The 272,734-nt window shown below is 41.2% G+C and overlaps 2 protein-coding genes across 5 annotated transcripts; both read right to left on the bottom strand.

Annotated features, from left to right (window-relative positions):
* Nucleotides 1-23,864: 23,864 nt before the first annotated feature.
* On the bottom strand, nucleotides 23,865-164,595 carry CATSPERB (cation channel sperm associated auxiliary subunit beta). The gene is made up of 26 exons (XM_025985613.1): nucleotides 164,517-164,595; nucleotides 162,482-162,570; nucleotides 159,733-159,873; nucleotides 155,508-155,568; nucleotides 137,650-137,745; nucleotides 133,255-133,404; nucleotides 128,908-129,003; nucleotides 128,650-128,768; nucleotides 127,292-127,324; nucleotides 119,519-119,585; nucleotides 119,189-119,235; nucleotides 118,221-118,378; nucleotides 116,377-116,530; nucleotides 105,856-106,000; nucleotides 91,563-91,717; nucleotides 82,645-82,799; nucleotides 66,442-66,632; nucleotides 64,067-64,396; nucleotides 51,959-52,098; nucleotides 46,872-47,069; nucleotides 40,555-40,665; nucleotides 32,644-32,754; nucleotides 31,167-31,302; nucleotides 29,056-29,156; nucleotides 27,867-27,941; nucleotides 23,865-24,068 (listed from the first exon to the last, which is right to left on the bottom strand). Exons 1-26 carry the CDS (start codon nucleotides 164,593-164,595, stop codon nucleotides 23,865-23,867), a joined length of 3,342 nt encoding a protein of 1,113 aa, XP_025841398.1.
* Nucleotides 164,596-201,347: 36,752 nt separating this feature from the next.
* On the bottom strand, nucleotides 201,348-245,822 carry TC2N (tandem C2 domains, nuclear). 4 transcript variants are annotated; one of them, XM_072761154.1, is made up of 13 exons: nucleotides 245,712-245,822; nucleotides 245,148-245,234; nucleotides 232,153-232,275; nucleotides 230,657-230,890; nucleotides 222,583-222,750; nucleotides 221,251-221,342; nucleotides 219,742-219,817; nucleotides 219,128-219,228; nucleotides 218,626-218,742; nucleotides 215,533-215,637; nucleotides 209,503-209,617; nucleotides 206,618-206,817; nucleotides 201,348-204,679 (listed from the first exon to the last, which is right to left on the bottom strand). In XM_072761154.1, the coding sequence occupies exons 3-13, from the start codon at nucleotides 232,217-232,219 to the stop codon at nucleotides 204,569-204,571; spliced, it is 1,386 nt and encodes a 461-aa protein (XP_072617255.1). In that variant the 5' UTR covers nucleotides 232,220-232,275; nucleotides 245,148-245,234; nucleotides 245,712-245,822; the 3' UTR covers nucleotides 201,348-204,568. The 4 variants fall into 4 exon arrangements, with proteins under 4 accessions (XP_072617255.1, XP_072617253.1, XP_025841368.1 ...); XM_072761152.1 differs by having other exon boundaries at nucleotides 215,533-215,724; XM_025985583.2 differs by lacking the exon at nucleotides 245,712-245,822 and having other exon boundaries at nucleotides 215,533-215,724; nucleotides 245,148-245,284.
* Nucleotides 245,823-272,734: the final 26,912 nt, after the last annotated feature.

A 272,734-nucleotide genomic window follows, 5' to 3' on the forward strand; every position in this document is an offset into this window, starting at 1 on the left:
CCCTGTCGCTCCAGGGACTGCCCTCCCCACTTCACCACCTGAGCACTTTTAAGGCTGGTGTGTCCCCCACTCCAGCAGACTTCTGAAAGTTCTGATTTTGTGCTTTGCTGCTTATAATACTGTGAGTAGACCCGTCAGCTGGCTCCCTGCCCCTGCAGGAGATCAACTGATTGATTTTCTTAAGACTTTGCTTTTCTGTAATCTCTACACCCAACATGGGGCTTGAACTCACTACCCCAGGAGCAAGAGTCGCATGCTCTTACCAACCATACTGAGCTAGCCAGGCTTCCTTTGATTGGTTGATACCTATTAATTGAAGCAGACATGGACCATGTGTCAGGGCAGAAATTGAGCCCACACTTTGAGGTTTGGTGGAGTCATTTGGACCTTGATCAATGTTAGAGAAAGCATAGCTTCCCTGGGAGCCCAGGAAGCGGGGCCTATACCCGTTAAAAGTTGACAATTTCCTTTACCAGTATTCATTTAACTGATGATTTATTTAAAGTGCTATTCAGTGGCAAAGGTCATTCTAGGATTGGGATATATCAAGAACGTTCGAGGATTCAGAGGTAGCTAAAGCTCCCCTGTCATGGACTCAGTGTTCCAGTTGGATGCAGAGATAGGCAAGCAAACAAACAGATATGAAACATGGCACTGGGGTGCCTGGCTGGCCTGATTGGTGGAATTTGATCTCAGGATTGTGAGTCTGAACTCTATGTTGTGTATAGAGATGGCATAAAAATAAAATATTTTTAAAATATATGGATGAACAAATAAACCGTGACATCAAAGGTAAGTGCTTGCTTCAGAAAAAAAACTCAAACCAGATGATGTCTAACCTGCAACCTATTCTTTATCACCCTCACTTTCACTGCTTTGCCCAGATGATGTCTTCCGCAAGTGATGGTCCCACCCGAGTGTGGGACCCAGGAAATCTAACAAAAATCCCCTTCCCCTGGACAAGCAGAGCAGGACTAACTCCATTTTGTGCTACACCCTCCATCTCATGTAAAACCCCCCACGTGACCTGCCTATTGTTTAAGGCACTCCCTCACCCTAGTTTAGCTATTAAGCACACCCTTATCAGAAACCAGCACACTTAGAAATGTGGGACCTCTGACCTTTAACCAGCCAAGAAATGAAAACCCCTCTTTTGCCCACCAAACCTGCGCACCAATTCTAACCAGAATAATAGTCCAGTTCAAATGGTCACTATAGGGTGAATTGTGATTCAATCGGCCACCTGAATGTGGACCCACATGACTGTGCAACTTTCTGCGTATGTTACAATCTCATTGGCCACTGGCCCCTATAACACTGTGCTTCTTAGTCTCAGGGTCCAAGTCCCTGCTCTGCTGTATGGAGTGTATATATATATATATATATATATATATATATATATATACTTGGACCCAAGCTCGAGCTTGTAAATAAACCCTCATGTACTTGCATCGGCGTCGGCTCCTTGGTGGTTTCTCGGATTCGCAATATTGGGCACAACATGAGTGGGAGTGGGCTTCTTTTATTGTAAGACTTGTGTTCTCCCTCATTCTGCAAGGAGCGAAGAGCTGTGAAGGCACAAGTTAGGTGGATCAGCATAAACCTAGGCAATAATCATTCCTGAACCTGATATCCAGAGCCCTGCCTCCTTTTAGGACCCAATGTCATAAAAAAGCCTGCACTGTCATTGCCTTGGATGAAGGGTGGAGGCTGAAATAGAATTATGAAGAACAAAATAGGGGGAAAAACAGAAGCTGAGAGAGAGGAGGACAGATTTCACCATCTGTAGCCTTCGAAGGGATCTGGTGTCCTTTCCTAAGAGGAGCCCACCCTCTGTAAGATGTTTCCTACTGCTCCTCGCTCATTGTCGGAACCCAGCAGGCACATCTCCATGTCTCCAAAACCTCTCTGCGGTTGTGATTTGTAGCATCTTCAACGTACTCTATCGTGTGACCAGATCATCATGTATGTAACCGTTCTGCTGCTGTTTGACAGCATTCAGGTGGATTCCGACTTTTGTTAGTTTTGGGCTGTGTATCAATCACCATGTAGCTATCTGATCCTTGGGCTGTGTCATCCTAACACCAAAATGGCTTGAACCAACAATCTTTATCATTTCTGGTGCTGGCATTGTGTGGCTAGTTAGGTTCTCCTGGTTGACCCTGGGTTCCCTCGTGCAGTGACTTTCTGCTGGAGGGTCAGCTGACTTTGAAGGTCCAGCTTGGCCACATTCACGTGACCGGCAGTGGGTCCCAGCTTGAGTGCTGGCTGCTTCTCTTGTCCTCGATGCCGCTCCAGCTGGGAGCCAGACCTCGGGGCCGCCGTGTGGGGGATCTCCTGAAGAGCAAGCTACCCACGGGGGAAGCTCTGGGCCTGCCTGTGTGTGGGAGTCCAGGTGGGGTGGGGGCTGGGGTCCCTCGGTCCACTCCGCTGCCTGGCCCCTAGGCCAAGCCCCACTCTCACCCATTCCCTACTTACTAGGGCATGGAAGATGACTTCCACATGCTGGTGCGAGAGATCCAGCAGCACAAGGTGTGCAAGGTGAGCCCACCGGGTAGGGTGGTCCAGATTCATGGGCTGCAAGTGTCTGCTGTCCTTGGTTCCCTCCAGGACCACGCAGACAGCTCCACTGGCCCTCTCTGCCCTAGGAGCACAGGCATGAGGCGAGGAAGGGAGGAAGTGCACCCAGAGTCCGGCCAGCCCGGGCTCCCTGGACAGAGGGAATACAGACCTCCCAAGGCATTTTGCACAGACCTAGGTGAACTGAGGCCACCCGCCCCCCTGGCTGTCACTCTCCCCCAGCCCCATCCTGGCCCACAGGGCACAGGCTGAGTCATGGCAAAGTCCGTGCTGGTCCTGACCCTGATGTTTGGCCGACCTTGGAGGGTACGTGGGAATGTCAACTGTGTGTGCCTGGCAGCCCCTCTGCAGGGACTGGTCAGGGGCCTGGATTGTGCCTCTTCCTCCTTTCTCAGGGGTCTGTCCACTCTGCTTGCACAGAGCTCTGGGAGATGCAGAAACAGGCTGGCTGTGCATTTTCACACAACAACACTTTATTGAACTTTCAACAGCAAACAGGGGCTCAGAGCCAAGTGTGGGTGCCTTCCCCTGGGGAGGGAGACCTTACTGTCCTTTAGGGACAGTAAGAAATCACACGGGGGTGTGGATGCTAGAGTCCCCACCTGGGAGCCTGTGCAGAATTCAGGTGGGGGCACATCTCCTGAAGTTGGGCCGGAGATGCAGTTCTGAGGACAGCAAACCTGACCTGGACCTGCAGCTTATGGGTTCCCGCACTGGACCCCCAGCCTCTGGCCCACTGATGCTAGGTGACTGACTGCTGGACACCCAGCATGTGGAGGAGCCTACCTCCTAGTGTGGGTGAGGGTGAGGCCCACCAGCCTACCCCTGCTGCCCCTGATATCCCTGGCTGGGGTGTCCCATTATTACCAGTGCTGCCCTAGGTCAGCGACCTAGATCTGTGGGGCATGCCCAGGTCCCAAGAGGCCACATACTACTCTGAGAGGGCTTGCTCAGCCTGGGAGCAGAATCCAAGACTGGCCAGGGCAACAGGGGGCTCGATCCCATCAGTCTTCATTCTGACCTGGGTGGGGTGCTCATGTTGACCCTGCTCCCACAGAGCCCAGGGAGAGGCCAGCCCAAGTCCCTCTGGGTCAGGGGCTTGTGTCCTGTCCTTCCTGGAGGGGTGCCACCCTCCAGGAAGGACAGTGAGATGAGGCAGGGCACAGTGTTGGCTGGCCAGAGCCTCAGGGTCTCCACACTCACCATCACGCTCTGCTCCAGAGGTCCATGAGCATCGAGCTTCCCTGTGGACATGGAGGTCAGAGGGATCAAGACGTCGAGGCCAACCCCATTAGTGGTCCCTGGAGAAGAGGGTTCATCGTAGCTGACACTGACTGGGGTCCTGGGATGGGACGGGATGTTGCATCCAACCCCACCTGGGCACCAGGAGGGGATGGAACATCAAGGCCAAAGCTGCCCATGGTCCCCTGAGAGTAGGGGACATTGTGGCCAACCCCGCCCAGGGTCCCTGGAGAGGAGCAAATGTTGTGGGCAACCCCAACCCAGGCCACAGGAGAGGAGGGGACATTGAGTCCGACCCAGACCAGGGTCCCGGGAGGGACAGGACATCATGGCTGATACCAATCAGGGGCCTGGGAGGGGTCGGGACGTCGAGGCCAACCCCGACCAGGGATGCAGGTGGGGATAGGACGTCGCAGAGCACACACGTGGTTCCTGGAGAGGAGGAGATGTTGCGGCCGCCCCCAACTGGGGCCCCGGGAAGGGATAGGACGTCGCGTCTGACCCTGCCGAGGGTCTCGGGAAGGGACGGGATGTTGTGTCCATCCCAGCCCCGGGTCCTCGGGGAGGAGGGGACATCCTGGCCGACCCCACCATTTTACCTGGAGAGAAGGAGACGTCGTAGCTGACCCTGATCGGGGTCCCTAGAGGGGATGGGATGTCATGTCCAACCCCTACCAGGGTCCCAGGAGGATTTGGGTCATTGCGGTTGACCCCAACTGGGGTCCTCGGGGGTGGGGGGAACAGGATGTCGTGGCTGAGGAGGGGCTGGCACCACCAACCCCGACTGGGGTCCTTGGAGGGGACGGGACATCATGGCCAACATTAACCAGTGTCTCTTGACAGGAAGTGACAGCGCAGACAACACTGTCCAATGTCTCCAAAGTGGAGGATGTAGCATGGGCGACACTGTCCAGTGTCCCGTGAGAGGAGGAGTGAGCATGGCCTATACAGACTGGAGTCCCCGGAGAGGAGGGGACAGCATGGCTGACATAGCCCTGGGTTATGGGAGAAGAGGGGACAGCGTCACTGACACTGTCTGGTGTCCTGGGAGAGGAAGCGACAGTGTGGCAGACACTGCCCATTATCCCAGGAGATGTGGGGCTGTACGTTTGACAGTGCCCAGTGCCCTGTGACAGGGGTGACAGTGTGAACGACATTGCCCAGTGTCCCCGAAGTGAAGAGGACAGCGCAGCTGACACACTCCCATGTTCCAGGAGAGGAGGGAACAGTGTGGCAGACATTGACCAGTGTTCCCTGAGAGCAGGGCACAGCACTGGCGACACTGCCCAGTATCTTGGGAGAGGAGGTGGCAGTGTGGCCGACGCTGCCCAGGGTCCTGGGAGAGGAGGGGACAGTATGGCCACATAGCCCAGGGTCCCGGAAGAGGCAAGGACAGCGCAGCCACACTGCCTGGGTTCCTGGGAGAGGCAGGGACATTGCGGCTGACACTGCCCATGTCCTGGGAAAGGAGGGCACAGCGGGGCCAACACTGACCGGGGTCCCAGGAGAGGAGGGAACAACATGACCAACAAAGCCCAGTGTCTTGGGACTAGTGGGATCAGCACAGCCAACACTGCCCGGTGTCCTGGTAGGAGTGGGACCACACAGCTGACACTGCACTGTGTCCTGGGAGGATTGGGGACAGTGTGGCTGATACTGCCCAATGTCTCTGGAGAGGACAGGACACCACGGCTAACACTCTCCGATGTCCAGGGATGGTAGGTGACAGCACAGCCAACACTGCCCAGTGCCCTGGACGAGGAGGGGACAGCTGGGCCAACACTGCCCAGGGTCCTGTTAGAGTAGGTGACAACACAGGTGACACTGCTCATTGTTCTATGAGACTAGGGGACAGTGTGGGCGACACTGCCTGGTGAACTGGGAGAGGAGGGGACAACACGTCCAACACTACACAGTGTCCTGAGAGAGGAGGGGACAGCACGGCCGACACTGCACAGTGTCCTCGGAGCGGTGGGGACAGCATGGCTGACGCTTCACAGTGTCCTGAGAGAGGAGAGGACAGTGCCGCGGACACTTCCCAGGGTCCTGTGTGTGGATCAGACAGCTCAGCTGAGAGTGCGCAGTGTCCTGTGAGAGTAATGGACAGTGTGGCCAACACTGCCGAGTGTCCTGGGAGAGGAGTGGACAGTGGGGCTGACAATGCCCTGGGTCCTGTGAGAGTAGAGACCAGCATGGTTGACACTGCCTGGTGTCTGTGGAGGAGGTGACAACGCTGCCTACACCGCCCTGTGACCTGGGAAAGGAGGGGAAAACACGGCCGATACTGCCCAGGGTCCCGGGAGAGGAGGGGATAGTTCAGCCTCGCAGCGCTGAGATCAAGAGTCCCACACTCCACGACAGAGCTGCCCAGGAGCCAGGCAACCCTTGATCGATTTTATTTGTTTATTTGCTTGCTTGCTTAGGTATATATTCATTCTTTCTTTTTTTCATTCGTTTTAATTTATCATTCCTTCGTTTATTTTTTATAAATTATCTTTATTCATGAGAGACTCACAGAGACAGGCAGTGACAGAGGCAGAAGGAGAAGCAGGCTGCCCGCAGGGAGCCCAATGCGGTAGACGGGCCCCAGGACCCCAGGATCACGACCTGACCCCAAGGCAGATACTTAATACCAGGAGCCACCCAGGCATCCCCGTTTCTTTAATTTTATGGGAGGCAGACAGGCAGTGTGTGTTCAGAGGGACAGAAATAGAGCCCTTCTGCTGAGGGTTTTCCCAGCCATTTGGACCCGGGTCAGCGTGAAAGCCAAGGGAGCAGGGCCCAGAAACATTCGAGGCTGAGAATTTCCTTCCTAGACAGTCATTTCACAGATGCTTTATTGAAAGTGGTATTGTATGACCAACATCTTTCCATGTTCGGGTTCTCGCAAGACCCAGAGAGCTAAAGCTCCCAACTTCACATAGAGTTGCAAGTTGGATGTAGAGATAGTTGGGTATACAGGCAGGGAGGGCGGGAAAACTGGCAGTCCGGTGACTCCAGGTGTGAGGAATATGGGATCCCAGGGCTGCTGGGACGCAGCCTGCTCCAGATCCACGTGGGTCAGTGATGTTTCCTGACTCAGGACCAGCGCCAAAGAGGGGCCTTGGGGATGTTTACCTCCTTCTCCCTGGGATGGGGACATCTGCACCACTAGGGTGCACACCCCCACCCAACCCATCGCTGGTGCCTTCCAAACCACCCAGGCTGCACCGGTCCTGGTTCCAGTTCCAGCCCCAGGAATGGGCGCACTTGGAAATGTCATCTGAGGTGTCCTGCAGCCCTCACCCCCAAAGACCCAGAACATCGGACGGCGGGAGCTGTTCCTGAATAGATGTAGAAAGCTCTGCAAACCGAAATCCGTCTTTCCTGTGTCATCTCCCAAGGACCTGGCACCATGTGTGGAGAGAGACCCTTTGTTTCACCGTCACCTCTACAGCCAAAAAGGACAGTCCTCAACACAAGAAGAGTCAGTGGGAATCACTTCCCATCTTGGCCTATTCCCTAGACTGGGATCTTAGGGTGTGTATACAGATAGAAGTAGAGCACAAGGGTAGCCTGGGTGGCTCAGCGGTTTAGCGCCTGCCTTCAGCCCAGGGTATGATCCTGGAGACCCAGGATCGAGTCCCACCTTGGGCTCCCTGCATGGAGCCTGCTTCTCCCTCTGCCTATGTCTCTGCCTCTGTGTGTGTGTGTGTGTCTCTCATGAATAAATAAATAAAGTCTTTAAAAAAAAAAAGTAGAGCACAAGGTCGTGTGTGGGAGGAAAAAGAATATGCAAGACTGTGGGTGGCAATGGGGAGTAAGAGGAGTGTACTAGGGATGCTTGGGTGGCTCTGCGGTTGGGGTATGCCTTTGGCTCAGGGCATGATCCCAGGATCTGGGATCGAGCCCCACATCAAACTCCCTGTGAGGAGCCTGCTTCTCCCTCTCCTTATGTCTCTGCTGCCTTCTCTGCCTCTCATAAATAAATAATCTTAAAAAAAAAATGTGGAGATGCCTGAGTGGCTCCTTGGTTGAGTGCCTCCCTTCAGCCCAGGGCATGAGCCTTAAGTTCCAGGATTGAGTCCCACATCTCGCTTCATGCATGGAGCCTGCTTCTCTCTCTGCATATGTTTTTTGCCTCTCTCTAAGTAAATAAATAAAATCTTTAAAATAATGAAATAAATAATAATAATAAAAAAGAACAAGAGGTCATGTGTGAGAAACACACAAGACCATGTTTGGCAATGGGGAGTAGAAGGGGTGGACTAGGGACAACTGGGCTGCTCAGTGGTTGGGTGTCTGCCTTCAGTTCAGAGTGTCTTCCTGGTCCAGGGATCGAGTTCCGCAGCAGGCTCCCTGCGAGGAGCCCGTTTCTCCCTGTGCCTATGTTTCTGACTCGCTCTAGTCTCTCACGAATATAAAATATGTCATAAAACAAAAAGAGGGGGTAAAATAGGCTCAATCGGGGTCAGCTGGGGTGTGGAGTCAGTGGGCCTATGCTATGGGCTATCAGACTCCAGTCCCAATGGCATAAATAGCACAAGTTACAAGTGTGAGGACCTCTGGCAGGGCAGTGGCAAGGAAACAGCTGCTGGTCCTGGGGAGGGGAGGCAACTCAGGGGCACAGGTCACCTGATTAAGCAGGAGCCGCGGGGGGGTGGGTGGCGGCGTGGGAGACCCGGGCGGCTGGTCCACCTGGCTGGCCCAGAGACTCAGGGCCCCTGCCGAGGATGCAGCCACTGCTGCAACACCCATGGGCCGCCCAGGAAACGCGCATGGGACACTTCGACAGGATCAATTGGGAGGGAGGAAAAGGGCGCAAGGGCATGTATGCCCTCCAGCCTCAACGTCCCCTCTGAGAAAGGGGCCACGAGGTTGCCCCCATGACATGAAGGTGCCTATCAGCCAAGGCCCACCAGCTCTCCCCCTTCCCTGTCCCAACCTGAGTGCCCCAGCGGGGTGTGAGAAGGTCAGCATGCCGGCCAACCAGATGCACTGGACACCAAGCTGTGGGTGCACACCCCCTTTGCCATTCCCAGGGACCCAGCCTCCCCCCAGGCCTCAGGGCCGGGCCAGGAACCTCCTTGCCCTCACCAGCTGGCTGGCCCCAGCCAAGTGGGGTGCTCTCGCCAGACCTGGTGACCACCCCGACGCGCAGAGTGGTGGAGGTGCAGAGGACTGACTGGCAAGTGGACCCGTGAGAAGAAGGATGGAGCAACGGATGGGCAGGCTGCAAGAGCCACACCGCAACCTATCTCCTTTTGCGGCAGGAAGACTGTAGGGTAGACAAACCCTTGTGTCGAGGGCTGACTTTCAATAGATCACAGGCGAGGGAGCTGCTCTGCTACCTATGAAACCCTAGCCCAGAAGCAGGTCATCTACGAACAGTTTAGCACAAGGTTCCCCATGAATGTGCATTGTGTGACAGGCAACAGGGTGGCCTCCTTTCAGCTGCACCCTGTTTCCCAGGACGTAGGGCTCTCTGCACCGGATCCAGGTCCTGGTGCAGGGCTGGGCATGCCATGCTATGCCGGGTGCTCACTGCGGCCGCTGGCAGGGATGTCAGGGACCAGCTATCCGAGGCCAACCCAGGCCCCATTGTGCTGCCTTATCATTCTGCCTGGGCGGGATTCTGACTTAGAGGCATTCACAGTCCTAATCCCACAGATGGTAGCTTCACCCCACTGGCTCCTCAGCCAAGCACATACACCAAATGTCTGAACCTGCGGTTCCTCTCGTACTGAGCAGGATTACCATGGCAACAACACATCCTCAGTAGGGTAAAACTAACCTGTCTCACGAGGGTCTAAACCCAGCTCACGTTCCCCATTAGTGGGTGAACAATCCAACGCTTGGTGAATTCTGCTTCACAATGATAGGAAGAGCCGACATCAAAGGATCAAAAAGCGACTGGCTTGGCTGCCACAAGCCAGTTATCCCTGTGGTAACTTTTCTGACACCTCCTCTTAAAACTCACAAGGTCAGAAGGATTGTCAGGCCCTGCTTTCATGGTCTGTATTTGTCTTGGAAATCAAGATCAAGTGAGCTTTTGCCCTTCTGCTCCACGGGAGGTTTCTGTCCTCCCTGAGCTCGCCTTAGGACACCTGCGTTACCGTTTGACAGGTGTACCGCCCCAGGCAAACTCCCCACCTGGTACTGTCCCCGGAGCGGGTTGCACCCAGCCGGCATGAACAGGCTCTTGGCGCCAGAACTGAGAGCCCCTTGGGGGCTTGCAGCCCTGCCTCACCGGGTCAGCGAAAAAACAATAAGAGTAGTGGTATTTCAATGGAGTCCTACAAGGCTGGCAGACATCGTCCAGTCCCCTTGCAGGGACAGATGGGTGCTGGGGGCCTCCCACTTATTCTACACCTCTCATGTCTCTTCACCATGCCAAACTAGAGTCAAACTAGAGTCTTCTTTCCCTGCTGATTCTGCCAGGTCTGTTCCCTTGGTTGTGATTTCGCCAGATAGTAGGTAGGGACAGTGGGAATCTTGTGTATCCATTCCTGGCATCACTTATTAGATTACGAGGCATTTGGCTGCCTTAAGAGTCATATTTACTCCTGTCATTTACCCGCGCTTTTTTTTTTTTTTAAGATTTATTTATTTATGATAGAGAGAGAGAGAAGCAGAGACACAGGAGGAGGGAGAAGCAGGCTCCATGCACCGGGGGCCTGACATGGGACTCCATCCCGGGACTCCAGGATCGCGCCCTGAGCCAAAGGCAGGCGCTAAACCGTTGCGCCACCCAGGGATCCCCTTACCCGCGCTTCATTCAATTTCTTCACTTTGACATTCAGAGCACTGGGCAGAAATCACATCGTGTCAACACCCACCGCGGGCCTTCGCGATGCTGTTTCAATTAAGCTGTCGTACTCCCCTGGTCCGCACCAGTTCTAAGTCGGCTGCTAGGCGCCAGCTGAGGCGAGGCCACATGCACAACCGCGGCCTGGGGGTGGACCCGGTGGGGGGACCGGCAGGCCGACCACCTCAGCAGCAAGGGGGGGCGGGGGTGGGGGAAGACAGGGACAGGGACTCCCGTCGTCGCCTGCGCCTGCCCCACAGGTGTGTGGTGAGGCCTGCTGGGCTCCCTGGGTGTGCCCAGGACACCCAGCACAGCTGGGACAATCTATGGGAAGGGCCCCACTTGCGTCCAGTGTTGCTGCTGCCACCGCTGGTCCCCCGCCTGGGCCCCTGTGGGCTCCGGTGGGTCCCTGTGGGGGTCTCCCCTCCATCCCACCTCCCCCTGCCCCCACCCTGGGAGGGGAAGCGTAGAGAGGCGAGTTAGGGGAGACGGGCAGGATGGGGCAGAGGGCCATGGGGGCGGGCTCGGCAGGGGTGTCCCAGGCGGGGTGGGTGTGGGCGTGGCAGAGCCTCGTCCAGCCACGGTGCGCACCCAGCTGGGCTTTGCGCCCCAGCCCGACCGACCCAGCCCTTAGGGCCAATCCTTATCCCGAAGTTACTTAGGGATCCGGCTTGCCGACTTCCTCACCTACATTGTTCCAACATGGCTCAGGCTGTTCCCCTTGGAGACCTGCTGTGGACATGGGTACGGCCTGCGCGAGATCTACGCCTTCTCCCCTGGATTTTCAAGGGCCAGCGAGAGCTCACTGGGCACTGCTGGAACCGCGACGCTTTCCAAGGCGCGGGCCCCTCTCGGGCGAACCCATTCCGGCGCCCTGCCCTTCACAAAGGAAAGGAAAGAGAAGTCTCCCCGGGCTCCTGCCGGCCTCCCGGGATCGGTTGGTTACCGCGCTGGACGCCTCTCGGCGCCCTTCCCCGCCGCGCCACGCCGGACTCGGGGATCTGAACCCGACTCCCTTCCAATTGGTCGAGGGCAACGGAGGCCATCGCCGTCCCTTCGGAGGCGCTCGCCCATCTCTCAGGACCGACTGGCCCACGGAACCCTTCTCCACTTCGGCCTTCAAAGTTCTCGTTTGAATATTTGCTACCACCACCAAGATCTGCACCTGCGGCGGCTCCACCGGGCCCGCGCCCTAGGCTTCAAGGCTCGCTGCAGCGGCCGTCCTAGTGTCTGCGGGGTGGGGGGAACCATGGCGCCCCCCCGCCCACTCCTGTCCCTCCCACGCATGTCACCGACTGCCAGCGACAGCCAGGTATGGGCTCGAGACTCCAGCGCCTTCCATTTTCAGGGCTAGTTGATTCAGCAGGTGAGTACACACTCCTTATCGGATTCCGACTTCCATGACCACTAGCTATCCTGCTGCCTGTGTCATCCAACACCTTTTCTGGGGTCTGATGAGCATTGGCATCAGGCACCTTGACCCAGTGTCTGGTTCCTCCCAGCGCCAGTTCTGCGTACCAAAAGTGGCCACTAGGCATCCGCATTCCCTGCCGCCTCCACGCCAGCGAGCCGGGCTTCTTACTCATTTAAAGCTTGAGAATAGGTTGAGATCTTTCCGCCCCAAGACCTCTAATCTTTCGCTTTATCAGCTAAAACTGCGTGGGTTCATGTCGAGAGCACCAGCTATATGGAGGGAAACTTCAGAGGGAACCAGCTACTAGATGGTTCGCTGTGCTTCGGTCAGGGCATGGTGCCTGGAAACCCCCAGGCCCCACGGCGCGACCCACTGGTGGCACACTGGGGACAGTCCGCGCGCCCCCACCCGCGCCCCGTCTCTGGGGGCAGGGGTGGTGAGGGAGCAGTCGCGCCATGGGAGGAGCGACCTGGCCCCAGCAAAACCGACGTGCCCCCCGGGGGGTCCCCTCTTAGGGGACACTGCAGGGGTGGGCGCGGGGAAGGAGAAGAGCACGGAGATGGTCTGCTCCCTTGCCGCGGGATTGGCGAGCACATCTGCTGGCTGCTGGGAGCTGTTACCCGGTGGGGGGGGGCCAAGCCCCCCCCCCCCCGCCCAGTCCCGCCCCGCCCCTCCTCCCCAGCAGTCCTGGGGCCAGTCGGTGATGGAAATGCGCCAGGTGGCCACAGGTCGCTGTCAGGTGGGCAGTCCCCCGCTGACCCCACCCCCAGCCCTGCCCGCCTACCTCTGGGGAGGAGGGACGACCGGGAACGGAGGAGAGGAGGAGGGTTCGGGAGGAACGCGAGCGGGAAAGAACCGCCAGACCTCCCGATCGGCGGACCCACCACGGGCTGAATCCTTCACGCCGACTGCGCGGACCCCGCCTGTTTACCTTCTAATGCTTTCATGCCCTCTTGAACTCCCTTCAAAGTTTTCCACTTCCCCTTATGGTACTTGACTCTTGTGCCGGTATTTAGCCTTAGATGGAGTTTACCATCCGCTTTGGGCTGCATTCCCGAGCAACCCGCCGCGAAGACCCGGGCGGTGCGCGGGGGCCGCTCCCGGCCTCACTCCGTCCCAGGCTGCGCCCAGGTCAGAAGCACTTGGGCCCCCTCCAGCGGCGCCGGGGTGGGTCTTCCGTGCGCCCCAGGTCCCGCGCCCCACTACGGGGCGGGGATGGGCGCTGCGCTCTTCCCGTTCACTCCCCGTTACTGAGGGAATCCCGCTTAGTTTCTTTGCCTTTTTTTTAATAATAAATTTATTTTTTATTGGTGTTCAATTTTGCCAACATACAGAATAACACACAGTGCTCATCCCGTCAAGTGCCCCCCTCAGTGCCCGTCACCCATTCACCCCCACCCCCCGCCCTCCTTCCCTTCCATCACGCCTAGTTCCTTTCCCAGAGTTAGGAGTCTCTCATGTTCTGTCTCCCTTTCTGATATTTCCCACACATTTCTTCTCCCTTCCCTTATATTCCCTTTCACTATTATTTATATTCCCCAAATGAATGAGAACATATAATGTTTGTCCTTCTCCGACTGACTTACTGCGCTCAGCATAATACCCTCCAGTTCCATCCACGTTGAAGCAAATGGTGGGTATTTGTCGTTTCTAATGGCTGAGGAATATTCCATTGTATACATAAACCACATCTTCTTTATCCATTCATCTTTCCATGGACACCGAGGCTCCTTCCACAGTTTGGCTATTGTGGACATTGCTGCTAGAAACATCGGGGTGCAGGTGTCCCGGCGTTTCATTGCATCTGAATCTTTGGGGTAAATCCCCAGCAGTGCAATTGCTGGGTCGTAGGGCAGGTCTATTTTTAACTCTTTGAGGAACCTCCACACAGTTTTCCAGAGTGGCTGCACCAGTTCACATTCCCACCAACAGGGTAAGAGGGTTCCCCTTTCTCCGCATCCTCTCCAACATTTGTGGTTTCCTGCCTTGTTAATTTTCCCCATTCTCACTGGTGTGAGGTGGTATCTCATTGTGGTTTTGATTTGTATTTCCCTGATGGCAAGTGATGCAGAGCATTTTCTCATGTGCATGTTGGCCATGTCTATGTCTTCCTCTGTGAGATTTCTGTTCATGTCTTTTGCCCATTTCCTGATTGGATTGTTTGTTTCTTTGGTGTTGAGTTTAATAAGTTCTTTATAGATCTTGGAGACTAGCCCTTTATCTGATAGGTCATTTGCAAATATCTTCTCCCATTCTGTAGGTTGTCTTTTAGTTTTGTTGACTGTATCCTTTGCTGTGCAAAAGCTTCTTAATCTTGATGAAGTCCCAATAGTTCATTTTTGCTTTTGTTTCTTTTGCCTTCGTGGATGTATCTTGCAAGAAGTTACTGTGGCCAAGTTCAAAAAGGGTGTTGCCTGTGCTCTCCTCTAGGATTTTGATGGAATCTTGTCTCACATTTAGATCTTTCATCCATTTTGAGTTTCTCTTTGTGTATGGTGCAAGAGAGTGGTCTAGTTTCATTCTTCTGCATGTGGATGTCCACTTTTCCCAGCACCATTTATTGAAGAGACTGTCTTTCTTCCAGTGGATAGTCTTTCCTCCTTTATCGAATAATAGTTGACCATAAAGTTCAGGGTCCACTTCTGGGAGGAGGGGCAAGTTGGCAGAAGAGTAGGGTCCCCAAATCACCTGTCCCCACCAAATTACCTAGTTTCTTTTCCTCTGCTGACTAATATGCTTAAATTCAGCGGGTTGCCACGTCTGATCTGAGGTTGCCTCCTGTAGAGCGTGCCCAGAGCAGGGTGTGCAGGACCGCAAGGCTGGGAGAGGAGGGGAAAGTGAGGCAACAGGCCTCAAGGGAGCACCCCAGGCAAGGGAGCAAGAGCCTGCGGTGCAGCCCAGGGGCCCTGCTGGGCTTGGGGTTGGGGAAGAGACGGGAAGGGGAAAAGGAGGGGAGAGAGTATGGGCTCGGCAGGGCACACCCGTGGAAACGAGGAAAGGGGGCACCGGCATGAGCTGGGTCGCTGGGGGCATCGGGCAACGCAGTTGCCCCTGACTTCTGGCCCGCAACAGCCCCGCTGCCGCGCCACGCACAGGGCACCCGACTTTCTCCTTCCTCGCACTCGCCGTTCCCCCACGTGCTCCCCGCAGAAGCCTTCTCCCTAGGCTACGGCCTGGTGGTGCCTTCTGCCGCACACCTCTCTTCTTCCCGGGACACTGCAGGCTTGGGGCTCGCAGCGTGGTGTGGCCGCAACCCAGGGGGGCAAAGTGGGCAGCGGGCACGAGTCCTCTGGGCGCGGTCCCGCGCACAACTCGGCCTGGGTGCGAGCTGCCCCATGGGGCGAAGGCAGGGATGGCCAGCGGGGAGGGGAGGGGTGGCATGGACCCCAGGCGCGCGGTGGCAGACCGGGGCGTGGGGGGGGGGGTTGGGGACGCGGCCGGGACGACCCAGGCCACCGCTGCTGGGGACGTGGCAGCAAGACAGACAGCGTTCCAGACCCGGGCCACCTGCACACACCACGACGGACCACCACCCACCAGCGCCACGGGACCACAACTCCCCTAATGCACAACCCAGGGGACCCCAAGGCGTCGTGGGGCTCGAGGAATCTCCCCCAGAGGGAACTGCGGTGGGCGTCACGGTGGGCGTGAGCTCTTGCCGCTCTCCCTTTCTCACAAGCGGTGCCGCCCCCCGCCCCGTGCTCCCCCGCACGCCCATAGTCCATACTCATGCCCAGTGGGACAAGGCAGGGAGGGAGCAGGGAGAACGTGGTGGGGACTGGGCATGGACAGGGGAGGAGGACGGAAGCGGCCACCTTGTATGCTCTTGGTGGCCGGAGCACCCTGCAGATCTGCCTATGAGAGAACCCTCAGCTGCACCACCCCTGGAGGGGGCGATAAGACCCTGCAGGGGTGGTGATTGATTGCCAAGTGACGCTCAGACAGGTGTACCCCGGGAGGAACCTGGGGCCACAAGTGCATTGGAAGTGTCAACGATCAATGTGTCCTGAAATTCACATTAATTCTCAAAGCTAGCTGAATTCTTCATCCATGCGGGACCCCAGTGATTCACCGCTAAGAGTCCTACAAGTTTTGAGTGGAGGGGGAAGCCCCCCGACCCGCGACACATCCCCTGAGGCCCTCATCCCCTGAGGGTGTCTCTGCCTGGCCAGTAGGGACACAAGGGGACCAGACACCAACAAGCTCAGAAGGGTTGGACAAGGAGGCATCCAGCCACCACCCCCATGCACATGAGTGGGGGACGAGCTTAGACAACCCCACAGGCACCCAAGGGGTTCCCACCTGCCCTGCGCCACATGGGAGATGCGGGGGCACACATGCATGGCCCAAGGCCACCAGGCAGTCCCCTCCTGGTGGCTGCGAGGACCATGGCTTGGCCCAGCGACCCCGCCCCACTGGGAGTGGGGCTTGGGTGGCAGAGTCTGGGGAAGAAAGGACTCTCCCTACAGGCCGACTTTCCTGACCCCAGATGGATGGGTGACCCCAAAGTTCTGTAAACCTACGGCCAGGCCAGCCAGGCCGCGCTAGGTGCCTGGACAGGGGAGTGGGGAATGGGAGGAGGTAGGGTGGGGGAACAAAGCTACAGGCTGCCACCTATCTGTTCTGGCCACGGCCAACACGCTGCAAGGGGCCCATGAGGGAGGCCCTGCCTGGCGACACACCACAGGCCCCTCCACCACTGGTCCACCGGTCTGCCGGTCTGCCAGGACTCTCCGAATTGAGACTTAGAAAAATCATCAAAGTGGTTTGGGCCAGGAGAAGGGGGGGGCGCACAGGCAGAGACATCCCTGATGGCCAGACCTCAGCGGGATTTGCACCCTGACCGGGCCCCACCTCCTCAGGGGGGCCTCGGAAAACTTGGTGAGAAAATGGGTTAGGACCTCCAGGATCCCACGTGCTCCCACGGCCAGGCCCATTGCATCATCCATGGGCTTCCCGTCTAGGCTCAGACTGGTCCCCATCGCCTGGGTGGGACAATGGGAGAGAACCATATGACACGGAAGGCCCACAGAGTGGGGCGGAATCACAGGATGGTCAGAGTCCGGGCACCAGGACACACCCCCACACACCCCATCCCATTCCCCCACAGCGGCCCAAGTCGGTCGGGGAGGACAGAGGAAGAGCCACCGGCAGGTCTGGTCGACCTACCCAGGCGGCCCCACACCATTATCTGGGAGAGAGGTGGAGGCGACAGAGGCGATAGCGCTGCTCCCTCTTATACCTGGAGGTCTAATCTCCGTAGAGCGGATTGTGAGCCGATGCCCCCACGACAGCGGGATGCTCGCCCTCGAGCTACCGGCCTCCTGGCACTTGTCCCGGACACTGTCACCAAATCCCATCCCTTGCCAGCGCCACCCAGGCTCTGGGGGGGACACGCTATATAAAAGCGGCCGCCAGCTGGCGCCCAACAACAGGCATGAAAGACAGATCCAGATGGCAAGGCTGTGAGGGCTCACCGCCGGCCGGGAGACCTCCTTCCCAGCCCACCTGGGATCTAGCCTCTCAGCCAGGGGACGGCAGAGGGCCTCGGGGGCACCCGGCCATCCACCGCGCGAACCCTCGGCATCCCAGGGAAGCCTTGGAAAACTTGTCTGTGCCCGCTGCCGCCCGGAAAGGGGGCTGGACTTGCCGCGCAGAGCTCCCAGGAGGATTCAGACACATTAGGAGGTCAGGGAGGGACTGTAGAACCAAAACCAGGCGAGGACAGACTCCTAGAACAATAATGGATGCACTGTTTTTCTTCTGTCCTTCCAAGCATAGGAACAAAGCTCAGGAGGACAGATGGGAGTGACTGACACACACCTACAGAACAGTGCAAACACAATCCCTCTCTGCACATACCAACAGGTGTGGAGAACATCTGTGCCTTTGCAGGCGAGTGTGCCAATAAGAGCATCCGCTTTGTATCACTGACCTTAGCCATACTAAACACAGGGTGGGGGGATGGGCAGCATGGTGAGGAAGGGGGTTAAAATAGGCATCCACTACATAAATCCAGTTCTGGAACATCCATACAGTCCCCCGGGGAGAGAGGGGGAGGCAACTAGAAAAGAGGTACATTTTGATCATGAGCTGGTCCAGGATACTAAGAGGAAAGAGAAAACAAGGCATAGAACTTCCTTTGGCAAGTAGGAAACTTCTTTTCTTTCTTTTTCCTTTTTTTTCTTTTTTTTTGTATGTGTGTCTTTTGGTTTGATTTGGATTCTTTTTCTTTTTTCTTTTTTTTTAAGGATTTTATTCATTAATTCATGAGAGACACAAAGAGAGAGAAGCAGAGACATAGACAGAGCATAGACATAGCAGGCTCCATGCAGGGAGCCCGATGTGGGGCTCGATCCCGGGACTCTATCCTAGGACTCCAGGATCACACCTTGGGCCGAAGGCAGATGCTCAACCACTGAGCCCACCCAGGCATCCATGGGTGGTTTTTCTAGTCCAGGTTTTCAAGGGCACCTGAAATCACATGGCTGGCTCCATGTGATTCTTGATTGGCAGGGTCCTGAGTACCAGCCAGCACCACATCTGCCAGATGGGTCTGGAGAACACTTAAAAATAAAAAGCTTTGGGATGCCTGGGTGGCTCCGTGGTTGAGGTTCTATCCCTTTAGCTCCAGGCGTGATTCCAGAGTCCCATATCAGGATCCTTGTGGGGAGTCTGCTTCTCACTCTGCCTAGGTCTCTGCCTCTCTCTCCATCTCTCTCTGTTTCTCATGAATATGGGAATTTTTACAAATCTTAAAAACCAATAAATCAATCACAATAAAAAGTTTTGAAAACCAACCAAACAAAAAGGACCACAGAGGACAAGGAGAAGCAATCACTATCAAAGATAGACATCTGTGAGCATTAGGCAGTCATAGGAAAACAAAGGGTGGAGGCAGAGGATAAGACCCTGGAGGTGACAAAACAGCATCCTATCTAGGTGCTACTACACTTTAACGCTTTTTGGGACCTTTCCAAAACTTCACCCTCCAATCCAGGCAGTAGAGGGCACGAGCCTCTCTAGCAAGAATTCCTCTGATTAAAGGGAACTCTTAATACCTTAAGCAGTGTCACCAATGGACCATGGGCTTCCATTTATTTCATTGTTTTTAAAGATTTTATTTATTCATGAGAGACACAGAGAGAGAGGCAGAGACACAGGCAGAGGTAGAAGGAGGCTCCCCACAGGGAGGCCAATGCGCGACTCGATCGAAGGCAGGTGCTCAACCACTGAGCCACCCAGCCATCCCTGGACCATGAGCTTTTAAGGGTTTCATTTCCTAGCTTCTCTCTCAGCCTTCTTTTCACCTATATGAATCCTTGATCCCATTTCACAGCTTCCACCAACCCCGGGATGAAAACTTCCCTGTACATCATACATCCTGAGCACTATGAAAGCTACTGAGGAGATACCAACAAGAGAGAAATCAAGAAAGTCAGGTGACTTGGAAGGCTGGACAGACATCTAGGGGGTGGAAATTGGCTGAATGTCAGACACTTGAAAAGAAGGGTTTTCTTTCAAAGGAATCCTTCCTCAGTTGGCTAAACTACGTGCATTATGGATATTTCCTCCACTTGGAAGTCAGCTGAGCAGAAGGCTGCTCAGCAGGAGAGAGGTCATGGGTGAAGACCTCACGTTGGTTTCTCAAGGACACATATTGCAGGGCATCTGGTGGTGGCTCAGTCGGAAAAGCCTGCACCTCCACACAAGATCAGTGTACAACCCGAGAGCCAGCACGGCACCATAAGGGTGTACACATGACCTCGACCAGTTAGACAGGCAGGGGATTCAGAGGCACGACGGCCCTCTGCTATCGCCTCCTCTGGGTCCCCCTGGACTGATCTGTGTGAGTGGGATGGCTGGGTCCTCCAGTAAGAGTGTGTACAGCTTGAAAAGGCACCGCCCCTATCCAGGGCGTTTCTTGAGTTGGCAGCTGAGAGCCAGTGGGGCAGCACCAGCAGGGAGCAGGCAAGACCATGAAGGAGGAGGAGTTGGTTACATAGCAATAGAAAACAGAAGCAATTGGGTAAGAGGTGGATCTTAAAACTTGTTATTTAGGATGAAAGTAGTGGACATGCCTGTCTTGGGCTTGGCCATGTGAACTGACTAATGGAATTCAGGCTGATATAATGTGTACTTTTAGCTTTAGGTAGTTCACATGATTCAGGTGGTCTCTGGTGTCTGGTCCTGGGCTATAAGAAGAGCTGGCTGGGTGACTCCTGCTCTCTTGTCTGTGTTCCAGATCCGCAGACATGTAGGGCAGACCTACTTAGAGGCGAACCACCTCAGCCAATCCACAGACCAGTGAGCAAGAAACACAACTTTAGTTGTCAGGAGCCAGAGAGCTGAGACCGGAGTGTTGCTGCTGCTATAAAATCTGACTCCTGTGCTCGGCCAACTGAATCCCATCTAAATGCTTCCTTCAGTGGAACCTTTACAGCTTCCTGATGGGCTGCTCTTGCAGGGCTAAATCTCAAAATCCATCCTGTGCCCCACTGTGGTGGATTCTGACTCCAGATAAATAGGGAAGTGTTGAATAGAAGAGAGTTACATCCCAGAATGTCAGTGGTCATGTTATTGTCCAAATTCTGGGGAAATTTGTTTGGGCCAGGAGTTTTGAAATGTTTGAGCAAAGACTGAAGAACACAGTACTGATGATTCTGTTTGTTGTCGTCTTGCTGCTATATTCAGGATGCTGGCCGAGGCTGCTAGCTGGGGCTCTCAGGGGTTGGATTAACTAATGCAAATCTGGCCCAATATGTGCAGCTCCCCAGGGGACACTGAAAGGCCATATAGCACCTAAGCAGTGGAAAGGAATTCAGACTTATGGCACCTGGAAGCTTCTCCCCCACCTCCTTTTTTTGTCACTAGGAGTGGATTGATCAAAGAAGTATTTGGATCTTTCAAAGCATGCTCCCTGACCCTCCATATACGTGGCTCATGCTTCTACAGCACTGGCCAAGTGTTCTGTTCTAAGTAGTTGGCGTATTAAGTCGTTTAAATCCCAAGCAATCCAATGAAGTGAGTGACAGTATTATATTGACAGAGAAATTGAGACACAGAGAAAGAGTTTTCTCAAAATGACATGGCTAGAAAGTGGCAAAGGCAGCATTCCAACCCGGATACTCCTACCTTGGAGCCCAAGCTGTAGAGTAGGATTAGAGGAGGCTGGGCAGTGACACCGTTAGAGGTGGTTCCCTGGTACTGATGGGGATGGGAGGCGCCGAGGATGACCATATCCAGCATGGTTATTACAGTGACAGCAGAATTGGTGCAGTGACCATGGTGTAGGGACAACCAGTGAAGGCCCCGGTACTTGGCATACCACTCTGTGCAGTCCTGCCCCTGGCAGGCCAAAAATATGACTTTACTATTCTGCTGCCCCTGGCTCTGTACCCCAGTTTGGTAGGAAGCAAGGTGACCACCTCACCATGCTATAGAATATTATGTTTTGTGGACCCAGGAAGCATGTATGAGCAACTTCTTAAGATATCTTGGTAAGATACAGGTGTGATGGAGTAAAACAAACAAACAAGAAGAACAAACTCAAGAAGAACAAGAAGAACAAACTCAAGAAGAACACACTTTAGCAAAGTTTGGTATAATCCAGTTTTCTGGAACCTGTGGGGGCCTCCTGATCTAAAGTGAAAGACAGGCCAGAGCCCCTGTCATTCCCTGCCATAAAGAAGGACAAACAGTACCTGTAAGTCATTTTGGAAATGTGAGGCAGCACATCCCACATACCATTTAGAATCTTCTGCTCTAATGCATTTTGGTTCAAGAAGGGGACACCTGTGAGTGGCATTTCATCTGTTATAGGCTGTAGTACAAATTTGGTGACTCTTTTCTCATGACCCAGCAGATCTGTGAACAAATTTAAGTCCCATTCGTGTCAATTTCTGGGAAGAATCTGAGATTTTATCCTACTTGCAAACTTAAAAGGTAGCTCTGGGTACTGCACGCCTCACCTGCTGCCATGGTTTTCTCATCTCTGCCAACTTTATGCACCAACACAAGGAAAAGGGCAGTCTTGCCCCCCGCCCCGAAAATAGTAAAGCCCTGATGAATTTATTCAGAATTTTCCAATCAGAAAATCTAGAAAGAAGTTATTTTCATTTCCACATATGTTGAAGGTTTGTATTTGGTCAAAATTTTAATTCCACACGGGGAGACAATAATCTTTATGGTGCTTATGGACTCTAAGTGTTTGAATCCCTCACAATTTGCCTCTGACTCTATCCTCAACTTCACAAAAACAAGTGATGCCCTGGGAGTCACTACATTATTGTTACTTTGTGACCCAGAAACTGGCAGTCTTACGATAAGGAGGTCTACTGAAAGTTCATGCACAGTGGCCCCTTGGACACTGGCAATCCCAGTGGCTGGCTGGAATATGGGTCCCATGCCATAATGCCCAGGGTACAGGGGTGGTTTCCTGTAGCTACAACACCATCCCTTGAGAGACAAGGGATGGAGAGTGAATGGTTCTTTTTTAAGATTTTGCTTACTAAAACACTACAGAGATTTCTGCTTCCTGTGCCCTCAACTTTGGGCTCTGACAATCAAATGGCCTCTCTAGCTAGTGTAGTAGTGCTTCCACCAGTGAACACAATAATGGTTCCATTGACTCAGAAACCAAGACTGCCTTGTAGCCTTTTTTGGGCTCCTGGTGTAGCAGGAAAACATGATCTTCTGGATGTGGAGGCTGGGAAAATTAAGGCCATTCCACCTTAAGTTCAGTGTTAGCACAAGTACAGCCATCTCAGACCCATGTGAATAAGAGCTGAACTTTACCTTACTTCAGTTAAGTCCCGTATTAGAATGAGAACAGAGCCCAAGCCAGTGGCAGGAAGTCCCATATCAGAATGTAAACAGAACTTGAGAAATTCCTCCACCCCTTCTGGAGGTCCCCTAGACCAGCCCATAAAACTAAACTGAAACCCACCTCGGGGTCCAAGTCCCTGCTCCACTGTGTCGGGTACACTTGGACCCAAGCTCAAGCTTGTAAATAAACCCTTGTGTGTTTGCATTGGTGTCGGCTCCTCGGTGGTTTCTCGGATCCGTAATCTTGGGCACAACACTGGACAAGCTGCTTAGCTTCTTCTTATGCTCTCAAAGCATATGCTGCCCCTCATGAGCTTTTCCAAGAGAGCGCAGCTCTTATCTCTGGATGTATTGCCAATCTTCTGACTCTCGGGGGGATGGGTGCTCTGAAGGAGCACACAGAGGTACATCATTTGCAATTCCACATGCCGTCTGTAGCTTTGTAAGCTAATACCTTGAGTGGACAGGGTTCTTCCAGCACCCCCATAATGGAGGTCACATTTCCCCCTTTTCAGGCACTACAATCTGGGCTAAAGTTGCTTCAAGAAACCCAAATGGCTTCATCTTTAGTTCCCATGAAGCCTTGCTAGCACACCTGCAGATAAGCCTCCTCCACACCTACCTGTCCCAGGCAGGACCACATTCTACTCATACTCTCTCTTGAACACAACAAGGCTCACATGTTCTGATCCCACAGAATAGGCTCCAGTCAATAGAAGCTAAAGAATACAGAAGGCTCATTCCACACAGAGATGGTTATCATTTTATGGTTTTGTAAAAGCCTCTAGGAAAATTTCCTATGTAAGTGTTAACATAAGAAACTTTTCACATATTTAGAATAAGAAAATAGAATGGTACACATATTGAGGGATAGCAATTTGAGTTGTAATGGTAATCCTGTAGTAGCTTCTCTTGTTTTCATATTAACATTTAATTATAGTGTTCGAGGAACTGTCTCATAAAACCAGTAAACCAAGAGAAAATGGTGATTATCATTTGTTCATGATTCAGTTTTCATCTATAAGCCAGCTGACTGACAGTGGCATTTGATATGTTCACTTTGTGTCTTCTCATAAATTTTTGGCACATATCAGCTGGGTGGATGTTACGTATTTGAAATATAAATGTCATAAAAATTAATCCCCCCAGCACTACAGCTGCAGCAACAGCGATCAGTGCATGTCCTGGAAATGGCAATGGTACTTCGTCAACATAAATCTGCAACAGAAAAAGCAAAGTATTTTAGCTTCCTGAATCTAGTCACTGACCACGTGGAATTTTATATGATTTCCATAACAGTGGAGACACTATAGATCAACTTAGCAAACTTCTCAGATACATATAGACCTTCCGCGTCCACAAAGCCTAGAAACAATCTCTCGACAATCTGGCAAGCCATGATTTGCACACAATACAGAATAAGAATCCTATCCGCTGTCCAATGCCTCCATGCAAGGACTTTAATGGCAGAGGTAGGCAGGATACTTAAACAGCAGGGAAGAGAGCTGTATTCCATTACACAGGAATGGACAGAGGGCTGTGGGAACACAGGAAATGCCTAACGGCTGAGGGTGACCAGGGAATGGGCTTCCTGGGCTAGATCTCCAAAAGTAAGGGGATTCATAGAAGAGAAAGAGAAGAATGGGCAGTCCGGGAACAGGGAATAGCATGTGCTATTTCAAGCTATCATCTTTGTAGAAAAATCCTCTATGTGCTAACATAGGGAAACTTCTGTATGTTCAAAATGCTTCCTACACCTGGATGGACAAAAAAAAAATAAAGTTCCTTGAAGAGAGACAGGATTGTTGACAAAGAGGCACAGAGGTGTCTTTCTCTCTGAGACTTGAGGGAAGGTTGGGTGCCCTTTATGTTCAATGTGGAAATGGAGGCATCTAGGGGTGCCTGGGGGGCTCCGCCATTGTGTGTGTACCTTTGGCTCAGGGCGTGAACCCGGGATCCTGGGGTCAAGTCTGCATCAGGCTCCCTGCAGGGAGCCTGCTTCTCCCTCTGCCTATGTCTCTGCCCCTCTCTGTGTCTGGATTCAACCCCAGAATCATAACAGAGTGTATTCTAGACCCACTGTCCCTTTACTGCCAAAATACTTCAATTTGTATTTCTTGGACACATTCATTTAAATAACCACAGGGGATCCTTGGGTGGTTCAGCAGTTTAGTGCCTGCCTTCAGCCCAGGGCATGATCCTGGGGTCCTGGGATCGAGTCCCACATTGGCCTCCCTGCATGGGGCCTGTTTTTCACCTCTGCCTGTGTCTCTGCCTCTCTCTCTGTGTCTCTCATGAATAAATAAATAAAATCTTTAAAAATAAATAAATAAATAACCACAGTGTAATTACCAAAATCAAGGAATTAACATTGAGACAATGCTGTTACCCAATTTACAGTGTTATTCAAATTTTGTCCATTATAGTGCACAAATATCCCCATTGTTTCAGATACTTTCAAATAAGATTTCAACGGATTTGAGAAACTTCATATTGTTTTTCTATTGTTTCTTAATGATTCTCTTCCCTTACTAACTGTGCAATCACTTCCTATCTTTCTTTTATTCATTTTTGTGTTCCTCCTTCATTCCTGAAGCTTTGTGTCCTTCTGTTGATGCTTCTTTTCAGCCTGAACTTCTTTGTGCATTTTTAACAAGAGGAGTTCTGCCAACAGTGGATTACCTTAGTTTTCCTTCATCTAGATGCTTTTATTTCTCCTTCATTCCTGAAGGATATTTTCACTAGATATAGAATTCTGGATAGGTGGTCCTTCTTCCCTACCCAACCCTGGTTCCCAGTACATTAGCGATGCTAGGCAATTTTCTTGTAGCTTTCTTTTTTTTTTTAATTTTTATTTATTTATGATAGTCACAGAGAGAGAGAGAGAGGCAGAGACACAGGCAGAGGGAGAAGCAGGCTCCATGCACCGGGAGCCCAATGTGGGATTCGATCCCGGGCCTCCAGGATCGCGCCCTGGGCCAAAGGCAGGCGCCAAACCACTGCGCCACCCAGGGATCCCTTCTTGTAGCTTTCATCTGAGGAAAAGTCAAACGTCATTCAATTATTGTTCACTTGCATGGTTCTTGTTGTTGTTTTGGCTTCTTTCAAGACTTTTTTTAATCTTTGATTTTTAGTAGTTTGGTTATTGTATGTTTAGACAGGACCTCTATATCTTGTTCTGGATTCACTAAGCTTCTTGAATATGTAAATTTATGTCTTCACCAAATTTGGGATACTTCAGCCTTTGTTATTTCCTCTTCTCCTCCTCCTTTTCTCCTTCCTCCTCCTTATCCTCCTCCTTCCTCCCATTCTTCCTTCTTCTTCCTTTTTTTTGCATCAATCCCTTTTTGCTATCCTTCATGGACTCTGGGGACATAAAGGTCAGACCTCTTGATTACTATCACATAGGTCCCTGAGGCCATTATTTTTAGTCCCTTTTCTTCAGAGTGGATTTCTACTGATTTATTTTCAAATTCACTGACTTTTTTTCTCTGCATATATGTTTTGCTAGCCAGTCTATCCAGTGATTTTTAAATTTTAGATATTGTATTTTTCAGTTCTAAAATTTCCATTTGGTTCTTTTTTTATAGCTTCCATTTATCTGCTGAGAATTTCTCCCTTTCCCCTTTCAGTCATTTCAAAAGAGCACACCTTGACTTCCTGGAGCCTGGTTACCATGGCTAGCTGAAAACATTTGTCTGATCATTTCATTGGCCGCATCAATTGCTGATTGCTTTTGCTTTTGAGAATCAATTATATTTTCTTAGTTATTGGCATATTAAGTAATTCTGGATTTTATCCTGGACATCTAAGATGTTTATGTTGTGAGACTCTAGGTCCCATTAAACATTCTCTGGGAAAATGTTGGGGTTTGGGACACCTGGGTGGCTCAGCAGTTGGGCTCCAGCCTTCGGCTCAGCCCTCTGTCTTTGTCTCTTTCTATCTTTTTGTGTCTCCCATGAATAAATAAATATTTTTTTAAATGTTGGGGTTTTTGTGTGTTTTAGCAATTGGCCACACTGATTGAGATCCGATCAAGTTACACTTTATTCTCTGTGGTGGCTCAGTGTCCGTTTAATATCAAAACTTTGGCTATGTTATTGTGTCTTTCTGGTTCCTTTGTCACTCAAGGGTTATTCCAGACCTTTATAGTGGTGTTTATATTGCAGTTTTATTTTGAAGCCCTTGCTATGCTTCTTTGTTTTCGTTTTTTGGAACTACAATATTTTTGCCAATTTTATTTTATTTTTCAAGTTTTTACTGACACTCCAGCTAGTTAACACAAGTTTACAGCAGTATGGATCCATTATTGGGGCTGGCCTTAGGGCAAGGTCAGGATAGAAAAAGGAGAGGGGTGGGAAAAGAAGGAGGAAGGGGAGAGGGAAAGAGGAAGGGAGGGAGGGGAGAGAGAGAGATTTTGTTTTTGATACTGTGGTATCCATATTTAATAATTAATGAGTGGTTAATCAGTTTAATCAAACCTTCATTCCTCCTCACCCCACCTCCCCCACAAGTAGCCAATGTCATTATATAAAGAAGCAAATTTGAATTATTGTACATCATGGAGTTAATTTGGGGAGATTGACTTTGGTTCCCGATACTTTTGCATCTTGATAGCTTTTGGTGTATTAAGATTCTACTGTTACAATGAAGATAATCAGGAAGATTGTAATGGAAATTAAAATGTCATAGATATATGTTTCTATGGGAATATGTGGTGAGAGGAAAGGTGGTACAAGTCTGAAAACTTACTTAAATATAGAAGATGGAGAGAGAACAAAAACAAATCCAGGCATTTATTAAAATGCTCCCAGCACTGATGGGTCCTGCTATGTGTCATGCACTCTACCTTCATCATTACTGACAATGTCACTACCACTCTCCAGGATCTCTTGTCTCCAAGCCCTGTCCATCACACAAATTATGCCATTTTCCTCTTTAGTGTCTCTTGCACTGACATTTGTCATGTTACTCCCCCAGCCATCACCCCATCAGTACCTTGTGCATTTACTATACCTGAAATTCTTCAACTAAGTTACAAAAAGTAACCCCTGGAACAACGGACACTCTAAAGTGAAAAAGCTCAGAGCCCTGTGGAGAAAAACATACCCAGTCATTAGCAGCATTGAAACTTATGTTCCTTTAAGTTAAAATATACACTAAGGCCGATTTCTCTATAGATGTTGCATAGAAAAATCCATTCCCCTTCCTAAGTCTCTCGGGCATCCACTTTATATACCAAAATAAAAATGGAGGGAGAAGGACAATAGCTGATACTTCTTTATAGAATGAAGAAACATAAACACAAAACCTAACACAGCCTTGACAAGTAATTTGGGCTAATCTTCATATTCATGGTTTTGATATGTCCACTCACTTTTATGGGATTTTATAACAATTACCTAGATTATATCAACTTTGTGTCTTCTGAAACACAGCTGAAACCAAAAGACATATCTGTGTACATCCAGGTGAAAAATACCAAACCAATTTTCCCCTAAATTTTGGAAATACCCTTTCTGCCCCACCTTCAAAAATAATCTATTAGTTTTGCCTATCAGCTCAAAAAATAGTAAGTTAATGTTAAATTCAACTTCCAGATACCTTTAGAAATAACAATATCAAGAAAAAGAGAGGAAAAATAAACACTCTCCATATACTTTAAAGATGCAATTTCTACCATTGATGGATACCTATGCTTTAAAACTTAAACCAATCTTACTTTAGACATATGTGTTTTGCTTGAATGGATAAAGAAGATGTGGTCTATGTATACAATGGAATATTACTCAGCCATTAGAAATGACAAATACCCACCATTTGCTTTGACATGGATGGAACTGGAAGGTATGATGCTGAGTGAAATGAGTCAATCGGAGAAGGACAAAAATTATATGGTCTCATTCATTTGGGGAATATAAAAAATAGTGAAAGGGAATATAAGGGAAGGGAGAAGAAGTGTGTGGGAAATATCAGAAAGGGAGACAACATAAAGACTCCTAACTCTGGGAAACGAACTAGGGGTGGTGGAAGGGGAGGAGGAAGGGGGGGTGGGGGTGAATGGGTGACGGGCACTGAGGGGGGCACTTGACGAGATGAGCACTGGGTGTTATTCTGTATGTTGGCAAATTGAACAACAATAAAAAATAAATTTATTATAAAAAAACAAAACAAAACAGGAAAAACAAAAATGCTGTCCACTTACCTTTATACTTAAGTTGAGGCCTAAAGGATTATATACTGGAGCATTAAGACGTGATTCTAAGTAATTTTTCAATTTTTTTACATTTTCTGGTACACTGTGTTCTAAAAGCATATGAAGTATAGTTTAAGCACACTTACGTTATTTTCACATTTTGGATAAAATTTGCTACATACATCGAGATACAATGAAGGCTTTCACTCTGTAACATGGCTAAGATACCCCAGACTTTCAGTTCTGCTTGACAACATAGAAAACATATACAGGGAAAATTAGGTCTCATAGCTAACACTGCATCTCCTCAGGGACACCGTCAAGAAGCACAAGACCTCTGGGACGCCTGGGTGGCTCAGTCAGTTAGGTGTCTGACTCTTGATTTCAGCTCAGGTCATGATCTCAGAAACTGGGAAATTGAGCACTACTCTGGGCTCTAAGCTGGGCGTGGAGTCTGCTTCAGATTCTTTCTCTTCCTCTCTGCCAGCCCCTCCCCACCCCCGTTCATGCACTTGTGCACGCACACTTTCAAAAAAATAAAAATAAAAAAGGACAAGACCTCTGACCACCTTATTCAGGCTGACCTTTCCTTCTAGCCCTGTGCTCAGGACCAGTCTTAACCTGCACATACTTTGTATCTTTGGCAACGAGATAATTCAAACTTAGCAGTTGCTAAATAATTTTCAAAAGATGGCAGAACATTTTCACAATAGATCAATTTGAATATTTTCTAAAAGATGTAATCAGTTATTCTTGCCTTTCTTATAATTCATAGTGATTGCAGTGGTACAACTGTACATGAGATCTAAGGGGGATAAGGCTCTGATAGTAGAATTTGCCAGTTTCCATAGTGTAAATAGTCTCACCGTGGCTACTTTCAAGCTACGAATGGCTTAAAAATCAGTATACAAATGTTTGAATATTTAATGATCAGTGCTCAAAAGCTGGAAACATTAGATTCTCATACACTACCAGAAAATGAGGATGCTAGTTAAAGCAAAATATTCAGTATTTTTTTGTTAGATTTTCATCTCAAGAATGCATGTACTGTGCAGAGTAAGGCTCCCTGAATACCCAATGTCTGGCTATTTGGTAACATATTAATGGCTGATCAAAATTTCATTAAAATGTATCTATTTATCTGTCTACCTACTGATCAAGCAATTGCCGTGATGTATTTATAAACACAAAATGTGCAGGAAAAATTGTACATTTGAGGTAAAATCAAATTGTGGTAAATTTCATTTTTTTAAAAGACGTGATCATTGATCAATTGATTGACTTTTTAGTCAGGAACATTCCCCACATGGAGCCCAGTGTGGGGCTTGAACTTATGACCCTGAGATCAAGGCCTGAACTGAGGTCAAGAGTCAGATGCTTAACCAGCTGAGCCACCCAGACACCTCAAAGATTTTATTTTTAGGTAACCTCTGCACCCAATGTGGGACTCAAACTTACAACCCCCCAATCAAAAGTCATATGCTCTACTGACTGAGCCAGTCAGGCACCCCTCATTTTTCTTATTTAAAAAATTTCCACATCTTTTAAATTATTTTACCATAGAATTTTGAAGAAACTTTGCTCATATAATTAGAAGATAATTTTTTTAAGTTTTTTTTTACTTAAGTAATCTCTACACCCAATGTGAAGCTTGAACTCATGGCCCTGAGATCAAGAGTTGCACACTCTTCCAACTGAGCCAGCCTGATGCCCTAGAAGACAGACTCGATAGGCTATCTGGCCACATCTTTTAGAACTTCCTCTGTAACATTGCAAAAGCAATCAAAAGAGACATGAGACCAACATATAGCACAAATTCAATCATCTTTTGCTATTCATCTACAAAATGGATTTCAAATTCTTCAAAAATGCTTTTATGCCATGAAATCCAGGGCACTGAAAGTAATAATGAAATATGTGGGAGACAAGAGAAGGAGAGTGAACAGCAGTGTACCAGTGGATCAAAATTCTTCTCCAGAGAGGGGCACATGGGAGGCTCAGCCAGTTAGGCCTCCAACTCTTGGTTGTTCCTTGTGTAAACAGGTTTTATAAGCCACTTACCTAGGTAATAACAACATTACTTATAAGACAAAACAGCCATAGAAGAAAGCAAACCCTACTTAGTTTCCAGTTTTCCCTCCTATTCACTTCAGTTACGGTCACCAGATAAGGAGTTTCCACTGGGATATGTCCATCCTCACTGTAAATTTCCAAAGACACTGGATACTGTGTAACTGGAAACTTAAATCGAGGAACCTAAAGTACAAATTTCAAGAATGAACATCAATTTGGAAAATTCAAGACTAATTTCAATTCCTCTGTAAAAAAAAGTGTTGAATAGATATGCATCACCCAAGAGTTTGGTCTTCCTAAATGACATGTGCCTCTTAGGCGTTCCACCTTCTCAGAATGTGAGAAGCAATCTTACAGTAGAATCAAAAGTAATACACAATTAGTGTGGTAACAAAATTTGTAATTTTCTATTGGCCTTTTTCAGGAGTTTGCTATGATGACATTCACACTTTTTTGGCTAACTCGTATCTCATAGGGTGCTGCATTAATTGGATCCTGCCCAGCTCCCTTACACCTCTCTCCTGGCCAGTCAAGATCTTTTCAGCCATGTTCTTGAAACTCAGGCTCTGGAGTCAGAGGTCAAATCCAGCTCTCTCACATACTAATGATTTGATCTTTGGCAAATTTACCTACCTCTAATTAAATGAGACAAACCATGGAGCATGCTCAGAGCTGTGTTTGGGAGACAGTAAATGCTCAAGAAACATTACTGTAATTCAGGGAGGGGAGAGTTGTAGAGGTGTGTATAACAGCCCTCACAGTTCACTGAATGCTAACTCTATGCCTCATATGGTATTAAATGATTTTATCTTTATATAGAGGATTTTATTTTAAAAAATAAACTTTACTTTGAAAAGCCTTTATATGGAAATAAAAATCACTCAATACAATGCTATATATGTATATATACAGAGTCTGTAATGCTATTATATAGTCTTACAAGACCTTGAAATAGACCTACTTGAAAGTTATATTAAGTGTACATTTAAGTTAGCAACACAAACACCAATAATCCATTTGATGCACTTTTGAATGCTTTGAGAGACTAACAGAATATTTGACACAGAATCCTTTCTCTTAACCAACATACTATCCTGTCCTCTATTTTGTCACTACTACCAGACTCAGCTTCTTGATTACAAGGACTTCAACTTCTACATTCCCACCACTGATACACATTAGACACTCAATAAATTTTTGATGAATCAATATCCATCATAAGCTAGTATAGTGTATGACAGGTTACAGATTGTTTCCACAGAGATATAGGCACATGTGTTTATGAGAATCCTGTGAGGTGGACAGTGTGGTGCAGCCATTATCCTGTTTTGCAGGAATGGTTCATTACCTTGGTTAGGGACATTTAAATCCAGATCTTTCTAGCTCTGTGTCTTATTATTTGCTTCTATGTCATAATAAGATGCTCTTTCTATGTCTCATCTTTCATTTTAAATCAAAATGCACACTTCGAAATCTTATAAATATGAAAGCACTTTGTTTCTAGGCAGTTAAAAATTACCTTACCTTTTCTCTGCAATCTGAGAAAGCAACAGCATGTGAAAACTTCTGATCATTTGTGCAATTACACTCCTCCCGAGTGGACATGTTAGCGCACTGTTTGAATTTACCAGATCTCTGTAAATAGAATATAGGCTGACTTGCTTTTCTTGTGGCGGGATTTCTGCAAACTGAGTAAATGTCGACTAAATATTTGTTTCCTGAATTAATAAAATCCCCAAGATGCTAAGAGGGGGAAAGATGCCATTAATAATGGAGTAAAATTACAGTATTTCTGAATTCTGTCTCCTTGCTTGGCCATTTGAATTCAAGTGTCAGCTGCTTGCCAGGTTGACTATCAACATGTGTGGGACCTACTGAGCCTGTGTCTTTCTGAAGGCAGCACACCAGAGCCCTCAGATTCCCTGTCCTGGGTGCCTCCCATCACAGGCATGAAAACGGAGACCTCGACATGATGTGACAGGGCTGTGGGCTCTCTGGAACCCTCTCCAAGTCTACTGTTTCTCACTTGCCTTTCTTTGTGGAATTCACTAACATCATTTAAAAGTCTCCATTATAATTATCCATTTGTCATTCATTTCTTACTTGATCACTGTTAGAGATTGGCTTTTGATTTTGATAATCAATTCTATTTTTAAAAAAATATCATTCCCCCTTTACTTCTTTTTAGGATTACCATCCCCCCAGCTTCTTTTTTTTTTTTCTTCTTCTTTCCTGAGTCAAAACTCACCACTTTAACCATTTTCAAGTGTGCTATTTGGTGAGTTTCACTACATGTGCCATGTTGTCTGCTAATTCCAGAACATTCTCATCACCCCAAATGGAAACCCTGTATCCATGAATAGTTACTCCATACTGGGGCTCCTGCTTGGCTTGGTCGGTGGAGCAGGTGACTCTTGATCTCAGGACTGTGAGTTCACATCCCATGTTGGGTGTAGAGATTGCTTGAAAATAAAATCTTTAAAAAATAGTTCTCTTTATTTCCCTCTTCCCCTTCTCCCAACCCATGTATGCATTATATTTTCCATTTGTATGAATTTTCCTATTCCCGACACCTTATATAAGTGGAAATATACAATATTTGACCTTTTGTGTCTGTTTTCTTTTGCTCACATGTTGTTTTGTTTTTATTCATGAGAGACACACACAGAGAGAAACAGAGATACAGGCAGAGGGAGAAGCATGCTCTATGCAGGGAGCCTGATGCGGGACTCGATCGCAGGACCCTGGGGTCACACCCTGAGCTGAAGGCAGATGCTCACCCTTAGCCACCCAGGTGTCCCTCAAATGTTATTTTTGAGGGTTATCCATGTGGTAACATGCAGCAGTACTTCATTCCTTTTTACGACCAAGTAATATTCTATTGTGCAGATATTGCCTATTTTGTTTATCTATTCATTGCTTAATGGATAATTGGTTGTTTCCTCTTTTTGGCTGTTATGAAAAACGCTGTTATAAATTTTGTTTGAACATACATTTTCAATTTTTTTAGATATATATCTAAGAATAAAATTGCTGGGTTGTACAGTCATTCTATATGTTTAACTTTCTGAAGAACTTCCAAAATGTTTGCCACAACAGCTGCACTATTTTATACTCCTGACAGCAATGGATGAGGGTTCTAATGTCTCCATATCCTCACCAATATTTGTCATTTTCCATTAAAGTCAATGAGATTTTGATTTACAGTTACATAATGACTAATGGTATTGAGCATCTTTCATGGGCTTGTTGGCCATCTGTGTATCTTTGGAGAACTATTTAGAAACTTCATCTATTTCTAACTGGGTAGTTTGTCTCTTTGGTGTGGAGTTGTAAGAGATCTTGAGATAGTCTGGATATTAGAGTCTTATCAGATATATGATTTGCAGATATTTTCTCCCATTCAGTGATGTCTTCTCACTTTCTTGACAGTGTCCTTTCATATACATACACAAGTTTTTAGTTTTGCTGAAGTTCAATTTATTTATTTCTCTGTCACTGCTTGTGCTTTAGGGTCATATTTAACAAATCATCACTTTAATCAAAGAGACAAAGATATACACTTATACTTCCTTATAAGAATTTTATATTTTAGTTCTTACATTTAGGTTTTCGATCAATTTTCAGTTAATTTTTGTGTATAGTGCAAGACAGGTATCCAACTTCATAGTATTAAATATAGATATCCAGTTGTCCTGGCACCATTTGTTGAAAAACCTATTCTCTCTCCTTTGAGTGGCCTTGCCACATATGTCAAAACTCAACTGACCATAGATGTATGGGCTCTTTATTTTATTCCATTGATAAATATGTCCATCCTTATGCCATTATCACACTCTTTTGATTACTATGTGTTTTTTTTTATGATTTTACTTATTTGAGGGAGAAAGTGATAGAGCACAGGCAGGGGGAGGGGCAGAGGGAAAGGAAGAAGCAGACTCCTCACTGAGCAGGGAGCTCGACATGAACTCGATTCCAGGACCTTGAGATCATGACCTGAGCCAAAGGCAGACACTTAACTGACTGAACCACCAAGATACCCGATTACTACGGTCTCACAGTAAGTTATTATGTTATATATAGCTTATAATATCATGTCACCTGTAAATAGAGATAACTTTACTACTTCCTTTCCAATCTGGATGTTTTTTTTTTTCATTTCTTTTCTTTGCCTAGTTGCCCTGGTCCAATAGTGAATAAAAGGGGTATGAGCTTTGTCTTGTTCTTGATTTTATGGGAAAAGCTGTTCATCTTTCACCACTAAGTATGATGATAGCAGTGGGTAATTCATAGATGCCCTTTATCAGGTTGAGGAAGTTTCCCTTTATTACTAGTTTGTTGAGTGCTTTTCTCATAAAATGTTGGATTTTGTCAAAAGCCTTTTCTGCGTCAATTGAGATGACCAATAATGTATGTGCTATTAATGTGGTGCATAACAGTGATGGATTTCTTATGTTAGGCCACCTTTGTGTGCCTGGGACAAATCTCCACTTGGTCATGGCATATGATCCTTTTCTGATGCTGTTGAATTTCATTTGCTAGTATTGTTGTGGGGGTTTTTTTTTTCTCTATATTCATAAGGCATATTGGTTTGTAATTTTCTTGCAATGTCTTTATCTGGCTTTAGTATCAGGGTAATGCTGGCCTCTTAGAATCAGTTAGGAGGTGCTCTCTTCTGGTTCTTTAGGAAAAGTTTGAGAACTATTGGTGTTAAATTTTCTTTAGGGACGCCTGGGTGGCTCAGTGGTTGAGTATCTGCCTTTGGTTCAGGGCATGATCCCAGGGTCCTGGGATCAAGTCTCACATAAGGCTCCTCACAGGGAGCCTGCTTCTCCCTCTGCCTGTGTCTCTGGCTCTCTCTCTCTCTCTCTCTCTCTGTGTGTGTGTGTGTGTGTGTCTCTCATGAATAAATAAATAAAATCTTAAAAATTTTTTTCCTTTAAATGTTTGGTGGAATTAACCAATGTAGCCATCTGATCTTTGTTGGGAGGTTTTTGATTACTAACTGGCTCAATCTCTCTACTTGTTTTAGGATTACTGAGACTTTCTATTTCATTTTCAGTCACTTTAGGTAATTTATGTTTTTCCATGAACGTTTCCATCTCATCTAAGTATCCAATTTGTTGACACAGAATTGTTCATAATTCCCATATATCATATATACAGTAAAATAAACAGCAATATCCCGTGTCCATTTCTGATTGTAGTTGTCTTTTCTTTTTCTTCTTGTATATCTAAAGGTTTGTAAATTTTGTCGATATTTTCAAAGAACCAAATTTTGGTTTTATTATTCTTGTTAGTGTTCTTCAATTCTCTTCTTTAGGGACACCTGGGTGGCGTTTATTTTTTATTATCATCTTTATTCATCTCCACTCTATTATTTCCTTCCATCTGCTTACTCCAGGTAATACTGCATTATATTAATTACCTTTTTTAATCTATAGGAGGACAAATCTCTCATTCATTTTCTGTTCTTCAAATTATTTATTAATACCCATTTTCTTTTTCAGTAAACTTTATTGTTTTTAAAGATTTTATGTATTTATTCGTGAGAGACACAAAGAGGCAGAGACACAGGCAGAGGGAGAAGCAGGCTCCCTGCGGGGAGCCCAATGTGGGACTTGATCTCAGGACCCCAGGATCACGCCCTGAGCCCAAGGCACATGCTCCACCTTGAGCCACCCAGGTCCCCCTTAGAATAAGCCCATTGAACTTTAGAATAAGCCCATTGTGTTCCCTCAAATATATCCTGTTGGGGTTTTGATTGTAATTGCACTAATTTTATAGATTAATCTGGAGAGAGCTGAGCTTTATTATGGTGAAGCATCCCATCAGAAACATGAGACTTCTCTCAATTTAAGGTGTTTTTCATATGCCTCAGCTAAAAAATATAATTTTTTCTATACCTGTCTTGCACATATTTTTAGGTTAAATTCTACATCTATCATTATATGCAAATGAAGAATGGGTTGTTTTCCATTTTTACTTCTAATTAGTTATTGCAGATATAAAGGAATACTACTGATTTTTCTTTGTGATCTTATATCCATTGGGCTGCAATACTGATAATTATTTTGAGTTTTAGTAGTTTGTCAGTTGTTTCTTCCATATTTTCGAGTAAGTAATTACATGTGGGAATGATGAGTTTTGTCTCTTTCTAATATTTATACTTTATTTACTTTTGTCCCGTTGGCTCAGTTTGACTTTACAGAACAAAGTAAAATAGAAGTATTAAAGCCTGAATGCTTCTAATATTTGGTTTTATATGTTTGCTAAATATTTCTCACAGATGTTATTTATTAGATTCGGTAGTGTCACTTCTATTTCTGTTTTACAGAAGCTAATTCAGAGATGAATGTTAAATGGTATCAAACATGTTTTAAGCCTTCTGTTGAGATTATTTTTCTTAATTATTTTAGCATGTTTCATATGCTCCAACTTTCTCACATGGGAGAAAGTCCTGAAATACCACAGCGTTAGTATATCCATGCATTTGACTTGCTGGTAGTTTAGTTAGGATTTTTTTCACAAGTCAGACTAGACAGAGGTCAACTTAAGGGGTAAATTGAAGAGATATGTGTGTATGCATATACTTTTCTTTTTTTCTTTTTAAATTTGAATTTTAATGATTTAGAGTTATAGAATATGGGCTGTAGTAAGCCTTTTTGGAATTCATTAAGACTTTATTACAAAATAAGTAGTCACTTTGTATGGCTGTTCCATGTGGACTGAAAGGAATGTGTATTCTCTGTTGTATACGACCCCACTCACTGTGCTCCAGGATTCCTGGCTTTCCAAGTCATGGAGCGCTGTCTCATGACTGCCCTGGTGAGAATACCTCCTTGCCTAGGATGCTCTTTTTCTCTCCTCTACACCCTTCTACACTCTGACTTTTCTCCTTCTTTTTTGGTTCACCCCTGTTTATCTTCAGTGTGACTCCCTTGGACTAGGTTATATAACCCCGATCAACAGTCATAGTGTGTGTTTTGTGTCTGTATCTACTACTTGTCTATCTTAAACTTAAGAGCAAGTAAGAATTAACTGGGAGTTTTTTAATGCAAATTTCAGGACTGCACTATAGTTTCTGATTCAGAAGCTGTGAAGTACAATTGAGAAGGCTGCATTGTAGAAATATTCCTGATAATTCTGCTCCAGGTTATGCACAGTCATACTGTTCAGAAATAGTTTCTAATTTGTACAACTTTTTGTTTAGTTCCTATCCTCCTCCATTACAGTGAAGGTCCATGAAGTTATCATGTTTGTCATGTTTGCTGTTGTATCCTCAGAGAAAGTCTATTTGTACAGTGCCCGATAACACCGGAAAGGCTGAAGAATCCTGAAAACACAAACAAACTAAGGATTTCCATGAATAGATAGTAAAATCATATTTCAGTAGTGGACACAACAGGGTTTATCTTTGGAAAAGGCTGGAAATGAAGAAGAACTCAATATTATAGCTGGTCACTGCCCAGAGCAGAGCTTCTTACCCCAAAATGCAAGATTCAACAAGAAGTCAACCTCTTCATGTGGTAAGAGTATGATACTATACGTATAAATGTCTGCTATTAGTTTGTTCAGCGGTCTTAAAGCACTCCTATGTCTGGCACTGTTTTAGATACTAAAGATGCAGCAGAGAAGAAAATAGTTTTCAAAACAACAACAACCTCGACTTAACGTAGCTTTCCTTTTTTACAAGACACAATACAATGGAATATTACTCAGCCATTAGAAACGACAAATACCCACCATTTGCTTCAACGTGGATGGAACTGGAGGGTATTATGCTGAGTGAAATAAGTCAGTTGGAGAAGCACAAACATAATATGGTCCCATTCATTTGGGGAATATAAAAAATAGTGAACAGGAATAAAGGGAAAAGGAGAAAAAATGAGTGGGAAATATCAGAAAGGGAGACAGAACATGAAAGATTCCTAATTCTGGGAAACAAACTAGGGGTGGTGGAATAGGAGGTGGGTGGGGGGTGGGGGTGACTGGGTGATGAGCACTGAGGTGGGCACTTGACAGGATGAGCACTGGGTGTTATTCTATATGTTGGCAAATTGAACACCAATAAAATATAAATGTATAAAAAAAGACAATAAATAAAACAAATGAGTAAAATCTGTAAATCATAATCAGTGCAATGAAGAATAATAAGGGATAGAAGGGGGACAGGGAGTGGATAAAACTGGGGGTGAGGCTTCTGATTCTAAATAGAGTGGTCAAAACAGGCCTCACAGTGATGGCGATATTTAAGCAAAGACCCGAAGACAATGACAGAGTGCTCCAGTTGCCATTTGGCAGAAGAGCATTCCAGACAGAAGAATTTCTTTAGTTGCCAAATCCTTGACCTGGAGATATGTCTGGCATATTTGAAGAACTACATGGAGGCCAGTGTGGCTGGAGCAGATTAACCCAGGGGAAATCAGGTCAGAGGGAATGCCAAGGCCAAATCATTGAGGACCTAGTAGACCATTGCGAGAATCTGGCTTTTGCTCTGAATTCCATGAGATGACAAGGGAGGGTTTTGAACCCAAAGAAACAAGCATTTTATGTCTTTTTTTTATGTGTGTGTGCGCACACAATGCATATGCATATGTAGTAGATGTGAATGTTGTGCATGTCTACAGGCAGGTAGGTGTTTTCTTCTGGAGAGAGATTCCACAGGCATCTGTGAGGTTTCCTCAAGAAGCTACCCCATCATGTACTCTCCCTGTGAACCTGATGTTCTTTCTCTGTTCTTTCTATCTTGTTCACTCCACCCTCCAGAGAGGCAGAGTGCTGCTGGTCTTGGTTGTTTCCTAAACCTTGGCAGGAGTTTAAATGTGCTGTGTTGGATCAGATAGTCTTCTTTTCTTTAGGACACCATTTGTTTCACTGGACTGGAGATGTGAGTTGGGTCTTGGGACTCCATTCATTTGAGAAGAGATGCTCTCACCCCACTTATTCCCTTTGAAATCCAAAGGGGAACCAGGGAGACATCAGGAGAAAGTGGTCCATTTAGAGTTCTTTGCTCTGAAACCATATGCAGACGTAGCAGTAAGAGGAGAGGGGGCTAATGGGGTGCCTGGGTGGCTCAGTCAGTTAGGCATCTGACTTTGACTCAGGTCATGATCTCAGGGTACTGGGATAGAGCCCCGTGTTAGGCTCCCTGCTCAGTGGGAAGCCTGCTTCTCTCTCTCCCCCACTTGTGTTCAATCTCTCTCAAATAAATATATAAAATCTTAAAGAAAAGAGGAGAGGGGTCTAAAGGAGGAGGAGGAGGAACAGGGCAGTAGGAGTAGTAATATGTCCACATAACCTGACATATCAGGGCAGATGCAAAATTGTTATGAATGAACCTTCTCATTGAATCCCTGCAGCTAGGTCCATCTGTAATTTCACTGACTTTTGAATTCAAATAAGTACTGCATTCTTTGCTCAAAAATGATTTACCTTTGACTTAGGAAATAGATTTCTTGGTATAGGTTTGCTAGGATCCACATGGTAAAAATTATCTGTGAGTGGAATAGCAATTCCCATATTAGATGGAGGCCTGTAATTTACCTGTAAGTGATGAAGCAAAGAAAACATGTAATTCACAACTATTTACTAAGTCTTCAACTTAAAAATCTTTATTTTCCACAAAAGGACTCAAAGCAAATATTTCATTTTTAGTTACAGGCATAAATTTCTCTTCTCCCTGAAGTCCCTACACCTTATTTTTCTGGGATTCCAGCAACCTTAGCCCAAGGAAATATAATTGCTTGGAACTTGAAAATATAGGTGAAAAAAATTCTTAGTATGCAAAATAGCTACCATAATGTAAATGCAAGAAAGTTTCAACACCTTAGAAAAAGTCTTACTGATGTATTTAACAAATAAATCCTCAAATTTGGTTGGTTGCTTTTTTCTTTTTATTTTTTTTATTAATTTTTTATTGGTGTTCAATTTGCCAACATATAGAATAACACCAAGTGCTCATCCCATCAAGTACCCCCCTCAGTGCCAGTCATCCAGTTACCCCCACCCCCGCCCACCTCCCTTTCTACAACCCCTTGTTCATTTCCCAGAGTTAGGAGTCTCTCATGGTCTGTCTCCCTTTCTGATATTTCCCACACATTTCTTCTCCTTTCCCCTTTATTCCCATTCACTATTTTATATATTCCCCAAATGAATGAGACCATACACTGTTTGTCCTTCTCTGATTGACTTACTGCGCTCAGCATAATACCCTCCAGTTCCATCCACGTTGAAAAAAAAGGTGGGTATTTGTCGTTTCGAATGGCTGAGGAATATTCCATTGATACATAGACCACATCTTCTTTATCCATTCATCTTTCGATGGACACCAAGGCTGCTTCCACAGTTTGGCTATTGTGGACATTGCTGCTCTAAACATTGGGGTGCAGGTGTCCTGGCGTTTCACTGCATCTGTATCTTTGGGGTAAATCCCCAGCAGTGCAATTGATGGGTCATAGGACAGATCTATTTTTAACTCTTTGAGGAACCTCCACACAGTTTTCCAGAGTAGCTACACCAGTTCACATTCTCTCCAACAGTGCAGGAGGGTTCCTCTTTCTGCACATCCTCTCCAACATTTGTGATTTCCTGCCTTGTTAAGTTTCCCCATTCTCACTGGTGTGAGGTAGTATCTCATTGTGGTTTTGATTTGTATTTCCCTGACGGCAAGTGATGCAGAGCATTTTCTCATGTGCTTGTTGGCCATGTCCATGTCTTCCTCTGTGAGATTTCCCTTCATGTCTTTTGCCCATTTCATGATTGGATTGTTTCTTTGCTGTTGGGTTTAATAAGTTCTTTATAGATCTTGGATACAAGGCCTTTATCTGATATGTCATTTGCAAATATCTTCTCCCATTCTCTAGGTGGTCTTTTAGTTTTGTCGACTGTTTCTTTTGCTGTGCAAAAGCTTCTTATCTTGATGAAGTCCCAATAGTTCATTTTTGCTTTTGTTTCTCTTGCCTTCATGGATGTATCTTGCAAGAAGTTGCTGTGGCCAAAATCAAAAAGGGTGTTGCCTGTGTTCTCCTCCAGGAGTTTCATGGAATCTTGTCTCACATTTAGATCCTTCATCCATTTGAGTTTATCTTTCTGTATGATGTAAGAGAATGGTCCAGTTTCATTCTTCTGCATGTGGATGTCCAATTCTCCCAGCACCATTTATTCAAGAGACTGTCTTTTTTTCCGGTGGATAGTCTTTCCTGCTGTGTCGAATATTAGTTGACCACAGAGTTGAGGGGCCATTTCTAGGTTCTCTATTCCGTTCCATTGATCTATGTGTCTGTTTTTGGCCAGTACCACACTGTCTTGATGACCACAGCTTTGTAGTACAACCTGAAATCTGGCGTTGTGATGCCCCCAGCTATGGTTTTCTTTATTAAAATTTGCCTGGCTATTCGGGGTCTTCTCTGATTCCACACAAATCTTAAGATGATTTGTTCCAACTCTCTGAAGAAAGTCCATGGTATTTTGATAGGGATTGCATTAAACGTGTAAATTGCCCTGGGTAACATTGACATTTTCACAATATTAATTCTTCCAGTCCATGAGCATGGAATATTTTTCCATCTCTTTGTGTCTTCCTCAATTTTTCAGAAGTGTTCTGTAGTTTTTAGGGTATAGATCCTTTACCTCTTTGGCTAGGTTTATTCCTAGGTATCTTATGCTTTTGGGTGCAATTGTACATGGGATTGACTCCTTAAATTCTCTTTCTTCAGTCTCATTGTTAGTGTATAGAAATGCCACTGACTTCTGGGCATTGATTTTGCATCCTGCCACGCTGCCAAATTGCTGTATGAGTTCTAGCAATCTTGGGGTGGAGGCTTTTAGGTTTTCTATGTAGAGTACCATGTCATCTGCGAAGAGGGAGAGTTTGACTTCTTCTTGGCCAATTTGAATGCCTTTAATGTCTTTTTGTTGCCTGATTGCTAAGGCTAGGACTTCTAGTACTATGTTGAATCACAGGGATGTGATTGGACATCTCTGTCAAGTTCCTGATCTTAGGGGAAAGGCTCCCAGTGTTTCCCATTGAGAATGATATTTGCTGTGGGCTTTTTGTAGTGGCTTTTAAGAAGTGGTTTTTAAGATGCTGAGGAATGTTCCCTCATTCCCTACACTATGAAGAGTTTTGACCAGGAATGGATGCTGTATTTTGTCAAATGTTTTCTCTGCATCTATTGAGAGGATCATATGGTTCTTGGTTTTTATCTTGCTGATATGATGAATCACATTGATTGTTTTACGTGTGTTGAACCAGCCTTGCATCCCGGGGATAATCCCACTTGGTCATGGTGAATAATCTTCTTAATGTATTCCTGGATCCTATTGGCTAGTATCTTGTTGAGAATTTTTGCATCCATGTTCATCAGGGATATTGGTCTATAATTCTCCTTTTTGGTGCGGTCTTTGTCTGGTTTTGGAATTAAGGTGATGCTGTCCTCATAGAATGAGTTTGGAAGTACTCCATCTCTTTCTATCTTTCCAAACAGCTTTAGTAGAGTAGTATGGTTCCTTCTTTAAACGTTTGATAGAATTCCCCAAGGAAGCCATCTGGCCCTGGACTTCTGTGTCTTGGGAGGTTTTTGATGACTGCTTCAATTTCCTCCCTGGTTATTGGCCTGTTCAGGTTTTCTATTTCTTCCTGTTCCAGTTTTGGTAGTTTCTGGTTTTCCAGAAATGCATCCATTTCTTCTAGATTGCCTAATTTATTGGCGTAGAGCTGTTCATAATATGTTTTTAAAATCATTTGTATTTCCTTGGTGTTGGTAGTGATCTCTCCTTTCTCATTCATGATTTCATTAATTTGAGTTTTTTCTCTCTTCTTTTTCATAAGTCTAGCTAATGGTTTGTCTATCTTATTACTTCTCTCAAAGAACCAACTCCTGTTTTTGTTGATCTGTTCTACAGTTCTTCTGGTCTCTATTTCATTGTGTTCTGCTCGAATCTTTATTAACTCTTTTTTCTGCTTGGTGTCGGTTTTATTTGCTGTTCTTTCTCCAGTTCCTTTAGGTGCGAGGTTAGCTTGTGTATTTGGGGTTTTTGCTAATTTTTTGAGGGATGCTGGTATTGCGATGTATTCCCCTCTTAGGACCACTTTTGTTGTATCCTAAAGATTTTTAATGGTTGTATCTTCATTCTCATTAGTTTCCATAATCTTTTTACTTCTTCTCTAATTTCCTGGTTGACCCTTTGATCTTTTAGCAGCATGGTCCTTAACCTCCACGTGTTTGAAATCCTTCCAAATTGTTCTTGTGATTTAGTTCTAATTTCAAAGAATTATGGTCTGAAAATACGCAGGGGACAATCCCAATCTTTTGGTATCCTTTAAGACCTGATTTGTGGCCCAGTATGTGGTCTATTCTAGAGAAAGTTCCATGTAGACTTCAGAAGAATGTGTATTCAGTTGAGTTTGGATGTAAAGTTCTGTAGATATCTGTGAAATCTGTCTGGTCCAGTGTATCATTTAAAGCTCTTGCTTCTTTGGAGATGTTGTGCTTAGAAGATCTGTCGATGGTAGAAGGCACTACATTCAAGTCACCACGTATAAGTGTATTATTATCTAAGTATGTCTTAACATCAGTTATTAATTGATTGAAATACTTGGCAGCTCCCACATTCGGGGTATATGTATTGGTGATTGTTAAGTCTTCTTGTTGGATAGATCCTTTAAGTATGATATATATACTGTCCGTCTTCATCTCTCACTACAGTCTTTGGGATAAACTTTAGTTTATCTGATAAAAGGATGGCTACCCCTGCTTTCTTTTGAGGACCATTTGAATGGTACATGGTTCTCCAATCTTTATTTTCAGGCTGGAGGTGTCCTTATGTCTAAAATGAGTCTCTTGTACACAGCAAATAGATGGGTGTTTCTTTTTTATCCAGTCTGAAATCCTGAGCCTTTTGATGGGGTCACTAGGCCCATTCACATTCAGAGTTACTATTGAAAGATATGAATTTAGTGTCATCATGATACTATTCAGTCCCTTTTTTGTGGATTGTTCCACTGGACTTCCTCTTTCTTTTATGGAGTCCCCCTTAATGTTTCTTGGAGAACTGGTTTGGTGGTCACATATTCTTTCAGTTTCTGCCTATCTTGGAAGCTCTTTATCTCTCCTTCTATTCTGAATGAGAGTCTTGCTGGGTAAAGTATTCTTGGTTGCATGTTCTTCTCATTTAGGATCCTGAATATATCCTGCCAGCCCTCCTGGCCTGCCAGGTCTCTGTGGAGAGGTCTGCTGTTCATCTAATATTTCTCCCCATAAAAGTTAGAGATTTCTTGTCTCTTGCTGCTTTAAGGATCTTCTCTTTATCTTTGGAATTTGCTAGCTTCACTATTATATGTCGAGGTGTTGAGCAGTTTTTATTGATTTTAGGGGGGGCAGGGATCTCTCTATTTCCTGGATCTGAATGCCTGTTTCCCTTCCCAGATTAGGAAAGTTTCAGCTATGATTTGTTCGAATACAGATTCTGGACCTCTGTCCCTTTCGGCGCCCTCGGGAACCCCAATTAAACGTAGATTTTTCTTCCTGAGGCTGTCACTTATTTCCCTTAATCTATCCTCATGATATTTTGTTTGTCTCTTTTTTCCTCAGTTTCCCTATTTTCCATCTACTTGTCTTCTATGTCACTCACTCGTTCTTGTACCTCATTAACCCTCGTCGTTAGGACCTCTAGTTTGGATTGCATCTCATTTAATTGATTTTTAATTTCTGCCTGGTTAGATCTAAATTCTGCAGTCATGAAGTCTCTTGAGTCCATTATGCTTTTTTCTAGAGCCATCAGTGGCTTTATTATTGTGCTTTAATTGGCTTTCTGACATTGAATTGTAATCCAAATTTTTGTAACTCTGTGGGAGAGAGGACTGTTTCTGATTCTTTCTTTTGAGGTGAGGTTTTCCTTCTAGTCATTTTGCTCAGTGCAGAGTGGCCAAAAACAAGTTGTATTGGGAAAAGGAGAAGAGAAAGAAGAAAAGAAAAAAGAAAGAAGAAAAAAGAGAAGAAATGAAAAAAGGGTGGGGAGCAAACAAAACAAAAAACAAGGGGGAGTATCCTCTGATTCTCTTTACTATAAATCTCTCGACTTCCCTTGGAACTTTCCAGTGTTGCTTGGTGAATAACTTGCTTTCTCCCTGTAGTCTAGCTTGTCTTCTGGGGGAGGGGCCTGCTGTGCTGATACTCAGGTGTGAGCACCTGGGGGAGCTGCTCAGCCCCCTGCCTCCTGCAGGGCTCAGTGAAAGTTGTTTAACCTGTTTATCGTGAGGCCACTGTGAAGCTCAGTGAGGGTTGTTTAACCTGTGAGGCCCCGTACCTTTTTTCATTACAGAGAAAATCATAATAATTAGTTAGTTGGCAAAGAATAACAATATATGTTTTTTAAAATGTCACAGATTCTGACAGGGCAGAAATTAAAATTGTAACTACATCAAAATGGAACCAATAGGAGGGAACCGGGACAGGTCAACATAGATAATGTACATAACACAAAATCCCCAAGATTATGCCATCATAATAGAGCATAAAATGATTTTTAAAATGGTGAGACTGAGTTACCAGGAAAAATCCTTATTTCAGGAAGTATTGGCATTTTAGAAATAAGTAATCATCACGTCTTCAAGATGGCAGGGAGATTGAACAATGAACTGGAGTGTTTTGCGCATCTAGGGAAAGAAATGCTAAGATGGGATGGCCAGGCAATTACATAAAAAGTAATGTATCACGGTAACCTTAAAACAATCCATTTAGGGTTCTTACCGGCAAAGTCTTGATCATATTGAAACCCTGACTGTCTTTGTGAATGCCACTAATCCAGTCTTCCAGTGGGATAACTTTACTAGGAATGTGATGCATAGATTTGAGATAACTACAGCTGTTCTTCAACGTTGGCACAATGGTTGTGACAGAGCACTGGGTAGATGCTCCCCAAACAACTAATCCCAATGAGGTTGAACCCTGAAAACATCCAAAGAAAGTAAGGTTATTTAAGGTAACTGTTACAGGCTGAAATGTGTCCACCCAAAATGTATCTGTGGAAGCTCTAACCCCAGGATATCAGAAGGCAGCTATACTCAAAAGTAGGGCCTTTCAAGAGGGGATGAAGTTAAGCTGACACCATCAGGGTGAGCCCTAATTCCATATGATGGCCATCCTTATAACAAGAGGGAATTTGAACCCAGGCTCACGCAGTGCAAGGACTGGGTGAAGATGCAGCAAACTCTGATAAAAAAAAATATATATATATATATATATATATATATATATATATACACACACACACACACACACACACACACAAAAACAAATAAAATAAACTTCCCCAACCCTGACTATAATTAAAAATTTTAAAAAACCTTGCTGTTCTGGGCAGGTAAAGAAAAAAAAAAAAGATGCAGGGAAAGGAGGGCTGCCTGCAAGCCAGGGGGTGAGCCCTCAGGAGAAACCAACCCTGCAGACGCCTCCACAGCTGTGAGATTATAAACTTCTGTTGTTTGACCCACCTTGTGTGTGGTATTTCGTTATGGGGCCCAAGTAGGCTAACAGGGTGACCAACTAAAGACTATACAGAAAGAAACAGAGGGATGCATTCAACCATAAATATCTGTTTGAGAATAAATCATAACAGAAAATCTTTTCTTTTTCCTCCAGGAAGAAATACGTTGCAATCTGACAGATGTGGGCAAACCCTGGAAATGAGAAAAACTTACAGAGAGGCGGGGCAGGACGGCAGAGCACTGGGCCCTCGCCTCACCCGGCCCCGCCAACTCACCTGCAGGACTTTCAGACCATCCTGAGCACCTACAAATTCCACCTGAGATGTAGAGAGAACAGCCGGAAGCTACAGACAGAAGGGTTTTTGCTTCTAAATAGGTAGGAAGGCGGAAAAAATAAAATAAAAAAGAATCAAGTGGGAAAGGGGCCCCTGCGAGGAGCCAGGCTAAGGGCCGGGGAGGGGGGCGGCGGGAGCCTCAGGACGCAGAGCCCGCCCCGGAGACTCGGGAGCTTCAAGACTCCGCCCCGGATTCCTCCCCAGCAGAAAGGCCCTCGGCAGGGACCCCGGGCAGACCCGCAGCGGGGCAGGGGAGCCTCCAGTCTCCCGGGGTCACTAACACAGGAAGTGCCCCCACACCTCGGCCGACCTCGGTCAGGGGCCGGAGCGCAAGTCCAGCGGGGCCCGGGAGATGCCAGTCGGTCCCGCAAGGGCTCCAGGCAAGGGGGCTGCGCCCCGCGGCCAATGGGAGCTGCGACCCGGGAGCGCGATTCCAGCAGCGCAGGCCCGGGAGCCCAAGGCGCCGGGGGACACGGCCCCGATCCCTGCGCTTCCCCGGGGACAGGCGGAGGCTGGGAGGGCACAGGTCAGCGAGGACGCTCCTGCCCCCAGGCGCCCGCCAGCTGTGCAGGTCAGCGCAACCGCACCACCGCAGGAGCACCTAGGCCAGTGCGGACTGGGGGCTACGGGTGGTTACTGCGGGAGCTGACTCCAGGGCTGGAGACCTGGTGGCCTCCAGTGGTAGTCTTCCTCCTGGTGTCACCGAGCGCCTGGGAGGGCTGGGGCCACCAGGGAACAGGGGCCTCACGGGGTCAACAGCTCCCACGGAGCCCAGCACCTGGCAGGGGGCAGGGCAGCTCCCCCAGGTGTACACACCTGAGAATCAGCACAGCAGTCCCTCCCCCAAAAGACCAGTTGGAAGAACCCGGGAAGAGCAAGTTCTCGACCAAGCAGCACTGGAAAGCTCCAGTACCAAGGGAAACAGTAATATAGAACTAGAGGGTCCCCTGCTTTTAAATTTTTTTCCTTCTTCCAGTACAACTCATTTTTATATCAGATTAAAAATTTCCAATATTTTTTTCTCTCTTTCCACCTTAACTACAATATTTTACCACATCTTCACTTTTATTTAAGTTTCTTCCTTTTTGACTTTCATATATCTACAATTACAGGTCCTAGATATATTTTCCCCTTCTGGATTCCCTTCAACATACTCAACTTAATTTGGGGAGATATGCAAGATATGGGTTGTTGTTTTGTGGGTTTTTTTTTCTCTGCCTCATTTTGTTCTACAATGGCAGAATACCTTCTAAAACATGAACAGTATACACCCAGAACCAAGTAAAAAACCGTGCTGGTTCATTCTGTGAGATTATATTCTCTCTTCCTTACCATTCTGCCCCAATATTTTATCTCATTTATGTTTTGGTGGTCAATGTTGGGGCTTTCTACAAGTATGGCTCTTTTATGGGGCTGAGTACCTTCTATACACTCAGAACCAAGAAGATCACCTTCTAGGGCCACTTAGATAGACTACATTCTCCTGCCACTACAACTTTGTCACCACCACCATCTCCCAATCCACCCCCAATAACAAATGTTGGAGAGGATGTGGAGAAAGGGGAATCCTCCTGCACTGTTGGTGGGAATGTGAACTGGTGCAGCCACTCTGGAAAACTGTGTGGAGGTTCCTCAAAGAGTTAAAAATAGACCTGCCCTGCAACCCAGCAATTGCACTACTGGGGATTTATCCCAAAGAAACAGATGCAGTGAAATTCCAGGACACCTGCACCCCAATGTTTATAGTAGCAATGTCCACAATAGCCAAACTATGGAAGAAGCCTCGGTGTCCATGAATGGACAAAGAAGATGTGGTCTTCAATGGAACATAACTCAGCCATTAGAAATACCCACCATTTGCTTCAAGGTGGATGGAACTAGAGGGTATTATGCTGAGTGAAGTAAGTCAATCGGAGAAGGACAATCATTATATGGTCTCATTCATTTGGGGAATATAAATAATAGAGGAATTAAAGGGGAAAGGAGAGAAAATGAGTGATAAATATCAGAGAACATGAGAGACTCCTAACTCTGGGAAATGAACAGGGGGTAGTAGAAGGGGAGGCAGGCGGGGGGACGGGGTGACTGGGTGACGGGCACTGAGGGGGCACTTGACAGGATGAGCACTGGGTGTTATACAATACATTGGCAAATCGAACTCAAATTAAAAAAATATACAGGAAAAAAAGAGGAAAACGTATGAAATAAACCCATTATTTTTATTTTTTTATTCTTTTGCGGGGTATGGAGGGGCAAACAGAGAGAGAAAGTCTCCATCAGACTCCCCACTGAGTGAAGAGCTCTGCTCGGACTTGCTCTCATGACCCTGAGATCCTGAGAAGAGCTGATATTAAGAGTCGGACGCTTAACCAACTACACTGCTCAGGTGCCCCTACAAGTAAACCCCAGTACCGCACCCAACTCACTGATGCTTCCATCCTTCACTGAGGAGCACCTAGACATTTTCTTGGATGATGTAAATAAAATCACTTCTGCATAACATTCCAAAAAGAAGTTATTCACTTGACAATAGATGTATTTCACAAAGGTATGTTTTTAAGAGGAATTCATGCACAATACATGTGATTGAACCTTGAACAATATTAAATATTCAGCAAAATTTGATGAATTCTGTTGGAAATTTTAAAGTGTTTTTGGAATTTTAAAAATGTAGAAATGCTGGGGTACCTGGGTGCATCTGACTCCAGCTCAGGTCGTGATCCCAGGGTCCTGTGCTCAGCAGGGAGTCTGCTTCTCCTTCTCCAGCTCCCTCTGCCCTTCCCCCAATTCATGTTCTTTCTGTGTCTCTCTCAAAACAAATAATTTTTTTCTTAAATGTAGAAATACTAATAACTGTAGTGATGTTGTAGACTCTGATACCTCTGTCCCCATACTCTGTAGCCATTGAAAATGATATGTCTTTAAATTTTTTTACCAAAACACATTGAACCAAAATCTACACAGGGTTCTATTAAAGGAAATATCACTGCGGTGGGAGAGAGGCACAAATTACATGAGAGACAGGGAAGCCAACAAAAGAATCCAAAATGTTGGATATTCTATAATACAACTGATCCAATTTCTACAATTCAATGGCAAGTGAAGAAAATGGACTGGTACCTACAGCGCTTCAGAGAAAATAATCACATACCATGTGAATCTGGTTTGGAACCCAATTCAAACATAATATCAAAATATTTTTTGAGAAAATTGGGAAATTTGATTATGCACTAGATTTTGTAGATACCAAAAAGGTAGTTTAAAAAGTTTTAGGAACAACAATTGCATCATAATGGTTATATGAGAGATAATGCACATATTTTTTAGAGATATATATTGACTTATGGAAGGAATGAAATGACAAGTTTGCTTTCATTCTAAAATACGTCAGACTATAAACCAAAACCCAAAAGGTGGGGCAAGGATGATGAAACAAAAGTAGCAAAGTCTTGACTATCATTTGAGTACTAAGTATACGGAAAATTCTGCTTTGGTCTATATCTGAAAGTCTCCATGATAAAAATAATTTTGGCATTGTAGAAGAATATTTAGTAACTCAAGGATTAAATCATACAGTTAAGTGGAAGGGGCAACATGTTCAAAGTGTATATATAACACTCTCCCAGTTTTAGGAAAAAAAGAAAAGAAAAGTACTGTCAGTTCATAGTGACAGAGCATTTTCCATGTGCCATACATTGTTTTAGGTGCCCTATTTGAATGATCACATTGAATTCTCAGAAACTGCCCACGAGGTAGGTGTTATCATACACATTTTGTGGATTAGGAAACTTAGCCATAGTAAAGGACCTTCCCACACTCACAACAGCACCAGGAGTGAGATCTATACCAGGCAGTCTTGTCCAAAGCTCACTCACTGAGCCGCTGTTCTGTAATGCTGTACGGCTTGGTCATTCTTGAGAGGCAGGATTATGTGAAATTTTCCCTTCCTTCTCTTAATTTACAGTGTAAGTTTTCCATAATTAATAGAGTTTTTTGTAATTAAAGGAAACCTTACTTGACGTAAAGCTTTGCTAGCCCCAGAAATTTTCATTAGGTAACTATCAGTGTCGTCAAAAGAACCTTCAACTTTGACTTCCAACAAATTTGCATTTCCAACAATGACTTTCAGGAGTGGTATTTCAAGTGATCGAACACCTATGGACACAAAGCCATAGGTTAAAACTAAATAATTGTGTGCCAATTATAGTAAAAAAAAAATTCAGAAACTAAAAAAGAAAAAAATTAAAATCATAAAAATTTTATTTATTTTTTATTCCTTTTTTTTGTAGATTTTTTTTATTAGAGTTCAGTTTGCCAACACATAACACCCAGTGCTCATCCCGTCAAGTGCCCCTCTCAGTTCTCATCACCCAGTCACCTCGTTGACCCACCCGCCTCCCCTTCCACTATCCCTTGTTTATTTCCCAGAATTAGGAGTTTCTCATGTTCTGTATCTCTAATTTTTCCCACTCATTTTCTCTCCTTTCCCCTAGGATCTCTTTCACTATTTTTTTTATATTCCCCATATGAGTGACACCATATGATGATTGTCCTTCTCTGATTGACTTATTTCACTCAGCATAATACCCTCCAGTTCCATCCATGTCGAAGCAAGTGGTGGGTATTTGTCCTTTCTGATGGCTATTATCCCATTGTATATATAGACCACATCTTCTTTATCCATTCATCTGTCAATGGACACCGAGGCTTCTTCCACAGTTTGGCTATTGTGGAGATTGCTACTATAAACATTGGGGTGCAAGTGTCCTGGCATTTTACTGCATCTGTATCTTTGGGATAAATCCCCAGTAGTGCAATTGCTGGGTCATAGGGTAGCTCTATTATTAACTCTCTGAGTTAATAGACCCTCCACACAGTTTTCCAGAGTGGCTGCACCAGTTCACATTCCCACGAACAGTGCAGGAGGGTTCCCCTTTCTCCACATCCTCTCCAACATTTGTGATTTCCTGCCTTGTTATTTTTTCCCATTCTCACTGGTGTGAGGTGGTATCTCATTGTGGTTTTGATGTGTATTTCCCTGATTGCAAGTGATGTGGAGCATTTTCTCATGTGCTTGTTTGCCATGTGCATGTCTTCTGTGGTGAAATTTCTGTTCATGTCTTCTGCCCATTTCATGATTAGATTGTTTGTTTCTTTGCTGTTGAGTTTAATAAGTTCTTTATAGATCTTGGTACTAGCCCTTTATCTGATAGGTCATTTGCAAATATCTTCTCCTATTCTGTAGACTGTCTTTTAGTTTTGTTGACTGTTTCTTTTGCTGTGCAGAAGCTTTGTATCTTGATGAAGTCCCAATAGTTGATTTTTTCTTTTGTTTTCTTTGCCTTCCTAGATGTATCTTGCAAGAAGTTGCTGTGGCCAAGTTCAAAAAGGGTGTTGCCTGTGTTCTTCTCTAGGATTTTGATGGATTCTTATCTCATATTTAGATCTTTCATCCATTTTGAGTTTATCTTTGTGTATGGTGTAAGAGAATGGTTTAGTTATGAAAATTTCAAACAATTTCATAATGAGTAGCTAGTCAAGATTCTAGATCATCTGCATGATGTATTATGAAGGCTTCATAATGGCTACAAATATAGTTAGTAATTTATATAGAGTTAACTGATGGTTCTTAGAATAAGTTAGCTTCACAAATATTTTCTCACAGAAATCTCACTCCCTCCATTTGGAAAGGTCACTTGGACAGGAATGATCACACTGAGCTGCATGGCTCAGTTTCAGAAGCCATCAGCCCACCGTTGCCAAGACAAAACTAAGCAGGTAACATGACATGTCATCAGGCCAGTTTCTGCCTGCAGGCCACCTGCTTAGAATCGCTCCACACTGAGAAATTTAATAGAAGAAGAGATTTGACAGACCATGTAGTCTATCTGCCATCATTGCTAATCAGTAAATCGGGGCTGAGAAGGAGAAAATAATTTGCCTGAAGTCTCATCTGTAGCAGTTTCCTTTAAACCAAAGTGACCTGGCCAGTGATTCCTAAACTATCACTGGATATTTCTGTTAAAATGTAGATTCTGATTTACCAGGGTCTGCGGAGAGGGCTGAGGTTGCACATCCCCCACCTCAGCTTTACTGAGGTATAACTGACAAAGAATATTGTATGTATTTAAAGCATATAATGTGATGATTTCATATATATATATATATATATATATATATGTATATATACACGCACACTGTAAAGTGATCACCAAAATTAAATGAACACACTCACCACTTCACAGTTACTTTGTGTGTGTAGTGAGAACATGTAAGATCTATTCTCTTAGCAATTTCCGAGTATACATACGTATACATATACATAGTATATCACCATCATCATTGTAATTATAATTTTGAGGGAAAGAGAATGTAGGGAGAGAGGGGGAGAGGGAGAGAGAAATTTTTAAGCAAGTTCCACACCCAGGACAGAGCCTAATGTGGGTCAGTCTCATGACCCTTGATCTCACAACCCTGAGATCATGACCTGAGCCAAAATCATGGGTCAGATGCTTAGCTGATTGAGCTACCCAAGTGCCCCCAATACAGTATTATTAACTATAGGCCTCAAGCCATATGTTATATCCCCTAGAACTTGTTCATTTTACAAGAAGTTTGTATCCACTGACCAACATGTCCATTTTTTCTACTACCTAACCCCTGGCAGCCAGCATTTATTCTATTTCTATGAGTTGGACTTTTATTTTTTAAAAGATATTTATTTATTTATTTATTTATTTATTTATTTATTTATTTATTTATAATAGACACACAGAGAGGAGAGAGAGAGAGAGAGAGAGGCAGAGACACAGGCAGAGGGAGAAGCAGGCTCCATGCAGGGAGCCCAACGCGGGACTCAATCCCGGGACTCCAGAACCACACCCCAGGCCAAAGACAGGCGCCAAACCATTGAGCCACTCAGGGATCCCGAGTTGGATTTTTAAAACTTAGATTCCACATCTGAATGGGATGATACAGTTCTTGTCTATCTCTATGTGGCTTATTTCACTTAGCAAAATATCCTCCAGTTTCATCTATGTTGCTGTAAATGACAGAATTTCCTTCTTTTTTATGGCTTAATAATAATACATCACACACACAAACACACACACACACACACACACCTGTTTTCTTTATCCATCCATCCATCAACTGACACTTATGTTGTTTCTGTATCTTGGCTATTATAACCTGCAATGAACGTGGGGTGCAGATAGCTCTTTGAGATATTGATTTTTTCTTCTTCAGATATACACCCACAAGTGGGATTGCTGGATCATATGGTAGTTCTATTTTTAATTTTTTGAGGAACTTCCATATTGTTTTCCATAGTGGCTGCCCCAGTTTTCATTTCCACCAACAGTGTACGAAGGTTCTCTTTTTGTCCACATCCTCACCAACGCTTGTCATGTCTTGTCTTTTTGATACTTGTCATTCTAACAGGTTTGAGGTGATATTTCATTGTGGTTTTGATTTGAGTTTTCCTAATGATTTGTGGTGTTGAACCCCTTTTCCTGTATTTGTTGGCCATATGTCTTCTTTGAAAAATGTCTATTCATTTGCCCATTTTTAAATTGCATTATTTGTGGGGTTTTGTTTTTTGTTATTGAGCAGTATGAGTTCCTTATATAGCTTAGATATTAAACCCTTATCAGACATATGGTTTGCAAACATTTTCTCCCACTCCAAAGGCTGTCTTTTCGTTTTGCTGGTTTCCTTTGCTGTGCAGAAGCTTTTTAGTTTGACATAGTCACACTTATTTACTTCTGTTTTTGTTGCCTTTGATTTTTGTGTCACAAACAGAAATGTCAGTGCCAAGACCAAAGTCAAGGACCTTTTCCTCTATGTTTTCTTCTAGGAGTTTTATGGTTTTAGGTCTTATGTTTAAGCCTTTAATCCATTTCATTAATTTTTGTGAGGGTGTAAAATAGGGGTTCACTTTCATGGTTTTGGATGTGATTATCCAAATTCCCCAACACTGTTTATTGAAAAGACTGTCCTTTTCCCACTGTGTGTTCTTGGCTCCCTTGTCAAGGATTAATTAACCATATATGTGTGGGCTCATTTCTGTGGTCTGTGTTTTGCTCCGTTGGGCTATGTGTGTGGTTTTTATGTCAGGACCATAAGGTTTTCATTAATATAGTTTTGTAATATAGTTTGAAGTCAGGGAGTGTGATACCTCCAGTTTTGTTCTTTCTAAAGACTGCTTTAGCTACTCAGGGTCTTTAATGTGATATAGAACATTAGCAGAATGAAGAGCAAAAATCATTGATCATCTCAACAGATACATAAAAAGCATTCAACATCATTCAATGTCCATTCATGATAAAAACCTCTTGACAAATTAGATATAGAAGGAATGTATCTCACTACAATAAATACCACATATGACAAGGCCATAGCTAACACCATATTCATATTCATCATACTTGTCATACTCAAAGCTTAAAACTTTGCCTCTAAGATCAGGAACAAGACAAGGATGCACTGCTCTCACTACTTCTCTTCAACATGGTACTGGAAGTCCTACCCAGAATGATTAGGCAAGAAAAAGAAATGAAAAGAATCCAAATCAGAAAGGAAGTAGTAAAATTGCCTCTGTTTGTAGATGGCAGGATCTTATATAGAGAGAAGTAAAGTTGTACAATACAAAGTCAAAATACAAATATCAGTTGTGTTTCTATACACTGACAATGAACTATCCAAAAGAGAAATTAAGAAAATGGTCCCATTTACAATAGCATTGTAAAGAATACAATACGTAGGAATAAATTTAACAGAGGGTAAAAGACCTGTACATGAGACATCAGTGAAAGAAATTTAAGAAGACACAAATAAATGGAAAGATAACCCTGTGTTCATAAATTGCAAGAATTAGTATTGTTTAAATATTCACACCTAAAGTGACCTACAGACTCAATGTAATATCCATATCAATATTCCAATAGGGTTTTTTTTACAGACTTAGAAAATCACCTCTAAAATTTGTGTGGAACTACAAAAGACTCTGCACTTCTAACAAGCAGCCAGTTGCTGCTGATGTGGGTGGTCTAGGTACCCACACTTTGAGTAGCATGCACTGGGCTTTTCTTTACAAAGAGGCAATTGAGTTGATTTGCTGGTTACTATTTGCTTCCATCAAACTTAATGAGTGGAACTGTTCCATCCAACAATGAATTTGGTATATTTTAAAGCTAAAATACTTATAACACTGTGGAATTTGTTCACAACAGAATATAAAGGGAAAAAAAAGAACAGAGATTTAAAAATCCAGAATGGTCAAAATTACAGGTCAATTGTTTACTGTATTCTGAAACCAGTTAAGACAGGACACACTCTTCAAGAAGTGATGTTGGAACAATTAGCTGACCACCTACAATATATCAAAACAAAATCTAGATAAACTAAAGACCTGGATGGAAAGTTAAAACTATAAAATTAAAACTCTAAAATTACTTGAAGGAAATATGGACAATTAGTCACATAACCAATGAGAAAAGATTCTAAGGGTTTCAAGAGGAAATGTTTAACAGTATTTAAGTCTAAAATATTGATTGAAACAGAAAGAAATGTCCTCTAATTTTTTTTTGTAATTTTCATTTGTACAAGTCATATTTGGTTCTGTTTTTCACATGAGGCCTTCTTAAAAGTCCTTAAAAGTCCTTTCATTATGGTTCATATATCTTCATTTGAGATTTCTACATATACTTGTTTTATAGTGTCTTTCTGATTTTTCCATTATCTCAAGTCCTTGGAAATTAAAGATTGAGTTCATGGCATACCTGGGTGGCTCAGTCAGTTAAGCAGCTGGCTCTTGATCTCAGGTCTTAATCTCAGAGTCATGAGTTCAAGCCCTGTGTTGGGCTCCATGCTGAGTGTGGAGCCTACTTAAAAAATAAATAAATAAAATAAAATAAAAATAGAGATCAAGTTCTTGGAGAAAGAGAGCCTGTGGACTCTTTCTTATGTTAGGTCATTTTTTTACATAGTTTTAAAATGTTTTTCTCAATTCATGTTCAAAGGAGATCAGTTTTTCCATGGAAATCTATGTTCCCTGGATTATGGAAGTATTCCTACCAAGGGTTTTATGCTTGCCTAGACTGGGGCCCAAGTGCTATAATTATTTCTCAGCTTGGGATTCCAACAACTGGTTTGTGGTCTCTTGTGGTAATATAGTCTTGGAACTTGGGGGTTTTACCAGAGATCCTTTTTTTTCCACTTTGAGTCTCATGGAGATGATAATCCCCTGAGCTCCCTCTTTGGGTTGGTGGGTAGAGTTTCCATGATCCCCCTTTTCATGATTTAAACTTCTAGCTTTACTTAATATCTTGATTCCAGCCTCCTACCACAAAGTCTATTCTGTTATGCTTGGGCATTAGACTCCATTCTTCTGCCTCTATGGCCCATACCTGGGATTCACATCCTCAGGGAGCAACTAAGTAGCTCATTTCTTTGACTTTGAATTCCCCGTTCATTTTTGGTGACAGTATTTTCTTCTCTTTCCCTCCCTTCCCTTCATCTTCCCTTCCTCTCTTTCTAGCTCAGATATTTACAAAAATTTTTGTTTTATTTTATTTTTCCGGTATGCTGTTTCTCCATCATTTTAATAAGTTTCGTATTACTTTTGCAATGAATAAATGCCATGGAAAAATGAGGAAAATAGAACATTACTCAAAAGCCATTTTTTGGCTTAAAATAAATACCTGAAATAACTATGACAATACTGAAGTAACTAAATGGTTTTCTTTTCAGAGGACAGCAAAAATCTAAACTAAAATGCTGTATAACCTTAGGCTGGTAACTTACCCTTATTTTTTTCTCATTTGTAAATGAGGATTAAAATCTCACCTTTAAGAGTTGTTGTAAGCTTGTTTTTGGCCACTCTGCACTGAGCAAAATGAAAGAAGGAAAACCTCACCTCAAAAAAAAGAATGAGAAACAGCCCTCTCTCCCACAGAGTTACAAAATATGGATTACAATTCAATGTCAGAAAGCCAATTCAGAAGCACTATTTTACAGCTACTGGTGGCTCTAGAAAAAACCATAAAAGACTCAAGAGACTTCATGACTGCAGAATTTAGATCCAATCAGGCAGAAATTAAAAATCAATTAAATGAGATGCAATCCAAGCTAGAAGTCCTAATGACGAGGGTTAACAAGGTGGAAGAACGAGTGAGTGACATAGAAGACAAGTTGATGGCAAAGAGGGAAACTGAGGAAAAAAGAGACAAGCAATTAAAAGATCATGAGGATAGATTAACGGAAATAAACGACAGCCTGAGGAAGAAAAACCTACATTTAATTGGGGTTCCCTAGGGCGCCAAAAGGGCCAGAGGGCCAGAATATGTATTTGAACAAATCCTAGCTGAAAACTTACCTAATCTGGGAAGGGAAAGAGGCATTCAGATCCAGGAAATAGAGAGATCCCCCCCTAAAATCAACAAAAACCGTTCAACACCTCGACATTTAATAGTGAAGCTTGCAAATTCCAAAGATAAGGAGAAGATCCTTAAAGCAGCAAGAGAAAAAAAGTCCCTGACTTTTATGGGGAGGAATATTAGGGTAACAGCAGACCTCTCCACAGAGACCTGGCAGGCCAGAAAGGGCTGGCAGGATATAGTCAGGGTCCTAAATGAAAAGAACATGCAACCAAGAATACTTTATCCAGCAAGGCTTTCATTCAAAATGGAAGGAGAGATAAAGAGCTTCCAAGACAGGCAGGAACTGAAAGAATATGTAACCTCCAAACCAGCTCTGCAAGAAATATTAAGGGGGACTCTTAAAATTCCCCTTTAAGAAGAAGTTCAGTGGAACAATCCACAAAAACAAGGACTGAATAGATATGATGACACTAAACTCATATCTATCAATAGTAACTCTGAACGTGAACGGGCTTAATGACCCCATCAAAAGGCGCAGGGTTTCAGACTGGATAAAAAAGCAGGACCCATCTATTTGCTCTCTACAAGAGACTCATTTTAGACAGAAGGACACCTACAACCTGAAAATAAAAGGTTGGAGAGCCATTTACCATTCAAATGGTCCTCAAAAGAAAGCAGGGGTTGCCATCCTTATATCAGATAAATTGAAATTTACCCCAAAGACTATAGTGAGAGATGAAGAGGGACACTATCTCATACTCAAAGGATCTCTCCAACAAGAGGACTTAACAATCCTCAATATATATGCCCCGAATGTGGGACCTGCCAAATATTTAAACCAATTAATAACCAAACTGAAGAAATACTTTGATAATAATACATTATACTTGGTGACTTCAATCTAGCTCTTTCTACCCTCGATAGGTCTTCTAAGCACAACATATCCAAAGAAATGAGAGCTTTAAATGATACACTGGACCAGATGGATTTGACAGATATCTACAGAACTTTACATCCAAACTCAACTGAATACACATTCTTCTCAAGTGCACATGGAACTTTCTCCAGAATAGACCACATACTGGGTTACAAATCGGGTCTGAACCAATACCAAAAGATCGGGATAGTCCCCTGTATATTCTCAGACCATAATGCCTTGAAATTAGAACTTAATCACAACAAGAAGTTTGGAAGGACCACAAACACGTGGAGGTTAAGGACCATCCTGCTAAAAGATGAAAAGGTCAACCAGGAAATTAAGGAAGAATTAAAAAGATTCATGGAAACTAATGAGAATGAAGATACAACCGTTCAAAATCTTTGGGATGCGGCAAAAGCAGTCCTGAGGGGGAAATACATCGCAATACAAGCATCCATTCAAAAACTGGAAAGATCTCAAATTCAAAAGCTCACCTGACACATAAAGGAACTAGAGAAAAAGCAACAAATAGACCCCACCCCCAGCAGAAGAAGACAGTTAATTAAAATTCGAGCAGAACTCAATGATATCGAGACCAAAAGAACTGTGGAACAGATCAACAGAACCAGGAGTTGGTTCTTTGAAAGAATTAATAAGATAGATAAACCATTAGCCAACCTTATTAAAAAGAAGAGAGAGAAGACTCAAATTAATAAAATCATGAATGAGAAAGGAGAGATCACTACCAACACCAAGGAAATACAAACGATTTTAAAAACATATTATGAACAGCTCTACGCCAATAAATTAGGAAATCTAGAAGAAATGGACGCATTCCTGGAAAGCCACAAACTACCAAAACTGGAGCAGGAAGAAATAGAAAACCTGAACAGGCCAATAACCACGGAGGATATTGAAGCAGTCATCAAAAACCTCCCAAGACACAAGAGTCCAGGGCCAGATGGCTTCCCAGGGGAATTCTATCAAACGTTTAAAGAAGAAATCATACCTATTCTACTAAAGCTGTTTGGAAAGATAGAAAGAGATGGAGTACTTCCAAATTCGTTCTATGAGGCCAGCATCACCTTAGTTCCGAAACCAGACAAAGACCCCACCAAAAAGGAGAATTACAGACCAATATCCCTGATGAACATGGACGCAAAAATTCTCAACAAGATACTAGCCAATAGGATCCAACGACACATTAAGAAAATTATTCACCATGACCAAGTAGGGTTTATCCCCGGGACACAAGGCTGGTTCAACACTCGTAAAACCATCAATGTGATTCATCATATCAGCAAGAGAAAAACCAAGAACCATATGATACTCTCATTAGATGCAGAGAAAGCATTTGACAAAATACAGCATCCATTCCTGATCAAAACCCTTCAGAGTGTTGGGATAGAGGGAACTTTCCTCGACATCTTAAAAGCCATTTACGAAAAGCCCACAGCAAATATCATTCTCAATGGGGAAGCACTGGGAGCCTTTCCCCTAAGATCAGGAACAAGACAGGGATGTCCACTCTCACCACTGCTGTTCAACATAGTACTGGAAGTCCTCGCCTCAGCAATCAGACAACAAAAAGACATTAAAGGCATTCAAATTGGCAAAGAAGAAGTCAAACTCTCCCTCTTCGCCGATGACATGATACTCTACATAGAAAACCCAAAAGCCTCCACCCCAAGATTGCTAGAACTCATACAGCAATTTGGTAGTGTGGCAGGATACAAAATCAATGCCCAGAAATCAATGGCATTTCTATACACTAACAAGGAGACTGAAGAAAGAGAAATTAAGGAGTCAATCCCATTTACAATTGCACCCAAAAGCATAAGATACCTAGGAATAAACCTAACCAAAGAGGTAAAAGATCTATATCCTAAAAACTATAGAACACTTCTGAAAGAAATTGAGGAAGACACAAAGAGATGGAAAAATATTCCATGCTCATGGATTGGCAGAATTAATATTGTAAAAATGTCAATGTTACCCAGGGCAATTTATACGTTTAATGCAATCCCTATCAAAATACCATGGACTTTCTTCAGAGTTAGAACAAATTATTTTAAGATTTGTGTGGAATCAGAAAAGACCCCGAATAGCCAGGGGAATTTTAAAAAAGAAAACCATAGCTGGGGGCATCACAATGCCAGATTTCAGGTTGTACTACAAAGCTGTGGTCATCAAGACAGTGTGGTACTGGCACAAAAACAGACACATAGATCAATGGAACAGAATAGAGAACCCAGAAGTGGATCCTGAAATGTATGGTCATCTAATATTCGATAAAGGAGGAAAGACTATCCATTGGAAGAAAGACAGTCTCTTCAATAAATGGTGCTGGGAAAATTGGACATCCACATGCAGAAGAATGAAACTGGACCACTCTCTTTCACCATACACAAAGATAAACTCAAAATGGATGAGAGATCTAAATGTGAGACAAGAGTCCATCAAAATCATAGAAGAGAACACAGGCAACACCCTCTTTGAACTCGGCCACAGTAACTTCTTGCAAGATACATCCACAAAGGCAAAAGAAACAAAAGCAAAAATGAACTATTGGGACTTCATCAAGATAAGAAGCTTTTGCACAGCAAAGGATACAGTCAACAAAACTCAAAGACAACCTACAGAATGGGAGAAGATATTTGCAAATGACATATCAGATAAAGGGCTAGTTTCCAAAATCTATAAAGAACTTATTAAACTCAACACCAAAGAAACAAACAATCCAATCATGAAATGGGCAAAAGACATGAAGAGAAATCTCACAGAGGAAGACATGGACATGGCCAACATGCACATGAGAAAATGCTCTGCATCACTTGCCATCAGGGAAATACAAATCAAAACCACAATGAGATACCACCTCACACCAGTGAGAATGGGGAAAATTAACAAGGCAGGAAACAACAAATGTTGGAGAGGATGCGGAAAAAAGGGAACCCTCTTACACTGTTGGTGGGAATGTGAACTGGTGCAGCCACTCTGGAAAACTGTGTGGAGGTTCCTCAAAGAGTTAAAAATAGACCTGCCCTACGACCCAGCAATTGCACTGCTGGGGATTTACCCCAAAGATTCAGATGCAATGAAACGTCGGGACACCTGCACCCCGATGTTTCTATCAGCAATGGCCACAATAGCCAAACTGTGGAAGGAGCCTCGGTGTCCATCGAAAGATGAATGGATAAAGAAGATGTGGTTTATGTATACAATGGAATATTCCTCAGCCATTAGAAACGACAAATACCCACCATTTGCTTCAACGTGGATGGAACTGGAGGGTATTATGCTGAGTGAAATAAGTCAATCGGAGAAGGACAAACAGTGTATGTTCTCATTCATTTGGGGAATATGAATAATAGTGAAAGGGAATATAAAGGAAGGGAAAAGAAATGTTGGGAAATATCAGGAAGGGAGACAGAACATAAAGACTCCTAACTCGGGGAAATGAACTAGGGGTGGTGGAAGGGGAGGAGGGCGGGTGTTGGAGGGGAATGGGTGACGGGCACTGAGGTGGACACTTGATGGGATGAGCACTGGGTGTTTTTCTGTATGTTGGTAAATTGAACACCAATAAAAATTAATTTAAAAAAAAAGAGTTGTTGTAAGTATTATATAAAAAATACATAAAAATAATTAAGTACCTAGTCTCACATGTAGTAAGTAATCAAGAATTAGAAGCGAATACTGTTACTAGCAGAATGCCAGCTATTATGTAAGCCAAGGATAATGGAAATATCAAAGAGTATATTTTACATTCAAGAAAAACAACAACATCTCCCTTTGATGTTGCCAATAAAAATAAACTTACCTTTTGTATTAGGTATGACCTTAACTTTTAAAGTATGAGATTTCCCCAGATCAATGTATTTCAGGACATTGAGGGATAGAGAACCATCATGTTGAAACCAATAATTACATGGTTTTGCATATATAGTCCAAATTCGTCCATTCCTGTGCCCCAGGTTATATAAGAACCAGGAGTCTTTTTGGAAGGTAATATTGCTGAGTATTCTTTCAGGCATAGTAGCAATAGCCAAAGCATTCTTAGCATCTAAAATGTTTGTGATCAGGAAGCTGCTGTAACCAGGAATCACCACAGTCTTCTCTATATCCAGATCTTGAAATGAGGAATTAATGCCTGGATCTAAAACAGGAATAATTTATTATAAAATAAAATAGCTAATGTTCTTCAAGCATACTGGTGGACATAATTGATGAAAACATTATTTGAATTTTCAAACTATGGTCTTAACCAAAGAACACATTGGCCAGATTTGAGGTTGGAATTCAAATTATTTTGTAGAAAGAGTATCACAAATATGTCAAGTGCAAATCTATATTTGAATCTTTACTATGAAACTAATTCTATAAAATCCTCAGTAGGAAAAAAAAACACCCATGTAGGGCTAAGTAATTATAAGAAAGCTGATTTCTTTACTTAGAACTGCCAAGAGCCTTAACAACTTAGAATATTCATTGTGATTCTATGAGCAAAGGATAACATAGCCAGTGTTTCCCTAGGACCTAGAGGTCTGCCTATCACATAGACAGTGCTCAACAAATATTTATTGAGTAGATGAATAATTGTTTAGGAAGAGCATGAGAATTTAAAAGAAACTAGACTTTAGGGCAGGATTATGAGGAGCACCATCATGTAAGAGGACGTAAGGGGAATCACAAGAAGGCTGTTTCAAGGAAGGGGGGTTCTCCATGATCAAATGTCTTTGATAGGTCATGAAACCACCAATGTACTCATTCTGAAAAAATAAATAGAAGTAGTCAGAAGACACCCTCATAATTTCCTTTATTGTGTATGCATGCTCTAATTTCTCCCACTTTATTATTATTTTTATTTATTGGAGAGAGAGGAGGAAGATAAAAGAGGGAAGAGAGAGAATCCCAAGCAAACTCCCTGCTGAATGTGGAGTGGGGCTCAATCCCAGGACCCTGAGTTCAAGACCTGAGCAGAAACTAAGAGTCAGATGACTAACTGACTCATAATCTCTCTCCTCCCCAACTGTCACATAATCTCTCTCCTCCCCTTGTAAGCAAAATTCCCCCAAGAAAGTTGCTTTCATTCAGTATCTTCAATTCCTCCCCTCCCCTTACTGTTTAGAACTTAATCCAATCAGATTTTTGTCTACACTACTCCACCCAACAAAAGCTTTTGTCAGGGTTACCAACCACCTGCCCATATCTGCTGGCTAGTTTTCCTTGCTCATCTCCCCTGACCTACTGGTTCTCTCCTTCCTGAAAGACCTTCCTCACTTGGTTTCTGAGAGACACTTTCTCCTAGTTCTTCTCTGAGCAGACCACCCGCTCTCCTTTCCTGACTCTTTCCCATCTCTCTAATCACTAATTGTTGCAAAACCAGAGATTGCAACTTAGACCTTTTCCTTTCCATATTTATACTCATCTTCCAGGTTATGTCATCTGGTCTCATAGCATCAATTGTCATACAGATACTGACTGCTCACATTTCTATCTCCCGTCCAGATGCCTTGCCTGAACTCCAGGTGTGTCTTCCTGAATATAAACCTCATTTCTCTACTTGGATAAGTAACAAGTATCTTACATTTGATATAATCTCTCTCTTGATTACTGCAATCATGAAACTGATATCTCGGCTTTCCTTCTTGACCTCCTTCTTCCACCTGCCCAGTCCTCTCTCAATGCAGGAGCCAAAGTGATCTTGTTAAAACCCAAGTCCAATCATGTTACTTTCTCCAGTGGCTTCCCATTTACTCACAATAGAAGCCAATCCTTAGAATAAACTGTACTAGCTTTGGCTTTGTATCATATATAATCCTTTGAATAGAAATATTCTACGTGATTATTTTAGTATGTAGGGCAAAATCTACATGGACTTCCTATTTTCTATTTCTTCCCTTTTTTTGGACTTCCTATTTTCTTTCACTTCTGAATACTGCTGAAGACAAAATAACATTATAGAAATAAATGACAGGCACTACTATTGATGAAATATCAATGAAATTATTGCTAGGTTGTATTACATTAGAAATCAAAAATTCCTCCTAACCATTTGTAGGCTTTAGCAGATTACCAATGGGACTAAATTTTGAAATCTACTGTTCACCTATAAATGTGCATGAGCAATATTCCCAAAAGATGATTTTTAATTTTTTTCTAGCCATCAGAGTTGTACTGTATTATTACACTTACTTTGTGATTGAAGAGTAAGTTTATAGGAGACATTTCCAAGTTCACTAACAGAAAGGGAACTAAACAAGCAAGAGCTTGTATTTGCTTCTTCTATTCCAAAAGGGTCTATCACTTCCGCAATGACAGAAGACAAAAATCCTTCAGGAGTGTTATGTTGTAATACCTTTCTTATGTAAGCTGTTCCGGTTTTCCTAAAAACCAAATCAACAAAAATCAAACCATCTGGATAAAACAGTAGTTTCAATGAGCGAGTTTGTGAACATTGGATTTACAAATGTACCACAAATGGTCAACAAATGAATACTTGGTTAACATTTTTTCGACCTCACTAGCAATCAATGAAACAACAGCTATAGCAACTGAAAACAGTTTTTCACCCATTAAATTAGCAAAGATTTTTATTTTTTTTTTATTTATCTACGATAGTCATACACACAGAGAGAGAGAGAGGCAGAGACACAGGCTCCATGCACCGGGAGCCCAATGTGGGACTCCATCCCTGCTCTCCAGGATCACACCCTGGGCCAAAGGCAGGCGCCAAACCACTGCACCACCCAGGGATCCCAGCAAAGATTTTTAAATGACACAGTTCAGGAGCAGCAAGAATTGAGTGGAGATAGACACTCATCCACTACTGATGGACTGTAAGTTGGTACAAGCTTCCCAGAAAGCAAATTGACACTATGCATTAAGAGCTCTAGCATTATGTTTATCCCCTCTGATTCCATAAGTCTACTGACAGGGTTCTATCCTAAGACAATAACTTTAAACAGAAAAAAAAAAAAGCTTTCCACAGAGATGTTCATCATGGTATGATGATAAAAATTAGAAGAAACGCCGATAGGAAAATTAAGTAAGTGATAATACATTAATACATGATCTACTTAGAACAAATGCAACAATTAAAAGCGTATTTAGAAAGCATTTTTAATTACATAAGGATAGTGGTCATTTATAATGTCTAAATGAAAGAAGGTTAAAAGTGCTAATTAAAAAATTAAAATGCTGTTAACCTAATACTTCTCTGCATAAATATCAGTGAGGGTGACAGAACTTGAGAGTCCTAACTCTGGGAGACGAACAAGGGGTAGTGGAAAGGGAGGTGGGTGGGGAGTTGGGATAATAGGCAAATCATAGAGACAGAGGGTAGACTTGTGGTTGCCAGGGGGTGGGAGGGAAGAGTCGGAGGAGTCACTGAGTTTCTTTTTGGGGTGATGGGAATGTTCTAGAATTAGTGGTGATGATGGCAAAACATTGTGAATGTACTAAAAATTACTGTATGGTATACGTTAAATGGTTAAGATGGTGCACTTTATGTTACATACATTTTATCTTAAGAAGTCTTAAAAAAGTAAAAAATTAAAAATTAAAATGCATATTTAAAAGGATTAATAGGTAATTTATCGAAATGAATTCAGTTGTGATTTTAATTTGCTTTTTCATGTTTGACTTTTTTAGAAAGCTTTATTTATTTCTTTGTTTGAGAGAGAGGGAGAGAGAGAGACAGAATGGAGGAGCAGAGGGTGAGGGACAAGCAGACTCTACACTGAGTGCAGAGTCTAGTGCAGAGCTAGATCCCAGGACCCTGAGGTCATGACCTGAGCCAAATCAAGAGTTGGTCACTTAACCCACTGAGTCACCCATGTGCCACCATGTTTAACTGACTTTTGGGTAATTTGTAGAATGAATAAGTACAAGGAAAAAATCTATCTTTAAAATGTTAACTTAGGATACCCACATGCAAAAATATAATAAATCTAGACACAGACTTTACACCCTTCATAAAAATTAGCTCAAAGTGGATCACAGACTTAAGTATAAAATGCAAAATTATAAAACCAGTACAAGATTAATGCAGGAGAAAACCTACATGACCCTGGGCATGGGGATGACTTTTTAGATACAACACTGAAGTCACGATCTGTGAAAGAAAAAAATTGATAAGTTGTACTTGATTAAAATTAAAAACTTCTGCTCTGTGAAAAACATTGTCAACAGGATTAGAGGAGAAGCCTCAGACTGGGCGGGACGGGAGGGGGCACCGATATTTGCAAAAGACACATTTGATAAAGGATTATTATCCAAAATAAACTGCAGAGAAGGAAGAAAAGCCTTTTGTTTCCCCTCTACCTCCCCATATTCTGCACCTAAGGCCCTGGAAATTATACTGACAAAAGACAGATTATAAGAGGAAAACAAATAGAATTTATTAATCTGTGTGTCACGTTTACACACCAGAGAAAAGTCAGCGATAAGGGACTCAAAGGGATGGTTAGAACCCACAGTTTTACAAAACATTTTATAAAGAACAGTAAATTTGTAGAGAAATGACAAGACAAAGGAAAAGGGGTTTAGGCTTTCAGGAGCGCCAACTTGCAGAAAAGTTAATACATGAGGGAAACTAATGAAAGGTAAGTCTTATTTAGTAAGATTTATTATGCAGATGCCACTCAGGTCTCCAGGCTGATAGAATCTTTGGAGATTACAGATCGTCTTGCCTTTTCTGGTAGGGAAGGGGAAGGCAGAGAGTTTTTCTTTTCATTTTCTTTCGTTTTTAAAAAGATTTATTTATTTTAGAGAGAGAGAGAGAGAGAGAACACAAGCAGAGAGAAGGGCCGAGAGATAGAGGGAGAGAACATCCTCAAATAGACTTCCCTCTGAGTGTGGAACCTAACTCGGGATCTCACAACTCTGAGATCATGACCTGAGCCAAAACCAAGAGTTGGATGCTTAACCGACTGAGCCACACAGGCACCCCTCTGTTTTCTTTTTTTACATTTCTTTTTTGCAAAGATGTTATGTATTTATTTATTTGAGAATTTTTTCTTTTTTTCCATGTGTGCTTAATTGCTTTGCTGGGCTTTTTTTCTTCAGTTTTTTTCTAAGATGAGAATTCAGACAAATGATAAAAGTCTATGTTCTTTGTTAGAAGACCAGAGGAGAAGCATCAGCTCTGTCATTTATCAGTTGTGTGATGTCTGGAAAACCCCCATCCCTGTGAGTCCCAGTGTCCTCACATGTGTTTTAATGAAGCGGCTACTTGGGTTTCAAGTCAGGGATTTTTTTCTTGGGTCTGCTTCTTCTCAATTGCCTCCGCTGAAAATAATCCTTATACCAAACTGGAATATTTCGGGTGGTATATTCTGATCCCTTACAGTACAAATCACTCTTACAAACTCAGTAAGAAGACAAACAACCCAATTAAAAAATAGCAAAAGATCTGAACAGATACTTCACTAAAGTAAGTATGCAGGTGGCAGATAGGCACATGAAAAGATGCTCCACATCATAGGTCATCAGAAAATGCAAATTAAAATGACAATGAGATGCCACTACACACCTATCAGAATGGCAAAGATGATTGGGGCACCTGGCTGGCTCAGTCAGTAGAGCATGTGACCCTTCATCTCAGGGTTGTTACTTCCAGCCCCACATTGGGTGTGGAGCCTACTTAATATTTTTTAAAAATGAGTAAAAAATAGAGTGGCAAAAATACAAAATGCGGACATCACCAAATGCCTGCAGGGTCGTGGAGCAACAGGGACTCTCATTCACGGCTGGTGAGAATGCCAAATTGTACAGCTGCTTTGGAAGACAGTTTAGCAGTTTCTTACAAAACTAAAAATATTCTTACCATGGGATCCAGCAATCACATTTTCTGGTATTGATCCAAATGAGTTAAAAACTTAAACTCACACAAAAATCTAAACAAGGATGTTTATAAGGGCTTTTATTCCTAATTGCCAAAAACTTTGAAGCAACCAAGCTGTCCTTCAGTAGGTGAATGGATACATATCTGTGTTGCATCCAGATGGTCGTACGTCAGTGTAAGTTCATAGGTAGTAACAAGCGCACCACAATAATGGAGGGCATTGGTAGTGTGGAAGGGGGTGTGGGTGTGGGTGTGGAGGGGGGTATACGAGAACTCTGTACTTTCTGCTCAGTTAGCTGTGGACCTAAATCTTCTCCAAAAAAAAAAAAAAGTGTATTGATGATTAAAAAAAAAAAAAAAAAACTTAGCCTCTTGGCATCTGAAGTCAATGACCAATGGGCAGGCAGCCACCTTAACTACCAAAGCTGTCTCCCTCCTTCTCCACTGGTGTGCATTATTCAAGTGTCTAGGATTGTTCTTGGGGGTAATCATGCTCTACCATCCCAGGAGAGGTAAGAAACCAGGTTTTAAAGGAGTAGGGAAGGAGATTTGGAATAATGGGCTTAAAATTAGAGGAGTCAGGGAGTTCCTGAGGCAGAGGAGTATCTGAGTGGGGAAAATATTACAAAAGGACAAACATCATCAGACTTAACTACCTACATGTGCACAGCTCCCATTCCAAGATTGATGCTGTCCTGCCCCCACCCCCTTCCTACCTTCAATGACGCTGGGTTCTTTAAGATTCATTTATGTATTTGAGAGAGGAAAAAAAAGAACAGGGGGAGGGGCAGAGGGGGAGAGAGAGAGAATCTTTAAGCCACCTCCCTGCTGAGTGTGGAGCCCAATGCAGGGCTCAATCTTGAGACTCAGAAATCATGACCCTGAGATCATGACCTGAGCCAAAGCCAAGTGTCGGACACTCAGCTGACCAAGCCACCCAGGTGTCCCCCAATAAAACTATTTTAATCAAGGTTCCTACAGCCTGGGGTGTTACTACTCCAAGGGTAACGTCTTTGTCCTTAGTTTTCTCACTCTGGGTCACAACTGTCTGCTCCACACTTTAAAACACACCCACCTCTCTTGGTTTATACAGCCTCATATTTTCCTGGTTCTCCCTTTGTCTCATGCACTGCTCCTTCTAAGCCCTCTTAGCAAGGGCCTCCATCCTTACCTGCTCTTTCTTGCTGGAGTACCCTAGGTCTTTTCTTCTCTGTGCAGATGCATCTAAAGCCAAACAACTGCATTTGGCAGAGCTCCTGTTCTGGCTGTGAGCAACAAAATCATGCATCCATCCAACCACCAACTTCACATGTTTACCTGGTACCTAACAAACAACACAAACTGTATATTTCTAATACGGAGCCCTCGGTTACCCTTCATAATCCTGCACACTTCATTTCAGGAAATAATGGCATCATCTACCCAGCTGCAACTAGAAACCCTGATCATTCTGAATGGCTCTTCTGGTCATACCTCTGACAGGAAACCTACCATCAAATCCTGTCTTCTCTCAAGTGCACCTGCTTCAGCCACTTTCATCTCTTACCTATGTTACTTCAATAGCTTTCCAAAAGGCCTGGAAACTTCTGGTGTCACCCTGTCCCATACTTCTCATAGTAGTCAAAGAGATCTTTCAAAAGCATAAATCAGGGATCCCTGGGTAGTGCAGCGGTTTGGTGCCTGCCTTTGGCCCAGGGCGCGATCCGGGAGACCCTGGATCGAATCCCACGTCGGGCTCCCGGTGCATGGAGCCTGCTTCTCCCTCTGCCTGTGTCTCTGCCTCTCTCTCTCTCTCTCTCTCTCTCTATCTGTGTGACTATCATAAATAATAAATAAATAATAAATAAATAAATAAATAAATAAATAAATAAATAAATACAAAAGCATAAATCATTCTTTCCATAAAAATCTCCAGGCTTGGCACCCAGAATAAAATTTAAATTCCTCATGTGGACTAAGGTACTTATATGATCTGGCACTTGCCTACCTCCTTGATTACCTTCCCACCACACCGTCTCACTATGCACCAACCACATAGGCTTCCTTTCTGCTTATTAAAGACACTGAATTTTATCTTGTTGCATGCATCTACACTTGCAATTTCTTTTGCCTGGAAAGCTCTTTCCTTAGCTCTTTGTTCTTTGTTCTCAGCTCTTTGATGATCCTTCTCAATCCTTTGGTCACCAAATTTATTTTCTTCTTAGGATATATTAAATCTAAAACTATTTTGTTTAAGGACACATGGGTGGCTTAGTGGTTGAGCATTTGCCTTTGGCTCAGGGCATGAGCCAGGGGTACTGGGATCGAGTCCCATATCAGGCTCCCTCTGGGAAGCCAGCTTCTCCCTCTGTGTCTCTGTTTCTGTGTCTCTCATGGATAAATAAAATATTTTTTAAACCCTATTTTGTTTTTTTTGCTTATCTATTTGTCACCTGTCTCTGGTCATTAGAATGTCTTCATTTGGGTAAGGACCTTGTCTATTTTACTTACTACTATCTTCCCAGTCCCCGTATAAGACTCGACACATAATGGACACTCAATAACTATTAACTGAATTAATGAATAGCCTTACTAAAAATGTGTAAATGTTTTTTAATAATAAATTTATTTTTCACTGGTGTTCAATTTGCCTACATACAGAATAACACTCAGTGTTCATCCCGTCAAGTGCCCCGCTCAGTGCCCGTCACCCATTCACCCCCACCCCCCACCCTCCACCCCTCCCACCACCCCTAGTTTGTTTCCCAGAGTTAGGAGTCTTTATGTTCTGTCTCCCTTTCTGATATTTCCTACCCATTTCTTCTCCCTTCCCTTCTATTCCCTTTCACTATTATTTATATTCCCCAAATAAATGAGCCACAGTAATTTCTTGCAAGATACATCCACAAAGGCAAAAGAAACAAAAGCAAAAATGAACTATTGGGACTTCATCAAGATAAGAAGCTTTTGCACAGCAAAGGATACAGTCAACAAAACTCAAAGACAACCTACAGAATGGGAGAAGATATTTGCAAATGATGTATCAGATAAAGGGATAGTTTCCAAGATCTATAAAGAACTTATTAAATTCAACAGCAAAGAAACAAACAATCCAATCATGAAATGGGCAGAAGACATGAAGAGAAATCTCACAGAGGAAGACATAGACATGGCCAACACGCACATGAGAAAATGCTCCGCATCACTTGCCATCAGGGAAATACAAATCAAAACCACAATGAGATACCACCTCACACCAGTGGGAATGGGGAAAATTAAGAAGGCAGGAAACCACAAATGTTGGAGAGGATGTGGAGAAAAAGGAACCCTCTTACACTGTTGGTGGGAATGTGAACTGGTGCAGCCACTCTGGAAAACTGTGTGGAGGTTCCTCAAAGAATTAAAAATAGATCTGCCCTACACCCAGCAATTGCACTGCTGGGGATTTACCCCAAAGATACAGATGCAGTGAAACGCCAGGACACCTGCACCCTGATGTTTCTAGCAGCAATGTCCACAATAGCCAAACTGTGGAAGGAGCCTCGGTGTCCTTCGAAAGATGAATGGATAAAGAAGATGTGGTCTATGTATACAATGGAATATTACTCAACCATTAGAAACGACAAATACCCACCATTTGCTTCAACATGGATGGAACTGGAGGGTATTATGCTGAGTGAAATAAGTCAATCAGAGAATAAAAAACATTCTATGGTCTCATTCATTTGGGGAATATAAAAATTAGTGAAAGGGAATAAAGGGAAAGGAGAAAAATGAGTGAAAATATCAGTGAGGGTGACAAAACATGAGAGACACCTAACTCTGGGAAACGAACAAGTGGTAGTGGAAAGGGAGGTGGTCGGGGGGTGAGGGTGACTGGGTGACGGGCACTGAGGCGAGCACTTGGTGGGATGAGCACTAGGTGATATGATATTTGTTGGCAAATTGAACTCCAATAAATTTTTTTTAAAAAGCTAGATTATTTAAGATAAATAAGTTTACAACTTTAAAGAAGGCAGTAGTTAGTAATGGTGTGCTGTGCATTTCACCTCTCATCTCCATGCCACTCAAGATGGAGAAAAAGAAAATGCTTCTGTCATGATAAGCCAAGAGGAACTTTAGGGGAAACACATTGTAACCTGACCTGTCTCCTGAGGTTTGAGGGGCATAGGGTCAGAGTTTGACTCATCCTAAGAAAATAGAGTGGAGACAGACAAGACATCTAGGGCTTGGGGTTATATATGCAGGGATGAAAAAATAATAATTTTAGGGACACCACCTGGGTGGCACAGTTGGTTAAGCACCTGACTCTTGGTTTCAACTCAGGTCATGATTTCAGGATCACATGCTCTGTGCTCAGTAGGGAGTCTTAAGATTCTCTTTCTCTCTCCCACTTCCCTTTCCCCTCCTGCATGTGCTGTCTCTCTAAAATAAATAAATAAATCTTTTAAAGGTATATCAATTAATTTTAGACTTTAATTGAACATACATGTAAAAATCTTGCATAACATGACAAAAATTCTCAAAACAAAAACAAAACAAAAATCCAAACAATATAAAGTCTCAACCCAGTCAAAGAAAAAAAACGGAATGAGAGAAAAAAGAACCTCAAGATAAGGTAAACATAACTCTTAGTTACAGAGAACAAACCTGTGGTCATCAGAGGGGAGTTGGGTGGGGTGATGGGTGAAAGAGGTGATGGGGATTAGGAATTGCACTTACTGTGATGAACAGTGTGTAATGTATGGAATTGAGTCACTATATTATATGCCTAAAATGAATACAATACTGCATACTAGAAATACTGGAATTAAAAATAAATAAGCAAGAAGATACAGTAAAAATGAACAAAGAATATGGTAAAAATGAATTCAAATATATTAGTAAAGGAGCACCTGGGTGGCTCAGCAGTTAAGCACCTGCCTTCGGCTCAGAGTGTGTTCCTGGAGTCCTGGGATGGAGTGTCACATTGGGCTCCCTGCATGGAGCCTGCTTCTCCCTCTGTCTGTGTCTCTGTCTCTCTCTCTGTGTCTCTCATGAATAAATAAGTAAAATATTTTAAAAAAACAAATATATTAGTAAAAAATTACTAAGTGTAATTGGACTAAACTCTCCATTTAAAAGACAAAAATTGTTAGATTGGCTAAAAAAAACCATAAAATCCATATAAGTCTTTTATGAGAAATATATAAGCAGGTGAAGTAAAAAATCACATACCAGGCAAGTACAGATTTGTAAGGCGGCTAGTAAGATGATATGAATAACATCATACCCTTGCAAAACAAACAAACCTAAAACCCATTGTAATTCAACAACAGAAAAACAATCTGATTTAAAAATGGGCAAAGGTGGGGGATGGCTCAGTCAGTTAAGAGTCTGCCTTTGGCTCAGGTCATGATCCCAGAGTCCTGGGATCCAATCTCACATCAGGCTCCCTGCTTAATGGGGAGTCTGCTTTTCCTTCTACCCCCCTCTCAAATCAATCAATCAATCAATCAATCAATCAAGCTTTTAAAAAAAATGGGCAAAGTTCTTGGATAGATATTTCTCCTCTGAATATATATAAATGGTTAATAAGCAGATGAAAAATGCCTACCATCACTAGTCATTAGGGAAATGGGAATCAAAACCGTAATGAAATACCACCTTACATCCACTAGGATGGCTATTATCAAAAAAATTAAACAGAAAGTGGCAAGTATTAGCCAGAATGTGGAGAAACTGGAATCCTTGTTGATGGGAATATAAAGCACTGTGTCTGCTGTGGAAAGTGGTCTGGTCTGAAGTTTCCTCAAAATATTAAACACTGAATTACCATATGACCTGGCAATTTCAATTCTGGGTATCCACCTCACAGAATTGAAAGCAAGGTCTCAAGGAAATGTTTGTACACCTATGTTTGTGACAGCATTATTCACAAAAGCCAAAAGATGGAAGCACCCCAAGTGCCCATTGGTAGATGAGTGCATAAGTAAAATGGGGCACATTTTTCTTTGTGTGTGTGTGATTGTATATATGACATAAAATGGAATATGATTCAGCCTTAAAAAGAAAGGAAATCTTACAATATACAACATGAATGAACCTTGAGGATGTTATGCAAAATTAAATAAGCCAGCCACAAAAGAACAGATTTTATGTGAATCTGCTTATATGAGGCCCCTAATCTAGTCAAATTCATAGAAACAGAAAATAGAATGGTGGTTTTCATGCATTGTGAGGTTGGGGATAGGGAGTTACTGTTTAATGGGTACTGAGTTCCAGTCTGGAAGATGAAAGGCTTCTGGAGACAGATGCTCATGATGGTTGCACAATAATGCGAATATGCTTAATGCTAAGGGACTGTACACTTAAAAATGCCTACAGTGGTAAATTTTACATTGTGTATGTTTTTTACCACAAAAATACTGAATACAAAGTAAAAGCATTAATTTTTAAAATTTTTATTTTAGAGAGGGAAGGAGACTGTGTGCAGAGGGAGGGGCTGAAGGAGAGAGAGAGAGAGAAAGAGACAGAATCTTCAAGCCGACTCCCTGCTGAGCACAGAGCCCAGTGCAGGGCTCGACCTCAACCCTTAGATCATGACCTGAGCTGAAATCAAGAGTTGGATGCTTAACTGACTTAACTTAAGGATGCTTAACATCCTTAACTGACTCTGCCACCCAGGACCCCCAAATAAAAGCATTATTAAAAAACAAGTAAGTTTTTATCTGAATCTTACTCTTTAGTGCTACCCATTTAACTCTTCAGTATTTGTGTGTAGTTGCTCTAAAAATACACCTTCTCTATATATTTATTGTTGATATTCATGTGTGTATATATATATATTTTTAAAGGATGACACTGGGGATGCCTGGGTGGCTCAGCGGTTGGGCTTCTGCCTTCAGCTCGGGGCATGACCCTGGAGACCCGGGATCGAGTCCCACATCGGGCTCCCTGCATGGAGCCTGCTTCTCCCTCTGCCTGTGTCTCTGCTTCTCTCTCTCTGTGTCTCTCATGAATAAATAAATAAAATTTAAAAAAAAAAAAACCTTTAAAGAAATAAAAGGATGACATTGGAACCTCATTAGAAAAGTCCTCAGCTGCCCACTATCTGTGTTCCTTTCAATAGTTCAGTCCAAATGGGAGTGTATCCAGATCAAAGTTACTGTCATTGGAGTATACTTGATTGCTTGGCATCTGGTAACTTTCTTGTAAGATAATTTGATACCACTGACATACTATATGAGAATATCTTTCCCAGAGTGCCTCAGATCTTTATTGCTTTAAGAGAATTATGATCATGTTTTCATTACTTTATTATTATAATGGTTTAGTGAAGTGACTGAATCTGGTATAGACTTTTTTTGGGTAGTGTGTGAAGTTTTTTATCAAACTGTAATATTTGTGAATGGAATGTCTTGCAATATGAATGTTAATATAATGTGTAAAGGGAGATTAAAGTTTGAATGATTATCCTACCCCCCCCCCAAAAAAAGGATGACATTGGGAAGGCATACCAGTTGCTTTGCATTTATCACCTCTACAGCAGCATGGGTCTTCAAGTCTCTGGGCAAAATCACTGCCCACCTGGCTAATGGCAGACCGAAACCATGAAGATAGGTATAGTCAGTCTATACCATGGGCACTCAGGATAATTTCCAATTGCACTTGCCACTACACTTGTCCTAAGTAAAACTGGGAAATGACTGAATTTGCCTCTTTGATAACCTTCCGGCTCCTTTTCCTTCAACTTTCTCCATTAGGACTCACAGCTCAGTAGCCTCCAGACTCAGCACTTCTGTGTCCAAAGTCACCATTCTCACTGTGGAAACACCCTTCAAGAGCCCTATTTTTGTCCAACTAGGAATGCCCCAGTTTCCAGAACAATCTTTCTCTTCAACACTCTGCCAAACCTTGTCAAAATCTGCTTTCCAAAGTGGCTAATGTCAGCATGACCTGAGAAGATTATTGAATGAATGGTTATCCTTTATAGGAATGCCTGGTGGATGGAGAGCCAGAGGATCTGGTTTTAGATTTCCTGTCCAGTTTTTCTTTGACTTTGAAGCATACAGAGAAGTTAGACCAAAAAAAAAAAAAAAAAAGCATTATAGGGATAAAAATAGTCACCAAATATCAACAAAATATTCAATTCATTAGGAAGATTTAAAAATTCTAAACTTATGGGTCCCCTAAATGGCTCAGTCAGTTAAGCATCCAAATTGATTTCAGCTCAGGTTGTGATTTCAGGTTGTGAGATCAAGTTTTGGGTAGGGCTCCCCCTGAGTGTAGAGCCTGCTTGAGATTCTCTTTCTTCCTCTCCCTTTGCCCCTCCCCTGCTCCCTTGCTCTCAGAAAAGAAATGAAAAAAATTCTAAACTTACATATACCTAACAACAGCCTCAAAACCTGTAAGACACATTTGATAAAACCACAGAAAGAAATTGACAAATCCAATAACACAAAAGGAAATTCTAATGCAATTCTCTCAATAATTAATAGATTGAGGAGAAAGAAAATAATCAGTAAGGGTACAGAAAATTGGAACATTACAATTAATCTGACAAGTATTTGCATTACTCTGAACAACAGATTATAGTCCCTATAAACATGTGGAATATTCACAAAAATTGAGAATAAATAGCCTACCCCTTCATCATAAAGAAAGTTTCGACCACTTTCAAAGCTCACTTTTGAGAAACAGGAAATTCTGATCTTAAGCTGTTCCAGAAAATTAAAAAATTCATTTATGACACTGGTATGATCTTGTTTAAAAAATTATGCGAGGACTATTTGAGAAAGAGAAATTACAGGCAAATGTCACTCATGAACATAGACACGAAAATCCTAAGTATTAGCAACCTGAATCCAGAAAGTATGATAATAGGTAATACGATCAAGATAGGTTTATTTCAAGACATCCGGGTTGGCAAATCCCAGAATTAGATGTGTGAAATACATAATATAACTCACAATATTATATAAAAGGTTAAAGGGGAAAATTCTATGTATGAGGTCAGTAGATGCAGAACTATTTAACACCAAAAATAAGACACCTCTTAAACTGAAAAAAAAAGAAGATAATTTTCTATAAGCAAAAATAGTTAAAAGAAAAAAGATGAAAAGCATAATACATAATGGTGAAACTCTTAAAATATTCTTTCTTTACTTTTTTAAACGTTTTTTTTTTTAAGATTTTATTTACTTATTCATGAGAGACCTACAGAGAGAGGCAGAGACACAGGCAGATGGAGAAGCAGGCTCCATGCAGGGACCCCAATCAGGCCCTGAGCTGAAGGCAGACGCTCAACCACTGAGCCACCTAGGCGTCCCTTAAAATATTCCTTTAAAAGTCAGGAACAAGGAAGTCCACCATTAATAATCTGAATGTTCATGCCTAAGCCCTCTTCATTCATATGTTGAAAACCTCATGCCCAATGTGAGGGTATTAGGAAGTGGGGCCTTTTCAGAGGTGATTTAGATCATGAGGGTGGAGCCCTCACAAATGGGATTAGTGTCCTTACAAAAGAGGCTCCAGAGAGATCCCCAGCACTCCACCACCTGAGGACGCAGTAAGGAGTCAGCAACCCGGGAGAGGCCCTCACCAGAACCCAACCATGCTGGCCACCGACTTTGGACTTCCAGTCTCCAGAACCACACGAAATACATTTGTTGTTTATAAGCCACTCAGTCTGTGGCATTTTGTCACAGCGGCCCACACAGATCTAAGGTCCCTGCTATCTATCTGCCTTGCTACTTAACAAGGTCCTGGACACTGTGATAAAGATACACTACAGAAGAAACAAAACTATTTGCAGGTGATAGGATTATCTGCTTAGACACTCAACTACCAGTGCTCAGAAAATCCAAAATAACACACAGAACAAGTACTGAAATTATTGAGGGAATTTAGCAAATTCGAACAATTGGCGATAGCTAGACAAAAGTCAGTTCTCGGACTTCTGAGGCAGAAAGATCAAGCCAACCCAACCAGGAAGCAAGGCCAAGCCAAGCCAAGCCCATAAAGCACAAAGTCAATACTTTCGCTAAGCCCACCAGAGAACTTAGGTCACCAACGAAGATACACCTGACTTACATGACATCCAGGGCCATGAGCCACGGCAAGGGGTGTCTCCACACAGGAATGGTTTCACCTGCGGAGGAGCTGGGGTGGAGAGACACAGCTGTGGCCATAACACGAGAAAGTGAGACTGTTCTCTCGGTGGAACCTTCCTCCCAAACCCCCTTTCATCCTCCTCCTTCCTATCCCATCACAAGCAGCCCCGCCCCTGAGCACCTTTCCAGCATCCTCTAAACAAGGGCTCGGATCCCGGTAGAGTACCTTCGGGGCCCCCCCCTCCCCTGTAGCCAACTGGCCCTCGGTGGCTTGAAGGTCTGGAGCCTCCACCTACAGCAGCGCCACGGGAGCCTTGCGCGCAGTACCTCTTAAGCAATGATTTGTGGAAGAGGCGAAGGAAGGCCTCACCCCGTTCTACCCCGACTGCCTAGAACCTGCCTTGGCCCCTTGCGGACCTCGGACTTTGGGGTCCCAAATCCTCGACATGCCTGGGTCACGGGGCACCCCCAGTGCTCCCCTGCCCTGCCCCACAGGGGCTCACTCCCTCGTTTCCACACCAGGAGTGCGGCGTGTAGGCCGATCATAGAGCGCGCTGCTCTGGGGTTCGCGTACAGGGACCCTCGTCTGACCCCACTTCACTCCTGCGGAAGATCCGTGTTGGCGCTTGTTCTTCCCAAGAACAAGACTCTCTCGGAGTCCCGAGAGAATTTTCACTTTGACGAAAAGAGGAGCAAAGTGAACGTTGCAGCTGTTTTTGGTTTGGCAGCCAGCAGAGCGCAGCCCCTATAGGGGCAGTGGGCATCCTCAGCAGCAAACCTCCCTGCCCGCAAACTCCACGAAGCACCCCAGCATCAAGCCACCAGAGCTTTGGCCTGTGTAAGCCACTGTGCACCTGCTAGCAAGATGTGTCCTAAGGTGTCAGAGAAAGCCTAACGGAGGGTATTTTGGGGGTCTGGGAATGCTTGGAAAGTTTTCCATCTAAATTAAGGATAATTGGGGATCCCTGGGTGGTGCAGCGGTTTGGCGCCTGCCTTTGGCCCAGGGCGTGATCCTGGAGACCCGGGATCCAATCCCACATCGGGCTCCTGGTGCATGGAGCCTGCTTCTCCCTCTGCCTGTGTCTCTGCCTCTCTCTCTCCCTCTCTCTCTCTCTCTCTGTGTGACTATCATAAATAAATAAAAATTTAAAAAAAAATAAATAAATTAAGGATAATTGCTTTTTTGCTTTACTCTACTTCAGCTTGCAAAAAGTTTCATACGGAGACCCCTGGGTGGTTCAGTGGTTGAGCATCTGCCTTCCACAGGGCATGGTAGGAGGTCCTGGGATTGAGACCTGAGTCCGGCTCCCTGCATGGAGCCTGCTTCTCCCTCTGCCTGTGTCTCTGCCTCTCTCTCTCTGTGTCCCTCATGAGTAAATAAATAAAATCTTTTTTAAAAATAAAAAAATAAATGAAAAGTGGTTCTGTATGTTTTCTACAAAACATACCCACTTAAACCAAGTGGCTTTGAATGTCAAGCATACAAAAACCATTGAAAACAAAAAAATAGTTTTGGAGATCATAGTTACTTTTCCTTAACACAGAAAGTTCTACAAACCCCCCGTGGGGGAAATAAAACCCCAACTATGTCCAGCACTTGTTCTATTATATCTAACCTCAGTCTTTGCCTCCACTTCTATGTGAGCTGTCACACGGCACATGAAGTTCTTGGCTATGGGACCGGGTGCATACTGACAGCCCCATACAACTATAATAAACACATTTCAACCTGGTGGAATAGGACTTCCTGTGTCTGGAATACAGTGACTTTAGGGGCACTTGGAGGGCTTGGTCGGTCAAGCATCCAGCTCTTGATTTCAGCTTGACATCATGATCGGATTGTGAGAGATCGAGCCCTGTGTTGGGCTCTGTGCTGGGTATGGAGCCTGCTCAGGATTCTCCCTCTGCCCCTCCCCATCCTTAAAAAAAAAAAGGAATAAGGTGAGTTTCTGGTCATCTGAAATTGTTCCTTCTCTGCTCGTTAGGTGTTTCGGGAGTTGCAAAATCCACTTCCTTCAATGCGAATTTTCAAACCTTGAAGGTAGCATTAAAGGTTATTGGCTCTTGCAGGTATGCTAGAAGTAAGCATTGCTAACAATACTGCATACCCTGCCATGCAAGACGGCCTCTGCCACAGGAGGTGCGTCTGTCTGAAGGACGCATGACAATGGCCACGCGTGTGGACCCTGTGGCCAAGTGGAATCCAGTGTAGCCCAGAACATATTCAATACCCCAATGACAAAGCACATTTCCAGAGCACGGCCTGATGGTCCCGACATAGTTCTACGTTTCTAAGCTTGGGGCATCATTCAAGGCCACCTTGGAATCTATAAATGTACCTGCACTTCCAAGGACTCATAAAAAGAAAAAAGACATACTCTGTTTCACCAAGAAAACTGCTCAAAGAAGTTGCCTCAAAATTTAGAGTTTAGAAATCAGTGTGCGATCTGGATGAACGGGAAGCAAATTGTTCACTACCTGGAGTGTATCATTTTCCCCAAATGAATGTTGCTGAATTTCTTGGCGTATATACTTTCTGGAGGCTCATTTGCAGGCACATATGCATAAAAGATCATTTCTTTTAAGGTGATGTACTGTGGTGCAAGCGCAGCTTCAAAGCCCATATCAGGAGCCTAGAGGAGGAAAAGAGGAACCAAAAGCATTGCATTTAAGCAAAATGCCAGTATCAGGTTTGTTTCCAGTGTGTGTCCCAATGATACTGCTTTGCTCGTCAGCAGGAGCAATATTTCAACACGCTCTGTTTGTATATGCTTGTGTGTGCAAGGGATAATGCACACATCTAACCCTGACTCCGGTGGCATTTCTCATTCCTTCTGTTTTGCGCGTCATCCCCTGCAGTCAACTCGGGCACCTCCGCCCTGATCTCTGACCCGTAGGTCTTTCCAACACACCCTTCTCTGGTCCTGGTCCTTTCCAGTGTTGGGAACTTTGGGGACCATCCTGAAGGGGATGCTGTATGTTGACCTGGTGGCTATGCCATGAAGAGTGGGTGGTGGATGGTGCAGACCAGTGGGGGCACGGCCATCCATTAGTGCCTCCAAGACCTGTTTTCTTTCTCAAATTTGGGAACCCACTGAGTTTGGGAACTCACTGGGAAGGGGAGAGCATGGGAAATAGATGCAAGGAGAACTGGCATGAGACCCAACTGATCGAAGTTCTGAGGACTCTTAAAAAGGCTAACCGTGAGTTAGGGTCCCAGAGGCCCTCCTAGCCTGGGAGTGGCAAGATCACCCAGTGAAACACGTGTACAAGTCCATTGAAAAGGCAACATGCTGACCAAAGCCTAGGCACTGGGACCTGTTCCCTGGGTAGAGGCCTGATCTAATAACTACCCAGTTGTGCGTGTAATTTGATGTAAATTATTTAACCTTGCTGTGCCTCATTTTCCTCATCAGTAAAATGAGGATAAATAGCTGTTATAAAGGTTTAAGCATACACAGCAGTGCCTGGCACATAGAGCCAAATAAAGCCTGGAGATTATTTTTATCCAGAGCAGAAACCTGCATAGTTTGTTTTTGAGGAGGGAGGTGAACCCATCTGGAGCCTAAAAACCTCCTTTGATTTTAATAATTTAAACTTCCACTGGGACACCCTGGGGGCTCAGTCAGTTGAGTGTCTGCCCTGGGCTCAGGTCATGATCCCCGGGGGCCTGGGATTGAGCCCTGCCTTCGGCTCCAGCCCCGCCTCAAGCTCCCTGCTCAGCGGGGATCCAGCTTCTCCTCCCTGTTTCTCACTCTCACTATCTCTCTCTTAAACAAACAAATAAAATCTTATAAAGAACTTTCTTAGAAAAAACTTTTTAAAAACTAATCTTTCACATAAAAGAATTAAGACATTTTCTATAAATTATGAAGTTTGGTAACTGGATTTTTTTTTTTTTTGTAACGTTGACCCTTCTGCTCACGTCCTCTGACTTGTGTGTACACAGAGGCCATGTAACAGACAGCAAATACACGGGAGTCACATGGCAGTGTGTAGGCACCCAGGGACTCCCGCCTCCCTCTGTACACGACTCAGACAAGCAAAGTGAAGGCACCATCCTTTCAGCTCCAATCTTGGCCTGGTAATTCACAATGATCCATTAAAACTAGTGTTGGGAGAGGAGGGGCAAGACATCGGAAGAGTAGGGTCCCCAAGTCACCTGTCCCCACCAAATTACCTAGATAACCTTCAAATCATCCTGAAAACCTACGACTTCGGCCTGAGATTTAAAGAGAGACCAGCTGGAATGCTACAGTGAGAGGAGTTCGCGCTTCTATCAAGGTAGGAAGACGGGGAAAAAGAAATAAAGACACAAAAGGCCTCCAAGGGCCCCGCGAGGAGCCGGGCTGAGGCCCGGGCGAGTGTCGGCCAGGACAGGAGAGCCCCGTCCCAGAGGAGCAGGAGCTGCACCAACCTTCCCGGTGGAAAGGGGCCTGCAGGGAGTTAGAGCAGGACCCAGGAGGGCGGGGATGCCCTCGGGCTCCCGGGGACACTAACAGGCACCTGCGCCCCGGGAGAGTGCGCCGAGCTCCCTAAGGGCTGCAGCGCGCACGGCTGGACCCGGAGCAGCTTGGAGGGGCTTGGGCGGCTCCACGAGGAGGGGGCTGTGCAGCCCCAGGACCAGCTCTGAAGCGGCTCGGGCAGAGGCTACGCACAGACAGAGCTACACCGGGAGCGCGATTCCAACAGCGCAGGCCCCGGAGCACAGGGCGCCGGGACACAGCCCAGGATCCGGCCTCCCCCGGGACAGGCAGAGGCCGGGAGGGCCCAGGACAGCGAGGACACTCCTGCCCCGAGCTGTGCAGATCAGCGGCCCCGCGCCGGAGCCTCCAGACCCTGCAGACGGAGAGCCCCGGAGCTACTGCGGGAGCTGACTCCAGGGCTGCAGAGCTGGCCCCGCCACTGCGGTTGTTCCTTCTGGGGCCTCACGGGGTGAACAACCCCACTGAGCCCTGCACCAGGCAGGGGCAGAGCAGCTCCCCCAAGTGCTAACACCTGAAAATCAGCACAGCAGGCCCCTTCCCCAGAAGACCAGCAAAACGGACCAGTTCCAGGGGAAGTCAAGGGACTTAAAGTATAAAGAATCAGAAGATACTCCCCCGTGTTGTTGTTGTTGTTGTTGTTGTTTTTGCTTCCTGATTTCTGTTTGCTTCCCCCCCATAAAAAAAGGATTTTTATCCTTTCTTCTTTTTCTTTCTTTCTTTTCCTTTTTTCTGTTTTTCTTCCTTTTTTCTTTTTCTTTTTTCTCTTTTATTTCCTTCTTTCTCTCCTCTCTTTTGCTCCTTTTCCCAATACAACTTATTTTTGGCCATTCTGCACTGAGCAAAATGACTAGAAGGAAAACCTCACCTCAAAAGAAAGAATCAGAAACAGTCCTCTCTCCCACAGAGTTACAAAATCCGGATTACAATTCAATGTCAGAAAGCCAATTCAGAAGTGAAGAAACCCCACACCCCCGCCCCCGTGAGTGGGACCAGGCCTAACCCTGAGGCAGCTCATCCAGGCGCCTCCCATGAATTCAAGCAACAAAAACATTCTGTTTTTCCGAGATAAGAAAACTATCCCCCCTCGCCCTGACTGGGAAAGTCCCTGAACATGGTCGTGTTGACCTTCAAAGAAATCAATCATGTCATAACCCGAATGCTATGCTACTCCCGCGGTTTTTTGCCTTTAAAAGATGCCTGTAATTGCTAATCGGGGCTGTGCCACCTCTGAGGCGGAGAGCCCGTTTGCGCAAACGTCCAATAAACCCTCTTGCTTGTTGCATCTGCCTGTCTGGGGTCTGAGTCTCTGGGGCGTCCACCGGGACGCGTTTGCACCCATGAGCCAGGGTCCAACAAGAAGCACTATTATACAGCTACTGGTGGCTCTAGAAAAAAGCATAAAGGACTCAAGAGACTTCATGACTGCAGAATTTAGATCCAATCAGGCAGAAATTAAAAATCAATTGAATGAGATGCAATCCAAACTAGAGGTCCTAATGACGAGGGTTAACGAGGTGGAAGAATGAGTGAGTGACATAGAAGACAAGTTGATGGCAAAGAGGGAAACTGAGGAAAAAAGAGACAGACAATTAAGAGACCATGAAGACAGATTAAGGGAAATAAACGACAGCCTGAGGAAGAAAAACCTAGGTTTAATTGGGGTTCCTGAGGGAGCCAAAAGGGACAGAGGGCCAGAATATGTATTTGAACAAATCATAGCTGAAACCTTTCCTGATCTAGGAAGGGAAACAAGCATTCAGATCCAGGAAATAGAGAGATTCCCCCGCTCCTAAAATCAATAAAAACCGTTCAACACCTCACATTTAATAGTTAAGCTTGTAAATTCCAAAGATAAAGAGAAGATCCTTAAAGCAGCAAGAGACAAGAAATCCCTGACTTTTATGGGGAGGAGTATTAGGGTAACAGCAGACCGCTCCACAGAGACCTGGCAGGCCAGGAAGGGATGGCAGGATATATTCAGGGTCCTAAATGAGAAGAACATGCAACCAAGAATACTTTATCCAGCAAGGCTCTCATTCAGAATGGAAAGAGAGATAAAGAACTTCCAAGATAGGCCGGAACTGAAAGAATATGTGACCTCTGAACCAGCTCTGCAAGAAATTGTAAGGGGGACTCTTAAAATTCCCCTTTAAGAAGAAGTCCAATGGAACAATCCACAAAAACAAGGACTAAATATATATCATGATGACACTAAACTCATATCTTTCTATAGTAACTCTGAACATGAATGGGCTTAATGACCCCATCAAAAGGCGCAGGGTTTCAGACTCCATAAAAAAGCATGACCCATCCATTTGCTGTCTACAAGAGACTCATTTTAGACAGAAGGACACCTACAGCCTGAAAATAAAAGGTTGGAGAACCATTTAACATTCAAATGGTCCTCAAAAGAAAGCAGGGGTAGCCATCCTTATATCAGATAAACTAAAATTTACCCCGAAGACTATAGTGAGAGATGCAGAGGGACACTATATCATACTTAAAGAATCTATCCAACAAGAGAACGTAACAATCCTCAATATATATGCCCCGAATGTGGGAGCTCCCAAATATATCAATCAACTATAACCAAAGTTAAGACATACTTAGATAATAATACACTTATACTTGGTGACTTCAATCTAGCGCTTTCTACACTCAATAGGTCTTCTAAACACAATATCTCCAAAGAAACAAGAGCTTTAAATCATACACTGGACCAGATGGATTTCACAGATATCTACAGAACTTTACATCCAAACTCAACTGAATACACATTCTTCTCAAGTGCACATGGAACTTTCTCCAGAATAGACCACATACTGGGTCACATATCAGGTCTGAACTGATACCAAAACATTAGGATCATCCCCTGCATATACTCAGACCATAAAGCCTTGAAATTAGAACTAAATCACAACAAGAAGTTTGGAAGGACCTCAAACATGTGGAGGTTAAGGACCATCCTGCTAAAAGATGAAAGGGTCAACCAGGAAATTAAGGAAGAATTAAAAAGATTCATGGAAACTAATGAGAATGAAGATACAACCATTCAAAATCTTTGGGATACAGCAAAAGCAGTCCTGAGGGGGAAATACATTGCAATACAAGCATCCATTCAAAAACTGGAAAGAACTCAAATACAAAAGCTAACCTTACACCTAAAGGAACTAGAGAAAAAACAGCAAATAGATCCTACACCCAGCAGAGGAAGAGAGTTAATAAAGATTGGAGCAGAACTCAACGAAATCGAGACCAGAAGAACTGTGGAACAGATCAACAAAACCAGGAGTTGGTTCTTTGAAAGAATTAATCAGATAGATAAACCATTAGCCAGCCTTATTAAAAAGAAGAGAGAGAAGACTCAAATTAATAAAATCATGAATGAGAAAGGAGAGATCACTACCAACACCAAGGAAATACAAACAATTTTAGAAACATATTATGAACAGCTATACGCCAACAAATTAGGCAATCTAGAAGAAATGGATGCATTTCTTGAAAGCCACAAACTACCAAAACTGGAACAGGAAGAAATAGAAAACCTGAACAGGCCAATCACCAGGAAGGAAATTGAAGCAGTCATCAAAAACCTCCCAAGACACAAAAGTCCAGGGCCAGATGGCTTCCCTGGGGAATTCTATCAAACGTTTAAAGAAGAAACCATACCTATTCTACTAAAGCTGTTCGGAAATATAGAAAGAGATGGAGTACTTCCAAATTCGTTCTATGAGGACAGTATCACCTTAATTCCAAAACCAGACCACCCCAACAAAAAGGAGACTTATACACCAATATCCCTAATGAACATGGATGCAAAAATTCTCAACAAGGTATTAGACAATAGGATACAATACATTAAGAAGATTATTCAACATGACCAAGCAGGATTTTTCCCCAGATGCAAGGGGGGTTCAACACTCGTAAAACAATCAATGTGATTCATCATTTCAGCAAGAGAAAAAACAAGAACCAAGAGATGCAGAGAAAGCATTTGACAAAATACAGCATCCATTCCTGATCAAAACTCTTCAGAGTGTAGGGATACAGGGAACATTCCTCAACATCTTGAAAGCCATCTACGAAAAGTCCACAGCAAATATCATTCTCAATGGGGAAGCACTGGGAGCCTTTCCCCTAAGATCAGGAACAAGACAGGGATGTCCACTCTCACCACTGCTATTCAACATAGGACTACAAGTCCTAGCCTCAGCAATCAGATAACAAAAAGATATTAAAGAAATTCGAATTGGCAAAGAAGTCAAACTCTCCCTCTTCGCCGATGACATGATACTGTACCTAGAAAACCCAAAAGCCTCCACCCCAAGATTGCTAGAAATCATACAGCCATTTGGCAGTGTGTCAGTATACAAAATCAATGCCCAGAAGTCACTGGCATTTCTATACACTAACAATGAGACTGAAGAAAGAGAAATTAAGGAGTCAATCCCATTTACAATTGCACCCAAAAGCAGAAGATACCTAGGAATAAACCTAACCAAAGAAGTAAAGGATCTATACCCTAAAAACTACAGAACACTTCTGAAAGAAATTGAGGAAGACACAACGAGATGGAAAAATATTCCATGCTCATGGATTGGAAGAATTAATATTGTGAAAATGTCAATGTTACCCAGGGCAATTTACACATTTAATGCAATCCCTATCAAAATACCATGGACTTTCTTCAGAGAGTTAGAACAAATTACTTTAAGATTTGTGTGGCATCAGAAAAGACCCTGAATAGCCAGGGGAATTTTAAAAAAGAAAACCATAGCTGGGGGCATCACAATGCCAGATCTCAGGTTGTACTACAAAGCTGTGGTCATCAAGACAGTGTGGTACTGGCCAAAAACAGACACATAGGTCAATGGAACAGAGTAGAAAGTCCAGAAGTGGACCCTCAACTTTATGGTCAACTAATATTCGATAAAGGAGGAAAGACTATCCACTGGAAGAAAGACAGTCTCTTCAATAAATGGTGCTGGGAAAATTGGACATCCACATGCAGAAGAATGAAACTAGACCACTCTCTTGCACCATGCACAAAGACAAACTCAAAATGGAGGAAAGATCTCAATGTGAGACAAGAGTCCATCAAAATCCTAGAGGAGAACACAGGCAACACCCTTTTTGAACTCGGCCACAGTAACTTCCTGCAAGTTCCATCCACGAAGGCAAAAGAAACAAAAGAAAAAATGAACTATTGGGACTTCATCAAGTTAAGAAGCTTTTGCACAGCAAAGGATACAGTCAACAAAACTCAAAGACAACCTACAGAATGGGAGAAGATATTTGCAAATGACATATCAGATAAAGGGCTAGTTTCCAAGATCTATAAAGAACTTATTAAACTCAACACCAAAGAAACAAACAATCCAATCATGAAATGGGCAAAAGACATGAAGAGAAATCTCACATAGGAAGACATAGACATGGCCAACATGCACATGAGAAGATGCTCTGCATCACTTGCCATCAGGGAAATACACATCAAAACCACAATGAGATACCACCTCACACCAGTGAGAACGGGGAAAATTAACCAGGCAGGAAACCACAAATGTTGGAGAGGATGTGGAGTAAGGGGAACCCTCCTGCACTGTTGGTGGGAATGTGAACTGGTGCAGCCACTCTGGAAAACTGTGTGGAGGTTCCTCAAAGAGTTAAAAATAGACCTGCCCTACGACCCAGCAATTGCACTGTTGGGGATTTATCCGAAAGATACAGATGCAATGAAACTCCGGGACACCCGCACCCCGATGTTTATAGCAGCAATATCCACAATAGCCAAACTGTGGAAGGAGCCTCGGTGTCCTTCGAAAGATGAATGGATAAAGAAGATGTGGTCTATGTATACAATGGAATATTACTCAGCCATTAGAAATGACAATTACCCACCATTTGCTTCAACTTGGATGGAACTAGAGGGTATTATGCTGAGTGAAGTAAGTCAATCGGAGAAGGACAAACATTGTATGTTCTCATTCATTTGGGGAATTTAAATAATAGTGAAAGGGAATAGAAGGGAAGGGAGAAGAAATGCGTAGGAAATATCAGAAAGGGAGACAGAACATAAAGACTCCTAACTCTGGGAAACTAACTAGGGTGGTGGAAGGAGAGGAAGGCAGGGGTGGGGGTGAATGGGTGATTGGCACTGAGGGGGCACTTGACGGGATGAGCACTGGGTGTTATTCTGTATGTTGGCAAATTGAAAACCAATAAAAAATAAATTTATTATTTAAAAAAACTAAAGTTGGCCTTTATTCTATTTCCTTAGGCCAAAGGAAGAGTTTTATTAAGCCCCAGTCAAAAAAAGAAAAGAAAATAGTCTAATTCTTTGCCCATGTACTGAGGAAAATTTATTTTCATGACCTTGTGCCCAGTGATGAATTCATAAGCAGTACATTATACAGTAAAATTCTTAGAAAACCCCGTGGTTCACCTGCAAAGAAGATAATGTCTCCTTCCTAAGTCAGCATTAGAAAAGGAAAAAAAAAATAAAAGATGAAGGGGCACAGTTATTACAAAAGCAGAAAGGTAAACCAGTGGGGAAAAAGATAACTTGTGTTTCTTGGTCAACCTTGGGAAGTAGGAAACCAAATCTACCATTAACCTGGGTTGGAAGTAAAAGGTTTAAGTGATAACATAGAGTATCTGGTGGTGTTGCCATAAGGATATTTGTAGGAAGATATTCTGGGTGGAGTTAAATCGAAAGGGACCGGGAAGAAGGTGTTGGAGATGTTCTCTAGTAGGTAGAGGTTTCTTTCCAAGTCAAATGGAGCAAAATGCGTGGCTAAGAGTTTGTCCCAAGCAAGACATCATCCCGTTTCCCTGTAATTCTGTATATAGAATGTGGCATCTGTTCTTAAAACAAGGCAAACTCTCTCAACCCATTATATCACTCACCTGTCCAAAGATACTTTTAGAATTTCCAAAAGCTCTAAGGGACCCATCAGCTTCAAAATGGTCTGGAGTCAGTTTATGTATAAAGCCCATGTGGTCATAGTATAATGTGAAGATATTATCAGAGACAGATCCGATTTTGCTGTATCTTCTTAATCCTATTAGGAAAGAAACAGAAGCTTCTTGATATTGATGAAGTACAACTGGAGAACATACCATACCTTGCGGGGAGGAAAACAAACCACAACTATTCACTGAAACTAAGGGGTGGGAGTGTAGGGCTTCGAGACTCCAGAACTGGTAAGACACTTTAGTCCTTAAGTCCCTGGAAAGTCCTTTCCTGGCTCCAAATCATGATAGAATCTGTTTGCCAAAGTAGATGGAGGGCGGATGGCGGGACCACAACAGAGATCTGGAGAAAAAGAGGGTAGGTCCCCCTGGTGGTGGTTCCTCGTCCTAACCCAGGGAACTGGGTGCCGGAAGAGGGGGGCAGCAGGAGTAACCCTCAGGGGACTGAGGGCAGCCACCCACGGAGACTGGTGGGTCGCAGGCCATCCTTGGATGGATGTGTAGGGCTGGGCCGCTGTCCTGAGTTCCTGTCACATGTCAGGGCAGCGCATGAAGCTCATCTTGGAGGTGGCTGCTGGGACAGCAAACAGCCACCCAGCCAGGCAGATGCTGGTCCAGAGCGGAAGAGCCAGAGAGCAAGCTCGGCTCTTGGAATCGGAAAGGCTGATCTCTACACCACCACCCCGATTCTGGCAGACACCCCAGGTCTATTCTCTCTCAGACCCCTGAACATTGGAGCGCCCCAGGACTAAATGTTTAGATCTCATCCAGTTTTAGAATTTCAATCCCATTTTTATGTGGCTGAGTCCCAAGTTTAAACCTACCATCTCATTCTTGTGCCTGACCTGCAGATTTGCTTCGGCCGGCTCCAGACCCATGGCAGGCAGGTGTCCCAAACCCAACTCATCTCCAATTGAATTCGCATTCCTCAGGCAAAGTCCTCCACCCTGGTCCTCCCTCCTCATTTCCATCACGGCACCTGCATTCTTCCTGTTGCTCAGTCTGAAACCATGGTGTCATTCTTTTGGTTTTTTTAAAATAAATATTTTATTTATTTATTTATTTATTTATTTGACAGAGAGAGAGAGAGCAAGTGCACAAGCAGGGGGAGCAGCAGGCAGTGGAAGGAGAAGCAGGCTCCCCATCAAGCAGGGAACCTAATGCAGGGCTTGATCCCAGGACCATGGGATCACAACCCAGCCAAAAGCAGATGTGTAACTGATAAGCCACTCAGGCACCCCTTGAATAGTCTTTGTTTCTTTGTTTTTGTATATTTTTTTATTGGAGTTTGATTTGTCAACATATAGCATATCACCCAGTGCTCATCCCGTCAATGCCCACCTCAGTGCCCGTCACCCAGTCACCCCAACCCCACGCCCACCTCCCTTTCCACTCCCCCTTGTTCGTTTTCCAGAGTTAGGAGTCTCTCATGTTCTGTCACCCTCGCTGATATGTCCCACTCATTTTCTCTCCTATCCCTTTTATTCCCTTTCACTATTTTTTTATATTCCCCAAATGAATGAGACCATATACTGTTTGTCCTTCTCCGATTGACTTACTTCACTCAGCATAATACCCTCCAGTTCCATCCATGTTGAATGGTGGGTATTTGTCAATTCTAATGGCTGAGGAATATTCCATTGTATACATAGACCACATCTTCTTTATCCATTCATCTTTCGATGGACACCGAGGCTCCTTCCACATTTTGGCTATTGTGGACATTGCTGCTATAAACATTGGGGTGCAGGTGTCCCGGAGTTTCATTGCATCTGTATCTTTGGGGAAAATCCCCAACAGTGCAATTGCTGGGTCCTAGGGCAGGTCTATTTTTAACTCTTTGAGGAACCTCCACACAGTTTTCCAGAGTGGCTGCACCAGTTCACATTCCCACCAACAGTGCAGGAGGGTTCCCCTTTCTCCACATCCTCTCCAACATTTGTTGTCTCCTGTCTTGTTAATTTTCCCCGTTCTCACTGGGGTGAGGTGGTATCTCATTGTGGTTTTGATCTGTATTTCCCTGATGGCAAGTGATGCAGAGCATTTTCTCATGTGCGTGTTGGCCATGTCTATGTCTTCCTCTGTGAGATTTCTCCTCATGTGTTTTGCCTATTTCATGATTGGATTGTTTATTTCTTTGCTGTTGAGTTTAATAAGTTCTTTATAGATTTTGGAAACTAGCCCTTTATCTGATCTGTCATTTGAAGAAGCAAAAGCTTCTTATCTTGATAAAGTCCCAATAGTTCATTTTGCTTTTGTTTCCCTTGCCTTCATAGATGTATCTTGCAAGAAGTTGCTGTGGCCAAGTTCAAAAAGGGTGTTGCCTGTGTTCTCCTCTAGGATTTTGATGGATTCTTGCATTTAGATCTTTCATCCATTTTGAGTTTATCTTTGTGTCTGGTGTAAGAGAATGGTATAGATTCATTCTTCTGCATGTGGATGGACAATTTTCCAGCACCATTTATTGGAGAGGCTGTCTTTTTTCCAATGGATAGTCTTTCCTGCTTTGTCGAATATTAGTTGACCATAAAGTTGAGGGTCCACTTCTGGGTTCTCTATTCTGTTCCATTGATCTATGTGTCTGTTTGTGTGCCAGTACCACACTGTCTTGATGACCACAGCTTTGTAGTACAACCTGAAATCTGGCATTGTGAGGACCCCAGCTCTGGTTTTCTTCTTCAATATTCTCCTGGCTATTTTGGGGTCTTTTCTGAATCCACACAAATCTTAAGATGATTTGTTTCAACTCTCTGAAGAAAGTCCATGGTATTATGATACAGATTGCATCAAATGTGTAAATTGCCCTGGGTAACATTGACATTTTCACAATATTAATTCTTCCAATCCATGAGCATGGAATATTTTTCCATCTCGTTGTGTCTTCCTCAATTTCTTTCAGAAGTGTTCTGTAGTTTTTAGGGTATAGATCCTTTTCCTCTTTGGTTAGGTTTATTCCTAGGTATCTCATGCTTTTGGGTGCAATTGTAAATGGGATTGACTCCTTAATTTCTCTTTCTTCAGTCTCATTGTTAGTGTATAGAAATGCCACTGATTTCTGGGCATTGATTTCGTATCCTGCCACACTGCCAAATTGCTATGAGTTCTAGCAATCTTGGGGTGGAGGCATTTGGGTTTTCTACGTAGAGTATCATGTCATCAGTGAAGAGGGAGAGTTTGACTTCTCCTTTGCCAATTTGAATGCCTTTTATTTCTTTTTGTTGTCTGATTGCTGAGGCGAGGATTTCCAGTACTATGTTGAATAGCAGTGGTGAGAGTGGTCATCCCTGTCTTGTTCCTGATCTTAGGGGAAAGATTCTCAGGGCTTCCCCATTGATAATGATATTTGCTGTGGGCTTTTCATAGATGGCTTTTAAGATGTCGAGGAATGTTCCCTCTATCCCTACACTCTGAAGAGTTTTGATCAGGAATCGATGCTTTATTTTGTCAAAAGCTTTCTCTGCATCTATTGAGAGGATCCTATGGTTCTTGTTTTTTCTCTTGTTGATATGATCTATCACATGATTTCTTTACGAGTGTTGAACCAGCCTTGCATCCTGGGGATAAATCCCACTTGGTCATGGTGAATAATCTTCTTAATGTATTCCTGGATCCTATTGGATAGTATCTTGTTGAGAAATTTTGCATCCATGTTCATCAGGGATATTGTTCTATAATTCTCCTTTTTGGTAGAGTCTCTGTCTGGTTTTGGAATTAAGGTGATGCTGGCCTCATAAAATGAGTTTGGAAGTACTCCATCCCTTTCTAGCTTTCAGAACAGCTTTAGTAGGATAGGCTTTGTTTCTTTAAACGTTTGATAGAATTCCCCTGGGAAGCCATCTGGCCCTGGATTTTGTGTTTTGGGAGGTTTTTGATGACTGCTTCAATTTCCTCCCTGGTTTTTGGCCTGTTCAGATTTTCTATTTCTTCCTGCTCCAGTTTTGGTAGTTTGTGGTTTCCAGAAATGTGTCCATTTCTTCTAGATTGCCTAATTTATTGGCATATAGCTGTTCTTAATAAGTTTTTAAAATCGTTTGTATTTTCTTGGTATTGGTGGTGATCTCTTCTTTTTCATTCGTGGTTTTATTAATTTGAGTCTTCCTTCTTTTGAATAAAGCTGGCTAATGGTTTATCTATCTGATTAATTCTTTCAAAGAACCAACTCCTGGTTTTGTTGATCTGTTCTACAGTTCTTCTGGTCTCTATTTCATTGAGTTCCGCTCGTATATTTATTAACTCTCTTCTTCTGCTGGGTGTAGGTTTTATTTGCTGTTCTTTCTCCAGTTCCTTTAGGTGTGATGTTAGCTTGTGTATTTGAGTTTTTTCCAATTTTTTGATGGATGCTTTTATTGCAATGTATTTCCCTCTCAGGACTGCTTTTGCTGTATCCCAAAGATTTTGAACAGTTGTATCTTCATTTTCATCAATTTCCATGATTCTTTTTAATTCTTCTCCAATTTCCTGGTTGACTCATTCATCATTTAGTGGGATGCTCTTTAACCTCTACATGTTTGAGTTTCTTCCAAGTTTCTTCTTGTGATTGAGTTCAAGTTTCAAAGCTAGAAAATATGCAGGGGACAATCCCAATCTTTTGGTATCAGCTAAGACCTGATTTTTGACCCAGTATGTGGTCTCTTCTGGAGAAAGTTCCATGTGTACTTGAGAAGAATGTGTATTCAGTTGCATTTGGATGTAAAGTTCTGAAACTATCTGTGAAATCCATCTGGTCTAGTGTATCATTTAAAGCTCTTGTTTCTTTGGAGATGTTGCGCTTAGAAGGTCTGTCATTTGCAGAAAGGGCCCTGTTGAAGTCTCCCGGTATTAGTGTATTATTTTCTAAGGATGTCTTTTCTTTGGTTATTAATTGATATTATTGGCAGTTCCCACACTAGGGGCATAAATATTCATGATTGTTAGGTCCTCTTGTTGGATAGATCCTTTAAGTATGATATAGTGTCCCTCTTCATCTCTTACTACAGTCTTTAAGATAAACTTTAATTTATCTGATATGAGCATTGCTACCCCTGCTTTCTTTTGAGGACCATTTGAATGGTAAATGGTTCTCCAGCCTTTCATTTTCAGGCTGGAGGTGTCCTTAGGTCTAAAATGAGTCTCTTGGACACAGCAAATAGATGGGTGTTTCTTTTTTATCCAGTCTGAAACCCTGAGCCTTTTGATGGGGTCACTAGGCCCATTCACGTTCAAAGTTACTTTTAAAAGATATGAATTTAGTGTCATCATAATACCTATTCAGTCCCTGTTTTTGTGGATTATTTCTTTGGATTTCCTCTTTCTTTTATAGGGTTCCCCTTAATATTTCTTGCAAATCTGGTTTGGAGGTCACATATTCTTTCAGTTTCTGCCTATCTTGGAAGCTCTTTATCTCTCCTTCTATTCTGAATGAGAGCCTTGCTGGATAAAGTATTCTTGGCTGCATGTTCTTCTCATTTAGGACCTGAATATATCCTGCCAGCCCTTCCTGGTCTGCCAGGTCTCTGTGGAGAGGTCTGCTGTTAACCTAATAGTTCTCCCCATATAAGTTAGGGATTTCTTGTGTCTTGCTTTAAGGATTTTCTCTTTATCTTTGGAATTTGCAAGTTTCACTATTAAATGTCAAGGTGTTGAACAGTTTTTCTTGATATTGGGGGGGGAACCTCTCTATCTCTTGCATCTGAATACCTGTTTCCCTCCCCAAATTAGGCAAGTTCTCAGCTATGATTTGTTCAAATATGCTTTCTGGTCCTCTGTTCCTTTCGGCGCCTTCTGGAACCTCAATTACACGTAGATTTTTTCCTTCTGAGGCTGTCATTTATTTCCCTTAACCTTTTTTCATGGTTTTTTTTTTAATTGTTTTTCTCTTCTTTCCTCATCTTCCTTCTTTGCCATCAACTTGTCTTCTATGTCACTCACTCTTTCTTCTACCTCATTAACCCTCATCGTCAGGACCTCCAGTTTGGATTCCATCTCATTTAATTGATTTTTAATTTCGGCCTGATTAGATCTAAATTCTGCAGTAATGAAGTCTCTTGATTCCTTTATGCTTTTTTCCAGAGCCACCAGTAGCTTTATAATTGTGCTTCTGAATTAGCTTTCTGACATTGAATTTTAATACAAATTCTGTAACTCTGCAGCAGAGAGTACTGTTTCTGATTCTTTCTTTTGTGGTGAGTTCTTTTTTCTAGTCATTTTTCTCAGTGCAGAGTGGCTAAAAATGAGTTGTACTTGTTAGAAGTGCAAAATCTTCTCTCTGTGGCATTCCAGCTATTCTCTCTTTAAATCTCAGGTTGAATTCATAGGTTTTCAGGATGATTTGAAAGTTATCTAGGTAAGTTGGTGGGGACAGGTGACTCGGGGACTCTACTCCTCTGACATCTTGCCCTGCCCCCGCCTTGGTGTCATTCTTAACTCCCCTCTTCTTCTCACACCCAATATCTAGCCCGTGAGCAAATCCTACCGACGTTCACCTTGAGATATGTAGAGAACCCAAGCTCTTCTCACCACTTGCACCTGTCACCCAGCACAAACACAATATGGAAAGAGGCTTATCATGAGGAATCAGCGTATGCCATCGTGGAGGCTGAGCAGTCCTGTGATCTGCTGTCTGTAGGCTTGAGAAGCAGGGGACCCCCCCAGAGTAACTCAAGCTCCCATATCAGAGGACACATCAGCGAGAAGCAAGAATCAGAAAGAGGGCTGGTTCAAGGCCCAGTCCCAGGAAGCAAACAGGGTGAATTCCACTTTCCTTCACCCTTTCACTCTGCAGACTTGATGCCCACCCAGGCTGGGGAGAGCCGGCTGCTTCACTGAGCCCACTGATTCAAAGGCTAACCTCATCTGGAAATGTCCTCACACACACATTGTTTAATCTGGGCACCCCTTGGCCCCATCAGTTGACACATAGAAGTGACCATTACTACTGCTAAGGCTCAACATGCTATAGTTCATCTGTCACTGTAAAATACACTTTCTTCGCATTTTAACATCTTGCCTGAGATTACTTTTATAATCGCGATGTCTTGGCAGTTATCATCCAGCAGGTGGCCCCTATGCTACAGGGCTCAATTGCTCCCCTGACTGTGCCTTAAGTCAGCTCAGTTTTGTCCCTCACTTGGGGAGTTTCCCGGAACCCTAGTATAATAACATTTAAATTTTACTGATGCTTAAAATGCTTTAAAATACTTAAAAAGTATTACATCATAATTTGGCATTGAAACAAAGTTACTGTAGGTGCAATGAGGGAAGAAAACAAAGCAGGGCATATATTTGTCAATAATACAGCAAACAATGCTGGAAGAAGGACTGCAGTTTTGTATTTCCTAGTACAGCCACAACTGAGTGTTTTCTAGGACATAAGAAAGGAAAAAAACTCACAAGTATTTGAAATTACATTATCTTTTGCTAGTGAAATACACTCAAAATGATTGCCTGACGACATGCCACATGCCATGGTGGGCAGGGGAAATAGCATGACAATAATCCATTCATCACTCAGGATCACTGTTTAAAACAATGTGTGAAAGTTCAGTTGGAAGTTTCTCCTTGTGTCAACAGAACAAGGTCATCTTACAATCAATGAACCTCAGATTTTATTATATATAGGTTTTACAATATTCTTCTGTTGGCTTTGCATATGAACAACCAGCTGAGTTGGCTCCAAGTTCGTGGGTAATATTATTTTTCTCTGAACTTTCTGTAGAAGAGTATGGACGATTCATTGCTGAAGCAGCAAAATCCAAGACTGGCTTGATTTTTTTTTTTTTTGTACCTTTAAAGTTATTTGCATTCTCTATTTCAAATAATTCAGATGTGTTTTAGCTTTTAGTTAAAATCACATTGTCGATTTGGGTTTCCTTTATGATTTTTTTAAATATTTTATTTATTTATTCATGAGAGACACAGATAGAGAGAGAGGCAGAGACACAGGCAGAGGAAGAAGCAGGCTCCCTGCAGGGAGCCTGATGTGGGACCTGATCCCGGGTCTCCAGGATCAGGCCCTGGGCTGAAGGCGGTGCTAAACCACTGAGCCACCCGGGCTGCCCTCCTTTATAGTTTTTTGTATTTTCAGTATTTATGCATTCACCCATCCATCCACGCATTCATTCACAGCAGAGGGAATGAATGGGACCTATAGGTGGAGAAACAGAGACATCACCCCTATTCATTACTGGAAATTCCTACAACTTGCAGTCTCTCAATCTTTAGTGTCTATATTTATCATTTTAGATTTTTCCCACTTAATTATGCATCCATTCTACATGTGGATGTGTTTCTTAGTTTATATCTATGATATGTAATTGTTTATCACTTGGATTGACAATTCAGTTCCATTTTCTTTGGTGTTATTTTTACTGTTTCCAAAGTAATCTTGCCTAGTCTATTTTGATTTTTGTTTTACTATATGTGCTATTTATTTTCTTTTTCTTTTTTTTGTAATAATAAATTTATTTTTTATTGGTGTTCAATTTGCCAACATACAGAATAACACCCAGTGCTCATCCCGTCAAGTGCCCCCCTCAATGCCCGCCACCCAGTCACCCCCAGCCCCCACCCTCCTCCCCTTCCACCACCCCTAGTTCGTTTTCCAGAGTTAGGAGTCTTTATGTTCTGTCTCCCTTTCTGATATTTCCTACCCATTTCTTCTCCCTTCCTCTCTATTCCCTTTCACTATTATTTATATTCCCCAAATGAATGAGAACATACAATGCTTGTCCTTCTCCAATGGACTCATTTCACTCAGCATAATACCCTCCAGTTCCATCCACGTTGAAGCAAATGGTGGGTATTTGTCATTTCTAATGGCTGAGGAATATTCCATTGTATACATAAACCACATTTTCTTTATCCATTCATCTTTTGGTGGACACTGAGGCTCCTTCCACAGTTTGGCTATTGTGGACATTGCTGCTAGAAACATCAGTGCGCTATTTATTTTCTATTTTCTGTTTCTCCAGACCCACCCCCAGACTTTCTCTTCTCTGTCTGGTACACTGGAGGTGGACCCCTATGAATTGCAATACTCGTGCTATGTTTCCAGATGCCTTCTGATCGGATTTGGCCAATGAAAAGCTCTAGAAGGAGGGAAGAACAAGGGAAGGGGAGAAGGTCTAGATAGTTCTTCCTAGTTTTCTTCCCACTTTACTGATGCAGTCTGACGATAGCTTTGAGCCTCCTACACTATGCCTCTTGCAGGGTGGCCCCCAGTCCATTTCAGCTTTGACTGGGCTTAGATGATGCTATTACCTATCTACTATCTCTCTATTGATCGATCAATCTATCTATCTATTTATCCATCCCCTATTTATTTGCATTACACCTCAAATCAAAGGAACTGTAAGAGTGCCCTCCCATTGCTAATTTCTGGATATTTTAATATCATTGTTGGTTCCTTTAACTTGGTCCATTGCTCTGCAAATAATCCCCTTATAGAGGCTCTTCAGGTGAAACACTTGAGTGGAATTATGTTTCCAGCCAGGACTGTAACTGACACAGTATTTACTGGAAATGTCCCTGGATAATAGACTGGATTCTGGGACTGAGTTGCTCACATATTTAAGGAATGCCCAGATGACCTCTATGCTAAGTTGCTATTGTGACACTGGTAATCCACAGCAAGCAAGGGCATCACAATGACTCAAATTATTACTGGTGTATAGCATGGGGTAGCATGTCTGTGGGGGACAACACTTTACATGTCAAATACACTACACATGATCAAACGGGGTGGCTGTACATGACAACAATAACAATTATGTTTTTTCCAAAGACTACAGGGTGGTATGACTTTTATGGAAGAACTTACAAAAACAATCTATTTATGACCTTGAATATTCAACTAAAGGCCACATTAGAAAATTCGGCAGCTGTGTGAGGAGAAAAGAACCTCACTCCATACAACACACAAAAATAGAAATTTCACATAGACCTATATACCAAATCTAAAACAAGCTCCTAGAAGAAAACAGGAAAATACCTTCATAACTTTGGGATAGCCAAGATTTCTCAAACAGGATATAAGAAGAATACTAAACATACAAGCAAAGATTGACAAAATGAACTTTAAAAAATGAATAGTTCTGCTCCTCACAGGATGCCATAAAGAGAATAGAAAAGACAAGCCATTGGATGGAAAGAGATGTTTGCAAGTTATGTTTCTAAAAGAGGACTCACATCCATAAAACATTAAAAACTCATAGAAATCAATAAAAAAAAGAGTCATTCCAATAAAAACTTGACTAAAATGAGACTTGACAGTATACCTGGTGGGCTCAAATGATTGACTGCTTGCCTTCAGCTCAGGTCATGATCCCAGAGTCCCGGGATTGAGTCCTACATTGGGCTCCCTACTCAGTGGGGAGTCTGCTTCTGCCCGTCACCCCAACTGAACTGTACACTTAAACATGGCTAAAATGCTAAATTTCATGCTGGGTATATTTTACCACAAAAATAAGTGGCAAAGTAAAAATTACCAGCAGCAATCAAGAAAGGAAAGAGAACAATATGCCAAAACATGCAAAAGCACGCACTAAGGGAAGAAAGAGAAAATTTTGATGGAATAGGTCACAATGCTCTACACCCAGTCCTTTGAGGTCATATTAAGAAAAGGAAGAGGGACTTCTCAGAAACATGCTCTTAACAGGAGAGAAGTTGACAGAGGAGGAAATGGTACTCAGAGGGAAAAAATCAAGCCCTCTTGAGGGTAGCCAGGTTTACTACCTTCCAAGACACTGTATTGAGAAAACAAGTCCAGAGGCTACCTCAATAAGGTGAAGCAAGCAGGTCTCAAGGGTATGTTAGAATACCTAGAGTACACTACAGCAAATAGAAGGTCTGACTAGGGCTACACGCACTTTAATGATGAACTAGGGAAAATGAAAGGAAGAGCAGAGATAGAAGAGAAGACGTGAAGAAGGAAAAAGAGTAAAGAGGAAGCCCAGGAGGAGCAGAGGGGAAAGGGAAAGAAAAGGAAAAGAAGGCACTAGCAGCCTATAAAAGATGTAAAGAATCCAGTTGAGACAAAGTCTATCCCAAGAGGAGGTAAATTTTCCCCCATATTTTTCATTAAAGGACCTTAATAAATTAATAGACTCCACAGAACACGACCTCAAAAACCTAAAAATTGTATAACAAAACAAAGTGAGAATGCAGATCACAGAGACACAGACACAGACTAAAATAGAGAAGTGTGTTCCTTCATCTTTCCAGGCTTTGAGATGGGTTAACAAAGTGTCAACTGAGTTGGAAAAGACTGGGCATTGGTCAACAAGGTCAATCAATACACACTGTTTCTTCTGCCGGACAAATAAACTGAGAGAAGCTATGTAGGCTTGACCACCGAGATCCCAGAATTAATGTGGATGGAGAGCCATGCACCATTTACACAATGCCACCTCCTACAAGCTATGTGTGATTCTATTTGTATCAGTTGCGTTTGTACAAGCAGGCTAACATGACCTGCTGCCGTCAGTGCTGTGAACGTTAAGCAAGATGGTGTTTGTAACATGCTCAGCACAAACACAGCTCAGTAAACAGGAGTGACTATTGTCTTGTGGGGAAGTAAAACCTCACAGAAGCTGTAAATGGGAGCATAGCATGGTGTTTCAGGGTCCCCTCTAGAGGGCTTTCATAGGATCCTAAAACCCCATCACCCCCCAAAGATTCTGGGAAGACAGTAGAGAGCACCAGGAACCTGTCTCCTCACCTGGACGACAGTTGCATTGGCAGAATGTCTCTGATGTTAATTATTTTGGAATTCTGGGGTCTATTGGAGGCTTGCAACCCTGGAGGAAGGTGTGGATGTGGACACTATGGCCTGTAGCAGGAACTGCCTCTCCTCCGCTTGAGCCTCCCAGTAGGCAGCTGTGCACATATTCCCAGAGCCAGGGTGGGCAAAAAAAGACCCTGTCCTCCAAATATTGGGAATCTGCATTCTGATCTTTTCATGATAAAAACACTCCACAGACTAAGAATAAAAGGAGATGACCTCAAAAAAAAAAAAAAGGAGATGACCTCGACATCATAAAAGCCATATATGAGACATCCATAGTGAACTATGATATACTCAATGGTAGAAGACTGAAAGCTTTTCCTCTAGGATCAAGAATGAGGCAAGGTGGTCTGCTTTCACCACTTCTGTTCAACCTAGTAGTACTAGGAGTTCTAGCCAGCACAAGTAGGCAAAAAATAAATAAATAAATAAAAGGCATACATATCACAAAGGGAGAAGCAAAATCACCTCTACTCACAGTGATATGATTCTATATGTAGCAGCCCTAATGGTCCTACATAAAAGTTGTTAGAATACGTGAATTCAGTGGCATGCTTTAAAATCAATACACAGAAATCAGTTGTGTTTCAATACACTCACAATGAATAATCAGAAAAGAAAATTAGGAAAACAATTCCGTTTATAACATCATCCAAAAAATACTTAGAATTTACGTAACCAAGGAGATTTAAGGCAGCCCATGAAAATGTTTGATAAGGGATTAATATCCAGAATAGAGAGCTTCTACAACTTAGTAATAATAATAATAATAATAATAATAATAATAAACCTCAAGAAATCTGATTAAGAAGTTGGCAAGTGACTTGAATAGAGGTTTCTCCCAAGAAGATATACAAATGGCTAATAAGCACAAGAAAAGATGCTTAACATTAAGGAAAACACAAATCAAAACTATGAGATACTACTTCACACTCATTAGGATGACAACGATGAAGAAAAACACAAAGGGTTACAAAAGGATAGGAGAGGGTAATTGGGTGGTGGGCATTAAGGAGGGCACACGATGAGATGAGCACTGGGTAGTATACTATAAGTTGGCAAATTGAGTTTAAATAAAATTTTAAAAATAAAAATTTGACTATTAAATTTTTTTTTAAAGTTTGAGCACCCACTGTTGACTCCCACGTATTACTGGGAGCAAGTGAGTGTCTATGGAATGGGATTTGGCCCTTCTAATAGAACTATAAATGCATTTACACCCTAACCCAGCAATTTCATTTTTTAGGAATATACTCTGGAAATATTCATCTAAGTCCATATAAAAATAATATGTACATGAGTACACATTCTGGAATAATTTCTAATTGCAAAATACTGATAATAATCTAAATGTACATATACAGAAATGAGGCTGGTTTAATAAAATTTTTTATATCCACCCAGCGGGGGAGAAAAAACAAACAACCCAAAAACCAAAACCAGAAAATAGCAAGTGTTCACAAGGATGTAGAGAAATTAGAACTCTTTTATTCTGGCAGTGAGAATGTAAAATGGTACAGCTACAGTGGAAAAGAAGAAATGCAATTTCTCAAAAAATTAAAAATAGAACTACCATATGATTCAGGAATTCCACGTCTGGGTATCTGCCCAAAAGAGTTTGGAGCAGAGTTTCAAAGAGATATTTGTACACCTATGTAGCTAAAACATGGAAGCAACACAAATGTCCCTTGATGGATGAATAGATAAGCAAGATGCGGTATATACATATATATACATACATGCAATGGAATGTTATTTAGCTTTACAAATGAAGGGAATCTTGACACATGCTACAACATGGATGAACCCTAAGGACGTGATGCTAAGTGAAATAACGTGTTCACCAAAGGACAAATCCTGGATGATTCTTCTTATATGAGGGACCTAGAGCAGTCAAAATCATACAGTTGGAAAGTAGAATGTTGGTAACTGGGGCTGTGGGAAGGGGGGAAATGAGGATTTATTTTTTTTAAGGTATATAGCATTTAAGTTTTACAAGATGGGAAGAGTTCTGGAGACGGAGGTGCTCATGGTTGCAGGAATTTTGAATGCACTGAACCACCAATATTTAATACTCATACTTAATCATGAGTAAGATGGTCAACTTTGTTATGTGTATTTTACCACAATAAAAATAACTTTTAGGGGCCCCTGGGTAGCTCAGTGGTCAGGTGTCTCCCTTCGGCTCAGGTCGTGACCCCGGGGTCCTGGGATAGAGTTCCGCAACGGGCTCCCTGCAGGGAGCCTGCTTCTCTCTCTGCCTATGTCTCTGCCTCTATCTCTGTGTCTCTCACAAATAAAAACACAAAATCCTAAAAAATAATAAACTTAAAAAAATCTGTCACCCCTAATAGGTTTGAGACCTTAAGATTAGTTGATTAATACGACAGGTTTTTTTTTTTTTTCATATATCTTCGAATCCCTGCTCACATGTAGTTCTTCTATGAATAAAAGTGAATTTCTCACCTGCCTTTGTCAGGTAGACATTTCCACTTTGGGAAACAAAAGTAATGTCTGAAGTATAAAAGCTATGGTAAGTATTCTTTATGATATCATCATGAAAGTCAGCTAATAATTCGAAAGTGTTGCCGCCGTCGATTGAAAGCCATATCTGAGGGAACAAACAGATGATGTTTCATTAAGGGGCTGCCCCCCAACGGTCACCGTTACCCTGTCTGCACATATAAGCCCCAGCGCAGGGCCCCTCGGAAACTTCCACACTCATCAGGTGCCTGCAGGTGCACAGACTCCTTACCCACCCAGTCAACGACCTGTGTAGCTTCTTCCTGGGGTTTGGACGAGGCGCACGCGGCAGAGTCGCAGGTCTACAGTGCGCATGATGAATGCATAAAAGAACAGAGTTATCCCATCAGCTCCCAAGTGGGGTCCCCTGATCATGAAAGGATGAAGTGCTGGGTGTGACTGGCTGGGAAGGGAGGAGCTTACCTCCTACTGACAGGAGGCTTTCTGTTCTAAGCCTCTGGCAAGTATGTCTGTGAGCCTGTGTTGGTGGTAATGCTCACTGACACTTGCGACGGCGTGTCCCAAGACCTGAGTCAATCTCCAGATCTACTCCACCCCGGAAGTCTCTCTATTCCCCTCCTCCTTCCCCTAAGAGTTGTTTGAAGATAAATCGGATCCTGTATTGGATGAATCCTGCTTCCTTGGGACCTCTTTTAATGGCCTAAATCTTAGTCAAACAAAGATTCCGGGTTTTTAAGGTTCTTTTTAAAAAATGAATTTTAATGACAAGTTAGATCTGAAAATTAGCTTCTCATACATTTAAAACATTATAAGTTGCCACTGCAGTTTCTTTGACCACCATACAAATCACTTTCTTTTACACCTTATCTTATATAACTGTGGTCTGTTCTGTCCTTTCCTAGAGGTAACTAACAACTGCTATATTTTAAAATCCTACATTTATATCTATACGTATATTTTTTTCTATAACTACATCTTTCTGTATCTGAGTGCCATATTAGCTTCAGATTAGCTTTAACCTTGCCCTGGATTACATGTTTAGGCCGTGCGTATTACACAGAGTATTTACTGAACCACATGTGAAGATTTCTATCACTCAGAAATTAGTGCTCACTGCTGGTGTAGCACGATCCATACCCCCATGGGTATATATATACCCTATGTAGACATGTCCTATGTATACATCCTGTGACTATAGGATATGAGGACTCCAATATTACTCTGGCTTTGGCTCCTGCAAATGTTACTACTGAGCATGGTGGTGGGTGGGTCAGTGGGCGAGGAAAGGCATTTTGAACAATATACTCAAAACAGCATCATATTGTACCTATTGTTCTCTAAGTTACATTTGCCACTCAACAAAACATCTCAGATCATTTCATATTAGCTCGTGTAGATCTTCACAATCTTCTCTAGTGCTGCATGGTATCCAATATGATGGCTACACCACACTGGAGATACTCTATTTTCCTACCAGAGGACACTTAAAGGTCGGATCACAATGTAAGCTGTTAACAGACAATATGGCAAGGAGCATTCATTTATCTGTCTTTCTGTTACTAATGTTAAAGTGTGTTTGTAGAGCAGATACTGAAAAACTGAGTTGCCAGGTCAGAGGCTATCAATATATAAAACTTGTATGATTTTTCAATTTCACTGAACCACCTTATAGTCCCACTAGCATTGTATTCCAAAACCTCACAAATTATCAAAAATTTACTTTAGATTTTTACTGATTACCTGTATGAAAACAATGGCATCTCATCACACTTTCTTTTCCATTCTAAATTATTGATCCCTGTACAGCTCACTTTTATCTTTCTTATGTTATTGCATAGTATAATGAACATGTGTGAACTGACATCCCAACCCAGAAATTAGCATGTTGCTAGTACTTTGCATTTTCTTCCTTCTCTCCAATCCTATTATACTGCATCTTCCCTCAGAGATGTCCAATATTCTGAAATGAAATTTGCATTTTTCGCTCCCTTGGTTTTTGCTTTCTTTTCAGTTTTAGCAATACATGTGTATGCAGGTTTAGGTGATAAATTGCTTGAGTTTATTCTTTTGGCTCTTTATAAAAAGATACCATCCATATATTGTCTTCTAAGACTGACTTTTCCTCCTCTTAATATTACTTACTTATAGTCATATGTGTTGCATATAGCTCAGCTCATTTGCTTTTATATTGCTGTGTAATAGTTTATTATGTGAATCAACTGCAATTTATTCTCCTATTCATGGGCATCTGGATCATTTTCAGGTATTTAATGCTATGACTAATAGTGCCATGATGAAGATTTCAAAATGTTTCCTCATATTTGTGTTTCCCTTGCCAAAAAAAAGTGGAATTGGTGAGACAGAGCACATGCAACCACTGTAATTTACAGGATAATAATGCCAAATTTCTTTCCAAAATAATTTGTAGTCATTTATGCTCCCATAAGCAATAGATGAGAGATCTGATTGATCCATATCCTCTTCAACATCTCCTGTTGACATGATGGTGGAGGCTTCAATCTTCCTTCTGTTAATAGGGTGTGTTACATTTATTAATTTTCATGTGTTGAACCATCATTGCATTCCAGAATTAAATCCTACTTGGTCACAGTATATGTAATCCCTTTCATGCACTCTTTAATTTAGTTTGCTAGTATCTTGTTGAAGAGTTTTGCATAAATGTTCTTCAGGGATATTGATTTCTAGTTTTTTTGTAGTATCCTTATCTGGTTTTGGTATTAAGGTAACACTGGCCTCGAGAGTGACCTAGGAAATATTCCTTCCTCTTCAATTTTTGGTTGAGAGTTTGAGGAAGATTGGTGTTCATTCTTTAAATATCTGGAACAATTCAATCAATAAAGCCACCTGGCCCTGGGATTTCCTTTGCTGGAAGGTACTCAAATATACAAATTTCTATTCAAGTCCTTTGCCAGTTCAATAATCAGAGTGCCTTTTTTTTTTTAATTGCTGAGCTGTAGAAGTTCTCTGGATATTAATCTCTTATTCAATCTCATGACTAGTTTTTGGTCTGTTCAGATTTTCTATTTCTTCATGATTTACTATTGGTAGTTTATGTATTTCTAGTGTGTTAGCATATAATTTTTCATAATCCCACAATCCTTCTTATTTCTGTGGTATCGGTTGTAATGTCCTCTTTAATTTTTTATTTTAGTTGACTCTTCTCTTTTTTCTTAGTTACTGTAGCTAAGGGTTTATCAACTTTGTTGAACATTCCAAGAACCAATTCTTAGTGTTGTTGATTTTTTTCTATTATTTCTGTATTCTCTATTGCATTTATCTCTGCTCTAGTCTATTATTTCCTTCCATCTGCTAACTTTGGGTTTGATTTTTTTTTCTTCTTTTTATAGTTTCCTAAATTGGAAAGTTAGGTTGTTGATTTGAGATTTTTCTTCCTTATTAACATGTGTGTCTATAACTATAACCTCCACTGTTGGTACTGCTATTGCTGCCTTCCATAAATTTGGTGTGTTTTGTTTTTATTTTAATTTTCTTAACATATTTTCTAGTTTCCCTTCTGACTACTTCTTTGACTCATTTGTTGTTTAAAAACTTAATTTCCATATACTTGTGGATTTTCCAGTTTTCTTTCCGCTATTGATTTCTAGTTTCATTTCATTGTGATTAGAAAAGACATTTTGTCATTTAGTCATATGTGTTATTCAGTATTTAGATAATTTTAGTCACTTTAAATGTGCTGAGACTAGTTTTGTGGCCTCACTTATGTTCTATCCTAAAGAATGCTCTGTGTGTATTTGAGGAATATTTGTATTTTACTTTTGTTGAGTGGAGTCATCTGATCATGTGTATTAGGTCTAATGGGTTTACAATGTGGTTCATGTCTTTTATGTCCTTATTTATCTTCCATCTGGTTTTTCCATCCATTATTGAAAGTGGGAGAATTAAGGCTCTTATTGTTGTGTTGCTGTTTCTCTCTTTGATTCTTTTTTTTTTTTTAAGGATTTTATTTATTTATTCATGAGGGACACACAGAGAGAGGCAGCGACTCAGGCAGAGGGAGAAGCAGGCTCCCTGCAGGGAGCCTGATGTGGGACTGGATCCCAGGACCCTGGGATCATGACCTGAGCAGACACTCAGTGGCTAAGCTACCTAGATGCCCCACTTTGATTCTTTTAAAGTTTGCTTCATATATTAGGAGCTCTGATGTTTGGTACATGAACATTTTTGTTATATCTTCTTGGTGAGTTGACCTTTTATTATCATATAATGACCTTTTTTGTCTCCTATAATACTTTTTGACTTATAGTTTATTCTTTATGATACTAGTATAGACAGCCCTGCTCTCTTTTGGTTACCATTTGCATGGAATGTTCTTTTCAATCCTTTCCCTTTCAGCTTATGTGTGTGCTTGGATCTAAAGAGAATTTCTTGTAGACCATAAGTAGTTGCAGACTGGGGTTTTTTGTTGTTATTTTTTGTTTTTATGCATTGAGCTTATTTTTATCTTTTGATTGGGGAATTTAATCTATATACATCTAAAGTAATTACTGATAGGGAAGGACTCACTATTACCATTTTGTTTATTTTTGTGTGTCCTGTGGCTTTCTGTCCCTCCTCCTTTCCTCTCTTATTGCTCTCCTTATCATTTCATTGATCATTTGCAGTGACATTTTTTGATTCCCTTATTTTCTTGTGCATATATTCTCTATATATGTTTTTTGTGGTAACCATTGCAATAACATAAAACATCTTGGGGCACCTGGGTGGCTCAAAATGTAAGAATCTTTAAAATTTAAAAATTTTAATTTTACTTTAAATTTAATTTTAATTAATTTAATGTAAAATTAACATAAAATCAATTTAATTTTATTTAAAATTTAAAAATCTTAGTTATACTATTCTTTTAAATTTGATGACAATTTAACTTCATTGCATGTAAAATGTCCTCTTAAACAGCTCTACCTCCTACTTTATGTTCTTGATGTTACAAATTACATCTTTTTATATATACTCATTACATAGATTTATAGTTTTTAGAAACATCAGGTGCAGGTGTTCCAGCGGCATTTCATTGCATCTGTATCATTGGGGTAAATCCCCAACAGTGCAATTGCTGGGTCGTAGGGCAGGTCTATTTTTAACTCTTTGAGGAGCCTCCACACCGTTTTCCAGAGTGGCTGCACCAGTTCACATTCCCACCAACAGGGTAAGAGGGTTCCCTTTTCTCCACATCCTCTCCAACATTTGTGGCTCCCTGCCTTGTTAATTTTCCCCGTCCTCACTGGTGTGAGGTGGTATCTCATTGTGGTTTTGATTTGTATTTCCCTGATGGCAAGTGATGCAGAGCATTTTCTCATGGCCATGTCCATGTCTTCCTCTGTGAGATTGCTCTTCATGTCTTTTGCCCATTTCATGATTGGATTGTTTGTTTCTTTGCTGTTGAGTTTAATAAGTTCTTTATAGATCTTGGAAACTAACCCTTTATCTGATACGTCATTTGCAAATATCTTCTCCCATTCTGAAGGTAGTCTTTGAGTTTTGTTGACTGTATCCTTTGCTGTGCAAAAGCTTCTTATCTTGATGAAGTCCCAATAGTTCATTTTTGCTTTTGTTTCTTTTGCCTTCGTGGATGAATCTTACAAGAGGTTACTGTGGCCAAGCTCAAAAAGGGTGTTGCCTGTGTTCTCCTCTAGGATTTTCTAGCAGCAATGTCCACAATAGCCAAACTGTGGAAGGAGCCTTGGTGTCCATCGAAAGATGAATGGATAAAGAAGATGTGGTCCATGTATACAATGGAATATTCCTCAGCCATTAGAAATGACAATTACCCACCATTTGCTTCTACGTGGATGGAGCTGGAGGGTATTATGCTGAGTGAAATGAGTCAATTGGAGAAGGACAAGCATTGTATGTTCTCATTCATTTGGGGAATATAAATAATAGTGAAAGGGAATAGAAGGGAAGGGAGAAGAAATGGGTGGGAAATATCAGAAAGGGAGACAGAACATAAAGACTCCTAACTCTGGGAAACGAACTAGGGGTGGTGGAAGGGGAGGAGGGCGGGGGTGGGGGTGAATGGGTGACGGGCACTGAGGGGGGCACTTGACGGGATGAGCATTGGGTGTTATTCTGTATGTTGGCAAATTGAACACCAATAAAAAATAAATTATTAAAAAAAGATTTATAGTTTTTAAAAGTGGTCTTCTCATTTAAATTCTATACAAGCATTAAAAGTGAATTTATGCACCAAAATCACATGAATACAAGTCACTAAATTTGTTCACATATTTATGTTATTGGAAAACTATTTTCATGTGACTTCATGTTGCTGTCTGGTATCCTTTATTTTTCCCTTGAAGGACTCTCTCCAGCTTTTCTTCCCCCCTCAGAACAGGTCTAGTTGTAATGAACTTCCTCAACTTTAGTTTATCTGGGAAAATCTTAATTTCTCCTTCAATTTTGAATGACAGCCAAATACAGTATTTGTGATTGACAGTTTTTTTTTCTTTCCACATTTTGAATATATTATGTCACTCTCTTTTGGCTTGCAAGGGTTCTATTGAACAATTCAACGATAATCTTAAGGAAGTTCTCTTGTATGTAGTAAGTCACTTTCCTCTCATGACTTTTAAGATTCTCTTTGTCTTCAATGTTTAACATTTTGATTTTGTGTTGGTCTTTTGGGATATATTCTGATCAGAATTCTTAAAGCTTCTTTAATTTGTATACCTGTTTCTTTCCTCAGATGTGGGAATTTCCAGCCATTATTTCTTTTTAAGTATTTTATTTAAAAGGTTTTGTTTATTTATTCAGGAGAGACACACAGGGAGAGAGGCAGAGACACAGGCAGAGGGAGAAGCAGGCTCCATGCAGGGAGCACGATGCGAGACTCGATCCCAGGACTCCAGGATCATGCCCTGGGTCAAAGGCAGGCGCCAAACCACTGAGCCACCCAGGGATCCCTCAGCCATTATTTCTTTGAATAAGCTCTCTCTACCCCTTTTCCCTCTCTTCTCCTTCTATTACTCCTATATTGCATAGAAATGTCTGTTTGATAGTCCTTACAAATCCCCGAGGCTTTCTTCACTTTTCTTTCATTCTTTTTCACTTTTTGTTCTCTGATTTAATTATTTCAAATAGCCTCTCTCCAAGTTTGCTCATTTTTCTGTTTGACCATGTCTGCTGTTCACCCCCTCTAGTGAGTATTTCGGTTCAGTTATTGCATGTTTCAGCTCCAGAACTTCTGCTTGACATTTTTAAATCTTTACTTTTTTATATTCTCCATTAGTTCATGATTTTTTTAAATTGTTTTTAGTTATTTATCAATGTTCTCTTCTAGTGCATTGAGTATCTTTATGACAGTTGTTTAAAATTTTTTTGTCAGCTCATAGCTCTGCATTTCTTTAGGGTCATTTTCTAGGGATTTAGTCTGTTCCTTTGGTGGGCCATGTTTCCCTGTTTCTTTGGCATGCCTTGTCATGCTGTTATTTTGAGATGTGGACATTTGATTACACACCACTTCTCCCAGTGTTTATGGACTGGTTTCACACAGACCCTTATCAATCAGACAAGCTAGAGGATCTAGGACTTCTCAAATGTCTTCTAAGGGTGTGTTTTCTCTGGCTTGTGCTGTGTTTTTCATTGTCTCAAATTGCCTAAGCAGTTTATCCCTCTCCTTCCAGACACCCATAAGCTCTTGCTGCCCCTGGCATGTGCATATAGAACTGCAGCTCTAAAGTGCTGTACTGATCATATCTGTTTTCAAGTTTCTGAACAAGGCTACCAATTCCATCAGTACTCTGAGTCAGATGACAGTCAATTCCCCAGTCCAGCCAGAATGTTGGACACACAGTTAATTATTTTGTTTCTATCCTGAGGGAGGATCTCTGGTGCAGGAGGTTTCCTCCAAGTTGTGCTGCATTAAGTCAGATAGGAGGAGAGGTGTGGATGGATATGGAAAATAATGCACGTTTTCCAACCCCTTTTATTGGAATCTCTTTGGCTTTAAGTTGGTCTGGATGCTGTAGCTTCTCAAGTGGATTCCAGAGTTCTTGCAAAGGTATTCTGGTCTGCAAGTTATTATATTGGCATCTCTGGGAGAAAGGGAGGGTCTGAAGGTTCCTGCTCCACCCTCTTGCCAACATAACTCCCCTCATTTTGGCAGTTTCCAAACAAGTCCTGTCAGTGCTCTGGGTTAGGCAAGTTGGAGACTAGTCCCTTGAGCAGTCCTCAGAAGAGCCAGAGTGTTGCATGCAAGGTCCATTCTTTTGTTTCTATCACAAGGGAGGATCCCTTGAGTGTTCGGTTTCTTCTTCATTGTGCTACACCATGGTGGTTGGGGGTGGGGCACAGATGAGCAAATTTCCCTACCCCTTTTGTTAGAATCCCTTTTGGTTTTATTTTGGTCTGGGTGCTGTAGCTAATCAAATGGTCTCTAGAGCTCTTGCAAAGGCACTCTGATATGTATACTGTTGCTGACTCTGTGGGACTATGTGTCTGTGGGAGAACAAGGGCCTAAAGCTTCTTAATCCGCCATCCTGTATACCCAGAATTATTTTTAATGAAAGTGATGCAATTTTTTTAATGGTTACTTTTTTTTTAAGTCTTGTTTTAAAATGCTTTCCCTACCCTGATTTCAGAAAGATATTCACTTATGTTTTCCTTTAAAAGTTTTTATAATTAAATTATGATTCCATCAAGAGTTGGACTTGACGTATGTTGCAGTGTAGATATGTATTTCAACATTGCCCATATGTAACCAATATTTATCTCATTTTGAGCAATCTCTCATTTTTTCTCTCAGAAGAGTTAAACAATTCTTGGCCTCTATCAACATTGGTGGGGGCTACTCGTGGACTTTCTATTTCGTTCCATTGGTCAATTTGTTTGTTCCTGGGTCAAAACCACATTATCATGATTACTGCAACATTTTAAAAGTGTGACTATCTGGCAGTGCAAATCTCTCATCCTTATTCTTCTTTAGAAGTGTCCTGCTTATTCTTGGCCTTTTGCTTTTCCATATATGCTCTTTTTATTTTCTTTAAATTTTTTTAAACTGAGGTAGAGCTGACATATACCATATGGGCTTTAGAATTAACTTGAACTCCACAACAAGCCTTGAGATTTTGATTAAAGTTGTATTAGATCTACAGATTATTTTGAGGAAGAAATTATGTTTTAAGATAAATTTTCCTGTCCACAAGTATGTTTATATCCATTTATTTATAAAGTCTTAAATGTCTTTCAATAAAGTTTATAATTTTCTACACATTAGATCTTGGAAATCTTAGATTTATTCTTATTAATAGTTTTTTTAAAGATACTATTTTTAAGTAATCTCTACACCCAATGTGAAACTTGAACTCACAACTCTGAGATCAAGAGTCACATATTCCACTGACTGAGCCAGCCAGGTGCCACACTTTATAGGTGTTTTGCATGTCATTTTGCTTTATTTTGTTTTTGCTATTATAAATAGTGTCATAAAAATTATGCTTTCAAATTTGTTCATCATGTGCATAAATGAAAATGCCTTGCCCTTCCATCTTGTTAAATTCTTCTGCTTCTTTTAATAATTTGTAAGTATCTTTTAAGTTTTCTATATGGGCAATCATATCTTTTGCAAGTAAACACTTTGTTTACTACTTTTTAATATTCATTCTTTGATTTCTAAATTTTTTTAATTTGTCTTAATGCATTCCCTTCTGTACACTCTTTTACTTCTTAATAATTCCTTGGTAAAACTCCAACTGTGGTTAAATACAACTCTCTATCTTCTCCAATATGTGTGGGCCCCCAAAACTGAACACAGCCAAGAACATTCCATAATGCTGAATTGGTTACACTTGGAATTCATAAGCACAAAGCATAAGCAATCATACTGATTTCCCTTAGTCAATCCACTCTCCCACCCTGCCCCTAGGCAACAATTTCACTCTGTTCTCTCTTTCCTTGAACCCCTGACACTCCTCCATCCTCATCATAAATAACTTTGACTTTTGTTGAGAAAATAAGAGATAAATTCCCACACCCTCCCATTACTATATCTACCCACTTATCAGCTCTGGAACCCAAAAACTCACCCTTCTTCCTGTTAGTATAGGGGCTCCTAAGACCAACCTGTCTTCTACTTCATAGATTGCATCTCTTCTCACCTATTGAGAAATATCACTCCAGCAATTCTTCCCTTCTCTCTCTCCTGCATCATCAGTTTTTCTCTCTCTACTGAATAATTCCCATTAGCACAGCCTAATTCCTTCTGTCTCTCACTCTTCTCTTGATCTCCCTTCCTCCTGCTACCATTGCTGCATTTCCCTGCTCTACTTTTCACCAAAACTTTGCAAAAGATTTGTTTGTATTCACTGTCACTAATTCGTCTCCTCTCTTTCTCTCTTTGCCAGGCCTCCTACTTCCCTGATTATCAGAATGACTCTGTTCTTTACCTGTTGTATACGCCACTCAGAAGATTTAAATAAGTGAATGATTTATACATATACTAGAGCATGAAATTTCATGTGTACATACCTGGTTACCGTAGGCATACAAAAAATGACTTCGTGGATGGAATACCATTCCAACAGGAGAAGAGAATGAAGACGGAAAAATGAAAAGTGGAAATTTTGGTTTTAATCCTGGTTTGTTGTCTTTTAGTACAGACACAGAGGCAGTGGTGATTTTCTAAAAATAGATAAGCAAACTATGAACAAATCAGAAGAATATTATCATTAATATTACTAGACTATGTTACAATTTGTGTTTCCTGTTACTCAGGTTTTGATAGGGAGACATCCATTAAAATAACATAGAACTGGAGGGATTAGCAACCATCACCTGTCATTTCCCTGCCTTATAGATGTTAAACATGAAATTTAGGAGATTAAATAATTGGTCCAAGCTTCTATAATAAATGGCATGGGAAGGTTTATTATAAAACTATTCCTGAACTCAAAAGACAGATTCCAATGAGCATGCTTACAACTGTCATGGCAAACTACCTTTTAAAAATGTGGTTGCCTGGGAGGTGGGGCCTGGGTGATTCAGTTGGTTAAGTGTCTGCCTTCCACTCAGGTCATGATCTTGGGGTCTTGGGATTGAGCCCCATGTTGGGCTCCCTGCTCAGCTCAGTGGGGACACTGCTTCTCCCTCTACCACTCCCTCCTGCTTGTGTTCTCTCTCTCTCTCTCTCTCTCTCTCTCAAATAAATAAATAAATAAATAAATAAATAAATAAAATCTTTAAAAAATAAAAAAATAAATTAAAGTATGGATGCCTGGACTGCATTCCTATTCTATTAGACCATGATATTGTAGGGGGTCAAAATATGTACCCCAAAATATGCCATGGTGGTATAGAGATTATTTTAAGCTGTAGACATTTAAAATTCAACAGATGTGGGGGGAAAAAGCCTTCTCTGACTAAAAGCAGGAATTTCTGGGAAATAAGGCTATTATTTTTTTAAAGATTTTATTTATTTATTCATGAGAGACAGAGAGAGAGAGAAGCAGAGACACAGGCAGAGGGAGAAGCAGGCTCCATGCAGGGAGCCCGATGTGGGACTCCATCCTGGGACTCCAGGATCACGTAAGGCTACTATTAATTCCTCTTCAGAACAGATGACTCCCAGAAGGGAGAATGCAAATAAAGCCTACTCCAAATCCCTGCTCCAGGGGAGTTTTATGGCCCTGAGGAGACAGAAAAACACTTATACCTGTATAAACAAACATTATCATAAACTGTCTTATCTCCTATTTGTTCTCCTGTTAACCCATTATCTTCCCACTTGTTTTCCCTTGCATACCTTTCTCACTTGCCGCCCTAAACTATTAAGTTGATATATAAGCCCCAAATTTTAACGATTTTCAAGTTTCTCATCACTGATTTTCACACACATGTGTGTACACAACATGCATAAATCGTTTTCTCTTCTCCTATTAATCTGTCTCTTATCAGTTTTATTTGCAGGGCCCCAATCACTGAACGTAAGTGGATAGAGGAAAACTATTTTTTTTCTACTCTAGAATGATTAGAGTAGGGCTAGGATCAATTTTTTTTTTTCTCAATTAAACTAACCATCTTATGGAACCTTAACTTTATATAGACCAAATTCAGTTTATATTCTCTTGGAGAATAAGCAAAGAAGAATCTCTATGCAAAGAGCATCATATTTTCCATTTTCATCAAACTGAATCACCAGCAGGGGCAAGAAATCCCTAAAGTGCCTTAAACTATATTATTAACCACAAATAGTTTTGCTGTAGCTAATTTTATCAACTTCTACTGCCAAGGATAGCAAGAACTTGGACATAAATTTTGCTAAGGTAACTTTTCATTCTTGCATCATCAAGAGCCATCACCCCAGGGCTGTAAGGCTTACCTGGTTGGAGAAGAGGTAGATTCCTGCACTGTGCTCTTGGTCAACAAGAAACGTTACCACAATTGAAGGAATAGATTTCATTCCTTTTAAAATATGAGGTAAGCAAGGTAACCATTGAGTAAATGGTTCTTTGGTATAAAAACAAGAGCTTGACTACAAAAAAAGAGAAAGGAAAAGTTAATGCCTTTTTAAAAATGTAAGTTTTTTAAATTTTTATTTATTTATTCATGAGACGGGGGGGGGGGGGGGGGGGCGGGCGGGAGGCAGAGACACCAGCAGAGGAAGAAGCAGGCTCCATGCAGGGAGCCCCGGATGTGGAACTCGATCCCGGGACCTTGGGGTCACGCTCTGAGCCAAAAGCAGATGTGCTTAACCACCAAGCCACTCGGGCGTCCCCTAAAAATGTAAGTTCTAACCAGTTAAGCAAATAAGCTAGTGAACCACTGTGTTGTCCTAACCAACCACAATAGCAGTGATAAACCTTTGATGTCTGTACTTCTCTTCTGGGGACGTGGGTCTAGGAAAACACTGTGAAGCCTCTCTTTCTGGCCTGGGCTGTTTTTCTAGAACTTCTATGTAGGTCCAGATTTAATGTAACTAGATAACTGTCGTTGAACCCAAGTAGAGGTGCAACTGGGTGCAAAGAGGGATGAAATCTCTCAGCCTGTAGAATTGCCATCTTTTAGGTAAATAACAAATCATGAAACAATCCAAGAAATAAAATGTCTTACCTTTTAAAATATTTAATTCTGGAGTACCTGGGTGGCTCAATCTGTTAAGCATCTGCCGTTGGCTCAGGTTATGATACCACAGTCCTGGGATTGAGCCCCTGGGTCGGGCTCCCTGCTCATCAGGGTAGTTTGCTTCTCCCTCTGCTTCTCCCCTACCACTTGTACTCTTTCCCTCGCTCACTGTCTCTCAAATACATAAAAATCTTTAAAAAATAAAAATTTAATACCATACCTCACTTAGAGTCCTGTTTCTCTCAAAGGTGATAGTAACATAATCAACTATAAAATATAAAGGTACAGGAATTACAAGCATTACCTATAGTTCTAAAGGTGTCATTAATTAAGTCACACAATTTTTTAAAAACACAATATTTTTTTACACTTACAACAGGGCATGCCTATTGTCTCAGATTTAATATGTTCCCCCTCAGTGTTAGGCCACTGACGTATGTAGAACAAGACTACCTTTCTATTTTATGCTATTTTAATTTTATGTCATTTTATTTAATCATTATATGCACCCATGTTGAAAAAAGCCTGTCCGTATCTCTTCTAAATTTACCTTCAAAGTGTTCTCTGTTCGCAAAACATCTTTCATTATACCACAGTTTTCCTTTGATGTAGTCAACCTACACAAATGAATGAAGATACAAAAATATCATATAGAGAAGAGGTAGACTTGAGATACATAAAATTGAAGAAACTGACTTAAAAATTCAGAAGTGTGACAGCTTAGGAGTGAGAGGTAAATAAAAGGAGGAAAATTATAGGCCAACAAAAGAAAAGGTGGTAGAGCAAGGGCAAGGGGCAAGAATATGCATCTTGAACCAAGCCCATGTAAAAGGAGTAAAAAGAAAGAAACTTCACATGACTTGGCCTCTATTAGTGACAGAAGTTGTAGTTGTTCAGTCTATACTATACTCATTCTGGAGCTACCAGATGCTGTCATGATGGGTCACAGGTCCCTTGTTGCTCCAGGAGTCTCTCCAGGAGTCTCTGCCATCAAAGCCTGATGGCAGCAAGAAGCAGAAGGGGAGGGGAAAAAAGCCACAAAAATACAGGTCTTGAAAAAAAAAATTAGTCATAAGTGAGAAGCTTCCAAGAAAGTGAGACTGTATATGTTGGATTTGAATTACGTGTGAGAGTTTGAAGGTGGTTTTATTATAGCAAAACTGTCATGTTCAAAGTCCTGTTGAGACAAGAGGAAGACCTTGTACTTTATAGGCCAGCAAGAAAGTCTTTATAACCTGTGCATTGAAAGTCTTTTAAATAGATATTCCAAAACAGATTGTGGTGAGGGTTGCACAGCTGTGTACCAGGAGTCACTGAATTGCACTTTAAATGGGTGAATTTTGTGCTATGTGAATTATATCTCAAATAAAACTGCCAACCAAACAAAAAAGCATTTCCAAATGGAATGGACAATTTATTTGAATGGTGCAGTATCTTCAAGCTAAGATGTTATATTGAATGGACCTTTAGAGTTCTCATATAAACACTCAGGTTTGCAGTGTACCATAATTACCCTTATAGTATTGAGGCAATTATCTAGAATTTTTATTGGGCCTTGACTTATTCCTTTGCTTTATCTTTAGGGTCCTTGTTTTTTTCCTACCTGGAAGCAAACTGATGAAAGTCTCGTGAAGATTCTTAAGCATAATTTATGCTGACCAGCCTGGCCTCATTCCAAGGATGAGCTCAGGATGCAGAGATTAGTTAGGAATGAACACATGATCCAAGTTAGGTTAATGAGTGGGCCCAGACCTCAAGGGAAAGAGAGAGAGTTCATTCTTTTTTGGGACCACTAAACTGATTACATCAAACCCTGGTGCCTGTTCCTACTAACAATTGGAGAAAACCGACTGAGAATGAAGCTAATCTAGAGGAAAGCTGGTCGCACGGTGGAGAAAACAGAGTCCTATGAGACATCTATTGGGCACTACATGCAGTCATGTCTGGAAGCCAGATCCATCTCCACCTTGAATTCCCTACTTAAATGAGCCACTAGCATTTGCCTTCAGAAGGTTTGGATGATCCGTGTAAGGGAGAGAATCTGACTATTTTTCTAAGCTTCTACTTTGTGTCATGAACCATGCGGAGCTTGATGTGATATGACTGAATCACTTTACCCCACAGGTAGGTATTTTATGCCTGTTTTAAAATTAAGAAATAGAGGTCCAGAGGGTGATAGAGCGCTGGTTCAAAGTTCACTGTGATATGGCTTCTAAGCCAGCTCGAGGTGTGGCTCCCAGCTGTTTTCCATTTATTTGAACCCTGATTCCACAGCAAGGCAGCCTGGTAACCTATTTGCATACGATGGCAAGTAATACAGTCCTTGACATGAAACCTCAAGTCTTGGGCAGCTGGTCCGGGGGCCACTCAGACAGAAGAGGGTGGTGAGTGGCAGTAAGGAGTGTTGAAAGCCTTGAGATTGCATAGACAGGGCACCGTGGTGGTCAGGGAGAGATTTCTGAAGGATGAGGAGAAATTCTCCAGGTGGAATTGAAAGGAGGAGGAGGGAAGGCCTGCTGAGAGGATAAAACACTTTGTATAATGGAGTCGAGGTGCTGGAAGCACTGTCTTGTCTCCCAGAAGGCGGGTGTTTAGGATGGTTGGAAAGGGCAGCTTGTGGCGACAGCAGACAGAACACGGCAGAAAAAGGCAAGGACGGCTCTGACTGGGAATCTTCTGCATGTCTCACAAGAGTCCGAATTTCATCCTGAAAGAACTGACCTGAAATTCCCGTTTTTTCCACTGAGCAGATTTGGGTGGCTGGCTGATAGATTCTGCCTCGTGATAAGTTCCCAATTTAGGGCTTTCATGCTTCTTATAACCTCTTTCTGGACGTCCTTTGTCAAAACCATTCCTAGAGGTCATCTGGGTTTCTATCTAAATGTCACCTCCCTGGAAGGCCTGGGAGAATCACCCTGTTTAAAATACAGTATGACCTCTTCTTCCCTCCCATTTCTCTTGCCTGCTTTCACAGCCACAAGCCCGAATTACAATCTGCAGCCACATTATGCCCTTGTTTACACACATTATGCCCTTGTTACATAGTCTATCTCCTTCAGCAGAGTGGTAGGCCGCAGGAGGCCAGGGCCTTCGTCTTCTCGTTCCACAGATAGAATCCCGCATGTTGAATCAAGCATGGCTCAGCCGATATTTGTTGAACGAACAAATGAATAAATCATCAAGTATTAACTCCTTCAGCTTCCTGCCCAGAGAGCCACATATATTCCATTCCTACCATCTTTCCTTCAATCATTATTAAAAAAAAGGGTATTATGGAAAGGTAAATCCCTATACTTTTAAGAATAAGTTAACATGTTTCCTTTTCTCCTCTGCCACACTACTTGGCTACTTTGGGGACACTTGTTCCCCCCACACACACCCCCTGTCCATCATCACTACCTAAAACCCTTGAGTTTTGTCAAGATAGTTTAGCTCAAGAAGATTTATTACAGTATCCTAGCAAATAGTAAAAACTTCTATGAAGGACAATTTGCATAATATTTATTCATTCTGTATTTATTCATTGATCTGTCAATTCTGTCCAAGTTCTAGAAACGTATTCTACCCATATACTTGGACTACAGACCTGCCACATACAAAATTCTTAATGGCAACTTTGTTCATAATAGCAAAAGATTACAAAACTACCCAAGTATCCATCAATGTGGGACAGTTTAAGTGAACTCTGGGAAGTCCACACAAAAAAATACTTATAGCTATAAAGAAAGAAGGGGGAAAGGCCATTCTCCATGTACCAATATGGAATTCTACCCCCACCAAATATTGCTAAGTGAAAACAACACGTGTACCTATTTTAAAATATAGTATAAGATGTCCCAGAGTTTCACTGCATCTGTATCTTTGGGGTAAATCCCCAGCAGTGCAATTGCTGGGTCGTAGGGCAGATCTATTTTTAACTCTTTGAGGAACCTCCACACAGTTTTCCAGAGTGGCTGCACCAGTTCACATTCCCACCAACAATGCAAGAGGGTTCCCCTTTCTCCACATCCTCTCCCAACATTTGTTGTTTCCTGTCTTGTTAATTTTTCCCCATTCTCACTGGGGTGAGGTGGTATCTCATTATAGTTTTGATGTGTATTTCCCTGATGGCAAGTGATGCGGAGCATTTTCTCATGTGCATGTTGGCCATGTCCATGTCTTCCTCTGTGAGATTTCTCTTCATGTCTTTGGCCCCTTTCATGATTGGATTATTTGTTTCTTTGCTGTTGAGTTTAATAAGTTCTTTATAGATCTTGGATACTAGCCCTTTATCTGATCTGTCATTTGCAAATATCCTCTCCCATTCTGTAGGTTGTCTTTTTAGTTATGTTGACTGTTTCTTTTGCTGTACAGAAGCTTTGTATCTTGATTAAGTCCCCATAGTTGTTTTTGCTTTTGTTTCCCTTGCCTTCATAGATGTATCTTGCAAGAAGCTGCTGTGGCCAAGTTCAAAAAGGGTGTTGCCCCCAACGATACAGATGCAGTGAAAGACCGGGACACCTGCACCCCAATGTTTATAGCAGCAATCTCCACAGTAGCCAAACTGTGGAAGGAGCCTCAGTGTCCATCGACAGATAAATGGATAAAGAAGATGTGGCCTATATATACAATGGAATATTCCTCAACCATCAGAAAGGACAAATACCCACCATTTGCTTCGACGTGGATGGAACTGGAGGGTATTATGCTGAGTGAAGTAGGTCAATCAGAGAAGAACAATCATTATATGGTTTCACTCATACAGGGAGTATAAGAAATAGTGTAAGGGATTATAAGGGAAAAGATAGAAAATGAGTGGGAAAAATCAGAGAGGGTGACAAAACATGAGAGACTCCTAACTCTGGGAAACGAACAAGGGGTAGTGGAAAGGGAGACGTGCACTGAGGGGGGCACTTGACATGATGAGCACTGAGTGTTATACTATATGTTGGCAAATCGAACTCCAATAAAAACAAATAAAAAACAAATAAAAATAAAAATAAAAATAAAATAAAATATGGTATAAGAAAGTGAGGACAATTTATATTTATAATTATTTAAATATTTAAATATATAATTATTTAAATATACATTTAAAAAATCACTGAAAAGATTTAAAAAGATGTATGGGATGGCAAGGAGTGGGAAGAGTATATAAAAAGAAACAAGTGAGACTTCTCAATATAAATCTTTATATGACTTTTTTTTTCTTTGGTTTTTAACATGGGGAATGTATTACTATTTGAAAATAATAATAATTTTTAGGCATTGAAAATCATAATTTCCCTTGCAACATATTCTTTGTTTTAAGGTTGTCTAGCACTCTGCTTTGATCTACATAGAAAACATAGATATTAGATAAAATGAGAGAAACCATCACTCATTGCTGTTTCCTCATCTCTTTGTCTCCCTAATATCTGTGCTCACTGGTTTATTTTGTCGAAGTTCTTTCTTGAGCATTTTCCTTGGTTGGGATAACTGAGTGATGTATTCCCTGAGCTCTTTCTCAGTCTGAAAGAAGAATGATCTCTTGGCTGGGAATAGGATTTTTGGACGTTGGCCCCTTTGTAGATGTGGATTTCACTATTTTCCAGCTTCTACTGTGTAAAAGTGAAATCTAATACCAGTGACGTGTATTTGCTTTTGTTCCTTCTGTTTGGAAACTTGTAATATTTCCCCCTTCACCTTCAAATTCAGAAATATTATTAGGACATGCCTATGCATACATCTTTTTCAATTCTTCCAGGATCTAGTGGGCCTTTTCAATAGATAGCCTTGGATCTTTCTCAATTTCTGCATAATCCTCTATTATTCATGTTACTATTGCCTGTCTTCTATTTATTTTTTTTTATTCCTTCCAAAAATTTCTCACCTCATCCCTGGATTGAAATTCTCAAAGACTTATCTTTGCCCCCAATGATTTTTACTCATCTTCCTTAGATGGTTTGAGTTTTTTCCTCTTCATCTTCTATACCATTATTTGCATGTAAACAGTGGCTATTCTTTCAATGTATTCCATTTTTAATTGCAATTGGTGGTATTTAGTTGCAGAAAGTATTCTTATGTGGCACTTGAAACCCTAAGCTAATAGATGTTAGTGGTCTTTTTTTTCTCGCTAATATTTCCATGACACTAATGGTAGCTATATAAGAGGCGCTCATTGGATCATTGTCACATGAGTTGGTGAATCAAGTTTTGTTGTTCTTGTTGAGTTGTGTTGCTTCTTCATTGGCAACTCTGGTGTATGTTCTGGTTCTAGTGCTCTTATGCTTTCAGGATGTTGGCTCAGATGTGTTTTCAAGGGAGTGCTCAGGTCTGGTTTGGGGAGCACTTCAGATTGTGGTGATATCAGAGTGACAGAAGGACAAGTGGCCTGTCCACCTCTGGGCTGCCATTTCCCCTTCACCTCAGAACCAGAAAGAGGGTTCCTTGCTTTGGTCTCCTTCAGCTTGCTCACCTTGGCTGCAGAGAGAATACAGCCTTCTCACTGGCTTCTAACTGAGAGACTAGCCACTCTTACAAGGTTGACAGAAACCTCCTCTGGGGGTTCCCAGAGCTCTGCAAGCCAAGCTCTCTCTAGGAGCCCCCACCTTCTAGCCCTCCACCTGCATCTCTGTGTGATCAAATACCTTGTTCTCACATGACCAATGAGAGGGAAGATGTGCCAGGTCTTCCCAGTGGGGTTCCTCAAAGCTTGGGCTTCAAGCGAGTCCAGCTGTCCAGCATCCCCAACACCCTTGACTCAATAGGCAGGTGGACAGGAAATGGAAGTTAGTGGGAGCTGAGGGGTAAGGAGCAAAGCTCAGGTCATAGTCTCCTCTGTCTCTTTATTTTATCGCTTTTTGTGTGATTTAGTTTTAGCCGATCTATTTGGATCGATTTCTGACATCTTACTTTATCGTTGGTTTTCCATTATTTTATCTTTGCCTCTGTTTTCCTCCTTTCTTTTTGTGTGTGTGTGTGTGTGTGTGTGTGTGTGAGAACAGATGGATTATTCTTTAATCCTTGTTTCCTTCCTCTGGTGGGTTGGAAGTTTTAGGTTATGGCTCTTTCTTTCTTTCTTTCTTTCTTTCTTTCTTTCACTTGGTAATTATCCTTTAAACTTTATCATTTGTGTTGAATTATACATTTTTCTGTCAAAATCCAAAATTTTTCTCCTACCAAACAAGGATCTTTAGAGGAGTTGTTGATTCACTGAAAATTATTTCCATCCCTCCTTGTAGTATCTGGAGTTTTGATTTTGCCCAAGTATTAAATACAAAATTTGTAATTGTTACTTTTTACACCAATTGCATTCTTTGAATAAGTATTTACTAAGCACCTACCTTGCTAGACATGGCACCATGTTAGACATGGATCCCAGAGTGGAGATCACAGACAGGATGCCTGCCTCTGTTAGAGCTGAGAGCTTACATTCTAGTTCTGTTACTATTCCTGGCACCCCACTCCTTCATGGGTGTCTCTGGGAGGTAAGCTCTCCTAATGTCTTTATCTGTGCAGATTTCTTTTCTTTATCCTCATTCTTGAATGACAGAGTTGAGCTAGGTTTGGGATTTTATTTTGGTGGGCACTGCTCCCTGTCCTTTCTAATGTACATCAGTTTTGCCTATCTGGACTCTCTGGTTCTCTGCCTCATGTTTCCTCCAATTAAAATGGCAAGAAGTCCATCCCATTTGTGTCCTAAGACTTAAGTGCTCCTTCCTTCCAGATGGTGTGTGTGGGCACATGTGAGGATGGAAAGGGGAGGGGACGCAGCAAAAGGCTAGGAATAATCATAATTTTGTTGTGGTTTCCAAATTGAAGCATGGGTATATGTTGATGGGAGTAACCTTGTTGAATCACACAACTTGACTTTGTAATAGAGAGGAAAGAGAAAACTGATGAAACACCTTATGCCCCCATCACCCCAAAAGGCCAAAAGCAGAGCTGTGGCTAGCTCATATGGCACCTTTGTGAAAATCAGAAATGCCCCTTTTTCCAGGTAGACACAGACCCGGGGGTAGATGGATTGGGGAGAAAAGTGTTAACCAAATTTCAGTCCCCGCTCTCTTTCCAACTGGGTGCCATTGTACAGAACACCCTTCAACAATCACAACAGTCCTGGACAGAATATACAAAGAAGGGCAGGGTGGCCTCTAAACAAGGGGATGCACTGCTTCCATTGAAGCACAAGGGGAGGTCATCACCTAACATTCGCTGGAAACATGTTTGAGCTCAAACTGTAAACAACATCATAGTAACAGGAAGGATCTATGCTGTGGATTCTTGTCTTGCATCTCATCCCCTAGGTCATCGAGGAAACATCTATCCTTCAGCCAACCCTTGGAAATGTAAAGCTTCTTACCCTTTCAAAACCGCAAAAGTCTGCCCTTGAAAACTACAAGAAAAAAAACCAAACACTTTAATTTTTGTTCTCATATCAGAAGTCATAACAAAACATAGCAATTTGAATTGTACTAAAGGAAATGATGCTTTTTGCACTCCAGCAGCTAGGAGTATCACACACTAAAACCAGCCTCTAATATGGTTTATAGAATATCATGGAGGGCAGCCCCAGTGGCCCAGCGGTTTAGTGCGGCCTTCAGCCTGGGGTGTGGTCCTGGAGACCCAGGATCGGGTCCCGCGTTGGGATCCCTGCATGGAGCCTGCTTCTCCCTCTGCCTGTGTCTCTGCCTCTCTCTCTCTCTCTCTCTCTCTCTCTCTCTCTCTCTCCCTGTGTCTGTCATGAATAAATAAATAAAAATCAAAAAAAGAATATTATGGAGATTGTGTCTTTGATCTTTGCTTTGTTTCATCATCTTATTGATTTATTTGTACATGAACTTAATTTCAGAAAGGATGTGAGATTTTTTTTAAATAATGTAATTAGAAGGAAATATAATCAATGAAAATAAATATAATTTTAATTGTAACTTTGTTTCCTTGCACCTGGGTGGCTGTCAGTTGAGCATCTGACTCTTGGTTTTGGCTTAGGTTGTGATCTCAGGGTCGTGGGATCAAGCCCTAGGTCAGGCTCTTTGCTGAGCAGGGAGTATGCTTGACAGTCTCTCTCCCTCTCTCTCTCTGCCTTCTCCTCTCTTTCTAAAATAAATTGAAACATCTTAAAAAAAGAATTTTATGGTATGCATATTACATATCCTCACCAAAATGTATATTCCCCTTCTCTCAATCCCAAAACTAACTTTTTAATTTATGTTAATTTGTAACATATTTAACTGTATAAGTTGCTGTAAAGTATTTTGGGAATATATGTAACTGTAAATAGGCAGAGAAATAATATTCTACATGTACGTATTTAAAACTGACTATAAATTGTATAGCAATAAGACTAGCACCATTTTCAAAGGATGTATTCAACCCTAGAAGGCAAAGGAAAAAGTCACTGTATTCTCCTTTTACATTTTTTTAAATGGAAAAAGCATTTAAATTCTAAGATATTCCACACATAGCTCAAGTATCAAGAATCTCCACTTTATGTTACAGAAGATATTTAAAAGCAAATCACGGGATACCTGGGTGGTTCAGCAGTTGAGCATCTGCCTTTGGCTCAGGGAGTGATCCCGGGTCCTGGGATCGAGTTCCGCATCAGGCTTCCTGCAGGGAGCCTGCTTCTCCCTCTGCCTGTGTCTCTGCCTCTCTGTGTGAGTCTCTCATGAATACATAAATAAAATCTTTAAAATAAAATAAAAGCAAATCACATACCGTTAAGACAGAGGACGATGGATAACGGAGATCTCCGCTTACAAAAAGACCCAGAGAGGTGAGGATAACTAAAAAGTGATTTGTTAGAACCATGTCCACCACGGAAAGATCTGTGTGTTCTAAGGGAAGAAATCATACCAGGGGTTAAGAAGCAAGGAAGAGATGAGCTCCCTAGCAAAGCAAAGACATTCCATCAGTAGTGACCAAGGGCTGATATACACGGGACACTGGAGATAAAGGCACAGTTAGGGTAGTTACCTTCTCCAACTTGGGAATAGATCGTATCTGTCAGGTTATACCACATGGTATCATTGTAATTCCAAAATCCAGAAAAACTGAGGCCTATGTAAATACCTAAGACAAGAAAAAAGGAAGAATAAGCCTAGCCAGCTTTACAAGGTGAGTAACCCACATCTATGGTGCTCAAAGTCCAGGGCCAGAGCCCACAACTGCCCTACTTTCCAAACCATTCTCTGCCCTACCTCAACCTGCCTTCCCTCAGTTGGGATCTCACTTCCCAGGCATTGGAAAGATGAAGTGACTTCAGGTTAGTGTAGGATTTCAGCCTAACCATCTGACTTAAATTTTAAGGATTTTGTTTTATATTGAAGGGGATCAGACTATGCCACCCCAAAATACGCCACCCTGGCTTTAGGATTACTTTGAGCCAAAGGCAACTGAGAATCAACAGACTCAGGAAGGTTTTCTGCCCTCTCCTTACCTTCCTAAAATAGGAGCATTATTTTTACTTTGGGAAATGTGCCTCCTCACCCTGGTACCAGGAAGAGAAGAGCACTCTTATCACCAGAGAGGGTAGGGGAGTCAGCGAGGAGACAAAGTTGCATAAACAGACTTTACAAAAATAGCTCTTCTCTTTCATTAGTTCTCCCACATATTTCTTAGTCATTGCCCCATAATTTATAATCCCGTGAAGCCCAAACTTCTTTCTTTTGTTAAAGTGGTACCTATGCCCCCAAGTCTAACCATTCAAGTTTCACTTCTATTTAGTTAACTCCATCTGAATGCAAATATTAATAAAAATGGTCTGCCTTTTTTTCCTGCTAATCCTCTTTTATTAGTTTAGTTCACAGACCTCATTTACTGAACCTAAGAGAGTAGAGGAAGAGGGTTTTTTTTTTCCTTTTCCAACAGTATTTTCGTCAGAAATTCCTATTTCAGAAATACAATCTTAGTCCATAATTTCAAAACTCCAAGAAGAAAATTGAAATTCCAAGAGGAAGAAACTATGTTGGATTTACTTTAACATTTGTGATTTAAGAAACAGGAAAAAAAAACATTGGCTAATGCCTCATGAGAACCTAGTAAAAGAAGAAAACAGAACACACTGCACATACCCTGACCTCACCTTTCTTTGGCCATGGCTAGGAGGGTTGAGAGTCCTTTGTTTTAAATACAGCATATTAACCTGGAGTCTAGTTGACAGGCATATCTATTGAGGGCAGTGGGGGAGCCTGCAAAGAGTTGACAATCTAATGCATATACTGTTTCCCAAAGATGAATGTAGGACCACTCATAACGTGAGATCTGTATTATCACTCTCAGCTGTTTTCCGTGTAGGGAGAGATGCAGCAGGACATGCTGTTATTGTCCACTTTTTTTCAGAAGAGGAAAGCTAACAACAAGTGTTGCCTTTTTGTCTGTGGAATGAGGCACTACCCTATACACTAAGTAGGGATGACTACTGCTGCTGTCCTGTGTGATATCACATGACCAGACTCCTGCCAAGTTCAGAAATATTTACTAGGGAAGTAAGCAGTGAAATAAATGCCTTATTCTGATTAATAAATTTAGACTCAAATTAAGTTACAAGCTGCTCTAACAAACGACCACAACTGCACTGCAGGTTTACAGAAGCTGATGTAGACCATTGTGAAGAGTTTGGATATTATTGGAATGGCCAGACGGAAGCCACCAGATGTTTGAATCAGGGAAGTGATGTGATTTGGTTTATACTTGAGAAGACCACCCTGGTGGCTGTATGGAAGGTGAGTTATACTGTGGCAAAAATAGAAACAGGAAGCCCACCTAAGGGGTTATGAATTAGTCCCATGGAAAAACCAACGTTGATTTAAGATTGTAGCAGAGGGGAGAATGGTCACACTGGAGACGCGTACTGGGGGCAGCACTGCCCTGGAATGTCATGACAGGACGAGCACTCAAGAATGTTTTCTAGGTGTTAAGTTTTGAGTAACTGGATATCAATTGGGATAAGGAATACTGGAGAGAAACAGATTTCAGAGGGAAATGAATCAAGAATTCGGGATTGGACTTACTGTGCTTGAGATGCTCATTATACATCAAGAGGGAATGTAAAAGAGGCAACAGGGTAGAGGAGTTTGGTCTCCAAGGAGCAGTCAGCACCAGAAATACAGATCTGAGAATCACTGGCCTGGAGATGGCATCTCTACCATAGGACTAGGTTGCATTTCTCAGAGACAGAAGTGGTTCCATAAGGAAGGAGAGTCCAGGACAAAGTCCTGAGGTCAGCAACACCTGAAGGATCACCCCAAAGAGAATCCCATCTAGAAAACTGAGGAGTGGCTGGTGCAGTAGGATAAAATTAAAGGTGAGATGGAGAAAGCCAAGAGAACAAAGTGTTTGGAGAAGAGAATGGTCAACTCTATCAGCTGCTGCCGGGAAAGAAATTAGAATGAGCATAAAGAATTGGCTGCTGGGGGGCACCTGGGCAGCTTGGTCTGTTAAGCCAAGTGATTTGGGGGTGGGGTGTAGGGGTGGGGTGGGGATGTGTTACCGGGATGGGGACTGGGCCAGCAAGGTGAAGAGCCGCCTAGAGGAAAGATGAGCGCGGTGGGGCAGGTGGGGAGCCGGCTGCTGAGCAGAGCTGGGTGGATGGAAAGGGACCGGAATGCGGGTCAGAGGAAAGGGGATGTAGAAGAGTGTGGGTAGGATAGAATCCTAAGTGACCGGGGAAGCCTGCTGAGAGTGTCCCACAGGAGAAGGTGGGTGGCAAGTCCAGCTGGATCCCACGGGGCTCCCGGACACCTGTTCCCACCAGTAACCAGGTGGCCTTAAAGGCTGGGGACTGCGAGCAGGGAGCTAGGGCAGGTGCGTGGGTGGGGCAGGTGAGTGGGATGGGGGGTCAGGGGACTAAACGAGTGAGGGGGTGGGGCGGGTGCGTTGCTGGGGTGGCGTCAGCCGAGGGTCTCACAGAGGGCCTGCAAGTTTAGGCAGCAGCAGCTGCACCCTGTCGGAAGTTCGGTTTTGCTTCAGTAACGGTAGAAGGCAGCTGGGGGGCTGGAGGAGCGGGCGGGGGGGGGGGGGGGGGGAGTGGCTGAATCTATTTCTTCTCCGCAGAGGCTGAGGCTGAGGCACATCCCCAGGTGGAGGCTGCCCCCCTGCCCTGGCGCGTGGAGAATGGCTCCTGTCCTGCGGCTCAGGGAAGCAGGAGGGCTCCCCGCCCGGCACCCGACCAGCTAGGCCAGAAGCCCAGTCTCTGTGGGGTCAGCACAGAGGAGGAAGAGACTCAGCTCCTAACTACACCAGTTCAGCACAAGCAAGCGCCCCAAACCAGAGAACACAGAACGAGCTGGCCCTTGGGAACCCAGATGTCGGGGGCGAGCTCCTTTGTCCAGGGCATGGGGGGGGGGGGGGGCAAGTTCTTGCTCTTTTTAAAAATTATGTTAATTCACATTGTTTCAATCTCCCATATGAATTTTGGATTGGGCTCTGCCAACTTCCACACCCAAAATACACTGTTGCCATCTTTCTTGGAACTGTATTGAACTGACTGATAAATCTGGACAGAGTGAACGGCTTCACAACAGAAGTTCCCGTTCATGCACATAAAATCTTATTTATTTCAGTCTTTGTTATGACCTTTGTTAAAGTTTTATAATTCGTGTCCAATAGGCCTTACAAGTCGTTTCCTTGTTTAATCCTAGATACCTCCCAGGGTTTGTTACTTTCTGAATAGGATTCTTGAAAAATCACAATCTTTAGTTTTTGGTGGAACAGTTTTGTACACGTTGTGATTTCATTCCTCAGTTGTGTAGTGCTCCGTTTATTTGTTCTGATAGCTTGGCTACTGATTCTTTTGGATTTTGAGGGTTACAGGTATTAACTGTGAGTGATGCAATTTTGTTATTTTTTAGTTCTTTTATTTCCCTTTTCATTCATTGGGTTGGGGACTCAAAAGGTCGCCAATGACCCAGGAAAAACAACTACAATAATACAGTTAGCAGCTGAAATGTGTAAAGATGCTATGAAACACTCCAGTAGTAATCTAAAAATGCATACGTAATAAGATAATATTATGATGCCTTAGAACCTGGTACCTGTAGATGGCAGGAACAGCAGATGGATTAGAAATGCAATCAAAAAAATCTCTGAGAGGAAGTAACACTAATAGGTGGTAGGGGATACGTGAAAGTGGGACAGACAACACAGTCTCTATGGACGTGGCCAAAAGTCACAGCTGCAGGTAGACAAGGGGAAGCAGCCAAGAGTAAATTTGCAAGTGTTTTTTAAGAAACTTTTTCACTCCCTTGTGTCTACACATCTGACTTGCACTGCCAGTGAAACACCACCGTCCTGACAACACAAAACTCCACGCCGCGAGCCTACCATTATATGTTGCATTCAGGATGAAGCCGAGTAGGGCCACGTCGTTGGCGCAGGGACACTTTGCCACTTTGAGATCAACCACATATGGATACACACTCGTGATATCAACTTCTGTCATTACTGTCCCAAGATGCCACTGAAGAATAGGTTCTGCAGAAATCAAATGTAGGTGCTTAAAATGCGGCAGCAGTCTTGAAAAGGGAATAGTAATGCTCTCCTTTCAGAGTAGTTTTTTTTTTTTTTTTTTTGGTCTGGTTTTGTTTTCCTGAGTTTTTATTTACATTCCGGTTAACACACAATATAATATTAGTTTCAGGTATAGAATTTAGTGATTTCATAGATCTTTTTTTTTAAAGATTTTATTTATTTATCCATGAGGGACACAGAGAGAGAGGCAGAGACACAGGCAGAGGGAGAAGCAGGCTTCCTGCAGGGAACCCAATATGGGACTTGATCCCAGGACCCTGGGCTCACACCCTGAGCCAAAGGCAGATGCTTAACCGCTGAGCCACCCAGCTGCCCCGTGATTTCACACTCTTGTACAACACCCAGTGTTCACCATGACACGTGCCCTCATTTGAAGGTGTTAAAAGAGCTATATAAAGAGGACAACTCCATCGTCCCCCAAAATAGTTGTCTTACCTCACCCTTCATCAGTTAAGAAATAGGATGATTCTTATTTTCCAGAATAAAAGGAATGAAGTCTAACTATCCTCCATGGGGGCCAGAAACAGTCACTATGGAAGAAGCACATGTGGGTCGAGAGACACTGCTCTGACCATCTTTGGTTGTACACCTGGCCGCAGGACCCATCCCTAGAAGTGGGGTTGCTGCATCACAGGACATTCATAATTCACAGAGCAACCTTTGCTTCCAAAGCCCACACCACACGTTTACTTGTTGTTCTCTTCTTCCAATTGCATTGAAATGGCAGCAGATATAATCAGAATAAATCCAGAATACCAGTGAAAGATAGGGAAAACCTACCATTGGTGGCCAAGGCACCAGAGGGAGTTCTGGAACAAACATGGAAGCTGGGCCAGGATTATAAGGGGAAATCATTTGGAGGAGGACACGTTCTACCCCATCTATTCTTGGAGAGGCAAAGAGTTCAAACAGGATGAAGTTAAAATTTTAATGATAAGAAAATGGATTTTTTCTCTTCTGAAAAAATGAGAAAAGGGAGTACAAAAAGCAAGCCAGGCCAATCTAACAAAATACTGTCTGAATGTCAGAAATAATCAAAGAACTTAAAAAAAAATTTTTTTTTTTTAGAGATTTATTCATTTGAGAAAGTATGTGCATGAACGAGGGGAGGAGCAGAGCCGGGAGCCTGACCCCAGCCTCCACCCAGGACCCTGGGGTCATGACCTGAGCCAAAGGCAGAGGCCTAACTAACTGAGCCACTTGGGCGCCTTTGTCAAAGGACTTTTTCAAAGTGATCTAATAATCAATTCTTTAGCTGTTTGTATTTCTACAATGTAAATCTTTACCATTGTTCCCAAGTCTGCTACAAAATCCCAAAACATTAAGTGATAAATTTTTAACTTTGTGAAAAGCAAGAAATGCAGTGAAGTTTCCATCTGGGTTGACACAGTGTAGCTTAGGACAGAAAGGTACAATTTATAACCAAACTAATTCAAAGAAATTTGGGTGTGACTGCTGACTCTCCAGGGTGGAGCATGTCTGTGCAGACAATTGATAACAAGATCTCTAGAGGCTGGGAGCCTTGTATCCTGGACATGACCGCATCCAACTGGAACACCTTTTACTTACATACAATCTCCTCAGAATCATATATTATATTTTAAATGTTTTAAGAATGAGGGAGGGGCCCTTGGGTGGCTCAGGGCGTGACCCCGAGGTCCTGGGATCAAGTCCCACATTGGACTTTCCACAGGGAGCCTGCTTCTCCCTCTACCGGTGTCTCTGCCACTATCTTTGTGTCTCTCATGAATAAATAAATAAAATCTTAAAAAAAAAAAAAAAAAGAAATTTAGGACTCATTCTGATACCTCTGTCTCCCTCACCCCCAGTCTACCAGGAAGCCCTATCAACTCTACTTCCAAAACCGTTTCCAAAGACAGAAACGTTAGATCTCCAACACTAATCCCCCAGCCCACACCCTCTGGACTGCCTCCCACTGGACAAGGGCAACAACCGCCAGTCAGTCTTCTCTTTTTTCCCCATTCTTGCTGTTCTCCTAGGGTCAGGTCTCTGCACAGCAGCCGAAGTGATCCATTTAGAAAAATGTAAATCCAAATTTGTCACTCTCTTGCTTAAAACACTTGGACAGCTTTTCATTAGAATAAAAACCCATACTTTTTAACCATACTCCCTGCTGGTTTCTCCAAACTTATTATAAGCCACGCTGTCATTTATTATGCTTCCACATCACTGGCCTCCTTTCAGTTCCTCAAACAGATGAATCTCATTTCTGCATCTGGAACCTTTAACAACAACCAACTTGCCAAACTCTACTACCACAGCATTTCCATACATTCTAAATAAGTGTACACTAAAATTTTAATGCAGTATGTAATATTCTGGGTACATTTTAATATGTAAGTGACTCATATTTCAATTTTTTTGAAAATGGAAATAACTATATATTGTTTTAGTACCTCAAAGTAGCTAGCACAGGACTTCAAAATGTCAGCCTCAAAAGCTTGCAGTTACTATTGAATAGATAACTCATTGTTTCTTAAAAATTTGGACACTATGACAAAATTTAAAAAGCACATTTTGCCATTTTTGTTTTTTCAGATATTTCAATTTTGGTTAAAGAAATCAAATAATATAGATATGATTGAAGAGACCTCTGTCCCCTTTGTGGCCCGATTCCCAAATTCTCCCCAAAGGCAACCATTATCATGAAATTGTAGCATCTATTTCTCATCTACATTTTTATATATTTTCTACACTATATATGTACCCATGAACAGTATATAGCTTTCTTTTATGTGTTTTCTGAATTTTAAGTAAATATTCTCCTATTCTGAAATTTGATCTTTCCTTCAATGCTTTGGTTTCTGTTCTTGATAATATATGTGGATCTATTTCCTTCATCTTAACAGAATATACTACAGGTATTTGTCTTTTCCCCTTTTAATGGACATTTACGTTGTTACTCATTTCTCCTATTACAAATAATGCTGCATGAGATTTTCCATTGACTCTTGGCACATATGCAACCTCTTCTCTAGAGCAGTTCTTAATCCTCTGTACATCAGAATCACCTGTGGGGATTTTCTCCCCCCCCCCCCCCTTTTTAATTACAGATGCCTGGCTCCACTCGTAGAGGTCTGATTTTAACTGGCATAGAATTGAGTGGAGACATCATTACTTTTCATAAAGCTACCCAGGAAATTCTCTCCATAAAATGTAAGATTTCTTTTTTTTTTTTTTGTAACATTTCTTTATTTTTGCTCTGCATTCCACATAGCACCAAATCAAAGTAGGAGTAAAAGAATAAAAGTTAAAAAAAAGAATAAAAGTAAAAAGGACCTAAAACTTATATTACACTGTATATTAACCACCTGGAATTTAAGTGGAAAACTTTCTTTTAAAAAGAAGGTGAAGGGGCAGCCCTGGTGGCCCAGCGGTTTAGCGCGGCCTTCGGCCCAGGGTGTGATCCTGGAGACCTGGGATCAAGTCCCATGTCCAGCTCCCTGTATGGACCTTGCTTCTCCCTCTGCCTGTGTCTCTGCCTATTTCTCTCTCTCTCTCTCTCTCTCTCTCTCTCCCTGTGTTTGTCATGAATAAATAAATAAAATCTTTTTTAAAAATAATTAAATAAAAGGAAGGTGAGGAAAATAAAGATAAATACAAGATTCAGGAATGAGGATTTTTTAAAAAGTTTATATTATACTGCTACAGATGATCCAAAAAATGGACTATAAATAAGACAATTGGAAAAAGAGAGGCCTCGACAATTATTTATCACTCAGTGTTCATAACCTTAGAAACAACCAATTTTTCATGAAAAAATGTAAATGTTCTAACAAAGAATGAGCAAGAATTTTTGCTGATAGTCATCATAAAGAAGACTGTAATGCATTGAACAGTATTTTTTATAACATGTTTCTAGAAGATGCAAAAACTAACTTTATAAAGCCATTATTTATCATGACCCCGTATTGGGGTCATGAAAAAAATATATATATTTCTATATTTCTATATCACTCTTTGTAGACCTCTATTAACAATTAACCATGTGTATTCTTTGTCATCCCTCAAGGGTAATGTTCATACCTCTCTCTCTCTCTCTCTCTCTCTCTCTCTCTTTCTCTTTCTCTCTAGGACTTAGCACAGAGTCTGGCATATATAGTAGGTTACAATGTTTGTTAAAAGAATACTATGAATTCCATTTTACTTTTATCTGTTGGCATTTACCTCGAACATTATCCAATAGTGTTCCTTCAGTAGTATAAATATTTAATCCGTGTTGTAAAGTGATCCTTACTAACCATTCTTCTACAGCTGCAATATCTGTTTGAAAATAAAAGGCAAATAATTGGCTGTTTTTTTGTATGCCAAGTTGGTGAAATTTAAGGCTATATTAATATGACCAACAATATTACTGTTAATTTCCCAATCACTTTGACTGCATTTATAAATAAGATTTCTTATGTTTTTCCTACAGATATTTTGATGGTAAATAAAATAAAAGAATTATTAAGTGGTCTTACTACAACAGTGTAAGTCCAGATAATATTTTATTTTATTTTATTAATTAATTTATGTATTTATTTTTTATGTAGGCTCCACACCCAGCATGGAGCCCAACGTGGGTCTTGAACTCATAACCCTGAGATCAAGACCTGAGCTGAGATCAAGAGTTGGACACTTAACTGACTGAGCCACCCAGTGCCCCTGGTTAATTATATTTTAGATCATCATTTTTCTCCAAGAGCTATTGTGGCTTAAGAAGCAAATGATGACACTTCATGTGAAGTGGTGTACTACTATTTTAAAGTAGACCATGTTTAATTAAAAAATATAGTGTAACTCCTAGGGCCAACACTAAAAGAGACTTAAGGTATAATTAATAATCCAATAGTGGAGATAAAATGTAATAAAACATAATTAATATGAATGACAACAGAGAAAGAAAAATAGAGAAGAGACAAATAGAAAATAGCCAGATGATAGGTTTCAATGCAACCATATCAACAATTACATTAAATGTAAGTTGTCTAAAAATACCAATTAAAAGACAGATTGCCAGATTAGATGTAGAACTCAAGACTAAACTATATGCTATTTATAAGAAAGAAACTCTCCCTAACATAAAGGCATTGGTGGGTTAAAAGTAAAAAAAAAAAAAAATCAGTGGGGCCTGGGGAAGCCATGGGTAGTGAACTCAGACTGAGAGCTCTTGTGACGGGGCCAAGGCTGAGGCTGAAATCAGGGCACACTCATGAAAAGCTGCCTGCCCCAAAGGCCTTGGGTGCACAGGCCTTCACATACACCCAGGCATCCATGCGGTTCTGTGCACTACTGCAGGGAGCATATGCCTCTTCCAGTGGCTCTGAAGCAGCTGGTACTCGAGTAGATTAAGTGATCTTTGTGCTTCTCCATGTCCCTATTTTCCATCAAGCAACTTCTGGACTTTGGAAAAGATAATGGTGTGAGAAAACATTCTATAGGTTTTCTTTTTTTTTAATTTTTATTTATTATTTATGACAGTCACAGAGAGAGAGAGAGAGGGGCAGAGAGAGAAGCAGGCTCCATGCACCAAGAGCCCGACGTGGGATTCGATCCCGGGTCTCCAGGATCGCGCCCTGGGCCAAAGGCAGGCGCCAAACCACTGCACCACCCAGGGATCCCTATAGGTTTTCTATAAAAGGAGCTTCTCATGTGACTGCCTAACCCAAAAAGAGAAGTCAACCTTCTGATGTATGACTTAACTGGCCTTCGGTGGGATGAGTTCAAAGTTGGTCTGTGCAATGAGAAAATGCTCCACATCACTTGCCATCAGGGAAATACACATCAAAACCACAATGAGATCCCACCTCACACCAGTGAGAATGGGGAAAATTAACAAGGCAGGAAACAACAAATGTTGGAGAGGATGCGGAGAAAAGGGAACCCTCTTAACACCGTTGGTGGGAATGTGAACTGGTGCAGCCACTCTGGAAAACTGTGTGGAGGTTCCTCAAAGAGTTAAAAATAGACCTGCCCTAGACCCAGCAATTGCACTGTTGGGAATTTATCCCAAAGATTCAGATGCAATGAAACGCTGGGACACCTGCACCCCGATGTTTCTAGCAGGAATGTCCACAATAGCCAAACTGTGGAAGGAGCCTCGGTGTCCATCGAAAGATGAATGGACAAAGAAGATGTGCTTTATGTATACAATGGAATATTCCTCAGCCATTAGAAACGACAAATACCCACCATTTGCTTCAACGTGGATGGAACTGGAGGGTATTATGCTGAGTGAAATAAGTCAATGGGAGAAGGACAAACATTATATGTTCTTATTCATTTGGGGAATATAAATAATAGTGAAAGGGAATAAAGGGGAAAGGAGAAAAAATGAGTGGGAAATATCAGAAAGGGAGACAGAACATGAGAGACTCCTAACTCTGGGAAATGAACTAGGGGTGGTGGAAGGGGAGGAGGGTGGGGGGTGGGGGTGACTGGGTGGTGGGCACTGAGGGGGACACTTGACGGGATGAGCACTGGGTGTTATTCTGTATGTTGGCAAATTGAACACCAATAAAAAATAAATTTATTATTAAAAAAAACAAAGTTGGTCTGTGCATAACTCTCTTTGACTTTTAAAATACAAAGAACCCTGAGGATCCACAGGTCTTGGATAACCCTCTGCAAGTTCTGATTAAAGTCAGAAGTGGTGTGGTTCCTATGATGATACATGGAGTGACCGAATGTAAGGAAAAGCATGGATTTAATCCTTTATTAACAGTAACATCCAATTATTTTCTGGATTGGCTTTCTATCAAGTGCATCGCTTTCCACCTGCATATTAACCAGCACACACTTCTGCTTGGTGGTAATACTAGTCCTGCTCATCCGAGGCACACAGGAAATACGAATCCCATCTGCAAAGTGGGATTGTATCCAATGTAGTGAAAGAGGTACATGAAGCAGCCAAGAAGCTGTGCCAAACCAGGCTAGCCAGTAGTTTGGAATAGTTCAAGAACTATAAATTGAAGAAGAGTTTAGTGGCAAAACTCCAAACAAACCTCATCAGGCAGTTGATACACCATCACACCTTGTTCACATGCTGTTCAAGAGCTCAGTGAGAACAGAGCTGCATTAAGAGTCATACAAAACCGGGATATCTCACTGTTAAAAACCCTAGTTACTTTGGGTAAAGAAGGCTCGTCCATTAGGTAAGTGGCCAAGGTGATGGTGTCCCACTCTGAAAAACAGCACTGTCCCTACTTCCATGCCTGAATGTTGATTTCATCTAGATCAGCCAGTTGTTTTCCATGGAGTCCTTCCTACAGCCCCAGCAACTCCATGAAACTAGTAACCAGAGTACTTTTTCATAGTATCTTGCTGCAGTGTGGCTAGTGCCCAACATAGAAGAGCACAGAGCCTCCATCTCTTGTGTCCTCACTCCTGCTGCCTCATTCTTACAGGGTTGAAGGTCCCCAATCTTAACAGCATTTTGAACTTCTTCCCCATTCCTGACACAGCAGATACCTCTCACTGCTCTTTGTAACCACCAGCCAACACTTGTCTCAACCTACCAATCAGCGCCAGAGGCATCTGGAAGTTAAAGACATCAACTGAATCTGCCTTGATAATTCAATTCCAGGGTCCTTTGCTCCTCACAGGCATCCCTCCTGCACTCATGGATTTATTATTTTTATTTTTATTTTTCAAGTGCCCTCCTTTTTTAAATTTATTTATTTTATTGGACTTCAATTTGCCAACAGATAGCATATCACCGAGTGCTCATCCCATCAAGTGCCCCCCTCAGTGCCCATCACTCAGTCACCACATCCCCCCGCCCACCTCCCTTTCCACTACCCCTTGTTCCTTTCCCAGAGTTAGGAGTCTCTCATGTTTTGTCACCCTCTCTGATATGTCCCACTCATTTTCTCTCCTTTCCCATTTATTCTCTTTCACTATTTTTTATAGTCCCCAAATGAATGAGACCATATAATGTTTGTCCTTCTCCAATTGACTTATTTCACTCCGCATAATACCCTCCAGTTCCATCCACATCGAAGCAAATGGTGGGTATTTGTCATTTCTAATGGCTCAGTAATATTCCATTGTATACATACTCATGGATTTAAATTCCTGCTTTCCTCCATCTGACTACCTTCTCAACAGGAGGCATCTCGAATTATATTTTCAATGGGTACTTCTGTGTCAGATCTTATTTACTGATGCCTTGGCTTTATTTCAAAATTCATTTGTGTAAAATAAGTAAATAAATAAATAAACAAACAAACAAACAGATAAATAAATAAATATTTCATTTGTGTACTTCCCCTCTGTTGGTTAATGTGCTCTAAAGGCTGTCTTGGGGAGAAAAAAAAAAGCAAGAGGATGAAAGAAGACACGTTATGCAAACACTAATTCACAGCTGTAGTGGCTGTATCAATATTTGACAAAGCAGATTTCAGATCAAGATAATATCAGGAATAAAGAGGGCCAATGCATAAGGTAAAGGGATCAATTCCCTAGAAAGATGTGACAGCCCTATACGTGTACATGCTTAACAAGAGGTTCAAAAGACATGAATCAAAGGCTGATAAAACCTGAAAGAGATATTTTAAAAATCCACAATTATAGTGGGTTATTATCAATTCTCCTCTGTCAGTGATTGATAAAAAATAGTAAGAATGTAGAAAAGCTGAACACTATCAACCAACTGAGCTAATCAACATTGCTAGGATACTCCAACTGAGAGGAGCAGAATAAATACTTTTTTTTTTCAAGTGCACATGGTAGATTCACCAAACAGGCCGTACAAAACAACAAATTATCATATGAGATATATTATCAGAACACAGAATTAATCTAGAAAAATTGATAACAAAGCTATCTGGAAAAATCCCCAAATATGTGGACAGCTTACAAAATACTTCTAAATAACCACAGGTCAAAAAGAAAGTAGCATGGAGAATTAGAATATATTTTGAATTGAGAGGAAATTTAAACACACCAAATCAAAGTTTATGAGATGCAGATAAAGCAGGGCTAGAGAGAAATATATAGCAGTAAAATATTTATATTGGATTAAAGAAATAAATCAATTATCTGAAGCCAGGGATGAAAGACAGCAATGGCTTTATACAGAGTCAAATTGTAAACACTTCGGGCTTTGTGGGCCATATGGCCTCTGTCACAGTGCTTCAACTCCACCAAGGTAGTACAAAAGCAGCCACAGCAAACACACAAATGAACATGCCTGTGTCCCAGTAAAACTCTGTTTACAAAAACAGGCTGCAGACCAAAAGCATTGTTTGCCGGCCCCTAATCTAAAGGTTCCAAATTTAAGAAACTAGGGGAAAAAGCAGTAAGCTGAACCAAAAGTAAGTAGGATAATCTAAAGGTCAAGGAAATGAAGCACAGGAAAACTATTCACAATCAATGAAATCAAAAGATACTTCTTTGGAAGGCTCTATAAAACGGATGAACTTATCAGGAAAAAAGGTACAAGTAAGTCGTCTTAGAGATGAAATGGGGAACGTCACTGCAGACTCTATATTCTAAGGGTAATATGAGAATATCACAAATGGCTCTTGTGCCATAAATTCAAAACTGTAGATGAAATGGAAAAGTTCCTTGATAGATGCAAGCTGCCAAAACACACTTAAGAAAAAAAAAATAGAAAACATGAATATGCCCATAACTATTAAGGAAACCAAATTTGGGGTTAAAAAGCTTTCTCACAAAGAAAACTCCAAGCCTGGATGTTTTCACTGGCCTGGAGAAGCCCACCAAACATTTAATGAAAGCTGATACTCTAAAATTTTTTCTGTAACAGAGGAGGGACTCTTCCTCATATTTATCTATTCATGTATTTGTCTATTTCTCTTTTTAGAAATCAGCTTTGGTTTCAGTGTCACTTAGTTCTAAAAACCTGTGTACTTACCTTTCCTTCCCACCCGGTTTCCCTGAAAGACAGGATTTCAAAAACCACAACAAACAAACATGCAGCACTGTGGGATTCCAGGCAGTGACCACCTGCATTTCATTTTGGCAATTACACCAGGACTCCATTCCAAAGAAACCTCTGTGCAAAGTGCCATATCGCCTAGAAAGAGGCGATTGTTTTTCAATCTTGAAATCACCCTCTTGAAAAGCAGACCCAGAAACCCTGGCTTTCAGAAGTTAGTCATAATATCTTCATCATTCCAGCAATTACACAATTAAGAGCGCCCGGAGTGAATTAATTTAACAGAGATTCAAGACAGGGCGAAATTTCTCATAACATTCCCTGTGCTTCTGTTGAATGTTCTGGCTCCCTCTTCCATGAGAATCTTCACCCTTAAAGTTCTGGGGATGACCCCAGCTGCACCGAATTGCCAAGCAGAGCCCATCTGGATGGCGGGGGTGTGGTGTGAGGGGATTTGGACACAGAGCCTCTTGCTGGTCCCAGCAACAATGAACTTGTTCATTATTCATAGATACTGTCCAATAAAGAGCATGACTCAAAACTAAAAAGCTAACCTTTCTGCCCAGACCCCTGGATGAAATGTGTTTTTTTATTTTTTAATAAATTAATTTTTATTGGTGTGAAAATGATTTTTAAAAATCTATATAATTTGGTGCACCCAGGCGGCAGAGTTGGCTAACAGAGGGGAACTCTTGTTTTGGCTCAGGACATGATGTCAGGACTGTGGGATAGCCCCAGGATAGGCTCTGCTCTCAGGGTGGAGCCTGCTTGGGACACTTTCTCCCTCTCCCTTCATAGCCCCCGCTCCCTGCTCACATATGGCTCTATCTCTCCCTCCCTCTAAAATAAGTAAAATTTTTTAATAAATTTATTTTTTATTGGTGTTCAATTTGCCAACATACAAATTAACACCCAGTGCTCATTCCGTCAAGTGCCCCCTCAGTGCCCGTCACTAATTCACCCCCAACCCCCGCCCTCCTCCCCTTCCACCACCCCTAGTTCGTTTCCCAGACTGAGGAGTCTTCATGTTCTGTCTCCCTTCCTGATATTTCCCACACATTTCTCCTCCCTTCCCTTCTATTCCCTTTTGCTGTTATTTATATTCCCCAAATGAATGAGAACATAAAATGTTTGTCCTTCTCCGATTGACTTACTTCACTCAGCATAATACCCTCCAGTTCCATCCTCGTTGAAGCAAATGGTGGGTATTTGTCGTTTCTAATGGCTGAGTAATATTCCATTGTACACATAGACCACATCTTCTTTATCCATTCATCTTTCGATGGACACCGAGGCTCCTTCCACAGTTTGGCTATTGTGGCCATTGCTGCTAGAAACATCGGGGTGCAGGTGTCCCGGCGTTTCACTGCATCTGAATCTTTGGGGTAAGTCCCCAACAGTGCAATTGCTGGGTCGTAGGGCAGGTCTATTTTTAACTCTTTGAGGACCCTCCACACCGATTTCCAGAGTGGCTGCACCATTTCACATTCCCACCAACAGGGTAAGAGGGTTCCCTTTTCTCCGCATCCTCTCCAACATTTGTGGTTTCCTGCCTGGTTAATTTTCCCCGTTCTCACTGGTGTGAGGTGGTATCTCATTGTGGTTTTGATGTGTATTTCCCTGATGGCAAGTGATGCAGAGCATCTTCTCATGTGCATGTTGGCCATGTCTATGTCTTCCTATGTGAGATTTCTCTTCATGTCTTTTGCCCATTTCATGATTGGATTGTTTGTTTCTTTGGTGTTGAGTTTAATAAGTTCTTTATAGATTTTGGAAACTAGCCCTTTACTTGATACGTCATTTGCAAATATCTTCTCCCATTCTGTAGGTTGTCTTTGAGTTTTGTTGACTGTATCCTTTGCTGTGCAAAAGCTTCTTATCTTGATGAAGTCCCAATAATTCATTTTTGCTTTTGTTTCTTTTGCCTTTGTGGATGTATCTTGCAAGAAGTTACTGTGGCCAAGTTCAAAAATGGTGTTGCCTGTGTCCCTCTCTAGGATTTTGATGGACTCTTGTCTCACATTTAGATCTTTCATCCATTTTGAGTTTCTTTGTGTATGGTGAAAGAGAGTGGTCCAGTTTCATTCTTCTGCATGTGGCTGTCCAATTTTCCCAGAACCATTTATTGAAGAGACTGTCTTTCTTCCAATGGATAGTCTTCCCTCCTTTATCGAATATTAGTTGACCATAAAGTTGAGGGTCCACTTCTGGGTTCTCTATTCTGTTCCATTGATCTATGTTCCTGTTTTTGTGCCAGTACCACACTGTCTTGATGACCACAGCTTTGTAGTACAACCTGAAATCCGGCATTGTGATGCCCCCAGCTCTGGTTTTCTTCTTCAATATTCCCCTGGCTATTCGGGGTCTTTTCTGATTCCACACAAATCTTAAAATAATTTGTTCTAACTCTCTGAAGAAAGTCCATGGTTATTTGATAGGGATTGCATTAAACGTGTAAATTGCCCTGGGTAACATTGACATTTTCACAATATTAATTCTGCCAATCCATGAGCATGGAATATTTTTCCATCTCTTTGTGTCTTCCTCAATTTCTTTCAGAAGTGTTCTATAGTTTTTAGGGTATAGATCCTTTACCTCTTTGGTTAGGTTTATTCCTAGGTATCTTCTGCTTTTGGGTGCAATTGTAAATGGGATTGACTCCTTAATTTCTCTTTCTTCATTCTCATTGTTAGTGTATAGAAATGCCATTGATTTTTTATCCTGCCATGCTACCACATTGCTGTATGAGTTCTAGCAATCTTGGGGTGGAGGCTTTTGGGTTTTCTATGTAGAATATCATGTCAACGGCAAAGAGGGAGAGTTTGACTTCTTCTTTGCCAATTTGAGTGCCTTTAATGTCTTTTTGTTGTCTGATTGCTGAGGCGAGGACTTCCAGAACTATGTGAACAGCAGTGGTGAGAGTGGACATCCCTGTCTTGTTCCTGATCTTAGTGGAAAGGCTCCCAGTGCTTCCCCATTGAGAATGATTCTTGCTGTGGGCTTTGCGTAGATGGCTTTTAAGATGTTGAGGAAAGTTCCCTCTATCCCAACACTCTGAAGGGTTTTGATCAGGAACGGATGCTGTATTTTGTCAAATGCTTTCTCTGCATCTAATGAGACAATCATATGGTTCTTGGTTTTTCTCTTGCTGATATGATGAATCACATTGATTGTTTAATGAGTGTTGCACCAGCCTCGCGTCCCGGGGATAAACCCTACTTGGTCATGGTGAATAATTTTCTTAATGTGTCGTTGGATCCTATTGGCTAGTATCGTTGAGAATTTTTGCGTCCATGTTCATCAGGGATATTGGTCTGTAATTCTCCTTTTTGGTGGGGTCTTTGTCTGGTTTCGGAATTAACGTGATGCTGGCCTCATAGAACGAATTTGTAAGTACTCCATCTCTTTCTATCTTTCCAAACAGCTTTAGTAGAATAGGTATGATTTCTTCTTTAAACGTTTGATAGAATTCCCCTGGGAAGCCATCTGGCCCTGGACTCTTGTGTCTTGGGAGGTTTTTGATGACTGCTTCAATATCCTCCGTGGTTATTGGCCTGTTCAGGTTTTCTATTTCTTCCTGCTCCAGTTTTGGTAGTTTGTGGCTTTCCAGGAATGCGTCCATTTCTTCTAGATTGCCTAATTTATTGGCGTAGAGCTGTTCATAATATGATTTTAAAATTGTTTGTATTTCCTTGGTGTTGGTAGTGATCTCTCCTTTCTCATTCATGATTTTATTAATTTGAGTCTTCTCTCTCTTCTTTTTAATAAGGCTGGCTAACGGTTTATCTATCTTATTAATTCTTTCAAAGAACCAACTCCTGGTTCTGTTGCTCTGTTCCACAGTTCTTTTGGTCTCGATATCATTGAGTTCTGCTCGAATTTTAATTAACTCTCTTCTTCTGCTGGGCGTGGGGTCCATTTGCTGTTTTTTCTCTAGCTCCTTTATGTGTAAAGTTAGCTCTTGTATTTGAGTTCTTTCCCGTTTTTGAATGGATGCTTGTATTGTGATGTATTTCCCCCTCAGGACTGCTTTTGCTGCATCCCAAAGATTTGAACGGTTGTATCTTCATTCTCATTAGTTTCCATGAATCTTTTTAATTCTTCCTTAATTTCCTGGTTGACCTTTTCATCTTTGAGCAGGATGGTCCTTAACCTCCACGTGTTTGAGGTCCTTCCAAACGTCTTGTTGTGATTTAGTTCTAATTTCAAGGCATTATGGTCTGAGAATATACAGGGGACTGTCCCAATCTTTTGGTATTGGTTCAGACCCGATTTGTGACCCAGTATGTGGTCTATTCTGGAGAAAGTTCCATGTGCACTTGAGAAGAATGTGTATTCAGTTGAGTTTGGATGTAAAGTTCTGTAGATACCTGTGAAATCCATCTGGTCCAGTGTATCATTTAAAGCTCTCGTTTCTTTGGAGATGTGCTTAGAAGACCTATCGAGGGTAGAAAGAGCTAGATTGAAGTCACCAAGTATAAGTGTATTATTATCAAAGTATTTCTTCAGTTTGGTTATTAATTGGTTTAAATGCTTGGCAGCTCCCACATTCGGGGCATATATATTGAGGATTGTTAAGTCCTCTTGTTGGATAGATCCTTTGAGTATGAGATAGTATCCCTCTTCATCTCTCATTATAGTCTTCGGGATAAATTTTACTTTATCTTATATAAGGATGGCTACCACTGCTTTCTTTTGAGACCATTTGAATGTTAAATGGTTCTCCAACCTTTTATTTTCAGGTTGTAGGTGTCCTTCTGTCTAAAATGAGTCTCTTGTAGACAGCAAATAGATGGGTCCTGCTTTTTTATCCAGTCTGAAACCCTGCGCCTTTTGATGGGGTCATTAAGCCCGTTCATGTTCAGAGTTACTATTGACAGATATGAGTTTAGTGTCATCATGATATCTATTTAGTCCTTGTTTTTGTGGATTGTTCCATTGGACTTCTTCTTAAAGGGGAATTTTAAGAGTCCCCCTTAAAATTTCTGGCAGAGCTGGTTTGGAGGTCACATAGTCTTTCAGTTCCTGCCTGTCTTGGAAGCTCTTTATCTCTCCTTCCGTTCTGAATGAGAGCCTTGCTGGATAAAGTATTCTTGGTTGCATGTTCTTCTCATTTAGGACCCTGAATATGGCCTGCCAGGTCTCTGTGGAGAGGTCGGCTGTTACCCTAATACTCCTCCCCATAAAAGTCAGGGACTTTTTTTCTCTTGCTGCTTTAAGGATCTTCTCCTTATCTTTGGAATTTGCAAGCTTCACTATTAAATGTCGAGGTGTTGAACGGTTTTTATTGATTTTAGGGGGGGATCTCTCTATTTCCTGGATCTGAATGCCTCTTTCCCTTCCCAGATTAGGTAAGTTTTCAGCTAGGATTTGTTCAAATACATATTCTGGCCCTCTGGCCCTTTTGGCGCCCTAGGGAACCCCAATTAAATGTAGGTTTTTCTTCCTCAGGCTGTCGTTTATTTCCCTTAATCTATCCTCACGGTCTCTTAATTGTCTGTCTCTTTTTTCCTCAGTTTCCCTCTTTGCCATCAACTTGTCTTCTATGTCACTCACTCGTTCTTCCACCTCGTTAAGCCTCGTCGTTAGGACTTCTAGTTTGGATTGCATCTCATTCAATTGATTTTTAATTTCTGTCTGATTGGCTCTAAATTCTGCAGTCATGAAGTCTCTTGAGTCCTTTATGCTTTTTTCTAGAGCCACCAGTCGCTGTATAATAGTGCTTCTGAATTGGCTCTCTGACATTGAATTGTAATCCAGATTTTGTAACTCTGTGGGAGAGAGGACTGTTTCTGATTCTTTCTTTTGAGGTGAGGTTTTCCTTCTAGTCATTTTGCTCAGTGCAGAGTGGCCAAAACAAGTTGTATTGGGAAAAGGAAAAAAAGAGAGAGAGAGAAGGAAAGAAAAGAGAAAAAGAAAAAAGAGAAAGAAGAAAAAAAGGGAAAAAATAGAAGAAAAAGAGAAAGAAAAAGAAAGGTGGAAAAAAAGGGGTGGGGGAAGCAATCAGAAATCAAAAAGAAAGAAAAAAACACAAAACAAAACAGAAAACAAAAACAAAAAACACGGGGGAGTATCTTCTGATTCTGTATACTTTAAGTCCCTCGACTTCCCCTGGAACTGGTCCGTCTCGCTGGTCTTCTGGGGGAGGGGCCTGCTGTGCTGATTCTCAGGTGTTAGCACTTGGGGGAGCTGCTCTGCCCCTGCCTGGTGCAGGGCTCAGTGGGGGTTGTTCACCCCGTGAGGCCCCAGGAGGAACAACCCCAGTGGCGGGGGCCAGCTCTGCAGCCCTGGAGTCAGCTCCCGCAGTAGCTCCGGGGCTCTCCGCCTGCAGGGCCTGGGGGCTCCGGGGTGGGGCCGCTGATCTGCTCAGCTCGGGGCAGGAGCGTCCTTGCTGTCCTGGGCCCTCCCGGCCTCTGCCTGTCCCGGGGGAGGCGGGATCCTGGGCTGTGTCCCGGCGCCCTGTGCCCCGGGGCCTGCGCTGTTGGATTCGCGCTCCCACCGCACAGCCCCCTCCGCTGGAGCCACCGCCCGAGCCCCTCCGAGCTGCTCCACGACCCGCAGTGCCTGCTGCAGCCCTTCAGGGAGCTCGGCGCACTCTCCTGGGCGCAGGTGCCCGTTAGTGTCCCCGGGAGCCCGAGGGCATCCCCGCCCTCCTGGGTTCTGCTCTAACTCCCTGCGGGCCCCTTTCCGCCTGGGAAGGTTGGTGCAGCTCCTGCTTCTCCGGGACGGGGCTCTCCTGTCCTGGGGACACTCGCCCCGGCCTCAGGCCGGCTCCTCACGGGCCCCTCCCCGTTGGAGGCCTTTTGTTTCTTTATTTCTTTTTCCCCGTCTTCCTACCTTGATAGAAGCCGAACTCTTCTCGCTATAGCGTTCCAGCTGGTCTCTCCTTAAATCTCAGGCCGAATTCGTAGATTTTCAGGATGATTTGAAGGTTATCTAGGTAATTTGGTGGAGACAGGTGACTTGGGGACCCTACTCTTCCGCCGTCTTGCCCCTCCAAGTAAAATATTTTTTTAGAACCTGTATAATTTGACCCCAAAGGATGGATATTAAAAATAAACCAAGAAATATTCAGAAACAAGTTTCTAGTGAAAGCTTGACTTCCAGTTGAATAAAATGATTTAGACATGTTCTTTTATCTGTGGGGAATGCAGTGTTATCACAGCCTCTTATTTAAGCCTTCCTGAAACTCCTTAACTAGACAGCATTTTAATTCAGAGACCAAAGTGAAAATAACCTTTGAGAAAAAAAAGAAAGAAAGAAAGAAAAGCAACATGGCTGGGAAACTGTGCGCATCTTGAGGAACAATCTCTCCCCCTTCCCCTTGCCCCCACAAGCTTGGGCTTTCTGGGAAGATTAGTGGCTCCCTAGTCAAAAACATTCTCAAAGTCATCAGTAATGGAGGGATGCAGACCTGGCATCTGGGCAGGTGTGTTCCTAGTACCATATCTGTGGCTCAAGAGCCAAACAGCTGGATCCTGCAGGACATCATGAAGACATTCCCCAGGGTGATGAAGATTCTAAAAAACCTGAAGCTCAGTAAGAACTCCTAGATGTTATCACCTGTGCTGGCCTACCTGGACTCCTCCCTAAATCCCTGCATGACCCCTTTTGCAGCTTAACGTTGAGCACTACCCTGGCTGTTCATCAGCAACGACCGAACAGCAGAGCAAATCATTTTATAACAATAGCATTACTGGATACCAAAACAAGATAAAGACCTTGGGAGAAAATTAAACTCCAGGCTAATAACCACAAGAACCTACCAGCCAAATGAGTCCAACAATATATAAAAAGGATACTACATCATAACCAAGAGTTGTTTATCCTAGGATTGCAGGACTAGCTCAAAATTCAAAAAGGAATCAATGAAATCCACCATATCAACAGACTAAAGAAGACAATCCTTATTTTCTCAACAGATGCAGAAAGAGCATTTCACAAATTTCAACACCAATTCATGATAAAAACCTAGCAAACCAGTACTAGAAGGGAATTTCTGTAACATGATAAAGAGCATCTACAAAATACTTATGATAACATCATACCTAATGATGAAAGATTGAATGTTTTCCCCCTAAAATTGGAAGCAAGGCCAGGATGTCCCCTACCATTCCTATCCAACATGGTACTGGAGGTTCTACCACTACAAATAAGGCAAGAGAAAGAAATAAAATGAATACGTACTGAAAAGGAAGAAATGAAATTATCTGTTATTTCTGAATGAATGCTTTTTCCACATAGAAGAACCAAAGAATATACAAAAGGCTAGAACCAATAAGTGAATTTAACAAGGTTGCAAGATACACAATAAATCTGCAAAAACCAATCATATTTCTACATACTCTCAATTAACAGTTAGAAATTCAAATATTAAAAATAACCATCTACAATACCCAAAAATATGAGATACTTAGGTATAAAGATTTTTTAATGCTGAACATTTTTTTCCTATGGTGAAATCCACAAAACCCTGATGAAATAGTTCAAAGAAGATATGATATAAATAAATGGAGAGGTATACAGTGTCCATGGATTGGAAGATTCAGTGGTAAGATGTCAATTCTCTCTAAACTATCGATTTAATGCAACTCAAATTTAAAAACCACTGGATTTTTTATAGAACTAAATGAGTTTATTCTAAAATTTATAGAGAAAGGCAAAAGAAGTACACTAACCAAAACAATTTTGAAAAATAAGATCAAAGTCAAAGGATTAACATTACTTATTATAAGCCTATTATTTATAAAGCTCAAGTGAGACAATATGGTATTGGTGAAAAGACACAGAGCCCAGAAATAGTAATACAATGGAGATAAAATAGTCTTTATAACAATGGTGCTGGAATAATTGGGTACCCATGATTCCCCCAAATTAACCTCAGTCCATATAGCACACATTAGCTCATACTGAGTCATAAGCCTAAATACCAAACCTGGAACCATAAACCTCTAGAAGTAAATGTAGAACACCTTTGTGAACTTGATTTAGCTATGATGCCAAAAGTGCAATCCATAAAGTAAAAAAACTGATAAATTAGACTTCACCCAAATTAAAAACTCCGATCTTCAAGAGATATTCTTAAGAGATGAAAAATACAAGCCACAGAGTAGGAAAAACATATTGTAGGTCATACATCTGATAAGGGACGTGTATCCAAAATATATAACAAACTTGCAAAAGATTTACATAGATAATTCAAATGGCATTTAAGCACAAAAATGTTCAATGGCATTAGTTATTAGGGAAATGCAAATTAAAATTATTAAATGGTTCCATACACATATTAGGATGGCTAAAATTACACACACACACACACACACACACACACACCCCACACCCTTACACATACTGTGCTGGCATGGATTCAGATAACCTGTTGGTGAGAACGCAGAATGATACAACTATTTTGGAAAATAATTTGACAATTTCTTATAAAGTTAAACTTACACTTACCATATAACCCAGTGATCCTACTATTTGGTATTAGCTAAATGCAACGAAAGTTTATGTTCACAAGAGAACCTGTCTGAGAATGCTTATAACAACCTTACTCAAAATAGCTAAAAACTGGGAAAATCCAAATGCCCTTCAATAAAATTAACTCTGGTATAGCCCATACAATGGAATACTTTCCAGGAAGAAAATCAAAGAAATTACAACACAGATGAATCTCAAATGAATTATGGTAAGCGAAAGAAGCCAAATTCAAGAGGCTATGTATTCCATGATTCCATGTATATGACTCCAGAATAGGCAAAGCAACAGGAACAGAAAACAGATGTGTGGTGGCTGGGGCTTGGACAATGGGGAGACGTTGACTCCAGGTGGGGTAATTTTATGGGGTGATGGAGCAGTTCAGTATCTTGACCGTAGTGATTATACAACTGTACACATTTGTGTAAACTTACAGAACTAGATGCTTTATAAAAAGGGTACATTTTACTTAATGCAAATTATACCGTATTTATAAATGAAAAAAAAGAAGAAATCATGAAGTATAAATAAAAGAGAAACTCTTTTTACTTTCAACAGTTCTATGCTGTTCTAACTTCAAACTGCCTTTAGCACTTTCTAGCTATCACTGCGTCTCCCTGCAGCTCCTTGGGTCTTAGTTAAATCGTGTGAAAATGGATATGATAGGAGCACCAGGGTGGTACAGTTGGTTAAGGAACTGACTTGATTTCAGCACAAGTCATGATCGCAGGGTCATGGGATTGAGCGCTGCATCAGGCTCTGAGCTCAGTACGAAGTCTGCTTGGAACTCTCTCTCCCTCTCCCTTGGTCCCTCACTCTCCTGCCCTTGCCAACAAATAAATAAATATTGAAAAAAAATGGGCATGATAATGATACCTACCACACAGTGAGGGATGGATGAGTTAGTATAGGTAAAGTATTTAGAGTAGTGATGAACCTGCTAGTTCTACTACTACTATGATAACTATTTTGCTACCTTTGTGGTTGATGTATCCTCAACTATCCTTCCCAAGATGTCATCCTTACATAATACTTCAATTCATTGCAGTACAGTAGATAAGACATGATTAAGGAAAGAAAAAAAAATGAGTGAGGGGGAAAGGAGACCATTCCCCCTGAATATTTCTCCCCCTGATTTCTAGCATATGACTAATTAGGCCATCCTCTCCTATTACATCATGAGCTCAAAAATATTTTTTACTCAGTCCAGGGAGTTAGACCAAGAGACACAGAGCTCATGTAGTGTGTTTCTATAAAATGCTTAAGTTCTCAGTTCACCTTTGTTCCTGTCTGGGTGACTCTAGAATCACTGCATTTCTAAAATTAAAGTTTGTAAATGGAAGGAACAAAAATAACAAGTGATCTTCACTTTTTTCAGTCCTCAATCTAATGTCAATATTATGCCAAGGAGCTAGAACATTCCATCCTAATATTGATGATAGTTAACTTAGATTTTTTTTTAAGGAGTACAATTTTCGGGATGAATTCCTTGCCAAAAAAAATCACCAAGTTTCCAGTAGATTAACTTGTAAAAAATTGAGATAAAGAAAGATAGATCTAATTCATGTCAGAATTTACAGCACTGGGGTTTCTCTTGCAGACTTTTGTCCTTGACACTTCCTTATGTGAAAACTTTTCTATCATTTCTTCCTTACTCTAAGCCCCCCAAATTTACTCCAAAGGACACACAATCCCCTATGCCCTTTAATTACTACTGTATCTAGAGAGGTTGGCCTATATGATTCTCACTGTCCTGGTCCCTCATCACCATTTGATTGCTATACGAGTGGATACTGGATCAACATCAGGCCAATCAAAGATACTCTCCTGGGAATTTGGAATTGGGTTGGCCCCTAGGAAGTACACATTTAAGAAAATTGACTGGCAGTGAGGCAGCTTTAGAAAGCTGGTCTGTAGAGAGAGAAAAATAAATGTAGATATCCAAAAAACATAGAAATGAGAAATAGGGTGAAAGTCTTGATGGTTGTCCATTTATTAGTCATAATTCCTTCCTATAAACTGGATGCATTTTTATCTGTGGGCTCCATGACAAAAACAAATTTCTTCTTTCTTCTTCAATGAAGCCAAGTTGGTTTCCACTCTTTGTACCTATCATATTACAATAATATGCCCTCCACCATTTTTAAATTATGAAAATGTATTTCATGCTTCAACATCTACTAGCTCAGTCCACTAGTTCAATACTTATAACTCCTGAAATTTTACTTTCCTCCTTTTTCCATCAGGGTATTTACTGTCATATATAAAGTTATGCTATCACATAACACTTAATAGGAGATTCCATAATAAATAATATGTTACATATTACAGACTATTTTAAGGTAACCTATTGGTACATGAATTTCTCCATACCACAACTTTTGAGTTCTAGAAAATGAGTTTACTTAAATAAAGAACGATATAAATGTTATGTAGGTTAAACCAATCTATTTGTAATAGAATTGCCAGATAAAATATAGAAACCCTAATTAAATTTGAATTTTAGATGAACTATAATCATTTTTAGTAAGTAGGTCCCAAATACTACATGAGACATTTTCCTGGAATAGCAAACAATTTTTGAATATACATGTTTTTGTTTACTTGCTAAATTTGGCAATGCAAACCCTTGAATAAAAAAATTAATGCAGATCATTCTTACCTGTATTTTTTGTAATGTTTTCTCTAGGAATATTGATCAACCAGTAAACTCGATCACTGAACTTGAATAAAGAAGACATCAGAATACAGAGTTTGACAATGTTAAAGGCAACACTTATTTTGTTATATTTTACCCTATCTTTAAAAATGGAAATTAAATAAAAATATCAAATGCATATACCCTTTACATAGTAATTTCACTGTTAGGCATTTATCCTATATTATTCTCACATATGTAGGAAATAAAATATGTTCAAGAATATTTTTCATTATTACTTGTAATAGTAGAAGATTAGAAATAACTATAATGTTAATCAATTATGTAAAATACTATGAAGTGGAATATCATGCAACCATGCTGAGGTAGCACAAAATTGAGGCATTACTGGCTTGATGTGTCAGGGAACAGAGCTTGGTATTGACTGAGAATTGGAGAATTTAAGGGGAAAAAACAATGAGCAAGGAAACTGAGCTAAGAGTTAAATATAAATTTTCCCCAACCCTGGGGCAACACAAGTGCAGAGACCAATGAAGGCCATGTTAAAAAATAATAAACCATGGAAGCTTTAAAAAACTGAGCAGAGATAACAGCTGCTGAAACCATAGATAACACAGTTTACTGTTTGTGTCAAGGCAAGAAAGAGCCTTTTATACCACAACCAACAACCACCCCCCTCTCCACTAGCAAACTCTCATAAAAACATAACAGAATCCAGAGTTGCTATAGTTTTTATCTTATGTGTCCAGTTTCAACCAAAAGAAAAAGAAACATGTAACTGATTAAAAAAAAATAGATGATAAATGGACCCAGAGTGAGTCCAGAGAGTAGATGAAGACTTCAAAGCAGCTATTACAAATAATGTATGTAGGGCAGCCGGGGTGGCTCAGTGGTTTAGCGCTGCCTTCAGCTCAGGGTGTGATCCTGGAGACCCAGGATCGAGTCCCATGTCAGGCTCCCTACATGGAGCCTGCTTCTCCCTCTGCCTGTGTCTCTGCCTCTCTCTCTCTCTCTCTCTATATATATATATATATATATATCTCATGATAAATAAATAAAACCTTTTTAAAAAACAAATAATGTATGTAGGCTTAAAGAAAGTGTCTTAGTGAAAGGATGGGTAGGGAATCCCAGCACATAGATGAAAAATACAATAAAGCCAGATGAAAATAATGAGGCAAAAAATATAGTAACTGAAATAAAGTATTTATTAGATGAGCAGATTGGAGATGGTAAAATAAAGAATCAGTGATTTTAGAGATACAACAGTTGAAATTACCCTGTCTGAAAAAAGGGGGAAAATAATTAAAGAAAAATGACCAGAGCCTTAGATATCTATGAGAAAATACTGTATATTCTAAACTGTGCATAATTAGAGCTCCAGTAGGAAAAGAGACAGAAAAAGGAGCAGAACATTTTTTTAGAGAAATAGTAGCTGAAGACTTTACAAATCTGGTAAACTTATAACCCAAGAAGCTCAGAGAAACACAATCAGGGTAAATACAAAAAGAAAATCTTAAAAGCATCCAGAGAGGGATGCCTGGGTGGCTCAGTGGTTGAGCATCTGCCTTTGGCTCAGGTCGTGATCCTGGGGTCCTGGGATCCAGTCCCACATCAAGCTCCCCACAGGAAGCCTGTTTCTCCCTCTGCCTCTGTTTCTGCCTCTCTCTGTGTGTCTCTCATGAATAAATAAATAAAATATTTTTTAAAAGCATACAGAGAAAAAGGACACATTACATGTAGGGGACAATAATACAATTAATAGTTAACTTCTCACTCAGAAACAATGGTGTCAGTTGACATATTAAAAATGTAGAATAACATTTAAAATATCAAAAGGAAATGGAAGCCAACCAGAGATTCTGTATCTGACAAAACTATCATTCAAAAATCAAGGTGACCACTAAAAACCTTTAGAATTCACAAATGACTTCAGCAAGGTTGCAAGATACAAGATTAATATATAAAAATTAACTGTATTTCTATACACTTGTAAAGGATCATCTGAAGATGAGATTAAGTAAGCAATTCCCTCTACAATAGAATCAAAAAGAATAAAATATTAGGAATAAAATTAACAAAAGCAGTATAAAACGTATACTCTGAAGACTAGAAAACATTGTTGAAAGAGTAAGGAAAATCTAAATAAATAGGAAAACATCCTATATTCATGGATTGGGGAGATAATATTATTATTAAAATGGCAATACCACCCAAATTGATCCATACATTCAACACAATCTCTACCTGTAGGCTCCTTTATAAATATTGACAAGCTTATCTTAAAATTCATATGGAAGCTAGTGAATTCATACAGAGACTAGCAAAAACAACCTTAAAAAAGAATAACAAAGTTGAAGAACTCATGGCTTTCTACTTCAAAATTTACTACAAAACAACAGTATCAAGACAACATGGTAATTAGTAGCATAAGGATAGATGTATAGATCAATTCAATGGAATTGAGAATCCAGAAATAAACTCTCACCTTTGTGGTCAGTTGGGTTTTCAACAAAGATGCCAAAACAATTCAGTAGGGAAGAATAATAGTATTTTCGACAAATGGATATCCACATACAAAAGTATTAATATGGACCCCAGCCTCACACCACACATAAAAATGAACTCAAAATGGATCAAAGACCTAAATTTAAAAGTTAAATTTAAATTTAAATTTAAAACTATGAACCTCTTAGGAGAAAACAGAGATATAAATCTCTGTGACCTTGGACTAGCCAATGATTTCCTATATATGACACCAAAGAACAAGGAACGAAATGGGTAACTAGGCTTCCTCAAAACAACTTTTGTACATCAAAGGAGACTATCTAAAAAGTAAAAATACAATCCAGAAAATGGGAGAAAATACTTGCCAATAATGTGGCTGATAGGGGAACTTGTATTGAGAATATATAAAGATGTTAGTAAGACAACCCAATTAAGAATGAATAAAGAATCTAATAGATATCCCCACATAGAAGATATTCAAATGGACAATAAACATATGAAAAGATGCTGAACATCATTTAATCATCAGGGAACGCAAATCAAAACCAAATGAGATAGCACTTCACATCTACCGGAATGGCTTTATCAACAAAGACCAACAGTAACAAGTGTGGGTGAGGAGGTGGAGAAATTTGAACCCTAATACAGTGCTGGTGGGAATATAAAAGACTGTAAAAGCAGTAGTCAGACTATTACCCTCTGACCTAGCAATTCCATTTCCCAGGTAGACACCCAAGAGAAATTAAAAAAAAAAAAAATTTCCACACAAAGGATTCATACACAGATGTTCATGGCAGCATGATTCATTACAGCCAAAAAGTGGAAATAACCTAAATGTCCAGCAACTGATGAATGGATTTTAAAAATGTGATATTGATACACTGCAATATTATTTGATAATAAAAAGAAATGGGCCACCTGACACATGCTACCATGTGGATGGAACTTGGAGAAATTACAGTAACTGAAGGGAAGCCAGTTGTAAAGAGCTAAGTGTTGTACAATTTCATTTATATACACGTTGTAAGATTTCATTTACAGGAGATGTTCAGAATAAGCAAATCCACAGGGACAGAGGAAGCTTAGTGGTTGTCTACACCTGGAGAGCAGAGGGTGGACTGGGAAATGACTATTAATGTGGACCGTGAGCTGTCTTTTCACAGTCACGAAAATGTTCTAAAATTAGATAGTAGTGATGTTTGTGCACTCTGTGAATATACTAAACACTATTTAATTGTGCATTTTAAGTAGGTGAACTGTATGGTTTGCAAATTATCTTAACATGTATATATTTTTTTATCACCTGCAAAAGAAAGGGCAAAATAAAGACAGTTTCAAGAATTCATTCCCAGAGAATTCATTGCCCACAGACCTGGACTATAAAAAATGATAAAAGTTCTTTGGGCGGAAGAAATATGACACCAGATGGCAATTCGCATCTCCAGAAAACAATGAACATCAATGGAAATCATTAATATGTAGGTAAATAGTAAAAAACCATACATATCTTTTTTAAATGTCTTAGGAACTTGCGCTCACTTTGGCAGCACATATACTTATTTTTAAAAAACTATTTAAAGCAAAAAGCATAACACTGTATTGTTAGGTTTAAACATGTATACATGTGATATCATGGACTATCTATTTTTTAAAAAACACATCCTGTATAAGATTATGCTCCTAATTAATAATATCAAAGAAGAAAATAAAATCTTATTACCAAAGTTAAATTAAAGTGGAAGATGCCAGTATATGTACTATTCATAATTCCCAAGCTGGGAGCAAGTCCTCCTGATGTGAACACACCTAGATATTCCTTCGAAGTAAGCTCACTTTCAGATCGGAAAAAACACTCGACTTTCTTGAGGAAAGAGGGGAGGGAAAAAAAAGTAATGACAACTTGATGGAGAGAAGCATATCTTACATAAATCTAAAAGTGAGGGGAAATCTATAAAAAGTAGATGCAGCTATAGACTGCTATCTTTAGTAATCCTCATCTCTAACTAGGAAAAAAAAATCTCTTTTGAAAAAGTAAACTTCTAGAACCCTATAATCTATGATGCTAGTGTCATAATAGGTTTCAATTCATCCATATAATAATCTTTGCTGTCAAAAATAGGCATAAAGTTATTACATTAAATAAATATAGAATCAAAGCCACACACAGAAATTCCTCTTTTACTAAAATCATTGTTTTGTATTTAAAATTTATTTTGTGTGTGTGTGTTTAAAAGAAGCAAACATATAAGGTAAAACTAATTTTAGTGCATTTTTATGGGAGATTTCCCAGTTTTAAGAAGTTGCATGAGAACATAGCAATTATAGATGGTAAATTTTACTGAAAACCAACACAAGTTGGATGCTGACAGCTTCATCTCATTTGGTTATCCTAATAGTTAAGACCACTTGGGGCAAATTACCCCAAGTTTCAGTTTCCTTGTCTATGAAATAGGAAAACAGATTAATTTCAAAAACATTTTCTGAGCTCTAACCACAAATCAGGCAGTGTTGTGAGGGTGGGGGAGCAGAATTGCACAAAACAGACAAAAATCCCTGCTCTCAAGGAACTTACATTCTGAAGGAGATTGGAGGGAAGATAAACCCAAACCCCCTTTCCCTTGTCTTGTCACTGGTTTAAAATGTATTGTATTTTAAAAATATATAAAATAAATAAAATAAAATTTATTGCTCTTTGTGAAGTTAGCCTAGGCATCCCAATTCTCCTTCTGAGTTGCTCACCACTCAGTTCTCCTGTGGTTACATGCACTGCATGTGTAAATAAAAATCTGTTGTTTAATTTTTCCTTCTGTTAATGTTTTTTGTCTGCTTATTTCACAGGCTCCTGGTACTGAATCTAAGAGGGTGGGTTTAAAATGTTGGAGAGGATGCGGAGAAAAGGGAACCCTCTTGCCCTGTTGGTGGGAATGTGAACTGGTGCAGCCACTCTGGAAAACTGTGTGGAGGTTCCTCAAAGAGTTAAAAATAGACCTGCCCTACGACCCAGCAATTGCACTGTTGGGGATTTACCCCAAAGATTCAGATGCAGTGAAGCGCCCGGACACCTGCACCCCGATGTTTCTAGCAGCAATGTCCACAATAGCCAAACTGTGGAAGGAGCCTCGGTGTCCATCGAAAGATGAATGGATAAAGAAGATGTGGTCTATGTATACAATGGAATATTACTCAGCAATTAGAAACGACAAATACCCACCATTTGCTTCAACGTGGATGGAACTGGAGGGTATTATGCTGAGTGAAATAAGTCAATCGGAGAAGGACAAACAGTGTATGTTCTCATTCATTTGGGGAATATAATAATAGTGAAAGGGAATATAAAGGAAGGGAAAAGAAATGTGTGGGAAATATCAGGAAGGGAGACAGAACATGGAAGACTCCTAACTCTGAGAAACGAACTAGGGGTGGTGGAAGGGGAGGAGGCTGGGGGGTGGGGGTGAATGGGTGACGGGCACTGAGGGGGGTACTTGACGGGATGAGCACTGGGTGTTATTCTGTATGTTGGCAAATTGAACACCAATAAAAAATAAATTTATTATTAAAAAAAATAATTAATCCCTTTCTTAAGAGGACGAGACTAGGGGTGAAAGAGGTTAGGTAACCTGCACCGGGCACACAGACCAGGTATGTCTGCACATATAGCTCCAAGGTTTGACCCCAGCTTAGAAGGTCTCTCTTCCTCTAAAGCCCATTCTCTTTCCGTAATTTGTAATCACAGAGGAAAGGCATTCCTGACTCAAAGGGCAAGCACTTCGCAACAGTTGTGAATTTTAAAAAGTGAATATATGTTTGGCATATCAAGAAGGAACCAGGAACTAAGTCAAAGAAGACTTTGGGGAAAAGGCATCTGTCCTTGTGGGGTGTTTACTTTGTTTTTATTATATTTATCATAGATTTTCAAACAATCTGTACATTTTTCCTTAACTTACATTCTTTTTAGCATTTGCTGGATGGCCATCCTAATAGTACATTTTATTTTGTTTTGGGGTGTGTGTGTGTGTGTGTGTGTGTGTGTGTGTGTTGTGTTTAAATGCCATTATGTGAATTTAAGAAATCAAATTATCCCTTACCCCAAATGACAACTGCAATAGTACTTGTTATAAAAGGGAAAGGTTCTTTCTCTAGGTCATGTGAAGTAAATTTCTCTAACAGGCTACATCTGTCAAACTTCAAAAGGACAAATAAGATCCATAAAAAATAAAGATCATTACAACCAACCTTTTAAAAAGAGAAGAGGGAGGTACTTAAAAAAAAAAAAATTGCAAAAACCACCCAGGCGGTTTCAATGGTTAAATGCAATGTCTCACCTGCTCCAAGTGGAATGGAATAGAAATGATTATTACATAGGATTTTACATAGTTGGAAGTATTTGAAAAGAGTACAGTGCTACTGGTTTTACATATGGACTTAAAAAGACTGTGTATGTGTTGTCACATACTATCAGGGGACCTTACCAAGTCATCTGAGGAAAGATACAGCTTGATTATTTCATTCTTTTGGGGGAACCCTTGGCTATGACAAGCAAAGTGTTTCTCCATATCACCTAAATAATACAAAAATACATATATTTTAGGTCACTGATAGAAGAATTTTCATTAAAAGAATCATGTTTTTTTAAATGATGAAACAATTTTAAAACAGTAAGAATTATAATCATATTTTTAAAATTCAGAAGCGGCCAGAAACCAGTTCTTGACCATTTTAAATTTTTAAACATTTTCAACAGGGAAGCCCGGGTGGCTCAGCAGTTTAGTGCCACCTTCAGCCCAGGGCCTGATCCTGGGGTCCCGGGATCGAGTCCCACGTCGGGCTCCCTGCATGAAGCCTGCTTCTCCTTCTGCCTGTGTCTCTGCCTCTCTCTCTCTCTCTCTCTCTCTCTCCCTCTCTCTCTCCCTGTGTATATCATGAATAAATAAAAATATTTTAAAAAACCATTTTCAACAAATTTCATTATCCAGATGCAAAGTCAATAAGAACCTTTTTTACTTGAAACATACTTCAGAATACATGGTTCTAAAAGATATATATAAAACATTCCATCCAAGAAAGAGAGAATACACATTTCCCTCAAGTGCACACAGAAGAATCCCCTGGTTAGGCCACATAAAAAGAGACATAACAAATATCAAAAATTTAAGAAGACTGAAATTGTACCGAGTATATTTTCCAAACACAATGGTACAAAAATAAAGATCAACAATAAAATAAAGCTGGAACAATCTGCCTCATAAATATTAAATGGCTCTTGACTCTTAAAGTCCTTGGTGATCACAGAAAAGGGACAGGAGTTGGAGATTGAAGAGAGAATTTGTATTTTAATAAAGAGCTATTGATATATAGAAGATCCTTTCTCCTTATCTTGATCTGAAGTCAATCGCTTGCAGGCAGCAGAGTTGGATCATGGTTTTTAATCCATTCTCAATCTCCATCTCAATGAATTTAGGCTAAAGCCCAAATTCCAGTCTGGCATTCAAATAATTCTAAGATGTGAACCAGTTTCCTACCTTTCCAAAATATCTTATTCTTCTATCCCTTCATTCTAGCCAAACTGAAGTATTTACTGTTCCGCTCACATTATGTGATTACCTACCTCCATGACTTTAACTAACTACCACTTACCTTGATGTTGTCTTTGTAAAATACTCTTCCCCTTGCATGCATAGACACAGATTACTCATTTGGGGACCTAGGTTAATTGCTGTCTTTTGTACAAAGCTTTCCCTGACCACTCCCTTCAGGTGGAAGTAAACTCTCCCTTCTCTGAGATCTCATAAATTGACCTGTGACTCTCCAATCTTAGATTTTGCCCATGCGTGTGTTATATATTCTCCAGTAGAACCTAGGAACTGGTACTGGGTGATCCCAGAGCTCAATCATTTCTCAACACACCTGTGAATAGAAGACAGCTTGATTCCATCTCTCCATTAGTCAACATTTTTTTTTTATTAAGCATCTACTGTGTTCTAGCAGATCCAGTCCAAAATGCTAGAGAATCTAAACAACCCACACAAGTAGAGGTAAATTGTCTTGTCTTATCCCTTTTACAAAGCATTTCCACCATTGAAGTCCTACTGAGTAATTTCATCCATGTATTACTTTCAGAAAATTATCTTTAGTCTCAATCTGTTAGCCTTATATTTCAGTTTATAATTCATACCACATGTAACCATGTAGGAAAAGTAAAAAAAAAAAAAAAAAAGCTATTTAAATAGTTTTCCAAATACAAAATGCTCCTTAAACTTTAAATATTCTATGACTTAGAAGTAAAGAAACACTATAGCAAAGGTCTCTATGGGTACAACTTAACAATAGATTCACAGTGATGTTATTAAAAACTTCTGGACAAGAGTATAAATAAATAATACCTGGGAAAAATTGGAAGATGAGGTTAAAAAAAAAGTACCCTCCAAAAAGTATTTTAATTGTTAGTGAGGAAGGGAAAAAAGGAGAACTATAAGAAAATAGAGATTAAGGGAGTCTGAAACTTACCTTTATTATATATTATTCCTGATGAAAAATAAAATATGTCCAAAAGTAAAATGATCATATATAGAAGTAGCAACCCCATCTATAGAAAGAAACAAGAATATTTCTATTCAATCACTCTTAACATGTTTTTTCATTCCCTTTTCTATAAAAAACTACATAGGAAGGAAGTCATCTATTCCACTAAGTTAAAAATATTTCCCTTTCAGGAACAAAGCAAACAATGTAACAGTTGACAGAGCTCTACATTTACTTCCTAGCTGGTATTAAAGATACTTGTAAATATTTTTATCATAAACTAGGGCACTATACCTCCGGTTTTTCTTCCATGTAGATTAACTGTCAGAAGGTGTGATCAACTCTGTACCTGTGCAAACGCAGCCTGACTTGATAAAGACTCGGAGGTTAGTAGAGTGTATGTACCTTGATCTGATATTTTGACTGCATTGCTTTTGAGAGAGAGAATGCACATGGGTCCTGGGCATTCCTGCATGTCCTCCCTATGTGCCAAGCATGCAAAGCCCTGGACACTTTTACCCAGGCCTTCTTTCAGAGTTCTGTTTGTGGGAAGAAACCTTAAGGGATGAGTTAACATTTCCCCTTGGATAAGAGTAGACTTGTTTCCATGGTGGACACCCCAAGTTCAAGCATTCTTCTATAATGCACACCCCTGTGTGTGTAAGCAAGCCTCTTTGATGGGCTGAAACGTGCCCTCCTAAAAATTCATCCATTGAAGCCCTGTCACCCAGTACCTCAAAACATTAGTTGCATTTGGAGACAGGATGTTTACAAAAGTGATTAAGTTAATGTGAAATCATTAGGGTGGGCCGTGATCTAATGTGACCGGTTTCCTGATAAGAAGAGGAAATTTGGGTACAGACGTGCGCCAAGGGGAGACAATATGAAGACACAGGGAGCAGATGACAAAGGAAGAGAGACCTGGAACAGATCCTTCCTTCTTGGCCCTCAGGAGGAACCATCCTGCTATAACACCTTGAACTCAGATTCAAGTGTCCAGAAGCGTGTCAATAAACTTCTATTGTCTAAGGCACCCAGCCTGTGGTATTTTGGTGCTGTAACCCTCATCAGCTAATGCAGCTTCCATGATGGATATCTACTTGATGGCACCAGGGATTGGTGGGAGCAGGTGCTGATGCTCTGGCTCCTGCTTTTTTTATATATATAAATTTATTTTTTATTAGTGTTCAATTTGCCAACATATAGAATAACACCCAATGCTCATCCTGTCAAGTGCCTCCCTCAGTGCTCGTCACCCAGTCATCCCCAACCCCCGCCCACCTCCCCTTCCACCACCCCTAGTTCGTTTCCCAGAGTTAGGAGTCTTTATGTTCTGTCTCCCTTTCTGATATTTCCTACCCATTTCTTCTCCTTTCCCTTATATTCCCTTTCACTATTATTTATATTCCCCGAATGAATGAGAACACATAATGCTTGTCCTTCTCCGATTGACTTATTTCACTCAGCATAATACCCTCCAGTTCCATCCACGTCGAAGCAAATGGTGGGTATTTGTCATTTCTAATGGCTGAGGAATATTCCATTGTATACATAAGCCACATCTTCTCTATCCATTCATCTTTCGATGGACACCGAGGCTCCTTCCACAGTTTGGCTATTGTGGACATTGCTGCTAGAAACATCGGGGTGCAGGTGTCCCAGCGTTTCATTGCATCTGTATCTTTGGGGTAAATCCCCAACAGTGCAATTGCTGGGTCGTAGGGCAGGTCTATATTTAACTCTTTGAGGAACCTCCACACAGTTTTCCAGAGTGGCTGCACCAGTTCACATTCCCACCAACAGTGCAAGAGGGTTCCCCTTTCTCCACATCTTCTCCAACATTTGTGGTTTCCTGCCTTGTTAATTTTTCCCCATTCTCACTGGTGTGAGGTGGTATCTCATTGTGGTTTTGATTTGTATTTCCCTGATGGCAAGTAATGCGGAGCAGTTCCTCATGTGCTTGTGGGCCATGTCTATGTCTTCCTTTGTGAGATTTCTGTTCTTTTGCCCATTTCATGATTGGGTTGTTTCTTTGGTGTTGAGTTTAATAAATTCTTTATAGATCTTGGAAACTAGCCCTTTATCTGATATGTCATTTGCAAATATCTTCTCCCATTCTGTAGGTTGTCTTTGAGTTTTGTTGACTGTATCCTTTGCTGTGCAAAAGCTTCTTGTCTTGATTAAGTCCCAATAGTTCATTTTTGCTTTTGTTTCTTTTGCCTTCATGGATGTATCTTGCAAGAAGTTACTGTGGCCAAGTTCAAAAAGGGTGTTGCCTGTGTCCTCCTCTAGGATTTTGATGGAATCTTGTCTCACATTTAGATCTATCATTCATTTTGAGTTTATCTTTGTGTATGGTGCAAGAGAGTGGTCCAGTTTCATTCTTCTGCATGTGGATGTCCAGTTTTCCCAGAACCATTTATTGAAGAGACTGTCTTTCTTCCAATGGATAGTCTTTCCTCCTTTATCGAATATTAGTTGACCATAAAGTTGAGGGTCCACTTCTGGGTTCTCTATTCTGTTCCATTGATCTATGTGTCTGTTTTTGTGCCAGTACCACACTGTCTTGATGACCACAGCTTTGTAGTACAACCTGAAATCTGGCATTGTGATGCCCCCAGCTATGGTTTTCTTTTTTAAAATTCCCCTGGCTATTCAGGGTCTTTTCTGATTCCACACAAATCTTAAAATAATTTGTTCTAACTCTGAAGAAAGTCCATGGTATTTTGATAAAGATTGCTTTAAACGTGTAAATTGCCCTGGGTAACATTGACATTTTCACAATATTCTTCCAATCCATTAGCATGGAATATTTTTCCATCTCTTTGTGTCTTCCTCAATTTCTTACAGAAGTGTTCTATAGTTTTTAGGGTATAGATCCTTTACCTCTTTGGTTATGTTTATTCCTAGGTATCTTATGCTTTTGGGTGCAATTGTAAATGGGATTGACTCCTTAATTTCTTTTTATTCAGTCTCATTGTTAGTGTATAGAAATGCCACTGACTTCTGGGCATTGATTTTGTATCCTGCCACACTGCCAAAATAGAAAACCTGAACAGGCCAATAACCAGGGAGGAAATTGAAGCAGTCATCAAAAACCTCCCAAGACACAAAAGTCCAGGGCCAGATGGCTTCCCTGGGGAATGCTACCAAACATTTAAAGAAGAAACCATACCTACTCTACTAAAGCTGTTCGGAAAGATAGAGATGGAGTACTTCCAAACTCGTTCTATGAGGCCAGCATCACCTTAATTTCAAAACCAGACAAAGACCCCACCAAAAAGGAGAATTATAGACCAGTATCCCTGATGAACATGGATGCAAAAATTCTCAACAAGATACTAGTCAATAGGATACAACAGTACATTAAGAAGATTATTCACCATGACCAAGTAAGATTTATCCCCGGGATGCAAGGCTGGTTCAACACTTGTAAAACAATCAATGTGATTCATCATATCAGCAAGAGAAAAAACAAGAACCATAGGATCCTCTCAATAGATGCAGAGAAAGCTTTTGACAAAATACAGCATCCATTCCTGATCAAAACTCTTCAGAGTGTAGGGATAGAGGGAACATTCCTCAACATCTTAAAATCCATCTATGAAAAGCCCACAGCAAATATTCTCAATGGGGAAGCACTGGGAGCCTTTCCCCTAAGATCAGGAACAAGACAGGGATGTCCACTCTCACCACTGCTATTCAGCATAGTACTAGAAGTCCTAGCCTCAGCAATCAGACAACAAAAAGAAATAAAAGGCATTCGAATTGGGAAAGAAGTCAAACTCTCCCTCTTCGCCGAAGACATGATACTGTACATAGAAAACCCAAAAGCCTCCACCCCAAGATTGCTAGAACTCATACAGCAATCTGGCTCCTGCTTTTGCTGTGAGTGATTAAGCCCTTTGTCTCTGACCTAGAGGTGTCGTGCCTTTTGCCAGTATCCAAGGAGCAGTAACAGAGAGACTTGCGGGATGTGGGTAAAGCATAATCCAGATCCTGGGTGGTTCCTGACAACTGCTGGGTAACTTAAACTGTTGTTTTTCCTTCCTGAAAATTCATTTGCTTTATTCAATACATTTAACCAACAATATATAAAGTTCAAACATTCTTTGGATTTTTAAATTCATCATCTTTATCACATGATCAGGGAGGAATTTTGTGTTTGTGTGTGTGTGTGTGTGTGTGTGTGTGTGTGTGTATGTATGTGTGTGTGTGTTTTCCTAAGTGCTCTTTTTGGTCACCTGGAAAAAGAATTTGTTTTCACAAGGTAAGACAAAACAAAAGAATACATCATGGGCAGCCCCAGTGGCTCAGTGGTTTAGTGCCACCTTCAGTCCAGGGTGTGATCCCGGAAATCCAGGATTGAGTCCCATGTCGGGCTCCCTGCATGGAGCCTGCTTCTCCCTCTGCCTGTGTCTCTGCCTCTCTCTTTCTCTGTGTCTCTATGGATAAATAAAAATAAAATCTTTAAAAAAAAAAGAATACATCAAAACTCTATCTACATGGGGTTATGCTCAATTATATTTTTGGTGTGAGAGTGAATTTAACATTAAATGGAGAAGTCATCACAGTCGAAATTTGGAAATAGTGCCTTCGCCAGGAAAATCTTATATTATTTCACTAAACACTCACATTAAATGACATAACACTACTATAAGAACCCATTAGTTTTTCTCCTTCTTAAGAAAGGGGCTGAACACGTATCATGCTCCAGGGCTCCAGGATGGATGAGCTGTTTCAATTCAGTTCTCTGGAATAAATATAAAAAGATCTCTAATTTCATGTGAGTGGCTTTGGTTTTATCTATCTTTGACCAAAGAACTAAAAACTTACTTTAAAAGGCTTTTAAGGGCTTTCATTAAGGAAAGATAACCTGAGAGAGCATAATTGAAGGGAGAGACAGCTAAGGAATAACCTTTGGGCTCTTGGTGGCTTTGCTAGTACCTTGTTCTAGTAACTCAGCCTGTATTCATTCTTTGTTAATGTCTATGTGGGATGTACTTAAGCTGCAAATAGGAGACCTGAAGTTCCATGTCTAAAATCTACTGCTAGCTGGTAACAGTCGGGCTGAGAACCAAGTTCTCCTGATGCCACAAAATGAAAATTTAAAAACACAGAGGGATGAAGTACATGATTAGATTCGACCTCTCACTAAAACTGCTAAATGTGTCCATCATCATTCTATTCCAGACCTTAGTCTCCTTTTCCCTGTCTTCAGTATGACAAGTTTTCTCAGTTTCATACTACCTTCTTTCAACAACCATCTCACGGTTAGGGAAAAAGACTTTAGCCTAAGACCGGCTCTGCCCGTTGGGCTGTTGGATTTTTGAAAAGCTACTTTACTTCTTTGATTCAGTAAAATAGGGATCACAGCTACTTCATGACCCTGTGGTGAGAATTGAATGAGTAATACACTTTAAACTTTTAGCAGCTGCTTTACAGACTAAGCAATTGATAAACTCTAGCTCTGAATCCATGTCCCTTTTTTTAAAGATTTTATTTATTTATTTATTTATTCATGAAAGACACACAGAGAGAGGCAGAGACATAGTCAGAGGGAGAAGCAGGCTCCCTGTGAGGACCCCAGGATCACGCTCTGAGCCACCCAGGGGCCCCTGAATCCATGTCTTGATGTACTGAAGCAACTTCTTTATTCTCACCGCACTCCTCACTCACTCTGTTAGTAATAAAATTACCTCCAGTTACCAATCTCATTGAACTATTATGAGTTTTATATAATGGCCAGATAGAAATCATATATCTCAGTATTTTCTGTTCTCTTTCACCAAAACATATTGAGAATTGCCCCAAAGAAGGAACCTACCTTTCCCACCATCTGTTTCATTTTTAACCACTCTGCTATAGAATAGTGATTACATTATCAATATGAAGTAGGACGCTTATTTTAATATTTCTTACTGTGACAACTTCCTCATAGGATGGCAGACTAGTTGCACTTTTCTTTTTTGTAATTTCCTAAGGATTTTTTTTTTCCATCCAGGCTAAGAAAGACCCAGGTCTGAGTTTTCAATTTACTGGTTTAGTAGCCCACTGACTTTGGTAACAGCCAATCAGCTGCTACCAAGCACGGAAAATCTAAAAGTAGGCAGTTGGAATTTCCAATTAACTGCCTCCTTCAGAGTACCAAAGGCCATCTTCTTTAAAGATCTAAGAGCTGAAGTTGCTCCAAACCTACCTTCTTTCATCCATCCATCCAGAAAGGCTCAGAAACCTACCTATGACTAGTCTCAAAATCCATAAATTATTACAGGACTACTGGGTCCCTGAGGAAACCCATATATGCTAAAAAGAAATGTCAACTACATCCAATGAGGTTTCAGAGAAGAAAATATGTCAAAGAGAACTTCATAACTGTGTCTTCAAGGAAGTCTGGGACTTTAAAAAATGGAGAACACCTTGTTGACAGAGTGAGCAGGATGAGTAAATACACAAAGCACAAAGATGAGAACAAGTTGTGCACACTTGGGAATCATAAGAGCAAGTGATGTGCCAATCGGTTCTCCGGATTCATTCTTCTGTGAATGTCCTACTTAGGCTGCCTTTAGCTCCCGAGCCCAGGCTGAACCTCTCTGACTTCTAAGTACCTGACGAGTCATGAATGGTCCCAGGAGCTAGCAATTTCTTTAATTATGATGATAAAACCTGTTTTACACCTGAGCTCTCCTACAGGCACCCTTTGCGGCCTTAGAGAATCTGCTTGTCTATAGGTTTCACGTCTCCTGGAAGAGCCTGCAGAAGAAACACTTTCCTTAGGGCACATGGGTGGCTTGGTTGGTTGAGCACCTGACTCTTAGTTTTGGCTGGGGTTGTGACCTCGGGGTCCTGGAACTGAGCCCCGCTTCAGGCTCCAGGCTCAGCCCAGAGTCTGCTGGGGATTCTTTCTCTCCCTCTACAGAGGGAGGGATTCTCTCTCTCTCTTTCTCTGTTTCTCTCTCTCTCTCTCTCTCCTTTTCCCTCTGCCCCTCTCCAAAATAAGTGAATGGGGCATCTGGGGGGCTCAGTGGTTGAACATCTGCCTTTGTTGGCTCAGGTCCTGAACCCGGGATCAAGTCCCACATTGGGCTCTCTGCAGGGAGCCTGCTTCTCCCTCTACCTGTGTCTCTGCCTCTCTGTGTGTCTCTTGTGAATAAAAAAGTAAAATATTTTTTAAAAATAAAAGTGAATAAATCTTTAAAAAAAAAAAAAAGAAATACTTTCTCTTACCTTTCCCTGTGACCTTGACCTTGACTGAAAGTTATTCTTCAATCTGAAATAATGTGCAGAACTGTAACCAAAACTCAGTTATCAGGGGATCCCTGGGTGGCTCAGTGGTTTGGCGCTTCAGCCCAGGTTGTTATCCTGGAGTCCCAAGATCGAGTCCCACATCAAGCTCCCTGCATGGAGCCTGCTTCTCCCTCAGCTTGTGTCTCTGCCTCTGTGTGTGTGTGTGTGTCTCTCATGAATAAATGAATAAAATCTTTTTTAAAAACCCTCAGTTATCAGAAGGGGGCTGGGGCTCCTTCTTTTTGTTTCTGACTACAAAGGGTGAGGGAGTTTTCCTCTGGAAGCCAGCTCTAAGTGGTGGTGATTGCAGCCACACTAGGAGAAGCTGCTTCCCTGCATCTGCATCAAAATAGGAAAGTGAGAGGAGGGTGGTGGTTGTTCACCTAACGGTGCTCAAGATGATGAAGCAGGTGACATCGCCCTCCTTTTCCCCAGTAACACCTTTGCTTCCCTGCCCTATTTGTCCTCATGTGATGTTTCCTCCCGTTTGAGGGATGCTTTCCTTCCCCAGAAGGTAAGAATCTGCTTCAGTCAGACTTATTGATGAATTAACTTTGATGCGAGTGAGTACCAGCCAAGAGAACTCTCATGGCAGATTATTGACTTTAACAGCACAGTGAAAGATGCTCTTTTTCCCAAAACACAAGACAGCCACTGAGTTATCTGGTTAGGAGGTTTGGGAGCCAGGGGAGGGGCTTATTGGAAGAAGGATGACTTTGACTTTTTTTTTCTTCGTAGTTTTTTTCTGACCATGAAAGTGCTCAAGATGCAAAACTGGAAAAATACAGATACAAGGAAATTAATTGCCATTAAACCCTCAGTCAGAGAGAACCACGGCTGACATTTTGACGTATGTATTCGGTCTGTTCCCTACATGTTTATATATTTCATCGTAGGATCCCTTCTGTATACAGCTTTGGTCACTGTTATTATTTTTTCATGTAATACAAGTGTTCTCCTAGAAGTTTTCACAATTACATATCTAAAATAATCACACACCTTTTTTTTTAAAGATTCATTTATTTACCTGAGAGAGAAAGAGAGCACAAGCAGGGAAAGGGGCAGAGGCAGAGGGAAAAGCAGACTCCCCCCTGAGCAGGGAGCCCAGTGAGGGACTGGATCCCAGGACCCTGGATCATGACCAGAGCTGAAAGCAGATGCCTGACTGACTGAGACCCCAGGCGCCCCCTACACACAATGTATTTAAGCATTAAAACACTCAGCAGTGCTCGGTGTTTTCCTGTTACGAATAACATGGTAATAAATGATCTTAAACAAAAATCTGTCCCTACATTTAAAATATTTTCTTAGGATATGAATATACTGAAGACTCCTGAGACAGGTTAGCAAATTGCTTTCCAGAAAATGCAGCACTGAAAATGAGATATGATCTATAATACTTTGATAGGCAAAAAAATAGTATATCGGGCAGCCTGGGTGGCTCAGCAGTTTAGCGCCGCCTTCAGCCCAGGACCTGATCCTGGAGTCCTGGGATCGAGTCCCACGTCAGGCTCCCTACATGGAGCCTGCTTCTCCCTCTGCCTGGGTCTCTGCCTCTCTCTCTCTCTCTCTCTCTCTCTCTCTCGCTGTGTCTCTCATGAATAAATAAATAAAATCTTTTTTTTTTAAGTATCTCATTGTTTTACACTTTTTAGTATTTTGGTACGACTGAGCATTTACAATATGCTATTTAGCTTTTTTTTTTTCTTCTATAAATTATCCAGAGGTATTCCTGACCATGTCCTACTGGAATCATAGTGTCTTGCTTGTGAAATGGTAAAAATAATCTCTTGCAATATTTACTGCAAATATCAAACCCAATTTGTCACTTCATTGGTTTATGATGAGGTTGGATGTACAGTCATTCAAATGTGATGCAATCAAATTTATCAGGATTTTTCCCTGCTGGTGATTTCCATCAGAAACCAGGTAGATTTCAAAGCCTACCCCATCCAGAGACATACATTGCTCATCCTTTCATATAAGAAAATCTAAAGACTCAGAAAATTCAAAGAATAAAATAACAAGGACATTTTGATCACCCCAGATTAACACTTCTCCCAGTTAAAAAAAAATGTTTTATTATGGGTACACCCACCCAGTCATCTTTTCTTCTCCAGGAATATCCTGAAGATATCTTAAACATCCATATACAGTTCAGGATATATTCCTTAGAGAAAATGAGTTTTTAATTAAGGAAAACCACAATACCATTTCATGCTTAAAGATAAGAACAAGATATCTATCCAGTGATGGTTCCTTTTTTTTTTTAAAGATTATTTTATTCATAGACACAGAGAGAGGCAGAGACATAGGCAGAGGGAGAAACAGGCTCCATGCAGGTAGCCTGATGTGGAACTCGATCCTGGGACTCCAGGATCACACCTTGGGCCAAAAGCAGGCACTCAACCATTGAGCCACCCAGGCATCCCCCAGTCATGGTTCCTATTGCCCCACTTATCTCATCCTTAGAATTGGTTATATTTGTATAAATTAAAATCCAATAAGGTTTGTACTTAGCAATTGAGTGACAGTGTCTTTGAAGTGTTATTTTTCTTTTTTCAAGTTTTTATTAAATGCCAGTTAGTTAACATCTAGTACAATACTAATTCCAGGTATAGAATAGATCATCTCTCTCCTAGAGTCCTATCTAACAGAAGGGGAATGCTAAGAACATAGTAGAGCCCTGGCTTGAACATCCTTGTGCCATTTTAGGAGAGCAGCATTCTGAAGAAGAGGGTAGATGCTGTGGAAGGTGGAGGAATCTCTCAGGTGTGTGATGGTGGAGAGAAGAAAGAAAGCCATAGAAACTAATGGTCTTACAGAAAGAAAAGAGCACCACAAAATTGGGAAACAGATTGACCCTGTCTCAAAAAGTTTCCTTCTACTTCAAAACTGAACTTCACTAAAACAACAGAAGGGGATGCTTCTGAATTAAGAAACCTAGCTAGACCCTCAATTCACTAACCCCCTACTTGAGGCTTGTCCAGATAAAATGTGTTTGAAAATGAACACAAAGTGGCAGGCAACATCCTACAAAACCATCAGATGACAGAACATGAGAATCCAAACGTTGCAGCAGATGAAAATGCTCTCCCTGCCAAAAGGAACAAACAAACAAAAAGTACAAAGGAGAGAAAATTGTAACAGAACACTCCAACTGGAATTTAAATGTTAAAACAAGAATTTGCTCATTAAACCAAAAATCACCTTGGATAATAAGTTTGAAATAACACAGAATGGAAACAGAAGGAAAAAAAAAATCCAGGAGGGTGTGAAATGAGAGTTGACCAAACTCAGGAAATGGAAGAAAAAGACAAAATAATCACAGAAATAAAGATAAATTTCAAGCTAAGAGAAAATAGCTTTGACCACAAATATAATAAGGGTCCTAGGGAAGAGGAAGGAAAACTATCAAGAGAACAAAACAAACTTTTAAAAATGGTAAAGCCATTGGAGAAACAGTGTAGACAATAGGCAAAGATGAGTCAACGTCTCCTCAAAGCAAATGAAAGACACAGTAAACAGACTGAAATGTTAGCATGAAAAATGAGAACAGGCTCATCTCTGGTCACACTTGATGAAATATTAGAACAAGGATAAAGATGCTTAACAACTTCTGGGAAACGGCTCCTTCTGTTCTCCCTGCCTCAGGCCATCCCACCTGAGGCTCCCCTCCAGCCTCGCCAGCAGCTGCCTCTTGCTGGGGACTCGGGTGTCCTCAGCCACCTGCCATCCTGTTGGGACCATCCATGGCGAGCACTGGAGGGGGACTGTAGTATTCTCCTCCCCACTGGACACAGTATGTGCTAGTGAGGACCAGGAACCCTGTGCCTCCATCGCCCGGATTCTCACTTATGCTGTGGTCATTGTTATCTGTGCTATGGGGTTTCTTCCTTCCTTTCTTCCTTTCTTCCTTTCTTTCTTTCTTTCTTTCTTTCTTTCTTTCTTTCTTTCTTCTTTCTTCTTTCTTTCTTTTCTTTCTTTCTTCTTTCTTTTTTTCTTTCTTTCTTCGTTCTTTCTTTCTTTTTTTTCATAACTGTGTTATTCTAAAAAGTCACTTAACCTCTGTAACTCTGAGTTTCCTTATCTGAAAGATGAGGATACTAGTGCTATTTCTCTGCCCCAGTCTATAAGGGTACGAGTGTACATGCACAGACATGTGCCCTGACCTCACTGCACACAGCTTACTCCCATCCTGCGGGGCCTCGTGTTTCCCAGCCTGACAGCACACCTGTCCCTGGGGCTGTCCTGTTCGTTGGTAGTGGCTGCTTTTCCTTCCACCCGCCAGGCCCACCACACTTGACCTAACTGGCTGCCACCGAGACAGGCAGTCAGTCATTTCCAATCTTTATCTATTCCCAAGAGTATCCCTGTCCGCGTGGCACGCACAACATTGGAGGCGCATGGAAGTGGCCGCAAGGTACATTTCTCAGGGTGACATTGCTCGGTTGAAGGGAAAGTGCTCCAGAACTTTACAAGGCCACTCCTGCCATCAGGGCCCTGGGCCACCGCGCCTGAGCCGCAGGAGGGCCGATGTCTGCACCCTCACCCGCCCAGCGCGGTCACGGTCACGTTGCCGCAGTTGCTCTCTCATATTACATTCTTCCCTTTTTACTAAACTGTCATAGGTTTTGCCTGTTTTTTTTTTTTTTTCCCATGGACTGTTGGGTCTTTTTTTTTTTTTCTTACTGATTTTATAAGCATTTTTATAGGTGAAGGGAATTGATTAGCCCTTTGTGACGTTAAATTACAAAAAAAAAAAAAAAAAAAAAAAGTCCTCTCACAGTCCTTTGTCTTTTTGACTTCTTTTTCTGGTAACATGATTTTTTTTTTCTTGTAGTTAAATAAGTGTATTTTCTTGTTTATCTTCTGGTAATTCATGGTTTCATTTTTTTTAATGTGACTTCTTTGATCCATCTGGAAATCATTTTGGTATAATATCTGCAGTACAGATCCAATATTTTTTTTTTTTCTGGATGGCTACTCGGTTGTCACAACATCATTTACTGAATAATCCCTTTTTTCTCCGCTGTTTTGAAAAGAGACTTTCAGTTAATTGCTGTGTATATTTGGGTCTGTGTCTGGGTTCTCTAGTGGACTCCTTTGTTGACCCACTCATGTGCCAGCAGTTCGTTACTATTATTGCAGAACACGTTCCTATTTTCAGTACAGTTAGTATCCTTTCATTAATCTTCACTTTTCAGAATTTCCCTGGTAACGGTTACTCCTTTGTTCTCATGATTTCTGAAGCCTGTTTGTCCAAACAAAAAACAAACAAAAATGCCCCGCTGTGGTCACTTCGATCAATGGGAGGAGAATTGATATCGCGCAGATGTTAAGTTTTCCTGCCTAAAGGTGGCAATGCCTTTACATTTCTTTTAAGTCCCTTTTTTATTCTCTCTGTGTTGTTTTACAATTTTCTTCATATACTCCTGTTTCCTGCTAAGTCTATTCCTTTCTTTTTATCTTTTTCAAATCTATGCAATGAGATTGTTTTTTCACCGTTACTTTTGTTTGTTGTTTGAATATATAAAGTTCTATTTCTGTGCTTTTGGTCTTGGTGACCTTACTGAATTTTCCCACCACTTGCCCTTTTAGTTGATTCCTGGGGTCTGCAAATACTGACTTAATCTCCTTCTTTTTTTCTCTTATATATTTTTTATTTAAATTCAATTAATCAACGTATAATATATTACTGGTTTCAGAGGTAGAAGTCAGTGATTCACCAGTTTTCTATAACACCCAGAGCCTCATCACATCACATGCCCTCCTACTGTCCACCACCCAGTTACCCATCCCCTTACCTCTCTCCCCTCCAGTGACCCACAGTGTGTTTCTGATGATTTATCTCCTTTCTAAAAAAAAAAAATATTTTATTTATTTATTCATGATAGACTTGGAGAGAGAGAGAGAGGCAGAGACACAGGCAGAGGGAGAAGCAGGCTCCATGCTGGGAGCCTGACGTGGGACTCGATCCCAGGACTCCAGGATCACGCCCTGGGCCAAAGGCAGGCATTAAACCACTGAGCCACCCAGGGATCCATCCCCTGATCTCCTTTTGAAATGTTTGTTGTTTACCATTTATTTGTACTTCAGTCTAATTGCAATGGCCCATAAGCCCAGAACAAAGATAACTGTGATGGATTCATCTTTATCTCTTTCTTGGTTTTACCAGAAGTGCTTCTAGTGCTTCTTCATCAAGTGTGACATATCCGTTAGCCTCCCACAGCTTGCGGTTGTTTGATTCTACAGTTGTTGATCTGTTACAATCATTCCATTTGAAAGGGCTCAGTTTATCTCAGTTCATTATATCCTCGCCTACTGATTTTCTTATTTTTTTAGTTTTAATTTATATTCTAGTTATTTAACATCCAATGTAATATTAGTTTCAGGTGTACAAATAGTGACTCAACACTTCCATACAACACCTGGTGTTCATCACAGCAGGTGCACTCCTTAATCCCCATCACCTATTTCACCCATCGCCCCATCCACCTTCCCTCTGGTCACCATTAGTTCTCTATAGTTAAGAGTCCATTTCTTGGGGCACCTGGGTGCTCAGTTGGTTGAGCATCCAACTCTTTTGGCTCACATCATGATCCTAGGGTTGTGGGGTTGGGCCCCACACCAGGCTCCTTGCTCAGGGGCAGTCTACTAGAGATTCTCTCTCTCTATCTCTCTCTCTCTCTCTCTCTCTCTGCCCCTCCCCCTGCTCTCTCACTCTCTCTCCAAAATAAATATTTTTTTAAAAAGAGTCTGTTTCTTACTTTGCCTCTTTTTCCTTTGCTTGTTTGTTTTATTAAATTCCACATATGAGTGAAATCATATGGTATTTGCCTTTCTCTGGTTAACTTATTTCATAGCATGATATTCTAGCTCCATCTATGTCATTGCAAATGGCAAGATTTCCTTTTTTATGGCTGAGTAATATTTCGAGATATATATATTATATATATCTCACATTGTATTTATTCATTCATCAGTTGATGGACACTTAGGCTGTTTCCATAATGTTTGCCCACTGGTTTTAAATCTAGAGTCTTAGAGGAGGATAGGGTTTGATGGAGAGTCAGCAGCTATGGGGGATGGTGGTGGTAGTATAGACTTCTGAGAGAGATGAGTGAGATCAGGACCTGAGCCAAAACCAAGAGTCAGATGTTAAACCAACTAAGCCACCCAGATGCCCCAGACTGAATGAATTTTACAGATAGGGAGGACTCCTTGGCTCCTGGAGTTGATATTCAGCTACAACAAGATGACTATTAGGAAATTTACTGGAAAATATATTCCTAGTAATTTCTAGACTTTCCCAATCAGTTAATCTTCAGTTCTTAAAAAGAAGAACTTAAAAGTAGGGGAAAAAAGATCATCTACAAAGAAATAATTAGAAAGACAATTCTTTTCTTTGTGATAATAAAGGCCAGGAAGCAAGGGAAAGATAGCTTCAAAGTGTTAAGAAAAATAACTACCCAGAAAAACAATCTTTCAAGGATGAGAGTGAAATAGTCATTTACAGATAAAAAGAGAGAGCACTTACAATTGACCGTTGAACAACATGGGTTTGAACTGCTTATATGGGTTTTTTAAAAAAAATACAAGGCAGTATTCTGTTATTTTCTCTTCCTTATAATTTCTAAATCACATTTTCTTTTCTCTAGCTTACTAAGAATACAGTATGTAATATATAAAACATACAAAATGTATGTTATTCAACTGTTTATGCTTTCTGAAAGGCATCCATTCCAACAGGAGGTTATTAGTAGTTAAGTTGTGGGGGAGACAAAAGTTATACACAAACTTCCAACTGTGCAGAGGATCAGGGCACCTAATTCCTGCATTGTTCAAGGACCAACTATACTATCAAGAGCTCCACATTAAGAGAACTTCTAAAATATGCACTTCAAGAAAGGAAAGGACCTTCTGAAAGGTCCTTCTGAAAAGATAATCAGAAGCACCAGAAGAGGGACACCTGGGTGGCTCAGTGGTTAAACATCTGCCTTCAGCTCAGGGTGTGATTCCAGGGTCCTGGGATCGAGTCCTGCATCAGGCTCCCCACAGGGAGCCTGCTTCTCCTTCTGCCTGTGTCTCTGCCTTTCTCTGTGTGTCTCATTTAAATAAAATCTTTAAAAAAAATAAGTACAAGAAGGAATGATATGAAGACAAATCAGTAAAGAAAATAGCATTCTTAGGTGCAATTGAATCTGGCTGATTTCTAAGTAGGATTCAACTGAAAGGATATCGTTGGCCTTTCATAACGCTGGAAAGGCTCACAGGAGCCAAGATCATAGCCAAGTATCAAGTCATAGAAGAATTCATGAGCACATGGCTGCAGCTGCAACCCCAACCACTGTCCACCTACTGTTTATCACACAACCTCCATTGGGACTGGGTACTGGGTACTGCCTCTGAAACTAGATGTTGCTAAGATTCTCCACTGCCTCTGCTTCTTAGCAGTACAGGTTCCAGGTTCAAAACTCCATGTGGATGTACCTGACTGATCAAGCCTAGGTCATATGCATGGGACCAAGCTGAAGACCGAGATACCAATGATGTGGGATTTGGGATTCCATTTCACACCAAGACTCCTGTGTGAGGACATCCCACACCTAGGCATAGGGGGTGTGGGCAATGCAACATATTTGATAATGTCTACTACAGGCAGATACTTTAAAAATAGCATCAGATCATTATGGTAAAAAGTAAAAACTAACAGGGTAAGACCGTAACTAAGGCAGATTGTTTTATTTAAGATTTTTTAAATAACTAAGATTGCAGTGAGTAGGCCCAGACATAATCCAAGCAAAAGATCTTATTGAAAAAAATCACAGCTGAAGCTCCTCTGAAAGTGAAAAACTGTAGGCAGACATCCATAGAATGGAGAAGTTCCAGAGCAAATGCTTCTGTCCTTGCCAAAGTCTTACGCCTCCAAAAAAAGCATGGGTAAATTATCAGTGGAAGAGCACAGGCATATAAGCCAAGTAACAGCTGATTATCCCATCACTAGTCACTGCTAGGCCTAGCTCTCAATGCCCCCTCCCAAAGGTCTTCAAATCAATACAGTGCCTGGGGGCTCCCAAAAAGAGCACAGGCCCCAGGATGTACCTGGGGACTGGAAGTCAATATGGAGCCAGTGACATCCTGGACAGGTTGGAGGTAGGCACCAGAAATGCAAAGCAGCAAGCTGATGGCAGGCAAGAGGGAGTCTGGAAGTATATGGTTATTAAAGGCCGAGGTTGTTTTGAAAAGTGAGCAAGCGCAGAACTACAGGTGGTGAACAGCAGCTATGGCAGTCCACAGAAGGGTGGGCAGATATAGTATAAAGCTTAAGAAATTAACAGAAATTGAGAAAGTTGGAGATGGGGGCAAGCATTGTCACATACCTAGATACCAAAAAGTAACAACAAAAAACAATTCCACGTGGTGAGACATTGACCTTTGTGTAGCGGGAGAAAGAAAGAACTATGTCTCTACTTATCATTAATTTTCAAAACTTTTTTAATAGTTACTTTACTCATTCATTCACAAAGTATATATCAAATATGTGCAGACTGGAATGACATACTGCCATGTCTTTGTATTCATAGAATTTGTAATCTATGGGAGGAGAAAAACCAAAATTAGTAAATGATTGGATAAATTGAGAAGAGATCCTGAATAGTAGTGTGCTTTGATAGAGAATAAGAATGTAAGGGATGTGTCCTCTTTGAGGGAATTCCTTTTGAGATGACATCTAAACTAAAAGACGAGAGGAGGCCTTCGTGTGAAGAGTTGTGTACGTATGGGGTGGGAGTGGAGGGCAGAGGGCACAGCATGTGAACTCCTGATGGTTCTTCCCGTCATACAACCTTACTTATCAATGTGCTGATGAGGATGGTGTCACATATACACAGGAGAAGCACAAAACTGGTCTTCTTGGCATAGGAAAGATTTCCTAGAACTCTCAGATGTATTTTCATTTGCATGAAAATGCTGAAGAACTAACAGAGTCTTCTTCTGTATCATTGGGATGACCTTGTATAACTGAATACTGTGTACAATTCTATTGCCCAAGTATGTGTTCATGATCTGTAATTTTCCTTCTAGTATCAAGGATGAACAGAAAGGACAAGTCATGGTGTTCCTTTCTCTTTTCAACCCCCAGTTTTAATTTTTGTTACATTAACCCAAAGCATTGGAGATAGTCCATCATCTGAATATCTTTTCCTGGTTCCACCTCGCCTCTCTGTCCTCTTCATATTGGAGAACTCGGGGCTCAGTCCCTTGGGACTCCTCTTTGTCTATACTTGTTCCCTCAGCAAACTTATCTGGGTTCTTACTTTTAAATTTCACATGTATGCCAATGACTCCAAAATGTCCATTTTCAGCCTAGACCTCATCTCCAAACTTCTAACTGGTTTATATTCAGATGCCCACTTCGAACTCTATTCAGATAGCTCACATTTCAAATTTGACACAAAAATGACAGTCTTCATCCTGTCCTACAAATCTCTCTTCTCCCAGCCTCTCTGCCCACACACCCTGATCTCAGCATTTACCAGCAGCATAGGTCAAATGCTCAGGAGTCATCCTTGACTCTCCCCCTCTCCCTTCCCTCCTGTTGGCCAACTTGTCCAATGGATTATGCTTCCAAAGTTGATATTAGCTCTCTACACTCATTTCCACTTACAGTGCCATCACCCTACCCAAAGCTATCACCATCTCTCAACTAGATTTCTACATCAGTTTCTGATCTTGCTTCTCCTGTCCTAAACCATTCTTCATATATAAACAATGGTTATGTTTTAAAAACCTAAATGAGCTGCTTCCCATTGTATACTTTAGATAAAATAAAAATTCCTAACCATGGCCAGTGAGGTCGTTTGTTATGATCTGATCCCACCTGTGTTTTGAACTTCTCCACCTGTGTTTCATTCCACTTTCATCCTTCCTTCCCTCAATCACTATGCTCTCTACACCTAAATTAGCTTTCTTTCCGTTCCTCAAACTTGTCAAATTCTTCTCCACCTCAGGGGTTTCCCATATTCTGCCTCTGCCAAGAAGGCTCTTCCCCTAGGTCTTCATAGGATTAACTTTCTCAATGTTTAGAAGAAAAGATATAAGTATCTTGCCTTTTTCCTACAGGAACCACCATACTACTGGACTTTCCTTTTAGTAAAAAGACAATGGGCCCCTGTTTGCAGAGCCTTCACATTAAGGGCATGTACAAACCCCTTGGTGCCAGGCAGCAGGATGTTGGCAGGCAAGCAGGCTGTTTACTGGAGTTGTCTGACAATGTCAGCTTCCCAGTGATGTTGCAATCACCTCTGCTGGGAAGACAAAGCCATCAGTCCTATAACAATTGTGCATGGCCCCTCTTACTGGGAGAAGGGGACCCCCAGATCGCATTATCCAGAAAACCCAGAGTAAGGACTCATGGCCATTTTCAGGCAACCCTGCTCTTGGAAATGCAACTTATTTCTTGTCTTTCTCCTCTACTACAGTGAAAGTAGGGATCCTGCTGGGAATGTCTCATTCCCAGCACCTTGCCAGGTGCTGGGAATCTAGTAAGCACTCAATAAACACTTGTTGAGTAACTGAATAGAAGGACAGGAGGAGGGAAACAAGAAACTATGTCCAAAACTATAGCCAAAACACAGTGATGCAGTAAACACAAATCAGCAACTCCAGTCTTGCAGGAATGGTTCCAAGTTATTGAGCTCTTTCTTGGATCATATTTCTGATCAAAGCAACCGTACAGAGATTAAAGCGAGCCCCCCGGGGAGGACTGCAGTGGAGCCCTGCCTGTTCAGGAGCATGGTGGCCACGGCAGGGTGACTCCAGCACTGCTGCGGACTTGCTGGCGGTGAGACGGTCACACTTGAGTGAATCACTATCTAGCACACGCCGTTGAAAGAAAACGGGCCTTTGTATTGGACCCTTCCAACTGCTCAGTAGAAATTTCCCGAGTTCCTGTCTGTGGAGGAGGTGATGTCAGCGCTGTGCGTTTGTCCACTGGCTCAGTAACCCCTCTGCACGCCGGCACCTGCTGTGCTCTCCCGCCCCACCCCTGCCACCTGTGGGCTGCTTTCGGGCTGCCCCGTAGCCTGAACTTCCCGGGGATGCATACCTCCCCAGGGGCAACCCTTAAACCCATGGCTCTCAGCTGGGGGTAATTGTCTAGAGGCACTTTTTGGTTGCCATCTCCAGGTCGGGGAGGGGCCTGGGGGATCACTGGCAGCTGCCAGGCTGGTGTCAGGGAGGCTGCGGATGGACTCCCGCAACACAGAACAAAGAGCCAGCCCCAAAACGTCAGTGGCATCCAGGTGGAGAAACTCTCTCATAAACAATGACTGATTGGCAGGGAAGCGTGGATACTCCAGGTCTTTTGTGTGGGATATGGAAATTTCTGAGATACGATCTACACTCTCTCCAGAGCTCTCCTGTCAGACTGAGCTAAAATTGCTTCTCCTGGAAGTCAGCCTGCTATTGTACCGGTACTTGGTTTCCTTCTCCCTGTCTACTTCCCCACTGCCCTACCGATTTTTCCTGAGAACACTTCCTAATAAACCACTTTTTCTTAAAAATTTTATTTATTCCTGAGAGACTCAGAGAGAGGCAGAGACACAGGCAGAGACACAGGCAGAGGGAGAAGTCAGCTCCCTGCAGGGATGCCGATGAGGGACTTGATCCTAGGACCTCGGGATCACAACCTGAGCCAAAGGCAGATGCTCAATCACTGAGCCCCCCAGGAACCCCTCTAATAAGCCACTTTTATTCAAATCCACATCTAAAAAAAAAAACAAATCCACATCTCAGGGTGCTTCTTGAAAGGAAAAGACAAAAACAAGATGTACAAGTGGATACTTCAGGATAACTACAGATTTTGTGGACATGGTATGGAACAGGCTACTAAGCAGTGGCTATGCCCTAACAGAACCCGTGTAGTTGGACAAGCCCCTCAGGGGGCGTCAGGGTATCCTAAACCCAAACCAAGAAAGCATGCTATGATACGAAAAGAAACTAAAACATTAGGAAACCCAAGGCATCCCTGAGACTCAGGAGTCATGAGATCTTAAGTAAATCACAGTCATATGGGAAATGAAAAAAATAGAAACCAGATAATAGCTAAGACCTTTTTCTCTGACATTCTATTTTGCCTCAGAACAGTGGCTCATAACCAGGGGCAGTTATGCCCCCTCGGGAATATCTGGTCATGTTTGGAGACATTCTTGGTTGTCATAACTGGGGCAGGAGTACAAATATAGTGAATAGAGGCCAGAGATGCTGCTCCACATCCTACCTTGTACAGAGCAGTACCGTGCCAAGTCCCACTAGCATTCCACAAAGAATTCTCCAGCCCAAAATGTCAGCAGTGCCGAGGTTGAGAAACTGTCTTAACAGAGACAAATTAGGTATTAACTTAAGAAATTCCTGGTGGTTACAACTATTAAATGAGGAGATACGTGGTTGAAGGGAACTATATAGAATGGTCTCTAAATACAGCTCTAAAAACAGCATAGATGAGAGACATTTTTCTGCACAAGATTCTTATTCTAAACAGAGCTTGAAATGCTATGGGGCAGAACAAAGCAGCTGCGTGTGTAGCTAGAGGCAGAGCACAGCAGGGCCTAAATCCCAGCAGGTTGGACATGATTATGAAGAATTAACTCTCAGCCATGTATGGGGATTTAAACATTCTGTGGGTACCAATCCCTCTCCCCTGCAGTCACCAAAGAAACCTCTCTCACATGTCCATTCACCTGTGGGTATAGCTTTGGGGGTCACGCTTCCTCCTCGAAACATGTCCCGTGAACGAAAAAGATTTTCCCCAAATCATATCCATGTAAGTGCTAGAGGAAGCTAATTATTTTATAGCTGACTTATCAGAGTTAATTTTAAAAAGCTTGATATACAGTGTATTTGCTTATGGGTCCAGTTTATTAATGTGACAGGCAGTAAGATGACGTCATAGTTAACTTTGATTTCACATTCCTGGTGGCCCAAACCTCTCACACCCTTCTTAAACAAATAGTTGGCAGTAAAATCCAATGTATTGTGTAACTAGCCAGTGCCACACAGTACTTAGAAAACTGCCCTCCCAACAGGAAATTCTAGGAATGAAAAGGTTTCTCAGTTTCATTATCACATAGGCGTCCTGTTCCAGTAACCACAATAGGAAGGCTAGAATGAAAACATTCATTCCCAGGTTATTGGTTTCTTAAAAAGTGATTTAAGGATAAACACAGGTTTTGAAGGAGGTCTGATATCATAAATTCTCTTTCATCTTTGATAATGATGTATTGAAATGTGCATCCAAAAATCTTCTAAGGCGCTTAACATTTTGTTTGTTGCTGTTGTTGTTAAAGACTAGTGGACTAACCATGAGAGACACTTAACTCTGGGAAACAAGGGCTGCTGGAGGTATGGGGAGGGATGGGGTTACTGGGATGATGGGCATTAAGGAGGGTGTGTGATGGGATGAGCACTGGGTGTAATACTATATGTTGGCAAATTGAATTTAAGTTAAAAAACTAAAAGAAAAAAAAAGACTAGTGGCTGTCAACTGAAAAGTAGGCTATAGTTGAGCTGGAGCCCAAAGATTTCATTTGACCCCAGGGATGGTGGCCTGTACCATCTTCAGGAACTGGGCAAGGAGAGGCATGTTCTCCTCTCTCTGGGGTCTGTGACAGACCCCCTCATCAGGAGAAGGGCCTGGATACTAACTACTACAACTCACACCACAAAGCACTTCAATGACCTGTTGTCAGTTGCCAAACCAATACGCGTTTAACAGAAATACAGTTCTTTTTTTTTAGAAATGTATTTTTTATTGGTGTTCAATTTGCCAACATATAGAATAACACCCGGTGCTCATCCCATCAAGTGCCCCCCTCAGTGCCCATCACACAGTCACCCCCACCCCTACCCACCTCCCTTTCTACCACTCTTAGTTCGTTTCCCAGAGTTAGGAGTCTCTCATGTTCTGTCTCCCTTTCTGATATTTCCCACTCATTTTTTTCTCCTTTCCCCTTTATTCCCTTTCACTACTTTTTATATTCCCCAAATGAATGACAGTTCTGATATTTAGTCTCAAAGTATTTGCTGTCAATAATACAATGGCCCATGTTTCAGCCAGAAGAAAAGCAAATATTTTAAGCTGTGGTTCATACTGCTTACAGTAACTAAATGCAAAATTTTAAAAACTAAATGGCAGGGACGCCTGAGTGGCACAGCAGTGGAGCGTCTGCCTTCAGCTGAGGGTGTGATCCTGGGGTCCCGGGATCGAGTCCCACATCGGGCTTCCTGCCTGGAACCTGCTTCTCCCTCTGCCTGTGTCTCTGCCTTTCTCTCATTCTGTGTCTCATGAATAAATAAATAAAATCTTAAAAAAAACCTAAATGGCAATTTTTTTTTACCCATGTTTTGCTTTTCATGTCATGGAGACAATGTATATAATCAAGGAAAATGGAATTAATGTTTATTTAAATTCAATTCCAGACTCTCTAGTATGTATGTTTAAGTAAAATGTACTTATTCTTGAAGGTGTGGGGTGACTGAGGATATTGATCCAAATGAAGTTTGTTTTACCGACACTTGTGGTATTTAAGAAATAATAATAAAGTTAAAAACAAGATTTCCTTTATTTCTTCACAGTTTGGTGTGTCAAACCTTATTTGAGGTGGAAACAACAAAAAATCAAGGCAATGCACACCCTCAAAATAAAATACATCTCCAGTCCAGTCACATCCAAATTACCTCATTTCGTTATTCAAAAAGAAGAGACAGTGAAGGGAAGTAATGTAATTCAACTAGGTAAGTCTCTATTTAATTAAATAATTGTTAAGTAAAGCTATTTAAAGCATTCTCGCTAAAGGAACAGTTCCTAGTAGCAGACAGTAGAGCAAATAGAATTTTATCAATAACTAAGGCAGAGCCATGACAAAATGATTGAATTTTGAATTGTACAAAGATATAGGCCTGAATAATATTTGATATCTCAATATTTCTTTTTCTACAACTGAAATGGACAGTGACTTCTGCAACAAAACTGTTACACATTCTAAAATGATTTTAACCAAAATATGCCATTGACTACAGTACCTGGAGATATATAACGTGTACTTGATGTCTGTTGAATCAGGACACTAGACATCAGGACACATGAATCCCTCATCCAGCTTGTGCACTAATTAGCTAATAAATCTATCCAACATTAACTTGGGCCCCATTTAAAAAAAATGTATTTATGTATTTGAGAGAAAGAGAGAAAGAGCACAAGCAGGGGAAAGCGGCAAAGGGAGAAGCAGACCCCTCACACTGAGTGGGGAGCCCGGCATGGGGCTCCATCCCAGGACCCCAAGATCAAGTTAGATGCTTAAACGACTGAGCCATCCAGGCGCCCTGGACTCCACTTTTTTGTTATAAAATGTTCATTTTGCCCCTAGGTTTCCATGGTTCTAAAATCAATCAGATGAGCTAAATAATATTTTAAAATAGGAATTATAGGGGTGCCTGCATGGCTCAGTTGATTAAGCATCTGACTTCAGATGTATATATATATATATATCCATATCCTATTGATTCTGTTTCTCCAGAGAATCCTGACTAAGACAGAAGGTTTCCTAGAGAAAGTGATTCTAAGCTGAGACTCTCAATACATAGAAATTAGGTAGGTAAAGTGGAGAAGAAAGAGGAAGGCAGTGGAAAGCGCCATGAGTGTAGCCCCAAAGGGCAAGACAGTATATGAGCCACCCATATATAAACAGCAAGACCTGAGCTAATAACACCAGGTACTGAGATGTTATCAGAATCTGACTTTTAATGTGTCTCCTGAGAAAATGAGAGCTAAGCATTCCCAAAGGATATGGATTTACATATTATCAAATTACCTCTCTTTTTCTCAGGACAGACTATTTCAAGAGGCTTCTGGCATGTACTTCTCTCTCTTGGTTAATATTAACTATTATTATTTATTTATTTATTTATTTATTTATTTATTTATTTATTTTACTGTTATTTAACTTGAGTCAGACTCAGTTTGAAAGATATCCAACCATTAATGATCATTCTGTTCCACGAAAATCAGCTGAGCCTTCCCACCCACTGTCATAGACATGTATATGAGGCAGTATATACATACATACATGCTGAATAAACCAAAAATCAAAAATTTTAAATGACTGGCAAGTAGATTTAATTATAAAACAGAAAAAAATACAGAGATACAGTCCTCTCTGGATCCCACCTATAATAGATACTTACTTGGTATATACTGGTTGACTTGAAAGCCACCTCTAGACAGGATTGATTTTAAGCCACTTTTCTTTAGAAGATAAACTATTTCTCGTGTGCTTATAATTTACAATTTTCTTTGGTTGTAGACATTAACCTCATCAAATGAACACAATTACACTTAAAACCAATTAGCAGTGGTGATGTGATGTTTTCTCTCCATTTGTGGAAGCTAGAATTTTGTATGTATTTGTTTCCTACTTAGTACTCCACCTCCATGACAAAATTACTTGGAATCTTAGCAGTCTTTTCCATAAATGTTTGTCATAAGTACCCTAGAGTAACCCTCCAAAAAATTACTAATGGTTCCTGTGACTGTGGCCATATCCTAGAGACAGCAAGCATAAAGGTTAATCTTAGATTAAGTACATTCCTCAGTAGCTTTAGCTCTAAGAACAGGTAACTTCCCTAGCAAACACTGCATAACGCACCAAATAATGACCACCCTGCCATGTTGGTTAGTGACGCAGATGATAAATTGCTCTCAGGTAACTTTCAGGACACCACCCCACAAAATGGGGAAAGCAGTACTGCATGAGGGACCTCTTCCCCTCAAATTTATGGACATATAAACTAATTTATATTTTTGAACATAAAACTTATAATTTTATATTGTGAACTAACATTTTCGTAATAAGGCGACTCCTGAGACTTGCAGAAAACATTGTGGCAGGACAGGGATCTCAGTCAGTCCTGAACCCATAATAGCAATATGAGACCGTATTTCTTTCAAAACAGCTATATCCCATACCTGGAATGAAAAAGCTGTTTCTCACCAATTTTCTTCCTAAGGCAGGAGAATAGAGCACTGTCACTTCCAGATAAGTAAACCAAGATGGTAAATGGTATCAAAAGTACACTTTGAACTCTTCTAAATGACCCTGCAAATAAAAATGGAAATCTTGCTACAAAGTGAAGCAGCATACAAAAATGAGACCTGTGTTTTATAATAATTATTTCCCTAGTATCTGTGGAAAGCAGATTGTTATTTGAGCTGTTTGCAGTAAGCTCCAGTCAGCCAAATCTCAAAATGCCATATTCTCAGGATGCAGATTCCCCTGAGAATTATGATGATGATGATGATGATGATGATGATGATGATGATGACTGGAGATGCTCTCTGACAAGCCAGAGAGGCTTTCTGTATTAATAAATTTCTCTTACCCTCCTTGTGCTATGAAGCCTCTCAAACAAGCATAATATAAACCCCATGTAGTTTCTTTACCCTGTGGATGACAGTGACACATTTCCTTAATATCTCATATAGTCCTTACATCTACCTCCAATAATGCAGTAATAAATGAATTTTAAAAGTCCCTCCAAAATGAAGAAAAGTGTTTTTAAAAGGAGGGAATAATGAACTGTGTTAAATACTTCAAATGCTACTGATAAAACAGGAATTACACACCTGGAGACTTAAGACATGCATTTATGTATTACCAAGAAGTGAGGGGACTTCTTCAAACTGCACTTCAGAGGACCTGAGTGTCTGGGGGACTTTGTAAGGTGGGATTATAACTTAGTAGCAACCTGAAACCTCATCAATTAAGCGAAGACTTGCCTAGCCAAAGACTCAGAGTAGGTGAGAATGATCAGAATGGCATACAGCTAATGGGAAAGCCAAAGAGGCAGAGCAACCTGTGTGAGTCCTATATTCTCCAGGAGAAAGCACTAAGCAAGGGCATCAATGGCATGGACCTGCGGCAATCTCCTTTTAGGGGCATAGTGCTAAACAGGCCAACAGAGCCCAGGGCACAGCTCTGTCCAAAGTCCACTTCCCTTTGCTATGATTTCATGTTCTCTGCACCACCACCTGGCTCCCAAAATTCTATTCTCTAGGTGCCTTGAAACAAAACAGGTTGACTGTGAAGGCAGATATAAATACTTCTGTTAGTGGAAGGGACTATCTTTCCTTTATAAACTAGTCACCTGGTATTGTAGTTTGTATATTGCCTTTGGAAAGTTTTGGTAGCTGAGCCAGTTGTCCATATTCATTAGTGTTCTGACAGAAGGAAAATTCAAGGTTTGCAAAACTGGGGGCCCAGACGCTGCCTCTAGAGACTTCACTCAGGTGGAGCTGTGCTGAGAAGTGCTGGTCTCCACATTACTCCCACCTCCCTTCTCCAGCAACAACCAAGTTTATCTTACTGTCTTACAGCAAGTAACAGCGATTACACAAGGTCTTGAAGAAATTTTTTCTACTTTAAAAGGGATAATTTGAATAATTAAATCAATTTTTCCCAAATGTGGCCCAAAGACCAAAAGATTAACCTTCCAACATCTTGATTTTTAAAATAAAGTGCATGTATGTTATTTATTTTCCTCATTCCTAGGACCTAAAAGTAATATTAATAACATTATCAGTCATGTTTATTATTATTAATATTTACTAATATAATAATAATATTAATGAGGAAAAGGGCTTTGACAAGTGTCCATTAACTGGTGAATGGATAAGGATGTGTGCGGCGTGTGTGTGTGTGTGTGTGTGTGTGTGTGATGGAATATTAGACATCAAAAAGAATGAAATCTTGCTATTTGCAATGATGTGGTTAGAACTAGAGGGTATTATGCTAAGTGAAATAAGTCAGTCAGAAGAAGACAAATACCATATGATTTTATTTATAGGTGGGAAAAGAGGAGGAAATAAGCCATAAGAGATTCTTAAAGACAGAGTACAAACTAAAGGTTGATGGAGGCAGGGGAGCGGGGAATGGGCAAGGTGGGTTATGGGTATTAAGGAGGGCATTTGCTGAAATGAGCACTTAAATGTAACCGATGAATCACTAAATTCTACTCCTGAAATCAATATTATATTATACGTTAACTACCTACAATTTGAATAAAGATTTGGAAGAAAAAAAGGAACAAGGGCTTTGAAAAATTCAAAAAGTTGAGTTACATTTTAATATCTGAACTGACTAAAGATAAAACTACATAACCTGGGATTTTGCAATGTTTCTTAGATATGACACAAAAGGCCCAGGCAACAAAAGGAAAAACAGACAAATAGGGCTTCATAACAATTTTACAACTTTGTGCATCAAAAGGTAGTATCACCAGAGTAAAAGGCAGGCCACAACATGAAAGAACATATTTGCAAACCATATAACTGATACAGGATTAATAACCAGAACATATAGAAAACTCCTAAAACTGAATAAAAAATTTTAAAAATCCCAAATTGAAAATGAATAGGCATTTCTCCAAAAAAAGACACAAAAATAGCCAATAAGCACATGAAAAGACACTCAACACCACTCATTATCAGGGAAAAGCAAATCAAAGCTACAATGAGTTATGACCTCATCACTAGGACTATGATAATAAACAAAACACAACAAAACAGAAAATAACACATGTTGGTAAGGATATAGAGAAACTGGAAGCTTTGTTGTTCTCCTCATGTTGATGGGAATATAAAATGGTAGAGTGGCTATGGGAGATAGGATGGTAGTCCCTCAAAAAATTAAAGATAGAATTATCAGTTGGGTGAGCATCCAACTCTTTATCTTTCCTCTCCTTCCACTGCTCCCCCAGCTCATGCTTTCTTTCTATTTCAAATAAATAAATAAAATTTTTTTTTCTTTTTTTTTTTTTAGATTTTAGAGACAGAGGAAGAGAGAGCACAAGCGGGGAGGAGGATAGGATGGAGAGGGAGAAGCAGACTCCCTGCTGAGCAGGGAGCCCTATGAGGGACTCGATCCCAGAACCCCGGAATCACGACCTGAATGCAGATGCTTCACCTGGAGTCACACAGGAACCCTATTTAAATAAAATATTTAAGAAAGAAAGGAATAATCCTAGAATCCAGCAATTCCATTTGTGAGCATGAAAGAAATAAAAGTAGAATCTCAGAGAAATATTTGTGCCCCCGTGTTAGTATCAGCACTGCTCACAACAGCTAAAATACAGAAGCAACCCAAGTGTCCACTGTGGGATGAACAAATAAGCAACTGTGGTATATACATGCTATGGAATATTATTTAGCCGTAAAAGGAAGGAAATGCTGACACATGCTACAACACAAGGAACCCCGAGGACATTCTGCTAAGTAAAATCATCCAGTCACAAGAGGATAAATACTGTCTGATTCCACTTACGGGAGAAAATAGTCAAAATCATAGAGACAGAAAGTAGAATGGGGGTTTCCAGCGGCTGGGAGAGGGTAGAGAAACAGGGAGCTCTTGAATGGGTTTGAGTTTTATAAGACAGGAAGAGTTATGGGGCTGGATGGTGGTGATGGCTGCGGAACATTATGAATATATCTCATACTAATGAACTATACGCTTGCAAACGGTTAAACAGGGGGGCACCTGAGCGGCTTCGTCGGTAGGTGTCTGCCTTCGGCTCAGGTCATGACCTCAGGGTCCTATTATGTTATGTCTATTTAACACAAAAAAAAAAAAAAAAAACACTAAAAACTAAAAAAAAAAAAAAAAATCAGAAAGCTTCATAGCCCAAGTATGTTTATGTATTTCACCATGGTCTACTTACGTCAATAACTCAATAAATCACCCAGAGGGCTTCTTTCAAGACTCACAAGCTGGTGCAAATTATTGCCACTGAGGGAAGCGAGTCACACCCTCAGGCACACGGGAAAAGAAAAAGTCAAAATGTATTATCTTATTTCGTAAACCCAGGTAAGATCATTTGGGAGGAAAAATTGTTTTCACACCTTCAGCTTTCAAGAAAGAACCAAGAATAGGAACTCCTAGTGCACGTGTTATTTACCATCCACATGGCAGAAACAGAATGTGGGACACATGAGCAACTCCTGTCTGCCATACTCTCTGAGCCAAATACACAGTGGCATCATTCCAAACATTTTCCCATTTTGTTGTTTCTGCAACTTACTTTCTTCTGGGCTAGGGAAGGGAAAACTTTTCCCTTTGTTATTTTTCAGGCTTAGTTTTTTCTGGACTAGGAAAAGAAACAAACTTGACTGTAGATCAAATCTGTCATAATATCTCCCTCATCCTTCCAATCCTGTTGGAATCATCTGTTCCTCTTCCTTTCAAGAAAACAGATGTCATTTTTCTGATTCTACGAGATAAAGGACATGTGTGCAGGGTGCATGGTGGACAGACACACACACACTCCCTCATAAGCCAAATCCTACTGCCTAATGTGGTTTTCTGGGCCCCTGATGTTACCATTTCCCTACAAAAGTCCACTCTCTTTAGCCCACCCTTCCTTCTACCTATAGCCCACAGGCTACAAAAAAAAAAAAAAAAAAAAGTATATTGAAGAAAGAAAGAAATGAAACGCTTTTAGAAAAGACAAGTATTTTTTCAGTGTCCCAGAGAAGACACTATACTCAGTTAATAACATACTTCTATCATTTTAAGAAAATAATTTCGATACCTTTTGCCTTTCCTTCCTTTAGCTTCCAGCCTTAAAAGCCAGAATAGGATCAGGTGTTTGGGTGACTCAGTTGGTTGAGCGTCCAACTCTTGATTTCGTTCAAGTTGGTTCAGGGTTGTGGGATCTAGCCCCACGTTGGACTTCCCACTCAGTGGAAGTCTGCTTCTCCCCCTCTGCTCCTCCCCTGGCTCACTCCTTCTGTCTTGCTCTCTAAGTAAAGTAAATAAATCTTTTTTTTGTAAAGGCAGCAAAGGATTGACATGTGACTACATTGAAGTGTATAAATATGAACACACACACACACACACACACACACACAGGGAAAGTAAATGCAGAAAATCAAACATATTTTTTGCCCCTTCCAGATACTCTAAAAATAATTTCCTACAATACAAAGATGTCCATTGTCTTTTTTGTCTAAACTCAATAAAAACAAAATCATATTTCATCTCTACTGCCTTTTAAAGCCAGGAAAACCCAAACACGCAAGCAGCACAGCCAAAGATCTTTTTGCAAGTGGGTTGTTCTTAAAATCATCACAATACTCGCCTAGGTGGTTCTTTTCAAATGGTCACTTGATATCTCTGTGTGTCCTGTTTTAGCTCTGAGTAACTTAAGGAGAATAGTATCTGTTAAGAATAGATATCTTTTATTAAATGATAGCTATCTTTTCTTAAAAGATCAAATTATCTTTTAATAAAAACCCTAAATAGTAACTCATCAATATGTGAGCATGAGTATTTGAAATAAACTAACCCAGAAGGAAATTAAATGATGACAATCAGTGCATGAGGCAATTACACTGAAGGAAAAGGCCAGGAACAGATTTTTCTGATCTTGTATTTGCTCACTCACTGCACAAAATTAATCAAATTTTATTTGGAAATATTCTCTATATTCTGACATGTTCACTAAAATATAAGCTCTAGGGGGTGGGGGCTTGTGTATTAGGTGTGTTCCTAGCATCTGAGATGAGTGGTACAGTGTTGTGAGCTACCCAGTATTTACTTATTGAATAAATATCCCTATGCTTTAGGCAGACGGGCATTTCCTTCTGTAAATGCCCATCTACCTAAGTTAGAGACCTCTTCAGGTCTTTTCCAAACATAATAGTCAATGGCTTTACTATCTTAGGCCAAACTAATTTTCAGATTTTCTATGAAAAAGAGAAAATTGAACATGAGTTTTGGTAAACAGTAGGTGGGGGGTGGGACGGGAACCATCTAGAGTTCTGTATACATTCCTCTGAAGGAAATCTGAATTACAACATGGTGTCTTATGTAAAAAGGAAGAGTGTACAGTATGGGGAAGCATCTAGGCATCTCGTACAACTCCATCCTTACCATCCCACCTCCATCCCTAACTGCTCTCCACAAGCTTCCCCTCCTCTGTGAGGCCTCTCTTCCTTCTGGATGCTAATCTGTTCTCCTTCCCAGGACTCCTTTTCCGTATTCGAATAAGAACACTTAACTCCGCAATCCTCCCCACCTTACTCATCTCCAGACTCATTATCTGTTGAGAACGTGTCCTTAACACTGAGACATATACGGAGGCAGGTTGCTTCTCTTACAGCCTCTTCCCTGAATCTTGTCCTTAAATTCTATTGAAGAAGGCCTCCGAATCTCTTATTCTATCCTTCCAGGATTAGACATGTCGATGATCCAATCTCCTACTCGTCTTCTTTTATACAGAGTCATACGAATCCTGTTTGGGCTGGTAAATAAATAGGTTATTGACATCATACAGGAAATTTTCAATCTAAGTACCCTTCTTATTTTATACAGGAATCAAACAACTACAGAAAATAAATGTTTTAAATAAATCGATATAATTTTTGTGCTTAGCAATGATACATATTAAGCTGTTATCAAGCAATAATAAGGCAAAATCCGATTAACATTTCAGCAATCTACAAAATTTCAAATTAAATGCTATTGAATAGAATCATATGCTATAAATGCTGCTGGGAATTTCAGGTTTTTTTTTCTAGGGCAGAACTCATAGTGTGAGGCTATCGTATTTCTCTTTTCTATAATAAAGAAATGTGTCAATGAACTTTAAAAGTAAATTTACTAATAAGGTAAATAATCCAGCATTATATTTCTCAACAAGATGATATTAGCCTTTAAGTCCCACCATAATGTGCAATAAGATATAATTCAATGCGTTCATTCTTTTTTTTTTTCCTGTTTATTCACTGCTGTATCCAAACACTCAGAACACTGCCTATCAGTTAAGTGGGTGACTAAACAGATATGTACTTCCTATGTTCCAGGTACTATGCTAACCTCAGGAATGCAGCCACAAACATGACCCCGTTCTCATGGAAACTGCACTACAGAAGACACACTGAAATGAACAAAAATTATGTAATTATTCAATCACAATTACAATAAAAGCAATAAAGGGAAGGTACATATGAAAATAGAATCTTTTTATTTATTTATTTTTTGTACTGGAGTTCAATTTGCCAACATATAGCATATCACCCAGTGCTCATCCCATCAATGTCCCGCTCAGTGCCCATCACCCAGTCACCCCATCCCCCCGCGCACCTCCCTTTCCACTACCCTTTGTTCATTTCCCAGAATTAGGAGTCTCTCATGTTCTGTCATCCTCACTGATATTGAAAGTAGAATCTAACACTGCCTGAGGGGTCAAAAAAAAAAAAAAAGACTTCAGAGGAACAGACATTTAAGCCATTTAAGCTAGCACCTAAACAGGGGGTTTAGCAAAGGGAAGCACGAAGAGGAAAACTCTTGCATGTGGATGAAATGATTTGTGTGAAACCCTGAAGAAGGGAGGGGCTACTGCCTCCCAAGAATTGAAAACAGATCAGTGGGAAAGATGAAGCTGAAATGAATGGCAGAGCTCAGACAATGAAGGACCTTGTAGACTGAAAAATTTTGGATTTCGCACCAAAAGCAGTGGAAACTAAGGAGTGATCATCATATTTGTATTTAAAACATATCCCTCTCTGGCTGCTGGGTACAGAATGGTTTAGAGGGAAACCAGAAGGAGGCAGGAAAACCAACTGGGAGGTAGAGGGAGGATAGAGCTTACAGGTGGAAGGTGATGCTGTCTTTGACTAGAGAAGTTATAGTGGGGAGGGACAAGTAGATTCAAGATCTACACAGCAGGTACACTCCTGAATAGGGTGATCAAGTATGGGAGATGAAAGAAAGAGAAATTCCAAGGCGGGTCCTAGGTTTCTAGGATGACTAACTAATCAGGTGGATGATAGCTCCTTTAATTATGATGGGGAACAATGGAGGTCAGATTGTGATAGAATGGGAAATCCAAAGTTTGGATTGGGATATGTTCAAGAAGAGAGGTCCGCATTAGCCAAGTGATAGTGGAGCTCATCAGCAAGCTAGGGCAGGGATAAACATTTGGCAGCCTTTGGCCAGTAGATGTGAAGCCATGGGAACAGATGAGGTTGCCCTGAGCAATAATGTTGAGTGAGAAGAGAAGATGACTTAGGACCGAGTCCACAAGAAGTCCTGATGTTGAAAGTGCACAAAGATGAGCCAATGGAGAACAAAGAAAAGTCTAGAGAAGTAACAAGACAGCAAACGGAGCATGATGACACGAAAGCTAAGGGAAGACATGATTTCAAGGAGGGAGAGTTCTATCATTGAGACAGTTGATGAGTAGGGTGCCCAGGTGGCTCCGCCTCCATTAAGCCTCCCACTTGATTTTGGCTCAGGTCATGACCTCAGGGTCGTGAGATCAAGCCCCACATCCAGCTCCTCACTGGGCATGGAGCCTGTTTAAGATTCTCTCCTTCTGAGCCTCGGTGTCCATCGAAAGATGAATGGATAAAGATGTGGTTTACTTATACAATGGAATATTCCTCAGCCATTAGAAACGGCAAATACCCACCATTTGCTTTGACGTGGATGGAACTGGAGGGTATTATGCTGAGTGAAGTAAGTCAATCAGAGAAGGACAAACATTATATGTTCTCATTCATTTGAGGAATATAAAAAATAGTGAAAGGGAATAAAGGGGAAAGGAGAAAAAATGAGTGGGAAATATCAGAAAGGGAGACAGAACATGAGAGACTCCTAACTCTCGGAAACAAACTAGGGGTGGTGGGCGGGGGGGTGGGGGTGACTGGGTGACGGGGGAGAGGGGCACTTGATGGGATGAGCAATTGGTGTTGTTCTATATGTTGGCAAATTGAACACCAATAAAAAATAAATTTATTTTAAAAAATAAAAGATTCTCTCCTTCTCCCTCTGCCCTGCTGTCCCCCCTTCCCACTGCATGTGCACCCTCTCCCCCTGCCTCTCTCTCTAAGAAAAGGGGGAGGAAGGGAAAGAAATTGATAAGTAATAAAGAAAAATGAACTGAAAAGCATTTAAGACTTCCGAATGAGGTTCAGTACAGTGTGGGATGAAAGAAGCCGCTAGGCTAAGGTCAGAACAGCTGGATTTATCTATAAAGGGGAGACCAAATAAGGCAGAATCTAGAACAACAAGGTGAGAAGCCTAGGAATTTTTTTTAAAAAAGGAAATAGACCAAAGAGAGGCCTGAAGTATAGGTGACCTAAGAGAAGTTGTGCAAACTAACCCTAGAGTTTACACTTAATTCTTAGTAATTGCGCAGGAGTTTGTTGGGATTGTTCTATACTGATTGTAGTATCTAGTAGAGAACTTCCTGTTGAGGAAGCAGAAATGAAGGCTTAGGAGTGGGCAGGTGGGAGAGGGAAAGTGGGGAAAGAATAAAAACCCTAGTGAGAAAACAGGGCTTCTGGAAACCTTCACTGGCTGTAGGCGGGCTCAGTCATGGTCATATGGGGAGAGCATGCTGCACTTCCTGAGTTATAGTGTCTCCACAGCTTCATCAGTCCAGAGACCTAACCCCCAAGACAATGTCTATTGGCATCTTCCTGTTGGACATGTCACCCACCTATCCTGAGACAGTAGTGCATGCAACAGGGAGGTTGGAATGATACTAGGAAGGACCCAGGAGAGAAGGAGGGACTCAAGGATTAGGAGAGAAGATAGGCATGACAGATGGAATGAGATCCCCGGGAAAGCAGAGGAGTGGATCCAGAATTCACAAGGACTGACTGATTTTCTAACGTCATGGAGGTTGGATGTGGGTAAAAATAAGTCTGTGGATACAATGGTGGAAAGTGGAAGGAATGCCAACCACCGTTTTCTTTGTGAGGCACAAAATCAGATGTTCCACTGAGAGCACAGAAAGGAACAGGGGTGCTAAGGTTAGAAGAGAGTGGAAGGAAGTATAAACTTTTTCACAGCGACTCAGCGGACAATGTAAATACAGCAAGAGACACCCAGTTAGGCAGAGTCAGAGCGACCGAGAATTAATAGTGCTGCCGATTTGCCTGGTTTTGTGTGTTCCAAATCAGGGATTTGCCAAAGTTTTCCTAATTCCTTCACCTACAGGGAAGCCTGACTGGATCCCAGGATTGTAAATTCAAGCCCCAGATTGCAGGTGGAGCCTGAAAAAAAGAAAAAAATTAGAGGTGCTCCTAATTCCTTCAGCTACATTTGATTTTATTTGAGCCTCTAAAGCATTTTGTCCATACTTTGAACCTGCTTTTTACTACTTTATAATGTTTTATTTCCCTGCTAAAATATAAAACCCCAGAGTAAAGAGTGATGGTTTATTCATCTCTCTCCCTCAAAGCACCTACAACAGTTCTTTGCAAAAAGTACTTTATAGACATTTTTACGTTTAACTATTAAGTATATAAGATGGTTCATTTAAAAATTTAGTTGTTTCAAGATCAAGTCTGCATAATCAAGAAATGTTACCATGTTACCAAGACCCAGAAATTAAACTAAAAGCCACAGTCAACAAAATCTGTTAAAATACATCTAGTTCTATCATGAAGGGCAGATATTTTTTTATCATCCTCTTGCCTCAGAAACTAAAGAATGGTGGCTCAGAGAACAAATTCCACAGCATGAGAATAGGAAAATCAATACTGAATGAACACAATCATCATCTAAAGACATATCTTACTCAGTGATTTAGCTCAGCATGGAGTCTGATACCTTCTAGCAACCTGAGAAGACATACAGAACTTTCTTTCTGGACATCTACTACCATTATTAGAGTACTACAGTTTAATATAGTTGTACAGTTAATACAGTTATCGATATATAATTTAGTTACCAGTTTTAACTAATAAGATAAAGTTATTTTTCAAATCAGATTTCCTATACATGAACATTTAAAAACCAGTAATTACCAAGTTAAAAAGATTCCGCCAGGAAATGACCAAAAATATAGGCAACATTTATCTTCAGACAAAATACCCAATTGTGGAGGGCAACGTTAACTCTTTTAGTATCTTTTTAAACACTAAGCCTGTATTTCAACATGGACATGGTACTTCATATGCACTCACTTTTCACAATTCTTTCCTCAATTCAAATGTTTCAACCAAAACTTCAAGCATTTGAAATTGATTGTTGAGTAATAACTTCAGCTGACCTATTGGGAGAACACTAGTAGATGTCTTAATTTTTTGTGTCAACGTGACTGGCTAGGGATGCCCGGATTACATTATGTCTAGGTGTGTCTGAGAAGATGTTTCTGAACATGATCAGCATTTGCATCAGTGGGCTCAGCAAATTGTGCTCCTCAGTGTGGGTGGGCACCTTTTGGTCTGCTGAGAACCTGAATAGAACAAAAGGGAGATGAAAAAGGAATTGATCCTTTTCTCCTGCCTCATGGCTGAGCTGGACATTTCCTCTTCTCTTGCCTGCACACTGGGATTCATAGCATTGGTTCCTCTGGTTCTCAAGGCTTCAGGGTCAGACTGAACTATACCACAGGTCTTCCTGGGTCTCCAGCCTGCATGGCAGATTGTGGGATTTCTTAGCTTCAATAAACATGAGCCAATTTCTTGTAATTAAAAATACATACATTTTTAGAAATACATACATTCTGTTGGTTCTGTTTCTCTGAAAAACCCTAATACAGTGTACATACAGATATGTTATCTGGTACTTCCCCAAATATACCCCACCAAATACCACAAGAAAATACAAAATACAAAATATCCATTACAAAATTTTTTTTAAAAAGGATTATCCATTACTACCATGATATAAAGTGGTGACACTTAATGAGAATTTCTAAAATCCTTCAAAAATAAGCTATTATTTGATCAGACAACAGAAATTTTTGCTGGGAAATATACTTTCAGTACATTAGTTTTGTAGAAATTGACTGCATTCAAGCAGAAGTTCACTTTATGTTCTTTTCAGACAATTACGTATGTTCAAAATCTCACTGGTTCCTTCTTAACAGTCTGGTAAGTGCCAGAACTGATAGACTTCAATGATAATTTCTCTAGGAGTTCTGCTAAAAAAAAAAAAAATCATGCAAAACTAAATGAAAGTCAAATAGTGATGATATATTTTGACATGGGCTGCAGCTACCCAATTGTATCAATCAAAAAGCTTATCAACAATTACAATGTAAGGGATTAGCATTGTGCAAGTTTGATATCAGCTATCAATGTGAACCCTCCCAAGGCTTCCTCTGGTCAACCAGCACCATTTTGACTCCCTTCTTATTATAAATGGGTTAAGATCCAGAAATGCCTAAGCAAAAACAAAGGCGATTTTTGCATACTATCTCATTTTTTTTATTACCAGCTCCTAATGTTTTTCTCATAATATGAATAACTATTAACAGAAGAACGTTTCTTTTTATATTTCATGTAAGGCTTCAAAGAAACAACTAGAATATTACCCGTATCTGGTACCTCTTACACCTGAAAAAAGGCTTAAGTACAACTAATTACAATATTTGTGAACTTAGCTGTGTCAATACTACTCTAGACGAAATGTCCTTTAAATGAAAAGTTTTCTTTTTATTTACCTAGGATTCTAAGGCATACAAGAAACCAAGAAATCACACCCTCTCTGAAATTGCACATTGTATACATATTGCAAAAATATTAAAAATTAAATAATTTAAAATTGAGTTAAATACATATAACAAGTTTAGGAATTGAAAGCTTTACTTGAACACAAAAAGCTACCCAAATAAACTTCCAGATTTTTAAAAACAATAAAACCTATTATTTATCTAAAAGTCAATATACTTATTTAGTGGCTATTAAGATAGCTGCATTTGCAGAAGATTTTTAAGGCAGTGAAACTACTCTGTACGATACTATAGTGGTGGATATAAGACATTATGTACTTGTCAGAACTCAGAATGGACACCACCACAACTGAACCCTAATGTAATCTGCGGACTTTGGGTGATACTGGTGTGTCAATGTAGGTTCATTGATTTTTAACAAATATTATCATCCTGGTGGGGGATGTTGATGACAGGGGGAGGTTGTGTGTACGTGGGGTAAGTGGTATCTGGGAACTCTTTGTACTTTCCTCTCAATTTTGCTGTGAACCTAAAATGGCTCTAAACAATAAAGCCTTTTGTCTCAAAGATTTAAAACACTATGATATAAGGTGATTTCTCTTGAAAGTTTATGTGAGTACTGATCAATATGCCATTTTTCACAAATCTAAGAAAAAAATTATTTCCAATGCAGTATTAGAGAGTACCTAACTTAACCCTAGGGAGTAGTATAACTTAACCCTAGGGAGTAGAAGCAAAGGACATGTAAATTATGTATATTTTGTTCCTTGTGGAGATGGTACCCAGGAAAAGAGGAATTGTTTGAGAAAATTTTAATGAGATATACAGAACATCAGAACTAGAGGTATGCTAAAGCTACCCCAAAATATCTTCTGGCCTAAAATATCACCATCTATCTCTTAGCATCTGTAGAATAAGGTAAGATAGGAAAATGGAAGATCACGATCACAGAGTGCCTGGTCCACTCAGCAATACTAAAGTTGGACTTCTCAAGATCAAAGATGGTGTTACCTGTTGCTCCCAACAGTTGTTCTTTTTGGCCATAGCTTGTATACCCAACTAACCTGACATCATGCCCACATCCTGACTTCTAATGAGTACGTGGGAGAAACTGCTATAGAAAATATCGGCAGGGGGCCAGGGCGGCTCAGTTGGTTAAGAGCTGGACTCTTGATTTTGGCTCAGGTTATGATCTCAGGGTTGTAAGACTGAGCCCCATGGCTATGCCTTGAGTGAAACCTGCTAAAGATTCTCTCTCTCCCTCTCCCTCTGTCCCTCTCTACCAAAAAAATCAAAATAAAAAAGAAAGAAAATATTTGCTAAAAGATGGCTTCTTGAAAAACATGAGAAAAATAATATCATGGATATTATTGGAACAAGTAGTTTATATTTTTTAAAAAACTGAAAAAAAGGAAGTGATAATGATAAAATATTGAACTTGCTAATTAAGCTTATTTAATTTTGCTACTTAGGATGGCTCTATGGATGATTTTCTTATTCCAGCTCCAACTAAAACAAAGGGCAAAATATTTGAGGGAGGAAAAACATAGCAAAATGTGTATATAATAGGTTTTCTACTAAACTTCAACCTTCTGGCATTTTCATTTATTCTTGCTAAAATAGTGTTCTATATTTGAAGTTTCTTGGAGATAAATAATGTACAAAGTGGCAATATGATGACTTATGGGCAAGAAAGGAGAAACACAAGACACAAATTTTCTCTAAATACAGAAAAGTTGAAGTGGTTTAATTCATTTTTGCTTTCTGAGGGAAAATATGTAGCAAGAGGTAAACAGCAGAGTCAAGGTCTAAGCAATAATGACTAGCACTGAAATAGTCAGTAGTAAAGTCTTCTACATGTCTAATAGAGATTTTGAATATCTAGGTAAAGCTTTAAAAAAAATCCATAAATGTAATACAATTATAACTACCTTTGGGTGAAATTCTCATTGGTTGTATAATTTATTTAGTTGCCCCAGCATACCACTCTTTATTTTATTTGTCTATTTTGGCACAGTTTTAAAACATTCTCTTTACTTTGGATATTTGATATAATTCATCTTATTTTTTATCGAATTTAATTTTCTACAAGATCCATTATAATTATGACCTCCATAAATAAGTTGACAAATGTATTGATTTGTCTCTTCTTATTGGTAGCAAATTGAAATTGTAAGTCTTCTAAAAGAATGTCAAGTTCTTCACCAAATTAATGTGTGATGTCTTCAAGATGGATTTAATTTGTGCCACTTGATAACAACCATTTCTGGATTTGTAACTGTCTCTTTCCACTGATTTGCTGCTTCAGTGTGATTACTGTCTTCACTTATCCAAATCTGCAAAGGAACAGTACAACCATTTAACTTAACACAAAAACAGCAATTGGGTTCAAAATAGTTACTTCCTCTTACTGATGAAAGCCAGGTGGAAGTTGGGTTCACATTATTTTCAATTAAACGTCTTTTCATTTTTCCAAAACAACGTTAAAACATTTACTAATTTTATATGATTCAATCCAACTTGAAAATTCAATGTGGAAAAAAATTCAATATGAGATATTCTAAAATAATTTCTCCCCAAACAGTAATTAGTATCCTTCGTTATTCAATAAGTCTAGGAGCTCAACTTACAATTGATCCCAACCATTCAAAATCATCTTTGTAAAAGTAAGCTGAGACTAATCATGATATAAGTTAGACTGGTACAAAATATACATTTTAAAGCACTTTTTACACTAGATAAAGCTATGATTTTAACTGAAATCTAAACTATAACTTTAGGTAATAGATATGAATGAATTTGAGAAGACCGCAGAGCATTATGCAAGTGTAAGGCATCATATCCGTCACAGGCCCCAGAGGCAAGGGGCACAAGGGGTGCAAAGCCTGAATTCTCACCTGAGCTTTAGTACTAACAGGTGCTGTTTGGAATTAACTCCTCTGACATTCAGTTTCTAATTCTTTTAAATAAAGAAACTGAAGCAAGTTACTAATTTTCAAACTTTTTCTCCTAAATTTCCTGGTCTTAAAGAACTTTTCCTTCAAATAAAATCTTACAAAGAACCTAATATATGCAACAGGTAATACCAGAGCACCTTGGCTGAGATGAGTGGGAGGCTCTGAGTCCACATCTGGCTCCCCAACCATCGTGGTTCCTAATGATACCAGAGAAGCCACAGGAACAGATGGCCAGCAAGAACCCTTCCAGAATTATTATTCTTAACTAGACTCTCAACCAAGAAAGTGGAATCACCAAAAAAGTTATCCTGAAAAATCACATGTCAAGAAAATCTCCCATTCCATTCATACATGGTAGCTGAGGCTTGAGGGCTTGAGGATATAGGAAAACTTTAACTGAATGCACATCACAGGCCTCATGGCTTTGCTACTCATATGACTTCTTGAGTCCAAACTCCTTCTCAAATAGGAATAAATAAAGAACAACAAAACTATAACTTTTTTAACAAATATTTTAGGTAGAAAATACATGAAGAAGTGAGTCAAAGAGTTAATATTAATCTTTGGAAATTCACACCTAATCGAAGGACTTCATGTAGACTGCTAAGAACATCTTGTTATCAAGCAGAAGCTTTTAAACCAATGATGTAGATTTTGGACTTTAAATGCTAGTCAAACAATCATAATGAAGATAAAAGACAATGGGCAGCTGCCATTAATCTACTCAGAGTAAAAGAAACTACAAGGGAAATAAGTCCCTATAGGATTGACAAGGAAGCAAGTGTTATACTGTCTTACACAGATTACTAAAAAATTTTTAAGAGAGTAATCCAGACACTAAAATCATCCATCTAAATACCATCACAACCACTGCTAAAACTAATGTTTTCTAGAAATTCAAGTCTAATATAATTCAGTTGATAGCACACAGAGTTACATGTTAAATTTAACATGAAACAGAATGAGGTTGGGTATCTGCAGCCTTAGAAAAGTCGATTTAATTGCTTAGTGTCAGTACCATTAACTAGTCAATGGTACTGAAAATCTGATCTTTCTTATGGTATTTATAGTTGAGAAGCTCAGAAATAGACTCATTCTAAGATAAGCAGCCTAACTGCACAGAAATTCCAACTACTTGTATTAAAGCAAAATCGGACAGGATTTCATTTTTGTGGCAACATTAAATTTTAACTTATGATGCTGTAGAAATTTACTCCATTCAACTTCAATTTTATCCTCCATTCCTTTTGTTAACCAACTGTCTCAATGCATAGAAAAGTGCAAGGAAAGGATCAAGGGAAAAAACTCCCTACTAACCTGCCCCACAAAGTGTCGTCTTCTTACAGAGCTCCGACTATAAAGCTTAATGAGAAAAAGAATTTCTTTTTCATTTTGTAAAAGTGGAAAAATCATAGTTTCTCCCCACTTTACTCTTCCATTGGAGGCTTTCAGTAAGCGGGTCTTCTTCTTATAAATCAACTCTCCCGAACTAAACATTGCCACCTTCACAAAAAAACCTAAAAAAATAAGAAGTTGTGATATGCAAAATTTTATTTTAAGTGCCATACAAAGATAATATACCTATATATTATATTTGGTGTGAAAATAGATATAAACCACTTATAAAGATCCGATGAGCTACAGGTATAACAGAAAACATTGCTAGTAAACTTGGTAATTTTAATCACACTTTACAAAGAACTACAGCAACCTTGAAGGAATTTAATCTTCCCCTAACCTGAATGCCATGAAAAAGAAAGGGGTCAACTCTTTGGACAGCTGGAGGAATCTACTTCCCAATTTTACAGAGGTACAATTCTTTGCTTGAGACTCTAGAGGTTCAACAGCTGCCCACTAAAGAAAATCTGTTCATTAAACAGATTGAGATGGACAGCTTCCAGTAATGGTACAATAGCTGCACAAACTCATCTTCCCATACATAACAATGATAAACTCTGAGAAAAATTTAAAAAACAAACAAACACTGTACAAGACATTAAAGAATGATCAAAAACAGGAAGAAACTGAAAGGGAGTCAAGTCTTAAAAGATGGGAACTGTACTGGGTAAAATTCAGGTTTCTGAAGCTTTCCACCTAAGCACACTGCCCAGTCTGATGGACACACGGCCAACAGTTCAGGCCGAGGGTGCAGCCTGGCTAGTATGAGGCGTCACAAGGGAGAGCTGAGGCTGCCAGGGCAGCAAGAAAGTGAGCAAACTGCCAGAAAGGAGGCAGCTGTAAAGTGAGGAGCTAGTCGGACCATGAGATTTAGAAAATACAGATGTGGATAATCCCAATTAGCAGTTTTGGTTAACGAAAGACACCCGTTGGTGTAATAAACCACATCTGTAGACTTCTCTCATGGCCTTGTTTCCTAGAACTAACCCTGTGTAGTCCTGGTGATTTGTTCTTTTCATGCCAAGTTGGATTTTATTTGCTTATTTTTATTTTATGATTCTTCCATCTATCTACACAAGTGGTAATAGTCTATAACTATTTTTTCTATGCACTATTTTTTCTGTTTTGATACGAGAATATGCTCACCTCATAAAGTTACTTTTTCCATTGATTTTCATGCTTTGGAACAGCTTATATAAAATAGGAATTAAATGTTCCTTGAAAATTTGGTAGACTCCACAGTAAAATCATCTTGGCCTGGTGCTTTTATTAGAGGCAATTCTTTAACTACCTACACATGGTTATCATTTTATTCAGATGTTCCCCTGCTTTTGGAGTGAATGGCAACATTTTCTTTTCTCTGAAAATCAGTTATTTTATATAGATGTTCAAATGAATTGGCAGTTTTAAATGATATTATTTATTATTGAACCTCTTCTGAATTTTCAATGTTATCCTCTTCCTTGTTCATGTTTTATATTTGCTCAATCCAACTCACTATAGGTTTGTCTATTTTATTGATCTTTTCAAAGAAAGGGCTTTGGGTTTTACTGATTATGTCTTTTGCTGTTGTCTTCATAATTATCAACTTCAACTTTACCTTTAATTCTTTAGGTCTACTTTCCTCTGTATCTGTTGGGGTTTTCTTAGCTTCCTGAACTGAATGGCCAACTGCATTTATTGTTAGTCTTTGTAGTTACAGTGGACATCCAGATATTCTCTCTTATAGAAGAATAAAGGAGCTCTCTTACCATACCATACTCTTAGCCCTTCAGGTAGAACTGACCTCAAACTTCCAGCTCAGGGAACAGCCATGTGAACCAGGCCTAGATAACACAAAGTATCAGAACCCCTTCTTCTTCCCAAAGGAACAGGGAAGGAAAAGTGTTTTAGTGTTTCTGTTTGATATTTTTAGGTTTTTAAAATTAAGCTTCTAGTTAGAATGTTCAACAAAGGGTGTAGACCTATAGAAAGGATAAATTATCTAGGCTGGTGAAATGTATCTGACAGTCCTCTGGACACTCAATCTATATTACCTAATGAACTAAATAGGGAATATGATCAAATGGATAAAAACCAAGAGAGCATGGATTAAGGTTGTCACAATGACTAAAATGTGAAATCCAATAAAGTAATTTTAAGTTAAAAGTGTTTAAGTATTATGCTAAGTGAAATAAGTCAATTGGAGAAGGACAAACATTATATGGTTTCATTCATTTGGGGAATATAAATAATAGTGAAAGGGAATAGAAGGGAAGGGAGAAGAAATGGGTAGGAAATATCAGAAAGGGAGACAGAACATGAAGACTCCTAACTCTGGGAAACGAACTAGGGGTGGTGGAAGGGAAGGAGGGCGGGGGGTTGGGGTGAATGGGTGACGGGCACTGAAGGGGGCACTTGGCGGGATGAGCACTGGGTGTTATTCTGTATGTTGGCAAATTGAACACCAATAAAAAATAAATTTATTATTTTAAAAAAAGTGTTTAAGTTCCATAATAAAAGCAACTAAGATTTTAATGTCAATTACTAAGACATGTAGGAAAAATTATCTTTTACTAATATCTTCTGAAGACTCCACTTTGGGTTTTTTTGTTTTTTTTTTTAATAATAAATTTATTTTTTATTGGTGTTCAATTTGCCAACATACAGAATAACACCCAGTGCTCATCCCGTCAAGTGCCCCCCTCAGTGCCCGTCACCCATTATACACCCCCACCCCCTGCCCTCCTCCCCTTCCACCACCTCTAGTTCATTTCCCAGAGTTAGGAGTTGAAGACTCCACTTTGAACCACGGATATACTTACTCAAAGTGAGAGGTGTCGAAGAGCTTGGAAGGTATTGTGCCTCAAGAATTTGTAACTGAATTCTGCTATTTACAGCTTGAAAACAAGTCCCCAGTTCAAGTTCTGCATGGCAAACCTGGATATCAAAAAAGTGCCTTTTGGTAAATAAGAATAAAGTTTTGCAGATACTTCAAAAATTAAAAAATAAAGAGCTATAGTAAGAAGTTTTGAAAGCTTTTTATTGACACACAAAGCTATGATATAAAAGATGGTTCGGATAAATGCCATGGATTCTGTAAATATGAGCTACTCACTTTCATGGATTCTGAAAATCCAAATCACACCTACGTACATACACACCTTTAAAATCAGGGTGGTCAAAAGACAATTAAAATTGAAAACAAATTAAATTCCTGAGCAGCAGTACTAAAGAAAATGTCCGTGAAATAAACACCAAAAAACCACACTTCCAAAACACTTAAATTCAGTCATTTGAATTATTTTTAATACATAAACTACAATAAAAAATTTCAAATATGAGAATCATCATTATTTTTCCCAATTGTAGACATGACAGTAGGTGCTACCCAATTTAGAAGAAAAAGGGTTATTCCAAGCGACAAACATGTAGGTTAAAGGCTGAATTGCTATGCTGAGTGAAAGCCAGCCAAAGAAGAACATTAGAAAGAAGGAAGCTAGTGAAAGTAATGAGATAGCAAATAATAAGGAAAAAGTCAAAGAAAACCTGAGGAAAACAATGCAATGAAGCAGATTCAGAGAGGGGAAAAGTTAAAATGTGCTCTTCATTATTGCTAGCAGAAGAACATAAGTAAATTCATGAAATGAAACACAAGCCAGCCTACTTAGGTGGATTTCAAGGTCCCTGGAGTAAAAAAATAAAAGAAATAAACATAAAGTCATCCAAACAGAAAAACATTACTGTTCATGTGCTGAGAAGAATAGGTGTGGGAATAAAGCAAGAGCATCGTGTTAACAGACCTCACTAGGGCTCGGAACAGACAGGCACAAAAATCTTTGTGAGTGTTGATGCCAACGAAGGTAAAAAAACCAGCTGAATGACCTCCATGAAGAGATTTATATTTGGTAATTGCCTAGTATTCCCTAGTAACTGACATAACTCATTGAAAAAGAACTTTTCCAAGTACATGCCATTGACTGAATCATGGGCATTTCCTTAAAACATGATCCTGCATTTTTTTAAAGATTTATTTATTTATTCATTTTTATGATAGACAAAGAGAGAGAGAGAAAGAGGCAGAGACACAGGAGGAGGGAGAAGCAGGCTCCATGCCGGGAGCCTGACGTGGGACTCGATCCTGGGACTCCAGGATCGCGCCCTGGGCCAAAGGCAGGCGCCAAACCACTGAGCCACCCAGGGATCCCTGATCCTGCATTTTAAAACTGGTCATCTCAAGATCAAAAAGATGTGAGATATATTTATACATATGATGGAATATCACTCAGTCATAAATAAGAATGAAATCTTGCCATTTGCTATGACATGAATGGACCTAAAGAATATTATGCTAAGTGAAATAAGATTTAAAAAAATATCACAGGGCAGCCTGGGTGGCTCAGTGGTTTATTGCCACCTTCAGCCCAGGGCCTGATCCTGGAGACCCAGGATCGAGTCCCATGTCAGGCTCCCTGCATGGAGCCTGCTTCTCCCTCTGCCTGTGTCTCTGCCTCTCTCTCTCTCTCTCTCTCTTATGAATAAATAAATAAAATATGTTTTTAAATCATATGACTTATTCCACTCAGCATAATACCCTCCAGTTCCATCCACGTCAATCAGAGGACAAACATTATATGTTCTCATTCATTTGGGGAATATAAAAAATAGTGAGAGGGAATAAAGGGGAAAGAAGAAAAATGAGTGGGAAATATCAGAAAGGGAGACAGAACATAAAGACTCCTGACTCTGGGAAACGAACTAGGGGTGGTGGAAGGGGAGGTGGGCAGGAGATGGGGGTGAATGGGTGACGGGCACTGAGGGGGGCACTTGACGGGATGAGCACTGGTGTTATTCTGTATGTTGGCAAATTGAACACCAATAAAAAATAAATTTATAAGAAAAAAATGAAATAAAAATCATAGGATTTTATACATATGTGGAATCCAAAAAACAAAACAAACTCTTAAATACAGAAAACAGTGGGAGAAGGGACATGGGTGGGGGGATGGGTGAAGTAGATAAAGGGGATTAAAAAGTACAGACTTCCAGTTATAAAATAAATAAGTCACAGAGATGAAAAGTACAGCACAGGGAATACTATAACAGCGTCACATGTGGTAAATGGTAACTACAATTATTATAGTAAACAAAGAATACTGTACAGAATTACCAAATCCTCATGCTGCACACCTGAAACTAATTTAACTATCCAATCATACTTTCATTTAAAAACATTTTTACAAATACAATTAAATTGGTCATGTCATATGAAATAAAGATATAGATGGTGAAAAGTGAACCACTTTATAAATCCAACTGTTGAGGTTAGACTTCCCCTTAAAAAGTCTAAAATCATGGTCAAACTCGTCTATTTTGGCAACAAATGCTGGATTTTTTTTAAGATTTATTTATTTTGAGAGAGAGAGAGTGTCCGTATGTGTGCATGCATGTGAGCAGGAGGAGAGAGAAAGAATGTCAAGCAGACTCCCTGCTGAGCATGATGCCTGACTCATGGTTTGATCTCCCAACCCATGAGATTATGACCTGAGTCAAAACCAAGAGTTGGATGCCTAACCAACTGAGCCACCCAGGCACCCCAACAAATGCTGAATTCTGATAAATAAGTGAAAGTACTATTTTTGCCTTTATTATCAGAATAAGAATGGATCCATATATCTCTTTGGTAGCATATATAAAATAAAGCCTCTGCTGATTTAAAAAAAATGCTGCTGCTGCTCTTGGCATTAAAAAAAATAAATATAACAGTTACTTACTGTTTACAAAAGCCAAGAAAACCATTAAAAATTTTTGTTATTATGGTTTTGTACCCATTATGTGATAATTCACATGAAAACACCTAATGGTGGCAAAACTTCCCTTAGTGTTACACACGGGTAGTGCTCACTTTCACAAAAATGAACAGCATTTGGCAAAGGGTTTGCCATTTCTAACTTGTCAATGCCATTTCAGAGTTCAACTCACTTAGTATGTTCCAGTATATCAATTTGGATTGTGGAAAACTATTCAAAGTGGTTTTCCATCTCCCAATAATCCCAAAATTAAAATTCCAATTAGCTGGTATATATTAAGTGCATTTTTAATGGGCAGAACACTGTGGAGGATATAAGATATGATCTCTGGTCTTACATTATTATATATCATGTTTTAAAGAACAAAAGAACCTGAGCCTTCCAGAATTATTGTTGAAAGTAAAAAGTTAAGCATAATTAGACCGTGATCTGTCTGGTGATGTCTCCTTGGCGGGAGCGATACGTGATAGAGCTAAAAGAGCTGGCCCTGGGATCAAAGCTTCTGCCCAAATCCTAGCCCACCAACTGCTGGCTAGAGAAAACCAGGCAAGCGCTTCAACATATTGGTCGCTATGGTAGGGATAACAAGAGCAGAAAGCTCATAAGTTTGGTGTGAGCATTCAATCACCTAACAGCATATGGAGAGAGCCCAGATGTCCACTGACCGGTGAATGGATAAAGATGTGGTCTATATATATACAATGGAATGTTACTCAGCCATCAGACAGAATGAAATATTGCCAGTTGTAAAGACATGGATGGAGTTAGCAGGTATTATGCTAAGCAAAATAAGTCAGAGAAAGACGATTATCATACGGTTTCACTCATGGAATTTAAGAAACAAAACAGAGGATCATAAAGGGAAGAGAGGAAGAAATAAAACAAGATGGAATCAGAGAGGGAGACAAACCAAAAGAGCTCCCATAACTCTAGGAAACAACTGAGAGCTGCTGGAGGAGAGTGGGGGCGGAGGGATGGGGTAACTGAGTGACAGGCATGAAGGAGGGCACGTGATGTCATGAGCACCGGGTGTTACAGAAGACTGATGAATCACAACCTCTATCTCTGAAACCAGTAATACATTAGGTGTTAATTAATTGAATTTAGATAAAATAAAAATTAAAAAATTAAAAAATCACCTAACACCACATCAGTTGTTTGGTTAAGTGTCTATAAATGTCAGCTATTTCTTCACACAAACCTCTTCCACATTATTTGACACAGAAATTTGGGTTCTCAAACAAATACTTCCATTGCTATTTGTTGAGGTCAACAACTCTGTAGTACGGAAAACATTAGCTCTATATAAAAGTTCTGCTGTTTACGGTGACATAGCTGTCAGTATGGAGGATGGGTGTGGAAATCTGGCTCTGTCACTTTCACAATCCGAATATCAATTTTACACAGGAAACAAAGCATACTATTATTGCATTAGCCAATAGTATAAAACATTCACCGGTAACACAAGTTCACTGGTCCAGGGTACCTCGCGAGCTCCCTCAAGCCATCAGCCTTTCTGTATCCCTAGCACCCAGCACACAACAGATACACAAACATTTGTAAGACCTCTAATACAGGAAATAATTTGGTAGAAACTTAGCCAAAACCATCCTTTCAGATTCTCCAAGGCAGATAAAAATGATAGCATCTCAATTTTCCCCAGAAAACACCTTTGCTGAGTTATCTTCTGATCCACTCTACTGGTCTTTAAAGTTTTATTATATGAATTACCCACTGGAATAGTATATTTGTGCCTTCTGTAAAACACGGCTGCAGATTACCATCTACCAAGCTAGTTTCAAAGATGCAAGTGACCAACCTGTCCCAGTTATGAGGCAAATTTGCTATATTTAAACAGAATATAAAAATAATCTAATAGAGCATGCTTTCACTCATTTATTCTTTCATACCTACCTGGGTACCAATATTCAATGTCAAGAGTATAACAGGCCCTTATAAAGAGCACAATAAAATGGAAGCCTGAGCCTAGTTTTGTTTAAAACAAGCAACCGAATTCTAACGTATAATGAATGTTGTACAGAGAACACATAGGAGATGAAGACAGGAAATAACATACAAGAAATAACTACCTAAAATTTTCACTTTTTGATCAATCATAGAAATCTATTTTCATGTTTTAAATTCCCTAATTAAATTCCCTAATTTAATAGCCCTCTAATTCAGTGGTTCTCAAGCCAGGCTGCACAGTAAAATCACCTGGGAAGCTTCTGAAAAAAACAGCAGCTTCTGGCTCCCTCCCATCTCCCCTCACCCCCAGAAAATTCTGATTTAGTTGGTTTAGGTGTGGGCATGTTTGTAAAGCTCCCCAGGTGATCCTAATGCGTAGCCAGGGTTAAGAACCACTTCAAATCACATTAAATATTTTTTAAGGTAGGTAAAATATAAATCTCACATAAACTTAAAATCACATATAGATTTGGCCTTACAGAAGCTTATGACTGATTTCTGTAACTGCTATCCTGACACAGAAACTATATAATTAAATTATCAGGGGTTTCTAAACAATCTAAAGACAGTGTTCAGCTGGCTAGTTGAAAGAATTAAAATCAGGTCTCAAAAATCAATACACAGTACAAATAATCAAGTCATTTAAAAAAAAAAAAAACAAATCCAGCTATAAAAAACCTCCATTTTACCCAATTTATGGACATTTAGCTTACTCATGATTAAACCACCTTCCTAGTCTATTTTAAGGCAATCTCAGAGTTTGGAATTTATGATTCTTTCTTGCTATAACTAAATTATCAGTTAGTCACTTCAGGATTATTTTACCTGAAGTATGAAACATTTATAAAAAATGTACAGGAGAAGGTAACCCTAAGGGTATTTTTCAACAGAGAAAACAAAGGTTCTCTGTTAACCTTTTATCGTTTACTTAAAAAGTATTAACAATGACAGTATTATTACTTCTTGAAAGCCTTCCCAACCGTCTAATATATTCTAGAATGTCCCAACAAAAACTCATCCACAAAATAATTCTAAAAGTATAAAACAGTTTTAACATTACATACTATTATCACTTACAGAAATTTTTGAAGGTGGCATTATATCCAAAGAGTAATCCATTTCCTGTGTGCTGAGAGTTCTGAGTGACAGTGAGCATTCTCCAATTGTTTTCTTCCTGGGAGTCTGGGTTTGAATTTTAAATACAAGCCTTACAGTTTGTAGACTTTGGAGTTTAATGGCAAATACAAAAGTTTCCATAAATTCAATAGCCTAAAACAAAACCCCACAAGAAAATAAGAAATAATAAGATAAGAAATAATAATAAGAAAACAATATAATAAGTAAAGGAAATGGGGAAAGAAAAGATGATATGCCAGTACAAAAGAGGTAAAAGTAACATTTTATCATCTAGGAAGGATCTGATTTTTTTTTGCAAAAAAAAATATTTTTCAATGTAAGTCAAAATGACAATGACCATGAGTTGTTTTTCCAGAATTTATTCTGGATACTGCCTTTCTTACTTTCACAAATCAAATCACCCTTTTAATTACTAAGGAATTCAGGTCAATATTAATTCCACATTTAGCAGAAGATAGCTTTTCTTTTTGAAAACTGGGTTGTTTTCCATCTTTGGTTCTGGGGTATCTTTCCTGCTCTTCACCACAATTTTTCAACAGTTAATAAGTGGTTCAAGAATCTCAGGTGTGCTCTTTCAGCAAGTACCCCAAATCTAACTGTTCATATTAAAAGACTTGAATTATTTCTATTCTTTGTCTAATATTCTTCCCACCTCCGATTTCTCCTCCTGTGACATTTGCTCCATTCTTTGCAACCTGAAAATCAATCTCCTTGAAAAGTGCTACCTTCTCCCATAACTATCCACCCTAGACAGCAAGTCAGTGTTTTCCGTGCTCAGAAGATTTTCAAACGTTCTTTCCATAACTCCTAATATTTTAAAAGCCCTGTCTTACCAAGAACTAACATCTTCTTAACACAAGATTGATTTTTGCTATCTACTTCCTTCTTCCCCTCTACTGCATTCTTTTGAAAGGGAGGGGTTTTTTTGCCTTTTGAAAAAACACAATATCTGGGCAACTAACATCCATATTTTAGATACTGTGCCAACATTTTCACTTTTATTGTAATTGCTTACATCTGTATAGTCAAAATTGTGTTTCTGAGAGCCTCCCAACCACTGGAGCTATCTTTTTCTCTGAGTCTCAAGGCACAGGATCACACCACCAATAGAGTATTCATAAAATATGTAATGTTAAAACTGAAATGCAGTGAGCTTACACATAATGCAAGTGTGCTGGTCTGTCCCACATTTTGCTACAACAGGGGTAAAGGGGTAAACAAGTTGACAAATAATAATAAATTTTAAAAGTAAGATTCCATGCAAGAATTAATAGGAGAGCAATTTTTCCTAAGCTTAGTTTTATTTGAAAATAAAAAAGTGAAACTGTTTAATTCAGGAAGGATCCATCTTCAGTATCAGCACTATAACCATATTTAAGATTTATTTCCATCTTGACTTTCTCTAATGCATATTTTCACAGTGAGATACTAAGACATGTACATCAATTTTGATTAGTGCCTTTTCACTTATTAAGAATATTTTTCCATGTCCTATAAAACTCTTCCTAAACATTATTTTTTATAGCTGCCTAGTATTCTATCACATGGTGTTATGGTTTAAATTTGGCCTCAAAAAGGATATGCTGAAGCCCTGACCCTCAGTAACTCAGAATGTACCTTATTTAGAAATACGGTCCTTGAAGAGGTAGCTAGTGAAGTTAAGGTGAGGCCATAGTGGAGTGAAGACACAGTGACAGATGGAAAATGCCACATGAAGATGGAAGCATAGAATGAAGTCAAGGAATGTCAAAGATTGCTGACCATCACTGAAGCTAGGAGAGTGGCATGGAACAGATTCTTCCTCACTGCTGAAGGAAGGAACCAACATGCTGACACCTTGATTTCAGACTTTCTCTAAAACTGTGAGAAAATTCTATTGTTCTACGCCGCTCAATTTGTGGTACTTCATTACCCAAAGAAACAAATGCACATGGTATATATGTAGCGTGAATTTTCTTAACCATTCCCCTATATAAGACATTTAGATAGTTTTCCAATTATTCCCCTTGAATAAAACTGCCAAGAATACTTTATATATTTAAATATTTCCATGGAACACATTCCAAGTCGAATCATCATGTAAAGGCATATTAAAGCATATAAATATTTCAAAGCTTTGATGTGTTTTGTCAAAATAACTTCCATAAAGTTCTATGCTCTAGAGTACTTATAAATTTTTTCCTAATTTTCATAAGCAAAGAAGGATAGAAAAGAAAGAACAATGTGTAATTTAAATATGTATTTCCATAATTACTAGAGTAAACTTTTTCATGCTTATTAGCCATTTGAATTACTTTATCTTTAAATCATACATTCTTATAGAAAATACATTTCATTTGGATGGAAAAGCAGTAATGAGAAGACAGATGAGAAGAAAAAAATGAAGATATATTTAAACTAATGTGAAATCTGGGATCCCTGGGTGGCTCAGTGGTTTAGCGCCTGCCTTCAGCCCAGGGCATGATCCTGGAGACCCGGGATCGAGTCCTGTGTCAGGATCCCTGCATGGAGCCTGCTTCTCCCTCTGCCTGTCTCTCTCTCTCTCTCTTTCTCTCTTCTCATGAATAAATAAATAAAATCTTTAAAATAAATAAATAAATAAATAAACTAATGTGAAATCTAAAACCTATAAAAACAAAAACAGGATCATTAGTCTTCCAATTATAATAACTGGAAATATTTAAAAGAAATTTATTATAATCATGCAATTATTTCTCAAAGCCAAAGTGGGGTAGGAGAAAGAAGATGAAAATAGACCTTCATTTTCCTTTCATATGAGAAAAGTAAATGGTCTTCTTAGAATTGTTTATCTTGTATATACTTTAGTGATTATGATTTTCTTTTTAAATGCATCTTAACATTAGACAATGTAATATCAAGTATTTTTGAGACTCAAAATTGTCTTTAAAAAGTAAGGAATATGTAATTTGCAATTTCCCCAAAATAAAACACTTTGTTATTCCAAGTCTTCACATGGCTTAACGTGACTAATACAAAAGAAGCCTAAAATGAAATTCAATCACAGCCACTTACATTTGAGCCTTCCTTGGCCGAAGATTTGAAATGCACTGGTTTGGGCAATGTAAGTATTCCTTTTATAGAAATAGTAGGAGTGTCTCCAAAACTAGAAGGCCAACTTAAATCTCTGCACTAAAAAAAATTAAAAATACAGTTTGAATTTTAAAAAGGACCCTGGCAATACAAATATTTGATGTTTTTGAGTTAATGACTTAAATACAAACTTATAAAAGTAAACTTTAGTCTACTGAGATCTCATTTCTTCTACCTTAAAATAATTTGACATTTAATGTTCTAGATATCATATCAATTTTCTTCTTAAGGTTAAAAACCACAATTCCATCATACCTACAGATTTATTTTCTTTAGTCTTTTTTAAATACTGTTTTCTGCAAAATACTACAGAATCCTAAATTCCAAATAAAGTATTGTCCAGTTCCCCAGAAAGAGCACCGTAAGTTTGTAACAAAAACATTCAATCTTGTAAGAAAAGTTGGTATTAACTAAATTAACTTACTTGTAAAACTGTGATCCAGATCTGTTCTACTGAAGAATTATAAAACACTTTCACATGCAATCTCCCAAAATCTCTTTCATCTCCTGACAAAGTAATTGTATCTGAATTGTAAAAAGACAAGAACATTTGACATGCTATGCAATCCTTCTAATCCAATTATGCTTTGATACAATCCAATTTTAGGAGCACAATTGAAAAATGCCATAACTTTTTTTAAGTTGCCACTTTAATAAAAAAAGAAGTCACACTTCAATGTTATTATTAGAGTGCTGGGGGAGGCCTACTATAAAAAGTACATGGCTTAAAAATTTAACTCAAATATAGACTGAGACACTTAAGTTAAAACTAAGATAAACTTCCCCCAAGTAACACAGATATGGCTTTAATCCTGTATGCTTCTGGAAATTCCTTCACTAGAATACTTCAAAACAAACAAAAGGCATTTAACAGCTTCGCATTTTTTTTAAAGATGCATTCATGCCTGAACACTGAATAATGGGCCATCCAACCTGGGTATTTATACGCAGATAACAGATGTAACCATCTAGAGGTTTTGTTTTTTTGGTAGAAATAATTCCCTTAAGAATATAAAAAGGTGGAACTTTATTCCTTACCCAGGCTTCTGTTACTGCCCTGGGAATTCTTCCTTGAAGAAGAAGTGCTTGGCACGCTGGACCATGAATCATGTCTCTAGAGATAAAAATTGCCCTTAAGTCCGATATCACACATCAAATTTTAAGATTCTGACACTTATGCCCCAACACCCACCTTAGTATCAAACCACATGCTAACCATGTTGACAAGTGTTACTGGTCAGAATTTCCCTCTTTTAGGCAGTAAAGAGAAAAAAAAGCTTTCTATGTGTGTTATCAGGAAAATCTTAAATAACTTACTGGATTACATATGGGGAAAGCCTTTGTTGTTTGGGGTTTGGCTTTATAATAAGGAAAGAGGTTACCATATTTCCTACTTGAAAGTACTAGTAAAAATAAGAATATATTTGGAAGAGCCCTATTACCTAAAAACCTATTAAGTAGCAGTCATCAAAGCAGAGTTCCCTCTGAACCAGCAATATCAACATTGCCTGGGAACTTGTTGGAAATACAAACTGAGGTCCCAGTGCAGAGCTACTGAATCAAAAGCTCTTGGGGTGGGGTGCCTGGGTGGCTCAGTGGTGGAGCATCTGCCTTGGGCTCAGGGTGTGATCCCAGGGTCCTGGGATTGAGTCCCACATCAGGCCCTCCATGCAGAGCCTGCTTCTTCTTCTGCCTGTGTCTCTGCCTCTCTTTCTGGGTCTCTCATGAATAAATAAATAAAATCTTAAAAAAAAAAAAAAAAAAAAACTCTGGGGGTGAGACCTGGCAACCTGTATTTCAACAAGCTCCCCAACCTATTCTGATACACATTAAAGAGCTGCTGCTATAAAGAATTAATTCTGCAAAAAATTAACTTGACTGAGGATTATGAAGCATTATTTGTAATACATTTCCATTTTAATAAAATATATGTAAATACATTCACATGGACAAAAGCCCACAAGTATATATAATAACATTTTCATGGTGTTTTTACTCTCAGTTACAGGAATATAGGTGATTTGTCTTTTTACTCTGCTTAACTATTTTCTAATTTTTAATAATAATCACAATTTACTTATATGTTTAAAAGAAACTTTTTTAAACAACAAAAATTATTCTATTTCAAAAATAGGAGAATGCTGTGTTAATATTAATAAATAACAAAAGTCCTGTATCTCAATAGAAATACTAATTTTTACTAAGTAGGTAGCTATGTTCAATAAGGAGAGTTAGATCAATAAGCACATCAATAACCATACCATTTTAAATTCCAACTGCCTTCAAGATTGCCTGAGTACATACCAACAGAGAGATGTTAAGATTCATTTAAAGAAAAAAAAAAAAAAAAAAAGACTGCCTTTTAGCATTCAGCTGAGACCTTCCTGAAAAATGGACATGGGAAATGCAAAGTGTTAATTCTTCAGATATTACCACAGATTTATCTACAAAAGATCCACATATGTTGTTTCTAACATAACTCATACATTCCTCAATTTTTACCTTAAAAATAATCGTATACAATTAAAATTTATATCAATAATTCACCTGCATGAACCGTTGAGATGAACTTGTAAGATCAAACATGGACTTGCTTAGCCCAGAAGAACTGGGAAGTTTGCTGGTCCTTAAATCACAAACTACAAAGAGACATGGAAAATTTTCTTTAAAGAAGAAACATTGGAATTTTACTTAATCACCATAAACTAAATCTCTATAGGATTGCATATAAATGCAACCTATTTAAGAAATAAAGTCTTCTGGTGATCCCTGGGTGGCTCAGCGGTTTAGCGCCTGCCTTTGGACCAGGGCGCGATCCTGGAGTCCCAGGATCAAGTCCTGGGATCGAGTCCCACCTCGGGCTCCCGGCCTGCTTCTCCCTCTGCCTCTGTCTCTGCCTCTGTCTCTCTTTCTATGTCTATCATGAATAAATAAATAAAATCTTTAAAAATAAAAAAGAAGAAGAAAGTCTTCTACTAAAGTTTAATTTTTTTCAATTATTTTACTTTTGTTCCAAACAGAAACCAACGTAAATCAAACAACACATTTCAAAACCATATCAAATATCAAGCAGGAAAAACTGAACTCTTTTTGTTTACATTACAATTCTTCATCCCATAGGAATAATCTAAGAGAATGTAGGTCCTCTGTGCTAAATGCAATTCAACTATGTAATGAGCACTTACCACATTAAAAAAATAATATTGAATTCCAATGCTGCTATATTTCTAGTCTGTATTTCTAGTTTTCCCCCAAACTAGAAGACTTTTTAAAGAATGGAACTCAGAATACTGTGTATCCTAACACAGCACTGAAATAAATAAATAAATACTTCTGCTTTGTTTTCAGCACCTCACCTTGAATTCAGCTGTTGATAGCTGTATACATTAAAAACTTGAAAAACAGAATTTTGACAATCAGATGTGTACATGACAGTCTAAAATTGATACAGTCCTCAAATATTAAACTAAGAAAGTTCTATGATCATGTAGGCATTTTCTGTTTTCTTTGTTTACACTTATAATTTCATCATGGGTTGTATGTTTACAATTTTCACTGAATAGAGCAGGGAAGAAAAAAGCTAATAAATATCTGTTGCAGAATTTCTAAATGGATATATGATACTAAAAAAATGAAACTTTAAAAAAAGTACAAATAAAATGGAATTTGGAACTCCCAACCATATAATTCATTCAATTTTTATGTTAGGTAGAGTACCAGAGAGAAGTCATAACATTTATCCCATCACTTCTGAAGCCTGCTTTTCTCTTTTTGTGTGTGTGTGTGTGTGTTTTTTGATAATAAGAATCATCTCTTCCAGGGTTTTAATTTGATTTCCACATTTGTTAAAGAGGAAAATATACAAAAAATTTTTCATACCTGATCCATATAGTCTCACTGCTTCTGAACGAGGGGGAAGGCGTCGGCTCAAATCAGGTGAAATGTGCTGATATCGATAGTACGGGTTGTATATATCGTAGCTGGCTCCATGCTGGGATGAACTAGAAAGCTCTACCTTTCGATCTCCAAAAGATGCTCTGGCAGATGCTGAAAGTAAGTGTTTCTAAAGTTTTATAAGACCCTCTTTTTAGAGTTATTTGCTAACAGCTGTTGCATCCAAGGTGAAGGGAAAAAATTTTGTCTCAAGTAATACTAAATCACATGTGTTTGGAATATTTTTTTAAAAAGTACATTTATTGAGCTCTACACACGGCACTCTGCCAGGGGTCAGCTGTGAACCCTGCTCTCAGTCTGGTAAATTGTTGGCATTTTTCTTTGCCCCATTAACAATTCTGTATTTTGTGATCTGAGTTTTCTTTTATTATTCTACTTACACAAAGAACATCTTTTAAGTAAAAAGATCATTTTTCACAAATACACAGAACATTTATAAAAATTGACCAGAAGCTAAGATATACACAGAGCAGTTCTCAATAATTCCAAAAGGACTGAAATCACAGAATAAGGTTTTCTAACCACAGTGCAATAAAGCTAGAAACCAACAAAAAGGTGATTAGAGAATATTTTTATGGAAACACAAAGGATCTAGGACAACTGAAAAAAATCTTCAAAAAGGAAAAAATATGGAAAGATCTATGCTCCTACGTATTAAGAACGGAAGATTGGCACAATAAAATAAGATTGAGCAGAACAGAGAGAGACACTCATTATTTTGTGGACATGAGATTTACAACCAATGTGGCACTGGAAAATCTTTTCATTAAAGTATGCTAAGACAACTGGATATTGGTGTGTGTGTGTGTGTGTATATATATATATATATATATATATATATATATATATATATATATACCTTCACCCCAACTAAAAAAAAATCACAAAACATTAATTTCAAGTGGATTGTGGGTCTAAATTAAATGTTAAAGCAAACCAATAAAACTTGTATGTTTAAGGAAATTTATAAGAAAGTTTTCACAGCTTTAAAGCAGGAAAGAACTTCCTAAATGGAATACAGCAATTTTATCACAAAATTTTGTTAATATACAGAACTACTTTAAAATTGAAATTTTCCGGGATCCCTGGGTGGCGCAGCGGTTTGGCGCCTGCCTTTGGCCCAGGGCGCGATCCTGGAGACCCGGGATCGAATCCCACATCAGGCTCCCGGTGCATGGAGCCTGCTTCTCCCTCCGCCTGTGTCTCTGCCTCTCTCTCTCTCTCTGTGACTATCATAAATAAAAAATTAAAAAAATAAATAAAAAATTTGAAAAATAAAATAAAATAAAATTGAAATTTTCCATTTTCAATTGAAGAGAGTGAAAAGGTAATGCACGGAGTGGGAGAAGACATGTGCAACAAATAGAACCAACAAAGGGCTCATACCCCAGAATATACAAGGAATTTTCACAAATCAATAAGAAAAAGACAGGCAAGTCCAAATATAAATTGGCTGTAAGACTCAAGCAGGCACTTCAGAAAAGAGGCTACCCAAATAGCCAAAACACATGAGTAGGTGCTCAATTTTCATGAGTTAGGAGGCAAATGCAAATTAAAACTCCCAGAAGAATCCACTACAGACTCAGCAGGATGGTTAAAATAAGAAAGCCTTACAAAAGCAAGTGTTGGCAAGAGAGTAGCACAATGTGATCTACCAAACCCTGCTGGTGGGAATATAAACTGAGGCAATCACCATGGAAAAAAAACTTGGCAAATTCTAGGAAGGCTGAGATATATATATACCCTGTGACATGACAATGCCGTTCTGGGACACATACACAACTGAACTGTCTGCACGTGTGCACCTAGGGACGTGTATGAAAGTGTTCATAAGCCTGAGGATTGTTGGAGGGGAAGGGGTTGGGGGATGGGGCAACTGGGGGATGGGCATGAAGGAGCTCCGTATGTGATGAGCACTGGGTGTTACATGCAGCTGATGAATCACTGAACTGTATATCTGAAACTAATGATGCAGTATATGTTGGCTAATTAAAATTTTAAAAAAGAATGTTTGTAAGTATCCTTATCCATCATGGCCAAAAATGGAAAAACTCTCAACGTCTATCACTAGTGAAATAAACTGTAATCTATACGTACTAATAAAAATAAATGTGTGCTATACAGAAACATGACTGCATACCATGCCACTTAGAATAAAGAAAAATAAATATATTTTCTGTACAGATGTTAAAACTAATGGAAGCTACTGACAATGTGAATGAATCTCACAAAGATTATGTTGAATGAAAGAACCCATACTGTGGAAGGAGCCTCGGTGTCCATCGAAAGATGAATGGATAAAGATGTGGTTTATGTATACAATGGAATATTACTCAGCCATTAGAAATGACAAATACCCACCATTTGCTTCAACGTGGATGGAACTGGAGGGTATTATGCTGAGTGAAGTAAGTCAATCAGAGAAGGACAAACATTATATGGTCTCATTCATTTGGGGAATATAAATAATAGTGAAAGGGAATAGAGGGGAAGGGAGAAGAAATGGGTAGGAAATATCAGAAAGGGAGACAGAACATAAAGACTCCTGACTCTGGGAAATGAACTAGGGGTGGTGGAAAGGGAGGAGGGTGGGGGTGGGGGTGACTGGGTAGCGGGCACTGAGGGGGGCACTTGACGGGATGAGCACTGGGTGTTGTTCTGTATGTTGGCAAATTGAACACCAATAAAAAATAAATTTATTATTTAAAAAAAGACTTTCAAAAAGCTAAAAAAGAAAGAAAGAAAAGAAAAGAAAGAAAGAAAGAAGAAAGAAAGAAAGAAAGAAAGAAAGAAAGAAAGAAAGAAAAGAAAAGAAAGAAAGAAGAAAGAAAGAAGAAAGAAAGAAAGAAAGAAAGAAAGAAAGAAAGAAAGAAAGAAAGAAAAGAAAAGAAAAGAAAGAACCCATAAACAAAAAGACTATGCTGAATATGTCATTTCATTTACATAAAGGTCAGAAAACAGAAAAAACTAAACCACAACATTTAGGGATATGTGCTTAGCTGGTAGAAAGTAAGAGTAGAAAGAAAGCAATAATCATCACAGTTGGGATGCTGATTACTCTGGACTGATGACGGAAACGAGGGAAGATGAAGGCTTTTACACATTGCTGGTGGTATTTGTTTACTTGAGTGGTGACCATACATGTGTCTTGCTTTGTAATAAATCACAGAGATACATAGTTGTTTTTCTCCTTTTTCTATATGTGTGTATTTTGCAATTTGAAACAGGTAAAACCATTTATCAAATTCCTTTCAAAGTTAAGAATCACATTGGAAAAAATATAGAGACATGCTATAAAGTTTTTAAGTGTTTAAATGATTACCATCTTTTTCTTCTTTTTTGTCCTATTTAAAATAGAACTCACAGTAAAACCAATACTTTCTGAATTAAACAATAAAACAGGTGGCTTCACACTGAGTTCAGAAAAGAAAAAGAAAATATGGGGTTATGAGGGGAGATCTTATCCTCACCCTAGGTCAAATAACTGTGTGTGTGTGTAATCCAAGCACAATTCACAGGCAGAGGGGCGCCAAATGGAGTTATGAGGCCAGAGAGCTTTGTAAGGAACCAGTCCACCTTGGACACTAACCCCTCTCATTCAGCACACAAGCACTGGCACAAGTCTGTTTAGACACAATACCCTGTCTGGAGTAGTAGCACCAAAGATGACGTACTACATTTACATTTATAGGCTATATCTAAGAAAGAATATTCAGATCTTATTTTACCCTTACAGAATCCCAACCTTCCCCTCAAACAGTATACAGTGATACCATTATTAAAGTTCAAGAGGAAGTTCTCTCAACTTACAGAACCACAGTGCCATATAAAACCAAACATAAAGTGACATTTACTTTACGTCTCTCAAAAGCTCTACTTAAAATTTCAGTGTTTATTCAAAATACATTCTCTTCATGGATAGATAGGTAGATGTGTGACAAAGCAAACACAGAAAGATGTTAATGATAGAATCTTACAAAGTAGTAAGTGATGGTTATAATCAGACCCCTCACTAAGCAAGCAATAAAACAAAACAATTTCAGATACTTGACACATAATTTCAGCCATCACTGACAATGGCCTGCCCTATCTCCCTCTCAAAATGTCCTTGTCAGCCCATCACTCACAGGCATATACATATACAGCATGCACATGTCTGACTTCTAGAATTAGATGCCCAGAACACTTTCTTGAGTCTAATAAAGTAATTTTTCTCTCCCATAGGATCAAAATCAGATGGCTTTGCCACATCTTCCCTGAGCCTATAATTTAACCAATTTCCTCATTCATTGCAAATCATTCAAATCAAAAAGCAATCTGTTGGGGATCCCTGGGTGGCTCAGCGGTTTAGCACTTGCCTTTGGCCCAGGGCATAATCCTGGAGTCCTGGGATAATATCCCTCACTGGGCTCCCTGCATGAAGCCTGCTTCTCCCTCTGCCTCTCTCTCTCTCTATGTCTCTCATGAATAAATAAATAAAATCTTAAAAAAAAAAGCAATCTGTTTTCTAGTGATTTAATGAAAACGAAAAGACAAAAGAAGGCCTATCCTATATTGCCAGGTATTTCTTATTTTCTGATTATGAAAATAATATATTAGATACTCAGTGTTTAAGAATACAGAATTCAGTAAAAAATTATGGTACATCTATTGATTTAATACTATGGGGCCATTAAAAAGCAATGAATATGAAAACGTGTTCACAATGTGTGATATGAATAAAACAGATTACAAAACTGTTTATGTGGTTTAATCCCAATGCTGTCACAAGTACAAGAGAAAGACCAGGATATCCTGTGGCCAAGAGTCTTTAAACACTATTTTTGAGAGACACTGCTGACATATGCAAGACAAAGTGGTGGGCCAAGCACAGGGTTCCTCTTTCCTTGAAGAAAGAGGAAGGAAGGAAGGAAGGAAGGAAGGAAGGAAGGAAGGAAGGAAGGAAGGAAGGGAGGGAGGGAGGGAGGAAAGATAGATTAATTGATCATCCCACTAAACTCAAGTCTCCTATAGATAACAAAAGTACACTGTAGACCAAAAACAAAATGAACAAAACCCTGAAGGTACCAGAGAGTTATGAAAAGTGGTACATATCCAGGACAGCATTGACCCTTGGAAGAAAGGGAATGGACACCCGTTTTTAATGACTATTAGCCTAAACAAAAGCCACAGTTGATGCAGCACAGGACGGATAAAGCGCCAATAGAAAACCCACACTCTTTCTGGCCAGAGTTCCAAGCGCCAAATTCTGTGAATAAAGTCTGCTCAAATATCTGTTCTGATCCTGGAGCCACACATATGCAGGACAGATCCAACTAAGGATGAAAAAAAACAAGCTGAGATAAGAGCTGTCACCAAGGACACAGAATTTACAGCATAGCCCAACCAAGTTCATTTCCTTGATAAAAGAAAGGAAAAAGAAAAACAAATAAACAAAAACCCTTCTCTTCTCAAAGCAATGTAACAGATTTTAAAGTGTCCACAACACAACATCCAACACTGTGAAACATGAAAAGTGACCTATCCTCCAAAAAAAAAAAAAAAAAAGACAAATCACAGAATCCAAACCTAAGTGACTCAGATGTTAGAATTAGCAGATAAAGATGCTAATGCCCAAAGATATAAAAGCAAAAAGGCTCACAATAATGAAAAGAAGAAAATGAAATCACAGCAAAGAACAAGAACCTACAAAAAAAGAACCAAATATAAATTCAACAACTGAAAAATACAAGGTCTAAAATAAAAATTCACTGGATGGGCTTAACAGCTGCAGGGAGATGACAGAGGGAAGAGACGGTGAACTTGAAAATCAATAATATCCAATCTTTAGAAAAGAGAAGGGAGAAAACATTGAACAACAGAAAAGAAGTCTGAGAGGCATGTAAAACAATATAAAATGGTCTAACATGTGTCTAATTGGAATCCTAGAATGAGAAGGGAGAAAGGGTAGGGCAGAAAAAAATACTTGGAAAAATATTCTAGATTTTGATCAGAGTTTGGATTACACTGTACATGCATTTATCCAAACTCAACAAATACAAGCTTAAAACTGAGGCAGTTTGTTGCATATAAGGCTTATGCCAAAAGAATAAAAATATAAGCAGATACTAAACTCTGGTAAATGACACAGATGCTTAAGTATTTAGAAGGAAGTGTATTAATGTCTGCAATTTACCATGAAATGTGTTTTCCACCCATCCCCCACCTGACTCAAAAAGGGTTAATAACAGAGGAATAGAGAGCTAGATATGTGATTAAGCACAGTAAAATATTAATGATAGATTCCATGTGGTGGATATACAGATATTCACTGTCATATTCTTTTTTCCCTCTTTTTAAAAATTTGAATTCAATTAGCCTACATATAATACATCATTAATTTCAGATGTAGTGTTGAATAATTCATCAGTTGTGTATAACACCCAGTGCTCATCACATCATGTGCCCTCCTTAATGCCCGTCACCCAGTTACTCCACCCTTCCATCCCCTCCCCTCCAGCAACCCTCAGTGTGTTTCCTAGAGCTTAGAATCTCATGTTTTATCTCCCTCCCTGATGACTCCCCTTCACCTTTCCCTCCCTTCCCCTATGATCCTCTGCACTGTTTCTTATACTCCATATATGAGGGAAACCATGTAATAATCGATCGACTTACTTCACTCAGCATAGTACCCTCCAATTCCATCCATGTCAGTGTAAATAGTAAATATTCTTTCTGATGGCTGAAGTACTATCGCACTGTGTATATAGACCGCATGTTCTCTATTCATCATCTGTTGATGGACATTGTGGCTCCTCCCACAGTTTGGCTATTGTGGACGTTGCTGCTATGACACTGGGGTGCGGGGGTCCCTTCATATCATTGCATTTGTATCTTCAGGGTAGATACCTCATAGTGCAATTGCTGAGGCATAGGGGAGCTGTATTTTCAACTTCCTGAGGAACCTTCACCGTTACATTCTTTCAACTTCCCTGTGCCTTTGAAATTTTTCACAAGAAAAATTTTGGGGGGGGAACCTTGAAACAGTGTTTCTTTCTTTTTTTTTTTTTTAAGATTTATTTATTTATTCATTCAGAGAGAGAGAGAGGCAGAGACACAGGCAGAGGGAGAAGCAGGCCCCATGCAGGGAGCCCGACGCGGGACTCGATCCCGGGTCTCCAGGACCACACCCCAGGCTGCAGGTGGCACTAAACCGCTGCGCCACCGGGGCTGCCCTGTAACAGTGTTTCAATGGACGAAAGCAAATTGTTTTTAAAATACAAGAATTATATGCTGCTTCTTCTTATCATCATTACTCCATTGACCTCTAATGACATCAGCCAAAATTTACCCAATGAATCCATCCCATTCAAGTGGCTATTTAGACTAGGAAGTTATATATACAATGAAATATTATTCAGCCATCAAAAATAATAAATCTTACCATTTGCAACAACGTTGATGAAACTATTATGCTAGGTGAAATAAGTCAGTCAGAGAAAGACAAATATCATAGATTTCACTCATATGTGGGATTTAAGAAACAAAACAGAGGATCATAGGGGAAGGAAGGGAAAAATAAGATGAAATCAGAGAGGGAGACAAACCATAGGAGACTCAACTCTAAGAAACACACTGAGGGTCGTTGGAAGGGAGGTGGATGGGGCAGGTAAGTGGATGAAGGAGGGCACATAATGGGATGAGCACTGGGTGTTGTGTACAACTGATGAATCACTAAACTCTACCTCTGAAACTAATAAAACACTGTTAACTGATTTTAAATATTTTTTTAAAAAGGCCACATCTAAACACAAATGTGTTGACTGATCAGATTTCATAATGAGGCCTTTCAAAAATATTATACATTAAGTTCCTCTACAGAAAGAGCAAAACATATAAAATGTAAAATTCATACATAAAAGACTTTTGTATCTTTCAAGGTATAAAAGAGCAAAATCATGGAAACAATAGCATTCAAATGCTACGTGTGTTGATTTTTAAATCCTGTGTCACTGTTTACCTTCTAGCTCTTCCAGATGTGAAGGAGTTCCTTGCGCCCTGGGCTGAACATAGGAGAGCTTAAACCTCGGTACCACAAACGGTACTTCTCTGCCATCAGATGGTAATTTGGAAAGTAAGTAATCCTCAGTACAGCCAACCTGGGGCTTGACGGAGATGGAAGTCAACGGAGGTACACGGACCGTGGTATCTTGACCCGCCGAGACTGCTGCTTTAAAGTCTCTTTCCATGAAAACTGTGTGTAAAAGAAGTAGGAAAAAAAAAATAAAAGAAAAATCACAAATATGAATGTAGACATATTTAATAATCTAAAGTTAGCACGCTTTGGTATGTACTTAATTGTTTGAGAACAAACTGCTGATGCAGAAATTACTACTTGCAGGTCCTATCAAGCACTTGATAGGAATCTGCATTAATTCTGTCCCAGCAATAACAAGTTTATTCTGTAATTAATTCTACAATGCTTTCTTTCAAGAAATCTTTCAAGAAAAGGCCAGTCACTTAAAAATATTGTCAACGAATCAATTCTTGTTGTCAGTACTGGTGGTAAACATCAGTCTCAAATATATAAAAGAATTCTAAAAAGAAGCTAAAGGCCTCCAAGTCTACAAAAACCTTCACCCAATCACAAGATAAAATGTCTTTCTACCCTAATAATAATAGCTGGTCTCCCTGTGCCAGCTTCTGGGACCTCTTCTGTCCCTGTCTCAAATGCTATGTGATTCCTAAGCTGGTGACTTAGGACAGGGATGCAAGGGACACCCAGAGCTCATCTTTATGTACAATATCAAAGTACAAATATTGCTGCATAGGAATTTACCAAACATTTTAATGCAAACAGAAGCCCTCGTACTCAGACATACAAGGGAGCTATACTCTAGATGGAGGAATACAAGGAAAAGCCAGAGAAAAGTAAAGTTCCAGTCATAACTCTGATGAGGTGAGGAGACCCTACGATTGAAAGGGAACTCCCCAGGAGGCTTTCAGAAACGTGGATTCTTGAGGAGATGAAACGTCACTCACCTGTGAAAGGCATGTCTTAGTGCACTAAGACATGTTCATAAACTAGGAATTGTCTTTGTTCAAATGGAAACATTTGCCAGCGTGTATTGCCCCCAACCACATGCAGCACCTCCCTCCCTGCCTCTGCCTGTACCACTTCATCCACGTAAATCCTCAGGTCTAGTGCTCACTTCTCTTACTTCCTTCTTCCCACCCCGCTGCTGACATCCTCTGCAGATTCCCATACCAAGCACCATCCTCTTGTCAGTCGGTGGTGATGTCCCGGGTGTCTGCCTGGTTGAACCTTGAATTTCTCACTCTCCACCCCTGCCTTGCCCCAGGGTACTTTAATACTTACCTAGTGCGCCTCATATTTGTTTCTGTCTCCCCCGTGAAGTTACGGACTATGTCTGACTCATCTTTATATTATGAAATGCCACAGATAAAAAATACATTAAATAAGTGTTTGTTGAAGCCAAAAGAAGCCAAACTCACAATTGTGCTTTTCTGTTTCTCCATAGAAACATCCTCTACAGCAACTCTTTATAAATTCTGCTGCCATCACATCCAATTTCCAATACTCAGCAATTGATACAAACTTCCAATTTTAATATTAATCTGTTGGTAGAATAGAAAAGTTAACATGATCATGTTTAATAGCATTAGGTATCACTAAATTAATTCCATTATCTTTCTAAGATGTAATGAGGAAAACAAAGCAAAAAGGTTTAGAAGATGATGGTTTTTCATCTTACATGTAATTTTATATGACCTAATTAAGCGCCTTACAAGTCATTAAAACAACATGTTCAAAAATCACTAAATGAACAATCCCAACATTAAATTTGAAAAAAAAAAAAAAAAACTCCACCCTGAGTTTTCTTTTTTGCCAGGTATACCCAAATCAATGCCCAAGCAAACTTTGCAAGAAAATATGGCACTCCCAGGACATGTGAGAACAACTTCACTTCCTCCAAGTCAATTCTTTTGGTTATCCAAAAGATGATAGGGGATTATATGGGGCCAATAAACAACTACATACTTTATAAGTTGGTTTAAAGTTTAGAATTGCGCTAATAGAAAAATATATCTTAAACACTGTATTACCCCCCAACACACACACCCACAGACACCAGCTAACTAAACCACTTATAATATAAACTAGAAATAAAGGGAGTTGGGTTTTTTTTTTAATTATTTTTAAGTAATATCTGCCCCCACCATGGGGCTTGAATTTACAACCCCAAGATCGAGAATCACATGTTACACCAACTGAGCCAGTCAAGCACCCTGAGAGTCTGCTGTAAATTTATCAGGCACATAAAATTGTGTAAGGACTTCATGTCCAGTTGCTCGTCTTGGCCTCAGTGACACAATTCTAAATGCACTCTCTTCACTTGTGCATTCTTAAACTCTACATTTTTCACAGGAAATTTCAAATGTATACAAAAGATAAAACGGGTATAAGAATATCCCTATCACCCAGACTAAACCGTTATCAATTCACAGCAAATCTTAATCCATCTCTGCCTCCCCACTTCTGTGGCTGAGATCTCTAAGTAACAAATCTTCTGACTTTACTTCCTTTGTGTGGGTGCACCGAAACGGCACCGTCAAGCAAATCAACCAGGGTGAGGTGGTGGCGGGCGCCTGCGTGGCTCAGCTGGTTAAACATCTGCCTTCAGCTCAGGTCACGATCCAGGGTCCTGGGGTTAACCCCCACGTACATTTTTCTCCCTCTTCTCCCTGTCAGTGCTCTCTCTCACTGCTATCTCTGTCGTTGTGTCTGTCTCTCTCAAATAAATAAATCAAATCTTAAAAAAATTTTTTTGAAAAGAAGGCCCCATAAGTTTTTACTTCCCCAAAGTGGGAGCTCAGATGGTGAGAGAGCTACCTGCTAACCCCTATAGGTGGCTTGTTCCTCCCCATTCAGCAGGTCACAATCTGCATATTCTCAATGTAATACAGTAGCTTCAACTTCCAAACACAGCCACCAAGAAGGTATTCGTCAAAATGCTGGACTTTGGCCCATCTGATGGGAAAGAAATGGTATCTTGTGTTGTTGTAATGTGCATCTCTTTTACTATGGGGTGGGCACCTTTTCATATAAGGTTAATCTGTATTAGGCTCTATGAACTCGCTGTTCATTTTCTCTTGCCCATCTCTCTGTAAAGCTATTCATCTTTTTCTGCCTCAGTTTTAGAGGACTTTTATATATTGGAGAGATTAACACATTGTCAGTGATATAAGTGGCAAACATTCTTCCAGTTTGTCATTGTCTTTTTTTTTAAAAGATTTTATTATTTATGAGAGACAGAGACAGAGAGAGAGAGAGGGGGAGAGACATGGGCAGAGGGAAAAGCAGGCTCTGTGCAGGGAGCCCAATGCGGGATGCAATCCCAGGACCCCAGGGTCACGCCCTGAGCCAAAGGCAGATGCTCAACAGCTGAGCCACCCAGGCATTCTTTGTCATTGTCTTTTTATGGTATTTTCTACTGAGAGACAGAATGTGTGGGAATATACAAACATACATATACATATATATGGAACAGATGAGTCTGGGGATGCCAGAGTAAATAAAAGAGTAAATAAAATCTTAAAAAAAAAAAAAAAGAAAGAAAGAAAGCAACAGATGAGTGTGCGGATACATACAGATGTAGTTATACTTAATCTATGTTTCCCCCTTTTGCTTCTGGATTTGGAGTCATCAGAATGTTTTTCCCATATGTAGGTCATAAAAGACTTCACCCACAGTTTCTTCTAATACTTAGTGGTAACAGAGTTACCACCTTCTATACTAACAGCCTGGTGCACAGTACGAGAAGGAGATCCAATCCTGCCTTCCCCAATTGGCTATTCTGGTATCACATACACCATTTATTTAAAATCCCATTATTTTCTCCTACGATTTTAGAATTTGTCTTTATTACAGACTAAACCTCTACATACAATTGGGCTTATTTCTATATTTTCTATTTTCTTCAACTGGTCTGTTTATTCCTGTACCACATTTTTTTTTAAAGATTTTATTCATTTATTCATGAGAGACACACAGAGAGAGGCAGAGACACAGGCAGAGGGAGAAGCAGGCTCCATGCAGGGAGCCCAATGCAGGACTTGATCCCAAGACCCTCTATCCCTCCCCCTGCTCATGCTCTCTCAAATAAATAAATAAAATCTTTTAAAAATTTATACATTTTCAAAATCCCTTTTCAGTCCTAGTTTAAAGGACATATTCCTTGACTACTCGGACCATACTAATTTCTCTCATTTGTAAACATCTAATAAACTTTTTTTAAAAAAAAGAATTTTATATTTTTCTTGACATGTGTGACACTTGTTCTCTCTCCCCTTCTAGGATATAAACTTTTTAGAAAAAATATTATACTCACTTTCTACTTCATACTCAGCACCCTATATGATGCTGGGAATATAGCAGGAACTTAGCAAATATGTAGTTGACAGATAAGGGAACAAAGCAGAACAACGAGCTCATATAAAAACTCTTAAACTCATCAAACCACATTTCTGACCCCAGTCAGCCTGCAAATACTTTACATTCATCATGAAAGGACTGTGGAAGGACTGATTAAAAATGATTTCTACTGGGCAGCCCGGAGGTTCAGCGGTTTGGCGTCGCCTTCGGCCCAGGGTGTGGTCCTGGAGACCCAGGATCGGGTCCCACGTCGGGCTCCCTGCATGGAGCCTGCTTCTCTCCCTCTGCCTGTGTCTGCCTCTCTCTCTCTCTCCTCTCTGTGTATTCTCATGAATAAATAAAGAAAATCTTTTTAAAAAAATGATTTCTACTTCTGGAGACAAGATCCTTAAACTTGATGGCCTTGAGTCATCCAAAATGAACTGGAGACTAAGAGGGAGGAACTCAGCAAAGGAAACATGCTGATGTGAATAAGAATAAAGCAAATACAGTTTGCATGGTCACCTAATAGAGGGCGGAGAGGTGCACACAGAGAGAGCCACAGACATCAGCAGAGGGTCCCACTCCAGTATTCAGCAGAATACGGGTCAGAACATGCATGCAAGCAAATTGCATAAGTCTGGGCAAAGACGGCCAGAAAAGATTATGAAAGCCATACCAATACTCACCAAGGTTGATAATAATGCCTATCCCTACCAACCAAACTGGGGAAACCATACAGTTCACAGGATATTGGATAGGATTCTCAGGAGAGCCTTGCATTCTTGGTGAGGAAAAAATAGCCGTAAACTAAATGCTAGCCACTTCTACCTAACAAATTTAAAAAGCAAGACTCAAAAGGATCAAACTATTTCCAAAAAGACTATGTCCCAAAGCAAAACATTTTTAGAAAAATCTAAATGATATCCAGCACACAAAATAAAATTCACAATATTTGGCATCCAATAAAAAATTACCAAATTTGCAAAAAAAAAAAAATAATGAGAAAAATCAATCAGTTCTAGGTCCCATTCAGAAATGACACAGACAGTTAAGGATATTAAAACAGTTCTGACTGAATCTATATGTTCAAAAAGGTAAGAACTGACATGAAAGATTAAAAAAAGTACCCAACTTCTAAAGACAAAAATTACAATATCTGAGATGGAAAATACACTGGATGGGATTAAAACCAGACTATATATTGCAACAGAAAAGATTAATATACTTGAAGGTATAGCTAAAGAAATTATTCAAAATGAAACAAAGAGCAAAAAAGAATAAAGACAAAATAAAAAGAGCATTTGTGACCCATAGGACAATTGTAAGCAGCCTAACTGAAGTCCATGAAAGACTGGGGAAGGCAGAAAAAATATTTGAAAAAATAAAATTTGACCTCTCAACACACACTAAACATAGGAAGTATGATGAAAACCATGCCAAGACACATCGTAATAACATGGTCCAAAGCCAGTGATAAAGAGGAAACCTCAAAAGCAGCTGAAAAAAAAACCAACTTGTCTTTTATTTTCTTAAATATAACCCATCATAGTTATTTTTAATTTATTTATTTGAGGGGGAGTGGCAGGGGGATAGGGAGAGAAAACCCCAAGCAGACTCCCTGCTGAGGGCGGAGGGATCTCCCGACCCTGAGATCATGACCTGAGGCAAAATCAACAGTCAAAGGCTCAACTAACTGAGCCACTCAGGTGCCTCCATCATAGTTATTTTAATAATCTATGACTGGTAATTCCAATATGTAAGCTTTTGTAAGTTTACTTCTAGGTTTTGTTTCTGCTGATTTTTGCTCGGGTTGTCTTATGTCCTGTGCACTTGGTTTATCTTTGACAAATTATTCAGCGAAACTTTATTGAAACTTTATTTGTAGAACTTCTTTAACCCAAAGATGAAAATATACTCTCAGATAATATTTGCATTTGTTTACCATACCATTTTGTTTATTTATTTTTTTAAAGAACTCACAGCCCTGAGATCAAGACCTGAGCCAAAATCAAGTCAGATGCTTAACTGAGCCACCCAGAAGCCTATTTTAAACTCATACCTTGACAGAGAACCTGATTTAAAAATGGGCAAAGGGGGATCCCTGGGTGGCGCAGCGGTTTGGCGCCTGCCTTTGGCCCAGGGCGCGATCCTGGAGACCCGGGATCGAATCCCACATCGGGCTCCCAGTGCATGGAGCCTGCTTCTCCCTCTGCCTGTGTCTCTGCCTCTCTCTCTCTTTCTCTCTGTATGACTATCATAAAAAAAAAAAAAAAAATGGGCAAAGGATGTGAATAGATATTTCTCCAAAGATAGATCAATGGCCGATGTTTAGGTGCTTAACAACATGAAAAGGTGCTTAACACCATCAGTAGTTATTAGGGAAACGAAAATCAAAACCATAATGAACTACTAATCCACGTACACTTAGGATGGCTATAATCAAAACAATAGACAAAAACAAGTGTTGACAAAGATGTAAAGAATCTGGAACTCCCACAGACTGTTGGTGAGAATAAAAAATGGGGCTGCTGCTCTGGAAAATAGTTCAGCAGTTCCTCAAACACTTAACCACAGAATTGCCATATGACCCAAGAATCCAGTCCCTAGATCTCTTATACCTACAAGAATGAAAAACATATATCCACATAAAAACTTGTACACAAATGTTCATGGCAGCATGAATCATAATAGCCAAAAAGAGGATACAACCCAAATGTCTATCAACTAACAAATGGAAAAACAAAAGCAAAATATGGCATATCCACACCATGGAATTTTATTCAGCCATTAAAAGAAATCAAGTACTGATTTGCATAACAACATGAATAGACCTTGAAAACATTACACTAAGTGAAAAGGGAAAGACACAGAAGACCACATATTGTATCATTTCATTCATGCAAAATGCCCAGAATCAGCAAATCCATAGAAATAGTATGTTTAGTGATTGCCAGGGGTTGGTGAAGACAGGGGAAATGAGGACTGACTGTGAATGGGCACAAGGTTTCTTTCTTAGGGAAATAAAAATGTTCTAGAATTAGAGATGATGGTATTGCATATGTTTGTGAATAAATGAAAAACCACTAAACTTTGAAAAGGGTGGATTTTATGATATATGAATTATATCTAAAGAAAAATAAGATATTTTAAAATTTTCATCTTAAAATGTTTTTGGACCACGGAGGTGATGTGAGCCACCCCCTACCACTGCCCATGGACTGGTGGTTACAACTTCCCAAAGACAGGTTTTCTTTCCCTGTTTTATTTGACATCAAGGTAATTTTCCTTGCAGATCTTTAAAAGAGGTAGAATGAGTTTTCACCCTTGACACCACACACCTTTGGAAATCCCATAATTAAGGGCAGAGTCTCTGGTTAGCTGGCCTTGAATAAGCCTGGGGCTGACTGCTAACTATGCCTCCAGTCCTGCAAATTCATCAAGTTTTTAACCAAATCTAATCAAGCTCCCCCCGTTTAGCAAATGCTCTCAGAGCAAATAAGATTTAAGGGCTCCTTGAGTCTCAGATTTTCAGCTTTCTTTTACATTTTGGCATAGTCATTCCTAAGTACCTTTTTTAAAAAATTAAATACAGTATTCATAGTTATTTGCAGTATGAAGGCTTTTCCAAATATCTTAACTATATTCCCAAAATGAAATCTCTGTATTTATTTTTCAAGTTAAAATGTAACTCTAGTGAGTTAGGACAGGATTTGCTAAAACAAATGACAGTCTGGTATAGTCTACATTAAAGTAGCTTCAGTGTTATGGGGCCCTTGGGTGGCTCAGTCAGTTAGGCACCTAACTCTTAATTTCAGTTTAGGTCTTGATCTCATTAGGGTTGAGAGATAGAGCCCCAATGGGGCTCTGTGTTGGGAGGGGAGCCTGCTTAAGATTCCCTCTCTCCTGCCTCTCCTGCCCTTTCTTCCTCTCTAAAATAATAATAATAATAATAATTAATAATAATAATAATAAAAGTAACTTCAGTACTACTTGTGATCCCAGCTGATTATGGTAGATACTTAAGATTAAAAATATATTCAAGTGATATTCCTCAGCCATTAGAAATGACAAATACCCACCATTTGCTTCAACGTGGATGGAGCTGGAGGGTATTATGCTGAGTGAAGTAAGTCAATCGGAGGACAAACATTATATGGTCTCATTCATTTGGGGAATATAAATAATAGTGAAAGGGAATAGAAGGGAAGGGAGAAGAAATGTGTGGGAAATATCAGAAAGGGAGACAGAACATGAAGACTCCTAACTCTGGGAAATGAACTAGGGGTGGTGGAAGGGGAGGTGGGCAGGGGGTGGGGGTGACTGGGTGGCGGGCACTGAGGGGGGCACTTGACGGGATGAGCACTGGGTGTTATTCTGTATGTTGGCAAATTGAACACCAATAAAAAATAAATTTATTATTAAAAATATATATATATATATTCAAGTGAAAAGTTTACTTTAGAAAAAAATTAATTTGAAGAGGAGTCTAATTTTAAACAAACTATGAGTAGGTGACTCGTTTTCATAGGTATCATGTCTCTTTACACAAATAAAGTAAGTAAAATGGCAGCAAGAATACACAGACCATAGAAAGAAACATACACACACATATGTGAAAACCTGACATACGATGCTTACAGATCCCTGGGGAAAAAAAAACAGAATATTCAATAAATGAAGGCGAAAAACTGGGAAAAACTGATTACCAATACGGGGAAAAAACGTGAAACTGGACACCCACCTCACACCACACAAATATCAATCACACAAGGATTAAACACATAAATACAAAAGGCAATTATATTAAAGCTTTCAGAAAAAATATAAGACTATATTCTTTCAACCTTGTAAACTCAGAGGTGTTAAACAAGATGCCAAAAGCACAAACCATAAATGAAAAGGCTGATACATTCAACCACACTAGAGAATGCATCCATCAAAAACTACATAAAATAAAACTATGTAAAGTAAAAGATAAGACAAGCCACTTACTGAGGAAAAGATATTTGCCATATGCATAACTATACTATTTATAATACCACAAATAAATAAATACAACTTCTAGAAATCAAATTTATAAAACTAAAAAAAAACAGACAAAAGACATAAACAGATATCTCTTAGAGAGGAATTATGGAAGGTTCCATATCATCAATAATTAAGGAAATCTAAATTAAACCTCTAGTGAAGTATCATTTCTCACCCACCCTAGTGTTGAAAGGAAACAATTCAGATAACTACAGATGTTGTTGGGGCCCTTGGGGGGCTCAGTCGGTTAAGTGTCTGCCTTCAGCTCAGGTCATGACCCGGGGTTCTGGGATCAAGCCCCACATTGGACCCCCTGCTCAGTGGGGAGCCTGCTTCTCCCTCTCCTCTGCCCCTGCTCTCACTCACTTTCTCTCTTAAATAAATAAAATGTTTTTTTTTTTCAATTACAAATGTTGTTGTACAAATATCTCAAATGTTGAGGAAGGGGACAAAGTGAACACTTAACACTTTGCCTGTGAAAGTATAAACAGTTACAACCGTTTCATGATTGGATTGTTTGTTTCTTTGGTGTTGAGTTTAATAAGTTCTTTATAGATTTTGGAAACTAGCCCTTTATCTGATACGTCATTTGCAAATATCTTCTCCCATTCTGTAGGTTGTCTTGTAGTTTTGTTGACTGTATCCTTTGCTGTACAAAAGCTTCTTATCTTGATGAAGTCCCAATAGTTCATTTTTGCTTTTGTTTCTTTTGCCTTCGTGGATGTATCTTGCAAGAAGTTCCTGTGGCCAAGTTCAAAAAGGGTGTTGCCTGTGCTCTCCTCTAGGATTTTGATGGACTCTTGTCTCACATTTAGATCTCATTAAACTCAACACCAAAGAAACAAACAATCCAATCATGAAATGGGCAAAAGACATGAAGAGAAATCTCACAGAGGAAGACATGGACATGGCCATAGACCTGCCCTATGACCCAGCAATTGCACTGTTGGGGATTTACCCCAAAGATTCAGATGCAATGAAACATCGGGACACCTGCACCCCGATGTTTCTAGCAGCAATGGCCACAATAGCCAAACTGTGGAAGGAGCCTCGGTGTCCATCGAAAGATGAATGGATAAAGAAGATGTGGTCTATGTATACAATGGAATATTCCTCAGCCATTAGAAACGACAAATACCCACCATTTGCTTCAACGTGGATGGAACTGGAGGGTATTATGCTGAGTGAAGTAAGTCAATCGGAGAAGGACAAACAGTGTATGTTCTCATTCATTTGGGGAATATAAATAATAGTGAAAGGGAATATAAAGGAAGGGAAAAGAAATGTTGGGAAATATCACGAAGGGAGACAGAACATAAAGACTCCTAACTCGGGGACACGAACTAGGGGTGGTGGAAGGGGAGGAGGGCGGGTGTTGGAGGGGAATGGGTGACGGGCACTGAGGGGGACACTTGACGGGATGAGCACTGGGTGTTTTTCTGTATGTTGGTAAATTGAACACCAATAAAAATTAATTAAAAAAAAAAAAAACAGTTACAACCGCTTTATAAAACAATTCTAGGGATCCCTGGGTGGCGCAGCGGTTTAGCGCCTGCCTTTGGCCCAGGGCGCGATCCTGGAGACCCGGGATCAAATCCCACGTCGGGCTCCCGGTGCATGGAGCCTGCTTCTCCCTCTGCCTGTGTCTCTGCCTCTGTCTCTCTCTCTCTCTCTCTGTGACTATCATAAATTTAAAAAAAATAAAATAAAAAATAAAAAAATAAAAAATAAAACAGTTCTGGGGACATCCAGGTGGCTCAGCGGTTGAGCATCTGCCTTTGGCTCAGAGCATGACCCCAGTCTGGGTATCCAGTCCCACATTGGGGTCCCTGCAGGGAGCCTACTCCTCCCCCTGCCTGTGTCTCTGCCTCTCTCTGTGTCTCTCATTAATAAATAAATAAAATCTTAAAAAAAATCCTGTATTATCTAGCAGAACTGAAGATCCACAACTCTACTCTTAGGCCAAGAGACGTGCATTAGAATGGCCGTAACAGATGTGCCTGGGTGGTTCAGTCAGTTAAGCATCTATCTTGGGCTCAGGTCATGATCTTAGGTATTAATCCCCACGTTGGGTTCTACACTCAGTGGGAAGTTAGCTTCTCCCTTCTCCCCCAACTTGTGTTCTCTCTCTCTCAAATAAATGGATAAAATCTTTAAAAAAAAAAAATGGCCAAAACAAAATTGCTTTTAATGGCAAAAGCAAAACTTAAAAAAAGAAAACTGAAAACACCTCTAAATAGCCATTAACTGGAAGATAAATAGGAAGATGGATAAACAGTGTAAAGTCATACAATAGAATGATATAGAGCAATAAAAAGTGAATGAACAATAAGACATCAACATCGATGAGTCTCATAAATATAATATTGTACCAAAGGAGTCATGGAATAGACAAGACATTATTTATGAATACATACCTACATAATAAAACTATACAGAAAATCAAGGAGCATGGAAAGATAAAGACATGAGGGAAACATACAATCAGGGCTTTGAAAATACTGACAATATATAATCTCTAAAACATGATATAAGTACAGTGACTTTTATTTTATTTATATTCTCTAAATGTATGGATGTGTCAAAAGTACTATTTGTACATATGAAATAAATAATTTCTCCTTTAAACAGTAAGAAATGTATGGTCGTGGTAGAAAATGTGAAATATACTGGCAAACATATGAAGAAAATAAAAAATTACCAATAATCCCATCACCCCCCAGATCACCACAGTATTTGAAAGAAAAAATAGGGGTGCCTGGGTGGTTCAGTCAGTTATGCGTCTGCTGTTGGCTCGGGTCATGATCTCAGGATCCTGGGGGTTCAGGTCATGATTTCAGGGTCCTGGGATCAAGTCCTACACTGGGCTCCCTGCTCAGTAAGGAGTCTATCTGCTTCTCCCTCCTCCTCTCCCTCTCCCTGTCCCTCTGCTCATGCTCTCTCTTTCTCGCTCAAATAAATAAAATCTTTTTAAAAAGAAGAGAAAGGAAAAGTATACTTAGTATACTAAGTATTCCTTCCATTATTTTATTTACTTTTTAACAGCCTTGTTTACGTACTGATTTGCAGTAAATTACACATATTTAAAATACACAATCTCATGACTCAAACATATGTATACTTTGGTGAAAGCATCTTCACAATCAAGAAAATAACACACCAACCCCAAAAGTCCCCTCATAACGTTTTTCCAATCCGTCCCTCCTTACCTTTCCCTTGCCCTCATCCCCAAAGTAACCACTAATCTGTTTTCTGTTGCTTTAGGCTAGTTTGCACTTTCTAGGGTTTTGTCAGGTCCGGTATGAACATAGTTTATGCATAAGATTTGCTGTAGTTGATACAGCCAAAGTTTTCAAAATGATTTACCAATTTACACTTCTACCAGCAGAGTACAAAGACTTCAAGTGTTCTATATCCTCGGAAGCACTTGATTATTGGCCTTTTCCATTTTAGCTATTACTTTCATATTCCAAACATAAATCCACATAAAACAACATGTCTGAACGGCAACAGAAAAATTAAACTTTCAATGGTGTTGGAAGTAAAACTCCTTATAAAGAAATTTTCACCTACGAGCATCTTCCCTTGAAAGCATAATAATAATCGAAGCAAAGCCCCTGACATGTGCCTCGTGAATTCTGATCTAACCAACATGTCTGATTTCTACAAGAGATAGTAAGAATTGCTGAGATATACAAGAAAGAATCATGCGAGTTCAATGTAAGCTGGGAGCATCACAGTACTGGAGTGCAGGTGAAGCGCAATCCAACAGTTTGTGACAGTGTCACTTTAACACTGGTAACACCTGAATCCAACAGACCAAAATACCACCAGGATGGTGGTCATAATTTGAATGGGGGGAAGAGAAAAATCTTTCTTGTAACAGTTCTACTCAGTATGCTCAGCTACTTGCTCCAGCTTGAGGTGCACTGCAACATATTCCATTGTCCTTATATTCTTTCCAAACTGACTACCAGCTCCCCTCTACCACCCTGTCATGTCTCCTAATCTTTGTTTCTCAAAATAAGGACTCTATTCTCCTTAGTATTTCTTCATGTCTATTTACTCCTCAAATTCATTCGTATTTGACTTCCATCTTTATCATTTTGCTTGAATTGTGTTTGCTGAGGTCAATTGACCTCCTATCCGAACCACCAAAGCCACTTACTTGATCAGCTCCTATTTTCCAGATCCCCTGACTCCTCTGACTGAGACAGATTTCTCTCCTGATGAAAACTCTTTCCTCTCCAGGCATCTATGAACCACCGTCGGCTAGATGTTCCTCCTCCTTTCCTGACTTCTCGTCACTCTCCACAGCCATCTCTATGCACTGCATCACTTAAATGTTGCTGTTTCCCGTCCTTGGTCTTCTCTTCTTACTCTACTCTCTTGAATAATTACTTCCACTCCCACGGGACAAACAAACCACAAATACACCAAGCTTCTAACATTTACAATTCTGGACTTCAGAAAATCCCAATACTAACACATCTGCCAACCATACGGGTCTGCCAGATGTCCTACAGGAACCTCACTCCTTTTCTCTCAATCTGAATTAATCTCCCAATTTGTTAGCTTTATTCATGAATACAATGATAATCCAAGTGGAACCGATAAAATACCAGGGATACTTTTGAAATATTTTCTTGAGAGGTTTAAAGAAACAGATTTTTATGAAGACTTTTTCACCCAGTTATGAAGGTAATCATAGTCACTGACAAAAACTACAAAACACAAGAGATAAAAGATAAATTCTCCAATCCCAGCTCTCGGAGGCAAGCAGTATTAATTTCCTTCCACAAGAAAGTTTTTAAGCACAATAAAGTTACAGACCAAAACATTAAATTGGCAAATAGAGGATGTTGTTGTTAACTCTCAATATTTTCCAGGCTACTTCTTATCGTATTAATCGGGGGGAAAAAATTTCTCCTACATGCCTACCTGGAGTGAGAATCGGAGTAATATTCTAACACCCAAAGCAATCCTCTCGCACGCTGCATCCTAAGTATTCTTAAGGAATCGGTGCTGCGGGGTTGGCACCTACCTTGCCTGTACCTGGGCGTCTACCTGTGTGCGGCACCCCCACGACACCGTCTCCTTTATTTCAAGGAAGCGACGGCAAATGAAACGACTGAAAGAGACAGAAGCCAAATCCAAAATCAAGCTGAATGTATGATCCGCGTTTTGCAAAAACCAGAGGGAAGCGACATTTTAACGCTCCTCTGCGACCTCCGAAGGCTCCAGGGCGTCCCGGAGACACACCCCCGGGGAACCCGACTCTCCAGGGCCCGGGGCTGGCCCCTCCGCGCCCAGAGCCCCCGCGCGCCCCCGCGCGCCCCTCCCCGCGGTCCCGCCAGGGCCCGGCCTGCCCCAGGCTCCCGGAGCGCTCCCCGCCCGCGAGGCCCCAACACCCGCAGAACAGTGCGCCCCGCGGGGCTGGGGGCGACCGCCGAGACCCCCGAGCCGGGACCCGCGGCGCGCCCGAGCCGCCGCCCCCACCCCCCCGGACACCCGCGTCCCCGCCGCCCTGCGCGGGTGTCCACGCGCAGCTCCCCGGGCGCCCCCGCCCCACGGCCCGAGGCGGCGCTGCGCGGCCCAGGCCGGTTACCTCCTGCTCGCAGCGGGCACCCAGCCCCGGCCTCCCGCGGGCGCCCAGCCCCGGGCCGCCTCGCCCTCGCCCGCCACGCCCGGAGACCCCGCCCCCGGCCCCGCAGGCCCGCCCCGCCCCCCGCAGGTGCGCCCCGCCCCGCCCCCGGCCCCGCAGGTGCGCCCCGCCCCCCGCAGGTGCGCCCCGCCCCGCCCCCTGCCCCGCAGGCCCGCCCCCTGCCCCGCAGGCCCGCCCCGCCCCCCGCAGGTGCGCTCCTTCCCCGCCCCCGGCCCCACAGGCCCGCCTAGCACCCCGGGAGGCGCGCGCCGGGGGCGGGGCCTCCCCGCCGAGGACCTGGGCGCGCTGGGCCTGCGCCCCCGGCCCACTCTTCCCCGACCCCCGGCTGCTCGGTCCGGAAAGGCTTACCTGGAGCCGCGCTGAGTTGAGAGTGCAAGGCTCCCAGGTGGGGGTGGGGGTGGGGGCGGGGCGGAGGAGATTGAAAACGAAAAGAGGTGGAAGGGGAAAGTTACTGGCCTGATGAACTTCTTTGTATAGGGAGGAAGGAACAGTCTTTCCTGCCAGAGGCTGCTCCCTTTTCTTGGAAACAGAAGAACCTTTTCTTGGCTGCCTCGTATAGCTAAAGAATCAGCCTGCTTCTCTTCCCTCTTGTGGCTTTGCTTCTACTACCACCTTGCCAGCCACAGGTACCCTGGAAGGGATCCTAAGGTATCTGCGGGAGGCCTGGCCACCAATACTATGCTGGAATCCCCTGGCCCTCCCCGCTATAGCCTCCCACGGGCGGGTCTCAGCCTTGTTCTTGGAGAGTTGCTGAGCGAATGCCTAGATTATCCGTTGATGAATGAATGGCTCGGGGCTTGAAAGGCTGATGGGGTATACACTAAGGTACAGTCTTTCTCAAAGTGGGTAGGTGGGTTCTGAGGCCCCAGAGATGCTGGAATGGGAGTGGAGGGGAGGGGTAGACACTGAGACCAAATTCATCCGGGCAAAGAGACACAGCATAATTATGTTCCGTGAGAGTCGCACACTTCCAGGCCCAAGAACTGTGTTTAGGTGCCAAGTTCATTTGGCCTGAAGGGTGGCAGGCCAAAATACGCCACTTTAGCATAAGGGTTATTTAAAGTTAAAAGCACTTGAGGAACAGCAGATACAAGATCACTCGGACCTTCCTTTTCCTTCCTGAAAGCAGAAGATGAAACTCCCAAATGAAAAATATGTTCCCTATGTCAGGAGGGAAGAAGCGTTCTTACCACCAGAGACAGGGAATCACCGGCGATGGAAATCAACACACACAAACCTTCCTAGTCGCTTCCCCATTAGCTGCCTCAGCTCAAGCCCCTTTCTCACTATTTAGGACACTTTGTCCAACTCGGTATATGAATGTTTAGCTCCCACTGCTTGTGATCCTTATTTTCTGACAAGGGCTGCTGTGTACATGTAAAACTGCATGGCTTGCTGTGGGTAATCTGTGTCAATCTAATTCTTGGTGCCCCCCAGAAAACCTAGAAGGGTGGCTGTAAACTTTGCCTCCCCTACGCACCACACAGCTTTCTTCTTGAGAAATGACTGTAGCCATCCTGGGCCATTAGTGTTTCAAGGTACACACTTTGATGAACACTGCTTGAAAGTCCTCGTACATCCACCTTCAATAATCGCACTATTACCAATGTTTGCAGAGTCCTCTACTGTTTACACAAAGCGCTCCCGTGAGTCATCTCATTTAACCCTCACAATTATGATGTAGCTGTTATTGTCCTTGTATTACAGTTGAAAATATTGAGACTCAAACAAATAGTGGTTGCCCGAGAATAGAATCAAGATTGACTCTGGACTTCAGACTCCAAGGCTCTTAAATATGTATTATATAAGATATGTGTGTGTGCACAGGGATGTACATATATGTGTATGATGTGCTGTGGTCACGCAAGGAAAAGAATATACATATTTTCCCTGACATTTTGTATTAGAAAAACTCCATTTCCCACCTGTTGTAGGGGAAAACTCCATTCTTTCCTCCTGTGGTTTTCTTGCCCCTGTGTCTCCTTTACTCCTTGTGCAAAACACTTTCATTCTGACGTTTCTGGTCACCAAGTGTGTGGAGGTTTCCCCCACATGGCATAATTCTCTGCAACACCAGCTAGATGTCCCGCAGTTCAACTCAATGCTGACCTTCCTTACCCAGGCAGAGCACCAGATCCCACAGGTGCAGGGCTCAGTTCCACAAGACTGACTCCCCGCACCTCACCCCCCAAACATCACGTGCCAGCTAAAAGCCCAGGTCCCAGATGCCAGCTAAAACCTGTGCATCTGACCTATAGATCAGAGGTTCCAGTGACCCCTCTCCTCGGGTTCAATCAATTTGCAAGGGCATCGCACAGAACTCAGGGAAACGCTTCCTTAATTTTACCAGCTTATTAAGGGATATGATGAGGGGTACAGATGAACAGCCAGATGAGGAGATATATAGGGCAAGGTCTGGGAGGGTCCCAAACACAGGATCTTCTGTCCCCATGGGGTTGGAATGTCCCACCCCTCCAGCTTCAGTGTGTTTGCCAACCAGGAAGCTCCCCAACCCCACACTATTGGGATTCTATGGACGCTTCCTCACATAGGCGTAATCACTTACTAACCACATTTGCAGCCACTCTGTCCTCTTTAGGGGGAGGAGGGCAATAGGTGGGAAATTCCAAGTTTCTAATCTGTGGCTTGGTCTTTCTGGTGACTAGCCCTCATCCAGGAGCCATCCAGCAGCCCACACAGAGTCACTCCTTTAAAACGAAAGATGTTCCTTGTTCTCTTATGGCTTGGAAATTTACATGGGTTTTAGGAGCTCTGAACCAGGAGCCAGGGGCAGAGACCAGTATTTATTTTCTTTTATCTCACACCCTGAAGTAGAGCACATCCTCGGCCAGCAAGCTCTAGGTGGATGTGTTAGTTATCAAGGTCCAGGACCTTTATGTCTCTTTTCGTCTCCTGCACCCAGATGTCATAGTGCAAGGCACAGAAGTGTCATCTGCATGTGCTGAGTGAACAAAGGATGAGTGAACGTGTGAATGCTCAGTAATACCGATTAAATTGGACTGAGAACTTGGTTCCCTAACTGAACAAGCTCAACAACCTCCCCACGGATGGAGAAATCCCAAGAGAAAGCACTGCCTGAACTCTTCATTGCTTCTGTCCATCTTCCATGTAAAAAGGCCTTCTTAGAGGAATCCACTCCTGTTGACAGATGCAGTTCTCTGAAAACAATGAAACCATTTGTTGTGTTTTCCTTGAAATGGACCTTCTTCCTGTTGTGTCTTGGAGGCAGGGCTACCTCATAGGAACGGAGCCTACTGTCTGCCTCTCTTTGTGTTGCAACATTCCGAGTGGCTTTGGTTTGTTGATTTTTAATGTTAAACATTAACGGTTTTTTAATGTTTAGCGTCCTCTATTCTTTGAAGCAGATCTGAGGAGAAAACTAATAATTGGGTCGATGTGGATAACACTCTGCTCAGAGTTTGCTATTTCTATTCTTTCATCTGATAGAGACAAATCACTTAATCCCTGTCCTAATCCCTTCTTATTCATCCTTCCTTTAGTGCTCTTTATAAAATGCTAGGTGACTCAGTCTGGCCCTACCTCTTCAGCCCCACCTTCCACTCCCCCTACCACACACTTTGACCTTCTGAATTAATTGTTCCCTAACTTGCCAAATTTGCATGACTGTTCACTCACCCTTATTTTGTGAGTCATCAGTTGACAAACTCCTGTTCATTCAGCTGCAGTATGAAAAGTGAAACTCTGTAACACCCATCCCAGAGTGAATTGGGGACTCTACCTCAGTACTCCGCCCACCATGCATCCCTGTCTCTGTCATAGCATCTACACAACAATTGCGATTGTTGGCGTCTTATCCCTCTTCCAACTAAACGTATTCTATTTGAGTTACCAATAGACAGGAATTATGACTTTCTGAACACCTAGCAGACCACCTGATGCATAGAAGGTGAACAAGAAAATATTTGTTGAACAAGAAAAAAAAATCTTTAAAAGAATATGAACTTGTAGAGCACTTGTGAAGAAATTCCACAAATATAAGTGGTCATATGAGTAAAAAGGGATGGCAGACAGATTTCTGCTTCCCCCAGAATCATTTCATTTTCTGCCTTAAAAAACAGAAGCCTGTACATAGTTAGTCATTCATCCATGTGCTTTGTACAACTGATGATCTTGAGCACCTGTGGTGCACCAGGAATAGTCCCGAGTGCTTGCTTCAGAGGGAAAGTGACGTTTCAGCAGGGCCTCGAATGCTCATCTAACTTCCGTTCCTTTTCCTGAACATGAAGCTAAATTATGTTGTCCATTCCCCCCATACCTGCGGCCAGTTCTCACCAATGGAATTTGAACAGAAGTAGAGTTTCACTTCTGGGTCTAGGCCGTTAAGAACTGCTGAGCCTTGCCCCACTCTCTCCCTCTGCCCGCTCTTGGACCACACTAGACCATTGCTAAAGCCAAAACTGCGACCAGATGGAGTCCAGGTCCCTGACCGACTTCAAAGACCAAGGCTCCCCCCACCACCCACTAACCTTGACCGGATTGTGATATAAATGAAAAATAAACCTTATGGTGTAAAACACTAACATGTAGGGATGTTTTCTCCCAGCAGGCAGTTTTCCTTACCTGGATTAACCCCGCCATAAATGATGGCATACGGGTTCAGACACCAGAAAACTGCTGTCTCTGGCTCTCGGCATTGCATGGCAGACATGAAATGTGAAAATTTAGCAAAGCTACTAAGGTCACAGAGACGTTAAGTTCGCCCCAAGTGGACAAATAAATATCTTTATGATGCGCAGCTCTTTGGGCTCTCTCAGGTGGCCACCAGGTCAGAATGCTGACATTTTGGGGTGGCTGGGTGGCTCAGTCAGGGAAGTGGCTGCTTTTGGCTCAGGTCATGATCTCAGGGTCCTGGGCTCAAGCCCTGCATCAGACTTCCAGGAGGTCTGTTTCTCCTTGTCCCTCTGCCTTTTCCTCTGCTCAGGTGCATGCTCTCTCTCAGACAAATAAATGAAATCCTAAAATGCTGACTTCTTGACCTGAAAGCTAGCACAGAATCAGATTCATCACATCATCTTCATCATCTTTACGATCCCTTGTAAATCTCTTTGCTCCTTGAATACTTTCTCTAGGTGAGTCCAGCCTCACTCAGAGTGGAGCATGGAGTTGACTCTTAAACAGCATGGGGCTTGAATTGCACAGATCCACTTATACATGAATTTTTTACAGTACAGTGCTATAAATGGATTCTCTCTCCTTTATGATTTTTAATGGCATTTTTTTCTCCAGCTTACTTCATTATCAGAACATAGCATATAATACATATGACATACCAAATATGTCTTAATTGACTTTGTTATCAGTAAGGCTTCCAGTCAACAGTAGACTGTTAGTAGTTAAGTTTTAGGGGAGTAGTTAAGCTAGACCCAGATGTTTGACTGCTCAAGGGGCTGGTATCCTATCCCCAACCCTGCCTTATTCAAGGGCCAACTGTTTGTTGAAAGATGTAACATAGGAGTGAGAAGATAAGCTCTGAAGGCTCTTGACTACCTCCCCAGGGAGGCTGTGTACTAATCACTGGGACACATGCTGAATAAATGGGACTGTTTGCAGTGGGGTGAGTTTCCTCCTTTTTCTTTTCCTTCCCCCCTCTTCTTCTTTCCTTCTTTCCTTGGTACCCAGTAAAGCTAACATAACAGTGGGAAAATGATTGGTCAAAGATGCTCCACTGAGACCTAGAATGATGAAAGCCTCTTTTCTCAATGCCCTTGCCCCAAAGCACTTCCCCAACACATTACCGTCCTCCTCCTCCAAACTCCCAAACAGGGAAAAAAAAAAAAAGGATTTTCTATCAGCAACAACATCAACTCACCCGGGTGGGAAGCTGGTCCAAAGAGGATGAAAGACAGGTGGAGCACATCATGTGAAACTGCCTCAGGATTCCAGAACAAATGCCCCCAGACTAACTGAACAAAGCAGAGAAACATCTAAATCCCTACTTCCTGTGAAGTTGGAAGAAATGATTCAAATCTAAAGTGAATGGCTCAGCATTCTCCTGGGCTCCATCTACAATGGCTTAAGCTGCATGAACTTGCTTAAGCTGGAGCTACGTTTTCCAAAATTTCTTTCTCTATATATGGTTCTTTGTTAGAATGACCAAAAGAGGAATCTGAACAAGATTTGGAAAGTATAAATGAAACAGATATTTTACTATTGAAAGATTTCCATAATCACAGTGGCAGAAAAACAGAGATGCTGTCAGGTTCCAGCATGTCCTTACTTCCCATGTCTTGTTCCTCTTCCTAACCACTGGCCCTGCTGACTACCTGAATCCCAGGCCCATGTCCAAAGCTTGGCTGAGGACCTACCGGTTGACAGCTGTCCAAAGACTTTGCCACAGCTCTTCTGTGGATTCTTCTTGAGTGGCTAAGCATGCCCAGCTTTCTAGATGCATTGCGAGTTCTGACTCGCTACGTTTACCTGCATCAGGTCTTCTTGGAGACAGGTTAGACTTTGATCCTTCAGTCTCACTTCCAGACCTTTATCTCCCAATTCTCTCCCATAATTCTGTAAGATCTTACTCTTATATTAGTAATACTCAAATGGTTCTGCTTCCCAGATTGCAGCCCTATGATTTGCCATGCATGTACTTGGCTGCCCAATAAGAAGATTACATGGATTGTACCTTTCTTCCCTTCCCCTATGAAAGAAAAAGTCCTGGTGTTATATATAGGACTACAAAACATCTGGGTAAAATTGCACACTGGTGGAGGTTTCCCCAAGACAGGGTAGTTATTTAGAAGCCCACTGGCTTCATAGTATGACTTTACTGTAGTATGGAAGCTGACTTTCCTCATTCCAAGCTTAGAAACTTGCTTCTTTTCCCCTTAGCTTTATAAGTTAAACTCTGCTGAAGAAGAAGTTTCAGTCAAGCTCACTAGGGACCAAACTAGACGCTAGGGTCTATTAGTATTAATAGGGCCTGTCTATGAATATAGCATGAGGAATAGAATCATTGTAGGTCCCAGACATTTCTATCTTATGGTCCCAACCCTACACCCCACAGAAACAACCATATGGAAAGCTGAGTGAAATCAGAAGGTTTCCTGGGTGGGGTGGGGGAAGTGGAACCAAAATTAAAGGACTTAGGAGAAATACTGAGTGGTTAATAGCCTCAAGTTATGATGACCATCATCGATACCACAGAGCAGACTGGCCTGTCACAGTTGCAGACAAGCTGGTTTTGCTCACCCAGGGTACAGTCCTAGTCATAGGCCTTCTCTGTGGTAGATTACAGTATTCACCCCAGTTTTTCACTCCAGACTGTACCCATCCTGTTTGCCATCACTTTGAATTTCCTTCCACTCAAGGAGAGGAATATATTTCCCTGCCCCTTGAATGTGGGTTCAGCCATTTGATTTGCTTTGGCCAATAAAGTGATACAGAACTAAGAGTGTTAAAGTTGTAAGCTTAGCTAAAGAGGCCTCATATATTTCTGCTTGCCTTTTTGTGCTTCTGCCAATGCCATGAGAAGATTTTGCCTGAGCCAGCCGGCTGGTCCAAGGAGGATGAGAGACATGGAGCAGAGTCATTCCAGTTAAGCCCAGACTAGATGAGCTAATCCCCAGCTGACCATCAGGACACATGAGAAATAATAGAGGATTGTCATTTTATGTCCTGGCATATTAGGACTATTACACACCAATAGTTTGCTGACATACTCACCCCACCATGATTTTCTGTGGGGACGTGAAGGAGGTGCCCCTACCGCTCTGTGGCCCCAGACTTCCAGACCCAGTGTGCCCAGCACCTGCTCTCAAGTCACAAGGTGGCCAGTGGTCGATAAGAGGATTCAGCCTCACACACCCAGTAAAGTTCTGTTTGACATTTTCTATCCTTTTGGTCAGACATAAAATTTAAACATTTGTCACAGCAGTAAAAGAAAAATTTAAAAACTCTTCGGAATATAAATAATAGTGAAAGGGAATATAAAGGAAGGGAAAAGAAATGTTGGGAAATATAAGGAAGGGAGACAGAACATAAAGACTCCTAACTCTGGGAAACGAACTAGGGGTGGTGGAAGGGGAGGAGGGCGGGGGGTGGGGGGAATGGGTGACGAGCACTGAGGGGGACACTTGACGGGATGAGCACTGGGTGTTTTTCCGTATGTTGGTAAATTGAACACCAATAAAAATTAATTTATTAAAAAAAAAACTCTTCGGAAGACTACATCGGAACATTAGTGGTTGTTTACAAGTGCGACTCAAACTCGCCATCTGAAATTTTGAAGGCTATCATTTGTGATTTCTGTTTTCATCAGAGTTTTAGGAAAACTCATGTGCCCAGCAAAATCCCCAGGCAGTTTAGGATGCCAAGACTTTCTTTCCTTCTCTTTAAAATTGCTCCAAGTCCATAAGGAAAATTCATGAATAAATGTGGTTGGCAGATGAACCACATGTCCAAAGATGTATTCGTATGACAGTTGCATCTTAATTTGTTAAGTATGCATTGATATTTATATAAATTAGAGGCACTCGTGGAAAGGGAGGTGTCCTCAAAACGCTTTACAGTCTTTTCTTTTTTTCCAGGCATTCCTTCTTTCCCCATGACTCCCTGCCTTTTGCTAGCTTCCCCCACCCTTCTAGTTTATGAGGGGATGGATGAAGTTGGGATATTTTTTGAGGAAATGTGGGAGGTCTGCAATCCATTTCCTATTTGATGTGAGCTTCACTTACCAGAAGGAAAAAGAAAAACAACCAGGAGAACACACTTCAAGCAAAACTGCTCCATGACTGGCTTTTAAACAGCTATTGTATCACTCTGTGAGGTGACAACACTCTAGGGACAGGACAGGGCCTGTGAGGGCCAGTGAAGCATACTCTCCCACTCCTGAAAAACATCCCCTAAGGAAACAATTTGGCGTTTCCTGCAAAACATGAACTTGCTTGGCAGTCTGACCAACTCACCACCCCTGTTCATCTCATACTGCATGTCTGATTAATAACAATAACTAGTCCGAGAACATAGTGAATACAACTTCAATAGGCAAAGGGGGCCAAGGGGAACAAACAACACCCTCACCAAACATATGCAGGCACACATGCCTGCACCCTTATACGTGCACTTAACATATACATATGCTTCACATATAAAACCACTTAAAAATGTGGAGAAATATAAAACGCCTCAATCAAAACCACTTTGCATTACTGAGAACAGGGTTAAAAATGACTTCCCTCCTCCCATCCAAATATATTTGGAATGATAATAGCTGCTGTTCTCTGCTGACTTATCATATGCCAAGTACTGTGTAATGGTGTGTGTGTGTATATATATATACACACATATATATATACATATATATATATTTAATTCTTGTAACAGCCCTGCAGAGTGGGGATTATTGTTCAAATTTATGGAAAAGTAACTTTTCCCAGATCACAAGGAAGTGATGAAGGAGTCGGGATTTGACTCTAAGGCTGTGTGTGACTCTAAAGGTCAACCTCCTCTCATTAAATCACAGGATTGGTCAGCAAACTGAGAAGTCCAGACATAGGAATTGCGTTTACATAAATCCAATTCAGGACTCAAGGCCCATTGAAATTGCCATCTCCTCTACAAATTCTTGACTTGTTCTGGCCAGAGCTCTGATAGTTACCAGACACAGAAACCCACTCAAATTAGTTCAAGTAAAAGACAGAGCATGGTACCCTGGGCAAGGAAACAAAGGAATATACTTTTTCAGGAATCTAAGCAAATAGCCCCAGGAAGGACAGGACACAAGGCAGCTCAGACACCCCTTTGCCCCTCATCTTCTGGAGACTGCTTCTTTCTGCTCTCCTGCACATCCTAACCAACTTCTTGGAGTCTCTAATCCCTCAGAGCTGCAGTTTGCACCCAGTTCCACAATGGCAGCCTTGAGGACAACTCTGCCAGACTTTTGAGGTCAGGGCCCATGACCCAAATGTCCCTTTCCAGGTTCCAGCCATCTGATAAGCTCAGCTCAGATTTTCCACACACAAGGCACAGGTTGCTGGCAGGCTCCTAGAGAACCACATCTTATCCTGATCTATGCAATGCCTAGCAAAGTGCTAAGAACACAGTAGACACTTAACCATAGTTTGCTTTATGAGAGTTCATTGTGGGGCAGGACAATGAGGATGACCAAGAAGAATGCCTTTATTCTTTTCCTTGCCCATAGAAATACTAACAGAACTAGAATGAGAATATAAAATGTGACCACGAGTCTTTAACCTCACTAGCTTAGCTGTAGCTTACTGGAGAAGAAAAAGAATTTGACCCTGAACAGACGATCTAGAGTTCCCTCCAACTCTTACTAAACGAGGCAGCCAGGCCAATAGCTCTATTATTCTAGATTAACCTAGAATAATCCTTCCACCGTACCATATCCTTGCTTTGATTCCTTTCATTTATCACCCATTCAGAGATGTCTACTAGAATTAAAATAAATGACTCTTCTGCTATTATAGTGGTAACCTTGATTCTGCTCCAATTTGCAAAAAAAAGAAAAGGGAACAATAAGTAAATAGTTTCAAAATCTTGGTATTAAATTGCTAGTAACAAATTATTGGAAACTGTGCTACAATTGACATTGTAACTGAAAACTGTTAATGGAGGACATTGTGCTACCAGCCACTGAGATGACACTAACTGGACCAATGAGAATACTTTCAGCCACAAGTAACAAAAAACAAAAGACAAAAAACAAAAAAACCTGAAACAGTCATAAAAATAAAGAAATAGATTAACTTGTATGGTGGTTTAAATCATGCTCATAATTCTTTGAAATTCCTGTCATCAGAGGTTGGGCTCTAGGTCCTCTCTCCCTTAGGTAGGCTAACCATAGTGACTGGTTGACCAAGAGAATACTCTGGAAATTAACAGAATGTGGAAATACGGAAATAGGACCTTCAAGGCTAGGTCATAAAAAACAGTACAATTTTTCCTTGGCTGTCTTTGGATGCTTGCTCTTGGAATCCAGCCACCATGCTCTAAGGAAACCAAAGCAGTTTGTGGAGAGACCCACAGGGAAAGGCCCACACAGAAAGAACCAGGGGTAAAGACTCTCAGATTGCAACTGAGCCATCTTGGAAATGGATCCTTCAGCCGCTAGTTGAGCTACCCCAGCCAACACCTTGAGGAGCAGAGATGAGCCCTCCCCACCGAGCCCTGCCCATATGGTGTTCGGGAGCTAAATAATGATAAAATGTTCTTGTTTTAAGCCTCTACATCTTAGGAGGGCTAACCCAAAAGCAAGTGCAAAGGTGTACCAGTGACTGGCATGGAGGGTAAGATAACATTTTGATTAAAAAGGGCTGCCTTTTCAGTTAAAGTCAATTCCCCAAACCTGACTGCTACTACTTATGGGACAGAATTGATGTTGGGAAGGCCACTCCACTGATCTAAGACTTTTGAAAAGAGGGTCAGCTACATGGGACAGCCCTCAGGTTGTGGCCAACCCCAGCATATGAAAACCAGGAAAAGATTCACAGGATTAGGACTGTCCTGAGTAAACTGGCTTTATACAGATCATGAGGGCTTTACAGTATACTTTCTAAACCCATTAAGTTAGAACGTTTCCTTTGTCCCCTTTCCTGGCATTTTCCATTTTTTTTTAATTTTATTTATGATAGTCACACAGAGAGAGAGAGAGAGAGTGTGTGAGTGAGTGAGGCAGAGACACAGGCAGAGGCAGAAGCAGGCTCCATGCACCGGGAGCCCAACGTGGGATTCGATCCCAGGTCTCCAGGATCCAGCCCTGGGCCAAAGGCAGGCGCCAAACCACTGCACCACCCAGGGATCCCCGGCATTTTCCATTTTTATTACCTGTCTCCCCTTAATCCTCCATCTACATATTTATACCTACTCTCTGGCAAAGGTTGGCCCAGCAGGAAAAAAAAATGTACTGTTCAATTTCTGGTAACTTTATCCCAATTTCCCTCAGAAGAATACTCTCCCTGAATAAACAAGTGTTGGTGTCATTATTTTTACTGATAAGATAATTAAGGCTTTGTGCCTTGGGCAGATTACTTCTCCCTGCATCTACCTATTCAAATGAGAAGAGTAGCCAAAAGAGTGATAACCTTCCTAGCTCCAAGAGTTTCTACATCCTGCCTCCTATTTCCTCCAAGATTCATCCAAGCCTGAAAATCAATGTCATTTTGGGACTGTCGTGCTCTATGTTCTTTAGAGTCACCATCTCCCTATCTTTAGATCCTTAGTTTGCTTTCACTGCTCTGGGCCATCTCCAAATTCTGCCTTCCTTCTTTACTCAGGACTGGCTAAATGTAACAAGGATTCTTTAACTTTTCTACATGAGTTTTTCCTGCTCATACCTGTTGGCATTGTGCTAATTCCTTTAAACACAGTACAGTGTTGAGATGGAGTCCAGAAAATATTTATTTTCCCAAAATTGAATAGGTTAGTTCTTGGAAAAAAAATACATGTGTGGATTAAATTTAGGGTGCTCAAAGTGGATATCTACTTATATTCTGGTCATAAGAACCACCCTGTCCCTCTCCAAACATGTACTTCTCACAGTAACTGCTATATTTTCCCATGATGTCACCCCACCCCCCCACCCCCCAGTCAGTTGACTGGCTCACAAGAAGAAGCACTTGACCCAAAGAACGTCCATCAGAATCTTTCCCTAGAATTTATTTTTTCAAACCGTAACCAGGAAAGAGCAGAGAGTCCTCTTTTTAGTGACAGAAGATCCTTTGGTGGTCATATCTCCAAGGGAAAAGTCAACATATAATAAAGGAGAATGATATAGATATTCCAAGAGAAGTAAAGATGGTTTAAGAGGTTTCAAAGGCATTAGATTTTTCTGGTTGCATTCAGTCCCAAGGGAAGATGTACCCTGTTTTTTTCCACTGTTTTAGTACATAAGCCATACCGGTTATAAATCCACAAATTACATCTTTTGTCTAAGTGAACACATGTGTAGTTTCTGTCACCCAAAAACAAGGCACTTAACGTGAATTCTCAAAAAAACTGGGTCTCAAAAAAAAAAAAAACTGGGTCTCTACAATATTCTTTGGAGCTGGGTCTTTGGTATGTTCATTTGATTGTGATTTGCATACATTTTAATTTGCTTTGCATGCTTGCCTCTCAGTATTTGTTTAAAGCAGAAGGTACTGGGGGCCGGGGGTTGGGGGAACCAACATGGGATTTAGAGGCAGAAGACCTGAGTTTAAATTCTGGCTTTCATGCTTTTTTGTGACAGTGCAATAACCTCCCTGAGCCTCAATCTCTTTCCTGCAAATGAGGATAATAATAACAACCTCTCAGGGTCATTATGATGATCAAAATAAGAAAATAAAGAGGGACAGGGCATATTCATCTTTGCACTTCTAATGTCAAACCATAAAGTATGGGACAGTGGTATAGATATTAAACAAATATTCAATGAGTGAAAGAAAAAATATCAAAGCATTCTGTAAACTAAAGCACTATGTGTGAATTAAAATGATTAAGATCACTTCACAATAGTGGAGTGTATGTATAAAGATTTACATTGGCAGGTTAAGTGGATCTTTGGGCTGAATGACAATTTTGTAACTTCATATAAGCTTCCTAGAAACAAGATATGAAGTAAATGGAACTTGTGCCCAGCACCCATCCATCCTCTTTGGTTATTCTGTTTGGTCCAGACAGTGTGTCAAAGTGTCTCTGGTCCCAAGTTCCGAAAGTGGCCAATGCTTTGGAGCTGTTAGAGCTATTGCAGAAGCAACAAGATGGAGATGATGGTGAAGAAAGCGGTTATTAAAATGATCCAAGGCCCTTTCACTTATGATTAGCACATAAACTTAACCTTTCTTCTGAGGCATCATCACAGCTAAGGCTCCTACAGAACTCTCAGGATGGAAATTGCCCATTTGTGACTCTTTTTTCCCTTCCTAAATGCCTATCATAAAATTTTACAAGGAAGACATGAGGATTCAAGAAACACCATTGCCTGGGGCCATTCCATATAGGGGCAAACAGATCTATACACTGTATTATAATACAGCAGAGAGTAGCCACCATGTCTATAATGATAATCCTAAATTGTTATCAAGTAAAACCTTACACATTGCATAGTTAAGCTACCAAGACAAGAAAGTGGATGATATTTTATTTTTAAAATCCATCAGAATGACTAATATTATTTTAAAGGTTTAGTGCTTCAAAAGGTATATTCTCAATTATCTGAAACAAATCTCCCAAAATTATTGATTTTCCACCTATTCAAGGGGGCCTTAGTTTTGGGGTATCATTACTCATTCAATGGTTCAATAAGTTAGTTGCAGGTACTAGGTGTCCACAACTTAACACTCCCAACCCTTAACATCGTGTAGTAGGTGAAAATGAAACAATCTCCCAATAATAAGTGGATGCTATTGGGATAAAAATGCTTTGCCCACTAACTTTGACTTCTTCCATTTATAAGGGAAAACTTATTTGTGGCCAAATTTCCTACAGCAAAGATTGCTGGAAAAAAAAAAAAAAACGAGTTCTTGTGGGGCCTTAGGTATTCTTTTAAATCCCTATCAATAGAGCACTATCTTATCGTTAATTGTTGGAAATAAATTATTATTCTACTTTCCTACTTTCATAGACATAATATTATATGTGTGCTTTAACCTCTGCTATACTAATGAACCATACAGAAGAAACTTGCCTGGCATATTTAAGGAGCAGTGAGAGGGCCAGAGCAACTGGAGCAAGAGAAAGAGAGGAAGAAGGAGAAACCAAGGACAGAGGAGCATAGGTAGGGTTCAGGGTAAAAGAGATAGCATGAGCCATTGTAAAGACTTGCTATTATTCTGAATAGGCTGAGAAGCCATTGGAAGTTTTGGAGTAGAGCAATGACATGAACAGATTTAACTTTTATTTGGATCACTCCAGCTGTTGGGTTGAGTGGAAATGGCAGGAAGATGGCTAGCCCACTAAGAGGGGAGTGGCTGAGACCAAAATAATAGCCATGAAGGTGATGGGTGTGAAGGTTGAATGACAGAATGTGAGCAAACACACAGCATAATGATTGGCACAGTCAGTCCCCAGCAGATGAGGGCTATTACCAGTATGATGGCATTCTGAACCCCAAGACTTACCAATAAATGGTTGGTTAATCAATGGCAGGCCCAGCTGTGTGATTACAAGTCAGAGTCAACATCAGAACTAGAAAAGGAAATGTTTGAACATTTCTGCAGAGATCAACCAAAATGAACTGAAATTGAGTCAAAACTAAAGAGCTTATGCTTCCCCTCCTTGAACTGTCTGCTTGGATTGTGTAAAAAAAAATTCTACCACACACACACACACACACACACACACACACATACATACACATGCACACGTGAAAAACCTGTGATCTAAAATGTTGTTGAAATGTTGCAATTGCCCAGAATCCAGCCTCGCCTTGCAGCACTTGCAGATATTAAAAATCATTTCTGTGCTCTTACATTTTTTGGTTTAACAAGCACAAGAGGCCATGAACTCCAATATCTGAAGCAAACGTGTTAAACATCTGCTATCTGGCATAAGTTTCTCCTGTGGGATGCATTGTTTGTGCAAACTTTTATTGAATAAAAAAAAGTAAGGACTGAATTTCAAAATATTCGTGTAACCTAGTAAGAATATTTCTCTGAAACCAGAGTCAAAACACAGAGTTCTTCAAACCATTAAATAAACTTAATTTAAAATCAGGCTAGAAATCAGTTCTTAAATCAGAGAGCATCTAAAGGAAACCAAGCTTATGGATCCAGAGCTCTCATGCTAACCAGGAGATGGCTAGTCTAAATTAAATGGATTTTTCCAGGCTAATGGCTGAGCCTCACCACCACTCTGAGAAAGGCATGGCAAGCTCTGTCACTTAAACACAGTTGATCTGGGGCAATTCACTCCACCTCTGGGCTTGGTTTTCCTTATTTCCTATGAAAAATTGGAAAAAATAATACTGTCCCACAGGTCTTGGAAATTTGTAAGCATGAAAAAATAGAATACTAAGGGTGACAGAATTTTTAAAGCTCTCAAAAAGTAGACACACAGAAGAGGAAACAGAGAGAAAAGAGGAAGAAGTGGAACGTAAAAGATTGTTATTAGAATATGGGAGAGATCAGAGCTGAACAGAGCTCTGAAAGAAGGAAAACTAAGGGCAGTCTTCTGGAACGTTCCTCAAGGATGGGACGACCTCTGGCATTCCTTGTCTCTCCAAGGTGCCAGGGACAGCATCCACTGACTCACAGATGGAAAAATCCCTCTGATTTCTACAACCCATGCCCTGAGCATTCTAAGGGTGAGTGCAGGTAAAGAAGGCCACCCCACTGTCTCTAGCAGGCTGAAGAACAGGAAATGGAAAAAAAATGTCTCCCAAAAGGGGAATAGGGGTGGCTTTTTCAATCCCCTCCCTCCTGAGAGGGGCTGCTAGTCCTTGCAACGTATTTTCATGCAGCTGAGCACCAGAAAGGACTTTGGCCTGAATGGCCAGCTGGGGGCTGAGTTTGAGAGCTAGGCTTCTGCATCATAGGGTTAAGTGGATTTGGAGTTTGGGGACTTCGTGGGCAGAAGGGACGAGGAGGCAGGTTGAGCACGGAAGAGGGAGCCAGTGAAACAGCAGGGACAGAGAGCTAAAGTGTGTATTCCTCTGTCTCATCTCCCCTCTCACTCAACTCCTCGGTAAAGCTGACTACACACCCGATGAGAGTAGTGTTTGTGTTAGCTTCCCATGGGTGCTGTGTAGCAAAGTACCACAGACTTGGCTGAAAACAACAGAAATTTATTCTCTCACATTTCTGGAGGCTCAGAGGCCAAAATCAATGTGTCAGCAGAGCCAATCTCCCTCTGAAGGCTACAGAGAAGAATCCTTCCTCGCCCCTTCTAGTTTCTGATGGCTCTTGGAAATCTCAGGTGCTTTTTGGCTTGTGGCCACGTCATTCCAGCTCTGCCTCATATTCACCCTTCTTGCTCTCTGTGTATCTTTGAATGCCCTCTATTTTTCCTATAAGAACATCAGTCATTGGATCTAGGGCTCAACCTAGTCCAATACGACCTCATCTTCACTTGATTAATTACATATCCAAAGAACCTATTTCCAAATAAGTTCACATTTTGGTGTTTCAAGTGGACATGAATGGAGGGGAGGGCACTAAAACACTAAAGTGTTTTTTCATCTTGTTTTTGTGGAAATCAAATCAAGAAGCAGAGTTTTATGTCAAGGTCAACTCAGCAAGGGACTGGGTTCATAATAAAAAGGCCTGTCAACCAAGCGAATTCAAGAGAAGTTCAGTGTTTGGAGTCAGAGGTAGCCATGAAAATAAAAGCCCCTCTGCCTCCCATGGGAATTTTTAGAAATTGGGAAGGGCTCTGGAATTCCATAGGGCATGGAATGAGGAGTTCAAGGCAATAGTAACTAGACCTCGTCGACCAAGGAGACCACAGCTGGGTTTTGGGTTACCAATAAAACAAAGACCCCTTCAAAAGGAGAAAACAGAGAGGCAGAAAAGAAGGAAGAACCAAAGCAAAAAAAAAAAAAAAAAAAGGTAAGGAGATGAGTAAGAAAGACAAGAGAGAGATGAGTCTTTGAAGGACGTCCAAGGAGAAAGAAGCACAAGCTCTTTTGGGATTAAGGATCTAGCACAAGACCTGGTATAGATAAGTTTGGGGAAGAAAGAAAAGGAGAGGGGGTGAAAGAAGAGAAGGAGAGACAGAGGGAGGAAAGAGTCTGCTTGAGATTTTCTCTCTCCTCTCCCTCTCCCTCTGCCCATGCCATCCTCCCCACTCCTGCCCCCTGCTCTTATGCTTGCATGCTCTCTCTCAAATAAATAAACAAATCTTTAAAAAGAAAAAGAAAGTGAAGATGATTTCAAGTCTGAAATGAAATGGAAATTGCTAAGGGTATGCTGAAGCAAATGGGATCACTCTGATCCTCCAAATTCCAATAACTGTTTATAAACTGAGTCGTGACTCAGGCAAATGGCTTAGATATTTAGAATATTTGAGGTGAAGAAAGACATGGACAATTACTACTTGCTAGGATAATAGGGAAGAGAAGCGCCAAGCATTTCCACGTGCATAATCTTATTTCTCAAAACAAGAAGGTAGCATTATTTCCATTTAACAGATGAGGAAAATGAAGTTCATAAAACCTAAGCAACTGACCCCAGGTCACAAGCTGGTAAGTGGCAGAATGGGAACCCAAATCCAGCTCTGTTCAGCTCCAATCCCAGTGGTTCTCCTGCCTCACCAGAGTAATACAATTACACCCAGGTGTCTGAATTTAAGAGCAAAATTCCTATAAAGAACCTGAGTTGGGGGGCAGCTGGGGAGCTCAGGGGTTGAGAGTCTGCCTTTGGCTCAGGTCATGATCCCCAGGGTCCTGGGATCAAGTAAGTCCCGCATTGGCCTCCCTGCAGGTGACCTGTTTCTCTACCTATATCTCTGCCTCTCTCTGTGTGTCCCTTGTGAATAAATTTAAAAAAAATATATATATATATATATATATATGAACCTGAGTGGTGTCCACCTTACTTTTCCATCCTCTGCCATAAAGAATTAGGACATGCTTTGAATTGAAAGTGATGGCTATCTGGTCAGGGGCCACGGAAAAGAGTTGTGAAAACAGGGATTCTTATCCAGGTCAGAGCCAGAACAGAGTAGAAGCTGAATAAAAATTTGTTGAAGAGGTGAGTAGGCGTGCCTGGGTGGCTCAGTTGGTTAAGCAGCTAACTCTTGATTTTGGCTCAGGTCATGATCTCAGGATCATGGGACCAAGCCCCGAGTCAAGCTCCCCACTCAGCCAGGAGTCTACTTGTCCCTCTGCCTCTCATCCCCACTCATGCTTGAATTCTCTTTCTCTCTCAAAAAAAAAAAAAAAAAATCTTTTAAAAAAGAGGGAAAAAAAACGAGTTAACTAAATACAGGATTCAGGGTTAAAGTTTTCTATAGGTCGCCAAAGAAGGATCTCAGTGTCCGAGAGGCTGCGTGACTTGCCCTATGTCAAGAGAACCTAGACGAGTTCTCTTTTTCAGAGAGAGCTGGATAAAAGAACCCAGGATGTCTAGACTTCCAGATTAGAGCTCCTCCCGCCACACTACCATAATTCCTTAGGCCAACAGATTTTTTTCCTATACATTTAATTAAATGCAGTATACTTGGAGAGAAAATGAATGCCAACCTCCAACCAAGAACATTTATTTGCCTAATGGGTTAACTAGAAAATGACTCTGCTGCTTCAGGAAGCTCCTAGTGGCATGGTTATTGGCAATTTTCAGTTTTCATGTTAGGCTATGAGTCACTTTTGTTTATCTTAGCATTCTTTCCTGGTATGTGGTATGTGCAGACCATAATCTGGGGATAGGCACCTCATCACTCATTCAAGGAAGTGACTGACTCTCTGTGAGGGGCTGGCCGAACCTATCTGATCATCTAGGTCAAAGACTGGGTCCTCTGGTTTCTCATCCCCATGGCACCACCTCCTCTCCATCCCCAAGGCCGCTTCTCAGAAGGATCCCCAGAGCTCAATCTCCAGTGCCAACTTTTCTCTTTCCACAGACACTTCTATCTTTTTTTTTTTTTTTTAAGGATTTTATTTATTTATTTGACAGAGAAAAGAGAGCACAAGCAGGGGGAGAGGGAGAAGCAGGCTCTCTGCAGGGACCCCAATGCGAGACTCGATTCCAGGACCCCTGGGTCACACCCTGAGCTAAAGGCAGACGCTCAACTGCTGAGCCACCCAGGCCCCCCAACATGAACACACTTCCGACCATGTTCAGACCACCTCCAGCTGGGTGTCTTACAGCCATCTCGTGCTTAGCATACTCCATCTGTTCAAGATGTCTGTGTTGTGGAGATCTATGCATTTATTTACTCCACTGTATGTAAATTATACCTCAATAAAAATATGTATATAAAAATAAGAGGCTTAAAATGGAATTCATCTTCCTCCACCACCAACACCCCTCCTCCTGAAGTATTCAATAGCCCGATTCAGGGGTCCCTTAGGCTCCATACTCCATAGGTCACCAAGACCTACTGACTCCAACTACTGCAATGCCCCTGAATTTTTTCCCTTTTTTTGTCCATTTTCTCTAGCGGTTTCCATGATCACATTCCCTCAAATGACATCGACACCCACCTTATGGCAGGCTGGGTGCCAGCCCTTAAGTCTAGACTGATAAGCCATGCGATGTAGCCTAAAAAGTGTTTGCAGTTTGGAAATTTACCTAGTAAATCACAGCCTGCGAGACGCAGGTCGTGCGCAAGGGGCCACCTTGTCTGCCCAGGGGTGAAGGGAGGACACGCCAAGAAGGACCGCTCTCACCTGAACACCTGCAGGGAGGGCACAAGCCTTTCCGGTTTCAGTGTGAGGGGGGTGGTTCAGAATTGGTTATAAAGGGGGGCAGGTGATGGGAGGTGGAGCTGGATGCACAGGCAGGGCCCGGCCCTGGAAGGCTCGTTCAACCACACTCAGGTGTTTGAACCTTAACCCGTGGCCACAGTGTACGTCATCAAGCATCTCCAGAGAGAAACTACAGTCAGCTTCACTCTTCGGACAGATCCGTTGGGAGGGAACAACTGCAACGATTTTCTTGACTTCTCTCTCATCTCCACAAACCATTTCCAAAATGATCTTGCTAAAAATTAGACCATGTCCCTTTCCTAATTAAGAAGCAAAACAATGGGAACTAAGAGCCCTGCCATAGCTCCCACAGCAGGCAACAGCAAGTCCCCAGCTCTAGAGAAAATTGTTCCTGGGGGTGTTGATGGTGGTTCTAGTGGGGGAGATGTGTCCCTTGCAAATAAGTTTGGTTGACCTTTATACAAATTTAAATGTTTCCTTTTCATTGCAGAACTTTTCAGAGCCTTTGATTTTCTAATGTTAAGCATGAATCATTCAAGAGGAGATTCAGATTCCCTAATTTATTAAGCATGCGAAGCCTTCCACCCGAGAGCACTGGGTAGCACCTCCGCTGCGGACCGATGTCATATGCAGAGCCGGCTTCTACGACGTGCGAGCTCGATGACATGAAGCCGGATGTACTAACCCGGTCTCCGCTTCCGTCACTCCCTGCTGCACACGCGTCACCTCGCCCTCTGCTCAGGCCACACAGGTCCCCTCAGCACCCTTCCCTTCCCAAGCTTGAGGAATTCCTGGTCATTTTCTAGGTCACCGCCAAACATCAGCTGCACCATGAAAAAGTGACATGCGGCTGAGGGTTGCAGGGATATACGGTAGTCCAACCAAAGGCTCCTGTCCATAAAACCACCCAGTGTTTCTCAATTTCCACGTATGAGTGAAGAAACAAAACAGATGAACATGGGGGAAAGGAAGGAAAAATAAGATGAAAAGAGAGGGAGGCAACCGTTAAGAGACTCTTAAAAAAAATGTATTTTGAGAGGCAGAGGGAGAAGCAGATGCTCCGCTGAGCCCGACACGGGGCTCGATCCTGGGCCCCGGGGATCGTGACCTGAGCCGAAGGCAGATGGAGTCCCCCAGGCACCCCTAAAAGACTCAAGTATATGGAATGAACCGAGGGTCCCTGGAGGGAGGTCATGGAGGATGGGGTCACTGGGTGATGGGCGTTAAAGAGGGCCCGAGGTGGGATGAGCGCAGGGCGTTGTATGCACTTGATGAATCAACAAATTCTACCCCTGACACTAAAAAGCAACAAAAAAACTGAACCCTCCCCCCCCCCCACACACACACACATTCCTATGCACCATCTTGGAATAGTTTGGGTGAATAATTCTGTAATCTGTGAATAAGTGCTGGGCTGTCGCTGGCCCAGGGGCCCTGGTCTCTTGACACTGTGCACTGCCCTATATTTAAAGGGACTCTAGTTTTTCCCAGAGTTCGTGATGAACACAGGCACTATGTCCAGCCACTGGATGCCACGGTGGACGAGGGACAAAGAGAGGGCTAGAAAGATTTTTTAAAAAATGCATTTCAGGATGACTGGGTGGCTCAATGGTTGAGTATCTGCCTTCATCTCAGGTCGTGACCCTGGGGTCCTGCAATCGAGTTCCCCATTGGGCTCCCCAGAGGGAGCCTGCTTCTTCCTCTGCCTGTGTCTCTGCCTCTCTCTCTCTCTCTCTCTGTGTGTCTCATGGATTAAAAAAAAAAAAAAATCTTTAAACATAAATAAATAAAAAAAATTTAAATGTATTTCTGGGAATGAGTGGGGGTAGGGGTGGCCTGGCTCCTGGACAAGGGGTGTTGGAATAAAGGAACTTGACCCTAGAATGGAGACACCGGAAATCAGAAGAAACTTTGAGTAAGAATCCTCGTGAAGAGCAGCCACAAGGAAGACGCAGGGTCAGCTCACCAGATGAAGACACTTTCCACGTGTGTGTGTGTGTGTGTGTGTGTGTGTGAGCAATGATAATGGGAGAAGGAGGGGCAGGGAGCAAGTCTTGGCTCTATTCAGGAAGGAATGTTCTGGAACTGGGGAGAAATTCTGTGGCTGTGAAGAGGACACAAGAGGGGCTGAAAGAGCTGGACTTTGCCCCTAGGCTGCTACTGTGCTCTCCTGGATGGGACTCCACCCTGACTGCCTCCCTCTGACTTTGGGATGGAGATCTGATGGTGGGGGTGGAGGTGAAGAAGACGGGACGAGGAAGAAATGGGAAGAGAAGGGAGAGAGGCAAAGAACTCCTCCCCCAAGCCCACGACCTCAACTGAGAAGCTCTGCAAGGACGTGGAGTTCAACCTCCCAAGGAGGAACCAGCCAACCTGCCCCAAGTGCATGCTCCTCCCCTTCCTTCCCACCTCAGCCTTCAGCAGGTTGCTGGTGAGCTGAGTGAAACCTGGTGAAAGTTAAGAATGAAGCTGGACGCAGTCCCCAAGACGCAGGTGCAGCAGGTGCAGCTGGAGGGACGGGCAGCAGAGCAGGGTGTGGGCCCCGAGTGTCTGCGGAGCCCTGGCTTGGTGTCAGCAGGAAGGAACCCAGCCCCCTCTGGAGATGTTGCTCCAATGGGGCCGCCCACTCCTTTTAGGTGTGCCTTCTTGTCCTCCAATCCTCGCAGGCTACCTGGGAGCTTTTCACCACCCACTTGCGAAATGTCTTGGCTTTTATGATGAAAAATGGGGTCGTGGAATTTTTTAAAAACGGTACAGAGGATCCCGAGAAGAAAATGCATTCCAAAGTCCCAACACAGAAAAAGCAAGAAGCAGGGGGATCTAGCTGTCCCCACCTCTGCATCAATTCTGGGCTGAAGAGATCCTCTGGACCAGCCATGATTTTACGGGAAGAAGGAGATTATGAAGTCAATAGTGCCTTTGCACATAAAAATCCAGCAGCGTTACCTGACTGTGCGTGGGTCTGCTGTTCCGAAAGATGGGCAAAATGCTGCGTGGAAATGCCAGGGGTGGGGTGCAAATCTCCATGGGGTATTTTTCAGTGCAGAACCAGACAGAAACCAAACCAAACCATAAGACAACAGGTTACCGTGAAGGGCTAAGTTCTGTGCAAAGGCCATGGCCTGGCGTCACATCCATGATTGGCTCTTTCGGTAAAATTTTAAAGAGCAGGGGACGTTATATTTCACAAATAGAACAGCAATCCATGCTCCTCTTGACAGATAAACCACACATGGTTTGTACCTTAAGATACAGAAGAACTCAAGGCACCTGTTTCAAAGTAGAGTCACTATCTTGTTATATGAGCCTGGTTTCCATATCATGTGCCTTCCGCAGGAGGGTGGGCAGCAGGAATTAGAGAAAAGATGAGGTTGAAACCAAAACAATCCTCCCCAAATAAAAACTGCTTTTACATGACATCAGGCTATACAATGACTCTCTGGCCCTACATCAGTCACAATTCACTGATTAATTAACCTTTATACTTTGGTGTCATAATGCCCTCGACGTTTGCCATCAACGTATGTCTTAGCGCTACCTTCATCTTACATTATTGGGAGGGAAGGGAGGAAGGAATGCGGTTAATGCTGCCTGTGACCATGTAACTCCCCTTGGCGAGAAGACACCAAAGATGGCACTTTGGTAAATACTTCCGGGGTTGAAACCAGTTTTCTCATGCATATGATTTGTTTCGCTGATGGCTGCAGGCAAAGATTCTTAGTGAGGAGGCATCAGCAAGTCAAAGACTCTAACTGGCACTGTCAACCCAAGAGCTACCAAGGGATAAATCCTGCATCTACATGTTCCCTTTGTCCCGAAGCCTCTAGGTTTTTTGGTTTTCTTTCCTCTTTCAAGATGCAAGGATTCTTTTATTTTTTTATTTTTTTTATGATAGTCACAGAGAGAGAAAGAGAGAGAGGCAGAGACATAGGCAGAGGGAGAAGCAGGCTCCATGCACCGGGACCCCGATGTGGGATTCGATCCCGGGTCTCCAGGATCGCGCCCTGGGCCAAAGGCAGGCGCCAAACCGCTGCGCCACCCAGGGATCCCCAAGATGCAAGGATTCTAATGAAGATATCAGCCATTTGTTAAATACAGGCAGTAAGAAATTCGAGAACAAAATACCAATAAGAAAAAAATTGGTGTATTTGTGGTTGATGAGCATCAGCCAGTTCCAAAATAATGAAGAACTTTAACAAATGTTTGCTTTTTTTTTTCTTTTTCTAGAAAAGAAATCATTGCATGTCAAGGTACAAAGTATATCTGGGGCGCCCAGGGAGCTCAGTGGGTTGAGAGCCAGACTCAACGTCAGCTAAGGTCATAGTCTCAGGGTCATGAGATCGGGGCCCATGCAGGGCTCCACACTCAGCGCCACGTCTGCCCGGGCTTCTCTTTCTTGCTCTCCCTCTGCCCCTTCCCCTACTCACGCTCTGAGTCAATCCATCCGTTAAAAAAAAAAAAGTGTTTTCAAAGTACAAACTATCAAAAAGAAAGAAAATTTTCACCTGACCTTGATTTTGTTTTCTTTCAAGGTGTGTAATGATTGTAAGCAGAGGCGTATTACAGGACATTTCAAATATGCATCTATAGATGTTCATAAGAATTTTTGTCGCGTAGAATAGACACATCTTAATAATCTTGACAATCTAACCGATTTCATCACCTTGTTCACCTGCTCACAGGCACCGGTCACACCGCACTCCCGTTTCGTCTCGTGGGCAGCATAATCCCTCAGGAAACGATCTTAGCCGTGGACCGTCTGTTCGTCTCTCTGAACCAAACGGCTGAACCAAAGCTGGGTGGGCGGTTGCTCCCCCAAAGCATGTTCCCCGCCCCCCAAGGAAGAAACCTTTCTGCAAACAGGATTCCGTGTGTCGAGAGGGGAGTCGAGAATACTCACTGCTTTGCCGGGTCACCTCTCTGGGGACCCTCAGGGCTCACCCGCCGAAGAACGTGCGCACACCGCAATAACCAAGCAGGCCGCAAAAATAACGTCTGTAGCGCTGAAAATGAAGTAATCAGACTTCCTTCAGTGTTTTCACCGTCTGGAACAATAACACCCCCGGGCCAAGACGGTTGCCTAAGAAAATTTCTAAGGACGTTCCCGGGCCTGAGCGGCAACAGGTGGGTGGATCCTGTGCCAGTTAGAAAATGTTATGATTGGCAAAGCACCGTGGAACTGAGATTGCAGTTTAATGGAAATACTGGCTGTCATCCCCTAAGTACGTTTCAAGGAATCACAAGGCTTTAGAATTAGAGCAGCTGAATGGCAGTTTTCATGCCTGGAGAGCCCAGAAGATGTGCGGGGAACCCAAGGACGTGTGCAGGTGTGCGTCCTCTTTACGCAGCGCCCCGCCTGCCACAGGAGGCTTCGTTCTTCAGGCCTGACGGCGCGGCCCAAGCAGGCTCCTGTGACGGGCTCAGCATAGCCGGATGACGGGGAGCCTGTCCTCAAGGGCTCAGGGTGGGGGCCCGGGACTGAACCCCCAGGAGCAGCCACCCATGGGACGCCAGGGAAGCGCAATGCTGTGACTCAGAGCAAGCTCATCCCCGACCTTACAACCTTACGAGCAGATTTCCCCAGCGGTGGGGGAAGCCAAACAGCTTTCAGGATCTGGGAGCCTGTCTAACTCTTTCCGGAATGTTTTGGGTTTGGCGTTGATACACAACGTTGCCCCAGGATGTTTTCCCCTTAATTTTTAGGCCCCAGTGTGTTTTAAGGTAAATTGATCCCACATGCTTCTGATCCATTTACATGGAACTCATCAGACCACGTTTGGGAAGAGCGTCTGAGGTTCAAGGAGCCCCTGCAGCCTGCTTTTAGGAGCCTCTCTTGCTTATTATTATTTTTTTAGAAGCAGGAAGCCACGTTTTGACATGGACAAGTAAAAGGTGAGCCCCAGAGAGACACAGGTCTGGTTCCAAATGTGGCACCTCTGAAACCAGTGGGTCCTCAGTCACCAAGATGCCGCCGGCCTTCAGTCTCCTTCTGACGTCCAAGGAAACCTTTCCCCGGGGCTGTGCTGAGCCGAGGGCGGTAATTCAGAGCTGCCTGGCGCCCCGCTCCTAGCACCCAGCTGCACTCCAGGCTCCACACCTGACCCCTCCACCTCCCACGCCAGGGGTGCCCCGGCTCAGCACAGCTCCCCTTGCTCCTCGCTGTGTGCCCCACCGAGCCGAGAGAGGCAAGGGCCACCAAGTCTGCAGGAAACCGTCCTGACTCTCCTGAGCTATGCCAGGCCTCTGGAGCCATTTATTGTTGATGGGGTTGTAACATCCCTGGAAAATGCCCGATGGGGGGTGCCCGGGGGCTCAGCGGTTGAGTGTGTCTGCCTTGGGCTCAGGGAGAAGGGTGGAGTCCCACACTGGGCTCCCTGCATGGAGCCTGCTTCTCCCTCTGCCTTTGTCTCTGCCTCTCTTTGGATCTCTCATGAATAAGTAAAATCTTAAAAAAAAGAAAAGAAAAGAAAAAGTCGCAAGGCCTGGGCTCTGTCAAAGACGAACTAAATCAGGATGTCTGGGGGGCAGAGCCCAAGAAATCAGGTGTTATTGTTTGTTTTTCTTAAAAGCGCCACAAGCTGCATTGCTATGCAGTCAGGACTGAGGGCCACTGATTTAAAAG

This window comes from Vulpes vulpes, chromosome 6, assembly GCF_048418805.1.
Source record: "Vulpes vulpes isolate BD-2025 chromosome 6, VulVul3, whole genome shotgun sequence".
Classification (NCBI taxonomy): domain Eukaryota; kingdom Metazoa; phylum Chordata; class Mammalia; order Carnivora; family Canidae; genus Vulpes; species Vulpes vulpes.

Coding starts and splice junctions, on each gene's coding strand:
- CATSPERB (XM_025985613.1), bottom strand. CDS start 164,595: ATGGGGTTGCTACTTCTATATATGATCATTTTACTTTTGGACATATTT. Junction 116,531..118,220: donor CTCTTCTCCAACCAGGTAAG/CCTTACAGCCCT, acceptor TATCTATTTTTA/GAAAATCACCACTGCCTCTG. Junction 91,718..105,855: donor TGTCTACCTGACAAAGGCAG/GTGAGAAATTCA, acceptor CTTTCCTAATAG/GATTAAGAAGATACAGCAAA.
- TC2N (XM_072761152.1), bottom strand. CDS start 232,219: ATGGCAGCAGAATTTATAAAGAGTTGCTGTAGAGGATGTTTCTATGGA. Junction 222,751..230,656: donor ACATCTGGAAGAGCTAGAAG/GTAAACAGTGAC, acceptor ACTTACTTTCAG/CATCTGCCAGAGCATCTTTT. Junction 218,743..219,127: donor TCTGGATCACAGTTTTACAA/GTAAGTTAATTT, acceptor AATTTTTTTTAG/TGCAGAGATTTAAGTTGGCC.